A 276,867-nucleotide genomic window follows, 5' to 3' on the forward strand; every position below is an offset into this window, starting at 1 on the left:
ACTTTTGTCAAAAGGTGGTGCTACTGAGCCCTCACCACGCCCGTTTCTGAAACTTTGCACATGTCTACTGGCTAATAAATGTGATGTGTCTGTCGAGTTTCATGCGATTTGAAGCATGCTAAGGGTCTCAAAAGCATCCTAAAAGAATGGTAAAGTTTGATGCGTTGCCACGGCAACAGTTTCAAAGGTATCAAGAATCCATTCACAGGTCTACATCTGCCGTATATTTACATTATACAGATGAAGTTTGAAGCAAATCGGGTAAAAATAAAAGGGTGATTTCAAAGCATTTTGAAAGTGACACACTTCCTGCTGCCAGTTGGTGGCGCTATAACTTTGACTCACAATAGTCACATCCATGTGATCGTCCTCTTACAGCGAACACACTGCTGAAGTTTCATCAAGATCAGTTAATGTATGCTGAAGTTATAACACACTTCCTGTTTCACGTTTCTCGCCATAAATTCGTTTCCTCGCCACGGCCAAACCGTTCGAGATATCAAAAATCCCCTCGTAAACTTTCATCCTCAATGCCTTGACTTCATGCTGACCGAGTTTCGTGCCGTGTGTTTGAATTCTCTAGGAGGAGTATTGCACATTCCATTGCGAGCGTTTTACAAACAAACCTCAATAGCCGACTTCCTGTTGGGCTGGGGTAAAAAGTAATAGTTTGAGGTATATATGAACGATGAGATCAACATGTGTACCGAGTTTCATATTATTACATGCAAGCGTGTTTGAGTTATGGACCAAGTGTTCGGACCCCGTTCCAGGGGGCGCTGTCTAGCCCCCCTGCCACACCCAGGTACCATCTTCAGCCCGGCTCTGATGGCTGTGGGATATGACCTGTGTGCAAAGTTTCAAGAGTTTTCAAACCCGTTAAGGGCCCCAAAAGCCGCTAAGAGTCTCAAAATCATCAAAAAAAAAGAATTTTAAAGTTTGATGCGTTGCCACGGCAACAGTATCAAAGATATCAAGAATCCATTCACAGGTCTTCATCTGCTATGTATTTACATTATACAGATTAAGTTTGAAGCAAATCGGGTAAAAATAAGAGGGTGATTTCAAAGCATTTTGAAAGTGACACACTTCCTGCTGCCAGTTGGTGGCGCTATAACTTTGACTCACAATATTCACATCCATGTGATCGTCCTCTTACAGCAAACAAACTGCTGAAGTTTCATCAAGATCAGTTAATGTATGCTGAAGTTCTGACACACTTCCTGTTTCACGATTATCGCCATAAGTTCGTTTCCTCGCCACGGCCAAACCGTTCGAGATATCAAAAATCCCCTCGCAAACTTTCATCCTCAATGCCTTGACTTCATGCTGACTGAGTTTCGTGCCGTGTGTTTGAATTCTCTAGGAGGAGTACTTCAAATTCCATTGCGAGTGTTTTATGAACAACCCTAAATAACCGACTTCCTGTTGGGCTGGGGTAAAAAGTAATAGTTTGAGGTATATATGAACGATGAGATCAACATGTGTACCGAGTTTCATATTATTACATGCAAGCGTGTTTGAGTTATGGACCAAGTTTTCGGACCCCGTTCCAGGGGGCGCTGTCTAGCCCCCCTGCCACGCCCGGGTACCATCTTCAGCCCAGCCCTGATGGCCGCGGATTCTGACCCGTGTGCAAAGTTTCAAGAGTTTTTGAGCATGTTAAGGGCCCCAAAAGTGCCCAAATAGTCGTATAAATAATAATAATAATAATAAATATAGCTGCGAGCAGCGATGGCGGGCCCAAGCCGGTGGCACCGCAACCCCGGTTCCTTTAGTTACCTAAAGGCACCCGGGTAGCGGTGCCGAAGGCTTTGGCCCTTTTATGATTAAATGTTAAAACGGCTTGCCATACTCTGTCATTTCGACTAGTCACAATTATGTTACAGATGTCTTAAATGATAATTCAAACTATCCAAAATGTAATTACGAATAGACAGAAAGACGTTGTTGATATCTACAATGTTAATTCCGGACAGGCAAACTTAGCTTTTAAATGTTAAAAGGGCTTGCCATACAGGGACGTAGGCTCAGAGAGAGGCTCACCATATTCAAACCAAAATATCTGACTTCCTCTTGGTCCGAGCTAATGACTATGTATTAGAAAGTTGTCCGGCTTGAGGAGTACAATGTATATACCGATTTTTGTAACTGTAGATAAAACTAACAACCCCACTTTTGTCAAAAGGTGGCGCTATTTAGTCCTTGCACATTGCCCGTTTCTGAAACTTTGCACGTCTACTGGCTAATAAATGTGATGTATCTGTTGAGTTTCAAGCAATTTCAATTTCAATTTGACTGTTGAAAAGAAGTGCGCTGATTAGATACTCAGGATCGGTATCGGCTCTGACACTGCCATCTTTGACGAGGCTGATTCAAATTCTATATTGTGCATATACTATTCTGTTAGGCACAAAGGCACAAAAACTTTCTAAAGTACCATAAAGTTTTTGTGTACTGTATTATTAGTGTTCTGAAGCTATTATGTGATATAGAAATTAATATTTAAGTCATTAAATTCAAGAACACAAACTTTTCCCTCTCTGCGCCTGTCAGTCATTCTCCATTCAGCATTCAAACAGCACGTCACATTCGGTTACAGTCAATGATGAAACGATCTTCAATGATTCAATGTTAATCCTATTATACTGGATCTTTAAGATAAAGGTCTAAAGGTCTATATTTTCGAATGAAGAAACTTTTTCTTGCTGGACTTTATTGCTGTAACTTAATCGTGTTACTTTCTACCGGGTGTCGGACGCTGTCGGTTAGATCACAACACTATAGTCAGAGCACTATAATTGTTCTTCACGCACACAGTAACTGAAATTTAAAACCTTTAAAAGAAAAGGCTCAATAAACTATTGCATAGATAGATAATGTATAATACACTGTTCATAAATATGTATTTCCTTTGTGCTTTGAACTTTTCAATACGGACTCAATGCGCTGTAACTTCATGTGGCTTCAAGCACATCATTCTCCGCTCGGGATGCACATAAGTGCTTTGTGCTGCACCGTATTGGAGCCGTAATATCATAATGCAGTGACGTAATGACAGATTATTAATTGCCTTTCAATTATATGTTGCTTTATAGCAGCCATGGCTATATTTTTTTTTAATGATTTTTGTTATCTTGTTTTTCATGAATGTATTTTTCAAAATAAGAGCAATGTGTATTATCTATTATTAATATGGTTTATAATAGCATTTTTGTCATAGATTATGACAAAGTAATCATATGATCCACCAGCGAGGAACCAGCAGAACAGAGTGAACATTCTTTCTGTTTAGTTCAATCCTACTTAATAGGAATTTATTTAAAATGCTCGCTCTACTCCACACCATTAATGTCTTGTGCGGACATCCGTATTTTGACTTTCGGTTTTAAGTAAGCGATTTAAAAGCTCCCAAGTCCCAGCGGAGTCACACGTTGATTAACCGGTGGGAATATACACAATAGGCCTACCTGATATTGAACACAAGAGGGCAGTATAGCACTACGTATGACTCAGATTATTATTTTTTTATGAATTTTACAACAATTCTGGCTGTTTTTGAACGTAAACACAATTCTTAAATGAAAAAAAAGGAAAAATTGGGGAAGTTATAATATTTGTATAATTTAATTTAGAAACAAATGATGTATAATTACATTTTTAGAAGATATGAGGCTTTTAGTGTTTACTTTTTTGACATTATTTTAATCTTTTGCCATAGTTGCACATGTCTATTGGCTAATAAATGTGATGTATCTGTTGAGTTTCAAGCAATTTCAAGCAAGCTAAGAGTCCCAAAAGCATCAAAAAATAATGTTAAAGTTTGTTTCGTTGCCACGGCATTTTGAAAGTGACACACTTCCTGCTGCCAGTTGGTGGCGCTATAACTTTGACTCACAATAGTCACATCCATGTGATCGGTCTCTTACAGCGAAAACACTGCTGAAGTTTCATCAAGATCAGTTAATGTATGCTGAAGTTATAACACACATCCTGTTCCATGTTTCTCGCCATAATTTCGTTTCCTCGCCACGGCCAAACCGTTCGAGATATCAAAAATCCCGTGGCACTTTTTCATCCTTAATGTCTTGACTTCACGCTGATCGAGTTTCGTCGAATTTGGTTCAGTGCTCTAGGAGCAATAATTTAAATTACATTGCATGTGTTTTAAACACAACCCTAAATAGCCAACTTCCTGTTGGGCTGGGGTAAAAAGTAAGAGTGTGAAGTATATATGAAACGATGAGATCTATATGTGTACCAAGTTTCATATTATTATATGCAAGTGTGTTTGATTTATGGACCAAATTTTCAGACCAAGTTTATTGACCAAGTTAATCTGATTAATAAACTAATTATATAAAACTATTGTCAATTCACTACAATTAAACTAGTTATATGCCTTTACTTATAAAAAATAAAAATAAAAACTTATTTAAAAAATACCAGGCTTGAGAAATGTATTTTCTTTATGCAGGTCATACACACAGCAGTGAAATGGTTAAGCCCCCTCCCCCTGCACACACACACACACACACACACACACAGACAGCCAGCCAGCCAGCCAAAGGCTCAGAGTGGCCATATTCAAACAAAAATATCTGACTTTCTGTGGGTCCTAGCTAATAAGTGTCAATTAGAAAGTTGTCCGGCTCGAGGAGTACAATATACATACCAATTTTTGTAACTCTAGTTAAAACTAACCACCCCACTTTTGTCAAAAGGTGGCGCTACTGAGCCCTCACCACGCCCGTTTCTGCAACTTTGCACATGTCTACTGGCTAATAAATGTGATGTGTCTGTCGAGTTTCATGCAATTTGAAGCATGCTAAGGGTCTCAAAAGCATCCTAAAAGCATCCTAAAAGAAGGGTAAAGTTTGATGCGTCGCCACGGCAACAGTTTCAAAGATATCAAGAATCCATTCACAGGTCTACATCTGCCGTATGTTTACATTATACATATGAAGTTTGAAGCAAATCGGGTAAAAATAAAAGGGTGATATCTAAGCATTTTGAAAGTGACACACTTCCTGCTGCCAGTTGGTGGCGCTATAACTTTGACTCACAATAGTCACATCCATGTGATCGTCCTCTTACAGCGAACACACTGCTGAAGTTTCATCAAGATCAGTTAATGTATGCTGAAGTTATAACACACTTCCTGTTTCACGTTTCTCGCCATGATTTCGTTTCCTCGCCACGGACAAACCGTTCGAGATATAAAAAATCCCCTCGCAAACTTTCATCCTCAATGTCTTGACTTCACGCTGACCGAGTTTCGTCGAATGTGGATCAAAGCTCTAGGAGGAGTATTTGACATTCCATTGCGAGCGTTTTACAAACAAACCTCAATAGCCAAATTCCTGTTGGGCTGGGGTAAAAAGTAAGAGCGCGAGGTATAGATGAAACGATGAGATCAACATGTGTACCGAGTTTCATATTATTACATACAAGCGTGTTTGAGTTATGGACCAAGTGTTCGGACCCCGTTCCAGGGGGCGCTGACGAGCTGCCCTGCCACGCCCGGGTACCATCTTCAGCCCGGCTCTGATGGCCGCGGGTTCTGACCCGTGTGCAAAGTTTCAAGAGTTTTCGAGCACGTTAAGGGCCCCAAAAGTGCCCAAAAGGTAGCAAAATAATAATAATACTAAAGAATAATAATCCCAAGGAAAACAATAGGGCCTTCGCCCTTTCAGGGCTTGGGCCCTAAATATAGCTGCGAGCAGCGATGGCGGGCCCAAGCCGGTGGCACCGCAACCCCGGTTCCTTTAGTTACCTAAAGGCACCCGGGTAGCGGTGCCGAAGGCTTTGGCCCTTTTATGATTAAATGTTAAAACGGCTTGCCATACTCTGTCATTTCGACTAGTCACAATTATGTTACAGATGTCTTAAATGATAATACAAACTATCCAAAATGTAATTACGAATAGACAGAAAGACGTTGTTGATATCTACAATGTTAATTCCGGACAGGCAAACTTAGCTTTTAAATGTTAAAAGGGCTTGCCATACAGGGACGTAGGCTCAGAGAGAGGCTCACCATATTCAAACCAAAATATCTGACTTCCTCTTGGTCCGAGCTAATGACTATGTATTAGAAAGTTGTCTGGCTTGAGGAGTACAATGTATATAACGATTTTTGTAACTGTAGATAAAAATAACAACCCCACTTTTGTCAAAAGGTGGCGCTATTTAGTCCCTGCACCATGCCCGTTTCTGAAACTTTGCACATGTCTACTGGCTAATAAATGTGATGTGTCTGTTGAGTTTCATGCAATTTCAAGCATGCTAAGAGTCTCAAAAGCATCCTAAAATAATTTCAAAGTTTGAAGCTTTGCCACGGCAACAGTTTAAAAGATATCAAGAATCCATTCCCAGGTCTACATCTACCGTATGTTTACATTATACAGATGAAGTTTTTCATCTGTTTTTCATCATTATACAGATGAAGTTTTTCATCTGTTTACATTATACAGATGAAGTTTTTCATTCATATTATTACATGCAAGCGTGTTTGATTTATGGACCAAGTTTTCGGACCCCGTTCCAGGGGGCGCTGTCTAGCCCCCCTGCCACGCCTAGGTACCATCTTCAGCCCGGGCCTGATGGCTGTGGGATATGACCTGTGTGCAAAGTTTCAAGAGTTTTCAAACCCGATAAGGGCCTCAAAAGCCATTAAGAGTCTCAAAATCATCCAAAAAAAAAAAGAATTTTAAAGTTTGATGCGTTGCCACGGCAACAGTATCAAAGATATCAAGAATCCATTCACAGGTCTTCATCTGCCATGTATTTACATTATACAGATGAAGTTTGAAGCAAATCGGGTAAAAATAAGAGGTTGATTTCAAAGCATTTTGAAAGTGACACACTTCCTGCTGCCAGTTGGTGGCGCTATAACTTTGACTCGAAATAGTCACATCCATGTGATCGTCCTCTTACAGCGAACACACTGATGAAGTTTCATCAAGATATGTTAATGTATGCTGAAGTTATAACACACTTCCTGTTTCACGTTTCTCGCCATAATTTCGTTTCCTCGCCACGGCCAAACCGTTTGAGATATCAAAAATCCCCTCACAAACTTTCATCCTCAATGTCTTGACTTCTTGCACACCGAGTTTGGTTGTGATTGGTAAACACATGCGTTGTAATTTGATGTATTTCTCCTAGGACAACTATTCAAACAACCCATAATTCTCAACTTCCATTTTAATTGTCGTAAAACTTAGAGCACGAAAGTTGTTTGGCCTGATGTGATCTATAATTGTACCGAGTTTCATATTAATTCACGCAAATGTGTTTGATTTATGGATAAATGTTCGAATCCCAGTCCAGGGGGCGCTGTCGAGCCGCCCTGCCACGCCCGATGACCAGCTTCAGCCCGGCCCTGATGGCCATGGGTTCTGACCCGTGTGCAAAGTTTCAAGAGTTTTAGAGGATGTTAAGGCCCCCGAAAATGCCAGAGAAGTCGCACACAGCACATAAAGGGTTAAAATTAACCTGACAGGCGCCCCTCCTCTCACTCACACAGAGAGACACTGAGAGACTGGCAAAATTCTAAGATTTTCTCTACATTCAAACAAAGATATCTGACTTTCTGTGGGTCCTAGCTAATGAGTGTCAATTAGAAAGTTGTCCGGCTCGAGGAGTACAATATACATACCGATTTTTGTAACTCTAGTTAAAACTAACAACCCCACTTTTGTCAAAAGGTGGTGCTACTGAGCCCTCACCACGCCCGTTTCTGAAACTTTGCACATGTCTACTGGCTAATAAATGTGATGTGTCTGTCGAGTTTCATGCGATTTGAAGCATGCTAAGGGTCTCAAAAGCATCCTAAAAGAATGGTAAAGTTTGATGCGTTGCCACGGCAACAGTTTCAAAGATATCAAGAATCCATTCACAGGTCTACATCTGCCGTATATTTACATTATACAGATGAAGTTTGAAGCAAATCGGGTAAAAATAAAAGGGTGATTTCAAAGCATTTTGAAAGTGACACACTTCCTGCTGCCAGTTGGTGGCGCTATAACTTTGACTCACAATAGTCACATCCATGTGATCGTCCTCTTACAGCGAACACACTGCTGAAGTTTCATCAAGATCAGTTAATGTATGCTGAAGTTATAACACACTTCCTGTTTCACGTTTCTCGCCATAATTTCGTTTCCTCGCCACGGCCAAACCGTTCGAGATATCAAAAATCCCCTCGTAAACTTTCATCCTCAATGCCTTGACTTCATGCTGACCGAGTTTCGTGCCGTGTGTTTGAATTCTCTAGGAGGAGTATTGCACATTCCATTGCGAGCGTTTTACAAACAAACCTCAATAGCCGACTTCCTGTTGGGCTGGGGTAAAAAGTAATAGTTTGAGGTATATATGAACGATGAGATCAACATGTGTACCGAGTTTCATATTATTACATGCAAGCGTGTTTGAGTTATGGACCAAGTGTTCGGACCCCGTTCCAGGGGGCGCTGTCTAGCCCCCCTGCCACACCCAGGTACCATCTTCAGCCCGGCTCTGATGGCTGTGGGATATGACCTGTGTGCAAAGTTTCAAGAGTTTTCAAACCCGTTAAGGGCCCCAAAAGCCGCTAAGAGTCTCAAAATCATCAAAAAAAAGAATTTTAAAGTTTGATGCGTTGCCACGGCAACAGTATCAAAGATATCAAGAATCCATTCACAGGTCTTCATCTGCTATGTATTTACATTATACAGATTAAGTTTGAAGCAAATCGGGTAAAAATAAGAGGGTGATTTCAAAGCATTTTGAAAGTGACACACTTCCTGCTGCCAGTTGGTGGCGCTATAACTTTGACTCACAATATTCACATCCATGTGATCGTCCTCTTACAGCAAACAAACTGCTGAAGTTTCATCAAGATCAGTTAATGTATGCTGAAGTTCTGACACACTTCCTGTTTCACGATTATCGCCATAAGTTCGTTTCCTCGCCACGGCCAAACCGTTCGAGATATCAAAAATCCCCTCGCAAACTTTCATCCTCAATGCCTTGACTTCATGCTGACTGAGTTTCGTGCCGTGTGTTTGAATTCTCTAGGAGGAGTACTTCAAATTCCATTGCGAGTGTTTTATGAACAACCCTAAATAACCGACTTCCTGTTGGGCTGGGGTAAAAAGTAATAGTTTGAGGTATATATGAACGATGAGATCAACATGTGTACCGAGTTTCATATTATTACATGCAAGCGTGTTTGAGTTATGGACCAAGTTTTCGGACCCCGTTCCAGGGGGCGCTGTCTAGCCCCCCTGCCACGCCCGGGTACCATCTTCAGCCCAGCCCTGATGGCCGCGGATTCTGACCCGTGTGCAAAGTTTCAAGAGTTTTTGAGCATGTTAAGGGCCCCAAAAGTGCCCAAATAGTCGTATAAATAATAATAATAATAATAAATATAGCTGCGAGCAGCGATGGCGGGCCCAAGCCGGTGGCACCGCAACCCCGGTTCCTTTAGTTACCTAAAGGCACCCGGGTGGCGGTGCCGAAGGCTTTGGCCCTTTCATGATTAAATGTTAAAACGGCTTGCCATACTCTGTCATTTCGACTAGTCAAAATTATGTTACAGATATCTTAAATGATAATACAAACTATCCAAAATGTAATTACGACTAGACAGAAAGACGTTGTTGATATCTACAATGTTAATTCCGGATAGGCAAACTTAGCTTTATACAGGGACATAGGCTCAGAGAGAGGCTCACCATATTCAAACCAAAATATCGGACTTCCTCTTGGTCCGAGCTAATGACTATGTAATAGAAAGTTGTCCGGCTTGAGGAGTAAAATGTATATACCGATTTTTGTAACTGTAGATAAAACTAACAACCCCACTTTTGTCAAAAGGTGGCGCTATTTAGTCCTTGCACCATGCCCGTTTCTGAAACTTTGCACGTCTACTGGCTAATAAATGTGATGTATCTGTTGAGTTTCAAGCAATTTCAATTTCAATTTGACTGTTGAAAAGAAGTGCGCCGATTAGATACTCAGGATCGGTATCGGCTCTGACACTGCCATCTTTGACGAGGCTGATTCAAATTCTATATTGTGCATATACTATTCTATGTAAGGCACAAAGGCACAAAAACTTTCTAAAGTACCATAAAGTTTTTGTGTACTGTATTATAAGTGTTCTGAAGCTATTATGTGATATAGAAATTAATATTTAAGTCATTAAATTCAAGAACACGTAAACTTTTCCCTCTCTGCGCCTGTCAGTCATTCTCCATTCAGCATTCAAACAGCACGTCGCATTCGGTTACAGTCAATGATGAAACGATCTTCAAGATGATTCAATGTTAATCCTATTATACTGGGTCTTTAAGATAAAGGTCTAAAGGTCTATATTTTCGAATGAAGAAACTTTTTCTTGCTGGACTTTACTGCTGTAACTTAATCGTGTTACTTTCTACCGGGTGTCAGACGCTGTCGGTTAGATCACAACACTAGAGTCAGAGCACTATAATTGTTCTTCACGCACACAGTAACTGAAATTTAAAACCTTTAAAAGAAAAGGCTCAATAAACTATTGCATAGATAGATAATGTATAATACACTGTTCATAAATATGTATTTCCTTTGTGCTTTGAACTTTTCAATACGGACTCAATGCGCTGTAACTTCATGTGGCTTCAAGCACATCATTCTCCGCTCGGGATGCACATAAGTGCTTTGTGCTGCACCGTATTAGAGCCGTAATATCATAATGCAGTGACGTAATGACATAATGAATTAATTGCCTTTCAATTATATGTTGCTGCGTCATTAAACATCTGTCCTATGCATTTCAAACATTTATAGCAGCCATGGCTATATCTTTTTATGATTTTTGTTATCTTGTTTTTCATTAATGTATTTTTTAAAAATAAGAGCAATGTGTATTATCTATTATTAATATAGTTTATGATAGCATTTTTGTCATAGATTATGACAAAGTAATCATATGATCCACCAGCGAGGAACCAGCAGAACAGAGTGAACATTCTTTCTGTTTAGTTCAATCCTACTTAATAGGAATTTATTTAAAATGCTCGCTCTACTCCACACCATTAATGTCTTGTGCGGACATCCGTATTTTGACTTTCGGTTTTAAGTAAGCGATTTAAAAGCTCCCAAGTCCCAGCGGAGTCACACGTTGATTAACCGGTGGGAATATACACAATAGGCCTACCTGATATTGAACACAAGAGGGCAGTATAGCACTACGTATGACTCAGATTATTATTTTTTTCTGAATTTTACAACAATTCTGGCTGTTTTTGAACGTAAACATAATTCTTAAATGAAAAAAGGGAAAAATTGGGGAAGTTATAATATTTGTATAATTTAATTTAGAAACAAATGATGTATAATTACATTTTTAGAAGATATGAGGCTTTTAGTGTTTACTTTTTTCACATTACTTTAATCTTTTGCCATAGTTGCACATGTCTACTGGCTAATAAATGTGATGTATCTGTTGAGTTTCAAGCAATTTCAAGCATGCTAAGAGTCCCAAAAGCATCAAAAAAGAATGTTAAAGTTTGTTTTGTTGCCACGGCAACAGTATCAAAGATATCAAAAATTCATTCACAGGTCTACATCTGCCGTGTATTTACATTATACAGATGAAGTTTGAAGCAAATCGGTTAAAAATAAGAGAGTGATTTCAAAGCATTTTGAAAGTGACACACTTCCTGCTGCCAGTTGGTGGCGCTATAATTTTGACTCACAATAGTCACATCCATGTGATCGGTCTCTTACAGCGAAAACACTGCTGAAGTTTCATCAAGATCAGTTAATGTATGCTGAAGTTATAACACACATCCTGTTTCATGTTTCTCGCCATAATTTCGTTTCCTCGCCACGGCCAAACCGTTCGAGGTATCAAAAATCCCGTGGCACTTTTTCATCCTTAATGTCTTGACTTCACGCTGATCGAGTTTCGTCGAATTTGGTTCAGTGCTCTAGGAGCAATAATTTAAATTCCATTGCATGTGTTTTAAACACAACCCTAAATAGCCGACTTCCTGTTGGGCTGGGGTAAAAAGTAAGAGTGTGAAGTATATATGAAACGATGAGATCTATATGTGTACCAAGTTTCATATTATTACATGCAAGTGTGTTTGATTTATGGACCAAATTTTCAGACCAAGTTTATTGACCAAGTTAATCTGATTAATAAACTAATTATATAAAACTATTGTCAATTCACTACAATTAAACTAGTTATATGCCTTTACTTATAAAAAATAAAAATAAAAACTTATTTAAAAAATACCAGGCTTGAGAAATGTATTTTCTTTATGCAGGTCATACACACAGCAGTGAAATGGTTAAGCCCCCTCCCCCTGCACACACACACACACACACAGACAGCCAGCCAGTCAGCCAGCCAGCCAAAGACACAGAGACACAGAGACATGTAGGCTCAGAGTGGCCATATTCAAACAAAAATATCTGACTTTCTGTGGGTCCTAGCTAATAAGTGTCAATAAGAAAGTTGTCCGGCTCGAGGAGTACAATATACATACCAATTTTTGTAACTCTAGTTAAAACTAACAACCCCACTTTTGTCAAAAGGTGGCGCTACTGAGCCCTCACCACGCCCGTTTCTGAAACTTTGCACATGTCTACTGGCTAATAAATGTGATGTGTCTGTCGAGTTTCATGCAATTTGAAGCATGCTAAGGGTCTCAAAAGCATCCAAAAAGCATCCTAAAAGAAGGGTAAAGTTTGATGCGTCGCCACGGCAACAGTTTCAAAGATATCAAGAATCCATTCACAGGTCTACATCTGCCGTATGTTTACATTATACATATGAAGTTTGAAGCAAATCGGGTAAAAATAAAAGGGTGATATCAAAGCATTTTGAAAGTGACACACTTCCTGCTGCCAGTTGGTGGCGCTATAACTTTGACTCACAATAGTCACATCCATGTGATCGTCCTCTTACAGCGAACACACTGCTGAAGTTTCATCAAGATCAGTTAATGTATGCTGAAGTTATAACACACTTCCTGTTTCACGTTTCTCGCCATGATTTCGTTTCCTCGCCATGGACAAACCGTTCGAGATATAAAAAATCCCCTCGCAAACTTTCATCCTCAATGTCTTGACTTCACGCTGACCGAGTTTCGTCGAATTTGGATCAAAGCTCTAGGAGGAGTATATGACATTCCATTGCGAGCGTTTTACAAACAAACCTCAATAGCCGACTTCCTGTTGGGCTGGGGTAAAAAGTAAGAGTGTGAGGTATAGATGAAACAATGAGATCAACATGTGTACCGAGTTTCATATTATTACATACAAGCGTGTTTGAGTTATGGACCAAGTGTTCGGACCCCGTTCCAGGGGGCGCTGACGAGCCGCCCTACCACGCCCGGGTACCAGCTTCAGCCCGGCTCTGATGGCCGCGGGTTCTGACCCGTGTGCAAAGTTTCAAGAGTTTTCGAGCACGTTAAGGGCCCCAAAAGTGCCCAAAAGGTAGTAAAATAATAATTATTATAATAATAATAATAGTAAAGAAAAATAATCCCAAGGAAAACAATAGGGCCTTCGCCCTTTCAGGGCTTGGGCCCTAATAATCGTTAGGAAAACAATAGGGCCTTCGCCCTTTCAGGGCTTGGGCCCTAATAATCCTAAGGAAAACAATAGGGCCTTCGCCCTTTCAGGGCTTGGGCCCTAATAATAATCCCAAGGAAAAATATAGCTGCGAGCAGCGATGGCGGGCCCAAGCCGGTGGCACCGCAACCCCGGTTCCTTTAGTTACCTAAATGCACCCGGGTGGCGGTGCCGAAGGCTTTGGCCCTTTTATGATTAAATGTTAAGACGGCTTGCCATACTCTGTCATTTCGACTAGTCACAATTATGTTACAGATATCTTAAATTATAATACAAACTATCCAAAATGTAATTACGAATAGACAAAAAGACGTTGTTGATATCTACAATGTTAATTCCGGACAGGCAAACTTAGCTTTTAAATGTTAAAAGGGCTTGCCATACAGGGACGTAGGCTCAGAGAGAGGCTCACCATATTCAAACCAAAATATCTGACTTCCTCTTGGTCCGAGCTAATGACTATGTATTAGAAAGTTGTCCGGCTTGAGGAGTACAATGTATATAGCGATTTTTGTAACTGTAGATAAAACTAACAACCCCACTTTTGTCAAAAGGTGGCGCTATTTAGTCCTTGCACTATGCCCGTTTCTGAAACTTTGCACATGTCTACTGGCTAATAAATGTGATGTATCTGTTGAGTTTCAAGCAATTTCAATTTCAATTTCAATTTGACTGTTGAAAAGAAGTGCGCCGATTAGATACTCAGGATCGGTATCGGCTCTGACACTGCCATCTTTGACGAGGCTGATTCAAATTCTATATTGTGCATATATAATATTCTATGTTAGGCACAAAGGCACAAAAACTTTCTAAAGTACCATAAAGTTTTTGTGTACTGTATTATTAGTGTTCTGAAGCTATTATGTGATATAGAAATTAATATTTAAGTCATTAAATTCAAGAACACAAACTTTTCCCTCTCTGCGCCTGTCAGTCATTCTCCATTCAGCATTCAAACAGCACGTCACATTCGGTTACAGTCAATGACGAAACGATCTTCAAGATGATTGAATGTTAATTCTATTATACTGGATCTTTAAGATAAAGGTCTAAATGTCTATATTTTCGAATGAAGAAACTTTTTCTTGCTGGACTGTAACTTAACCGTGTTACTTTCTACCGGGTGTCGGACGCTGTCGGTTAGATTACAACACTAGAGTCAGAGCACTATAATTGTTCTTCACGCACACAGTAACTGAAATTTAAAACCTTTAAAAGAAAAGGCTCAATAAACTATTGCATAGATAGATAATGTATAATACACTGTTCATAAATATGTATTTCCTTTGTGCTTTGAACTTTTCAATACGGACTCACTGCGCTGTAACTTCATGTGGCTTCAAGCACATCATTCTCCGCTCGGGATGCACATAAGTGCTTTGTGCTGCACCGTATTGGAGCCGTAATATCATAATGCAGTGACGTAATGACAGATTATTAATTGCCTTTCAATTATATGTTGTTGCGTCATTAAACATCTGTCCTATGCATTTCAAACATTTATAGCAGCCATGGCTATATTTTTTTATGATTTTTGTTATCTTGTTTTTCATGAATGTATTTTTCAAAAATAAGAGCAATGTGTATTATCTATTATTAATATGGTTTATAATAGCATTTTTGTCATAGATTATGACAAAGTAATCATATGATCCACCAGCGAGGAACCAGTAGAACAGAGTGAACATTCTTTCTGTTTAGTTCAATCCTACTTAATAGGAATTTATTTAAAATGCTCGCTCTACTCCACACCATTAATGTCTTGTGCGGACATCCGTATTTCGACTTTCGGTTTTAAGTAAGCGATTTAAAAGCTTCCAAGTCCCAGCGGAGTCACACGTTGATTAACCGGTGGGAATATACACAATAGGCCTACCTGATATTGAACACAAGAGGGCAGTATAGCACTACGTATGACTCAGATTATTATTTTTTTATGAATTTTACAACAATTCTGGCTGTTTTTGAACATAAACATAATTCTTAAATGAAAAAAAGGAAAAATTGGGGAAGTTATAATATTTGTATAATTTAATTTAGAAACAAATGATGTATAATTACATTTTTAGAAGATATGAGGCTTTTAGTGTTTACTTTTTTGACATTACTTTAATCTTTTGCCATAGTTGCACATGTCTACTGGCTAATAAATGTGATGTATCTGTTGAGTTTCAAGCAATTTCAAGCATGCTAAGAGTCCCAAAAGCATCAAAAAAGAATGTTAAAGTTTGATTCGTTGCCACGGCAACAGTATCAAAGATATCAAAAATTCATTCACAGGTCTACATCTGCCGTGTATTTACATTATACAGATGAAGTTTGAAGCAAATTGGTTAAAAATAAGAGAGTGGTTTCAAAGCATTTTGAAAGTGACACACTTCCTGCTGCCAGTTGGTGGCGCTATAATTTTGACTCACAATAGTCACATCCATGTGATCGGTCTCTTACAGCGAAAACACTGCTGAAGTTTCATCAAGATCAGTTAATGTATGCTGAAGTTATAACACACATCCTGTTTCATGTTTCTCGCCATAATTTCGTTTCCTCGCCACGGCCAAACCGTTCGAGATATAAAAAATCCCTTGGCACCTTTTCATCCTTAATGTCTTGACTTCACGCTGATCGAGTTTTGTCGAATTTGGTTCAGTGCTCTAGGAGCAATACTTTAAATTCCATTGCATGTGTTTTAAACACAACCCTAAATAGCCGTCTTCCTGTTGGGCTGGGGTAAAAAGTAAGAGTGTGAAGTAGGCTATATATGAAACGATGAGATCTATATGTGTACCAAGTTTCATATTATTACATGCAAGTGTGTTTGATTTATGGACCAAATTTTCAGACCAAGTTTATTTACCAAGTTAATCTGATTAATAAACTAATTATATAAAACTATTGTCAATGCACTACAATTAAACTAGTTATATGTCTTTACTTATAAAAAATAAAAATAAAAACTTATTTAAAAATACCAGGCTTGAGAAATGTATTTTCTTTATGCAGGTCATACACACAGCAGTGAAATGGTTAAGCCCCCTCCCCCTGCACACACACACTCAGACAGATACACACACACATAGACAGCCAAAGACACAGAGACACAGAGTAGGCTCAGAGTGACCATATTTAAACAAAAATATCTGAGTTTCTGTGGGTCCTAGCTAATAGGTGTAAATTAGAAAGTTGTCCGGCTCGAGGAGTACAATATACATACCAATTTTTGTAACTCTAGTTAAAACTAACAACCCCACTTTTGTCAAAAGGTGGCGCTACTGAGCCCTCACCACGCCCGTTTCTGAAACTTTGCACATGTCTACTGGCTAATAAATGTGATGTGTCTGTCGAGTTTCATGCATTTTGAAGCATGCTAAGGGTCTCAAAAGCATCCTAAAAGCATCCTAAAAGAAGGGTAAAGTTTGATGCGTCGCCACGGCAACAGTTTCAAAGATATCAAAAATCCATTCACAGGTCTACATCTGCCGTATGTTTACATTATACATATGAAGTTTGAAGCAAATCAGGTAAAAATAAAAGGGTGATATCAAAGCATTTTGAAAGTGACACACTTCCTGCTGCCAGTTGGTGGCGCTATAACTTTGACTCACAATAGTCACATCCATGTGATCGTCCTCTTACAGCGAACACACTGCTGAAGTTTCATCAAGATCAGTTAATGTATGCTGAAGTTATAACACACTTCCTGTTTCACGTTTCTCGCCATGATTTCGTTTCCTCGCCACGGACAAACCGTTCGAGATATCAAAAATCCCCTCGCAAACTTTCATCCTCAATGTCTTGACTTCACGCTGACCGAGTTTCGTCGAATTTGGATCAAAGCTCTAGGAGGAGTATTTGACATTCCATTGCGAGCGTTTTACAAACAAACCTCAATAGCCGACTTCCTGTTGGGCTGGGGCAAAAAGTAAGAGTGTGAGGTATAGATGAAACGATGAGATCAACATGTGTACCGAGTTTCATATTATTACATACAAGCGTGTTTGAGTTATGGACCAAGTGTTCGGACCCCGTTCCAGGGGGCGCTGACGAGCCGCCCTGCCACGCCCGGGTACCATCTTCAGCCCGGCTCTGATGGCCGCGGGTTCTGACCCGTGTGCAAAGTTTCAAGAGTTTTCGAGCACGTTAAGGGCCCCAAAAGTGCCCAAAAGGTAGTAAAATAATAATAATACTAAAGAAAAATAATCGCAAGGAAAACAATAGGGCCTTCGCCCTTTCAGGGCTTGGGCCCTAAAAAAAAAAAAAAATAATCGGAAGGAAAACAATAGGGCCTTCGCCCTTTCAGGGCTTGGGCCCTAATAATAATCGTTAGGAAAACAATAGGGCCTTCGCCCTTTCAGGGCTTGGGTCCTAATTAAAGCTGCAAGCAGCGATGGGCGGGCCCTCGCACCTGTTGCACGTCGGGGTCTGAGGCGGCCACGTTGCATTTTCTGCAGCTCAGCCGGTGTGGATGTGCATTTGCTACGCTGCTTCGTTAAAGGTCACTTCCTGTTTCCAGCCGGTGGCGCTATGACTGTGGGTGAATGTCGGCATGTAGATTTGTTCAGGGCGGGACTCTTGTCAAAGGTGTAAAATTTCATGCATATCTGGGCTTTTACAGCCAAGTTACTACAACTTCCTGTTTCATGGCGAATCATCGACGCCACGGACACGCCCATCGACGAAAACGCGCAGATAGCACAACTTTACATCGTCAATGCCTTTAGAAGGTACAGCAGAAATTTGAAGTTGATCCGACTAAATCCCTAGGAGGAGTTCGTTAAAGTACGGAGTGTGTAAATCGTCCCAAATCGGTCGCCAAATTCAAAATGGCGGACTTCCTGTCGAGTTTAGGGTATGGGTTCTTGAGGCTTTTTTGTGCGTCTGGTCATGGTAGATGTACCACAGAAATTTCGTACATTTCGGTCAAACAAGTGGCGGGGGCTGCTTCGTTAAAGGTCACTTCCTGTTGCCAGCAGGTGGCGCTATGACTGTGGGTGAATGTCGTTATGTAGATTTGTTCAGGGCGGGACTCTTGTCAAATGTGTAAAATTTTGTGCAGATCTGGGCATTTGCAGCCAAGTTACTACAACTTCCTGTTTCATGGCGAATCTTCGACGCCACGGACACGCCCATCGACGAAAACGCGCAGATAGCACAACTTTACATCGTCAATGCCTTTAGAAGGCACAGCAGAAATTTTAAGTCGATCCGACAAAATCCCTAGGAGGAGTTCGTTAAAGTACGGAGTCTGTAAATCGTCCAAAAATGGCCGCCAAATTCAAAATAGCGGACCTCCTGTCGAGTTTAGGGTATGGGTTCTTGAGGCTTTTTTGTGCGTCTTGATATGATACACGTCCCCACCAAATTTCGTGCATGTAGGTTGAACGTGGACAAGGGGCTAATTTTTTCCAATTTTCTAGGTGGCGCTAGCGTGCCATTTTGCCCCGCCCATCCGCGAAACCCACAAAATACGAAATTTTTCACCAGTCCTGACATGCATGCCAAATTTGGTGAGTTTTTGAGCATGTTGCGGCCCCGAAAATGGCACTTACTTTGCAGAAAAAAGAAAAAAATATATAGCTGCGAGCAGCGATGGCGGGCCCAAGCCGGTGGCACCGCAACCCCGGTTCCTTTAGTTACCTAAAGGCACCGGGGTGGCGGTGTCGCAGGCTTTGGCCCTTTCATGATTAAATGATTAAATGTTAAAACAGCTTGCCATACTCTATCTGTCATTTCGACTACTCACAATTACATTACAGATATCTATTAAATGATAATACAAACTATCCAAAATGAAATTACGACTAGTCAGAAAGACGTTGATATCTACAATGCTAGTTCCGGATAGGCAAACTTAGCTTTTAAATGTTGAAAGGGCTTGCCATACAGGGACGTAGGCTCAGAGAGAGGCTCACCATATTCAATCCAAAATATCTGACTTCCCCTTGGTCCGAGCTAATGACTATGAATTAGAAAGTTGTCCGGCTTGAGGAGTAAAATCTATATACCGATTTTTGTAACTGTAGATAAAACTAACAACCCCACTTTTGTCAAAAGGTGGCGCTATTTAGTCCCTGCACCATGCCCGTTTCTGAAACTTTGCACATGTCTACTGGCTAATAAATGTGTCTGTTGAGTTTCATGCATTTTGAAGCATGCTAAGGGTCTCAAAAGCATCCTAAAAGCATCCTAAAAGAAGGGTAAAGTTTGATGCGTTGCCACGGCAACAGTTTAAAAGATATCAAGAATCCATTCACAGGTCTACATCTGCCGTATGTTTACATTATACAGATGAAGTTTGAAGCAAATCGGGTAAAAATAAAAGGGTGAGTTCAAAGCATTTTGAAAGTTACACATTTCCTGCTACCAGTTGGTGGCGCTATAACTTTGACTCACAATAGTCACATCCATGTGATCGTCCTCTTACAGCGAACATACTGCTGAAGTTTCATCAAGATCAGTTAATGTATGCTGAAGTTATAATACACTTCCTGTTTCACATTTCTCGCCATAATTTCGTTTCCTCGCCATGGCCAAACCGTTCGAGATATCAAAAATCCCCTCGCAAACTTTCATCCTCAATGCCTTGACTTCATGCTGACCGAGTTTCCTGCCGTGTGTTTGAATTCTCTAGGAGGAGTATTGCACATTCCATTGCGAGCGTTTTACAAACAAACCTCAATAGCCGACTTCCTGTTGGGCTGGGGTAAAAGTAAGAGTGTGAGGTAGAGATGAAATGATGAGATCAACATGTGTACCGAGTTTCATATTATTACATGCAAGCGTGTTTGATTTATGGACCAAGTTTTCGGACCCCGTTCCAGGGGGCGCTGTCTAGCCCCCCTGCCACACCCAGGTACCATCTTCAGCCCGGCTCTGAGGGCTGTGGGATATGACCTGTGTGCAAAGTTTCAAGAGTTTTCAAACCCGTTAAGGGCCCCAAAAGCCGCTAAGAGTCTCAAAATCATCAAAAAAAAGAATTTTAAAGTTTGATGCGTTGCCACAGCAACAGTATCAAAGATATCAAGAATCCATTCACAGGTCTTCATCTGCTATGTGTTTACATTATACAGATTAAGTTTGAAGCAAATCGGGTAAAAATAAGAGGGTGATTTCAAAGCATTTTGAAAGTGACACAGTTCCTGCTGCCAGTTGGTGGCGCTATAACTTTGACTCACAATAGTCACATCCATGTGATCGTCCTCTTACAGCGAACAAACTGCTGAAGTTTCATCAAGATCAGTTAATGTATGCTGAAGATATGACACACTTCCTGTTTCACGATTCTCGCCATTATTTCGTTTCCTCGCCACGGCCAAACCGTTCGAGATATCAAAAATCCCCACACAAACTTTCATCCTCAATGTCTTGACTTCACGCTGACCGAGTTTCGTGCCGTGTGTTTGAATTCTCTAGGAGGAGTATTGCACATTCCATTGCCAGTGTTTTATGAACAACTCTAAATAACCGACTTCCTGTTGGGCTGGGGTAAAAAGTAATAGTTTGAGGTATATATGAACGATGAGATCTATATGTGCACCGAGTTTCATATTATTACATGCAAGCGTGTTTGATTTATGGACCAAGTTTTCGGACCCCGTTCCAGGGGGCGCTGTCTAGCCCCCCTGCCACGCCCGGGTACCATCTTCAGCCCGGCCCTGATGGCCGTGGATTCTGACCCGTGTGCAAAGTTTCAAGAGTTTTTGAGCATGTTAAGGGCCCCAAAAGTGCCCGAATAGTCGTATAAATAATAATAATAATAAATATAGCTGCGAGCAGCGATGGCGGGCCCAAGCCGGTGGCACCGCCACCCCGGTTCCTTTAGTTACCTAAATGCACCCGGGTGGCGGTGCCGAAGGCTTTGGCCCTTTTATGATTAAATGTTAAAACGGCTTGCCATACTCTGTCATTTCGACTAGTCACAATTATGTTACAGATGTCTTAAATGATAATACAAACTATCCAAAATGTAATTACGAATAGACAGAAAGACGTTGTTGATATCTACAATGTTAATTCCGGACAGGCAAACTTAGCTTTTAAATGTTAAAAGGGCTTGCCATACAGGGACGTAGGCTCAGAGAGAGGCTCACCATATTCAAACCAAAATATCTGACTTCCTCTTGGTCCGAGCTAATGACTATGTATTAGAAAGTTGTCCGGCTTGAGGAGTACAATGTATATACCGATTTTTGTAACTGTAGATAAAACTAACAACCCCACTTTTGTCAAAAGGTGGCGCTATTTAGTCCTTGCACAATGCCCGTTTCTGAAACTTTGCACATGTCTACTGGCTAATAAATGTGATGTATCTGTTGAGTTTCAAGCAATTTCAATTTCAATTTCAATTTGACTGTTGAAAAGAAGTGCGCCGATTAGATACTCAGGATCGGTATCGGCTCTGACACTGCCATCTTTGACGAGGCTGATTCAAATTCTATATTGTGCATATACTATTCTTTGTTAGGCACAAAGGCACAAAAACTTTCTAAAGTACCATAAAGTTTTTGTATACTGTATTATTAGTGTTCTGAAGCTATTATGTGATATAGAAATTAATATTTAAGTCATTAAATTCAAGAACACAAACTTTTCCCTCTCTGCGCCTGTCAGTCATTCTCCATTCAGCATTCAAACAGCACGTCACATTCGGTTACATTCAATGATGAAACGATCTTCAAGATGATTGAATGTTAATCCTATTATACTGGATCTTTAAGATAAAGGTCTAAAGGTCTATATTTTCGAATGAAGAAACTTTTTCTTGCTGGACTTTATTGCTGTAACTTAATCGTGTTACTTTCTACCGGGTGTCGGACGCTGTCGGTTAGATCACAACACTAGAGTCAGAGCACTATAATTGTTCTTCACGCACACAGTAACTGAAATTTAAAACCTTTAAAAGAAAAGGCTCAATAAACTATTGCATAGATAGATAATGTATAATACACTGTTCATAAATATGTATTTCCTTTGTGCTTTGAACTTTTCAATACGGACTCAATGCGCTGTAACTTCATGTGCCTTCAAGCACATCATTCTCCGCTCGGGATGCACATAAGTGCTTTGTGCTGCACCGTATTGGAGCCGTAATATCATAATGCAGTGACGTAATGACAGATTATTAATTGCCTTTCAATTATATGTTGCTGCATCATTAAACATCTGTCCTATGCATTTCAAACATTTATAGCAGCCATGGCCATATTTTTTTATGATTTTTGTTATCTTGTTTTTCATGAATGTATTTTTCAAAAATAAGAGCAATGTGTATTATCTAATATTAATATGGTTTATAATAGCATTTTTGTCATAGATTATGACAAAGTAATCATATGATCCACCAGCGAGGAACCAGCAGAGCAGAGTGAACATTCTTTCTGTTTAGTTCAATCCTACTTAATAGGAATTTATTTAAAATGCTCGCTCTACTCCACACCATTAATGTCTTGTGCGGACATCCGTATTTTGACTTTCGGTTTTAAGTAAGCGATTTAAAAGCTCCCAAGTCCCAGCGGAGTCACACGTTGATTAACCGGTGGGAATATACACAATAGGCCTACCTGATATTGAACACAAGAGGGCAGTATAGCACTACGTATGACTCAGATTATTATTTTTTTATGAATTTTACAACAATTCTGGCTGTTTTTGAACGTAAACACAATTCTTAAATGAAAAAAAGGAAAAATTGGGGAAGTTATAATATTTGTATAATTTAATTTAGAAACAAATGATGTATAATTACATTTTTAGAAGATATGAGGCTTTTAGTGTTTACTTTTTTGACATTACTTTAATCTTTTGCCATAGTTGCACATGTCTATTGGCTAATAAATGTGATGTATCTGTTGAGTTTCAAGCAATTTCAAGCATGCTAAGAGTCCCAAAAGCATCAAAAAAGAATGTTAAAGTTTGATTCGTTGCCACGGCAACAGTATCAAAGATATCAAAAATTCATTCACAGGTCTACATCTGCAGTGTATTTACATTATACAGATGAAGTTTGAAGCAAATCGGTTAAAAATAAGAGAGTGGTTTCAAAGCATTTTGAAAGTGACCCACTTCCTGCTGCCAGTTGGTGGCGCTATAACTTTGACTCACAATAGTTACATCCATGTGATCGGTCTCTTACAGCGAAAACACTGCTGAAGTTTCATCAAGATCAGTTAATGTATGCTGAAGTTATTATAACACACATCCTGTTTCATGTTTCTCGCCATAATTTTGTTTCCTCGCCACGGCCAAACCGTTCGAGGTATCAAAAATCCCCTGGCAATTTTTTATCCTCAATGTCTTGACTTCACGCTGATCGAGTTTTGTGGCATTTCTTTGAATTCTCTAGAGAAGTACTTTAAAATATTCCATTGCATGTTTTTATTTTACAAACAACCCTAAATAGCCAACTTCCTGTTGGGCTGGGGTAAAAAGTAAGAGTGTGAAGTATACATGAACCGATGAGATCCATATGTTTACCGAGTTTCATATTATTACATGCAAGTGTGTTATGGACCAAATTTTCAGACCAAGTTTATTGACCAAGTTAATCTGATTAATAAACTAATTATATAAAACTATTGTCAATGCACTACAATTAAACTAGTTATATGCCTTTACTTATAAAAAATAAAAATAAAAACTTATTTAAAAAATACCAGGCTTGAGAAATTTATTTTCTTTATGCAGGTCATACACACAGCAGTGAAATGGTTAAGCCCCCTCCCCCTGCACACACACACACACACACACACACACACACACACACACACACACACACAGACAGCCAAAGACACAGAGACACAGAGACATGTAGGCTCAGAGTGACCATATTCAAACAAAAATATCTGACTTTCTGTGGGTCCTAGCTAATAAGTGTAAATTAGAAAGTTGTCCGGCTCGAGGAGTACAATATACATACCAATTTTTGTAACTCTAGTTAAAACTAACAACCCCACTTTTGTCAAAAGGTGGCACTACTGAGCCCTCACCACGCCCGTTTCTGAAACTTTGCACATGTCTACTGGCTAATAAATGTGATGTGTCTGTCGAGTTTCATGCATTTTGAAGCATGCTAAGGGTCTCAAAAGCATCCTAAAAGCATCCTAAAAGAAGGGTAAAGTTTGATGCGTCGCCACGGCAACAGTTTCAAAGATATCAAGAATCCATTCACAGGTCTACATCTGCCGTATGTTTACATTATACATATGAAGTTTGAAGCAAATCGGGTAAAAATAAAAGGGTGATATCAAAGCATTTTGAAAGTGACACACTTCCTGCTGCCAGTTGGTGGCGCTATAACTTTGACTCACAATAGTCACATCCATGTGATCGTCCTCTTACAGCGAACATACTGCTGAAGTTTCATCAAGATCAGTTAATGTATGCTGAAGTTATAACAAACTTCCTGTTTCACGTTTCTCGCCATGATTTCGTTTCCTCGCCACGGCCAAACCGTTCGAGATATCAAAAATTCCCACACAAGCTTTCATCCTCAATGTCTTGACTTCACGCTGACCGAGTATCGTCGAATTTGGATCAAAGCTCTAGGAGGAGTATTTCAAATACCATTGCGAGCGTTTTACAAACAAACCTCAATAGCCGACTTCCTGTTGGGCTGGGGTAAAAAGTAAAAGCAGGAGGTATATATGAAACCATGAGATCAACATGCGTACCGAGTTTCATATTATTACATGCAAGCGTGTTTGAGTTATGGACCAAGTGTTCGGACCCCATTCCAGGGGGCGCTGACGAGCCCCCCTGCCACGCCCGGGTACCATCTTCACCCCGGCTCTGATGGCCGCGGGTTCTGACCCGTGTGCAAAGTTTCAAGAGTTTTCGAGCATGTTAAGGGCCCCAAAAGTGCCCGAATAGTCGTAAGAAAAATAATAATAATAATAAATATAGCTGCGAGCAGCGATGGCGGGCCCAAGCCGGAGGCACCGCAACCCCGGTTCCTTTAGTTACCTAAAGGCACCCGGGTGGCGGTGCCGAAGGCTTTGGCCCTTTCATGATTAAATGTTAAAACGGCTTGCCATACTCTGTCATTTCGACTAGTCACAATTATGTTACAGATATCTTAAATGATAATACAAACTATCCAAAGTGTAACGACTAGACAGAAAGACGTTGTTGATATCTACAATGTTAATTCCGGACAGGCAAACTTAGCTTTTAAATGTTAAAAGGGCTTGCCATACAGGGACGTAGGCTCAGAGAGAGGCTCACCATATTCAGACCAAAATATCTGACTTCCTCTTGGTCCGAGCTAATGACTATGTATTAGAAAGTTGTACGGCTTGAGAAGTACAATGTATATACCGATTTTTGTAACTGTAGATAAAACTAACAACCAATGTAGTAGCACTTCTCTTTTTTGATTGGCTGATGCGTAGCAGGGTCGACTGCTGAACTCCAGGCGAGACGCGCTTGATTCTCACGTGAGAGCGGCGCGGCCAGAGAAATTGCATATATTAAATATATTATTAATAGTTTTTCCGCATGAGAAATACAATGTGTGACGGGAGTGTGAGACAAAAGACTGAAACGAGTGACTGTCATGCTCAATGCGTGACACACTATAAAAAAATATTTCACACTGACTCCACATTTAGGGGGGCCACAAGGGGGTCCAAGCTTGTTGTCGCAGGGGCACTGGCCCCCCCAGGCCCCCGCCTAGAACCGCCACTGCTCACACACACACACACACACACACACTTTCTCTCTCTCTCAAGAAGCAAAAACATGACTGCTAAAGGTTGTATCAGCGATGGCGGGGTAACATCACTTAACATCACGAGTGATATTCCCTTAGGCCACGCCCCCTTGTCTCCCCAAAGTATTATAAGCAATCATGCGCATCCCGTGTGCAGAATGATGCACTTGAAGCAACACCAAGTCACAGCACGCAACGCTTCACATTGAAAAGAACATAGCGAAGGGATGGTATCTATAATCTATGCTTAGTAGGGCTGCACGATTTGGGAAAATGTCATATTGCCATTATTGAGCCAATATTGCAATTGCGATTTGCGACTCCGATATAATAAAATGGTTTCATGAGTCCAACTTGCTTGGTTCTAAAGTAAAATGCACACACAGATTAATGTTTATTTCTCAACTCAAACTAAAAATAACAACAACAATAAATGATTGATAACACCTATAATGATCAATAAACCATCAACCAAACCAACATTACAGTGATTCCATCAATTGAAAGCCATCAACTTTTTAAAAAATTATTAGGCTTAAAAAAAATATATAACAGCTTTTAAATTAAGTGAACTTCAAACAATCCCCACATAAACCCATAATAAAAAACATATTTACCTGTGCCCTTCCTGTCTTAACAGGTACAGAAATTGAATAAAGTTATCAAACAGTCTGCGCTGCCTGAATCATACATTATATATATAATAATCCTTATTAAAGCTACAAAAGTTCTTTACTCAAGATCAGTGAGTAATTTTCTAATTTCCCTTTGTTCTTTTAACTTTACTGAAAGAACGCTTTATTCGCTGCTGGCCCTTTAAGAGCACCCGTTGCCGAGACGCGGATCTCACACTCGCCTCATAGCACAACTCTTTTCATCCATAGACTTTTCTTATGTTATGAAGATACTAGACAAAATCACATTTTGGCATAATTGTGTGTGCTATTGTTCGTTCAAGCTCGAAAGAGAACTGTTTATTCTGGGCTGGCACACGGTCAGTGCATGCGCATTATGCGTATCATCTAATCTAGGGCACTCACAGGCAGCTTTTCACTTCTTGTCGTGCAAAATGCGAAAAGGCATTTGAACCAATAAGAGGGGGATCTTGTAACACTAGTCAAAGGATGACAAAAAAGAAGAGATGCTGCGCTAATAGCCCTACTTTGTTTATTTCATATAAAATCGCGGCATTTTGCGTTACATAATTGCATAGGTTTGAGATCGCTATTACGACTGCGATATAATTAATCGTGCAGCACTAATGCTTAGTGTATTCTAAAGGGCAATAAACTCCACTCCAGCAAGATAGTCATTTTATGCAAATCATAGACCTTTATGCCTTATCTACAAATAAAGTATAATATTGGGAACATTGATCTTTAAGAGAGTGTCGTCGTGTTACTGTCGCAACCGAACGCGACGCGCTGTGTGAATTGCTGATGCATGGAGAATGACTGAGGCGAGATGACTTTCCGTTAACTTTAACTTAGAGACTAAAATATTAATTTTACCACACATTAAGCTATTGAATGACTTTAGAAGTCTTGGAATATAGTGTGAAAACTTGATTGTGCTTTACAGTTTTTATGCCTTTAGTGGGGCTTAACAAAATAACACAATATGCAGAATGTCGGACGTCACTTATAGGCTAAACTGTTTTTATAGATAAAACTATTTACATTCGGCAGTCATGAAAACAAATCTCAGATAACGGTTGAGGTAACAATGTGTAATTTTGCGCCGGAGAGTTCTCCTTTAACTTACATTAGCTAGCTAACTACGAACGAGCTAACCAGATAACATAACAAATTGACAAGCACTTACTGGGCACAGTGGGCAGAATGGCTCTTCAAATGACGGACGAAATTGGAGGTTGTCATCTGACTGTCCGCGATCTTAACGTTGCATGTCTTGCAAAGCGCTGTTCTTTTGCCATCTTGTTGTAAGAAATTCTTGAATCCAAAAGCGACGACGACCCTCGTTATCCCTCCGGCTGACATGTTGATGTGATCTGATGTAAGTGGGCGTGGTGTGCGCGTAAGGTATGAGAGGGCATGACTGATGATCTCGTGATCCAGTCATGACAGCGCTATTCTCAGCCTGCGCTCCAGCTGGATCAACTTTATTTTTTTTACATAATTTATATATTTTATATTCAAACTGAAAACATGATGTGATTAACACTCAAGTCATATTATTACATGCAAGTGTGTTTGATTTATGGACCAAATTTTCAGATCAAGTTTATGGACCAAGTTAATTTAATTAATAAACTAATTATATAAAACTATTAATGCACTACAATTAAACTGGTTATATGCCTTTACTTATAAAAAATAAAAAACTTATTTAAAAAAATACCAGGCTTAAGGCATTTATTTTTTATGCAGGCCATACACACAGGAGTGAAATGGTTAAGACCCCTCCCCCTACAAACACACACACACACACACACACACACACACACAGACAGCCAAAGACAGAGATGTAGGCTCAGATTGAGCAAGACCACATTCAAACAAACATATCTGACTTTCTGTGGGTCCTAGCTAATGAGTGTCAATTAGAAAGTTGTCCGGCTCGAGGAGTACAATATACATACCGATTTTTGTAACTGTAGATAAAACTAACAACCCCACTTTTGTCAAAAGGTGGCGCTACTGAGCCCTCACCACGCCCGTTTCTGAAACTTTGCACGTGTCTACTGGCTAATAAATGTGATGTGTCTGTCGAGTTTCATGCATTTTGAAGCATGCTAAGGGTCTCAAAAGCATCCTAAAAGCATCCTAAAAGAAGGGTAAAGTTTGATGCGTCGCCACAGCAACAGTTTCAAAGATATCAAGAATCCATTCACAGGTCTACATCTGCCGTATGTTTACATTATACATATGAAGTTTGAAGCAAATCGGGTAAAAATAAAAGGGTGATATCAAAGCATTTTGAAAGTGACACACTTCCTGCTGCCAGTTGGTGGCGCTATAACTTTGACTCACAATAGTCACATCCATGTGATCGTCCTCTTACAGCGAACATACTGCTGAAGTTTCATCAAGATCAGTTAATGTATGCTGAAGTTATAACAAACTTCCTGTTTCACGTTTCTCGCTATGATTTCGTTTCCTCGCCACGGCCAAACCGTTCGAGATATCAAAAATCCCCACACAAGCTTTCATCCTCAATGTCTTGACTTCACGCTGACCGAGTATTGTCAAATTTGGATCAAAGCTCTAGGAGGAGTATTTCAAATACCATTGCGAGCGTTTTACAAACCAACCTCAATAGCCGACTTCCTGTTGGGCTGGGGTAAAAAGTAAAAGCGCGAGGTATAGATGAAACGATGAGATCAACATGCGTACCGAGTTTCATATTATTACATGCAAGCGTGTTTGAGTTATGGACCAAGTGTTCGGACCCCATTCCAGGGGGCGCTGACGAGCCCCCCTGCCACGCCCGGGTACCATCTTCAGCCCGGCTCTGATGGCCGCGGGTTCTGACCCGTGTGCAAAGTTTCAAGAGTTTTCGAGCATGTTAAGGGCCCCAAAAATGCCTGAATAGTCGTAAGAAAAATAATAATAATAATAATAGAAAAGAATAATCCTAAGGAAAACAATAGGGCCTTCGCCCTTTCAGGGCTTGGGCCCTAATAATAATAGAAAAGAATAATCCTAAGGAAAACAATAGGGCCTTCGCCCTTTCAGGGCTTGGGCCCTAATAATAATAAATATAGCTGCGAGCAGCGATGGCGGGCCCAAGCCGGAGGCACCGCAACCCCGGTTCCTTTAGTTACCTAAAGGCACCCGGGTGGCGGTGCCGAAGGCTTTGGCCCTTTCATGATTAAATGTTAAAGCGGCTTGCCATACTCTGTCATTTCGACTAGTCACAATTATGTTACAGATATCTTAAATGATAATACAAACTATCCAAAGTGTAACGACTAGACAGAAAGATGTTGTTGATATCTACAATGTTAATTCCGGACAGGCAAACTTAGCTTTTAAATGTTAAAAGGGCTTGCCATACAGGGACGTAGGCTCAGAGAGAGGCTCACCATATTCAGACCAAAATATCTGACTTCCTCTTGGTCCGAGCTAATGACTATGTATTAGAAAGTTGTACGGCTTGAGGAGTACAATGTATATACCGATTTTTGTAACTGTAGATAAAACTAACAACCAATGTAGTAGCACTTCTCTTTTTTTGATTGGCTGATGCGTAGCAGGGTCGACTGCTGAACTCCAGGCGAGACGCGCTTGATTCTCACGTGAGAGCGTCGCGGCCAGAGAAATTGCGTATATTAAATATATTATTAATAGTTTTTCCGCATGAGAAATACAATGTGTGACGGGAGTGTGAGACAAAAGACTGAAACGAGTGACTGTCATGCTCAATGCGTGACACACTATAAAAAAATATTTCACACTGACTCCACATTTAGGGGGCCACAAGGGGGTCCAAGCTTGTTGTCGCAGGGGCACTGGCCCCCCCAGGCCCCCGCCTAGAACCGCCATTGCTCACACACACACACACACACACACACACACTTTCTCTCTCTCTCAAGAAGCAAAAACATGACTGCTAAAGGTTGTATCAGCGATGGCGGGGTAACATCACTTAACATCACGAGTGCTATTCCCTTAGGCCACGCCCCCTTGTCTCCCCAAAGTATTATAAGCAATCATGCGTATCCCGTGTGCAGAATGATGCACTTGAAGCAACACCAAGTCACAGCACGCAACGCTTCACATTGAAAAGAACATAGCGAAGGGATGGTATCTATAATCTATGCTTAGTAGGGCTGCACGATTTGGGAAAATGTCATATTGCCATTATTGAGCCAATATTGCAATTGCGATTTGCGACTCCGATATAATAAAATGGTTTCATGAGTCCAACTTGCTTGGTTCTAAAGTAAAATGCACACACAGATTAATGTTTATTTCTCAACTCAAACTAAAAACAACAACAACAATAAATGATTGATAACACCTATAATGATCAATAAACCATCAACCAAACCAACATTACAGTGATTCCATCAATTGAAAGCCATCAACTTTTTAAAAAATTATTACGCTTAAAAAATATATATAACAGCTTTTAAATTAAGTGAACTTCAAACAATCCCCACATAAACCCATAATAAAAAACATATTTACCTGTGCCCTTCCTGTCTTAACAGGTACAGAAATTGAATAAAGTTATCAAACAGTCTGCGCTGCCTGAATCATAAATTATATATATAATAATCCTTATTAAAGCTACAAAAGTTCTTTACTCAAGATCAGTGAGTAATTTTCTAATTTCCCTTTGTTCTTTTAACTTTACTGAAAGAACGCTTTATTCGCTGCTGGCCCTTTAAGAGCACCCGTTGCCGAGACGCGGATCTCACACGCGCCTCATAGCACAACTCTTTTCATCCATAGACTTTTATGTTATGAAGATACTAGACAAAACCACATTTTGGCATAATTGTGTGTGCTATTGTTCGTTCAAGCTCGAAAGAGAACTGTTTATTCTGGGCTGGCACACGGTCAGTGCATGCGCATTATGCGTATCATCTAATCTAGGGCACTCACAGGCAGCTTTTCACTTCTTGTCGTGCAAAATGCGAAAAGGCATTTGAACCAATAAGAGGGGGATCTTGTAACACTAGTCAAAGGATGACAAAAAAGAAGAGATGCTGCGCTAATAGCCCTACTTTGTTTATTTCATATAAAATCGCGGCATTTTGCGTTATATAATTGCATAGGTTTGAGATCGCTATTACGACTGCGATATAATTAATCGTGCAGCACTAATGCTTAGTGTATTCTAAAGGGCAATAAACTCCACTCCAGCAAGATAGTCATTTTATGCAAATCATAGACCTTTATGCCTTATCTACAAATAAAGTATAATATTGGGAACATTGATCTTGAAGAGAGTGTCGTCGTGTTACTGTCGCAACCGAACGCGACGCGCTAATGCTGATGCATGGAGAATGACTGAGGCGAGATGACTTTCCGTTAACTTTAACTTAGAGACTAAAATATTAATTTTACCACACATTAAGCTATTGAATGACTTTAGAAGTCTTGGAATATAGTGTGAAAACTTGATTGTGCTTTACAGTTTTTTATGCCTTTAGTGGGGCTTAACAAAATAACACAATATGCAGAATGTCGGACGTCACTTATAGGCTAAACTGTTTTTATAGATAAAACTATTTACATTCGGCAGTCATGAAAACAAATCTCAGATAACGGTTGACTAGGTAACAATGTGTAATTTTGCGCCGGAGTTCTCCTTTAACTTACATTAGCTAGCTAACTACGAACGAGCTAACCAGATAACATTAACAAATTGACAAGCACTTACTGGGCACAGTGGGCAGAATGGCTCTTCAAATGACGGACGAAATTGGAGGTTGTCATCTGACTGTCCGCGATCTTAACGTTGCATGTCTTGCAAAGCGCTGTTCTTTTGCCATCTTGTTGTAAGAAATTCTTGAATCCAAAAGCGACGACGACCCTCGTTATCCCTCCGGCTGACATGTTGATGTGATCTGATGTAAGTGGGCGTGGTGTGCGCGTAAGGTATGAGAGGGCATGACTGATGATCTCGTGATCCAGTCATAGATACAGTCGGTTGGTCTGGGAACGCCCCCGGGAACGCCCCGTCACGTGGTGTGAATTTAGCCCGTGGGGGAAATCATTGCCTTGGCGCTCATTGAAATACATGGGACAATCATGCCGAAGGGTTGCGGTGTCGTTTTCTGTACCACCAATAAACTAACAAATTACAAATTGAAGTTCTACAGCCTTTCTTACATACATGCAGAACCGGATAGGAGGACAAAATGGCAAAATTAATCATATCTTATTAGATTACTGTGTGAGTAGAGGTCCCTGTGTGATATAGTAGTAGATGTTTAACTCGTATTAGGCAGTGGGCCAGATTTGTCTGACGTTACGTCCCTTACGAAAAAGAACTATAGTAATCCTATGGCTATTAGTATTCTATAGTAGTGTATAATACTTCTGTGATGTTCATTAATACCTATACTTCTAGGCTATGTCCCAAAATACTATAGTATTCCTATAGGATTAACGTTACTATAATAGTTTGTCCTAAAATACTACAAGATTCCTTTAGTTGTTTTTCATAAGGGATGTTATTAGCGTTATCAGCTGAAGGTTATCAGACTGCAGTCTGTGAGAATTCGGATAACTGTCAGCAAAGTCCCTCTGCAACTTCGTAGCGACTACTTTGATCACCGTTTTACAAAAGGATTAATAGTTTGGAGTGAAGCATACGTACAATTGGTAAGTGACATGGTTTTATGGACTTATAGTAACTTATACGCAAGTTGATTGAGTTACAGGCTTGTGTTGCCGGTAGCTTCCGCGATGTCTTACCTGAAGATTCAACCAGATATAATAGTCTGGAAACGACACCTCCGGCCATTTGGTTGGGTCATTGGCCCAGTTTTTAATTAAATAAGGGCAATCATAACCTATTACAGTTAAATTTGCAATGTATCGTTGCCGGTCGGCAGGCATAAATGACTCGCAATATGACATTTTTGTCATTCAAATACATAGGATGGTCGCGCTGCTTTCCCCCACGCCGACCACGCCCCCCAACTATGACGCGTTGCCGACTGTATCTATGACAGCGCTATTCTCAGCCTGCGCTCCAGCTGGATCAACTTTATTTTTTTTACATAATTTATATATTTTATATTCAAACTGAAAACATGATGTGATTAACACTCAAGTCATATTATTACATGCAAGTGTGTTTGATTTATGGACCAAATTTTCAGATCAAGTTTATGGACCAAGTTAATTTAATTAATAAACTAATTATATAAAACTATTAATGCACTACAATTAAACTGGTTATATGCCTTTACTTATAAAAAATAAAAAACTTATTTAAAAAAATACCAGGCTTAAGGCATTTATTTTTTATGCAGGCCATACACACAGGAGTGAAATGGTTAAGACCCCTCCCCCTACAAACACACACACATACACAGACAGGCAAAGACAGAGATGTAGGCTCAGATTAAGCAAGACCACATTCAAACAAACATATCTGACTTTCTGTGGGTCCTAGCTAATGAGTGTCAATTAGAAAGTTGTCCGGCTCGAGGAGTACAATATACATACCGATTTTTGTAACTGTAGATAAAACTAACAACCCTACTTTTGTCAAAAGGTGGCGCTACTGAGCCCTCACCACGCCCGTTTCTGAAACATTGCACGTGTCTACTGGCTAATAAATGTGATGTGTCTGTTGAGTTTCATGCATTTTGAAGCATGCTAAGGGTCTCAAAAGCATCCTAAAAGCATCCTAAAAGAAGGGTAAAGTTTGATGCGTCGCCACGGCAACAGTTTCAAAGGTATCAAGAATCCATTCACAGGTCTACATCTGCCGTATGTTTACATTATACATATGAAGTTTGAAGCAAATCGGGTAAAAATAAAAGGGTGATATCAAAGCATTTTGAAAGTGACACACTTCCTGCTGCCAGTTGGTGGCGCTATAACTTTGACTCACAATAGTCACATCCATGTGATCGTCCTCTTACAGCGAACATACTGCTGAAGTTTCATCAAGATCAGTTAATGTATGCTGAAGTTATAACAAACTTCCTGTTTCACGTTTCTCGCCATGATTTCGTTTCCTCGCCACGGCCAAACCGTTCGAGATATCAAAAATCCCCACACAAGCTTTCATCCTCAATGTCTTCACTTTACGCTGACCGAGTATCGTCGAATTTGGATCAAAGCTCTAGGAGGAGTATTTCAAATAACATTGCGAGCGTTTTACAAACAAACCTCAATAGCCGACTTCCTGTTGGGCTGGGGTAAAAAGTAAAAGCGCGAGGTATAGATGAAACGATGAGATCAACATGCGTACCGAGTTTCATATTATTACATGCAAGCGTGTTTGAGTTATGGACCAAGTGTTCGGACCCCATTCCAGGGGGCGCTGACGAGCCCCCCTGCCACGCCCGGGTACCATCTTCAGCCCGGCTCTGATGGCCGCGGGTTCTGACCCGTGTGCAAAGTTTCAAGAGTTTTCGAGCATGTTAAGGGCCCCAAAAGTGCCCGAATAGTCGTAAGAAAAATAATAATAATAATAATAATAATAGAAAAGAATAATCCTAAGGAAAACAATAGGGCCTTCGCCCTTTCAGGGCTTGGGCCCTAATAATAGAAAAGAATAATCCTAAGGAAAACAATAGGGCCTTCGCCCTTTCAGGGCTTGGGCCCTAATAATAATAATAATAAATATAGCTGCGAGCAGCGATGGCGGGCCCAAGCCGGTGGCACCGCAACCCCGGTTCCTTTAGTTACCTAAATGCACCCGGGTGGCGGTGCCGAAGGCTTTGGCCCTTTTATGATTAAATGTTAAAACGGCTTGCCATACTCTGTCATTTCGACTAGTCACAATTATGTTACAGATGTCTTAAATGATAATACAAACTATCCAAAATGTAATTACGAATAGACAGAAAGACGTTGTTGATATCGACAATGTTAATTCCGGACAGGCAAACTTAGCTTTTAAATGTTAAAAGGGCTTGCCATACAGGGACGTAGGCTCAGAGAGAGGCTCACCATATTCAAACCAAAATATCTGACTTCCTCTTGGTCCGAGCTAATGACTATGTATTAGAAAGTTGTCCGGCTTGAGGAGTACAATGTATATACCGATTTTTGTAACTGTAGATAAAACTAACAACCCCACTTTTGTCAAAAGGTGGCGCTATTTAGTCCTTGCACAATGCCCGTTTCTGAAACTTTGCACATGTCTACTGGCTAATAAATGTAATGTATCTGTTGAGTTTCAAGCAATTTCAATTTCAATTTCAATTTGACTGTTGAAAAGAAGTGCGCCGATTAGATACTCAGGATCGGTATCGGCTCTGACACTGCCATCTTTGACGAGGCTGATTCAAATTCTATATTGTGCATATACTATTCTATGTTAGGCACAAAGGCACAAAAACTTTCTAAAGTACCATAAAGTTTTTGTGTACTGTATTATAAGTGTTCTGAAGCTATTATGTGATATAGAAATTATTATTTAAGTCATTAAATTCAAGAACACAAACTTTTCCCTCTCTGCGCCTGTCAGTCATTCTCCATTCAGCATTCAAACAGCACGTCACATTCGGTTACATTCAATGATGAAACGATCTTCAAGATGATTGAATGTTAATCCTATTATACTGGATCTTTAAGATAAAGGTCTAAAGGTCTATATTTTCGAATGAAGAAACTTTTTCTTGCTGGACTTTATTGCTGTAACTTAATCGTGTTACTTTCTACCGGGTGTCGGACGCTGTCAGTTAGATCACAACACTAGAGTCAGAGCACTATAATTGTTCTTCACGCACACAGTAACTGAAATTTAAAACCTTTAAAAGAAAAGGCTCAATAAACTATTGCATAGATAGATAATGTATAATACACTGTTCATAAATATGTATTTCCTTTGTGCTTTGAACTTTTCAATACGGACTCAATGCGCTGTAACTTCATGTGGCTTCAAGCACATCATTCTCCGCTCGGGATGCACATAAGTGCTTTGTGCTGCACCGTATTGGAGCCGTAATATCATAATGCAGTGACGTAATGACAGATTATTAATTGCCTTTCAATTATATGTTGCTGCGTCATTAAACATCTGTCCTATGCATTTCAAACATTTATAGCAGCCATGGCTATATTTTTTTATGATTTTTGTTATCTTGTTTTTCATGAATGTATTTTTCAAAAATAAGAGCAATGTCTATTATCTATTATTAATATGGTTTATAATAGCATTTTTGTCATAGATTATGACAAAGTAATCATATGATCCACCAGCGAGGAACCAGCAGAACAGAGTGAACATTCTTTCTGTTTAGTTCAATCCTACTTAATAGGAATTTATTTAAAATGCTCGCTCTACTCCACACCATTAATGTCTTGTGCGGACATCCGTATTTTGACTTTCGGTTTTAAGTAAGCGATTTAAAAGCTCCCAAGTCCCAGCGGAGTCACACGTTGATTAACCGGTGGGAATATACACAATAGGCCTACCTGATATTGAACACAAGAGGGCAGTATAGCACTACGTATGACTCAGATTATTATTTTTTTATGAATTTTACAACAATTCTGGCTGTTTTTGAACGTAAACACAATTCTTAAATGAAAAAAAGGAAAAATTGGGGAAGTTATAATATTTGTATAATTTAATTTAGAAACAAATGATGTATAATTACATTTTTAGAAGATATGAGGCTTTTAGTGTTTACTTTTTTGACATTACTTTAATCTTTTGCCATAGTTGCACATGTCTATTGGCTAATAAATGTGATGTATCTGTTGAGTTTCAAGCAATTTCAAGCATGCTAAGAGTCCCAAAAGCATCAAAAAAGAATGTTAAAGTTTGATTCGTTGCCACGGCAACAGTATCAAAGATATCAAAAATTCATTCACAGGTCTACATCTGCAGTGTATTTACATTATACAGATGAAGTTTGAAGCAAATCGGTTAAAAATAAGAGAGTGGTTTCAAAGCATTTTGAAAGTGACACACTTCCTGCTGCCAGTTGGTGGCGCTATAACTTTGACTCACAATAGTCACATCCATGTGATCGGTCTCTTACAGCGAAAACACTGCTGAAGTTTCATCAAGATCAGTTAATGTATGCTGAAGTTATTATAACACACATCCTGTTTCATGTTTCTCGCCATAATTTTGTTTCCTCGCCACGGCCAAACCGTTCGAGGTATCAAAAATCCCCTGGCAATTTTTTATCCTCAATGTCTTGACTTCACGCTAATCGAGTTTTGTGGCATTTCTTTGAATTCTCTAGAGAAGTACTTTAAAATATTCCATTGCATGTTTTTATTTTACAAACAACCCTAAATTGCCAACTTCCTGTTGGGCTGGGGTAAAAAGTAAGAGTGTGAAGTATACATGAACCGATGAGATCCATATGTTTACCGAGTTTCATATTATTACATGCAAGTGTGTTATGGACCAAATTTTCAGACCAAGTTTATTGACCAAGTTAATCTGATTAATAAACTAATTATATAAAACTATTGTCAATGCACTACAATTAAACTAGTTATATGCCTTTACTTATAAAAAATAAAAATAAAAACTTATTTAAAAAATACCAGGCTTGAGAAATGTATTTTCTTTATGCAGGTCATACACACAGCAGTGAAATAGTTAAGCCCCCTCCCCCTGCACACACACACACAGACAGCCAAAGACACAGAGACACAGAGACATGTAGGCTCAGAGTGACCATATTCAAACAAAAATATCTGAGTTTCTGTGGGTCCTAGCTAATAAGTGTAAATTAGAAAGTTGTCTGGCTCGAGGAGTACAATATACATACCAATTTTTGTAACTCTAGTTAAAACTAACAACCCCACTTTTGTCAAAAGGTGGCGCTACTGAGCCCTCACCACGCCCGTTTCTGAAACTTTGCACATGTCTACTGGCTAATAAATGTGATGTGTCTGTCGAGTTTCATGCATTTTGAAGCATGCTAAGGGTCTCAAAAGCATCCTAAAAGCATCCTAAAAGAAGGGTAAAGTTTGATGCGTCGCCACGGCAACAGTTTCAAAGATATCAAGAATCCATTCACAGGTCTACATCTGCCGTATGTTTACATTATACATATGAAGTTTGAAGCAAATCGGGTAAAAATAAAAGGGTGATATCAAAGCATTTTGAAAGTGACACACTTCCTGCTGCCAGTTGGTGGCGCTATAACTTTGACTCACAATAGTCACATCCATGTGATCGTCCTCTTACAGCGAATATACTGCTGAAGTTTCATCAAGATCAGTTAATGTATGCTGAAGTTATAACAAACTTCCTGTTTCACGTTTCTCGCCATGATTTCGTTTCCTCGCCACGGCCAAACCGTTCGAGATATCAAAAATCCCCACACAAGCTTTCATCCTCAATGTCTTGACTTCACGCTGACCGAGTATCGTCGAATTTGGATCAAAGCTCTAGGAGGAGTAGTTCAAATACCATTGCGAGCGTTTTACAAACAAACCTCAATAGCCGACTTCCTGTTGGGCTGGGGTAAAAAGTAAAAGCGGGAGGTATAGATGAAACGATGAGATCAACATGCGTACCGAGTTTCATATTATTACATGCAAGCGTGTTTGAGTTATGGACCAAGTGTTCGGACCCCATTCCAGGGGGCGCTGACGAGCCCCCCTGCCACGCCCGGGTACCATCTTCAGCCCGGCTCTGATGGCCGCGGGTTCTGACCCGTGTGCAAAGTTTCAAGAGTTTTCGAGCATGTTAAGGGCCCCAAAAGTGCCCGAATAGTCGTAAGAAAAATAATAATAAATATAGCTGCGAGCAGCGATGGCGGGCCCAAGCCGGAGGCACCGCAACCCCGGTTCCTTTAGTTACCTAAAGGCACCCGGGTGGCGGTGCCGAAGGCTTTGGCCCTTTCATGATTAAATGTTAAAACGGCTTGCCATACTCTGTCATTTCGACTAGTCACAATTATGTTACAGATATCTTAAATGATAATACAAACTATGCAAAGTGTAACGACTAGACAGAAAGACGTTGTTGATATCTACAATGTTAATTCCGGACAGGCAAACTTAGCTTTTAAATGTTAAAAGGGCTTGCCATACAGGGACGTAGGCTCAGAGAGAGGCTCACCATATTCAGACCAAAATATCTGACTTCCTCTTGGTCCGAGCTAATGACTATGTATTAGAAAGTTGTATGGCTTGAGGAGTACAATGTATATACCGATTTTTGTAACTGTAGATAAAACTAACAACCAATGTAGTAGCACTTCTCTTTTTTTGATTGGCTGATGCGTAGCAGGGTCGACTGCTGAACTCCAGGCGAGACGCGCTTGATTCTCACGTGAGAGCGGCGCGGCCAGAGAAATTGCGTATATTAAATATATTATTAATAGTTTTTCCGCATGAGAAATACAATGTGTGACGGGAGTGTGAGACAAAAGACTGAAACGAGTGACTGTCATGCTCAATGCGTGACACACTATAAAAAAATATTTCACACTGACTCCACATTTAGGGGGCCACAAGGGGGTCCAAGCTTGTTGTCGCAGGGGCACTGGCCCCCCCAGGCCCCCGCCTAGAACCGCCATTGCTCACACACACACACACACACACACACACACACACACACACACACACACACACACACACACACACACACACACTTTCTCTCTCTCTCAAGAAGCAAAAACATGACTGCTAAAGGTTCTATCAGCGATGGCGGGGTAACATCACTTAACATCACGAGTGCTATTCCCTTAGGCCACGCCCCCTTGTCTCCCCAAAGTATTATAAGCAATCATGCGCATCCCGTGTGCAGAATGATGCACTTGAAGCAACACCAAGTCACAGCACGCAACGCTTCACATTGAAAAGAACATAGCGAAGGGATGGTATCTATAATCTATGCTTAGTAGGGCTGCACGATTTGGGAAAATGTCATATTGCCATTATTGAGCCAATATTGCAATTGCGATTTGCGACTCCGATATAATAAAATGGTTTCATGAGTCCAACTTGCTTGGTTCTAAAGTAAAATGCACACACAGATTAATGTTTATTTCTCAACTCAAACTAAAAACAACAACAACAATAAATGATTGATAACACCTATAATGATCAATAAACCATCAACCAAACCAACATTACAGTGATTCCATCAATTGAAAGCCATCAACTTTTTAAAAAATTATTAGGCTTAAAAAAAATATATAACAGCTTTTAAATTAAGTGAACTTCAAACAATCCCCACATAAACCCATAATAAAAAACATATTTACCTGTGCCCTTCCTGTCTTAACAGGTACAGAAATTGAATAAAGTTATCAAACAGTCTGCGCTGCCTGAATCATAAATTATATATATAATAATCCTTATTAAAGCTACAAAAGTTCTTTACTCAAGATCAGTGAGTAATTTTCTAATTTCCCTTTGTTCTTTTAACTTTACTGAAAGAACGCTTTATTCGCTGCTGGCCCTTTAAGAGCACCCGTTGCCGAGACGCGGATCTCACACGCGCCTCATAGCACAACTCTTTTCATCCATAGACTTTTCTTATGTTATGAAGATACTAGACAAAACCACATTTTGGCATAATTGTGTGTGCTATTGTTCGTTCAAGCTCGAAAGAGAACTGTTTATTCTGGGCTGGCACACGGTCAGTGCATGCGCATTATGCAAGTCTCATCTATTCTAATCTAGGGCACTCCCAGGCAGCTTTTCACTTCTTGTCGTGCAAAATGCGAAAAGGCATTTGAACCAATAAGAGGGGGATCTTGTAACACTAGTCAAAGGATGACAAAAAAGAAGAGATGCTGCGCTAATAGCCCTACTTTGTTTATTTCATATAAAATCGCGGCATTTTGCGTTATATAATTGCATAGGTTTGAGATCGCTATTACGACTGCGATATAATTAATCGTGCAGCACTAATGCTTAGTGTATTCTAAAGGGCAATAAACTCCACTCCAGCAAGATAGTCATTTTATGCAAATCATAGACCTTTATGCCTTATCTACAAATAAAGTATAATATTGGGAACATTGATCTTTAAGAGAGTGTCGTCGTGTTACTGTCGCAACCGAACGCAACGCGCTGTGTGAATGCTGATGCATGAAGAATGACTGAGGCGAGATGACTTTCCGTTAACTTTAACTTAGAGACTAAAATATTAATTTTACCACACATTAAGCTATTGAATGACTTTAGAAGTCTTGGAATATAGTGTGAAAACTTGATTGTGCTTTACAGTTTTTTATGCCTTTAGTGGGGCTTAACAAAATAACACAATATGCAGAATGTCGGACGTCACTTATAGGCTAAACTGTTTTTATAGATAAAACTATTTACATTCGGCAGTCATGAAAACAAATCTCAGATAACGGTTGACTAGGTAACAATGTGTAATTTTGCGCCGGAGTTCTCCTTTAACTTACATTAGCTAGCTAACTACGAACGAGCTAACCAGATAACATTAACAAATTGACAAGCACTTACTGGGCACAGTGGGCAGAATGGCTCTTCAAATGACGGACGAAATTGGAGGTTGTCATCTGACTGTCCGCGATCTTAACGTTGCATGTCTTGCAAAGCGCTGTTCTTTTGCCATCTTGTTGTAAGAAATTCTTGAATCCAAAAGCGACGACGACCCTCGTTATCCCTCCGGCTGACATGTTGATGTGACCTGATGTAAGTGGGCGTGGTGTGCGCGTAAGGTATGAGAGGGCATGACTGATGATCTCGTGATCCAGTCATGACAGCGCTATTCTCAGCCTGCGCTCCAGCTGGATCAACTTTATTTTTTTTACATAATTTATATATTTTATATTCAAACTGAAAACATGATGTGATTAACACTCAAGTCATATTATTACATGCAAGTGTGTTTGATTTATGGACCAAATTTTCAGATCAAGTTTATGGACCAAGTTAATTTAATTAATAAACTAATTATATAAAACTATTAATGCACTACAATTAAACTGGTTATATGCCTTTACTTATAAAAAATAAAAAACTTATTTAAAAAAATACCAGGCTTAAGGCATTTATTTTTTATGCAGGCCATACACACAGGAGTGAAATGGTTAAGACCCCTCCCCCTACAAACACACACACATACACAGACAGGCAAAGACAGAGATGTAGGCTCAGATTAAGCAAGACCACATTCAAACAAACATATCTGACTTTCTGTGGGTCTTAGCTAATGAGTGTCAATTAGAAAGTTGTCCGGCTCGAGGAGTACAATATACATACCGATTTTTGTAACTGTAGATAAAACTAACAACCCCACTTTTGTCAAAAGGTGGCGCTACTGAGCCCTCACCACGCCCGTTTCTGAAACTTTGCACTTGTCTACTGGCTAATAAATGTGATGTGTCTGTCGAGTTTCATGCATTTTGAAGCATGCTAAGGGTCTCAAAAGCATCCTAAAAGCATCCTAAAAGAAGGGTAAAGTTTGATGCGTCGCCACGGCAACAGTTTCAAAGATATCAAGAATCCATTCACAGGTCTACATCTGCCGTATGTTTACATTATACATATGAAGTTTGAAGCAAATCGGGTAAAAATAAAAGGGTGATATCAAAGCATTTTGAAAGTGACACACTTCCTGCTGCCAGTTGGTGGCGCTATAACTTTGACTCACAATAGTCACATCCATGTGATCGTCCTCTTACAGCGAACACACTGCTGAAGTTTCATCAAGATCAGTTAATGTATGCTGAAGTTATAACAAACTTCCTGTTTCACGTTTCTCGCCATGATTTCGTTTCCTCGCCATGGCCAAACCGTTCGAGATATCAAAAATCCCCACACAACCTTTCATCCTCAATGTCTTGACTTCACGCTGACCGAGTATCGTCGAATTTGGATCAAAGCTCTAGGAGGAGTATTTCAAATAACATTGCGAGCGTTTTACAAACAAACCTCAATAGCCGACTTCCTGTTGGGCTGGGGTAAAAAGTAAAAGCGCGAGGTATAGATGAAACGATGAGATCAACATGCGTACCGAGTTTCATATTATTACATGCAAGCGTGTTTGAGTTATGGACCAAGTGTTCGGACCCCATTCCAGGGGGCGCTGACGAGCCCCCCTGCCACGCCCGGGTACCATCTTCAGCCCGGCTCTGATGGCCGCGGGTTCTGACCCGTGTGCAAAGTTTCAAGAGTTTTCGAGCACGTTAAGGGCCCCAAAAGTGCCCGAATAGTCGTAAGAAAAATAATAATAAATATAGCTGCGAGCAGCGATGGCGGGCCCAAGCCGGTGGCACCGCAACCCCGGTTCCTTTAGTTACCTAAAGGCACCCAGGTGGCGGTGCCGAAGGCTTTGGCCCTTTCATGATTAAATGTTAAAACGGCTTGCCATACTCTGTCATTTCGACTAGTCACAGTTATGTTACAGATATCTTAAATGATAATACAAACTATCCAAAATGTAATTACGAATAGACAGAAAGACGTTGATGATATCTACAATGTTAATTCCGGACAGGCAAACTTAGCTTTTAAATGTTAAAAGGGCTTGCCATACAGGGACGTAGGCTCAGAGAGAGGCTCACCATATTCAAACCAAAATATCTGACTTCCTCTTGGTCCGAGCTAATGACTATGTATTAGAAAGTTGTCCGGCTTGAGGAGTACAATGTATATAGCGATTTTTGTAACTGTAGATAAAACTAACAACCCCACTTTTGTCAAAAGGTGGCGCTATTTAGTCCTTGCACTATGCCCGTTTCTGAAACTTTGCACATGTCTACTGGCTAATAAATGTGATGTATCTGTTGAGTTTCAAGCAATTTCAATTTCAATTTCAATTTGACTGTTGAAAAGAAGTGCGCCGATTAGATTCTCAGGATCGGTATCGGCTCTGACACTGCCATCTTTGACGAGGCTGATTCAAATTCTATATTGTGCATATATACTATTCTATGTTAGGCACAAAGGCACAAAAACTTTCTAAAGTACCATAAAGTTTTTGTGTACTGTATTATTAGTGTTCTGAAGCTATTATGTGATATAGAAATTAATATTTAAGTCATTAAATTCAAGAACACAAACTTTTCCCTCTCTGCGCCTGTCAGTCATTCTCCATTCAGCATTCAAACAGCACGTCACATTCGGTTACAGTCAATGATGAAACGATCTTCAAGATGATTGAATGTTAATCCTATTATACTGGATCTTTAAGATAAAGGTCTAAAGGTCTATATTTTCGAATGAAGAAACTTTTTCTTGCTGGACTTTATTGCTGTAACTTAATCGTGTTACTTTCTACCGGGTGTCGGACGCTGTCGGTTAGATCACAACACTAGAGTCAGAGCACTATAATTGTTCTTCACGCACACAGTAACTGAAATTTAAAACCTTTAAAAGAAAAGGCTCAATAAACTATTGCATAGATAGATAATGTATAATACACTGTTCATAAATATGTATTTCCTTTGTGCTTTGAACTTTTCAATATGGACTCACTGCGCTGTAACTTCATGTGGCTTCAAGCACATCATTCTCCGCTCGGGATGCACATAAGTGCTTTGTGCTGCACCGTATTGGAGCCGTAATATCATAATGCAGTGACGTAATGACAGATTATTAATTGCCTTTCAATTATATGTTGCTGCGTCATTAAACATCTGTCCTATGCATTTCAAACATTTATAGCAGCCATGGCTATATGTTTTTATGATTTTTGTTATCTTGTTTTTCATGAATGTATTTTTCAAAAATAAGAGCAATGTGTATTATCTATTATTAATATGGTTTATAATAGCATTTTTGTCATAGATTATGACAAAGTAATCATATGATCCACCAGCGAGGAACCAGCAGAACAGAGTGAACATTCTTTCTGTTTAGTTCAATCCTACTTAATAGGAATTTATTTAAAATGCTCGCTCTACTCCACACCATTAATGTCTTGTGCGGACATCTGTATTTTGACTTTCGGTTTTAAGTAAGCGATTTAAAAGCTCCCAAGTCCCAGCGGAGTCACACGTTGATTAACCGGTGGGAATATACACAATAGGCCTAACATTACCTGATACTGAACACAAGAGGGCAGTATAGCACTACGTATGACTCAGATTATTATTTTTTTATGAATTTTACAACAATTCTGGCTGTTTTTGAACGTAAACATAATTCTTAAATGAAAAAAAGGAAAAATTGGGGAAGTTATAATATTTGTATAATTTAATTTAGAAACAAATGATGTATAATTACATTTTTAGAAGATATGAGGCTTTTAGTGTTTACTTTTTTGACATTACTTTAATCTTTTGCCATAGTTGCACATGTCTACTGGCTAATAAATGTGATGTATCTGTTGAGTTTCAAGCAATTTCAAGCATGCTAAGAGTCCCAAAAGCATCAAAAAAGAATGTTAAAGTTTGATTCGTTGCCACGGCAACAGTATCAAAGATATCAAAAATTCTTTCACAGGTCTACATCTGCCGTGTATTTACATTATACAGATGAAGTTTGAAGCAAATCGGTTAAAAATAAGAGAGTGGTTTTAAAGCATTTTGAAAGTGACACACTTCCTGCTGCCAGTTGGTGGCGCTATAACTTTGACTCACAATAGTCACATCCATGTGATCGGTCTCTTACAGCGAAAACACTGCTGAAGTTTCATCAAGATCAGTTAATGTATGCTGAAGTTATAACACACATCCTGTTTCATGTTTCTCGCCATAATTTCGTTTCCTCGCCACGGCCAAACCGTTCGAGATATAAAAAATCCCTTGGCACCTTTTCATCCTTAATGTCTTGACTTCACGCTGATCGAGTTTTGTCGAATTTGGTTCAGTGCTCTAGGAGCAATACTTGAAATTCCATTGCATGTGTTTTAAACACAACCCTAAATAGCCGTCTTCCTGTTGGGCTGGGGTAAAAAGTAAGAGTGTGAAGTAGGCTATATATGAAACGATGAGATCTATATGTGTACCAAGTTTCATATTATTACATGCAAGTGTGTTTGATTTATGGACCAAATTTTCAGACCAAGTTTATTGACCAAGTTAATCTGATTAATAAACTAATTATATAAAACTATTGTCAATGCACTACAATTAAACTAGTTATATGCCTTTACTTATAAAAAATAAAAATAAAAACTTATTTAAAAAATACCAGGCTTGAGAAATGTATTTTCTTTATGCAGGTCATACACACAGCAGTGAAATGGTTAAGCCCCCTCCCCCTGCACACTCACACACACACACAGACAGCCAAAGACAAAGAGACATGTAGGCTCAGAGTGACCATATTCAAACAAAAATATCTGAGTTTCTGTGGGTCCTAGCTAATAAGTGTAAATTAGAAAGTTGTCCGGCTCGAGGAGTACAATATACATACCAATTTTTGTAACTCTAGTTAAAACTAACAACCCCACTTTTGTCAAAAGGTGGCGCTACTGAGCCCTCACCACGCCCGTTTCTGAAACTTTGCACATGTCTACTGGCTAATAAATGTGATGTGTCTGTCGAGTTTCATGCATTTTGAAGCATGCTAAGGGTCTCAAAAGCATCCTAAAAGCATCCTAAAAGAAGAGTAAAGTTTGATGCGTCGCCACGGCAACAGTTTCAAAGATATCAAGAATCCATTCACAGGTCTACATCTGCCGTATGTTTACATTATACAGATGAAGTTTGAAGCAAATCGGGTAAAAATAAAAGGGTGATATCAAAGCATTTTGAAAGTGACACACTTCCTGCTGCCAGTTGGTGGCGCTATAACTTTGACTCACAATAGTCACATCCATGTGATCGTCCTCTTACAGCGAACACACTGCTGAAGTTTCATCAAGATCAGTTAATGTATGCTGAAGTTATAACACACTTCCTGTTTCATGTTTCTCGCCATGATTTCGTTTCCTCGCCACGGCCAAACCGTTCGAGATATCAAAAATCCCCTCGCAAACTTTCATCCTCAATGCCTTGACTTCACGCTGACCGAGTTTCGTCGAATTTGGATCAAAGCTCTAGGAGGAGTATTAAAAATTCCATTGCGAGTGTTTTACGAACAACCCTAAATAGCCGACTTCCTGTTGGGCTGGGGTAAAAAGTAAAAGCACGAGGTATAGATGAAACGATGAGATCAACATGTGTACCGAGTTTCATATTATTACATGCAAGCGTGTTTGATTTATGGACCAAGTGTTCGGACCCCGTTCCAGGGGGCGCTGTCTAGCTCCCCTGCCACGCCCGGGTACCATCTTCAGCCCGGCCCTGATGGCCGCGAGTTCTGACCCGTGTACAAAGTTTCAAGAGTTTTTGAGCATGTTAAGGGCCCCAAAAGTGCCCGAATAGTCGTATAAATAATAATAATAATAATAATAATAATAATCCTAAGGAAAACAATAGGGCCTTCGCCCTTTCAGGGCTTGGGCCCTAATAATAAATATAGCTGCGAGCAGCGATGGCGGGCCCAAGCCGGTGGCACCGCAACCCCGGTTCCTTTAGTTACCTAAAGGCACCGGGGTGGCGGTGTCGCAGGCTTTAGCCCTTTCATGATTAAATGAAATGTTAAAACAGCTTGCCATACTCTATCTGTCGTTTCGACTAGTCACAATTACATTACAGATATCTTAAATGATAATACAAACTATTCAAAATGTAATTAAGACTAGTCACTTTTGTCAAAAGGTGGCGTGTTGATATCTACAATGTTAATTCCGGATAGGCAAACTTAGCTTTTAAATGTTAAAAGGGCTTGCCATATAGGGACGTACAGTAGGCTCAGAGAGAGGCTCACCATATCCAAACCAAAATATCTGACTTCCTCTTGATCCAAACTAATGACTATGAATTAGAAAGTTGTCCGGCTTGAGGAGTAAAATGTATATACCGATTTTTGTAACTGTAGATAAAACTAACAACGCCACTTTTGTCAAAAGGTGGCGCTATTTAGTCCCTGCACCATGCCCGTTTCTGAAACTTTGCACATGTCTACTGGCTAATAAATGTGATGTGTCTGTTGATTTTCATGCAATTTCAAGCATGCTAAGAGTCTCAAAAGCATCCTAAAATAATTTCAAAGTTTGATGCGTTACCACGGCAACAGTATCAGATATATCAAGAATCCATTCTCAGGTCTTCATCTGCCATGTATTTACATTATACAGATGAAGTTTGAAGCAAATCGGGTCAAAATAAAAGGATGATTTTAAAGCATTTGGAAAGTGACACACTTCCTGCTGCCAGTTGGTGGCGCTATAACTTTGACTCACAATAGTCACATCCATGTGATCGGCCTCTTACAGCGAACACACTGCTGAAGTTTCATCAAGATCAGTTAATGTATGCCGAAGTTATAACACACTTCCTGTTTCACGTTTCTCGCCATAATTTTATTTCCTCGCCACGGCCAAACCGTTCGAGATATCAAAATTCCCCTCGCAAAATTTCAACCTCAGTTTCTTGACTTCATGCTGACCGAGTTTCGTGCCGTGTGTTTGAATTCTCTAGGAGGAGTATTGCAAATTCCATTGTGTGTGTTTTTTGAACAACCCTAAATAACCGACTTCATGTCTAGCTGGGGTAAAAGTAAGAGTGTGAGGTATATATGAAACGATGACATCAACATGTGTACCGAGTTTCATATTATTACATGCAAGCGTGTTTGATTTTTGGACCAAGTTTTTGGACCCCCTTCCAGGGGGCGCTTTCTAGCCCCCTGCCACGCCCAGGTACCATCTTCAGCCCGGGCCTGATGGCTGTGGGATCTGACCTGTATGCAAAGTTTCAAGAGTTTTCAAACTCGTTAAGGGCCCCAAAAGCCGCTAAGAGTCTCAAAATCATCAAAAAAAAGAATTTTAAAGTTTGATGCATTGCCACGGCAACAGTATCAAAGATATCAAGAATCCATTCACAGGTCTTCATCTGCTATGTATTTACATTATACAGATGAAGTTTGAGGCAAATCGGGTCAAAATAAAAGGGTGAGTTCAAAGCATTTTGAAAGTGACACACTTCCTCCTACCAGTTGGTGGCGCTATAACTTTGACTCACAATAGTCACATCCATGTGATCGTCCTCTTACAGCGAACAAACTGCTGAAGTTTCATCAAGATCAGTTAATGTATGCTGAAGTTATGACACACTTCCTGTTTCACGTTTCTCGCCATAATTTCGTTTCCTCGCCACGGCCAAACCGTTCGAGATATCAAAAATCCCCTCGCAAACTTTCATACTCAATGCCTTGACTTCATGCTGATCGAGTTTCGTGCCGTGTGTTTGAATTCTCTAGGAGGAGTATTGCAAATTCCATTGCGAGTGTTTTATGAACAACCCTAAATAACCGACTTCCTGTTGGGATGGGGTAAAAAGTAATAGTATGAGGTATATATGAACGATGAGATCTATATGTGCACCGAGTTTCATATTATTACATGCAAGCATGTTTGATTTATGGACCAAGTTTTCTGACCCCGTTCCAGGGGGCGCTGTCTAGCCCCCCTGCCACGCCCGGGTACCATCTTCAGCCCGGCCCTGATGGCCGCGGTTTCTGACCCGTGTGCAAAGTTTCAAGAGTTTTTGAGCATGTTAAGGGCCCCAAAAGTGCCCGAATAGTCGTATAAATAATAATAATAATAATAAATATAGCTGCGAGCAGCGATGGCGGGCCCAAGCCGGTGGCACCGCAACCCCGGTTCCTTTAGTTACCTAAAGGCACCCGGGTGGCGGTGCCGAAGGCTTTGGCCCTTTTATGATTAAATGTTAAAACGGCTTGCCATAATCTGTCATTTCGACTAGTCACAATTATGTTACAGATATCTTAAATGATAATACAAACTATCCAAAATGTAATTGCGAATAGACAGAAAGACGTTGTTGATATCTACAATGTTAATTCCGGACAGGCAAACTTAGCTTTTAAATGTTAAAAGGGCTTGCCATACAGGGACGTAGGCTCAGAGACAGGCTCACCATATTCAAACCAAAATATCTGACTTCCTCTTGGTCCGAGCTAATGACTATGTATTAGAAAGTTGTCCGGCTTGAGGAGTACAATGTATATACCGATTTTTGTAACTGTAGATAAAACTAACAACCCCACTTTTGTCAAAAGGTGGCGCTATTTAGTCCTTGCACCATGCCCGTTTCTGAAACTTTGCACATGTCTACTGGCTAATAAATTTGATGTATCTGTTGAGTTTCAAGCAATTTCAATTTCAATTTCAATTTGACTGTTGAAAACAAGTGCGCTGATTAGATACTCAGGATCGGTATCGGCTCTGACACTGCCATCTTTGACGAGGCTGATTCAAATTCTATATTGTGCATATACTATTCTATGTTAGGCACAAAGGCACAAAAACTTTCTAAAGTACCATAAAGTTTTTGTGTACTGTATTATTAGTGTTCTGATGCTATTATGTGATATAGAAATTAATATTTAAATAATTAAATTCAAGAACACAAACGTTTCCCTCTCTGCGCCTGTCAGTCATTCTCCATTCAGCATTCAAACAGCACGTCACATTCGGTTACAGTCAATGATGAAACGATCTTCAAGATGATTGAATGTTAATCCTATTATACTGGATCTTTAAGATAAAGGTCTAAAGGTCTATCTATATTTTCGAATGAAGAAACTTTTTCTTGCTGGACTTTATTGCTGTAACTTAATCGTGTTACTTTCTACCCGGTGTCGGACGCTGTCGGTTAGATCACAACACTATAGTCAGAGCACTATAATTGTTCTTCACGCACACAGTAACTGAAATTTAAAACCTTTAAAAGAAAAGGCTCAATAAACTATTGCATAGATAGATAATGTATAATACACTGTTCATAAATATGTATTTCCTTTGTGCTTTGAACTTTTCAATATGGACTCAATGCGCTGTAACTTCATGTGGCTTCAAGCACATCATTCTCCGCTCGGGATGCACATAAGTGCTTTGTGCTGCACCGTATTGGAGCCGTAATATCATAATGCAGTGACGTAATGACAGATTATTAATTGCCTTTCAATTATATGTTGCTGTGTCATTAAACATCTGTCCTATGCATTTCAAACATTTATAGCAGCCATGGCCATATTTTTTTATGATTTTTGTTATCTTGTTTTTCATGAATGTATTTTTCAAAAATAAGAGCAATGTGTATTATCTATTATTAATATGGTTTATAATAGCATTTTTGTCATAGATTATGACAAAGTAATCATATGATCCACCAGCGAGGAACCAGCAGAACAGAGTGAACATTCTTTCTGTTTAGTTCAATCCTACTTAATAGGAATTTATTTAAAATGCTCGCTCTACTCCACACCATTAATGTCTTGTGCGGACATCCGTATTTTGACTTTCGGTTTTAAGTAAGCGATTTAAAAGCTCCCAAGTCCCAGCGGAGTCACACGTTGATTAACCGGTGGGAATATACACAATAGGCCTACCTGATATTGAACACAAGAGGGCAGTATAGCACTACGTATGACTCAGATTATTATTTTTGAATGAATGAATTATTATTTTATGAATTTTACAACAATTCTGGCTGTTTTTGAACGTAAACACAATTCTTAAATGAAAAAAAGGAAAAATTGGGGAAGTTATAATATTTGTATAATTTAATTTAGAAACAAATGATGTATAATTACATTTTTAGAAGATATGAGGCTTTTAGTGTTTGCTTTTTTGACATTACTTTAATCTTTTGCCATAGTTGCACATGTCTATTGGCTAATAAATGTGATGTATCTGTTGAGTTTCAAGCAATTTCAAGCATGCTAAGAGTCCCAAAAGCATCAAAAAAGAATGTTAAAGTTTGATTCGTTGCCACGGCAACAGTATCAAAGATATCAAAAATTCATTCACAGGTCTACATCTGCAGTGTATTTACATTATACAGATGAAGTTTGAAGCAAATCGGTTAAAAATAAGAGAGTGGTTTCAAAGCATTTTGAAAGTGACACACTTCCTGCTGCCAGTTGGTGGCGCTATAACTTTGACTCACAATAGTCACATCCATGTGATCGTCCTCTTACAGCGAACATACTGCTGAAGTTTCATCAAGATCAGTTAATGTATGCTGAAGTTATAACAAACTTCCTGTTTCACGTTTCTCGCCATGATTTCGTTTCCTCGCCACGGCCAAACAATTCGAGATATCAAAAATCCCCACACAATCTTTCATCCTCAATGCCTTGACTTCATGCTGACAGAGTTTCGTGCCGTGTGTTTGAATTCTCTAGGAGGAGTATTGCACATTCCATTGCGAGCGTTTTACAAACAAACCTCAATAGCCGACTTCCTGTTCGGCTGGGGTAAAAAGTAAGAGTGTGAGGTATAGATGAAACGATGAGATCAACATGTGTACCGAGTTTCATATTATTACATTCAAGCGTGTTTGATTTATGGATCAAGTGTTCGGACTCCGTTCCAGGGGGCGCTGTCTAGCCCCCCTGCCACACCCAGGTACCATCTTCAGCCCGGCTCTGATGGCTGTGGGATCTGACCTGTGTGCAAAGTTTCAAGAGTTTTCAAACCCGTTAAGGGCCCCAAAAGCCGCTAAGAGTCTCAAAATCATCAAAAAAAAGAATTTTAAAGTTTGATGCGTTGCCACGGCAACAGTATCAAAGATATCAAGAATCCATTCACAGGTCTTCATCTGCTATGTATTTACATTATACAGATTAAGTTTGAAGCAAATCGGGTAAAAATAAGAGGGTGATTTCAAAGCATTTTGAAAGTGACACACTTCCTGCTGCCAGTTGGTGGCGCTATAACTTTGACTCACAATATTCACATCCATGTGATCGTCCTCTTACAGCAAACAAACTGCTGAAGTTTCATCAAGATCAGTTAATGTATGCTGAAGTTCTGACACACTTCCTGTTTCACGATTCTCGCCATAATCTCGTTTCCTCGCCACGGCCAAACAGTTCGAGATATCAAAAATCCCCTCGCAAACTTTCATCCTCAATGCCTTGACTTCATGCTGACCGAGTTTCGTGCCGTGTGTTTGAATACTCTAGGAGGAGTACTTCAAATTCCATTGCGAGTGTTTTATGAACAACCCTAAATAACCGACTTCCTGTTGGGCTGGGGTAAAAAGTAATAGTTTGAGGTATATATGAACAATGAGATCTATATGTGCACCGAGTTTCATATTATTACATGCAAGCGTGTTTGATTTATGGACCAAGTTTTCGGACCCCGTTCCAGGGGGCGCTGTCTAGCCCCCCTGCCACGCCCGGGTACCATCTTCAGCCCGGCCCTGATGGCCGCGGATTCTGACCCGTGTGCAAAGTTTCAAGAGATTTTGAGCATGTTAAGGGCCCCAAAAGTGCCCAAATAGTCGTATAAATAATAATAATAATAATAATAATAATAATCCTTAGGAAAACAATAGGGCCTTCGCCCTTTCAGGGCTTGGGCCCTAATAATAATAATCCTAAGGAAAACAATAGGGCCTTCGCCCTTTCAGGGCTTGGGCCCTAATAATAATAATAAATATAGCTGCGAGCAGCGATGGCGGGCCCAAGCCGGTGGCACCGCAACCCCTGGCTCCTTTAGTTACCTAAAGGCACCGGGGTGGCGGTGCCGAAGGCTTTGGCCCTTTCATGATTAAATGTTAAACTGGCTTGCCATAGTCTGTCATTTTGACTAGTCACAATTATGTTACAGATATCTTAAATGATAATACAAACTATCCAAAATGTAATTACGACTAGACAGAAAGACATTGTTGATATCTACAATGTTAATTTACGGATAGGCAAACTTAGCTTTTAAATGTTAAAAGGGCTTGCCATACACGGACGTAGGCTCAGAGAGAGTCTCACCATATTCAAACCAAAATATCTGACTTCCTCTTGGTCTGAGCTAATGACTATGAATTAGAAAGTTGTCTGGCTTGAGGAGTACAATGTATATAACGATTTTTGTAACTGTAGATAAAAATAACAACCCCACTTTTGTCAAAAGGTGGCGCTATTTAGTCCCTGCACCATGCCCGTTTCTGAAACTTTGCACATGTCTACTGGCTAATAAATGTGATGTGTCTGTTGAGTTTCATGCAATTTCAAGCATGCTAAGAGTCTCAAAAGCATCCTAAAATAATTTCAAAGTTTGAAGCTTTGCCACGGCAACAGTTTAAAAGATATCAAGAATCCATTCACAGGTCTACATCTACCGTATGTTTACATTATACAGATGAAGTTTTTCATCTGTTTTTCATCATTATACAGATGAAGTTTTTCATCTGTTTACATTATACAGATGAAGTTTTTCATTCATATTATTACATGCAAGCGTGTTTGATTTATGGACCAAGTTTTCGGACCCCGTTCCAGGGGGCGCTGTCTAGCCCCCCTGCCACGCCTAGGTACCATCTTCAGCCCGGGCCTGATGGCTGTGGGATATGACCTGTGTGCAAAGTTTCAAGAGTTTTCAAACCCGTTAAGGGCCTCAAAAGCCATTAAGAGTCTCAAAATCATCAAAAAAAAAAGAATTTTAAAGTTTGATGCGTTGCCACGGCAACAGTATCAAAGATATCAAGAATCCATTCACAGGTCTTCATCTGCCATGTATTTACATTATACAGATGAAGTTTGAAGCAAATCGGGTAAAAATAAGAGGTTGATTTCAAAGCATTTTGAAAGTGACACACTTCCTGCTGCCAGTTGGTGGCGCTATAACTTTGACTCGAAATAGTCACATCCATGTGATCGTCCTCTTACAGCGAACACACTGATGAAGTTTCATCAAGATATGTTAATGTATGCTGAAGTTATAACACACTTCCTGTTTCACGTTTCTCGCCATAATTTTGTTTCCTCGCCACGGCCAAACCGTTTGAGATATCAAAAATCCCCTCACAAACTTTCATCCTCAATGTCTTGACTTCTTGCACACCGAGTTTGGTTGTGATTGGTAAACACATGCGTTGTAATTTGATGTATTTCTCCTAGGACAACTATTCAAACAACCCATAATTCTCAACTTCCATTTTAATTGTCGTAAAACTTAGAGCACGAAAGTTGTTTGGCCTGATGTGATCTATAATTGTACCGAGTTTCATATTAATTCACGCAAGTGTGTTTGATTTATGGACAAATGTTCGAATCCCAGTCCAGGGGGCGCTGTCGAGCCGCCCTGCCACGCCCGATGACCAGCTTCAGCCCGGCCCTGATGGCCATGGGTTCTGACCCGTGTGCAAAGTTTCAAGAGTTTTAGAGGATGTTAAGGCCCCCGAAAATGCCAGAGAAGTCGCACACAGCAAATAAAGGGTTAAAATTAACCTGACAGGCGCCCCTCCTCTCACTCACACAGAGAGACACTGAGAGACTGGCAAAATTCTAAGATTTTCTCTACATTCAAACAAAGATATCTGACTTTCTGTGGGTCCTAGCTAATGAGTGTCAATTAGAAAGTTGTCCGGCTCGAGGAGTACAATATACATACCGATTTTTGTAACTCTAGTTAAAACTAACAACCCCACTTTTGTCAAAAGGTGGTGCTACTGAGCCCTCACCACGCCCGTTTCTGAAACTTTGCACATGTCTACTGGCTAATAAATGTGATGTGTCTGTCGAGTTTCATGCGATTTGAAGCATGCTAAGGGTCTCAAAAGCATCCTAAAAGAATGGTAAAGTTTGATGCGTTGCCACGGCAACAGTTTAAAAGATATCAAGAATCCATTCACAGGTCTACATCTGCCGTATATTTACATTATACAGATTAAGTTTGAAGCAAATCGGGTAAAAATAAAAGGGTGATTTCAAAGCATTTTGAAAGTGACACACTTCCTGCTGCCAGTTGGTGGCGCTATAACTTTGACTCACAATAGTCACATCCATGTGATCGTCCTCTTACAGCGAACACACTGCTGAAGTTTCATCAAGATCAGTTAATGTATGCTGAAGTTATAACACACTTCCTGTTTCACGTTTCTCGCCATCATTTCGTTTCCTTGCCACGGCCAAACCGTTCGAGATATCAAAAATCCCCTCGCAAACTTTCATCCTCAATGCCTTGACTTCATGCTGACCGAGTTTCGTGCCGTGTGTTTGAATTCTCTAGGAGGAGTATTGCACATTCCATTGCGAGCGTTTTATAAACAAACCTCAATAGCCGACTTCCTGTTGGGCTGGGGTAAAAAGTAATAGTTTGAGGTATATATGAACGATGAGATCAACATGTGTACCGAGTTTCATATTATTACATGCAAGCGTGTTTGAGTTATGGACCAAGTGTTCGGACCCCGTTCCAGGGGGCGCTGTCTAGCCCCCCTGCCACACCCAGGTACCATCTTCAGCCCGGCTCTGATGGCTGTGGGATCTGACCTGTGTGCAAAGTTTCAAGAGTTTTCAAACCCGTTAAGGGCCCCAAAAGCCGCTAAGAGTCTCAAAATCATCAAAAAAAAAGAATTTTAAAGTTTGATGCGTTGCCACGGCAACAGTATCAAAGATATCAAGAATCCATTCACAGGTCTTCATCTGCTATGTATTTACATTATACAGATTAAGTTTGAAGCAAATCGGGTAAAAATAAGAGGGTGATTTCAAAGCATTTTGAAAGTGACACACTTCCTGCTGCCAGTTGGTGGCGCTATAACTTTGACTCACAATATTCACATCCATGTGATCGTCCTCTTACAGCAAACAAACTGCTGAAGTTTCATCAAGATCAGTTAATGTATGCTGAAGTTCTGACACACTTCCTGTTTCACGATTATCGCCATAAGTTCGTTTCCTCGCCACGGCCAAACCGTTCGAGATATCAAAAATCCCCTCGCAAACTTTCATCCTCAATGCCTTGACTTCATGCTGACCGAGTTTCGTGCCGTGTGTTTGAATTCTCTAGGAGGAGTACTTCAAATTCCATTGCGAGTGTTTTATGAACAACCCTAAATAACCGACTTCCTGTTGGGCTGGGGTAAAAAGTAATAGTTTGAGGTATATATGAACGATGAGATCAACATGTGTACCGAGTTTCATATTATTACATGCAAGCGTGTTTGAGTTATGGACCAAGTTTTCGGACCCAGTTCCAGGGGGCGCTGTCTAGCCCCCCTGCCACGCCCGGGTACCATCTTCAGCCCGGCCCTGATGGCCGCGGATTCTGACCCGTGTGCAAAGTTTCAAGAGTTTTTGAGCATGTTAAGGGCCCCAAAAGTGCCCAAATAGTCGTATAAATAATAATAATAATAATAATAATCGTTAGGAAAACAATAGGGCCTTCGCCCTTTCAGGGCTTGGGCCCTAATAATAAATATAGCTGCGAGCAGCGATTGCGGGCCCAAGCCGGTGGCACCGCAACCCCGATGCCTTTAGTTACCCAAAGGCACCGGGATGGTGGTACCGCCGGCTTTGGCCCTTTATCGCTGCTCACAGCTATATTTATATTTAATATAAAGCCGGTGGCACCGCCACCTTGGTGCCTTTAGGGTTATTCTGTACGACGTGTAAAAACTTAACCCCCGCTTTGACTATCAAAAAGAAGTGTATTGTAGAGCTTGCATCAATGCGGACTCGATGCGCTGTGCGCTGTAACTCCATGTGGCTTTAAGCGCATCATTCTCCACTCGGGATGCGCATAAGCGTTTTGTGCCACACTGTACTGAGCCTTTCATATCATAATGCAGTGACGCAATGACAGATTATTAATTGCCTTTCTTGTTCTGTTCCATCTATTATATGTTGATAATAGATAGGACAGAGCACTAAAAACCTCAAACAAAGCACTAAAAACTTAAGCTGTTTGCTGTGTAGTCTGAGAATGAGCTGTTTGATTTGCACCCTCTTCCTCTTCACTGTCCTCCATAAAAACCAGCTATTCAGGTCCATGTTGTTCTAGAAAGTTTGTATGTTGCTGCCTCAATTAACATCTCTGCTATACATTTAAAACATGGCTATATCTAAAATAATTTATCTTTTTGATTTTTGTTATCTTGTTTTTCATGAATATTTTACAACAATACAAAGAGCAATGTGTATTTTCCAATAATATAGTTTGTAATGGCTTTTTTTGTCATAGATTATAATCATATATTTTTTGGATTTGTTATTTATCTTTATAATGAAGTTGTCTGTATTAAGTAGATTATGTTTAACACACACAAGAGTGATTTATTAGTTCAACACATAGTTATAGAAATTCTACTTTATCTAAAAAAACCCCTGCACTTTATACACACACACACACACACACACACACACATAAATACATGTAAATAAAAATACCAAAAAAATACATCAAATGTGTTTTTAGTCAGAGTATTATTTTATACAGAAACAAATATTTGTAATTCAGATAAGAATGAAGTTAGTGTTTTAAAATCTTAAGGAAAACAAATATATTGAAATATAGCACATGAATTTTAAATTCATTCAACTTCAATTACAAATACAATCTTACTTTTATTTAAAGCAATCTATACATTTAAAAGATGGGGGTTATATGCCTATTTTGTCATTTAAAAATATTGTTATGCAAAATTGTTATGCAAAAAGACAAGGACTTAGAGACAAGGACTTGTAGGAAAAATCACAGCCAGCCACACACACACACATAAACACAGACAACAGCCCTCCCCTCCCCACACACACACCCACATACCCACACACACACACACTCACACAGAGAGAGAGAGAGAGAGAGAGAGAGAGAGAGAGAATCGCAGGGGAAATAAATCCATTCAAACTACAATATCTGACTTTCTGTTGCTCAGAGCGAATGACTTTAAATTGGAAAGTTGATCGGCTTGACGAGAACAATATACGTGGAAAGTTTTGTAACTGTAGGTAAAATGAGCAAAGTTATAACACACTTTATGTGTCCTTTTTTAGTCATAAAATTCATTTCCTCGTCACGGCCAGACCGTTCGAGATATCAAAAATCCGTCCGGAATTGAGCATCCTCAATGTCTTGACTTCATGCACACCGAGTTTGGTTGTGATTGGTAAACACATGCGTTGTAATTTGATGTATTTCTTCTATGAGAATTATTCAAACAACCCATAATTCCCAACTTCCTTCTCAAAACTTAGAGCACGAAAGTTGTTTGGCCTGATGTGATCTTTAATTGTACCGAGTTTCATATTAATTCATGCAAGTGTGTTTGATTCATGGACAAATTTTCGAATCCCAGTCCAGGGGGCGCTGTCGAGCCGCCCTGCCACGCCCGGTTACCAGCTTCAGCCCGGCCCTGATGGCCATGGGTTCTGACCCGTGTGCAAAGTTTCAAGAGTTTTAGAGGATGTTAAGGCCCCCGAAAATGCCAGAGAAGTTGCACACAGCAAATAAAGGGTTAAAATTAACCTGACAGGCGCCCCTCCTCTCACTCACACAGAGAGACACTGAGAGACTGGCAAAATTCTGAGATTTTCTCTACATTCAAACAAACATATCTGACTTTCTGTGGGTCCTAGCTAATGAGTGTCAATTAGAAAGTTGTCCGGCTCGAGAAGTACAATATACATACTGATTTTTGTAACTGTAGATAAAACTAACAACCCCACTTTTCTCAAAAGGTGGCGCTACTGAGCCCTCACCACACCCGTTTCTGAAACATTGCACATGTCTACTGGCTAATAAATGTGATGTGTCTGTCGAGTTTCATGCATTTTGAAGCATGCTAAGGGTCTCAAAAGCATCCTAAAAGCATCCTAAAATAAGGGTAAAGTTTGATGCGTCGCCACGGCAACAGTTTCAAAGATATCAAGAATCCATTCACAGGTCTACATCTGCCGTATGTTTACATTATACATATGAAGTTTGAAGCAAATCGGGTAAAAATAAAAGGGTGATATCAAAGCATTTTGAAAGTGACACACTTCCTGCTGCCAGTTGGTGGCGCTATAACTTTGACTCACAATAGTCACATCCATGTGATCGTCCTCTTACAGCGAACACACTGCTGAAGTTTCATCAAGATCAGTTAATACTTGCTGAAGTTATAACACACTTCCTGTTTCACGTTTCTCGCCATGATTTCGTTTCCTCGCCACGGCCAAACCGTTCGAGATATCAAAAATCCCCTCGCAAACTTTCATCCTCAATGCCTTGACTTCATGCTGACCGAGTTTCGTGCCGTGTGTTTGAATTCTCTAGGAGGAGTACTTCAAATTCCATTGCGAGTGTTTTATGAACAACCCTAAATAACCGACTTCCTGTTGGGCTGGGGTAAAAAGTAATAGTATGAGGTATAGATGAAACGATGAGATCAACATGTGTACCGAGTTTCATATTATTACATACAAGCGTGTTTGAGTTATGGACCAAGTTTTCGGACCCCGTTCCAGGGGGCGCTGTCTAGCCCCCCTGCCACGCCCGGGTACCATCTTCAGCCCGGCCCTGATGGCCGCGGGTTCTGACCCGTGTGCAAAGTTTCAAGAGTTTTTGAGCATGTTAAGGGCCCCAAAAGTGCCCGAATAGTCGTATAAATAATAATAATAATAATAAATATAGCTGCGAGCAGCGATGAAGGGCCCAAGCCGGTGGCACCGCAACCCCGGTTCCTTAGTTACCTAAAAGCACCAGGGTGGCTATGCCACTGGCTTTGGCCCTTCATCGCGGATCACAGCTATATATATATATATATATATACTGTATATATACATATATATATGAAGCCGGTGGCACCGCCACCCTGGTGCCTTTAGGTTTATTGTGCACAACATGCAAAATGTAACCCTGCTTTGACTGATGCAAGCTCTACAGCACAGTTTATAGTAAGAAAGAATATAGTAAGAAAGAAAAGTAAGCTGTTACTCAGATGGTTTGGGAAACAAACATTCATCATGTCACATTGGTTTTAGTTACTTGTCCTCGAACAGAGCCCTAATCTGTTTATATTTCAGTTACACATTCTACATTGATTAAAAAAGAAAAATCAAATGTGTTTTTAATTCATACAGAAATAAAATATTTATAATTCAGCTGAGAATAAAGTTAGTTCAAATTTTAAGAAAAACAAATATATGATCTGAAATATAGCACATTCATTTTTAAATTCATTCAGGTTCAATTACCAAAAATACATTCTTAATTTAATTTAAAACAAATAATAAATCTAAAATATATGGGTTATATGCATATTTTGAAAAAAAAAGAAAAAAAAAAGAAAGAAAGATATATATCCAAAAACACAAGGCCTTAAACTTTAACAAGGATGCAACTCTTATCACTACAACAAACATAGTCACACACACAAGTCAAGTCACTTACATTTTAGATGCAATATTGACTTTTTAGATGCAATATTGACTTTTTTCTGTTTCAGCAGAGAAAATAGTTAAACAAAGATCACAGCGACCCATCGCGCATCTCAAAGCAATGTGTTTTCTCATTACTGAATGATTCAGCATTTTGAATCCATGACTCGTTCATTAAGACGGTCATCTGGCGACACCTTATGGTGATTTAGGGTTATGTTTAAAAGTATCGTTCTTTACAGCGATTTTTAATTGACTCCTGTTAAACCAATCTCGTAACATTATTGTGTAACCGATTTAATTTGATCAGCCTTACCTAGGGTAACAGCCCTATAGTGTCTTATTATTCTAAATTATTGAATTTATTGATCAAATTTACAAATGAAAAATGAAGCATACATTTATTAAGACTAGGCTGCCCTGCAGATAGGCTACAATATGGAGATTTAAATATATCATTTATCAAATAATCTGTTTATTTTTAGGTTACACATTACATTGTTTAAAAAATAAAAATCAAATGTGACCCGCTCTGGCGAAATGAGTCGGAAGTTGCAACCTTCCATTTTAAGATGCCGATTATGTGGAAAAACCATGAAATAACAAAAAAAAATATATATATTTTTTTTTTGCTAATTTCAAAGAACAGACATTCAAAAATAATCTCACAGGGTTTCGTAGTCGAGATAATTGAGTAAAGGTATTTAAATAACGATTAAAGTTGTCAAAGCTTTAAATTCGCTGAAATAAACATTGCTCTTCTCAACTCCCCTCGTCACCTCTGAGCATTTCCCGGGTATCCCCTGAAACGTTGAACTCACTGGAGGCTTCTAACCTAAACTGCGTGAGTATATTTATCTGCAAGAAGAATATAGCCTATGTAAGGCTGTAACGATCGCGACACTCAGATCCACGAACCTGTGTCGCGGTGTGAGAAGACAGAATCACGACACCGACACGTCCCTTCAACTCCCGAAGTTATCCTTCACGTCCAGACCCAATGCTAGCTACAACATCTTTAAATTACTATTAGTATTATTTGAAGTTAACATTATAAAATACGTAGACTTACACCACAAAACTTAAATTATTACTAAATTTTTTAAAATTGGGCAATTTCAGCATTATGGAGGAGATCCAATTCCCAGATAATTAAATATTTTAATAAATTGGCCTATGTGAACCACACTGCACAAACCAAAAGTAATACTCACCGGATGAAGAAGGGTTGACTCTCTCCAGAACATAAAATCTTTATTTTATTTTCCGTGTTCGCATTTATGAGGAAAAACAATCCGAACGTGACCGTTCTCTGGAAGCAGCACTAAAACTTTCACATAGCTTAAACATGCAAGCACAAAGCCTTTCTTTAAAGTAAATTTCGTTTTAAAATAATTATCTTAATTTAAATCAATGTTTCATCAACCAATTACTAGGATTTAATAATAAGAAATAAATTGCAGACAATAGGCTAGGCCTAATCACGACGCGGAGACGCGCGGCACGTGAACTGAAGCTTGTCTCATGAACCGAAAGTCAGCGTATAAGGTATCCTCACAGACATATATATTGAAATGTCTACTTTTAAACACAACCATTCAAAATGAAAGAAAACAGACTGCTCTCTGCTTATGTGGGCTAATCCGTATGAAAACTGAATTTCTCTCTGACTCCTCTTTAATCTTTCTGATTTTAGAACATTTTTGTAAAAGTGACTTTTTAATTATTTATTTCAAAAAAATTAAAAATAAGTTGAGTTTCAGCCTCGTTAAATTGCATTTATATGTTAATCTATTTGGTCAAATTAAGCTATATAAAATAAATAGTTTATCCCTTAAAATGCTATGGATTTTGAAAGATATCAAAAAAAAAAAAAAAAAAAAACGGGCAAAAAAACTTTAAAAGCGATTTTCTTAGGTTTTCAATTGGAAAAAAAGGGCAGACGACCAGAATTCAAATCTGTATATCGTTACAACCATTCAAGGTATGACCAAGGTATCATTTGAAAGCTTACAGTGTCCTCTTTCCATTAATATCAAAATCTCAATTTTTAAATTTGGGTCACTGTGACTAATTTTGCTGGATCAGTTCGGTCACAAATGTGTTTTTTATTGTAGTATTATTTTATACAGAAATACATTATAATTATATATAATATACAAAATATAACCGTGGGCGCGATTAAACAGTGTTACAATAAAACTCAACATTGTGTTTTTTAAAAATAAATTCAAATAATACAAATCCCGAAATTGCGCTAATTTTAAAATTAAACTAAAACTCATGGCTGCACAAGCATTCATAACTGTGCGCGCCAACAGCGAGGAACCAGCAGAACAGAGTGAACGTTCATTCTGTTTAGTTCAATCCTACTTAATAGGAATTTATTTAAAATGCTCGCTCTACTCCACAACATTAATGTCTTGTGCGGATATCTGTATTTTGACTTTCGGTTTTAAGTAAGCGATTTAAAAGTTCCCGAGTCCCAGCGGAGTCACACGTTGATTAACCGGTGGGAATATACACAATAGGCCTACCTGATATTGAACACAAGAGGGCAGTATAGCACTACGTATGACTCAGATTATTTTTTCTTCTTCTGAATTTTAAAACCATTATGGCTGTTTTTGAACGTAAACATAATTCTTAAATGAAAAAAGGGAAAAACTGGTTTAATTATAATATTTGTATAATTTAATTTAGAAACAAATAATGTATAATTACATTTTTAGAAGATATGAGGCTTTTAGTGTTTACTGTTTACTTTTTTGACATTACTTTAATCTTTTGCCAAAGTTGCACATGCCTACTGGCTAATAAATGTGATTTATCTGTCGAGCTATCTGTATCTATCTGTTTCAAGCAATTTCAAGCATGCTAAGAGTCCCAAAAGTATCAAAAAAGAATGTTAAAGTTTGATTTGTTGCCACAGCAACAGTATCAAAGATATCAAGAATCCATTCACAGGTCTACATCTGCTGTATTTTTACATTATACAGATGAAGTTTGAAGCAAATCGGTTAAAAATAAGAGGGTGATATCAAAGCAGTTTGAAAGTGACACACTTCCTGCTGCCAGTTGGTGGCGCTATAACTTTGACTCACAATAGTCACATCCATGTGATCGTCCTCTTACAGCGAACACACTGCTGAAGTTTCATCAGGATCAGTTAATCTATGCTGAAGTTATGACACACTTCCTGTTTCACGTTTCTCGCCATAATTTTGTTTCCTCGCCACGGCCAAACCGTTCGAGATATCAAAAATCCCCTCGCAAACTTTCATCCTCAATGCCTTGACTTCATGCTGACCGAGTTTCGTGCCGTGTGTTTGAATTCTCTAGGAGGAGTATTGCACATTCCATTGCGAGCGTTTTACAAACAAACCTCAATAGCCGACTTCCTGTTGGGCTGGGGTAAAAAGTAAGAGCGTGAGGTATAGATGAAACGATGAGATCAACATGTGTACCGAGTTTCATATTATTACATGCAAGCGTGTTTGATTTATGGACCAAGTGTTCGGACCCCGTTCCAGGGGGCGCTGTCTAGCCCCCCTGCCACACCCAGGTACCATCTTCAGCCCGGCTCTGATGGCTGTGGGATCTGACCTGTGTGCAAAGTTTCAAGAGTTTTCAAACCCGTTAAGGGCCCCAAAAGCCGCTAAGAGTCTCAAAATCATAAAAAAAAGAATTTTAAAGTTTGATGCGTTGCCACGGCAACAGTATCAAAGATATCAAGAATCCATTCACAGGTCTTCTTCTGCTATGTATTTACATTATACAGATTAAGTTTGAAGCACATCGGGAAAAAATAAAAGGGTGAGTTCAAAGCATTTTGAAAGTGACACACTTCCTGCTACCAGTTGGTGGCGCTATAACTCTGACTCACAATAGTCACATCCATGTGATCGTCCTCTTACAGCGAACACACTGCTGAAGTTTCATCAAGATCAGTTAATGTATGCTGAAGTTATAACACACTTCCTGTTTCACGTTTCTCGCCATAATTTCGTTTCCTCGCCATGGCCAAACCGTTCGAGATATCAAAAATCCCCTCGCAAACTTTCATCGTCAATGCCTTGACTTCATGCTGACCGAGTTTCGTGCCGTGTGTTTGAATTCTCTAGGAGTAGTACTTCAAATTCCATTGCGAGTGTTTTATGAACAACCCTAAGTAACCGACTTCCTGTTGGGCTGGGGTAAAAAGTAATAGTATGAGGTATATATGAACGATGAGATCTATATGTGCACCGAGTTTCATATTATTACATGCAAGCGTGTTTGATTTATGGACCAAGTTTTCGGACCCCGTTCCAGGGGGCGCTGTCTAGCCCCCCTGCCACGCCCGGGTACCATCTTCAGCCCGGCCCTGATGGCCGCGGGTTCTGACCCGTGTGCTAAGTTTCAAGAGTTTTTGAGCATGTTAAGGGCCCCAAAAGTGCCCGAATAGTCGTATAAATAATAATAATAATAATAATAATAATAATAATAATCCTAAGGAAAACAATAGGGCCTTCGCCCTTTCAGGGCTTGGGCCCTAATAATAATAATCCTAAGGAAAACAATAGGGCCTTCGCCCTTTCAGGGCTTGGGCCCTAAATATAGCTGCGAGCAGCGATTGCGGGCCCAAGCCGGTGGCACCGCAACCCTGATGCCTTTAGTTACCTAAAGGCACCGGGATGGTGGTACCGCCGGCTTTGGCCCTTTATCGCTGCTCACAGCTATATTTATATTTAATATAAAGCCGGTGGCACCGCCACCTTGGTGCCTTTAGGGTTATTCTGTATGACGTGCAAAAACGTAACCCCCACTTTGACTGTCGAAAAGAAGTGTATTGTAGAGCTTGCATCAATGCGGACTCGATGCGCTGTGCGCTGTAACTCCATGTGGCTTTAAGCGCATCATTCTCCACTCGGGATGCGCATAAGCGTTTTGTGCCACACTGTACTGAGCCTTTCATATCATAATGCAATGACAGATTATTAATTGCCTTTCTTGTTCTGTTCTATCTATTATGTGTTGATAAAAGATAGGACAGAGCACTAAAAACCTCAAACAAAGCACTAAAAACTTAAGCTGTTTGCTGTGTAGTCTGAGAATGAGCTGTTTGATTTGCACCCTCTTCCTCTTCACTGTCCTCCATAAAAACCAGCTATCCAGGTCCATGTTGTTCTAGAAAGTTTGTATGTTGCTGCCTCATTTAACATCTCTGCTATACATTTAAAACATGTTGTCTCAATTTTATAGCAGCCATGGCTCTATCTAAAATAATTTATCTTTTTGATTTTTGTTATCTTGTTTTTCATGAATGTATTTTACAACAATACAAAGAGCAATGTGTATTTACCACTAATATAGTTTGTAATGGCTTTTTTTGTCATAGATTATAATCATATATTTTTTTGGATTTGTTATTTATCTTTATAATGAAGTTGTCTGTATTAAGTAGATTGTGTTTAACACACACAAGAGTGGCACCAAACACAGCTCTAAAAAAACTTGACACAATCCATCATTCAGCCATCCGTTTTGCCACTAATGCACCCTATCACACTCATCACTGCGACCTGTATAAACTGGTGGGTTGGCCCTCCCTTCATACCCGGCGGCTCCATCATTGGTTTCTCTTCATATATACAATTCTGGGCAAGGCACCTCTCTATTTGTCATCCCTATTTCATGCCGCTTATAACACCTATCACACAAGATCAAGTAATTTGATTAAATTTAGTATCCCCCCTACTTCTACTACCTTTGGACATAATGCCTTCCGCTTTGCATCAGTACACGACTGGAACATACTACAAAATACCCTGAAACTTACATCTCTGATCCCAATCTCCACCTTTAAGCAAAACCTCGAAAATTACATAGTTGACTCTTGTTCCTGCTGACAATCATGAACCATATTTACACACTTATTTAAGCACTCTATTCGTTTTCTTTTTCCTCTTTGTTGTCTTTTTTATTTTTATTTAGCTGCTTGTTCTAAGTGTTATGTGTTTGACTATGTACAGCTGTACATTATGTTCTTATTTTTTCCTGTAGCCTCTTGGCCAGGTCATGTTTGTAAATGAGAAGTGGTTCTCAAACATTTTACCTGGATAAATAAAGGTTAAAAAAAAAGAAAAAAAAGAGTGATTTATCAGTTCAACACATAGTTATAGAAATTCTACTTTATCTCAAAAAACCTGCACTTTATACACACACACACACACACACACACACACACACACACACATACATAAATACATGTAAATAAAAATACAAAAAGAAACATCAAATGTGTTTTTAGTCAGAGTATTATTTTATACAGAAACAAATATTTGTAATTCAGAAAAGAATGAAGTTAGTGTTTTAAAATCTTAAGGAAAACAAATATATTGAAATATAGCACAAGTATTTTAAATTCATTCAGCTTCAATTACAAATACAATCTTACTTTTATTTAAAGCAAACTATACATTTAAAAGATGGGGGTTATATGCCTATTTTGTCATTTAAAAAAAATACAAAATTGTTATGCAAAAAGACAAGGACTTAGAGACAAGGACTTATAGGAAAAATCGCAGCCAGCCACAGTGTGTGGTTCAAACATACATAAACACAGACAACAGCCCTCCCCTCCCCCCACACACACACGCACATGCACACACACACACACACACACACACACACACACAAACACAGACAACAGCCCTCCCCTCCCCACACAGACACACACACCCACACACACAGAGAGAGAGAGAGAGAGAGAGAGAGAGAGAGAGTGAATCGCAGGGGAAATAAATCCATTCAAACTACAATATCTGAATTTCTGTTGCTCAGAGCGAATGACTTTAAATTGGAAAGTTGATCGGCTTGACGAGAACAATATACGTGGAAAGTTTTGTAACTGTAGGTAAAATGAGCAAAGTTATAACACACTTTATGTGTCCTTTTTTAGTCATAAAATTCATTTCCTCGTCACGGCCAGACCGTTCGAGATATCAAAAATCCGTCCGGAATTGAGCATCCTCAATGTCTTGACTTCATGCACACCGAGTTTGGTTGTGATTGGTAAACACATGCGTTGTAATTTGATGTATTTCTCCTAGGAGAATTATTCAAACAACCCATAATTCCCAACTTCCTTCTTAAAACTTAGAGCACGAAAGTTGTTTGGCCTGATGTGATCTTTAATTGTACCGAGTTTCATATTAATTCATGCAAGTGTGTTTGATTTATGGACAAATTTTCGAATCCCAGTCCAGGGGGCGCTGTCGAGCCGCCCTGCCACGCCCGGTTACCAGCTTCAGCCCGGCCCTGATGGCCATGGGTTCTGACCCGTGTGCAAAGTTTCAAGAGTTTTAGAGGATGTTAAGGCCCCCAAAAATGGCAGAGAAGTTGCACACAGCAAATAAAGGGTTAAAATTAACCTGACAGGCGCCCCTCCTCTCACTCACACAGAGGGACACTGAGAGACTGGCAAAATTCTGAGATTTTCTCTACATTCAAACAAACATATCTGACTTTCTGTGGGTCCTAGCTAATGAGTGTCAATTAGAAAGTTGTCCGGCTCGAGGAGTACAATATACATACTGATTTTTGTAACTGTAGATAAAACTAACAACCCCACTTTTGTCAAAAGGTGGCGCTACTGAGCCCTCACCACACCCGTTTCTGAAACGTTGCACATGTCTACTGGCTAATAAATGTGATGTGTCTGTCGAGTTTCATGCAATTTGAAGCATGCTAAGAGTCTCAAAAGCATCCTAAAAGAATGGTAAAGTTTGATGCGTTGCCACGGCAACAGTTTCAAAGATATCAAGAATCCATTCACAGGTCTACATCTGCCGTATGTTTACATTATACAGATGAAGTTTGAAGCAAATCAGGTAAAAATAAAAGGGTGATATCAAAGCATTTTGAAAATGACACACTTCCTGCTGCCAGTTGGTGGCGCTATAACTTTGACTCGCAATAGTCACATCCATGTGATCGTCCTCTTACAGCGAACACACTGCTGAAGTTTCATCAAGATCGGTTGATGTGTGCTGAAGTTATGATACACTTCCTGTTTCACGTTTCTCGCCATAATTTTGTTTCCTCGCCACGGCCAAACCGTTCCAGATATCAAAAATCCCCTCGCAAACTTTCATCCTCAATGTCTTGACTTCACGCTGACCGAGTTTCGTCGAATTTGGATCAAAGCTCTAGGAGGAGTATTAAAAATTCCATTGCGAGTGTTTTACGAACAACCCTAAATAGCCGACTTCCTGTTGGGCTGGGGTAAAAAGTAAAAGCGCGAGGTATAGATGAAACGATGAGATCAACATGTGTACCGAGTTTCATATTATTACATGCAAGCGTGTTTGATTTATGGACCAAGTGTTCGGACCCCGTTCCAGGGGGCGCTGTCGAGCCCCCCTGCCACGCCCGGGTACCAGCTTCAGCCCGGCTCTGATGGCCGCGGGTTCTGACCCGTGTGCAAAGTTTCAAGAGTTTTCGAGCATGTTAAGGGCCCCAAAAGTGCCCGAATAGTCGTTAGAAAAATAAAAGAAAAAAAAAAAAAAAAATATAGCTGCGAGCAGCGATTGCGGGCCCAAGCCGGTGGCACCGCAACCCCGATGCCTTTAGTTACCTAAAGGCACCGGGATGGTGGTACCACCGGCTTTGGCCCTTTATCGCTGCTCACAGCTATATTTATATTTAATATAAAGCCGGTGGCACCGCCACCTTGGTGCCTTTAGGGTTATTCTGTATGACGTGCAAAAACGTAACCCCCACTTTGACTGTCGAAAAGAAGTGTATTGTAGAGCTTGCATCAATGCGGACTCGATGCGCTGTGCGCTGTAACTCCATGTGGCTTTAAGCGCATCATTCTCCACTCGGGATGCGCATGAGCGTTTTGTGCCACACTGTACTGAGCCTTTCATATCATAATGCAGTGACGCAATGACAGATTATTAATTGCCTTTCTTGTTCTGTTCCATCTATTATATGTAGATAATAGATAGGACAGAGCACTAAAAACCTCAAACAAAGCACTAAAAACTTAAGCTGTTTGCTGTGTAGTCTGAGAATGAGCTGTTTGATTTGCACCCTCTTCCTATTCACTGTCCTCCATAAAAACCAGCTATTCAGGTCCATGTTGTTCTAGAAAGTTTGTATGTTGCTGCCTCATTTAACATCTCTGCTATACATTTAAAATAATTATCTAAAATAATTTATCTTTTTGATTTTTGTTATCTTGTTTTTCATGAATGTATTTTACAACAATACAAAGAGCAATGTGTATTTACCACTAATATAGTTTGTAATGGCTTTTTTTGTCATAGATTATAATCATATATTTTTTTGGATTTGTTATTTATCTTTATAATGAAGTTGTCTGTATTAAGTAGATTGTGTTTAACACACACAAGAGTGATTTATCAGTTCAACACATAGTTATAGAAATTCTACTTTATCTAAAAAAACCTGCACTTTATACATACACACACACACACACACACACACACACACACACACACACATACATAAATACATGTAAATAAAAATACAAAAAGAAACATCAAATGTGTTTTTAGTCAGAGTATTATTTTATACAGAAACAAATATTTGTAATTCAGAAAAGAATGAAGTTAGTGTTTTAAAATCTTAAGGAAAACAAATATATTGAAATATAGCACAAGAATTTTAAATTCATTCAGCTTCAATTACAAATACAATCTTACTTTTATTTAAAGCAAACTATACATTTAAAAGATGGGGGTTATATGCCTATTTTGTCATTTAAAAAAAATACAAAATTGTTATGCAAAAAGACAAGGACTTAGAGACAAGGACTTATAGGAAAAATCGCAGCCAGCCACACTGTGTGGTTCAAACATACATAAACACAGACAACAGCCCTCCCCTCCCCCCCACACATACACACAAACACAGACAACAGCCCTCCCCTCCCCACACAGACACACACACCCACACAGAGAGAGAGAGAGAGAGAGAGAGTGAGTGAATCGCAGGGGAAATAAATCCATTCAAACTACAATATCTGACTTTCTGTTGCTCAGAGCGAATGACTTTAAATTGGAAAGTTGATCGGCTTGACGAGAACAATATACGTGGAAAGTTTTGTAACTGTAGGTAAAATGAGCAAAGTTATAACACATTTTATGTGTCCTTTTTTAGTCATAAAATTCATTTCCTCGTCACGGCCAGACCGTTCGAGATATCAAAAATCCGTCCGGAATTGAGCATCCTCAATGTCTTGACTTCATGCACACCGAGTTTGGTTGTGATTGGTAAACACATGCCTTGTGATTTGATGTATTTCTCCTAGGACAATTATTCAAACAACCCATAATTCATAATTCATAAATAACTTCCATTTGAACTGTCATAAAACTTAGAGCACGAAAGTTGTTTGGCCTGATGTGATCTTTAATTGTACCGAGTTTCATATTAATTCATGCAAGTGTGTTTGATTTATGGACAAATTTTTGAATCCCAGTCCAGGGGGCGCTGTCGAGCCGCCCTGCCACGCCCGGTTACCAGCTTCAGCCCGGCCCTGATGGCCATGGGTTCTGACCCGTGTGCAAAGTTTCAAGAAATTTAGAGGATGTTAAGGCCCCCGAAAATGCCAGAGAAGTTGCACACAGCAAATAAAGGGTTAAAATTAACCTGACAGGCGCCCCTCCTCTCACTCACACAGAGAGACACTGAGAGACTGGCAAAATTCTGAGATTTTCTCTACATTCAAACAAACATATCTGACTTTCTGTGGGTCCTAGCTAATGAGTGTCAATTAGAAAGTTGTCCGGCTCGAGGAGTACAATATACATACTGATTTTTGTAACTGTAGATAAAACTAACAACCCCACTTTTGTCAAAAGGTGGCGCTACTGAGCCCTCACCACACCCGTTTCTGAAACGTTGCACATGTCTACTGGCTAATAAATGTGATGTGTCTGTCGAGTTTCATGCAATTTGAAGCATGCTAAGAGTCTCAAAAGCATCCTAAAAGAATGGTAAAGTTTGATGCGTTGCCACGGCAACAGTTTCAAAGATATCAAGAATCCATTTACAGGTCTTCATCTGCCATGTATTTGCATTATACAGATGAAGTTTGAAGCAAATCGAGTTAAAATTAGAGGGTGATTTCAAAGCATTTTGAAAATGACACACTTCCTGCTGCCAGTTGGTGGCGCTATAACTTTGACTCACAATAGTCACATCCATGTGATCGTCCTCTTACAGCGAACACACTGCTGAAGTTTCATCAAGATCGGTTGATGTGTGCTGAAGTTATGATACACTTCCTGTTTCACGTTTCTCGCCATAATTTTGTTTCCTCGCCATGGCCAAACCGTTCGAGATATCAAAAATCCCCTCGCAAACTTTCATCCTCAATGTCTTGACTTCACGCTGACCAAGTTTCGTCGAATTTGGATCAAAGCTCTAGGAGGAGTATTAAAAATTCCATTGCGAGTGTTTTACGAACAACCCTAAATAGCCGACTTCCTGTTGGGCTGGGGTAAAAAGTAAAAGCACGAGGTATAGATGAAACGATGAGATCAACATGTGTACCGAGTTTCATATTATTACATGCAAGCGTGTTTGATTTATGGACCAAGTGTTCGGACCCCGTTCCAGGGGGCGCTGTCTAGCCCCCCTGCCACGCCCGGGTACCATCTTCAGCCCGGCCCTGATGGCCGCGGGTTCTGACCCGTGTGCAAAGTTTCAAGAGTTTTTGAGCATGTTAAGGGCCCCAAAAGTGCCCGAATAGTCGTATAAATAATAATAATAATAATAATAATAATAATCCTAAGGAAAACAATAGGGCCTTCGCCCTTTCAGGGCTTGGGCCCTAATAATAGAAAAGAATAATCCTAAGGAAAACAATAGGGCCTTCGCCCTTTCAGGGCTTGGGCCCTAATAATAAATATAGCTGCGAGCAGCGATTGCGGGCCCAAGCCGGTGGCACCGCAACCCTGATGCCTTTAGTTACCCAAAGGCACCGGGATGGTGGTACCGCCGGCTTTGGCCCTTTATCGCTGCTCACAGCTATATTTATATTTAATATAAAGCCGGTGGCACCGCCACCTTGGTGCCTTTAGGTTTATTCTGTACGACGTGTAAAAACGTAACCCCGCTTTGACTATCAAAAAGAAGTGTATTGTAGAGCTTGCATCAATGCGGACTCGATGCGCTGTGCGCTGTAACTCCATGTGGCTTTAAGCGCATCATTCTCCACTCGGGATGCGCATAAGCGTTTTGTGCCACACTGTACTGAGCCTTTCATATCATAATGCAGTGACGCAATGACAGATTATTAATTGCCTTTCTTGTTCTGTTCCATCTATTATATGTTGATAATAGATAGGACAGAGCACTAAAAACCTCAAACAAAGCACTAAAAACTTAAGCTGTTTGCTGTGTAGTCTGAGAATGAGCTGTTTGATTTGCACCCTCTTCCTCTTCACTGTCCTCCATAAAAACCAGCTATCCAGGTCCATGTTGTTCTAGAAAGTTTGTATGTTGCTGCCTCAATTAACATCTCTGCTATACATTTAAAACATGGCTATATCTAAAATAATTTATCTTTTTGATTTTTGTCATCTTGTTTTTCATGAATATTTTACAACAATACAAAGAGCAATGTGTATTTTCCATTAATATAGTTTGTAATGGCTTTTTTTGTCATAGATTATAATCATATATTTTTTGGATTTGTTATTTATCTTTATAATGAAGTTGTCTGTATTAAGTAGATTGTGTTTAACACACAAGAGTGATTTATTAGTTCAACACATAGTTATAGAAATTCTACTTTATCTAAAAAAAACCCTGCACTTTATACACACACACACACACACACACACATAAATACATGTAAATAAAAATACCAAAAAAAAAACATCAAATGTGTTTTTAGTCAGAGTATTATTTTATACAGAAACAAATATTTGTAATTCAGATAAGAACTAGAAAAAAAAGTTTGATGACACAAACTTTAAGTTGGCTTGAGAAAGCCAGACCAGAGCGTTTGAAGAATCTTGAAGTTTGAATGAAGTTTTAAAGATGGAATTAGAAAGAAAGAAAGAAAGAAAGAAAGAAAGAAAGAAAGAAAGAAAGAAAGAAAGAAAGATGGATAGATTAGTTAGAAAGATAGATTAGTAAGAAAGAAAGAAAGATAGATAGATAGATAGATAGATAGATAGATAGATAGATAGATAGATAGATAGATAGATAGATAGATGTTTTTGGCAAGAAGCTAACATGATTAGCATGTAGCTAGCTTGATGCTAATATGATTAGCATGTAGTTAAGATGATTAACATGTTGTTAGCATGATTAGCATGTAGCTAGCATCATAATAGCATGATTAGCATGTTGCTAGCATCATGCTAACATGTTTTTAGCAAGAAGCTAGCATGACTAGCATGTAGCTAGCATCATGCTAGCATGATTAGCATGTTGCTAGCATCATGCTAGCATGTTTTTAGCAAGAAGCTAGCATGATTAGCATGTAGCTAGCATCATGCTAGCATGATTAGCATGTTGCTAGCATCATGCTAGCATGTTTTTAGCAAGAAGCTAACATGATTAGCATGTAGCTAGCATCATGCTAGCATGATTAGCATGTTGCTAGCATCATGCTAGCATGTTTTTAGCAAGAAGCTAGCATGATTAACATGTAGCTAGCATCATGCTAGCATGATTAGCATGTAGCTAGCATCAAAATAACATGATTAGCATGTAGCTAGCATCATGCTAGCATGTTTTTAGCAAGAAGCTAGCATGATTAGCATGTAGCTAGCATCATGCTAGCATGATTAGCATGTTGCTAGCATCATGCTAGCATGTTTTTAGCAAGAAGCTAGCATGATTAGCATGTAGCTAGCATCATGAAAGATGTTAGAAAGATGGATAGATTTGTTAGAAAGAAAGATGGATAGATTAGTTAAGTAGAAAGAAAGATGGATAGATTAGTTAGGTAGAAAGAATGATGGATAGATTAGTTAGGTAGAAAGAAAGATGGATAGACTAGTTAGAAAGAAAGATGGATAGATTTGTTAGAAAGAAAGATGGATAGATTAGTTAGGTAGAAAGAAAGATGGATAGATTTGTTAGAAAGAAAGATGGATAGATTAGTTAGGTAGAAAGAAAGATGGATAGATTTGATAGAAAGAAAGATGGATAGATTTGTTAGAAAGAAAGATGGATAGATTTGTTAGAAAGAAAGATGGATAGATTTGTTAGAAAGAAAGATGGATAGATTTGTTAGAAAGAAAGATGGATGGATTTGTTAGAAAGAAAGATGGATAGATCAGTTGGGTAGAAAGAAAGATGGATAGATTTGATAGAAAGAAAGATGGATAGATTTGTTAGAAAGAAAGATGGATAGATTTGTTAGAAAGAAAGATGGATAGATTAGTTAGGTAGAAAGAAAGATGGATAGATTAGTTAGAAAGAAAGATGGATAGATTAGTTAGAAAGAAAGATGATAGATTAGTTAGAAAGAAAGATGGATAGATTTGTTAGAAAGAAAGATGGATATATTTGTTAGGTAGAAAGAAAGATGGATAGATTTGTTAGAAAGAAAGATGGATAGATTTGTTAGGTAGAAAGAAAGATGGATAGATTTGTTAGGTAGAAAGAAAGATGGATAGATTTGTTAGAAAGAAAGATGGATAGATTAGTTAGGTAGAAAGAAAGATGGATAGATTAGTTAGAAAGAAAGATGGATAGATTTGTTAGAAAGAAAGATGGATAGATTTGTTAGGTAGAAAGAAAGATGGATAGATTTGTTAGAAAGAAAGATGGATAGATTTGTTAGAAAGAAAGATGGACAGATTTGTTAAGTAGAAAGAAAGATGGATATATTAGTTAGAAAGAAAGATGGATAGATTTGTTAGGTAGAAAGAAAGATGGATAGATTAGTTAGAAAGAAAGATGGATAGATTTGTTAGAAAGAAAGATGGATAGATTTGTTAGAAAGAAATATGGATAGATTTGATAGAAAGAAAGATGGATAGATTAGTTAGAAAGAAAGATGGATAGATTTGATAGAAAGAAAGATGGATAGATTTGTTAGAAAGAAAGATGGATAGATTTGTTAGAAAGAAAGATGGATAGATTTGATAGAAAGAAAGATGGATAGATTTGATAGAAAGAAAGATGGATAGATTTGTTAGAAAGAAAGATTGATAGATTTGTTAGAAAGAAAGATGGATAGATTAGTTAGAAAGAAAGATGGATAGATTATTTAGGACGAAAGATGGATAGATTTGTTAGAAAGAAAGATGGATAGATTAGTTAGAAAGAAAGAAAGATGGATAGATTTGTTAGAAAGAAAGAAAGATGGATAGATTAGTTAGAAAGAAAGAAAGAAAGAAAGAAAGAAAGAAAGAAAGATTAGGTAGATAGATAGATAGATAGATAGATAGATAGATAGATAGATAGATAGATAGATAGATAGATAGATAGATAGATAGATAGATAGATAGATAGATAGATAAGTTCATTAGTACATATAGAATGGTAGTTTAATTGAGTCTAGGGCTTCAGGGAATTTAGATTTGAGTTTTTGTTGTACGCTATTGGGCCACCGTAGTCTTGGCTCAATTTGACCATGCTGCAATGAAAGTCAATGGGATTTTTATGATTTTTAATATTAATTTTTAAGAAACCTGAAAGTCGAATCAGTCTAAAAAGATATAGCAACTCGAGTCAGAACAGTCTGAAGGTCTGACCCGAGTTTGGAGTTTGTAGAGTTAAAGCTCTAGGAGGAGTAGCAGTCAGAAATTTTTGAGTAAGAAAAAGAAGAAGAATAATAATAAGTTTAAATAGGATTTCAGTAAGTTGGCTTTCTCAAGCCAACTTAATGAAGTTAGTGTTTTAAAATCTTAAGGAAAACAAATATATTGAAATATAGCACATGAATTTTAAATTCATTCAACTTCAATTACAAATACAATCTTACTTTTATTTAAAGCAAACTATGCATTTAAAAGATGGGGGTTATATGCCTATTTTGTCATTTAAAAATATTGTTATGCAAATTGTTATGCAAAAAGACAAGGACTTAGAGACAAGGACTTGTAGGAAAAATCACAGCCAGCCACACACACACACACATAAACACAGACAACAGCCCTCCCCTCCCCACACAGACACACACAGAGAGAGAGAGAGAGAGAGAGAGAGAGAGAGAGAGAGAGAGAGAATCGCAGGGGAAATAAATCCATTCAAACTCCAATATCTGACTTTCTGTTGCTCAGAGCGAATGACTTTAAATTGGAAAGTTGATCGGCTTGACGAGAACAATATACGTGGTAAGTTTTGTAACTGTAGGTAAATTGAGCAAAGTTATAACACACTTTATGTGTCCTTTTTCAGTCATAAAATTCATTTCCTCGCCACGGCCAGACCGTTCGAGATATCAAAAATCCGTCCGGAATTGAGCATCCTCAATGTCTTGACTTCATGCACACCGAGTTTGGTTGTGATTGGTAAACACATGCATTGTGATTTGATGTATTTCTCCTAGGACAATTATTCAAACAACCCATAATTCATAATTCATAAATAACTTCCATTTGAACTGTCATAAAACTTAGAGCACGAAAGTTGTTTGGCCTGATGTGATCTATAATTGTACCGAGTTTCATATTAATTCATGCAAGTGTGTTTGATTTATGGTCAAATGTTCAAATCCCGGTCCAGGGGGCGCTGTCGAGCCGCCCTGCCACGCCCAGTTACCAGCTTCAGCCCGGCCCTGATGGCCATGGGTTCTGACCCGTGTGCAAAGTTTCAAGAGTTTTCGAGGATGTTAAGGCCCCCGAAAATGCCAGAGAAGTCGCACACAGCAAATAAAGGGTTAAAATTAACCTGACAGGCGCCCCTCCTCTCACTCACACAGAGGGACACTGAGACACTGGCAAAATTCTGAGATTTTCTCTACATTCAAACAAACATATCTGACTTTCTGTGGGTCCTAGCTAATGAGTGTCAATTAGAAAGTTGTCCGGCTCGAGGAGTACAATATACATACCGATTTTTGTAACTGTAGATAAAACTAACAACCCCACTTTTGTCAAAAGGTGGCGCTACTGAGCCCTCACCACGCCCGTTTCTGCAACTTTGCACATGTCTACTGGCTAATAAATGTGATGTGTCTGTCGAGTTTCATGCAATTTAAAGCATGCTAAGGGTCTCAAAAGCATCCTAAAAGAATGGTAAAGTTTGATGCGTCACCACGGCAACAGTTTTCAAAGATATCAAGAATCCATTCACAGGTCTACATCTGCCCTATGTTTACATTATACAGATGAAGTTTGAAGCAAATCGGGTAAAAATAAAAGGGTGATTTCAAAGCATTTTGAAAGTGACACACTTCCTGCTGCCAGTTGGTGGCGCTATAACTTTGACTCACAATAGTCACATCCATGTGATCGTCCTCTTACAGCGAACACACTGCTGAAGTTTCATCAAGATCAGTTAATGTATGCTGAAGTTTTAACACACTTCCTGTTTCACGTTTCTCGCCATGATTTCATTTCCTCGCCACGGACAAACCGTTAGAGATATCAAAAATCCCCTCGCAAACTTTCATCCTCAATGTCTTGACTTCACGCTGACCGAGTTTCGTCGAATTTGGATCAAAGCTCTAGGAGGAGTATTTCAAATACCATTGCGAGCGTTTTACAAACAAACCTCAATAGCCGACTTCCTGTTGGGCTGGGGTAAAAAGTAAGAGCGCGAGGTATAGATGAAACGATGAGATCAACATGTGTACCGAGTTTCATATTATTACATGCAAGCGTGTTTGAGTTATGGACCGAGTGTTCGGACCCCGTTCCAGGGGGCGCTGACGAGCCCCCCTGCCACGCCCAGGTACCAGCTTCAGCCCGGCTCTGATGGCCGCGGGTTCTGACCCGTGTGCAAAGTTTCAAGAGTTTTTGAGCATGTTAAGGGCTCCAAAAGTGCCAAAAAGGTAGTAAAATAATAATACTAAAGAAAAATAATTCTTAGGAAAACAATAGGGCCTTCGCCCTTTCAGGGCTTGGGCCCTAATAATAATAGAAAAGAATAATCCTAAGGAAAACAATAGGGCCTTCGCCCTTTCAGGGCTTGGGCCCTAATAATAACCCTAATAATAAGAACCCTAACAGTTCCAATAGGGTCCTCGCACTGTTAGTGCTCGGGCCCTAACAATAGGGCCTTCACCCTTTCAGGGCTTGGGCCCTAAAAAAAAATAACCCTCACAGTTTCAAGAGGGTCCTGGCACTGTTAGTGCTCGGGCCCTAATGAAAATTTCATGTCAGGGGACCTTTAAGTGTGCTGACAGCTCATATCACCTGCCAAACAAATCAGACTGAGCGGATGACCGGTTTAAGATGGCGGCTCCACGGCTCGTCCGTGCTGGTCGATAGGGAATCTACCTATATTACATCTATGACCGCGCGAGCGTCACTACGGGAAGCAGATGTGTCTGACTACACGTTCCGTTTTCAGCTTCTCCTTCGCCGATCAGTTTTACATGTAAGCGCAGACGATGTCGAACACAGCTGTTGATTAAATGGAGATAAGTGTGAAGTAACTAAAATAATCTTAATTTCTAATGATTCAAGTATCTATATGCATGTTAAACTGATATGCTGCCGTCTCCAGCCGCGTTTTACTTTCCTTGGGAGATCAATACAGACCTGGTAAAAGATGGTGTGTCAGTGCGAACGTTTGGCAGGTCGGTCCACTTGTTAAAGTTGTCGGAAATGTTTAGGTGCGATTTTTATTCATGTAACCCCGTTATATCTTTAGTTTAACTGCTTAATAATCTATTCCGAGAAGTGCTGCGAACTTCCGTGTTTGTGACTAAAAATGTTGGTTACATTTATTTGTTCTTTTGTAAAACATTTCATTCATGTGAACATTGAAAAAGATGTTTATAGAATTTGCATTTTAGGATGTAACTAAATTTAGCCTAAAATATAACTATGCTAAACAGATAGTTTTGTTTTGAACCAGAATCCAAAATTATTACGTTCGGTGTTGTAGCCTCTCCAAATATTAGGGAAAACATGTTTGTGTTTTACTAATTTTATACATTTTCTCATTGACGGACAATATAGCAGAAAATGCTGAAATAATTACTATAATATATTAATAGTAGCCTACTTTCTATGGAAGCTTGTTTCCGCCATAGAATGAAAGATATAAAAGGTAATTGCGAATTTTTATCTCACAATTCTGACTTTTTTTCTCACAACTGTGAGTTTAGGCTACTTCTCGCAATTCTGACATTATTTCTCACAATTGCGAGATGGAAAGTCAGAATTGCGAGATATAAAGTCAGAATTGCGTGATATAAAGTCGCAAGTTCGAGATATAAAGTCAGAATTGCGTGATATAAAGTCAGAATTGCGAGATGTGAAGTCAGAATTGCGAGGTATAAAGTCAGAATTGCGTGATATAAAGTCAGAATTGCGAGTTATAAAGTCAGAATTGCAAGATATAAAGACAGAATTGCGAGATATAACGTCAGAATTGCTAGATATAAAGTCGCAATTGCGTGTTATAAAGTCAGAAATGCATGATATAAAGTCAGAATTGTGAGATTTAAACTATTCTGAGGGGGAAAAAAGTTAGTCTTTTTTTCCCCTTAGAATTGGCCTGATAAGTCGCAATTGCGAGTTTATATCTCACAATTCTGAGAAAAGATGTCGGTATTTCACCGGAAATATAAACTCGCAATTATGTGTTATAAAGTCAGAATTGCGAGATGTAAACTCGCAATTGTGAGAAAAAAAAGTCAGAATTGTGAGATAAAAAGTAGCACTTCTGTCTTTTTTTCCCTCAGAATTGCCACTTTATATCACGCAATTCTGACTTTATATCACGCAATTCTGACTTTATATCTCGCAATTCTGACTTTATGACATGCAATTCTGACTTTATAACTCGCAATTGCGACTTTATATCACGCAATTCTGAGAAATAAAGTCAGAATTGCGAGATATAAACTCGCAATTGTGAGAAAAAAAGTCAGAATTGTGAGATAAAAAGTCACAATTATTTATTTTATTTATTTATTTTATTTTTTTTGTACTTTTGTTATTAGGCTATATTAAAGGTATAGCGGAGGATCTTTCAGAATTTTAGAGAAGACCCGCCCTCTCCAATTTTTTTTTAAAAAAATGCACATGCACAAACACAACACTCTTGCTCCCGAGAGGGAACGCCTATTACGCCTTGCACAATTATGTTGCAAATTCTAAACTAACTCAAAAACATTCATAAAAAAGACAACATGTCAAATGCCCTTCCGTGTTTTATTTACTTATTATACTGATCGATTGAGTGACCGAGGACTCAAGACATGATATGTGCAACCCTGTAGCACATGAAATACGTTCTGAGGGAACTATTTTGCATATAAGCAGTGCTATTGTATTTGCATTAACTTTTACTAGTGATTTTAAATGGATTTCTCCAAATAGCATGACAAACTTTACCTGTCTAGTAGAATCTTCGCGACTGCGGCATCAGTGAGAAGCCCAACTTGTGCTTTTAGCGCACGCCAGCGTGTGATATTCACCCAAAATCACTCTGGTCTTGTTTCTATATTCTGCGGCCTTTCTTTTCTTATCATACACTTCGTACACATTTTTTCTCTTTCGACCCTCAGCCATTTTCAAAGGAATGGCTGAAACCGTAACTCCGACATAATACACCTGAAGGTGAAAACTGCATAGGGATGAGCACGTACGATGGCCTTACGTAAACATATCACCAGAATGATTGACACTTAGGTGGACCAATAGTATAGACTACCCACCCGGAAAAAGAAAATCCTCCGCTATACCTTTAAGGCCCTGTCCACCCTACTTTGTTTTTGTTTAAAAACGGAGAATTAAAATGAATACGATCTACGTCCACACCAGCGTTTTATCTGCGTATTAGAATTGATCTCAGTCCACATTAAAACGACTGAAAACGCGGATCACGGGACCATTCACCAACACTGGGCATGTGCGTGCCGGTGCAAACGGTGGCTGACGAATCAGTGAAGGACACGTCACGACTGATGACACCCAATCATAGAGCCGAGCGTGAGCCTCTGTGTCAGCATTTTGCAACAAGTCCTCCGTTTTGTCCCATCTTCACTAAAACGCCCTCCGGAGATTCAAAAAGCAAAACGGAGCTGCAGTGTTTCTAAACTTCTCTGTTTTAGTCTGGACGGGAGGTGCAAACATAGCAAAAGGGCTCCGTTTTTAAACGAAAACGCAGTAGTGTGGATGGGCCTAAGGATCCAGTCGCTTTTTCTTGTCTCTTAGCTCTTTTGTTTTGTTATAATTGCTAGTAAATATTGATCAATAGTTTTAATTTTTTGAATTTTTAATCATCATGTATTTCTTTCGCTTGTAAAAATATTTAAAAATAAAATTTAGCTTGTGTCCATCTAGATTTACAAGTTACGTGCCAGAAGAGTCCAAAGCTGTTCTAAGTGGTCAGCAGTCCTCTGCACAGTGCCACGTGTCTGTAAAAACAACACTTGTTGAACCTTTCCAGCCCATACTTGGAGCTCAGTATTTTGTCCTGGGTGAAATTGAAAATACTGATGGTGAGTTTGAATAAGACAACATGATTAAAACAAGTTTCTGCCTACTCAGTGTAAATCTAGAGGCAGTTTTGTTGTTTGTACTCTGAATGTCTGTGTGTTTTACCAGACTAATTGTTTTAACCAGTATTTTTCTGTTGCTTCTGCATTCAGGATTAAGTGGAAATATACTGCATGCCCGTGCTTTGGCTTGTGTTGATGGAGTAGACCTTGCACTAATGCAACAGGCCATTATGGAACAGAGACGCTTCTTTAAGGAGAGAGAGACTAAGATGAATGTGCAAGCTCCACGCTGAGAGCCCTCATACATATCCTGTGAAATGTGATCAACTGAGAACTATTTATCAATGTGTTTTTGTACAATTTGAGAATGTGTGACTTTGTGTCAACCTCTCAAAAGTGTAGGATTGTCAGTTGGATTTTTACAGAATTTGGATTTTTGATGTCTAGTGCAGGAGGTAGGTCAAACACTATACCTCTGTTTACTTAGAAAGAAATGCTTTTAAAATGTATTTTAAAAATAACTAAATACATTTAAGCACAATTACAAAGAAATATCACAGTATGTGTTCTGCTTAATAAAATGTTATGCCTACAAATAATACACTTAATACCACTCTTTGTGTGTTGACATTTAGTAGAACAAATTAGAAACAAAAAAGACAGAAATCATTGTTGCAGTTTTATTTTCAGCAGTATTAGAAAGTAAAGAGAATGGTAAAGACATAAATAATTAAAAGTATAATGATTTGAAATCAGAAATTGCTCTTCTGGCCCATCATACCATGCAAATAAAACACGCATAACATGTTATTTTTTTTTTGTTTGTTTGTTTGTTTGGTTGTTTTTTTTTGGATAAATATTCCCTTTGTTCTGTGTTACAATATTCTGCCCCATTACATTATGTAAAAATTAAGTAAACGTAAGCATCTCATCAGCTGAGATTAAATATAACTAATGTTAGTAATGTGTTCAAATTTTAGAGATTTTATAGCACCTCAGATTTACAACAAATTGTATTACAAGTACAGACCAGATCAAAAAATGTTTTATCACTAAACGTTTATTGTGGTAACACTTTACAATAAGGTTCATTAGTTAACAATAGTTAATGTATTAACTAACATGAACTAACCATGAGCAATACATTTGTAACAGTATTTGTTAATCTTCGTTGATGTTAGTTAATAAAAATAAAGTTGTTCATTGTTTGTTCATGTTAGTTCACAGCACATTAACTAATGTTAACAAGATTTTAATAAAGTATTAGTAAATATTGAAATTAACGTTTACAAAGATTAATAAATGCTGTATAAGCGCTGTTCATCATTAGTTCATGCTAACTAATGTAGTTAACTAATGTTAACTAATGAACCTTATTGTAAAGTGTTACCATTATTGTTATACATTAATTATCTTAAAATCTTTTTCCTGGTGTTGCAGATTTTTTAACTGGAACAAACTGAATCAACACACCCACTAAAAACTTGCAATTATAAACTGGTTCCAGGACTTGACTGTTTTTTGTGTGAAATATAATGTTTTCATCTTAGCCAAGGAGAAATGGTTGACAGTGCAGAAACTTGAATGCATGATAAATGTTGTAAACTTATGTAGATTATTAGTGTCTATGTATGAGGGAAATATGCGGTAGCATAGGCAGAATCTTTGGAGGAAGCAGGAATCATAGGAAGACCTGAGAGTCGGTCTGTCGTACAACGAGCCAAAGCCTGCTTGTAGTTGATCTTCTCCTTTGTGATGGGATCAATCAGCTCTTTTGCATAGTTGATCTCTTCCTGAAGCTCTCTCATCATTGTACTGTTAATCATCTTAGAGCTGACGGCATCCACAATGTTAACTCTTCCTGCTTTGTTGGGGTTGACCAACCCACCTGTCAGAAATTGTGCCTCCATGTATCTCATGGCATTCTCTTTGGGCATCCACCCTTTCTGCACAGCTTCTCCGACTGATAGACGCTCTTTAGTCACAGGGTCCTCAACCCCAGTAAAGGCCTTCTGAGCATTTAGTAACCGCTGTAGTTGACTGGGCTCAATCAAATTTCGATCAGCTGCTTTGTTGACAGAATATTTTGTGCTGTTGCTGATGTCCATGATGCCACCAGTGGCTGCTTGTGCTTCAAGAAGCTTTTGAGCAGTGTTGGTGTCAATCATCTTTCGAACCATGGCACTGCGCACATTTAGACATGAATCAGTGTGTACATCATACACGCCGCAGATGGGAAACACTTCATTAAGCTGAGTTGGTTGGCTGCTAACTGGGGTGTATGACCGAGATTTTGTTTCACCAGCCACAAGAAGTGCAAACTCTGAGATGGGCATTTTGCCATCCTTGTACTGTTGTAGTTGGTATTTAGTCACCCTGCCTTCTTTTAGTGCATTTTTGATTGAGTACTGATTGCCACTCTTGCGATCTTGCAAAACAGAAATCTCACCATCAGGTCCCATTGTGGTGGTTTCCTCCCAGTCGCACTCCAGTTCCTGTAATTGCATGTACTGGCTGCGATCGATGAAGCCTTTCATGTAGGCATCATATGGTGACATGTCTTTACCAGTGTTAGGGTCTAAGATACTAATCTTTGTGGAGACATTGACTTCCTTAGTGCTGCGAGTCTCTGAGGAATCCTCCTTCCTCAAACTGTTCTGTAGCTCCCTGATTATGTTATCTCGCTTGTGAATTGTGTCCTTCTCTTCCAGGATCTCCCTTTCTAGCCTTTGAACATCAGATTCCATTTTAATGCTTTTTTGCCTATTCATTTGATTTCTCTCACTCATAAGCCTTGACTGCTGGTGGAATGAGATGCTGATATTTTGTCTTTCAGATTCCAAAGTTCTTAGCTCTCTCTGGAGGTTTTCTTTTTCTCTTTGCAGCTTGTCCCGATCATGAATCAGGTTGGTCTCCTCCAGGGACGTGGTTGTTCTTTTGCTTGCTTGTCGCTGCAGTTTCTCATCTAGACGATGGAGTTCATCCTCAAGATCTCGTCTGGCATTTTTCTCCTGTTGTAACAGTTCTCTAAGGTGGGACCGTTCTGCTTCCACTGCTTGATCTTTCTCTACTCGAACAACCTCTTTATAGATGGTCTTCTCAACCGATTTCTCTCGCTGCAAGATTTCTATTTCGAATGTCATTTTCCTGATGTCTCTATCTAATCGCATAATGTCACTGCTCTCCTTATCCATGTCTGTCCGAAGACCATTGGTCAGTTTGTCTAATTTTGGATCCCTCTCAACTTTCAGAACTTCCTCTATAACTATGTTCTCTTCAATAGGTGGTGGGGCAGTTTCTAGCTCATGGATCCTAGATTTAATTTGTCTCAGCTCAGTTTCCACCTGTATCTTTTTTTGCCTTTCATCACTGCTCCTTATGGTTATCTCCTTATCTTGTATGACTGCTCTCATCTGCTGCACCTCTAACTCCAATTTTCTACGATTCTTCACTTCTTCATCTAGACTCCTTCCCAGCCTATCATGATCAAGGATCTGCCTTGGGTCCTTTTGTAGGCGCACCACCTCTTGCACTACTACTTTTTCCTCTGGTTTTTGTCTCTCGAGCTGAATGTATTTATTCTGAAGATCAAATACCATTTCCTCTATAGTTCTTCGCCTCTGAGTTTCCTCACGGATCTCTCTCCTGAGACGATCTGCCTCCTTCTCCAGAAGTGGGTCATCAACATATTTAGTTACATCTTTTGTGACAATCTTGGTCTCAACTTTTGACTTTTCAGTCTTCCACTCATCCCTGTCTTTTCTAAGACGGAAAACCTCATCCTGCAAAGTACTGTAGGTTTTTTGCAGGGAGTATACTTGATCTGAGAGCCTCTGTATTTCTCTTACATTCTCTGGACTTCTTTCCTCTTTTTCAACCACCTGAACTACTTCCTTATACTCAACTTTGGGTTTCTGTGAATGCAGAGCATTAAGCTCCGTTTTTAAAATACTAATTTGTCGCTCAAAGTCTGAGCCCTTCCTGCTACTGTCTTGAAGCTCCCATCTCAAGCGTTGCATCTCTGCCTCCGTCTCAGGTGCCACCCTGAAGTTCTCATTTATGATTTCTTTGACTTCCACTTGGGGCTTCATCTGTTGTATTCGAACATGGTGTGACTGAAGGGTACTAAGCTCAATCAAGAGACTTTTGTTCTCAGTTTTCAATTCTTCTATTGTAGTCAGAAGCCCTTTAGACTCACTTATAAGTACAGGGTCCTGCTCAACCCTTTTCACCTCCTTGGTGACAACTTTTGGCTCTAAAGTTGGGATGAGCATCTCTAAAGAATTGATCTGGCTTCTGATTTGGGAGATTTCACTCTTCAGTGACTTGCACCTCTCACCTTCATCTGAGATATCCATCTCGAATGTCCTAACTGCCTTCAACATTGTTGGATCTTTTTCCTGTCTTACCACTTCCTTTTGCACAACCGTCTCTTTTATGATTTGCTTCTTTTGTTCCAAAATTGTCATCTCTGATTGCAGGTAAGCCTTATCTTGTTCTTTAATTTTAAGTTCACTTCTCAGTTTGCTTATTTTTTCTCGAATATTTGATGCTTCTACATCCAGCTGGGGGTCTTTCTCTACCTCTGTCACCTCTCTTGTGACTAGTTTGGGTTTAGTGTTCTTAAGTTCACTTTCTAGGCTAGTGATCTTTCTAGTCATTACTTCAATCTCACTTTGTGTTTTGGTGCGTTTCAGTGCTTCTTCGTGAATCTTTTTTTGAAAGTCCTCCAAATTGGACTCAAGTTTTGGGTCACGGTAATACTGCAGAACTTCTTTCTCCTCCACTCGCTCTACGCCTCTTCGACTTTTCAGAGATAAATATCTGTTCTTGATGGTGCTCAGGCTATTCTCTGTATTGGTATTTTTGGCAATTTCCTCCTTTAATTCTTTCTGCAGAGCTTCAGTGTCCTCAGAGGCTTTTTGTTGCAGCTGTTGCTGTTGATGTACGGCATTTACTTTTACCACATTCTGTGTAAATAGAAGTAAGACCAGTTAATATTTCAAAGGTGATCAGTTTGAAGAGTCACATGATTATTTTCATAACAAAGATAAAATGAATTGCAGTATAATACAAATTAAGCCTTTTGATTAGTGGTAAACATGAAAACTGTTGCTCTCTCATTTGCACCTCAGACATGATGCTCTTTGCAAAGTTCATCTGGTTTAGTAACTGGTCACTCTCAGCAGCTGTTTCAGCATAATGGTTTGTAAGATCCTTCTCCTGTAGCAAAACATAATATGGAATTAAGTATTTAATTAATATAAACATTTCTAATGTTTTACATTTCAAATAACTCACCTGCTTTGCAACAGCGCTAGCTAGGGTGGCGGTGTGAAGCCTTTTAGCATTTGTCACAGGTGTGTCATCAAGAGTAGCTTTGTACTTATCACAATTCATCTCATATTCCTGCCCAAAATAAATACAATATACAATTTACACAGTATACATAACAGTTTGTGCCACACAATTTTATAATTAGAGGTTTTCCACAGTTTTATACCCCATTTAAATAAAAAGTTATATTTGGTGTGTGATTCTGGATACATGCAGCCCAAACATGTTACAATGTTACTGTATCCCAAACATTTGACTTACTTTGAGAGTATTTTGGAGATCCTTGGAGAGATCAACCACCCTGTCCATGTCATCACCTTTCCTTTTTATATCCTCTATCACCCTCTTTCAAGTAAAAGAAAACAACCACATAGTGAGAATTTTTCTTTTTTTTTTTCTTTTTTTAATCAGATTATTTATTTTATATATAGTCTACAGGTCTAACCTTCTGAGAGTTCTGCTTGGCATTGACCTGAGTCAAATCATCTTGGGGGTCAATCTTGTTGTTAGGTAGATTATTTAAGAAGGAGCTCAGAGATTGGCTCACATTTTGGAAGTCCTGGTGTTTTGTGTTAGCCTCTTGCAAAAGCCTCTCTCTAAGGAAATCAATCAAGCAAGCAAACTTTATTTATAAAGCACTTTACAACAACCGAACTAGACCCAAGTAGATGAAGTGCTGTACACAAGAATGAACAAATATACAAAAAGAACACAATTCATGCAGCATAAAATACAAAGTCAAAAACCATAAAAAACAAACCATAAACTGCAAAACCATAAAAGCAAAATGTCAACTCCTGGTGTTAAAGGCCAAAGAAAATAGATGCGTTTTAAAAAAGAGATTTAAAATAAGTGATTGAAGTGGCCTGTTTTACTGGCTGAGGCAGGTCATTCCACATTTTTGGAGCTGCCATTGCAAACGCACGGTCCCCTCTGAGTTTACGTTTTGTTTTAGGCACATGTAGGAGCAATTTATCAGCTGACCTAAGAGAACGATTAGGTGTGTGGAGATGTAATAACTTAGATATACTGTATAAGACGGGTTAAGACCATTTAATGATTTTAAAACAAATAAAAGAATTTTAAAATGAATCCTGTACTGTACAGGCAGCCAGTCAAGCAACTCTAAGACGGGTCCAATGTGTTCATATTTACGTACTCTGTTAAGAGATGTGCTGCTGCGTTTTGCACCATTTGAAGACGAGCTAAAGAAGACCCACTAACCCCCACAAATAGTGTTACAGTAATCCAGCCAGCTAGTGATAAAGGCATGGATTACTGCATCAAATTGTCTAAAAAAGGCTTTACTTGTTTACTTGTTCTAAAAAAGGCTTTACTTTGGCAAATTTCCTCAGCTGAAAAAAGCCTGTTTTGACTACTGCTCTGATCTGGCTGTCGAAGTTAAGATCAGCATCGATTTTAACCCCTAGGTTTATGATAAATGGTTTATTATATTGGGCCAAAGCACCAAACTCAACGGAACGAGTCCCATTAGTACCACCAAAAATCATCACTTCCGTTTTATTAGCATTAAAACTTAAAAATCTATAGCCATCCAAGTTAACATCCTCAAAACACTATTAACGAACTGAAAGTGTCATTCTTTTTAATCAGCATGTACAACTGATTATCATCAGCGTAACAGTGAAAAGATATGCCATGTTTCCTAATTACTTAGCCCAGCCGTAGCAAATACAGTGAGAAGAGAGGGGGACCCAAAATTGAGCCCTGGGGACCCCACAAGAGAGTGGTGCAGAAGAGGACAGAATTTCCACAGCTGACGCAGAGAGTCCGACCTTCCAGGTATGACCTAAACCATTCAAGCACTGTGCCTTTTATGCCCACCCAATCCTCCAAGCGAGAAATCAAAATTTCATGGTCCACAATATCAAATGCAGCTGTCAGGTCAAGAAGCACAAGAACAACATAATTACCAGAATTTGTTTCTAAATAAATATCATTAAAAACTTTAAAAAGAGCAGATTCTGTACTGTGTAAAGATTTGAAGCCGGACTATACCTCAAGGATATTGATGTCTTTCAAAAAAGCCATTATTTGATTGCAGACTATCTTTTCAAGGATTTTAGAAATAAAAGGTAGTTTTGAAATAGACCTAAAATTTGCAAGATCTGTCGGATCAAGACCAGATTTTTTGAGTAGAGGTTGCACTACAGCATGTTTAAAAATGTTAGGGCCCACACCAGTGGACAGACTTCTATTAGCAACTGCAAGAACAAACGGTCTAGAAAAGTAGAAAAAAACCAGAGTAGAAAAAAACTTCCTTAAAGAGTCGAGGAGAAATAGCATCTTGTGGTGAACCTGAGGGCTTCAAATTTCCAACAATCTCCTGTAGCATATACAATGTCACAGGCTCAAACTTATCAAATACAGAAGAGCAGCTAACAGAGACTGAGGGGTCACGGGCAGAAGGTGAAATTAGAGCTCTAATGGAAGTGACTTTATCATTAAAAAAGCGTAAAAACAGACTGTCGGGGAAGCATCAACACAGACAGTTTGTGGAACATTAATAACTGAATCAATAGTTTTAAACAAAACGCGAGGCTTATTAATGTTCAAGAGAATGATCTCAGAGATGTACATTCTTTTAGCTTCTTTCAGAATTGTCTGATAGTGATGCTAACAGTTAGCCTGGGAAAACCCAGACAACTTCAGGCAAATTTAGATTTGCTCTGAAAGTTAGTCTGGCAAAGAGCTCATTCAAGCCCATTTCTAATCCGTCGAAATCGCGGCACCAGGGGAAAATAAAAGCAATATAGACCATAAAGATAAAGCAAATTTGCCTGTGAACGCTTTATGTAAATGCAATATAAGTAGGTCTAAATCCGGGTGATTACTTATATCAGTGTTATATATAGACTATTATGTATATCATCATAACGTCCATCCCTAAAATTTTATAGTTTTTTTTTTTGTTTATTAAAAAATATCCAATAATGCAGAATATGCAATGATAAATATTTAATTGATGAGTTGTTATATATAACAATACAAAATATATGGGAATGGTATAAATATATGGGAAAACTGCAAATCCACCTTTCGCTGACTGGAGTCCACTAGTTTCTGTGAATTTTAGCGATCCATTTGCTCCTCTTTCTATAGCAATCTGTAAAAATATACCTCCGATTTTTTATCAAATCTAGTTGTAGACGTCACACGCATTCCCTCTATTGACACGGACTAGCCGTGGGGCCGCCATCTTAAACCGGTTATCCGCTCCACTCAGTGTAATCTGTTTGGCAGGTGATACAAGCTGTCAGCGCATTTAATGAGTCATATCTCACTAAATACCGAACTGATTTTCACGCAGGTTTTTTTGCTGCAAAGGTCATACATGTAGCTATGATACAGGGCACATGGGATATTTTTTTTTACAAAATACAACCAATAGTACGGTTATGTTAAATCTTAAATCTTACTTGTGAAAAGTAATTCCCGAGCGATAGTCTGCCGATTTGAGCAGGAATATGCTGCACAGTGCTCTGGCATCTACTGCTGCTATGCAACACAATAGGAATACGACCGGTTCAAGATGGCGGCCGGATTTCTTAGTGCCCAGCGGCCAATAGGCAAATTAATGTCACGTGACCTCCCCGGAGATACCAGCTTTGAGGGCATAAGCTGCTGTGTTTACTATAGGTGTTTACAAAGTTTTATCAGAGAATGTGGTTTTACAAACAAATATTTATTTCTGTTTATAATGTTACGCAAATCATGAAGAGACAAAGTGAAATAGATTATAAAGAGACTCTTAAAACAAGACGGAGATTGGTACAATGCGAATATTTCATTCATAAATGGTGTGAATCCCTATGCAGTAATGAAGGAAGCACTGAGCACTGATTATGCAGCTTTCCCTCAGATACAGTATTTTCATGTGTACCTTTATCTGGTATTGGCTAGGAGTTTTTACACATGTGAGCAATTCCGAGCCTGGAAATCACTGGAGGCGTACAATCAGATTGCAGAGGGTTGGTTTGGTGACGTTTGCTCAAGTGCAATCAATGGAAAAGTGACATGATGCTAGACTATCTGTCTATTAAAAAGCCATAGCCTGCAGTTAACTTAAGTCCTATGTTCCAGCAACTGCAGCAACTTAAGTCCTATGTTCCCCTTAAAACAGTCACGGGTGCTTTCTGTAATATGCATGTACTTATTTGTACACTGAAGAATAGGGGTGGAACGGTACATGTATTCATATTGAAACAAACCGGTGCGGGCGTCATGGTTCGGTGCATGAATATAAAAATAAATAACTTGCGTGCAAATTAATTTATGTAATGCGGAACTACTTTATAAGCGGGTTCTTTAGGGACATAATCTCAGACTGCAATGCTGGAATGTGTGTTTGTGTAAGAGAGAGAGAGAGAGTCGCGGACGTGATCGAACAGTGGAAACAATGTTGTTTTGTATGTTTTTAATACCTCGTCATTTAGTTCATAGTGGACATTATCCAAACTGCAAAGTATTAACTTATATTTGTTTACACTCGCAATAAAACACAACATTGAGCTTTTGTCAAACAAATTCTTGCGTGTTTTGAGTGAGTTTCTTTCCTGTTTATCCTCGCCAGCCATAACCTCCGTCGTTGTTCTGACAAAAGCTTAGTCTTCTCACATTCATGGAGTCTAATGACGGGTATGTAAAATCCCAATTTAATTGAACCTCCGGCACGATGTAAACACATCCATTGACCCAGCAGGAGATGACCATTTTCACATTTTAGCACGAAACTCATTTCACTTCCTTTAACTTGTATTGCTTCTTCTAATGTTCTGCCCTCAGCAATGGAACCGGGTCAGCAAATGCCCGTATGTTGTGACGTCATGTGGGAACTATGTATATGATATCTATGGGTGTGACGGTTATAGTTGAACTCTATATTAGAATATATATACTGTATATTAGAACTCTATAACCGCCAAAACCATGTCATTAAAATATTTTTTTCACAAACATTTTTTATCATAGAGAATGCTTGAATACTGATATCAGCTTACGAGTGAAACGGAGGCGGAGTTGACAACACTGGCAGTTGAAATCAGCTCCGAAACGACCGGAAGTCATTAATTTCCTATGGAGATTCGCAGACCGCATGCGAATGGGTCCGAAACGGGTCCGACTGTGTGCGGTGCGAAGAAAACATGTTGGTTATCCGGATGCGTTCAAAAAATGTAACTCTTGTGAAAATCTACAGACGGTTCCTATCCGACAATTCCAGCGGAAGTTGAGCGTTGCTATGGTACTGATAAACAAACCTGAATTCTTAACTTTTAATAAGATAAATAATGATTTTATAACGATAAGTTGTAGTGTCATTTTTTTATTTTCATGACTTTCTAACATTATTAGGGCAGTTAATACAATTGAATTGTAGGCAGACATTGAACTATTGACATTATACCACTACTATAGCACATTTTTTTAGCCGATCTGACATATTAATGACCTGCGCAATTTTCTCACGCAGCAGCCTTCATATTAATATCTCTATAAGCCTCATCAGAGAGATCACAGAACTGACAGAATCAACCTTTCTAATCTCTCCGCCATTTTCGTTCTACGCTTCCGACGCTTTTCACTGTGTAGTACGACATCCGTTGGGGGCGTATTGCGTTTTACGGAGCTGATTTCAACTGCCAGTGTGAAGGCGAACTTCAGTGGTGCTTCAGAAGCCGCCTTTCCACCAGGGGCGGCACCAGCCGATTTTTCCGGGGCTTCAGCCCCGTATGTTTTGAGTCAAGCCCCGAATGTATGACTGTCACTGAGCAAATCTGAAACTGGACAATACCCTATGTAAATGCCCGAAATCATAAGTTGCTTTATTTCATTGAGCTTTGGGTTTGCATACTGAATACAGCCTTTAAAAATAGAGCTTAAAAACTTTGCTGTCAGTAGCCTATGGGCTGCTCCGTTTCTTCCTCTCTTTTGAATATGCAGCAGGAGGGGGAGGAGCTAGCACAGTCAACCGCAAGAGTGCGAGTTAACATGAGGCAAGAAGAGTTGTCTAACTTACTTGCGCCGTTCCCTCATCATTAGCTCAGGTCGGTGAAGACTCTTCAGCAAACCCCTTTTCTAACTTACTTAGCCCGGTACTCACTGTGGTATCAATGCAGAACATGTACTGTATATATAAAATACGTGGGAACTTACTACTTCGCCTATAGCTAATTCATTTTGTGAGTCATAATCCGTTTCTCGTGAAGAATGTAGACGAAGTGGCCTAACTTATTCATCTGGTTTGGCGATTGAAACACGATGTTAAAATTAACGTTATTCCCCTCAGATGGATAGCTTATCAGGGGCCGTATTACAGGAAGTCTAAGATAGGATTTTCCCCAATTGGTATTACTGAAGCAAATACTAAATAACTTTAGGAATCCTATCTTGCTTCAGTACTTTGGAAATGCTATCGCTGGCATCAAATTTTCTGTCTGATACCTATAATAGGCCTAACCGATGCCACTTTTCTCATCTCGCGAGCTAAACGTCTTTTAATGGCTGTTTTGTGGGCGTTTTTTTTTAACCCTTTCACACGTAAGTTTAAAATATTCTAACTGACCGCCCAGCGTGATTTTTTCAAGGCGATTATTTAGAACTTGCCACTTTAATGTTTCCATGGTGACGCGTCATTGCTTGTCACGTGACACAGCACCACCACAACAGAGCGCGGAAGGAATGATGATCTGCTTTTATTTCATTTTTCCTTTTTTATTAAAAATATTCATAAGTGGTTATTCATAAATTCGTCTTTGAAATTCTGCTGCTCGAATCCGATGTTCGTGGCTATCTTTGCGAGCCACAATATAGTGAAGAGCAGCTGAGGCTGATGGAGGAACAGGCTGCCTGTCGCGGTCGAGGAGCCCGCTGGCTCGAGCTGGGTGGACTGCTGGTACCGGTGCTCTCGCTGTGTGCTACGAACACAGATAGAGTCCGTCTGCTGCAGACAATTTCAACGATGGCAATTTCTCCTGAACGAAATCTCTGAATCAGACGAGCACATAGACGTTTGTGTTGTGATGTGAACCGTCCTAGTTTTGCCTGATTGAACATCCAGGTATCATGCAGTAATTCACCATATAGAAATAAATACAAACGAGAAGTAATTCACTAATGAGTTTGCCAATGTAACGTTAACAGGGTTTGTTGTGGGAAGGAGGCAGGAACTGGCAAACATTTAAACATTTTAATAGTAAAATGAACAAATACAAAACGAAAGTATGAGCCAGCAGCCCCTCATTGACGACTGCTGTAACGTTACACACAAAAGAAACAAAACACATCATAAAATCAGGCCTGTTTCTCTCTCCACTTTCAATAAAGATTAATGTTGAAATGGGTGAAATGCTCCTTTAACCAGGCTCGCCAACAGTCCCTTAGCATTTGAAATGACACTTGCAGTTTATCTTTTTTCCATTTGAGCTCCATATTCCATATTATTTCCATATTTATTTTGAAATATAAAAACATGTTTTAAGTAAAAACATTTATTGTTCAGCTCATTGCAAAAAAAAAAAAAAAAAAAGACCAGAGAAAATATAAGATATATCTAAGCAGCACCACATTAAACTAATTTAACTGATTAAACAAAAAAAAAATTCTTTGGATTAATGTCTTAAAAATGTAATCTGAAAAAAATTAATCTAAAAAAAAATTTAATTTAATCAGTTAAATTCAGAGATAAATATCTGTTCTTGATGGTGCTCCTCTGTATTGGTATTTATGGCAATTTCCTCCTTTAATTTTTTAATCCAATTACTGTATCCAATTCAACACTGTATCCAATTACTGATCATACTAAAAATGTAATCTGAAAGACATTAATCTAAAACTATTTTTTAGTTTAATCAGAACTCACCTTTCATTTAGCTGGTTGCTCACATTAGCATATCGGCTTTGAAGATTCTTCACTTCTGCTTCATGTCTGCGTATATCAGGACAATACTCCTGGTAACCCTGCTGAAGTGAACTGCATAGCTTCTTAAGTGCCTCTAGGTCCTCGTTAAGTTTTTGCATCTCACTTTGAGCACCAGCAACATCTTTTCTCAAACCCTGGATGAATGACAATATATTTATTATGTATAAGACTTTAAATGAATTTTTAAAAAACAAATACCATGGTTTGTTGGAAAAATACACAGGTCGCAAATTTAAAAAGGTAAATTTTTACCATAAGTAAAAACATTTAGATAGATAATCTAGAAATACGTTGTCAGACGTATGTCAGAACTCTGGGTATTTACACATTAGAAGTGGCGACATAATTACATTCTACTAAACTAAGATTGGATAATGTCTTTACTTGAATCTCCTGGGTACTGGTCTGAATGGCACTAGGTTTGTCTGGGATGGCACCATCATCAGTGAGCTGTTTCTCAAATCCTGAGACAGTGCTGTCCATCTTTGTAAGCTGTCTCTCCAAAACCATAGAAGCATTTGCCCTAGTGTTAAAAAGAGGCAATAGATTTGCAACATCTCAAATTCTTTCATCAATTTCATAAATAAATCGACTTGTAATTGTACATACTTCTTTTTGTAGAGATCAATGAGAGCAGCTAGACTGTCTTGTTTGATTTTGGCATCACTGAGTTTTTGGGGTAAAGTACAAGAGGTTGGCCCATTAGAATCCTTCGAAAGTAAAGGCTCCAGGTCCTTTTGGACTGCAGCCCTCTGTTTTTCCAGCTGCTGGAGAGTTGTAGTTGTTCTCTATTTAGAAAAGAAAAACCTTTACTTAAGGTTGTTGAATCAGTTATCGGTTATCTTGCATCCAGTTATCAACATTCAATAACCTGGTTTAATAGTTCATTCTGGCACTTTGTCTTATTTGACAGAACAAACCCAGGCAGTTTATCTCTAAGCAAGGAAGCTTATTTCTAACTAGATGTCAAAAGTATTTCTCACCTCTTGCTCCTTCAGACGTTTAGCGAGGTCCGTGGCAGGGTCAGTGTGGTTCAGTGGGGCTCTTAGACTGCTCAGAGTGTCCAGCTCAGCTTGAGCTAGATCTTTATCTATTTGGTTTAGACGGCTAGCCAGCTCAACTGCTTTGGAGTTCTCCTCGGCTCTTGGTGCAGGAACTACAACAACAAATATGACTGATTTATTATCTCAGAGGTAAGTTCAGTACATACACTCACCTAAAGGATTTTTAGGAACACATGTTTAATTTATCATTAATGCAAATATCTAATCCACCTATTCACATGGCATTTGCATGACAATGCATTTAGGGGTGTGGTCCTGGTCAAGAAGTGAATGTCAGAATGGGAAAGAAAGGTGATTTAAGCAATTTTGAGCATGGCATGGTTGTTGGTGTCAGACGGGTTGGTCTGAGTATTTCACAATCTGCTCAGTTACTGAAATTTTCACGCACAAGAGCACAAAGCTTGAATCATTTCAAATTGATTTCTTGAACATGACAATGAGTTCACTGTACTAAAATGGCCCCCACAGTCACCAGACCTCAACCCAATAGAGCATCTTTGGGATGTGGTGGAATGGGAGCTTTGTACCCTGGATGTGCATCCCACAAATCTCCATTAACTGCAAGATGCTATTCCTATCAATATGGGCCAACAATGCTTTATGTGAGTGTATGTCAAACATGCTTCCTAGTTGTTTCATGAGCACCACATACATGATCACCCTTTCTAATTGCCTACTGTGCGTTTTAAAAATAACCAAACTTTATGTATAGGGGGTTTGACCCCAACAAGAACACACACTTTTAATAGTTTATTGATTAATATGTGATTTGCACTGAACTCAGCCTATATCCCAGCATCACACCAGCATTCAGTTTAAGTTGCTTTTTAGGTGAGCAAATTTAAAAATAGCTTCTCAATTGTATTTCATATTTTACAAAATTGTCCACTATGATTGAATAGGCTGAACTGGGGTGCTTTTTTCAAAAGCATTATTTCTTTCAATTGTTTCCTACATAGTTTAATTATTCTGTTTGCTACAACCATAATTCCAACACACATTAGCAAAGTTGTGTCTTTGAAACTACAGCTCTCGACATGTGGTTAAAAGCATAATTGTTAGTGTGACTTAAGTATATCAAGCTTTTGAGCAAAATAACATGCAGTAGTACAATCTTTACATGTCATGCCCAGCGTTGGGGAAACGTACTTTTAAAAGAAATGCATTACAATATTGGGTTAAGTAATAGGCCTACCTAAGTAATTAATTGCTTTACTTAGTTACTTTTAATAGAAAGTAATCCGTAAAGTTACTTTTTTTTTCACCTGGGCTGGGTTTGCTTGTTTTATTTTTAATAACAAATAATCACAAGTTCTATTTTTGGCAAATGTCTATTTCATACCAAAACTGAAATGAATAAGTCTTCTGCTGGATTGCAGAAGAATAGGACACCGCAGAAGAAAGTTCCACAATCTTAAAGCAATAAAACCAAAAATATTAAATGTGATTTTTGCTTATCTTTTTACTTAGTATGCTAGGTAAAAAAGCGAAGTCATTGGTTAATAAAGTGAGATTAAATATTCAGTATAAAGTATATTTGTGTGATTTAACAATTATTGTACACCGTAAAAAAAATGTAAAAAAAAAATAAAAATAGGACCAAATTTTGACAGTTAACACTTTTTTGAATTAAGGGGTTAGTTCAGCACTTTTTTTTACTCTTAAAGCCCTGTTTTAAGATAGTTTCTGATGAAATAGAACGGTTTGAAGATTTAAATTTGAACAAATGCTGCTTTCCAGAGAATTTTAGGTTTCTCTGTTAGCCAACAGGAATATACTGTGAATTATCAGCACTCAAAGTCGACAAGGGGCTGTGTCCCAAATCACACCCTATAACCCTCATTCACTATTCTCTAAATTCACTAATATAGTCTACTTGACAATGAACAAAAACAAATTAATGAATTCAGACACTGATGAACACCTGTTGTCAACAATCATAATCACTGAAGGAAAGAGAAACAACAATAACAGAAAAAAAAATGAAATCAATTTAGTGAAATTAAGATATTGAACCTTTCAAGATTGCAGCAGGATCATGAAACAACTCCATAAACAGCATTACTAGTTTGACTTCATTTCTGTCATACATCCACAAAGGTTCTCATTAAAAAGTAACAGAGGTTTAGATGGGTTTTTTTATTATTATGGTGATCAGTGTTTGCTTTAGGCCCTTGACTTTTGAACATTGCTTTTTTTTATTTGGCTGCTGTAACTGTGTCTTTAATATACATTTGGTATGGCAAATTAGCTGAAAGAAAACATGATCAGATTATGTTAGCTATTTATTGATGGTCACAATCATCATCTAGTTGGTTGATTCACTGATCTCATTTACAGTATAGTCTAATGTGCAATTATATGGGTGATGTTTTATATTTTTAATTATGGTATCCCTGTGACTACAGAATGAGATCCATCTGTGATGTGACAACCAGAAAGTATGAAGCACTTTGAAAACAGTTTGTGCTCAAAACATTTAGAATTTTGATATCATCTAGACACATAGACATCAAGAATCAGCATATGAATCTCAACAATGATGACTCGAAATGTTTCATACTACAATGCATACTGGGTACAAGCATAGTATAAAAACGTCTATGACACCCAGCATGCATTGCGGCATGAATAAATAATGCAGTTGAATTGTCAGGTTATTTTTTTTAATTCTTAATATTTTCTTTTATTTTTGCTGTTGTTTTGTGTTTACTTTTTAGTAGCTTGTTTTGTGATGTTTAGAGTGAATATGTTTATCTTTTTTGAGGGTTTATTGTCACCCTTGCTGAGATTGATATGCTCATTATTGATGTTTCTGAAAAATACAAAATTTCTAAATTATACTGTAGTTCAACCCTGTTTTTTAAATGATTTAAAAAAAAATGTAAAACTGTTTGCGCAGCACTGCTTTATCTTTTGCTAGTAGTGGTAATATAAAATTAAGGTGTATTAAAACAGTGTTTTAAAATAAAACATCAACATCTAAACCTCTTTTAATTCTCAACAAGAGCTTCTTTAGATGTATGATAGCCTATGTTGTATGACAGCTAAACTTGTTAATGAGTGAAGCTGGAAATGTTGTTTGTGGAGTTGTTTAATCATCCTCTGCTGAGATCTTCAGAGATTGAATGTCTTTTGTCTTCATTTAATTTCATCTAAGGCTATGCTTCAGTGTTTATTTAACACTTTGTAGTGTGGACACATTTAAGTGTTCATTTCAATTTTGCTGTGGGGTTAAAATGGTTAAAAGTGTAAGATAAAAACAGTGAAACGTAATTTAACAGCAATCAACTGTAAATTACTGACAACTGACAATTTACTGACAACTGTGCTGCCAGTAGAGTAGACTACCGTAAAATCAAGGAAAAAAACAGACTCAACAGTCAGATTTACTATACGAAACAAGATAATTTCACTGAAATATTGAGTTAATAGAAAAAAAGGTAAGTAAAGTCAATAACTGATAAGGAGAGTAAGCTAAAGTGTTTTTATGTGCTTTTACACAAGATGGAGAGATCTTTAATTAATTAGTTTTATGGGTCACCATTGTGCTGGAGAGTAGAGCTTGTGCTTCGTTCGAGGATGAGCAGAGAAATACTGATGTAATACTGCATGTCGATTCATTTAAAGGCAGTAACTGTTGCTGCTGATGCAGTGATACACATTTTGTTGAGTACATTCCCAGCAAACAAATTTAGGTTCTGGGAACGTTAGTTTTTGGTTCCCAGAACGTTGCTAGAACTTTCCCTTGAAGTTAAGGGAACGTTCCCAGAATATTCTCCTTACGTATAAAAACGGAACCTACAAATAACCTACATGGAACATTCCTATAACGTTCTTGTTTGGTTCCCAAAAAAAAAAAAACCTCATGGGACCATTCGGGAACGTTAGGGGAACGTTCTGTGTTTGCTGGGTTAGCACATGCATGTATGCTATTGCTATAGCTAACAATGAACTGCAAAGATTTGAGTTAAAGTTTTTGATTATTACACATTGTGTTTTCAGTTTCATATTAAAGCTGCAGTCCACAGTTTTTCCTCTGTCGCCACTCTGTTCGAAATCTGCAATTGCAGTTATTCGCGGAATTATCATGAGTTGTACCTCGGCACCTCATAGCGCAGATGAATCCAATGTTTTATGGAGAATGTGCAGCTGTCAATTACCACACGGTGTGGATACTAACATTCCACTTTTTGGAAGTATGACCAAGTTGACCAACATAAGAATTTTCACCCTAAAATGTCAACTGAACAAGTAACATCCACTTTTGTTTTTGTCACCAACTAAGGGAGAAAAAACATTGCAGTAAATCACGCTGATTAAATCTAATAATAATTTAATAATTTATTACATCAAACCGTGCAAATTATACTTTGTTCTTAAATTGTTAATGTTAACAACATCAGCATTGCGTGACAACATTTAAAGCCCTGATATCCTTGTTTTCGCATGGGTTCGGTTGCAATTTCTTTTCTTTCTTTTTTTTTTTTTGCATTTTACAAAGGGTGAATCTCTAGTTGGTACTGGTGATTGTAGTTTAAACCTTTCTGGATCAACCATCAAATTAATAAGTTTAATTAAATCAAGTGCTGTGAGAAAAGGCTATAAATCTCCACCTCCAACATCCTCACATCCATATAGCTTAGACTAGCCGAGACTACGTCTTTATGTGTACAGATGTGACGTAATAACGCAAAGACATGCTCAAATTTCCCGTGGAAATCCACCAGTACCACTGGAATTATAAACATTATTACAAGCTTATCATTTTGAATCAAGCTATTTTACAATTTCTTTACAGTGTAGGTTTACGTAATTTTCTGAGTTTGTATTTCATATTCATTTTGAGGAATACAAAATGTGTTTTTGTGCAAGTGAGATGAGTAAATACCAGCTCACATTTAGTCTACAACTACAAACACATCATGTTTACACACAGTGCACACAACGCCTCTGCACTTACTCCCGATGCTCTCAATACGAGTACAGGAGAGGTGTCAGTCCAATACATGGGTAAACGAAATAACTCGCATTACTTATTTGAAAAAGTAACTCAGATATTTTGTTGTAAAATTTAAAAGTAATGCATTACTTTACTCGTTATTTGAAAAAAAAAGTCATTACATTCTACTCTTTTAGTTTGTCAAGAGGATGAAAGTGCTATTTTTGAAGAGTGTGCATGTGTGTGTGATCTAGATCCCCGAGTATGCTCAAAGAGGTGCACACAATTGAACAAAGCAACAACAAAAAAAAACAGAGAACAAAATAGTAGTCATCAGATGCCATGCTCATTATTTACAGCAAAAAATTAGGTTGAAATCAAATTTATATCAGATTATTTATACTTTATTTTGAATTTAAGTTGCTATTCCACCACCTGCATGTTTTCTTGCATGTGTTGCTATTCCACCACCTGAATCTTTTTAAGTTGCTATTCCACCACTTGCATGTTGTTAATGATATCATTAACAACAAGTTTCATGGTTTCGGGAACGTCATGGCTAGCTAGTAGCCTACATCATTGTACAGGAAACCCACCCCAGTATGGACTTAAGGACCAACTCTGGCCCATCCCCTACATAAGTGCCTGGTGTAAAGGAAGGCACTTTCACACTAAACATGACACAAAAAAGGTTAAAAAAAAATCATTGACAAATGGCCCATTCACACCAAAAGTGAAACAAATAAACATCAGGCTGAAGGAAACATTACCTGGAGACTGTGAAACAGGAGTCTTTGATGGACGACTGTTCAGCGAAGTTCTCAAAGCAGCTCGCCTTTTCTTTAGATCTTCCAACTCTTTGCCCAGCCTTCTCATACAAACACAAATTATTAGTTATTCTTGATCTCTAAAGGCTTTACTCATTATTATTTTTACATATGCATACATCAAGGGTTAACAACAAGCATTTTACAATGTCTTTGGAGTATGAAAAGTAGTTTTTACTCTTACAGGTCGACTCTGTTGATGGCCTCAGGATCCGGTGGAAGAATCATGAAGCAAACTCCAGGAAATGTTTTGCTTGTGCCATCATTGGACTGAACCTCCCAGTTGTCATTGTCTGTGTTGGACTTCAGATTAAACAGCTCTCCTCTGTCCAATGAAGCCTGAGAAGAATCCCATGATTAACAAATAAATAGATGAATGAAAAACTCAAGTTAACACATTGTTTCTGGGATACTGATAACTACACTGAACAAAATTATAAATGCTTCACTTTTGTTTTTGCCCCCATTTTTCATGAGCTGAACCCAAAGATCTAAGACTTTTTCTATGTACACAAAGGCCTATTTCTCTCAAATATTGTACACAAATCTGTCTAAATCTGTGTTAGTGAGCACTTCTACTTTGCCGAGATAATGCATCCATTTCACAGGTGTGGCATAAATTCAGTGTAGGATTAACATCCAAAACCTCTGTTTTACATAATACTTTTTGTAGGATGTGCAAGCAGGAAGTTAACTGATCTTTCACACTAGTCACATGACATTAATAGATTTTAATCAATACAATCTATTTTTCATTTAAAAGCTTTCCCAAAGACAAAATCAACATTTTTAGAGCTTCCAAAAATAAGAAAAAAGATGCAATCACAATTGTGACCTGTGAGATTAAACAGGTTTTAATAGCACATTAGTGACCATAGCTTTTCATATTACATGAGATTTTAAACACCTTCTTGTATTTTTTTTTTAGAGATTCTAACCTTGGGAGTTTTCCAGTCACAAAGAGACTCAACCGTGGTAGTTTTGCTTGGAGGAGTGTGGCGAAGTTTTAGTGGTATGATGGCAGTGCTTCGCTTTCTCAGGTCAGCCAAAAGCTGCTCGTTGCGCTGAAGGGGCCTTTCCTCAGCCTGCAGACACACAGAATACAACATATTATCACATTCAGAGCTGTATTGTTTTTTTTATATACAGTGCTGGAACTGCAAAACAACTTGCATTAGCACTGTATGAAAAACCGTTTTATGATATTTAATTTCTAATTATTTAAAGTCCCCGTGAACCGGAAGTTGCAAACGACTTTTCACCATTGCTGTGACGTATTTCCAAGTGAAACGGAATATTGAACAGAGGCAGGGTTTTACTTTAGCGCTCCTCCTCTCCATCTTTCGCTCATAGCAGACTAACGGTTTGAGGGGAGTGGTTAAGCGTTTCCCAACCCAAGCCGTCAAACCTACATCATCAGAAAAAGACACCATTCCAGACCGGAAGTAACTTTTCAGATTTTGATTAAAGATTACCAAGGTAAAACATTGTTTATATATATATATTTGTTAACACTTTAAAATAATGGTCAGTAATTAACAAGTAGCTATGCAGGAAGTAATAGGTAGTACTGCATTAACACCGAAGTTAATACTATTAACTAATATGGAAGCAATATTAACTAATCATTAAGTAATAGGTAATTTAGTACAAAGGTAGTTCCTTGGTAGGTATTTGATTGTTACTAAAGAAATATATCCTCATTGAGAACTACTTGTGAACTAAGAAATAATAACCAATTAATTACTACAGTATGTGTCAAATATAAAATTAAATTACTTGTATCATTTGTGAAAAACATGTTAACTCCACAATAACTACTTAAGCGTTACCTTGTCATCCCGCAGGAACTACTAGTGATTTGGCCCATTATTTTAAAGTGAAAAACATGTTAACTCCTAACTAACTACAAGCGTTACCTTGTGTAAACATTGCGGGATGACAAGGTAACGCTTGGATTAGAAAGTGTAAAACATGTTAACGAAAAACATGTTACTTTTGTGATTAGTAATTAATTTGTTATTATTTCTTAGTTCACAAGTAGTTCTCAATGAGGATATATTTCTTTAGTAACAATCAAATACCTACCAAGGAACTACCTTTGTACTAAATTACCTATTACTTAATGATTAGTAATATTGCTTCTATATTAGTTATTAGTATTAACTTCGGTGTTAATGCAGTACTACCTATTACTTCCTGCATAGCTACTTGTTAACTACTGACCATTTGTCAGGATTTGTCATGTTGTGTGTGTGTGTGTGTGTGTGTGTTATCTTATGGCCTGTGGTTTGTCATGTGTCTTTGTTTAGTCTGGTCTATTGTGAGCACATGGCTGTCATGTTGTTCTTTGTGCCTGGTGCGCTCCTGTCAATTGTCTGACCCCGCCCATCTTGTTATCTCGTTATTGTTTAATTTCCCTCACCTGCCTGCCTTGTTACCCCTGTATGTTTGTTCCTTATTTAAGGTCCTTGTGTTGGTTATTCAGTGTTGGTTCGTTGTCGTATAAGGTCATTCTGTTCTGTGAGCTGTCGTGATCTAAGTTTGTACCCTGTTGTCTTTTTCAAGTTTATTGGTCTAGTATTGTCTATGTTCGTTTGCCCCCTCGTGGGTTTTTGTTTTCTATCTGTTAATTAAAGTTATATGTTTATTTATGACTGTCGGCGCTTGGGTTCATTTCTGCATTTCGTGACAGAACGAACCAACCACTTTGAACCCAGCAGACAATATGTCTTTTCTGGCTAGAGAGCAATCAGAGGACCATGAGGAATGGTGGCGGACGTTAACCTCTGATCTGAAGGAGGGTAGGACTCCGTTTTCTTCCCAGGGAGAGGAGTCCCTGGAGAAATATGCCCAGGATGTTGAGGGGAGGAGGAGATTTATGCCCGAAATCCTTGTAAACTCTTGTTTCATTGCGGGTCTCAATGCACCACCTCCGATGTGTGAACGGGAAGAGTTGATTCGACGCCCGTTCATTGAAGTGGTGAACTATGTGTGTCGGAGAGAGCGGCAGGATCCTACAAGGACTATGAATGCTCCATCATTGCCAGGGGTTTCGGAGGGTCTTGTTCTAGCTGTTGCAACACTTGGGGACCAGGCTCTCTTCGCCTCAATTCCCAAGGCACCTGCAGTAGCTGGTCGCCGTCGCAGAAAGCGAGGCAGACGGGTGTCAGGGGAATCTGCAGTAGAAACCTCATCTACTGAGTCTGCCCAGCGAGAGCCTGTTCACGTCCCGGTTGTCCAGCGAGAGATGGTTCACGTCCCATCCGCCCAGCGAGAGACTGTTCACGTCACGCCCGCCCAGCGAGAGACTGTTCACGTCACGCCCGCCCAGCGAGAGACTGTTCACGTCACCCTTGCTCAGCGAGAGACTGTTCACGTCCCGTCGGCCCAGTCAGAGACTGTCCGCGTCCCGTCCGCCCAGTCAGAGACTGTTCTCGTCCCTTCTGCCCAGTCAGAGATTGTTCACATTCCGTCTGCCTTCCTGAGCTGGGACTATCTGGAGCGTCTGACACGGATATTGGAGAGGCCGGTGTCCGGTGTTTCGGAGCTGAACCCAGTGCCTGTTCCAGAGCCCGAGGCGGAGCCTGAGCCTGTTCCAGAGCCGGAGGCAGCGCCAGCACCTGTGCCTGTTCCCGAGCCGGTGTCTGTTCCTGAGCCAGTATCTGTTCCCGAGCCATTGTCCGGTCCTGAGAGTACATCGCCGTCATGGTCGTCTGAGGGGGTTGTTCCACCGCCAAGGAGAAGGAGGAAAGCTTCATGTCCTCCATCTCAGCTTCTTTCGGGATCTGCATCCACTCTCCAGCCCGCTGCGGCCAGTCCAGTCCCGTCTTCAGAACCATCTTCTTCACTGTTTGTCTCAGGGTCACAGTCGTCTGGTTTGTTTCCTGTGGGTCCCCTGGTTACCCCTGTGACTGTATTGCCCCAGTCTATTGCTTCCAAGACTGTACCCCTTGTATCTCCACCTAGACCTGTTCGGTTTCCTTGCCCTCAACCCTCTCCTATGTCCAGTGAATCTAGGACTGTTTTTTCACCTATCCACTCTGGACCCCCACCTATGAACTCTTTTGTTCCCCCTCCCCCCCTCCCTTGTGTGTTATTTTTGTTAAGTCATCCTAATCCTGTTATTATGTTTTCTTGTTTGCCATTGTTGCTAGTAGTTATGTTTTGTTGGTTTGTGTCTGAGTTACAGTCTGTTATGTCTCTTGTGAAGCGTCTGGTAGCCGCTTCTTAAAGGGGGGGTAATGTCAGGATTTGTCATGTTGTGTGTGTGTGTGTTATCTTATGGCCTGTGGTTTGTCATGTGTCTTTGTTTAGTCTGGTCTATTGTGAGCACATGGCTGTCATGTTGTTCTTTGTGCCTGGTGCTCTCCTGTCAATTGTCTGACCCCGCCCATCTTGTTATCTCGTTATTGTTTAATTTCCCTCACCTGCCTGCCTTGTTACCCCTGTATGTTTGTTCCTTATTTAAGGTCCTTGTGTTGATTATTCAGTGTTGGTTCGTTGTCGTATAAGGTCATTCTGTTCTGTGAGCTGTCTTGATCTAAGTTTGTACCTTGTTGTCTTTTTCAAGTTTATTGGTCTAGTATTGTCTATGTTCGTTTGCCCCCTCGTGGGTTTTTGTTTTCTATCTGTTAATTAAAGTTATATGTTTATTTATGACTGTCTGCGCTTGGGTTCATTTCTGCATTTCGTGACACCATTATTTTAAAGTGTTACCATATATTTACTTGCACGGATTAATTGTTCACCACAAGACTAGTAATATGCACTAACCAAGTAAATAGGTTCAATTTTGATTTCATGGGGACTTTAAAATATAGAGTAGTCAACATTTGAAGTGGATCAAATCAGCTCTCATTAACTTTTTTGATCCACTTCAAATGTTGACTACTGTAGTTTAAAATGTGATTTGACCTCAAGCTGCATCTGAATTTCAGTGTTGGTTTTGCCATTGAGTGATTTGGCATCAACAGTGGAGCCGAGTTTAGACAAAGACTCAGACATGGTATCTGCATCCAGTTGGTACTGTTGAGAAAAACACAAATTTGTTTTGGCTTTACTCATGCACAAACTGTTAATAACAAAAATGCGCTTAATGCAAATGATTGATCCATCAGTCTGCCCTACCCACCATTTTGTACTCCTCTAAATTTTCCAGATGTGTTTCCTGACAGATGCAAAGATTCAGAAACTTCTGCCATTCATTCCTCACAGTGTCTCTTTGGGCCTGGGCACACAAACAGCACATCAGAGCTCAGCTTTGCTTATGTTAATGTTGTTTCATATTGAATGCAATATATAATTATTGAGCACATCATTTAATTAACCAAGTTAATTAAATAAGTAAAACGAATTAAATAAGACAACTTTTGTTTACAATACCACACGTTGTCAGCAGTGTAAAACACAAATTTCAAACTCAGCTCCTGGAAGGCCATTGTCCTGCAGAGTTTAGCTCCAACACACCTGCCTGGATGTTTCTAGCAGAGATGGTCTTGTTATCGTGAGATACAAGGGTCCGTGGCTCTACCATTATAGAAAGCGTAACGGCTAACTTGGATCCCATGTGCCTTGACAACCAATCCCATTTCAGCCTCGATGTCATTGAATTTCGCTCAGAGTTGTGTCTGTCTGGATATCTGTGAATTCTTTTATAAAACAGATTTTGGTAACACTTTATTTTACGACCCGCAAACAACTGTGTAAGTACACTAAAATTACAGTGTACGTTTCTGTAATTATAATGTACTTCCGTGTAAGTACAAGGGAACAATATGTTAAGTTTGGGGTAATAAAAAGGTAAAAAACAGATATACACCCTGCAAATAACTTTGTAAGTACACTGAAATTACGGTGTACGTTTCTGTAATTATAGTGTACTTCCGTGTAAGTATAGGGAACAATATGTTAAGTTTGGGGTAATAAAGGGGTAACAATCAGGTATACAAGCAAATTATTTAATTAGTTAAAAAAATAACAGGTACCTATTCTGTTAATATATTCCAGGCAAAAATTGTACGTCTGTTGTTTATAAAATGTATCACATTTCTGGAAAAATATGTTCTTGTGCAATGTTACAGGGTAATTTTGAGATCTGTGGGTTATATATATATATATATATATATATATATATATATATATATATATATATTATGATAAAAATTAAATTTATTGGCTTTTCTTACTAGATTACTTAATGTTAAGTAAAAATAATTTGTTTGTGCTATGATTTTAATTTAGACCGTACCATGTGGTAATTAGTACTTACCTTATACCATTGGATTGCAATAACACTTAAATGTCAGGGCAAATATACTGCGTAATTAAAACGATTTTTTTTTATATAACAGTAGGCCTACCTTTCTCTGCAATTACAGTGCAAATAGTGTTGTTTCGTATTGCTACATAGTAAGTAGCTTTGTTACCCCCTTGTTCTGCGTAGTTACAGGGTAAGTGTAACTCCTGCAGGCTGTAAATTAAAGTGGTGCTTGTTACCCCCTTGTTCTGTGTACTTACAGGGTAAGTGTAACTCCTGCGGGCTGTAAATTAAAGTGGTGCTTGTTACACTATAATTACAGAAATGTACACCGTAATTTCAGTGTACTTACACAGTTGTTTGCGGGTCGTAAAATAAAGTGTTACCCAGATTTTTTTCAGTGTAAACTCTAAAAATAGATAAATCCAAAATGAATGTTTAAGAGCAAACATGTTAAAGATTAGCCAATGGCCTGTCAATTCATTAAATGATAAGCTGTTTTCCCACAAAAGCAGTTTATTCAGCGTAGTGAAGCCTCTCTTCCATTGACATCCATTCAAAACAAATAGACCCTGGTCTCCTTCCCTGTGTACCACAGGATTAGCAGGCATTCCTCTTTTTTTTTTTGCTAACCTTGCCGACTTGCCTTCAAGTGGTTTGTTTCTAGCACTCCTAAAGACCTTTATTAACTGGGTCAGGTGTGTTGAATAGCGAAACTCTGCAGGACAGTAGCCCTCTAGCAGCTGAGTTTGACACCCCTGAAACAACAAATCTAAGAATGCCAAATATTGCTGCAGTTGACAATGCCAAAAGTATCACATAATAAAGCTGGGAATCTTGTTTGTGTTTTCTGACCTTAATAGTGCTGACAGCAGGATGTTTCAGCTCAATCAGTCGGTCTCCGTCATCCTGCAATTTGTTGACCTCACTTTCATGCGACAGCAGACTGTTATTCTTAAAGATCTGCAACAGACAATAGGTCACAGGTCTAATACAATGTTTGATTTAAGATGTGCTGCCACTTCTGCAATTAACCAACAGGAGAGCAAAACCACAAGTTACTTCTTGCCTGGATGATCAGTCTTGTTTATCCTCATTGCTGTCCTAATTTTAGACGGTAATTAAAAAGATATGTGGTTCTCAGACTTTTTTGAATCCCTGTCACAAGCCCAATTTTTTTGTGCCCATTGCATTTGTACAGTGGTATTTGTAGACATAAGTGCCAGGCCAGCAGTCTCAGACTAGAAGTCTACTTCACCTCTAACCACTAACCTTAGTGAGACTCCACATTAACTTCTGGTCTGAGACTGTTGTCGTTAAACTGCTGTCACTTTTGGCACTGCAGCTGGATACTATTGTGTGAAATACGTTCTAGCGAAGTCAATGCACACTATTTCCTATTTCAATAGGAATTTCACTATTTTTTTTCAATGCGTGTAGTAATGACAGTATCCTGTAGCCTATTCTTTAAATGCCTGGGCTATGGGGTAGGGTGGACAGACCCACATAAAAGCCAATAGTCAAAAACTAAATGATTAATTAATTTTGGCAAAACCACGTGGCAAAATGTTTTATGTTCTGATGAAACAAAATGTAACTTCTGGGACATAATACCACCACTGTTAACAAGTACATTTGGCACAAAAAAAGACTGCTCATCACCAAAACAACACCATACCCATGATGAAGCATTTTTGATCATTATTCAAAAATTCTGACTGCTGTATTAAAAGCAAAAAGTGTTTCAAAAAGTGATTAATTATTGATTGTGGATTGTGTGTGTATATATATATATATGAAGAGTTCAGATGCAAAAGCCTCTAAGTGCCATTTGAAATTTTCTTCTAAAATGATCATTTTTATCAAGCTTGTATATTTAAGTTCAGTAATTTCACTTAAATGGCAATGAAGATTACCTATTAATTGCCATTTAATTGAAATTACTGAACTTAAATATAGAAGCTTGATTAAAATGACCATTCTAGAAGAAAATTTCAAATGGCATTTAGAGGCTTTTGCATCTGAACTCTTCATATATATATATATATATTCTTTTTTCTTTTAAGAATATTTTGTATATACAGAAATATTTTGTAATTAACCTGTAATATATCATATTTTATACATATTGTCAGTATTTTTAAATGTTATGTAATGTGAAGGAGCATTCTCTTTTGCCCTGTGTCACAGTCACCAGGATGGCTGGAAAAGAAATATTCAAAAACAGAAGGTGCACTGATATACACCCCAAGCCCTCCTTTTTGAAAAAATGTTGGTCTACAGGAATATCTTTCCTTTCGTTCATTCCATTGTACAAATCATCCAACCAGTTCAAATCCTAGCTTACCTCATACTGTCTGCGAACGTCAGCATGGTCAGCCATCTGATCACTCCAGTCCTGTTTAAGGATCTTGTTCTGCTCTTCTTTCATGTACGCCACCTCCTTCTCAACGTCCTGCATGTAGTCGTACAGGCTGTTGAGATAGTGACGTCTCCATTTTGAGTTATCCTGAAACATTGAAAATGCTAAATGAGAACTTTTCCATTCCCCTTCTGGCACAAACTCTTACAATTTTAAAAATCTTCTGTTTATTCAATATCAGTCATAATGTGAATGTTTTCTTACCAGTACGTTAGCATATTGCTTCTTAATGGCAGCATATTCCTCCTGGAACAACATGAGGGATGTTACGTTTTGTGATTAAAGTGTTAGTTTACACAAAAATGAAAATTCTGTCATTAATTACTCGCCCAGTTGTTCCAAACCTAATTTGATCATTTTTGATCATTTAAAACCATTGGATTCATAACCATTGGATTTAACCATTGATTATTTTTTAAATGTCTCGATGAACTTTTTGAAACATCAATGTTTTGGTTTTATGAACCTTCAGTGGAAGACAGAAGCAAGGAACAAGGGTGAGTACTTAATGATATTTTTCAGGAATGTTCCTTTATTTTTCCCCAAAGCAAAGGTTTGAGGTAATGAGGAATGCATGTCTTGGTAACAAAGAAATTGTCCAGTTGATGAAAACTGCTCACCTGAGAGCTGGCTGATCCAGGGCATAGCTGGTTGTTGTAAGACTCAATCTCCTTATGAAGGATGTTATGAGCTGCAATCTGCTTCTTCAGGTCAGCCATAGAGGGGCCATACTCCTCTTTGCTTGCATCTTTCTGTAATATTCCATATTCTTTGCTTTAATTTACATTTATTCATTTAGCTGACACTTTTATCCACTTTTTATCCACAATTGTAGCGACTTACAATTGCTATGTATGTCAGAGGTCGCACACCTCTGGAGCAACTAGGGGTTAAGTGTCTTGCTCAGGGACACATTGGTGTCTCACCGTGGATTTGAACCCGGGTCTCTCACACCAAAGGCATGTGTCTTTTTCCTCAGCTATGAGGTTTAAACTTCTACACATATTTATCTACCCGAATTAATATTGTTTGAAATCTATACAGCTTACCGTGGAACTTTGAACAAGGATATCAGTTTAACATTTGTATGAATTTAATATGAAGATCAAACTTTTGACAATTCACCACTTCATGTGTTTCCACTAATCAGATCGCAATTGTGAAAAGACCAGGTGTAAATCCCCTCTGCTACAGAGACTGACTGTAGCCTAATCACTCAAAGCAATTAGGAAAGTAGGTGGTGGTGATGGCACAGTGGATAAGATACTGTACATGCCTTTGGTGTAAGAGACCCGGGTTCGAATCCACTGTGAGACACCAATGTGTTCATCTCAGAGATATCATCTGCCTTGGAAGTCCTCTCTGGTCCTTCTCCATCCTTCCTCACACCCACCACTGAGCCAGAGCCAATGACTGCAGCAGACCCCGAATCAAGACAACCCTTTCCCTAACTCATCACAGTCACAGAACCACAGCAGACTCAGAACCTGAGCCTGAGTCGAAACCAGCTCGGAGCCTTGGAACAGCAACAGCAGTGTTGAAGTAGACTTGGCTTGGGAATAGAAGGGGGAACCCGTGCGTCCATTATATTGACTGCGCTGGTTGGCATGGAGAAATCCATCTCCACATCTTAAAATTCCACTCTCACACCTGGTCAGACACGACGACTGGCTCAGGCATGAGTAGGGCTTTCTTGCACTGGGTGACATTCTCCATCCGTGGCAGGTCCTTGGCGGGCTGTTGACTCATGGTGGCCACTGGCTCAGGTTCTGAGTCTGCTGTCGACTCAGGCTCAGGTTCTGAGTCTGCTGTGGCTCTGTGACTGTGATGAGGTGGGGAAAGGGTTGTCTTGATTCGGGGTCTGCTGTAGTCATTGGCTCTGGCTCAGTGGTGGGTGTGAGGAAGGATGGAGAAGGACCAGAGAGGACTTCCAAGGCAGATGATGTCTCTGAGATGAAGACACCGGGAGGAATGGAGAAGGCATGGGAGGCTATGACTGAGAGGCAATGGTGTTTTCATTCTCTTTGCCTACTGTAAGGTAACTGTTAACTAAAATGATCATCCAACCCACTCGAGAAGTTGGTCCTCAGAGTGTAACTTATGGTGTAGCTCTCAAGCTCATATGGGAGATTGCTAGAGAATCAAGGTCACTGGAGTATCACAGGGAGATAAAAAAAAAAGTAAATAGAGGGGGTAAATTGTCTGTTGTCCATAGTTGGGACCAGACAAAGAGTAACTGTGAGGTGTACGCTCTCATCCTGGTACAGATTGGAGTGCTAATGGGAAATAGGTGTGGGTGATGGCCAAGGAAGTGCAGGTGATAAACAATAGGGAAATGTAATCTTTGACTAGAAGACTGGACTGTTGAAGATGGGCAGCTGGAGAGCATACGTGACACGATTGTGCAAACTCAATCATATAGCAATCGGATTGACATATGAAGTGACCTAGTGTAGTACTAGCCTGGTAATACCAGACTCTGCTACTTCACTTTGCTTCGTAGACAGAGTCTGGAATAGCATAATAGAGAAGTGTTTTCTCTCTCGCAAGGGGGCGCTTCTCTGAAGTTTAAAACCATTGGTTACCCGTAAGCCAATCAGATAAGTTTATTTATGACGTATGTTATGCGCCGACACGGCCACATCGAGACATTATGCATCAAACTCAAATCTATGATCGAACTTAACTCCACTGTAAACAGGGAGCGGCGCTTTTGTAAGGGCTGCAAAATGTGTGCTAGCCGGGAATGAAAAATTCACAAACTAGGTTATTTATATGAATTACTGAGTTGCGGCCACACCGCAGCGCCGCGAGGACGAGCCCCTGCTCTCACGAGTCAATGATTTAGCTTCCGCCGCCCCGCAGCGCCGCGAGGGCGAGACCGTCCGCTGCTCTCGCGAGTCATGAATAGGAAGTTCATTTTACTGATTCTCTGAGTCATTCCAGTCATTTCCTTTATTTAAGTGGCTTAATGTTATAACAGCCAAATTCCCCGATCACATCCACCTACGCAATGTTGATCATGTTCTGAAGTAAGAAATCATTATGCAGTAAAAATGATTCACAGGGAACATAAACAATCACTTTACCTTCCGAGTCTTACGTTCATTTGTCATGTGACATACACAATGAACAGATCGTTCATGAATCACATATCTGGGACTAATGCTGCAGGATGTCGAAACGAAATATGGTGGATTATTATGATAATAATAATATGATAATAAGAGCGCACCAGGAGCGTTCACGGCCGAGGAGACCGACTTTCTTGTCATGGCCGTAAAAGACGGAGAACTGACGTTGAATGGGGGTAAGTTATGAGTTATGTTGTGATGTTGTAAGTTATGTTGTGTATGTCCTTATAGTTATGCATATAGTTATGGCCAAACAGGTCTGATCCGTCATTACTACAATTAGCCTGAAAAAAATTGGGTAGCCTAAATGCCTAAGCTTGAAGCGTTAATATTTTAACTTGTTATAATGATTTACAAAAATAAAAACGGCTGCATCTTTTTGCTGGTAACTTACGTTGCAAATGGAGAGGCAGCAACATTTTTTTTTTGCCTAGAGCGGCAGAAGTGCACGCGCCGATCCTAGCTGTAAACACTGATGATGCGAGCGAAATACTGGAGTGAACATGGCTGTAAACGACTTTTGCTTCAGTTTGAAAAACCCCGGAATGTTCTCCATAACAGAGCGAATGGGCTTTATGCCCAGCTGCACTACTTCCTGAACTTCAGCCAGCTCCTTGTTTCTTGTCTGCCATTATTGGCCAAATTGATTCATTCAGGTGTGCTTGACCTCTGTAGTCATGGCAACAATAATCAGACACACCTGAATTAATCAATTTGGCCAATAATGGCAGACAGGAAACAAGAAGCTGGCTGAAGTTCAGGAAGTAGTGCAGCTGGGCATAAAGCCCATTGCATCCCATGTTTCCCTTCCCATTTCTGCGGTTGTTTCGGTTTTCGATTTCTCTAACCTAGAATCTAAACTCGGCGCTTAACGTCTACGTCACAGCTCTCAGCCCGTCCTCTGTTCGTTGATTGGCCGGCTGTTTTCAGGCTGGTGGAAAACTGAAAGATAGGCCGCTATCTCAGGCTCACTACAGGAGCGAAATTAAATTAGCGGAAGTAGGAAGTCTCACGTAGTCAGGCTAGTGTAGTACCCCCTAGGTTACAATTGGGTCAACTGTCAGTGGACCGCCCTCTTTTATTGCAATAGTTTTGGTCCAGTAGAAGTGCCAAATTAAACAAGAGAATCTGCTGATGATAGCAATTCTGTCATTTAACTTGAATTATCTACAGTACCTCTTACAATGTCTTAATATTGTGCGTTAATATGACAATTACTTTTGATTGTAAGTACAAAAGTAAATGATTAGTTTGTTCTTAGATTAGTTTCTCTTTGTCTCTCATTCTCTATGTGTGCATACTCACGTGTTTTCTTACCTGTTTTTGGCTAAGCACCAGAGCCCAGTTAATTCTTGGCTGTAGTTCCACCTCTTTCAATGGCTCATACAGCTCTCGGTAAAGGGAACAGTCTTTCAGCCAACGTTCATGAAGGCGACTAACACTATTTAGTGGAAAAAATAGAAAAACACAAATACTATTAGTTTTCAATATAACTATATAAATGTTCTGTAAGATTGAAGCTAATGTCATGAACAGGGTGTGAAGGATGCTTTTAGTGTCACTCACTCATTCTCTATTTCTCCTGCCTGAGGGTGTTTCATTTTCTTGGCTTTGTCCATATCCAAGAATAGATCCTTTAGGAGCCCCTCAGCCCGGCCCAAAAGATCTGCTGTTTCCTTCTGATATTGTAATCTCTTATTATTTTTCTCATTGCCAGCATCCTGAGCAAATAGAAGGGGGTGGAACACTTTTATGTTTGCCATTTTTAAGTACTAACATATACATGTTCATAATGAAACAGAAAATGTTTTCTTACAATGAGCAGCAGCTCTTCTGCACGCAGTACATCTTTCTCAACAGTGTCTGCATTCATCTGCATACGTGCAATCAGCAAGGCCAGGTTACTCACAGGCGATCTGTCAGGCCAAAATGAAAAGTTAGGATTCTTTTGTGCTATATTGTATGGTCAATGTGTAAAAGACTTTTAAAATGAAGAAAAAAAATGTATTGCATTAGACACAAGGAAATATGAGTAGAGCTCAGTAGATTAAATCACATGGGATAATCAGACATATCAATAAGATTTACTGTAAATTAAGCCTGTTAGTCAGAAGAATTGTTTCAGACACAAGTGAGGTTCTCTAAATAATTAACTCTATTAAATTAATTAAATTAACTCTAAATAAACAACCCTGATCTAGCTAATCAAGTCCTTCAGGCTACAAGTATGTGTTGGGGCAGGGCTGAGGAGCTGAGTTTTGCACTGCTATTGTAAATGTTTCTAATGAATGTTAATTATAAAGTATTACTGATAAAATTTGTATTGCTTTTTATATTGAGAATACCTGAATGAGCTGAGAATCTGGGAGCGGTATGTTGGTCTTTAAATCCCCTGCATTAAAAATCTACAATTTAGTGTCTCTGAGAAGTATGCACTGTTATTATTTTGCCTCTTATTTTTTGTTCTTCAGTTTACTTTTCCCTCCCTGAATACATAAAAAAACTATGAATTTGAGAACTCACAGGGTATAGGCACATTTTAAAAACCTGTTCCTATGAATGGGACCTCGGTGGGATTTCATTTGAAATCCTCATTGGTCATCCCAGTTTATTTAAACAAAAATATGGCCTTAGTTGGTGGATATTGGTTATGTCCAGTCATTTAAGCTACTTTGTTATGTTATGAAACAAGATATTATTTATCAGATTAGTGAAAACAAATGTTTTTGCTATCTGTGACACTCCTCTGAATGAAAAATAACTGTCAAACAGATAAAACACATACAACATTAATGCCTCACCATGTACTGTTAAATATTGTACTGATATGCTTGTAAGAGATTCAGAGATTATGTCTCTTCCCCATCATGCCATGCTAGTCCAGAAAGTTTCATCACCCTTCACACACCTGTTATCTCAACATCTTCAACTGCTGATACAGCCACCTTTTTGGACAAGCTTCTAAGATAGAGTCCATATCACTAAAGGCCAAAATATTTGTGACTAATAGTGGTTTTCTTTTTAAATTTCCACACTTGATTCTGTGGATGTGTTTAAACAAACACAGAAGATGACAATGCCCAGAAGATGACTGTAGCAGATCTTAAAGAGTGTGATTTCACCAATTCAGTGACTTTGGGAAAATGAAACTCTAAACATAAAGAAAAACATTTTCTGAAAGGTTCTAATGTCTAGTTTTTGTTCTAAATCTTTGTTCTTACTACACCTAAAATACCCCACATGCCCTACCACGTCTACCAACATCTATTTAAACCACAGAATACAAAGAAAAAAAAGAAAAAAAAAACTCAATTTCTTTTTGCCTTTTAAAATGTTTTACTAGAATTATATTGTGTTTGTTTTTGAAATGTCATGTTTGCATTACCTTGATGAAACAATAGACCAACACCCAGCAGCTAGTGGATTAACAAGAACGTCAGCCCTTACAGGAACTGAGCTTTGGACACTCCTTTCACTGTTTCTATCATATTTATTTTTTTTTTTTTCAGATTTACTTTTATTCGATTATCCTGATTTTATTCAGGATAATCTGAAGCAGGATAAAAATCAGCATATTTACAAATACATGAGTAACTTCATGCTAACATCTGTATTTTGCTGTTGAGTTTTATCTTCATTACAAATGCATTAATCAGATTTGACTAGTGTTCAGATGGGAATGAGACATCAATTCTGAGATCTACTGTAAGACTATGCTTGGAGGTTCTTAAAAGGAAAGCTACCATTCTGACATGCAGTATATATGTGTACTTTTTAATTACATGGCTGGTAAATCTATAATTCATCATACATAGACAAATAAATGTTTCTATTTAGCAGAGCAAATTGGAATAAACTGAAAAATCTGTTAACAAATATATTATGATTAAATATTTTGATAGCTTTTTCATTTCATATTTCTGATCTTCTTCACCTTAGAAAAATTCTAAGATTTTTAACCACTGTAGTATATTTTCAAAAGACCATAAAAATTCCAACTTGTGTTTACAAAGCAGAGGTTATATTATGTCATCAAAAGGGCCCACAGTACTAGGCATCCTTTATGAAATGTTTCCATTTCCTCTTATTAGTAAGTCTATACAAACTAATACTATTCAGTTCTCATTGGAATGGAGCTGTACAATTTAAAATGAGAATAAAATATGACCAAATATATTAATATATATATTTATATATTGGTGGTTGTAGACCTAGCAGAAAAAAAAAAAAACAACAACAAAAAAACAACAACACAAGAGCATGTTTTGATTGTTAAGGTGAAACATGATAGATTTCAGATCAAAAGTTCATAGGAAATAAGAACGAACCACCTTTAGACCTTCACTTTCTGGGCTCTGGTTATCCGAGTCTATCTAAAATTGATCTCAGACCTGTCTGAACACAAAACAGAACATAACCAAGAAGAGTATAAAATAACCAACAACACTCACTGGCTTGTCTTGGAATCATTTTTCATCGTGTTTTCTTTCTTCTTGAACATCCTACAAGCTTTAGTGAGGTGAGGTTCACCTTCTCTGTTGCTGGTGTGTTTGTGAATCTGTCTTACTTCCTTTTTCCTTTAGCCCCACAAACTTTTCTGAACACACTTTCTCCCTCTCTAGAACAGCCACAGAGTGTTGAAGTAAAGCTGTTCTTCTGTCTGCACTCCGCCCTGAGAAACAGGTGTTGGGCGACACCCAGGCCACCTCCTTTTGCAGGACCGGGCAGACCAGTTTCACCTTCCCATTTTTCATCGATACACACACACACACACACTCTCTCATTCATCTCAATTTTTTTTTCTTCAGTTGATAGTAATTAAATGTTTTACTGTATATACAAGTATATACACAGTCAAAACCACATTTTGGGCTTTATGTTAATATCATGACTTGTCTATTCACTCTAATCATGTCTGATTTCGGGTGATTTAGTATTTGGTGTATTAAAATTGACCCAATTTTGTTAGACATGTTGCACTTTTGAAGAATTCCTTTTATTAACAGTAACTTACCAATATTTCATTTAAATCATTTTCAGAACAGTGTCCCTTTAATGACTGCTTGTTAAATGTGTAGTATCTGTTAATGTGTGGGTGTGGAATGTTGTTAGGTCACTTTCTCTCAGCAGGGTTGTGGTAGTTAGCCCACATATCTAACATGCACCGTCACATGGAAGGGTGTGCCAGAGATTCAGGCCTAATGTCTTGCCCCAAAGTCACTCCCTCTTTCTCTCTACCATCCTTATTCAGTTTATTTCATCATTTTTTTTCATTTACCCAATTATCAGGTACAAACTACTTATTTTTTTCTTATTATCAGTGACAAAACCATGCCTGAACAAACTACTTGTCTATAAATTTGATACAGAATTTGGTTTTATTTTATCACTTCGGGGTAGGTACGCGAAACGAAATTCACAATGCTTTATCTGTAGAGTGGGAAAGGGATCATCCATAGGGAGAGGCTAGTTGGCACTTCAGCACTGCATTTTCATCGTCATCGGGTCCAGGCTAAGGTCCTCGTCAGATCTGGATATGGCCTGGATTCGGCAGGCTGCGGGAAAACTTTGGGATAAACAAAGACACTCAAATTAGCGTAGATGCCATTCTTCTTATGATGTAATGAGTACATCAGGATTTAAAGGGAAGTGTACCCAGTCCCTGCTGACCTAATCTATGCAGCCTAAAATTGAAATATAGAAGTCTATAATATATTATGTGTATAGGGCAAAGAGATGTCTTTAAACTGCTTTGAACTGACAGAGTGTGTCTGCTTCCCGGACAATGGTAAGAAGACTATTCCACAATTTTGGTGCTAAATAGGAAAAGGCTCTACCGCCAGCAGTCGATTTTGATATTCTAGGTATTATTAACTGGCCGGAATTTTGAGATCGTAATAGACATGGACTATAATGCGTTAACTTTAGTATTGCGGAGCTAAACCATTTAGTGCTTTTGAAGTAATCAACAATATTTTAAAATTTATACGATGTTTAATAGGCAGCCAATGCAGTGTTGACAGAACCGGGCTAATATGGTCATACTTCCTAGTTCTGGTAAGAACTCGAGCTGCTGCGTTTTGTACTAGCTGTAGTTTGTTTATTAAGCGTGCAGGGCAACCACCCAGTAGAGCATTACAATAATCTAGTCTTGATCTTAATCTAGACACATGAACTAATGAGATGAGAGCATATGACGTAATACAGAAATATTTTTAAGATGGAAAAATGCGTTTTTACAGATATTAGACACGTGACTTTCAAATGAAAGATTGGCATCAGAGCACACCCAGGTTCCTAACTGACGACCAAGACTTAGTGTTAGACAGGTTATTACTTGTGGACATTTTTTGTCCAATAATCAGAATCTCTGTTTTTTTCAGAATTTAGTAGAAGGAAATTTCTAGTCATCCAATTTTTATTTCAGCTATGCATCCATTCATCCATTAATCTTGTGAATTGGTAAGTTTCGTTTGATTTTGAAGAAATATAGAGCTGAGTATCATCGGCATAACATTGAAAGCTAATTCCATGTTTCCTAATGATATCCTAATGGCAGCATGTGAACAGCAGTGGTCCTAGTACTGTGCCTTGCGGTATGTCATACTGAACTTGTGATCTATAAGACATCTCCTCATTTACTGCTACAAACTGATAACGGTCAGATAAGTATGATTTAAACCATGTTAGCGCAATTCCACCAATTCCAACATAGTTTTCTAGTCTATTTAAAAGAATGTTGTGGTCAATTGTGTCAAATGCAGCACAAAGATCAAGTAACACTAAGCATTTTAGCATTTTAATTAAAATATTAAGGAGATTAAATATATTTTGTTCTAAAACAGCAAACAAATTAGAATAAATATATAACAGAAACTAGAACTATTACAATAAACAGGTTTTTTTTCAATTGTTGTGAGCCCATTAGGAAAATAGCGTTTTAACACTTCCTGTCTGATCAATCACGCTACAGAACACATTTAGGTGGAAACTGAATCAATTAATTTGAATTTAAATTTTTCAAGTTAATTATCAAATTAACTTAACGTTTATCTCACTGCACCTCAGTCTCTTATTTATTAAACAAAAAAAAGTTTACGTAAATAGCCCAGCAATGGACATATTACACAAAATCATAAGAAGTTTTGAAGTAAATGTTTTGAGCAGTTTTCTATTAAATAAACTAGCCAGTTCTTCCTGTTGTTTGGAAAGCCAGAAATAAAAAATGCATTCAATATGTATTAAAATGTATACCTATACATATATAATCAATACATATAAATATAAGATTTAACAGCTTGTGCAACTTATGGTGCTCTCACGCTAATTTGATCTGTTTATTAAATCTGGCTTTAACGATGTTAAATTAAAAACTATCAGAGGACACTATAAAAATGATGTACTGATAGTCCTCGCACACCATCAAAATCATGGTGATGCTCCATGCAGCTTGAAACTTAGAAAAAAAACTTCAACAGAACAGGTAAGCAGTGGCTTGGATTGGAGGATAATTCACATTAGGGTGTGGTGCTTCCTCATATACACCAACAGATATCTTATTTCGGGCTGTTAATTAGATGCCCGTCTTCTTTATCCAAAAGAAACCAAACAATTGTTGATAGAAACTGAATGGGTTGACGGGGTAAATCTTACTGATAGTAAATGTCTTGCACACTCAAAAAAATAATCTGTTTTGAACGAACTTAATTAAGGAAAGGTTTTCCACGAAATTGAATTGCATTTTTCCAACAAATTCAAATTAGTTTGAAATAATTTGTTGTAATCTTGTATGAATTTAAATGAATTTAGTCATTCCTACTAGATAAAGTTGTCAGGTTAACTACATTTAGTTGTTGTCCTGCCTTAATTCACCAACATTATAATTTTAGTTATTTTGACTCTATGGTCACTTCTAATGATACACTTCTAGTGTTCAATTGACATTACAGCATTTTTAACATAGTAATATAATATTACTTGTGCAGGACTGCGAGTGAGATTTTCACATAGTGCATACTGAGTAACCACAGCCTAAACAGGAGGTTTAAAGCACATATAGTATAATATTGAGTCTGAACACAATACTGACCTGAAAGCAGTCACCACTCTTCTGCATAATGGTAACCACACAATTCAAAAAGATTACAGAAAGTACTCTAAAGTTTCTAACATAACTGAACATAAAACACTAACATTAACAACATCTTTCAATTTACTGAAAAACACATAAAATAACACTTGTTCCATAAATTGACCCTCTTAATGCAGTCCCTTGCAAAGCATGCTGGGAACTACAGATCCACTGCCCAGTTAGATGTCAACAACAATGATTCATGTAGATTTCACACAAATGAATTAGGTTGATTGAACACAATTAAATTAAGTTGTGACAATATTAAACAATCACGTTACTTTTGCTTATTTTAATTAATTATTTTAACAAGAGGCCAAAATTCATTTTTTGAGTGACATCCATTTAAGACGAACGAAAAATATTCATGTTGACTCAATTAAAAAAAAATTTGGTAAACCAAATTTTTAAAAGATTACATTGATTACATTTAATGAAATTAACCTGGAATCATTTCTATGAAGGATTGTGTTGTATATGCTCATTTTAATTAATGAAATTTAACAAAGAGCTAAAATGATTTTTTTGAGTATGTGATTCTATGCATATTGGCTGTATTGAATTGAATTAAGGCCTTTCAGATTTCAATGGAATGTATCTATGATATATGCACTTAAATGCCCAATAACCTAAACCGATTAACCCATTACCAAATATAATAAAATCCATGCTACAAACAAATGAGAAAGTCAGCCTTTTAACCTTATAGCTTGGTTCAAACTCCCTTATGTGAGATTCCTCAGGCCAGAAAGGCATCCTGCCTGGAATGATATGCATGTGCTCTAGAATGTAAAGATGACCAAATGACAACAGAAAGCTGTCAAGAGCTGTGATAAAGATCTACTCGAGACTTAGGTTATAGGTAGAAATTGACTAAAGACTAAGTGTAGACAAACATGGGCTAGTGGTGTTTGACGCTTTTGGTATGTTTACAGACCTGATCTGCATGAAACACAAGACGACAGAACCGCCAACATTTAACCCAGTTCAAAAACATGGTACATTCAGTGACACCAGAAAAGTTTTTTTTTTTTTTTTTTTTTTTTAAATCAGGACATTAAAAATCCCTCAGTTTTAGAATTTATCATATCCAATCCATTTTAACAATCTGTCATTATGGTGTGATCTCTGAAGGTGGGGGGAAATAGCAACTCAACTGCAAGTTAAAAGCAATTAGTTTAAGAACAAAATATGGCAAATCATTAAGAAAAACATGTAAAGTACTAACAAACCTTTTACTTTCAATGGCTTTGTTTTAAGATGATTTTAAAACACAAGTTATGACTTTAAACAATTGCACCAGCATATTTTTCTAAGATACATGCAAGATGACACTTTGCAGAAATCAAAATCCTTCATGGTATCTACAGAGATGAGATAAGATGATAGGTTGATGATAGAGGATAGATAGATAAAGGACTTGTTAGTCTAGATAGATAGATGCACACAAAAAAGTCATTGCTGGGTATCTAGAATATTTATTCCAGCTGTGTTAAAGTGTAGACTTGAGTGAAACAAGCCCACTTTTGAATAATGTGCTGGGCATATTGAGATGAGGTCTAGGCAAACAAAGGCATCTTAGTTAAAAAAAAAAAAAGATAGACCCAACAAACTTTTTACCTTGGATTAAAGAATGTGTAGTGACACCAAGCATTAAAGGAGAACTCCACTAATTTTTTGGACATTTGGAGTGCTGTCAGTACAGACAAAAACGACAAATCGTTGTGTTACCTACACCGTTTCATCGTCCTTTTTAAAATTCGCACCGTTGACTTCAATGGGGCATGTTCTAAACCTGCTTTTAGCCTCTTAACATCCTTGATTTGTCATTATGAGTGCACAGCCATGTGAGTGGTGTAGATGTGAAAGATATGAATAAAAATGTTAATTCAGCCAGCTCACATACCTCTATTTGCTTCCTGTTTTCGTTCGAACCCCACAGTAGTCAATTGTCGATCATTAGTGAATATCATCTCAAACCTCAGTGTGTTCAACATCTAATTCGGATGAACTATCCATTTTAGCTGATAATCTCAGAACACCACACAGTGGTAGGTTTAAGATGATATTCACCAATGATCACGCGCGTGAACTCGACAATCGACGTGGGCTTCGAACGAAAACAGGAAGCAAATAGAGGTATGTGAGCTGGCTGAATTAACATAATTTTTATTCATATCTTTCACATCTACTGCAGTCATATTGACCGTGGTCACTCTTAATAACACGACTCACATGGCTGTGCACTCATAATGACAAATCAACGATGTTAAGAGGCTAAAAGCAGGTTTAGAACATGCCCCATTGAAGTCAACAGGGTGCGAATTTTAAAAAGACGATAACCCGTACACCGATTTTTGTTGTTTTTGCCTGTACTGACAGCACTCCAAATGTACAAAAAAAAAAAAATGAGCACAATGTTAAAATTGACCGGAGTTCTCCTTTAACGCTGACACTTGGCAGGATTTTTATAACACCCTTCTTGCAAGACAAAAAAACTTTGCATAAATTCTTTATCACTCTTTATAAATCACTTCTAATTCAGTCAATATGAATTTACTATCAAACAGGCTGCACTTACATATCTTAAATCTATGAAGGCTTGTTTTGGGGAAAATGGTTTGACAGAATAAGGATCCATAACACTCGGTCTTGAAGAGAGATCTGTTTTCAGATGACTACAAATACAGCCAAACAAGCCTAAACAAAACCTGGGACTAGATTTAGCTCCCAAAGCCAAAGAAGCCTTTGAAGTAGCCAGTGATGCCACCCTTGCCCTTCTGCTCAACTTTGTCATCAAGAGGTGGTAAAGCCACATGGTTGAGAGCCAGGTCAAAAAAGAGAGGCTTGCATGGAATGGGCTGGAAATCTGGAGGGAACTGCACCAGATTGGGCTGCTTGCTCAGGAGGGTGGGGTCTAGACGAAAATTATCCAATCGATCAGACAGGGGCTGTAGGTAAACCAGAAACACAGATCTTGAATTCAAAGATGACAAAGAATGTGCTTGTTAAACATAAAACAAAAAAACAATCACCCTAAAACATGGTCACACTACAAACTAAAAAGAGTTCTGTAAAGATTCTTAAATTATGAATTTGAAGGATTCTTAAATTATGAATTTGATGGAGAGTTATATATTATCTCATCTAATCTAAGAACTATTCCTTTAAACAAGCCCAGGGCCAAGCCCTGCCGTATGACATCATGAACCTGACTGACACACACAAACACATAGATCTGCCCAGCAACATTCCACTGTTCTACTCCTCCTTCCCCCTTAACACTTGTGTACCTGGAGAGCAGTTACAAATCAGCATTCCTCGTCTAAACCAATAAAATGGACATGATCTTGAGCTTGTGAATAGCAATTAGAATTTTTTTTTAAAGGTTAATAAAACCGTAGTTTTTAATATTTTAATGAATCTATGGCAAACTAATAATGCCCAATCTAAAGGTAAACTGAAAAATTGATTTGATAAAGTCTGTTTCCATTTGTCCTCTCTTACCATGTAATCGTTAATCTGCTGTGGTGGGGGCACCTCAGCAACATCTTCTGTGTCTAAAACATAAATGTCACAGTTAGTTACAGGAAATGAAGCTTTCAAGACATGGCCACTGTGTCAGAATTTGTGGATGATGGCGGAAGGTCAATAAACTGACTGGTCCCTTGTGGAATGGGAATGGCTGCGGTCATGTTTACCCACCTAAGATGGCTGCAGCTTGAAGGGAGTACTTCTCAGCATTGACCTCAGCAATCAACTCCTGGACATCAGGGAGATTCTAAGAAGAACGAATGGGACAGCATGAGGGCTAAACTGAGTGCAAAAACATTTATCTAGTAGAGCACATTGAATTTCACAATCTATTTGACCAAGTAGAATTGCGAAGCTGAAAGTAAAACTTTAGCTTAAAATACTTAGGCTGTACACAACTAAAAAGAACCAGAAGTAGTATGGAAAAAGGTCTGGAAGATATATCAAATGTTTATAATATAATCTCAGGTTTAGACTTCTGTAGCAAAAACAGTTATGTAACAAGTTGTTAAGTTTGAGTCATTTCCGTGAATTTAACTATCCATTTAAATTAACCAATAGTTAAAAATAATATCAAAACTTTAGTAAAAAGTACAAATTGATTCTACTTGTATTGGTACATTGGTCTCACTGTGTTACTTAACCCTCTGGGGTCCTTGAGATGTTCTGACATGCCCTGACATTTGTGCTTTTTTCAGTTGCTTATAAACATATTAATGGCACAGGTGAAATTACACTATATTTAGCACAAACAGGGCAACAATAATATGTCAGCAAAATGTATGTACATGTTTGTATTTTTGAGAGAATATTGTTTATACGTGATTATTGAAAAAACTAAAAATGAAAGTTTTTGAAATAAGGCCACAAAACATACGAAATATGCGTCCACAAGACTTTTGACTAATGGATGTTGTTGCTTAGAGTTTTTTCTTCACAATGATCTGAAAATCATCCTGCCTAATCGTTCACAAAAAAATGTGAATTGGGTTATATTGTGAAAAACATTTTTTGTTTGCCAAGGCAATATGCAAATGGCAGTGAACAGGCCAGCCCTCATCATGTGTAATTAGGTGATTCTCACCTGAGAGAGACAAAGACACGCATAATAATGAGCCTTTCATTCTTCATTCAGGTGAGTCAGACAAGAAAAAATTGAAAGGACAACATTTATTTATTTATTTATTTGTTCATGCCGTTTTACAACATATTACTTTATTTCCATTAACGAAAAAAAAAGGAACAGGAAGAAGAAAAAAATCTTGTAATACCCGTCCCTATTTGTGCACAGTAAAAGAAACAGAAGACAAAAACAGCTGCTTTATGAATGGATCAACCCCAATCCTCACCTCAGTCACCAAACATTTTCAGTAATCATTTTCAGTAATGCCTGTTTATACACTTAATTATCTTCATTTTCCTTGTAACATTCCTGTATTTTTTTCTTACACAAATTCTTAAATTTACACACATTTTTGTAACACTTCAGTTCGTAGTCCAATGTGTTCCAAAGTTTAACTCCGTAAATAGACAAACACATCTGTTTTAGTGTAGTACGTGCAAAAGGAGTTTTGAAATAATATTGCCTTCTATGGCCATCCTCCCCTGATACGAGAGCGAATAAATTTTGTAAGTCCATAGGCAGGACTCTCTGCTTTGTTTTCCACATACAAATCAAAATCTTCAAATTAACCAAATCTTTGAATTTCAGAAGTCCAGAATTTACAAATAAACTGTTGGTGTGTTCTCTGTAGCCTTTCTTATTGATTATCCTTAATGCTTTTTTTTCTGTAACAAAAACAGAGGTTTTGTGTTACTAGGGTGTGTATTACCCCAGACCTCTGTGCAGTAACCAAAGTATGGAAGTATTAGGGAATTGTACAACATACACAACGAAGAATAATCTAAAACATCCTTAACTTTATACAAGACCCCAATACTTTTACAAACTTTACTCTGAATATAAACCATGTGAGATTTCCAATTCAATTTATCATCCAAAATAACACCTAAGAATTTTATCTCATTTACTCGTTCAATATCAGTTCCTTCAATTACTATTCTTACATTTTCATTCTTTTTACGATTACCAAAAATACTATATTTAGTTCTCTTACGAGAGGTTCTCTCGTATTGCGTAAGCTAGCTTACGCTACGGGAAAGATTCATCTTTGCTGAGAAGTTGAAGCCAAAAAATTATTCCATAATTTTGTAATCATTGTCAACGCAGTCTCTCTGAGGCAGACCATGAGCGGGCTAACTAGCAGCTCAGGGAGAATGCACGAACCTATGGGAGAGCGGCGCTGAGCCCGCGGCCAATGAGCGGACGGCGCTCGCTCATTGCGTCAGAGCCCGCCGAAAGGGGCGTGGCTACAGTGTATAAAAGTAGCTCTCCCAGACTAGTTCGTCGATTCTTCATCATTCAGCGAGCTACACGCATCCGCTGTCCTGGGAAGAAGCCGCCGTCGTCGAGAAGGCATCTTCTAGCGAGCTCCGGAGACTGAGGAAGCTGGCCGTCTGCCACCTTCAGCCGCCCAGCAAGCTAGCGCCATCCGACGCCGTATCCTTTATTATTCCATATTCACAAAAGAGCTCGAGCGTCTTTTTCAAGATGCCTCGAATTTCCTGCGGCTCATGCCGCTCTTCACTCGAGGAAGGAGACCTCCACCCCATCTGCGCTCTCTGTCTCGGAGTGGAACACGCAGAGCTCGCCCTCACCAACGGAGGATGCGACCACTGCGAGGATCTGCCTCTGTCCGCCCTGCGGGCTCGGCTGCAGGCAGTCAAAACAGCTCCCGCGCCGCCTCTCACTTCGCCGCGGAAGAAGAAACTGCCGGAGCCCCCTGCGGATCCATGCGGGCCGCCGCTGCCGCCCTCCGACCGCTCTCCCTCTCCGCCCCAGCCGGACATACAGTTGCCGCCGAGTGGCCGCTCTGTCGCTTCCGACGACAGCGCGGATGAGAAGGACTCCTGTTCGCTGCACGCTTCTGACAGCGAGGACTGGTCGTCGATTTCGACGAGAGTCTGCGGGGACCCGCGCCGGCATCGAAGAGGAACTTTCGCGTCTCCTCTCACAGGCCGTCGACCGCCTGGGTCTCGAGTGGTCTCCTCCTACCGAGCAACCACCGAACCGTATGGATGGAAAATTCCTGCACCGGCGCCCGGCCCCTGCCTGCAGCCGGGCTGCACCATTCCTGCCTGAGCTACACAACGAGCTCACTAAGTACTGGAATGCCCCTCTTTCGGCTCGAAACCGCTCCGATGTGTCCGCCTCGCTGCGCTCGGTGGTCGGAGCCGCCGAGAAGGGTTATACCGCCATGCCGCCCGTCGAGGACTCGAGGACGCTCATCTTAGCCCGCCCTCTGCTAGATGGCGTTCTTCCCCTACGCTTCCTTCTAAAGCGTGCAGAGCGACCTCTACCTTTCATGCTCGCGCCTATGCTGCCGCCAGACAGGCCGCTTCAGCGCTGCATTCAATGTCAGTCCTCCAAGTGCTGCAGAGCGACATCCTGTGCGAAATGGCGAGCAGCGGTAGGAACCCGCCCATCCTCGCGGATCTGAGAAGCGCTACGGACCTTTCCCTTCGCGCCACTAAAGCCTCCGCTCAAGCTCTGGGAAAATGCATGGCCGCCCTCTGTGTCGCTGAGAGACACTTGTGGCTCACGCTTACCGACATGAGAGATTCAGAACGCGCCGTGTTCCTCAATGCGCCTATCTCTCCGACTGGCCTCTTCGGATCTGCCGTCACGGGCATCGTTGACCGCTTCTCCGAGGTACAGAAAGCGACCCAGGCCATTAACTTGTTCCTACCCCGCCGCGCTAGCTCTTCGGCAGGCCGCTCTCACGAGCCCCCTGCTAGAACCCCTCAGCAGCGCCCGCCTCAGCAAGCTCAGCAGCCCCAGCATAGACAGGGCGGCCGCCCTCGCTCTCGCTCTGACAGCCGCCGCAGACAGCCTCCCCCCGGGGGCCTCGACCCAAGATCACGCTGAAGCCTGATCAGCAAAAGTCTGCCTAGCACAGCTGAGAAAAAGACGGCTCTCTCCCGCTGCGGCCGGACCGCCGTCAAAGCTTCGCCCTCTGTTAGTCCCCGTCTCCTCGCCGACTACAGTAGAGTTCACCGCCACAAACAAGCCGGTCTCCCTGCCCGCTTGCGAGCGACAAAAAGCCGTTTTCACGGCTACCCAGAGAGTTCACAAAAAGAGCATAAAAGCCTCAAGTGTAAAAAATGTGCCCACAAGCATGTGTTCACGTATACACACAAGCACCATATGCCCCGGGTCTCACACAGAGCCCATTCACACGGAGCGGTCACTAGCCGCTCTAGTAGCAGAGAACATAAACACGTCCCCCCTCTGCTCGCTCTGTCACACAGCCCATAAACTCCTCTCTGAGTGTAAGTCCCGTTGCCACTCACATTTTAAGTGCGCCCACACCCAGTGTCCAGCCCGCTATGTGCAACAACCAGGGCGAAATCGCCATTCAACCGCTAGTCGCATGCTACGAAGCGTGGGAAGCCATCCCCGGCATCTCCCCGTGGGTCTTAAGCATCATAAAGAATGGCTATCGATTACAGTTCCGTTGCCGCTCGCGCGTTCGGCTCGAATCCACTGTCAGCCCGGCTGCTATGAACACGCTTCGCTCAGAAATAGCCAAGCTGCTGCAGAAGGGCGCAATAGAGAGAGTCCCACCATCTATGACCGAGTCGGGGTTCTACGGCCGTTATTTTCTGGTTCCCAAGAAAGACGGCGGCCTCAGGCCGATCTTAGATCTCAGGGCTTTGAACAAAGCGCTCATGAAGAGACCGTTCAAAATGCTCACAGTCAGGAAACTCCTCGCGCATGTCCGCCAGGGGGACTGGTTCATCTCTCTAGACCTGTGAAAGACGCCTATTTTCAGATCCAGATAAACCCTCATCACAGGCCATTCCTACGTTTCGCCTTCGAGGGTCAGCTTTACCAATATGCCGTTCTCCCGTTCGGCCTATCCTTAGCACCCCGTACGTTCACGAAGTGCATGGATACAGCGCTCGCTCCCCTGCGGAGTCAGGGGCTGCGCATTCTAAATTATCTGGACGACTGGCTGATTCTAGCAGATTCCCAGACGGAGCTTCTGTCGCACCGCGCAGTTCTCCTCAACCATCTGAAAGCGCTGGGACTCTCTGTCAACTGGACAAAGAGCTCTCTCCAGCCCAGTCAAACTATTTCTTTCCTTGGAATAGATTTGAACTCTATCACAATGACGGTTCGCTTAACACAGCGCGCGCGCCGTGTTCAGCGTCTAGCCGCCTCCCTTCGGATGGGTACCCACACATCCCTGAAATCTTTTCAGAGGATGCTGGGTCATATGGCCTCAGCCTCCGCTGTGCTACAGCTGGGTCTTCTGCACATGCGCCCACTTCAACTCTGGTTAAAGAGCCGCGTATCCCACCGCGAGTGGGCTACAGGCCGCCAGATTATCAAGATTACTCAGACATGTATCTCTGCACCGCAGCCATGGTCAGTAATCGAGGGGTTTCAGAGGGACGTTACCATGGGAACCTTTTCTCGCCGAAAAGTCATCTCGACAGACGCATCCAACTCGGGTTGGGGTGCGGTCTGCGAGGGCTCACCGGCCGCCGGCCAGTGGTCGAGCCAGGAGAGTTCCCTACACATAAACTGTCTGGAAATGATCGCGGTCGAGAACGCGCTGCTGTTTTTCCTTCCGCGCATACACGGTCACCACGTCCTGATTCGCTCAGACAATACGGCCGTGGTATCTTACATCAACCGTCAGGGCGGGGTCAGATCCAAGAATCTCTTTCATCTGACGCGCCGCATCCTACTGTGGTCCCAGAGTCACCTGCTCTCGCTCAGAGCGACGCACGTTCCGGGCCATCTGAACGACGGTCCAGACATGCTGTCCAGGAACCTTGTCTGCCCCGGAGAATGGTCCCTGCACACTCAAACAGTCCAAACATTGTGGCGCCTATTCGGCAGAGCGGAGATAGATCTTTTCGCGTCAGAAGAGAACGCTCACTGCCCGATATTCTTTTCAAAGAGCGAGGACGCGTTAGCCCAGGATTGGCCCCGCCGCCCGCTCTATGCTTTTCCCCAGATTTCTCTGCTACCGCAGGTCATTCAGAGAATCAGGGACTCACGCCACTCGTTGCCCCTCATAGCCCCGCGCTGGGAGAATCAGATTTGGTTCCCGGAGCTTACGCAGCTGTCACAGACAGCCCCGTGGCCCATTCCAATCAGAGCAGATCTCCTCACTCAAGTCCGCGGCTCGATCTGGCATCCCCATCCACAGCGCTGGGCGCTTCATGCATGGGTGACCAACGACTATGCGTCGAATTGCCAGAAGGGGTTCTGAACACGATCAAACACGCCAGAGCGGAATCTACTAGAAAGCTCTATGCTGCTAAATGGTCTGTGTTCTCTAAATGGTGCACCGACAAAAATTTGGACCCACGGACGTGCGAGGTTTCGTCTTTGCTCGTGTTCCTTCAGGAGATGCTGGATAAGGGCAGGTCCCCATCCACTCTAAAGGTTTACGTGGCAGCCGTCGCGGCGTTCGTTGAACCCCGGCGCGCCCAGTCTTTGGGCAAAGACGAGCTAATCATCCGCTTCCTCAGGGGAGCCAGAAGGATGAACCCCCCTCGCCCCCCCCCCACGGTGCCAGTCTGGGATCTTTCTATAGTCCTAGAAGCTTTAAAAGCCCCACCGTTTGAACCACTCGAGTCCGTGGAATTAAAATACCTCTCGCTAAAAAACGTTTTTCTGACTGCACTCGCCTCAGTAAAACGTGTGGGGGACATTCACGCGCTGTCTTCAAGCGCCGCGTGCCTTGAGTTTGGACCTAACGACTCCATCGTCATTCTGAAACCTAGACACGGTTATGTTCCGAAAGCGATTGGTACCCCCTTCAGGGCGCAAGTGATCTCTCTATCGGCGCTGCCTGCATCCGATAGCGAACGTGACGCTGATCGCCTCTGCCCGGTTCGGGCTCTCAGAGTGTACACTACACGCGTTGCTGCGTTCAGACGCTCAGAGCAGCTGTTTGTGTCGTTCGGTGGCCGCACCAAGGGATTAGCCGCCTCGAAACAGACACTATCCAGGTGGATAGTAGATGCGATTGCCTCTGCTTATGCCTCAAAAGACCTGCCTTGCCCACTGGGCATCAGGGCTCATTCCACCAGAGGCATGGCCTCATCGTGGGCATGGTCCTGCGGAATTTCCATTCACGACATTTCTGTGGCTGCGGGATGGGCCTCCCCCTCCACTTTTGTCAGATTTTATAACGTGGAAGTTCCCGCCTTACAGGCTAAAATCCTGGCGGTCTAGTACTATACAGCTCTCCTATAGGAAGCCGCACTATTGGGAGTTCTATCACAACCGGCTCGCCCCTTGTGTTTCCCCTATGTGCTTATGCATTATACGTTCACGGCCCGCTACGCCGGCCGCCCTTAGGGCGTTTTGCACTAGATGATAACGGCCGCTATGCTGGCCGCCTTATTGTCTTCGTCCACTTTAAGATTCCCCCGGTGTTTCCCCCCTGGGATGCTTAGTGGTTACATAGCGTGCACGGCGTTGACCAGATGTTCCCGTAGCGTAAGCTAGCTTACGCAATACGAGAGAACCTCTCGTAAGAGAACGAATCGGTTACCTAACGTAACCTTGGTTCTCTCTAGATGAGGGAACGAGTATTGCGTTCCCGGCCGTGCTTGCGCCACCAGCATTTCGCTTCATGCTTAAGAATCGACGAACTAGTCTGGGAGAGCTACTTTTATACACTGTAGCCACGCCCCTTTCGGCGGGCTCTGACGCAATGAGCGAGCGCCGTCCGCTCATTGGCCGCGGGCTCAGCGCCGCTCTCCCATAGGTTCGTGCATTCTCCCTGAGCGATCCAATGAGCTGCTAGTTAGCCCGCTCATGGTCTGCCTCAGAGAGACTGCGTTGACAATGATTACAAAATTATGGAATAATTTTTTGGCTTCAACTTCTCAGCAAAGATGAATCTTTCCCGTAGCGTAAGCTAGCTTACGCAATACTCGTTCCCTCATCTAGAGAGAACCGAGGTTACGTTAGGTAACCGATTCGTTTTCTCCCAGTTTAAACAATTTATTTTTGTCAAACCATTCCTTAATTTTTACCATTTCTAAGCTTATATTTTCTGTAATTTCTGACAGATTATTTCCAGAGTAAAAAATATTAGTATCAGCAAACATCAAGAACTGTAATACTTTAGACACCTCACATAGGTCATTAATAAACAAAATAAAAAGTAATGGACCTAAAACAGACCCTTGTGGAACTCCACATATTATGTCTTTTAACTCGGATTTTTGACCATTGATTTGAACAAACTGCTGTCGATTACTAAGATAACTTTTGAGCCATTTATAAGCTGGACCACTAATGCCACAATTGAATGATTTTGACAATCGCAAACTGCGATTTATGGTGTCAAATGCTTTGCTTAAGTCGATGAAGTATTGCTTTGAGTTTGCTTTATTGCACTGTGTATTGCTTATTCTCAGTTGCAGATGTAATTTTTTCTATAAGTTCAATTAATGCCAAAGCTGTTGATCTTTTTTCTCTAAAGCCATATTGCTTTTCAGTAATTAATTTATATTTTTCTAAAAAAAATATTTAATTTTTGGGCAAACCATTTTTCAAGAAAGAGAAAGCAATGACACAGGACTATAATTGTTAAAGTGGTGTACATCTCCATTTTTAAAAAGTGGAACGACTTTAGCAACCTTCATCTTCTCAGGAAAGACACCCGACTGTATAGACAAATTACAAATAAAAGTCATTGGTTTAATAATACAGTCAATAGTCCTTTTTACAATAGTCATGTCAAGTCCATCACTATCAGTGGATGTTTTACTTTCACATTTGCCAACAATGGACAAAACTTAATTTTCCTGAACTTCACCCAGGAACATGGACTGCATTATTCTACAGGTGGCCACATCTATACTATTGTTCATAACAGTTTCATTATACATAAAATATTCAGGTAAACTTGTATGTTGTGTGTTTAGTTTAATTATATTATTCAATATTTTCCATGTAGTTTTCATATTTCCTTTATTGTCTTTTAATTGTTTATTGAAATAATCCCTTTTAGTTTCTCATAAAGTTGTCGTCAATTTATTTTTGCATGATTTATATTTGGCCTCACAATTAGGTGTCCTATTTTTTACAAAGTCTTTACAATCTATTTTTCTTTTTGCATGCTTTAATTAATCCTGACGTCATCCAAGGTTTAACAGTTTTAAGGGGTTTCCTCGACAACGTTAGTGGACAGCATTTATCATAGCTAGATATATAGATGCTTAAAAAGGTTTCATAGGCTGCATTCACATCAGTCACATAGACACCTGACCAGTTCTGTTGTAAAAGCTCACTCCTAAAGTAATTTATAGTTCTCAGTTCTCACTCTAAAGTATGTAGGTTGATGTGAACTCTTATATATCTCAGGTTGCATGTCATATATGGTAAAAACAGGCAAGTGATCGCTTAAGTCATTTATCAGTAATCCACTTTGGACAATTTTTCAGACATCATTTGTGACAATATTGTCAATTAATGTAGCACACGAGCTAGTGATTCTGCAAGGCTGTGTGATTAAAGGAAAGAGAGATCTTGTATACAATGCATCTAATAAATCTGAAGTAAGCTTAAATTTAGATTGATTGAGAAAATCAATATTGAAATCACCACTTATTAAAAATGTTTTGTGGTTATTCTGTTTAAGTAGTTGTTCAAATCTGTCCTGAAAAACATCTACAGTATTTTGGATCCTTGAGCTCTATAAATGCAAACAGCAATCACATTCCTGTTCTTCCCCATGTCAATTTCAACAGCTACACATTCAAAAATTCCCTCGATAGCAATACACATTTCTTTAACAAGTTTGCATTTCAGATGACTATCAACATACAACGCCACACCTCCTCCTCTTTTTTCTGGTCTGTTGATGTAGTATAGCTTGTATCCTTCGATTTCACCCTACCCTATGTCTACACCCTTTTCATTGCTAATCCATGTTTCAGAGAGTGATATTTTGAAACGTCTTGTAAATGTAGTGATGTAATCCTTCATTTTATTTAAATTTGCATAAAGACTTCTGATATTGAAATGAACAAGCGACAAACTGTCCCTTGAATTAACATTTAAATTAAACTCATAATCAGTATAATATTTAGAGATGTCACATATTTAATTCAACCCATGGCTATCAGGGTCCAGATCCTTATCAAACTCATACATGCTTTGCTCTCTAATATCAACTCTTGTCAGTGTTATACATCTAGTTTTAAATAATAACAACCAAATATCTCCATATATCCACAGATGTATTCAAAAAAAAGGTACAAGGCAAAATATTGGTGATTGAACATTCCCTTCCTACCCATTCCACCCCTCCCCCTCCCCCCCTCCCATTCATAAAATAAAATAGATCAGCGCTCATAATAGTTCCACTCTCCCAAAATTTTGATCAAAGTGACAGTCATTGTAACGAACTAAGAAAAAATCATCACACATTCATAAGTGAAAGAAAAAGAAATAATAATAATAAATGTTTCATAGCAGCCTCACCAAATCAATGAGCTGGAGTTACTTTAGTCCTCTATAGTTGAAATGAAAAGCTCAGCCTTACTTACATCTTGAAATAAATGTTTGTCAGTCCCCCTTGGAGTCGCGGGGTACAAAAGGAAAGCCTGAATCCCTTTTGTACGGGCTTCATGCATCACCTTATAGTAGGGATGTCCCGATACCACTTTTTCACTTCCGATACCGATACCGATGCCGCACCTTTGGCTTTTGCCGATACCGATATTAGTCCGATATTTTTTTTCTCGTGGTCCGACGTGCCGTATACGGCCCACAGGGTGGTTTATAGGTTTAACTTTGTGAAAGACAAAACAAAACAAACACAAAAGTAAACATAATACATATCTTTGGAAAGCTGAGAAACTCGTGATTCGAACAACGTAAACCATTTTAAGATACAATCAACACAGCGGGCACAATCTGTCTCTTTGTCAGACCACCAACAGCCAAAACAAACCAACACAAACTGGAAGAAACTCACCAATTAGCCATCTGTTAGTCCACATTCAACAAAAATGGTTTGGTTTCACTGTAAAGCGTCCATACAATCCAATTTGAAGAAGTTTTTAGTCCAAAACAATTGTATGAATAAACATCCATGGAATGTAAATAGTAGCATTTCGCCTTAGCCGACAGCGCTATCACAACTTCGACGCACTAATGCTACGTTCACACCGGACGCGAATAGGGCGTCAGGCGCGAATGATTTCAATGTTAAGTCAATGCAAGAAAAATTCCTGCGGCGCTAATGAGGCGTGGAAGGCGCGAATACGCCTCATTCGCGCGTCAAGTTGGCGCGAATTGAGCGTTGAGCATTCACGCGTTTGACGCGAATTCGCGTCAGCCGCCCGAGTTGAAAAATCTGAACTTTGGCGTGAATTCGCGCCGCGTTAACCAATCAGGAGCCTAGCTGCTTGCTCACGTGGTGAAGTGTCTGGATGCTTCAATAAATTATTTTGTTAATATGACTAAATGCATGGTGGGATTATGCACAACAAAGCAAATGTTTCATCACTTAAAACATTATTTCTATATGGAGACATGTTCATTTTGTATTGAATGTTATTCATTCCATATCTAGAAATAGTATTATGTTGTAAAGACAATCAACATATGTGCATAAATTCGTGTCTGGACGTGAGAGAGAGAAAAAAAAAATCACAGGACAGGGTAATAACTTTTGAAGGCTGGCTCTATTTATTATCAAAACAAAAATAAATGACAGCTAGATTAGATGGATGAGGGGCCGGGCGAGGGTGATCCTCGCTCAGATGCGGGACAACAGGTCATCAAACTGGGCGCGTGACAGGCGGAAGTACCGCTGACAGCGGCCGTCATCCAGCGCAGCTCCTGGAGCGAGCAAATGGTGAAACTCGCCAAACGGTTCGGCTCCGAAGGGTCCGGTGGACACAAATATACGGCGACGATGATCCCCACGCCGCTGTTCTGCTATCCAGAGTAAATACAGAGCGGTAACTCTCTTGATGAATGCTCGGTCGACATAAAAACAATGACCGCCAACGGATTTTGATTCTGACGCGCGTAAATTTCGCTTCAAACTTTACGCGCGCCAGTTTCGCTCTTGACACGCGAATTAACACTAGTGGTCAAGCGTCAAACTAGACGCGTCAGGCGCGAATTTGACGCGCGATTCGCGTCCGGTGTGAACGTAGCACAACACTATTGATCCGTCTAACTTCAGTTGAAACGTAAACATTGGAGAAAAAAGAATGTCAAAATGGCCGCTGACCCATGAACTATTGATTGACAGGTCATTTTAGCCAATCGGCGAGTGTTAGGGGTGTCTTCTAAACTCCAACAGCCAACGAGCGTGCCTGGTGAAGGTACCTACCTCTCTTTGAGTGACAGTTTATCTATCCAGTTGCAATAGAGAATGAAATGACGCTATTTTCTGATAGCCAATGAATTTCTGAAAAGACTGAAATGCAGCTTTTGTGGGTGGAATCATCCTATTACATTAGAATCCGTGCGCGTGTGCGTAAACACAACAATCATCACGTGACAGGCTGCGCCGCTAAACTGGATATCGCTCATATTTTTTTCTCCCCTCCGATCTCCGATCTAGCGTTCTGGGCCGGTATCGGCGCGATACCGATGCCGTGGATCGGATCGGGACATCCCTACCTTATAGCATGATTTATGACGCTTTAGAGTGGCCTCGCTGTAGTCCGCGGCAAACTGAAGTTGAATATTGGCCACTTCTGGGAGATTTTTCCTGGATTCTTTGAGAATACGATCCCTATCGGTGTCCCGGAGACATCTGATGATGAGCGGCCGTGGTCTCCGTGGCTTACTCCCAGTGCCTGGCTCGGGCAGACGTCCAAGCCGGTGACATCGCATCAGTTCCGGACAGGTGTCAGCGAAAACAGGGAACCACTTGGGAAGGTATTCTCGCAGATAATCCAGAGCATTTGCACCTTCAACTCCTTTTAGATTGAATATAAGCAGATTGTCTCTCCGTGTGCAATCCTCCATTTCTGTGAGTTTTGCTTGATATTTGTGCATTGTTTCCATACACGATCATGCGCATCCCGTGTGCAGAATGATGCACTTGAAGCAACACCAAGTCACAGCACGCAATGCTTCACATTGAATAGAACATAGCGAAGGGATTATATCTATAATATGCATAGTAGGGCTGGACGATTTGGGGAAAATGTCATATTGCCATTACTGAGGTCAATATTGCAATTGTGATATGCGATTCCGATATAATAAAATGGTTTCATGAGTCCAACTTGCTTGGTTCTAAAGTAAAATGCACACACAGTTTAGTGATCATTCTGTGTATTAATGTTTATTTCTCAACTCAAACTAAAAACAACAACTAAATGATTGATAACACCTATAATGATCAATAAACCATCAACCAAACCATCATTACAGTGAAAGCTATCAACTTTTTAAAAAAAATTATTAGGCTAAAAAAAAAAAAATTTAACAACTTTTAAATTAAGTGAACTTCCAACAATCCCCACATAAACCCATAAAAACCATATTTACCTGTGCCCTTCCTGTCTTAACAGGTAGGATACAGAAATTGAATAAAGTTATCAAACAGTCTGCGCTGCATGAATTATAAATTATAGAATAATCCTTATTAAAGCTACAAAAGTTCGTTAGTCAAGATCAGTGAGTAATTTTCTAATTTCCCTTTGTTCTTTTAAAGGGGTGATGAACTGAGAAATCAAATTTTCCTTGAGCTTTTGACATCTAAGAGGTCATCATATTATAAGAATATCCTGTAAGTTTCAGAACTGAAAACGTCCTTGTTAGCCCTTGTCGCCTTGCTTTTGGCTTGCTTTGAGCTTGCTCAGTTGGGGTTATTTATTTAGTGTTTAGCAATGTTGTTGATCTGTGTTGTACTACTTTCATGTTATCACTGTGAAGCTGCTTTGATACAATCTGTATTGTGAAAAGCGCTATATAAATAAATGTGACTTGACTTGACTTGACTTAGTCCAATAAAAGCTTTTATTGACACAGCCTCTAAAAACGACTCGTTTTTAAAAGTGGGGAACTATGACGACAAAGAGGATAAAACACCACCCCCACAGAAGAAGATCAACGCCTGCTTCACCACGGCAGGTTTAGCCCTGTCCCACCGATTCACGCATTACACACATAAGTATCATACATGTACATGCTTACCTCGTGATGACAAACTGGATCACTACAGAGCAATACAGAATATTGTGCAGTGCCTGGTTGTGCAAGACAGTCGCTGCATAAGCTTTCTGTGGATTCCAATAGGACTGCATGGATAAAATTTATTTTTAATGACGTTCCAGCTGATGAGGTAAAACATCGTCGTCTGTTCGCTTCATTTCACTGAGGATTGTTGTCAACAAGACTGGATTTGCAGACCGATTAAGAGTAAAGAACGGTGCTGTGCCGTCTATATTGGATCTGACAGGAATATTGTGCAACACACGGACTCTGGGTTGAACATGTATGGGCGAATCCGGTTGCCATTTTACAACATAGGACGTTTCCCCCCACGTACACCGACGGGTGAGTTAAACTCATTATAATATGCAAAACTGTTCTCCACTCGCAGCAGTGGGGGTTTACTTCCAAGTCTTCAGTGCGACACGCCCATAAAAACCGACTGTTTTTTAGGTAGGCTCACAACCAGGGTACAAAATAGCCTATTACTTGTTCATTTTGATGTTTTTGAATGCAAAAACCAAGCGAACGTTATAAGTTGACCTCAGACAACAATATAATAACATTTAAAAAGCCAGTTCATGACCCCTTTAACTTTACTGACAGAATGCTTTATTCGCTGCTGGCCATTTAAGAACACCCGTTGCCGAGACGCGGATCTCACATGCGCCTCATAGCACAACTCTTTTCGTCCAACACTTTTCTTATGTTATGAAGATACTCGACAAAATGACATTTTGGCATAATTGTGTGTGTTATTGTTCGTTCAAGCTCGAAAGAGAACTGTATTATGGCACGCGGTCTGTGCATGCCATTATGGCGCGTCTTTCCGCGAGTCTCATTTTAGGGCATTCACAGGCAGCTTTTCACTTCTTGTCGTGCAAAATGCGAAAAGGCATTTGCACGAAGAGCGGGATCGTGTAACACCAGGATGACAAAAAAGAAGAGATGCTGCGTTAATAGCCCTAATTTGTTTAATTAATATAAAATCGCGGCATTTTGCGTTATATACTTGCATAGGTTTGAGATCGCTATTACGATTGCGATGTTATTAATCGTGCAGCACTAATGCTTAGTGTATTCTATATGCAACAGTTTTTTGAGCCTTTTTTTTTTAACAGTTTTAAATTTCAGTGCGGATGAAGAACAATAGCACTCTCTCGACTCCATGCTGTAATCTTACACACACCCGGGAGAAGGGAATGTGAAAGGGCAATAAACTCCACTCCAGCAAGATAGTCATTTTATGAAAACCATAGACCTTTATGCTTTATCTACAAATAAAGTATAATAATAGAAATATTGACCTTGAAGAGTGTCGTCGTGTCGCAAACGAACGCGACGCGCTGTGTGAATTCTGAATGGAGAATGACTGAGGCGAGATGACTTTCCATTAACTTTAACTTAGTGACTAAAATTACACATTATGCAATGACTTTAGAAGTCTTGGAATATAGGGTGAAAACTTGATTGTGCTTTACAAAGTTTTTTATGCCTTTAGTGGGGCTTAACAAAATACTATGCAGAATATCGGACGTCACTGAGAAGCTGCAGCCGTGGCGGGAGGATTTTAAGTGTGGCGGCCCGCCACGGGAGAATGAATGTAGAGGAAACACTGAGTAATCATAAATATTTTATTCTATTGTCAACCCTAGTTTTAAACAGCACGAAATAATAACTAAATCAGTTGGGGGTTTTTTTCGTTTTTTTTTTTTCATAAAGTTTTCTTTTGTAATTCTAAACCCATTTGATCTACTTTTCTTCTATGTAACACAAAATGAATTATTTTGTAGTGTCCGGGAAGCTCTTTTTCTTACAATATAAATAAATAGAGAGGGATGAAATATCTGATGAATGTAATGCATAGCCTAATACAGAAATCAGCTGCTTGAATGACAATTGCTGATGTTATTGGATTTTCAGGTGAGATTCTCAATTAATTCAGTTAACAGATGCTCTGAAATCACTTCATACGTTTTCTGTATCCGATCTTGAAAAGACCAGGGGCCTCATGCATAAAACTTTGCGTAGATTTCATCCTTAAAGTGTGCGTACGCACATAAAGGCAGAATTTGCGTACGCACAAAAGTTTTCAGATTTATAAAACCGTTCGTACGCCAGAACCTGCGCAGAATTCACTTTATGAATCCCAGTCAGCGGGAGATTATGCGCACGTGCATCTCCTCCCCGAAATAACCATATATGGAGATTACAACGCCTAGTTTTACTATGCATATCCTCATCTGCATATCATTTGCATATGATTATTCATCCACGTGATACCAAGTTTAACGGTACAAGACGTTAGGAAAATATGAAATGCGGATGTGCCGTCACATTATTACAAACATTTTTTTTTTGTAGCCTATATCCTTGCCTTGTTTTTGAATGAATAAATCAAATAGTGTTAAATACATTTCAGAGAAAGTTTTTCTCAATCTTTTCCACTGGCCAAATAGTATTTTTAATTGATTTATATTTTAATGGATAATGGAAGAGATTTTAATGGAAGAGATAGACATGGTTGTGCATTATTTGCACGAAACAGTTTTCTCAGACAATCTCTAGTTAAAACATTAAAACACAGCATGCCAGAAGAAAAGTGTTCAAAAGCAATGTATCCACAACAAATAGGTCTATTTCTATTTATTGAATATATATATATATATATATATATATATATATATATATATATATATTGTAACTTCTCAGTAATGATTTCATGTAGTTTAAGAGTTTAACTCCATTAATGAGAATGGCATATTTAATCTAAATGTTTATATCAGAAGTAAAACATAGTACCATTCTTTTATTTATTTAAACTATTATTGTGAATATGGACTGTATTTATGATTTGGACTCATAATGAAGATTTACGGTTTTACTCCATCTGCCGTTAGATTATAGGCTATATGTGCGTCAGTTTCACCAAACGGCCCAACGCGCGTGCTGGCGCGGTCATTTAAGAAGGGATGGATGTTTGCTTCAAGTGATGATAGGTTTGTGAAATTATATTTGTATTATCTTTCTGTAGATGTATAATTTTCTTTAGATTCTCTGTCTAATAGTAAGCAAAAAGACATTTGACTCCAGCTCACCATCGGTGTCGCCAAAACCCATAATCTTCTAAAAGAGTGCGTACGCACGGTCAAGAGCATCCTTACGGTGCGCACTTATTTACGCCAAGTTTATTTTTTATAAATCCCGATGTGCACGTGGAAAAATGCGTACGCATATTTCTATGCCCATTTTGTGCGTACGCAACGTTTATACATGAGGCCCCAGGTGTAAATGCCCTCCGAAACTCCGATCACTCAAACCACATCAGAAGGTAGTCTGGGCCACATTCCAGACGAAACTGGACATGTGTAAATGCATCTAGTTGTTGAAACCACATATGTAAATTACTACTCCCAAAAATGCTAAAAAATAAACGTGTGTGAGCGTGTTATAGGCCATATGTCATGTTATTTTAGTCAGATATGACGGCGCTACTGCGACACGCATCACTTCAGATGAGCAGCTGAGCGCCTATCAAGCCAGTGCGCCGCAATCTATCGCAAATCAAAGTGAAGGTAAGTCGCAGACACTTAACACTAACGTTACCATCTTCATTAAAAGTAAAGAAACTAAATGATCTTACCAGGTTGCCACTCTCTCTTATTGCTGTCTTTGCTGATTTTGAAATTAGCCGATGATCAAAATGCAGCTCATCCCCAGATAGCACAAGGCTGTCTGATCTCCTATTTACATCTGGAAGACGTATTTTAAAGAGTGTTTGCTCATCTGCAAGACGTCTATAGGACGTTTCCTGCAGATGTCTAATAGACGTTTATAAGATGTCAGTTTAACGTGCATTCTAAATCATTACATCTTAGAGACATCTTCTAAACATCTATTTGACATCTGCAGGAAACGTCCTATAGACGTCTTGCAGATGAGCAAACACTCTTTAAAATACGTCTTCCAGATGTAAATAGGAGATCAGACAGCCTTGTGCTATCTGGGTCTGTTGTTTTCAGTGATATGACGTGCACTTCATTAAATCCGCATATAGCGTGGGGGAATTGAAGATCGGATTTACATGTATATGACCAGGTGTAGCCTAAATTGAATCGTTTTGATAAATCAGAGCTATCCGATCTGAGAAAATGCATGAAGTGGCCAGGTGTAAACAGCCCCCTAGACGTGGCGCAGCGCTGCGCTTCTCGTTCGGTGTGCGAGTGCGACCCCTTTTACGGATGTGTATTTCCCTCATATTAAATTTAAAATGCATCTCTGATATTTTCCTAATGTCTGGATAAACAGACGTTTCAATATATTGGTTTTAAATGAACCTTACGGTGCAAAATCGACTACATCTGCGCTAAAATATCAAAGTGAAAGTCATCATAGCTTGCGTGGTATTCAGCTACCATCTCAACTGTGAGAATCGATTAAAGGCGATATTTTTTTTATCGCCCGACAAGAGTCTCACGTTAACGCAGCGCGTTAACGCCGATAACGGCCCACCCCTAATATATATATATATATACACATACACACGCACACACACATATACATACATACATATACATATATATACATATACACACATATACACACACACACACACACACATATATATATATATATATATATACACACATACATACACATATATATATATATATATATATATATATACACACATATACATACACAGATACTGTACATATATACATATACACACACACACACACATATATATATATATATATATATATATAAGGGGTGTGCAAAGCAGCCGATATTTGTATCTGTTCGGGGGGGGAAAGTATTTGTATTCGAGTAAAATTCAAAATAGGCATAAAAATCTTTAACTTACTTTATAGTGTATGGATTCTTTAATTATATCCATTATAATAATTATGGATATGCAATATTGGTTGATGTTTTTCTATAAATCCAGCAATGAACATGTAACAAGAAGTCATTGAAAAGAAAATAACAGTCAGCCATTACCTCATGAACCATGGTAGGGTTGCCGCGGTGAGGAAAATTTCCCACCGGTTAATCGACGTGTGACAACACCGGTAATCCCGGTGTCACCGTGGAGGGCAGGGCGGGGGGGTTAAATAGCTTTTAAATGCGTGCGCGTTATACTTTCACTTTCGAAATAAGCGTCAATTGCTTGAATGGACAAAAAAAAAACAACTCGCTGATAATAAAACTTTTATTTATAGACTTTTATTAGCATAACGAACGAATAAAAATAACCCCATGCATAGGCTGAAAAAAGTGAAAATCGGCAAAATGTGGGCCCAAACAAATAAGAACCATAAAACGTTTATTAACGAATAAGAAAATAAAATAGGCCTAAATAAATTACACAAAGTTTAAATGAGATAAAACCAATTAAAAAGAGACGAATATAAAATAAAAACTTCAAAACGGACCTTAGCCTACATAAATGACATACTTTCACTTTCGAAATAAGCGTCAATTGCAATTCAGCGTCAATTGCTGGAAAGGACAAAAAAAAAAAAAAAAAACAACTCGCTGACAATAAACTTTTATTTAGACAGCACTTTTATTAGAATAATAAACGAATAAAATATAGACAGAACTTTTATTAGCATAACAAACGAATAAAAATAACCCCATGCATAGGCTGAAAAAAGTGAAAATCGGCAAACTGTGGGCCCAAAAAAAATAAAACGTTTATTAACGAATAAGAAAACAAAATAGGCCTAAATAAATTAAACAAAGTTTAAATAAGATAAAACCAAATAAAAAGAGACGAATATAAAATAAAAACTTTAAAAAGGACCTTAGCCTACATGAATGACAGCACTCTAAAAAAAAAGTAAAACACTATAAATTGGCATTTATTAACATTAATATATATTGGCCAAAATATTGCCAAACAGGCGCTTTTGCATTGCGTTTTGACACCAAATCTTCCTTTTCTGTAATTTGACTCGTTCTCGTCTCCACACGTGCTAAATGGAATCCTGATGCTTGCTGATCTGTGACGTGACGGCACGCGTTGCGCAGTTCATTTTTAATTATAATGCTCTCTTCAGAACTAAATAATTGAAAATTATTATTTTTAATTAATTCAAATAAATATTTTAGCTAAAACGAATAATTTAAAAAAAAAAGTCAAGACATCGCGGTGTCACGGTGGGAAAGTGATGTCACCGGTGATGGGGCTTAAAACCGGTAACACAGTCAACACCGTCTATCGCGGCAAGCCTAAACCATGGTTCAACTAATAAAAACCAACAACTAATAAAATACAATTGTGAACATTATGAACCCCAACACCACGGTGGAGGACGCTGAACAGACAGAAATAATAAGTTAGGGATAATGTATAGCGAGGAGGTTGATTATGAGCCCGACGCGAACCCCGAAGGGTTTGTATTCGCTATAACAATCGCCTTGCTCTACATTACCCCACTTATTACATGGCTACCTACCAAATAAATCAATAATTTGACTAAAAATATGGATATAAAAAGGAGGTTATTGATTTAAAAAATGATTGTATCGCTTCCGCTAAAAAAGAAAAATAGTCCGTTCTGTCTCTACGTTTAGAATCCATGGCAAAGCTCTGTTTTTCATGGCAACGGTGTGTTATACTTATAAGTGGTGGTCTGTTATAATAACAGACCGCATTCTACATTAGAATTCAACCAAGAAATAAAATAAACAAATAATTACCGTTACCGAGCTAACAGAGCTACGTAAACAGAGCGAACATGAGAGCACAGGTCTGCAGACATCAATAATGGAATATACTCCCTATCAAACTCCGCTTCCCGAAAGTTATAAACTGCCTCCGGAACCTAGTTAAGGTACAAACATCTATTCAACAAAAACAGTGATGCAGTAAAGTGTTTTTTCGCTAAGCCGAGCCCTCTCTGTTGCTGTGTGGAGCAACCTGTGTCAGTCACCTCTTCCTGAACGTCGCTCACTCAACTCACGCACTGTGGTCTCGTGAGGAACGCAGCTTTTTGATATAAAGTATTTCTTGTATTTCTATTATATATACACACACATACACTCACCGGCCACTTTATTAGGTACACCTGTCCAACTGCTCGTTAACACTTAATTTCTAAGCAGCCAATCACATGGCGGCAACTCAGTGCATTTAGGCATGTAGACATGGTCAAGACAATCTCCTGCAGTTCAAACCGAGCATCAGTATGGGGAAGAAAGGTGATTTGAGTGACTTTGAACGTGGCATGATTGTTGGTGCCAGAAGGGCTGGTCTGAGTATTTCAGAAACTGCTAATCTACTGGGATTTTCACGCACAACCATCTCTAGGGTTTACAGAGAATGGTCCGAAAAAGAAAAAACATCCAGTGAGCGGCAGTTCTGTGGGCGGAAATGCCTTGTTGATGCCAGAGGTCAGAGGAGAATGGCCAGACTGGTTCGAGCTGATAGAAGGGCAACAGTGACTCAAATAACCACCCGTTACAACCAAGGTGGGCAGAAGAGCATCTCTGAACGCACAGTACGTCGAACTTTGAGGCAGATGGGCTACAGCAGCAGAAGACCACACCGGGTGCCACTCCTTTCAGCTAAGAACAGGAAACTGAGGCTACAATTTGCACAAGCTCATCGAAATTGGACAATAGAAGATTGGAAAAACGTTGCCTGGTCTGATGAGTCTCGATTTCTGCTGCGAGATTCGGATGGTAGGGTCAGAATTTGGCGTCTGCAACATTAAAGCATGGATCCATCCTGCCTTGTATCAACGGTTCAGGCTGGTGGTGGTGGTGTCATGGTGTGGGGAATATTTTCTTGGCACTCTTTGGGCCCCTTGGTACTAATTGAGCATCGTTGCAACGCCACAGCCTACCTGAGTATTGTTGCTGACCATGTCCATCCCTTTATGACCACAATGTACCCAACTTCTGATGGCTACTTTCAGCAGGATAATGCGCCATGTCATAAAGCTGGAATCATCTCAGACTGACATCTCTCTCTTTTCATACAGATTACATCAACTGAGAGTAGTTGTTTTTATATAATACTTCATCAATATTATTATTATATACATTCATTTAAAAGAAGAGAATTTCAGCTTTATAAAGAGAAATCTTTCGTGTCTCTGTGACAAGTATTTACTGAGTTACAGTTCATTTTTCGGACGCTTTTCAGAAAGATTCTTGAGTGAGCTGAAAGCGCACCCTGTTTATTTGATTTATTTTTAAGTTTTTTTTTTACACAAGAGTGTAGACAAAAAAGAAGACCCTCTATAGATTATAATTATGTATTGATTTTATTTATATGACCATTAATGTATTTTAAGTCTATGTTGCAGCTATGTGAGAAAAAAAAACTATCAAAATGCGGGGGGCGCGTTTTTGGTCCCCAGAGGGTTAAAACAGTGAAAAACTGTAAAACATTTATTTTAATTCTAGCACTAAACGTTCTGATTTGAACTGTCCATAATCAAGGTCACAAGAACTGAAGCACCCCCCTGCGGACAGCAGAATATCTGCATTGGAAACATTATATGCTATTTCTACGTTCTAGGTCTTAACACAAAAGCTGAGTCCAATTTTGTAAGGGAAGTAATGTGAGGTGTTTGGTACCTTAAGGCTGTTATTGAGGCTCTTGGCTTTGGACTGGACCTCTCTGGTATACTTCAGAACCCTTTCATACAGAACCAGAGCTTCACTCCATTTCTTCACCAGAACATAGGACTGAGCTATATAGAAACACCTGTCCAGAGAGCAACGACAAACATTTCAAAACTTCGAACAGAGAAAAAAAAATCAAAATGACACAACATGTATGCAAGCACACATGAGCCTGGTTTCTGGAATTAAGATGTTTTTAAAACATTCTAAACCCTGTTTGCACCTGAAATTAGAACAGACCTCTTGTGATTGGAAGACAAAAACTCATTTAATAAAAGGTGGAAACTGATTAGATTTAAACAGTAGATTTAAATCAATAGAGATGGCAATAAACTCACCTGTAAGCCTTGTAGACCAGAGTTTTGAGTGCCACTTCTTTCTGAAAGGTGTGATCTTCCTCTAGACCCTGCAGTGATGACAGCTCAGCAAGACTCTGGAAATGAGTCATAGTATAAAAAGAAAAGAAATAAGAATGAAAAGAGACATAATAGGCATATTGTTCAACTGTGTGATGCTTAAAGCTTTACCTATTTCTCTGTATCCTTAGCCTATGCTATGCACAATTCCTGGTCAAGACCATTCATTCTAAAATGTATAAGTCAGTTTTAAGTAGGTCTGGGCGATAAAACGATAACAATAATTATCACGATATAATTTTTACTCGATAAAACGATATCAAGAGTTTGATAAATGTTCGCTAATGTTTATTCGGGATAAAAGTGGAACGAAACTCATTTGAAGTTTCCGCGCGCCACACAGACCATTTATCCGCTCGGCTCAAAGTCCAAATGGCAGTGCAGCGCGAGCTCATAGACATCTCCATCTATGCTCAAACTCAGCAGACGTATTTACTCTGATCGTCTTGCTCACGAGATCCAGTGAGAAGAGCTTGAATTCAGCAAAGAACACAAATGTCCAGTTTAAACCAGTTTAAAGGCAAATGAAACAGAGCTGACAAATAGGGAGAAACAATGTGCGCAACGATACAGTCAGAATGATTTCAGTCTACAAATGCCCATCATTTACCATGGATTTACTGTGAAGTTAGCCTAGTAATATTAACTGCACCATGAAATGTGGGATTGAATTGTATTATATTATTAATGTAGACAATGTATTAAATGACTAATGGAATATAATTACAGTATTTAATAATGTTTTTAGGCTACTGTTTTTCATACAAATACCAAAATCCATAAAGTTACATTTTGCCATGATACTGAGGTGGTTTTACCTGTGGTTATCATGATCTAAATGCATGATACTGGATGACCAGTATCATGCATGATGGTTAATTTTAATAAAACTCAGTCAGAATATTCCATTTTACCAAATAAAATTGATAAAAAAAAGAAAATCAGTTCAGCTTTTGGCTTGCTTAGTCGGGGTTATTTAGTATTTAATATTTAACAATATTATTGATCTGTGTTGTACTACTTTTATGTTATCACTGTGAAGCTGCTTTGATACAATCTGTATTGTGAAAAGCGCTATATAAATAAATGTGACTTGACTTTTGAAATAGTTGTTTTAATTAACTTTGAGCCAACTAAACAGGTCATTTTCTTTAAGTTTTCAGATTTCGGTCCAACTCAAATCACACAAAAGCTGTCTAAGCATTGTTTAATAGGACCACTGCTTTTCTTAGAACTGAAACAGAAAAAAGGACATTCACTTCAGGACACAAAAATGGTAAAATATGAATCTGCAAACCATTATTATAAGTATTACAATCTTTTTTTTAGATGGAAATTGTGCTGACAGATACGTTCTTATTCACCTTTTAATTTGCAGTATGAAAAAGTAACTGCCATAATATTCTTCCTAACATCTCCTTTTGTAAGTCTTCATGATTATGGAACAAAATACAGGCAAGTGATAATACCTAATAGTGTTAAAATAATAAAAACAGCCCTGACTCCTAAGCTCAATCAAGCTTTATTCTGTGAAAAAAAATTAGTAGGGGTGCAACGGATCAAAAAAAACTCACGGATCGGATCGTTTCTCGGATCAGGGTCACGGATCGGATCATTTTTCGGATCAGCAAAAAAAATAAAAAAATAAAAGACAAGACAAATAAACATAGGTTTTGTCTTTTTGATTATTAACACTTTTAAATTGTGAGCGGTGAGAGCTATGTGACGATAACGGTTATCGTCACATAGCTCCGTTCCCCTAGAAGTCCACCTGTCTGTCGTGAGCGCAACAGATGCTCGGGATAGTTCATCCACAACAGTTCATGTCGTAACGTGGCTCAAGTACTTTCAGTATGTGTTTAAAGCCCTCGTTTTGCACAACCGAATGTGGCCTCATGTCTGCAGCTATAAACACACCGATAGCATTTGTGATGGCTTTAGCCCGGTCTGATTATGCAACTAGGGGCTGCTTAAATGCCGCAGTGGTATGTCTCGGTTTTATCTACTAACCTCTTTCCTTCATGTTATATTTGATGGAAAATCCAAAATGGTCCCATACAGGTGATTTAAATGCAGGGCTCCAGACTAACTTTACTAGGAGCGCTGTTGCCCCTGACTGAAAATTTTAGGAGTGCAAGCAGAAAATTTAGGGGCACACCTTAAATCAGCTTGCAATGCAATTATTCAAATTTCCCCCAAAATAACTGTAATAGCCTACTGACAAATTCTTTAATAATAAATAGACTTAACATTATGATATTCTGTTTTATTTTAACTTCACAGGGTCCCAGACTTTGTTGAGGGCAGCATCACCTCAAATGAGAACTAAATAATGTCTTAATATCAATTAATAAAAGTAGTGAAAATATCATCGTACTTTTTTCATTTTAGGACAATCTTTAAAGGATAAACAAAAAATGTGTTGGTAATCACATAAAAAATTAAAAAAAAAAAAAAAAAACATTTATGTATGATATTATTGAAGTGCTGGGAAAAGATGTGTAGTAGGCTACTTGTAAGCATTTGACTATTTCTTACACATTATCATATATACTGTAGGCTGATTTGTGGACTGAAAGCCTTCTATAAGTGTTTCTCCTGGTTTCCACGTCAGCGCTGTTTGATCTGATATGGTTTATAACAGAAACCTGCGCCGAATCGGAGTGTTTCTCACTGGATCTCGTCGATGTTATTAATTCTGAGGCGAATTCAATGGATTTCTTCACTGGATCTCCTAGTAACAGTGTTGCGTGAGCGAGATAGGCCCGCGACTGGCAAGTTCGGGGCTTTATTTTGTCAATGGATCGCTGCTGCTGCTCCACGGTCCTAATCATAAATGAGTTGCGTATTTTCGTTCCACTTTCATTTTGTTTGCATTCGCTGCTAGGTAACGACTAACGAGTCGATAGATCGCTGATTGCTCAGACGCACATCAGGTTGTGATATTTGTCTCCGTCTCCCTCCCACAGACGTTTACGCGCTCTATTCTTGTCACGGATTCATTGACGCGCCGCTTTACCATGCGTTTAACGTGTGGCAAATTTACTGGTCGCACATGTGCGACTGGATGTAAAATTCAGTCGCACACTCTCAAATTTTGGTCGCAGTCTGGTCTGGAGCCCTGAAATGACGCGGGGCGTTCAAGCTTCTCCGTTCCTCCGCTCGCTATGACGAAGCTGTGCGTTGACTGAACAACATGTGCACGTTTTATTTGATTTTTTTTTCATAATCAATCCGCGGATCACGTGTGTGCCGAACCGAAGACATTTATCCGAACGAATCACGGATCAGTGATGATCCGTTGCACCACTATAAATTAGATAACTGTAATTATATTATTATTGATAATATTATTACTATTATTAGTAGTATTGCATTCTCTAATAAAGAAATTTACCACTAGTTAGTTACTGTAGCTCCAGCTGGAGAACAGTCCTCTTTAAGTGCTCCAACATGCATGTTGTGTTCCCGTGAAAAGCAAATTCCGCCTTGCATGTATTGCACACGACAGCATTCTTGGTTTGAAGTTTTGTGAAACTTTCCCAAACCTTGCTGCATCGAATTCGTTTGCACTCCTTCAGAATTTGCGCTGTTTTTTCTTATACCGCAATAGCATTTGTAAAGGGCTGCATTACACTCTAGCGCTACAGCGCCGTAGCGGTCAAATCGTGATGTTGCACGCCCTTACATTAGGTCACGTGAGATCAAACGACTACTTGACAACAAAGATATTTGTCGACAATTTCTTATTGTCGACTAAACGTTTCAGCCCTAGAGGAGAGTGCGGGCGCATTGTTTGGTGAAATAAACTGCACCACTGACCAACAAAAACCTGGTCTGAACTTTTTAAACAACAATAAAAAATATAGCTGCGAGCAGCGATTGCGGGCCCAAGCCGGTGGCTTTGGCCCTTCATCGCTGCTAGCAGCTATATTTATATATTATATATATATATATATATATATATATATATATATATATATTTATATATATATATATATATATATATATATATATATATATATTTATATATATATATTTATATATATATATATAAAAAGCCGGTGGCATCGCCTTTAGGGTTTTTCTGCACGATGTGCAAAAACTTAACCCCTGCTTTTTTAAGTATATATATATATATATATATATATATATATATATCAGTCCCTCCAGAAAAACGCGATTATGCGATCGCTGAATTCAATGCAAAATCAGCCAAAGTCCGCATATTTATGCGGGGGCCGCATTTTTTCGAATAAGCCGCACTTTCGCCGCATAAAATGCCGATTTCCACGCAAAATATGCGGGGCTTGCATGATTTCATAATCCTCGTATTTTCGTTGCAAAAAAAAAGTCACATATATCTTCGCAGAAAGTTGAAAAATGTTGCGTTTGCTTCATACAAGAGCAGCCATTTCCTCCGGTTTTCATGGGAACGTTATGAAGTGACGCAATTACGCGACGGGATAGCTCACAGCTGAAGTTATTGCAGAGGCCAGAAAGACTCACGGAGGCGATTGACATCTCACAAATCGAACTCGTATAACTGTCTGTCACACGTTCTACCATCACATCGTTACTTAATAAACAAAATAAGATAAAATAAGCATCAAACAGAAATTACCCGCACACGACATGGGGTGTTTGAGGCGCACACACTGCAGACAGTTCAGCGCGCAGCTCTTAAAGGGGCCACACCTTATTTACACTCGTTACAGTCTGAAATAAAACATTGCTGATTTTGTAATTGTGAAAGAGAGTCTATTGTGCACTTATTGTTTGAATGTCCCTATTTTTCAATCTTTTGGAATGAGATGTCTCAATTTCTAGGTTTTAAAATGAATTGCAACCTTGTCTTAAATTTGTCATCTTCATACAAATGATTTTGACTTTCCTATAAGAAAAATGTATGTTATCGATTTTTTCTATTATTAGGAAAATTTCATATTCATCAAACTAAGTGGAGTAGCCTAACTCAAAACCCAACTTTGCTCATTTCAAAACAGCCTTTAAAATGTATTTTGAGTCTTTAAAAAAAAAAAAAAAAAAAAAAAAAAAAAAAAAAAAAATCGAAAAGCCCAAAAGATCTGTATCTCTGCTAAAGGTATTTAGTATGTCTGTGATGCCCTCTATCTTTTTTTTTTTTTCTTTTTTTTTTCCAAATTATTGTTTCATGTTTTAGGCTACTTCTCAGATGTTATACTTATCAGAAAATGTGTAAAAGAAATGTCAAGAACTTGATATCAAACTCTGTGATTTTGAAAATTTAATAAAAATAAAACAAGATGAGAAATTAAATATTCCCAGCACTTTCTATGATGTAGTATGCTTGCTACATCATAGAAAGTAATAAGAAATGACTCTTTACATTAAGGTAGTAGCCTAGTGAGAACAGGATGTTGGGGGAATCACTTTTTTTCTCTTTTTCATCAAACCGCAGTTTTTGCAAGTTCCCGCAATTTTTGCGAATTTCCCGCAATTTTTGCAAGTTCCCGCAATTTTATCGCATAAAATTGCATAAATATCCCGCATATTCCATCGCATTTTTAAAGAAAACGGGCCGCGTAATCAAGGATTTTTGCCCGCAACAATCACAAAAAAAACTCCGCGTTTTTCTGGAAGGACTGATATATATATATATATATATATATATATATATATATTAGGGCTGTCAGTTTAACGTGTTATTAACGGCGTTAACACAACCCCATTTTAACAGCGTTAATTTTTTTATCCCGCGATTAATGGTCTTTTTGTCCTAGTAAACTTTCAAACTAGTTTTTTAACATGCTTTTGCAACAGGACGCGGCATGCGTCCTGATCCATTTCGCCGTCTCGCGCTAGTCATCCACTCAAAGCCGGCTCGCAAGCCCAAACGTGTGTTTGCGGCGTGCCTGTTTTGTTTATGGTCTTGAGCTGCTTGCGCTTTGGTCAAAGAAGCAACAAAACATCCTCGCGCTGCACAAGCCATTGAAATGAAAGGGTTTCAGAGCACAGCGCGAGGAGGTTTTGTGCCACACACACTCGTTTCGGCTTGCGAGCCGGCCAAATAATAACGTTACTTTTGAGTGGATGACGAGCGCGAGATGCCGAAATGGATGCCCTAAAATTCTGAATGGAAAGTTTACTTTTAAAAAGTTGCCATATTGTCCCATTGACAAGACCAAGTGATCTGTGTTTTGTCGGTGTGAACTGAGCTATCATCATCGCAGTACGTCCAGTCAGAAACACCACTTGATGATGACAACGCAAACACACACACACACACACACAGATAATGCGAATTCTCCGCCCTCGCCAATATTAGGGCCTCGTCAGTATTTCTTTCACCCTTTTATTGATAGACAGTGTTACATTGTGTGAGAGATTATTTATAGGCTATATGTTAGTGTGAAATTGAACACTATTCCAATGTTATTTTCAATAATAATTTTTCCACTTTTCCATATTGATAAGTGCATTAAAATGAGAAAAAAATAATTTAACAAAAAGAAATCAAGAGACATTTAGAATAGATAAAAATGTGTGATTAATCGCGAGTTAATCTATGACATTAATGCGATTAATTGCGATTAAACATTTTAATCGTTTGACAGCACAAATATATATATAAAGAGGGTTATTCTGCACGATGTGCAAAAACTTAACCCCCGCTTTGACTGTCGAAGAGAAGTGTGCTGAAGAGCTTGCATCAGTGAGGGTATATATTGAAATATATTGAAATAGCACATGAATTTTAAATTCATTCAGCTTCAATTACCAATTTGTAGTTTACCAATTTATCTTACTTTTATTTAAAGCAAACTATACATTTAAAAGATTAGGGTTATATGCATATTTTGTCATTTAAAAAAAAATACAAAATTGTTATGCAAAAAGACAAGGACTTGCAGGAAAAATCTACAGTCAGCCACACACACACACACACACACACACACACACACACACAAACAACCCCCCCTCCTCCCAAAACAGACACTGATAGAGACAAGATACAAATCCAAACTACAATATCTGACTTTCTTTTGGTCTGAGCTTCTTGCTGTTAATTAGAAAGTTGATCGGCTTGACAAGAACAATATACATGGCAAGTTTTGTAACTGTAGGTAAAACGAGCAAAGTTATAGCACATTTTATGTGTCCTTTTTTAGTCATAAAATTCATTTCCTTGCCACGGGTAAACCGTTCAAGACATCAAAAATCCGTCCGGAATTGAGCATCCTCAATGTCATGACTTCATGCACACCGAGTTTGGTGGTGATTGGTAAACACATGCATTGTAATTTGACGTATTTCTCCGAGGAGATTTATTCAAACAACCCATAATTCCCGACTTCCATTTGAACTGTCGTAAAACTTAGAGCACGAAAGTTGTTTGGCCTAATGTGATCTATAAGTGTACTGAGTTTCATATTATTACATGCAAGTGTGTTTGATTTATGGACCAAATATTCAGATCAAGTTTACGGACCAAGTTAATTTAATTAATAAACTAATTATATAAAACTATTGTCAATGCACTACAATTAAACTGGTTATATTATGCCTTTACTTATAAAAAATTAAAATAAAAACTTATTTAAAATACCAGGCTTAAGAAATGTATTTTCTTTTTCTGCAGGCCAGACACACAGCGTTGAATTGGTTAAGCCCCCTCCCCCTACAAACACACACACAAACAGACACACAGACAGGCAAAGACAGAGACAGAGATGTAGGCTCAGAGAGAGCATGACCACATTCAAACAAACATATCTGACTTTCTGTGGGTCCTAGCTAATGAGTGTCAATTAGAAAGTTGTCCGGCTCGAGGAGTACAATATACATACTGATTTTTGTAACTGTAGATAAAACTAACAACCCCACTTTTGTCAAAAGGTGGTGCTACTGAGCCATCACCACGCCCGTTTCTGAAACTTTGCACATGTCTACTGGTTAATAAATGTGATGTGTCTGGCGAGTTTCATGCAATTTGAAGCATTCTAAGGGTTTTAAAAGCATCCTAAAAGAATGGTAAAGTTTGATGCGTTGCCACGGCAACAGTTTCAAAGATATCAAGAATCCATTCACAGGTCTTTATCTGGCGTGTGTTTACATTATACAGACGAAGTTTGAAGCAAATCGGGTAAAAATAAGAGGGTGATGTCAAAGCATTTAGAAAGTGACACTTCCTGCTGCCAGTTGGTGGCGCTATAACTTTGACTCACAATAGTCACATCCATGTGATCGTCCTCTTACAGCGAACACACTGCTGAAGTTTCATCAAGATCAGTTAATGTATGCTGAAGTTATGACACATTTCCTGTTTCACGTTTCTCGCCATAATTTAGTTTCCTCGCCATGGCCAAACCGTTTGAAATATCAAAAATCCCCACACAAGATTTCATCCTCAATGTCTTGACATCACGCTGACCGAGTTGTGTCAAATTTGGATCAGTGCTCTAGGAGGAGTACTTTAATTTGCATTGCGTGTGTTTTACAAAGAACCCTCAATAGCCGACTTGCTGTTGGGCTGGGGTAAAAAGTAATAGTATGAAGTATATATGAAACGATGAGATCTATATGTGTACCGAGTTTCATATTATTACATGCAAGCGTGTTTGATTTATGGACCAAGTTTTTGGACCCTGTTCCAGGGGGCGCTGTCAAGCCCCCCTGCCATGCCCAGGTACCATCTTCAGCCCGGCTCTGATGGCCGCGGGTTCTGACCTGTGTGCAAAGTTTCAAGAGTTTGAGCACGTTAAGGGCCCCAAAAGTGCCTGAATAGTCGTAAGAAAAATAATAATAAATATAGCTGCGAGCAGCGATTGCGGGCCCAAGCCGGTGGCACCGCAACCCTGATGCCTTTAGTTACCTAAAGGCACCGGGATGGTGGTAACGCCGGCTTTGGCCCTTTATCGCTGCTCACAGCTATATTTATACATTTATATATATATATATATATACGTATGTAATCCGTGATAAACTCAGTAAGCCCATCTAAATCCTCTCCATGTGGCTCACAGAGTGCATCCCAGTCTGTCACCTCAAAACATCCCCGAAGTGTCTCATAGGCCTCCTCTGACCATCTCCTCACCATCATTGTGGTCACCGGCTGCCTTTTCACCAGAGGCACATATACAAGGATTAATATAAACTAAGTTGTGGTCAGACTTAAAAGAAAGTTTAAAAATTAGTATTACGGCAACGACAACTGGGCAACTGCGACAGGCTGCATGCACGCTGGTGCATGCGCACTACACGGGGGAGGATAAGGAGGTAATAAGTGCCCATAGGCGAGTCCAAAACGCATGTAGACGCACAAGGACGCGCAGCAGCACACAAACATGCCAAAAATTAAAAATAAAATAATTACAATGTAAAACATTATTATTGTGTACAATAAATATTTGGTGGCTTGTCCCGTAGATTGTCTACTTGCACACTTTAACCTCACGCATGAGAAGATCCATTTCCTCTCTGGAGAAGTCTTTCCACTTGCAAATTCCACCATGTAAATAGCGAATCTGCCATGCCGTGAGAGCAACTGGCTTTTAAAGGGAATGGGAGATGAGACTCTGATTGGTTTATTGCATGTTACGCCCAAAACATCCATTACTCAATAAGAGAATACCGACAACCCTTTTAGACCATGCACCGGGCGCGTCCCATTTTTTCCCGTCGTTGAACTAGCAAAAGTGGACTCGGATACGCCCTAAGTGCACTTGGACTGTGCGCTTTAAAGGGGAAATGAAGCAGTGAATCAAGTTTACATGATTTACAAGAATGATTTCCAATAGAATCAACAATTATATAAGAAACATTACAAATGTAAATATTTAGAAGAAAAAAAAGAAAAAAACTTTGTATCTTTCGCCGCCAGGGTGCCGCCATTGTGCAGTTGACGTCACGGGGTTGGTTGGCTCAAGTTTAACAGGCTCTGGGCACCGAAAATCGCGACATCAAACTGTGTTTACACCAGTGTTTTGACCGCGAACGACTAATGTTAGGTACAGTTATTAGACGAAAAGACGACATCTCATGTTATATGTTGACAAACTGCACATAGAAACATTGTTTGCGATGTCTGCCGTCAGATATTCCCGTCTCGTCAACAACATGTAAGTTAGCATGTAACGTTATTTGTTAAAGGGGAAATGAAACGTCCATATTTTCGCTCTGGTAGTGCTAGTAGCTACAGCCTACATACTAGGAAAAAAGTCTCTCCGCTCTGACATCCTTCAGGGAAAGCATCGCCGCTTCCACATGTCTAACTCCCGGCACAGCATGGTAAACGTGCGCTCCGCTGATGCAGAATTGACCACGCAATACATGCTCAAGATCAACCTCTTGACAACAGATGGACTCTAACTTACATGTTGTTGACGAGACGGGAATATCTGACGGCAGACATCGCGAACAATGTTTCTATGTGCAGTTTGTCAACATATAACATTAGACGTCGTCTTTTAGTCTAATAACTGTACCTAACATTAGTCGTTCGTGGTCAAAACACCGATGTAAACACAGTTTGATGTCGCAGATTTTCAGTGCCCAGAGCCTGCTAAACTTGAGCCAACCAACTCCGTGACGTCAACTGCACAATGGCGGCGCCCTGGCGGCGAAAGATACCAAGTTTTTTCTTTTTTTCTTCTAAATGTTTACATTTGTAATGTTTCTTATATAATTGTTGATTATATTGGAAATCCTTCTTGTAAATTATGTAAACTTGATTCACTGCTTCATTTCCCCTTTAAATCATGCGCTTAGATCAGTAAAATTAGGCCCATTGAGATAATTCCATTTACAGGAAACACACAGCGGTCGCGACTCGCATTACAGTACCATCACTTTGACAAATGAATTTTTTTATTTTAAAGGTCATAGAAAAAAACACAATGTAAATGTCCCAGGCCTGGTCTTGTCTCGTCTTCAACGGTCATCACTCCACTTATCCTTCAGAGCTATTCTATAATATGATGGATATTCAGGATATTCTTATAATATGATGACCTCTTAGATGTCAAAAGCTCAAGGAAAATTTGATTTCTCAGTTCATCACCTCTTTAATAAGAATCAATTTATTCAGTGAAGTCTATGTAGTGTTTTAATTTCATATTTGTTCATTTAATTACTTCAATGCTACTGCTTAATACACCTACTGCATCTGAAAAAATAAAGCACTACTTATTTAATATGAATATTAATTTGTGTAATGTTTCTCTTGTCTTATTTTTTAATAACAAAGAAAATAATGACAGATTTTTATCTTCGCCACTGGCCTAAATGTATGCCTTTCTTTTTTCTTTTGTTTACCTAAGGCTTTGTTTTTAACATAGGGACATTAGTTTGGCTGTAATGAACAGCCACTTGCAAAATATTAAAACCAACTTGAAAAAGAATCGTGATAAAAAATCGTGATCGTGATTTTCCTAAAAAAAATCGTGATATGATATTTTTTCCATATCGCCCACCCCTATATATATATATATATGAAGAGTTCAGATGCAAAAGCCTCTAAATGCCATTTGAAATTTTCTTCTTTAATGATGATTATCAAACTTGTATATTTAAGTTCAGTAATTTCACTTAAATAACAATTAATAGGTAATTATCATTGCCATTTAAGTGAAATTACTGAAATTAAATATACAAGCTTGATAAAATTATCATTCTAGAAGAAAATTTCAAATGGCATTTAGAGGCTTTTGCATCTGAACTCTTCATATATATATATACACACACACACATACACACATATACTAGGGTGGAGCCGAACACGAATACGGTATTCGGAAAGGCACAAATAACATGTTTTTACGAATACTAATTTCGAACAAATACTGTATTCGGGAACAAGAAAAACGTTATATCAAAAAGCTGCGTTTTCCTCATGAGACGGCCCAGTGCATGCCCGGATGAGTTAGTTTAGAGTGTGTGCTGAGTTGAGTGATCAGAAAGAGCTGACTGACGCAGGCTGCTCCTCGCAGCAACAGAGGCTTGCTCGGCTGAGCAAAAAAAACACAATCAGTTTTTGTTAAATAGATTTTTTTCTTTAACTGGGTTCTGGAGGCAGTTTATAACTATCGGAAAGCGGAGTTTGATCGGGATATTATTTCATCACGCATGCTCCATTATTGACGTCTGCAGTCGGGTGCTCACATGTTCGCTCTATTTATCTATCTAGCTAGGCAATTTAGACAATAGACTTGACAGAGTAACGTTAATGTTCGGTTAAAAAGGTTTAAAAAATGCTTGTGTAGTTGTGTCGAATTATATGCACTTGTGGGAGTTATATGGTATGTAAAGTTACTCTGGCTATAGGCTAACCTTAGCATTTAGCTTCCCGTCATTAATTAACGTAGCTGAAACATGGATTTAGGCAACCAAATAGAAAATAGTGTGGCTGCTGCTGAGCCATCTCTTGGTCCTCCACCATTCAAAAAAACTTGCTCAAGTTCAGTGTGGAAGCATTTTACAGTCAGTGCTGCAGATAAAACCAAAGTGATATGTAATGTGTGCAAAAGTCAAATCAGCAGAGGCAGAGATATCAAACATCTGTCAACATCTGCTATGCATAATCACATGCACTTAAAGCATCCTCTCCTGGTACTCTCTCCCAATCCTCCCACAAGCACCAAATCACCATCACAGCCATGTTCTGCCCCTGCAAGTCAGTTTCAATCATCTATATTAGCTGCATTTAATGTAAAACAGTCTTATCCACCCAACCACCCCACTGCAAAGCAAATAACAAACAGTAGGAGAAATGATTTGCCTTGACCTGATGCCCTACTCAGTAGTGGAGAATAAAGGTTTTCGTAAGCTTCTCAATGTGGTTGCACCTCGATACCAACTACCATCTCGTTGGCATTTCTCTCGCACAGTTATACCACAACTTTACCAAGATGTAAAAACAAAAGTAAAAGAAACACTCTCAAACATAGAAGGGAAATTTGTGCACTGCACGTCTGACATCTGGACGAGCAAATTTTCCACAAATGCGTATCTTTCTCTCACTGGCCACTGGATAGAATGCAAAAAGAGTCCACAAGGAATAGATAAACATAAACGTGTGACAGCACTTCTCAAGATGGAGGTTCTTAATGAAGATCACACAGCAGCCAACATTCTACATCACCTCAAGGCCGTTGTGAAACAATGGCAAGATGATGTTGGAGTGAAATTTTCTGTTCAGTATTTTGTCACAGATAATGCCACTAACATGGTTAAGGCAATGGCTGATGGTAACTATGTGCACATTAGGTGTATGGCTCACAATTTACACCTAGTGGTAACAGCTGTTCTAAAGGAGTGCCGGGGAGTGACCAGTGTGATATTGATTGCTCGCAAGATCACTGGGTTTGTACACAGATCAAACAAAGCTGTAAACAAACTTCACAAAATCCAGGAAGAGCTTGGCCTTCCCAAGAACACTTTGGTGCATGATGTGTCAACCAGGTGGAATTTCTCCTTCCACATGCTCCAGCGGCTATTGGAGCAGAGACGTCCACTGACTACCATGTGTGCAGATATGGATCTGGGAGGTGTAATGTCACACCATCAATGGGAACTAGTGCAGGCCATTGTGAAAATACTACAACCAATTGAGGAGGCAACACGCACTGTGTGTGAGGAAGTGGCTTCTCTGTCTTCTGTTATCCCTTGTGTGCAGGCTCTCAAGACTGCATTAACAAACTTAAAGGTGGATGCAGATGTACAGGCTCTTCCAGAGGCACTTAAAATGGTGACCACATTGCATTCAAAGTTGACTCGGCGCTTCCAGGCTGTCTTTGATGAGGTCATTACTTTAAAGCCACTCTGCTGGATCCCCGATTTAAGAGCTTGCCCATGTCACTACTTAGCAGTGTTGTAGTACTCGAGACTCGGACTCGTCTCGGACTCGGTCTCGAGACCATATTTTAATGGTCTTGGTCTTGTCATGGACTCGTGTGCATTTGGACTGGGAATTGACTCGTACTCGAACATTTTTTTTTTTAGGACTCGGACTTATTCCGGAGTCCACTCGAGTTCAATTCAAAATATTTTTCATGATTATTAATGTATGTTAATAAAATACAGAGGTTGAAGTAACGAATTACAACTACTCAGATTACTGTAATTAAGTAGTTTTTTCGTGTACTTGTACTTTTATGAGTAAATTTTTTAGTCTGTAATTTTTCTTGTACTTGAGTACAAATTAAGTTAAGTAATGTACTTCACTACTTTAAAAATGCCATTAATTACAAAGTACTTGTACAATTTGAATTCAACAATTATTCAAATCTTTGACCAGCATTTGGGTATCCAATGGAAATAACTGATCGTGGGCGGGCCAATAAAAACCCTTGTAATTGGAGCGGGAAAAAAAAGCTCGGTTCCTGGAGAGCTATATTCGTCCTCACACGTCCTTCAGTTTGTATTTTAGTGTTATCAAAGAACTTTGCCGTAATGGACATGGACATTCGAGACACTGAATTCATTGAAAATTCCGAAGAAATACCAGATGACGAGTGCCCATGACCCCACATGGAGGAGTTGTTCTTATACAGAGGAAGGAAAGGAGACGTTTTATAGAAACTTTGTTTCTGCAGTGATATGTGATAGTTCAGTTGTTTTCGTTTTTAAAGTTGGGTAGACCTCACGATAATTTGACTAAAAACATCACTTGAAACATGAGCTTCAGCATTACTCAGGTGACAAGCACATATACCGTAATAAAGATTTAGCATTGTAAACTTAGAATAAAAAGTTATATTGTATGTCATTGTCAACACATTGTTTTATTAATATTGAATCCGTGTTTTAAGCTTACAATGAAGAGTTTAATAATGACTCTTTCATAAAAACAGTATCTTGCCGGCCATGACCCACTGGCATAACAGTGTAACTGCACTTATTGTCAGTCTGTCTAGATGGCACATTTGTGTCAGTGCTAAATGCTGATAACTTTTGAAACTTTTGAAATATTAGTAGGGTACTTTTGGAAATCTTTATTGTAAAAAAAAAAAAAAAAGAAAAAAAGAAGTTTATAAATAAAATAACCCAATAAGTTTATTTATTTTGCATTATAATTCATTAATAATAACAATAATCTTATTAGACCGTTTTTATAACTTGGTTTCCATAAAAGTAAATAAATATCACAGGCTAAAAGTAATTAGTAATTAGTACTTGAGTAGTTTTTGAGAGGGGTACTTTGTACTTTTACTTAAGTACATTTTTAACACCAGTACTTTTGCTTGTAATCGAGTATTATTTTAGCAACTACTTGTACTTGTACTTGAGTAAAAATTGTCAGTACTCTTTCCACCTCTGATAAAATATTTCTTTAAATTGATTGACACGCCCAGTGATTGGTGATTTTCTAGTGCGCAACTGCGCATGACAAATTGTAATAAAATTACTTTTAACACCACCTACTATGTGGCCTTTTTACCCTAAACTGATCATATTTTTTAAACTCTTAAATATATACACATATAATATTTAAATATATAAACAAAAAACAAAAAACAAAAAAAAAAACCTTTGTGTCTCTTTTTAGGCATAATAAAAAAAATAATTAAAAAAAATACAACATTTGTTCTGGCAGATCTCCCAGTCAGGGGTTGATAAAGTTTAGTTCTTGGAATTCTGTGTATTAGAAAGAAGTTCTTTCAGAAGAAGAACAGTTATTTGAAGTATTATTTGTTTTTATTTTGTCTGTTCAGCGTCCTTGAACAAGGACGGGTGGTGGTGGGGTTCATAATGTTCACAATGATATTTTATTAGTTGTTGGTTTAATCATGGATGAGGTTGGCTGTTATGTTATTTTCTTTTCAATGACGTTCCTTGGTACTTGTTCATTGTTGGATTTATGGAAAAACTTCAACCAATATTGCATATCCATAATTGCGTCCATAATTACATAGTGTAACGCAAAAAAAAAAACAAACAAAAAAAAAAACACCTATTTGAATTTTACTCGACTACAAATACTTTTCCCCCCTCAACAAATACAAATACAGTTACAAATACCGACTGCTTTGCACACCCCTAATATATACACACACACGCGCATAACTACTGGTCTGCTATGTGAAAAAAATCAAAACGCACCGGCGTGTTTGCCAACCTCAGAGGGTTAAATAACTTTTTTTTAATAGTACACTTAAATACAATGCTTATATTTAGTTTAATTTTTACATGAATTTACAACATTTTCAAACTTAAAATCAGCAAGCTTTTATTTTGGCGGATTGCCAGGAAGTGTGTATATGCACTGCCGAGTGAAGTGCGTCAGTGAATATCACAGTTTTTCTCTGAAACTGTCAGATTTAGGCATTGTTCAAATGGAAATACAGTATTACAATTAGTCGATGTCAAACGGTAATTGTGCATTACCAGCTGTAAACCATGTCGGTATGCAAATGAGTGGACTGAATGCATTTTTTATTTTGGTCGCGCATACGCACCACTTATGTGTACCCCTGGTTATTACTATAGGAAATACATGTAGCAAGTACTCTGGAATATAAAGAATTATCAAATGTTTACATGTATGAAGAATGTGTGATCTCTGAACCTGTAAGATGATGTCATAGAGTCGTATAAGATCCTGTGGTCGTGGTCCTCTTTTGTTCTCATCAGTCTGTGGCTCCTTCAGTTTAGCTTGCAGCGCATGAGCCATGCTCTCATTCCTCTTCACCAAAGTCCACAGCTTGATATATGTCAGGTAGCTGGATGCATATATGTATAAAAACAGGCATACATGACTGTGACGCAATTATATTAAGTTTATCTCTGTAAAGCTACTTTGAAACAATCTACATTGTTAAAAGCGCTATATAAATGAGGATGAAGCATCACAGCATAGTATATTTTTCATCAGTTGTCATACATCTGCAGCCATTATACTAACCTGTGCAGGTATTGCAGATTAGAAACTTTGACACTCTCAGCACCTTCTGTTGCTCTTTCTCGCTGCTTCTGTTGAGGCAAAAAAAAAAAAAAAAAAGTTTTTGTATGTTAAAAAAACAGCTTTATGATTTCTAGGTTTAGGTTTGATATAGCTTTGTCAGTGTTATGATTCATTACCTAGATTGTGGCTTCCAGCCACAGTTTTATAATGGACAGAAAATATTTCACAATATAAAAGATCTCCAACATTTTTTACAATTTTTACGTTGATGTGGGATTCTCTCAAACAAAGAAATTGTCTTGTTTATAGTCTGTTGTGCTGTGTTTAAGCGCAAAAAGATGGTAAGAAGGGGCTGCACAAGTAAAAATCAAATCCAATTGACCCTTTGCTAAGCCACGCCTGAAAACCGCCACTGGCCAATCATGTCTTAGCAACCGTAACTATGCGCGGGAGGTCTGCCAAGCTTTCGAATGAGGGAAACATGCTGAAGCATTGTGCGTATGGATTGTGCAAATCTGATACCGGTATACAGGGAACTACACTAACATTTTCCACTGGTGGCACTTGCGCTACCAACTTTTTCAGTTACTGGCGCAAAACATGATTTGGTCGCACAAATTATTTATAGTAAGCCTCACTCTGGATAGTAATGAATAATAATGAAACTGCATTTGGGGTGGAACGGTACAGAAGTCACGGTTTGGTCGGGTTCATACCTTGGTTCAGACATTCAGACGGTTCGGTACGATTCGGTACAATGGAGTGAAAAGCAAAACAAAAATGCAGAAGGCATTTTTATAAATGACTTAAGCCTCGTATTTTTTAAGTTACGGCGCCGGCGCCGGAGGTGAGGCGTTTATTTAGTAAGCATGAGCGCGCTGAAGCGGGCACGTACATTCGCAGCCTGACTCATAATGAGTATTCAATGTGCGCGGCTCGCTAACAGCAACAGTTGGCTGTTTTGAATGAGACGACACGGTTACTGTGAACGGGGAGCGCTTTATGCGTGAGCAGCACCGGGGACAGTGTGTCTGTTAAGAGTGAGCGCTCGTGAGCGGGCACGTGATTTACACAAATAAAAATACGTACTACTTTTTTTTCTTCGTCATTTTCTTTGCTTTATTGGCGGTAGTCCAGTGTTCCCCTTTGTGTTTGGCGGTTTCGCCGGGTTCCGCAAGGAAGTTAGAGTAAATAGAGGAGTCAAAGGTTATATGACGCCATACACGGGCGACGAAACGGAAATAAAGAAAAGTCCCGTGTCTTCGAATTAAACTATAAGTTTCTCCGTATTTGAAAGTTGGTGGAAACTGTCGGGATAATGTAAGTACACATCTAATAGAAATATATAACAATAGATAGTTATTTTTGCTATTTTTAAAGCAGAAAAATTACATATTGTGGCTTTAAATTAAGTAATTTATAGAGAAAAGCAACAATTCTCAGTTGATGTAATCTGTATGAAAAGAGAGAGATGTCAGTCTTTTTCCTTTCACCTAATTATAGCGTATGACGTGTTAACAGGGGTGGTAAAAGTACTCAAAAGTTGTACTTGAGTAAAAGTATATATACCTAAATAAAATATTACTCCAGTAAAAGTAGAAAGTCCTCCATTCAAACATCACTTGAGTAAAAGTACAAAAGTATCCGATTTAAAAAGTACTTAAGTACCGAAAGTAAAAGTAAATATTCCAATGAACTGTAAATATAAATAATTATGCAGATCAATTATTTTGGGGATGATATGCAATTATTTCATTGAACAAATGATGAGATTACACACTGCAATTAAGAATTTGTTAGATTTGCAATCATAAGAGACAATAACAGGAGATTTAAAGGCTGTTAAATATTTCTGTTCTATATCACTGTTACATTTTACTGTTTAGAAGATTGATCTCCTTTAAATCTCCTTAAATGCTTTACAAGTCATGAATAGCCTACTCACTTTAGATGAGCTCACACAAATAGTTAACTGACCACTACTAAATGCTTTATAACTACCTGTATTTACTACATTTACTTACACTTTCTAAGTGATCCTATGAATGACTGAAAACTCTTAAATAACTGGTTTGTAAATAATGCTATAGGCCTACTTCATTTCAGGGGTGGGCGATATGGCAAAAATATATCACGATTTTTTTTTTAGGAAAATCACGATCACGATTTTTTATCACGATTATTTTTCAAGTTGGTTTTACTATTTTGCAAGTGGCTGTTCATTACAAACTAATGTCCCTATGTTAAAAACAAAGACTTGGGTAACAAAAGAAAAAAAAAGAAAGGCATACATTTAGGCCAGTGGCGAAGATAAAAATCTTTGTCATTATTTTCTTTGTTATTAAAAAAATAAGACAAGATAAACATTAAACAAATTAATATTCAAATTAAATAAACAGTGCTTTATTTTTTCAGATACAGTAGGTGTATTTATCAGTAGCATTGAAGTTATTAAATGAACAAATATGAAATTAAAACACTACATAGACTTCACTGTAAAAATTATTGATTCTTATTAAAGCTACTAATAAAGTTCTCAGTGAGTGATTTTCTCCTTGTGTTTTTTTTTTTTGGTTTTTGTTTTATTAACACTAAAAGTATAGTTCCCTCAAAAATGAAAATTGTCTTAATTTACTCTCTCAAGATGCTTTAAACCCAAATAAGTTTCTTTGTTCTGTTGAAAAAAAAAAAAGTTATTTTGAATGTGGGTCACCGAACAGTTGCTGGTCCCCAGTGTTTAGTTTTTTTCTCTCTCCTGGACGTTAATGGGGACCAGCAACTGTTTACCACATTCAAAAAAAAAATCTTCTTTTGTGTTTAGCACAAGAAAGAAATTAATACAGGTTTGAAACAACATTAGAGTGAGTAAGTAATGACAAATTTATGTATTTTTTTGTGTGAACTATCCCAGTACAAGCTGCAGTACTATTTACCACTGTCGCTTTTAAACCAGCACGCGACGCGTTTAACGTAGACACATATTACACCAGATTTTCTCTCAAATGTTTGCTTTCGACATAGCCAATTCTGTTTAAGTAAACATTGTGTGTATTTAACAGTATTAGCATAGACTCGAAAGATAACTTAGTCCAGTATTCAGGCGCTGTTTGACAGTCTTCTGGTGCCTGCGAGCGTCGAGTATGCGCTCAGGAAAGCGCACGTTAGAACAACGCATCATCACGTGAATTAAATGTTTAACCGGCAAGGCTTATGCAAATAATCAACTTTGGTGAATTGCAGTGTCCCTACCTATTCATTCACGTGTGATGTGTAGGTTACGTCGCGTTGTACAGATAGAATGCACTGTAACACGGCCGTGGCAGGCAAAGAAGACATTTCAGCCGATATGAATCTCCAAACTTCAGTGAATTCAAACATATCCTTGAGATATGGCCATGGGTGATCTCTGTCAAATCTTGGGATCATTTCTGCTGACAGCGAGAGCTGCTGTTTCTGCGGTCATCATCTTCCACTGAACTGACGAACTGAACTGCTATGTGAGCGAGCGTGCTGGCAAAGAGCGCGAGCGTTTTATTTTTTTTCAAAAGAAAACCATGTTTTTCATTGGTTTGGAAAGCCAAGTGTAATAAATACTCGGAGCGGGCACGGAGAAATGTATCGGAGTAAAAAGTAAATTTTGCCTTTAATATTGTAGTGGAGTAAGAGTGAAAGTAGATGCAAATAAAACATACTCAAGTAAAGTACAGATCCCCAAAAAAAATACTTATGTAGAGTAACGAAGTATTTTTACTTCGTTACTTACCACCACTGCGTGTTAATATGATCCCACCAGAGGTGGAAGTAACGAATTACAACTACTCAGTCTGTCTAGATGGCACATTTGTGTCAGTGCTAAATGCTGATAACTTTTGAAACTTTTGAAATATTAGTAGGGTACTTTTGGAAATCTTTATTGTAAAAAAAAAAAAGAAAAAAAGAAGTTTATAAATAAAATAACCCAAAAAGCTTATTTATTTTGCATTATCATTCATTAATAATAATAATCATATTAGACCATTTTTATAACTTAGTTTCCATAAAAGTAAATAAATATCTCAGGCTAAAAGTAATTAGTAATTAGTACTTGAGTAGTTTTTGAGAGGGGTACTTTGTACTTTTACTTAAGTACATTTTTAACACCAGTACTTTTGCTTGTAATAGAGTATTATTTTAGCAAATACTTGTACTTGAGTACAAATTTTCAGTACTCTTTCCACCTCTGGATCCCACCCACTGACAGCGTGTAGTTGGACCCATTTTTTCCAAAATTCAGCACTCCATGGCAATGCTTAGAGGTTGGAATAATGGCAGGATCCACCATTTCTCCACTGGGTTTTACCATGCAATGGAAGTAATCATTAGGGCATCAAGATGGGTAGTAGGAGGAGAATGCCTGGCTTCTGGGATGCGATTACCACCAATCAGAGCATACATGGATGACATGACAACCATGACTACAACAGTAGCCTGCACTAATCTGTTATTGGGGAAGTTAACAGATAATATTGAATGGGCACAAATGCAATTTAAGCCCTCTAAATCAAGGAGCATCTCGATAGTTAAAGGAAAGGTAGTAGATAAAACATTCTTCATTAATGGTGATGCAATACAAACAGTTTCTGAGAAGCCAGTGAAGAGTCTTGGGAGATGGTAGGATGGGGATCTAAAGGACACAGTTCGAGTGGGAGAAGTTAGACGACAAGCAGTTGAAGGGTTGAAGAGCATAAACAGCTGTGCTCTACCAGACAAACTAAAGCTCTGGTGCTTTCAGTTTGGTCTACTGCCGAGGTTGCTGTGGCCACTGACTGTGTACGAGGTTTCAAAATGAAAGGGAAGGCTTACTGCGCTTCTGTAAATCTGGTGCCAAACGATCCGGTGCAACCAGACAGGATAAGACCAAACAGAAAGGGAGAATCACCGGTGCAGAAAAATTGATCGAGGACTCTGATGAAGATGTAGTTTGACATCGAAACGTTAGTCAAGTTTTGCACCTTTAATAAATTTGTTACCAAGAAAATTTCTGCACCGGTGATTCTCCCTTTCTGTGTACGAGGTTTCTTTGACAACAGTGGATGAACTGGAAGCATTAATAAGTTCATACATCTGGAAATGGTTGGGAGTTCCACGCTGCCTCAGCAGAGTGGGACTTTATAGTAAAGGAATATTGCAGCTGCCAGTCTCAGCTTTAACCGAGGAGTTTAAGTGTGCCAAGGTCAGATTGGAAATGACCTTAGAAGAGTCACGTGACAATTGTGTAAGGGAGGCAGCCCCTGTGTTAAACTGCTAGAAAGTGGTCAGCAAAGAAATCTGTAGTAGAGGCAAAGGCTGCCCTTCAAATTGGGGATATCGTGGGACAGGTACTGGGCACAGTTTAGCTCCTCCTAAATGGCACAAGGCAGGCCCAGCTCAAAGGAGGAAGCTGGTAGTCAACAAGGTGCGAAAGCAGGAAGAGAGGATGAGGTGTATAAAGGCCATTTCCCAGGCCAAGCAGGGAGAGTGGATGAAATGGGAGAGTGTGGAACAACGCAAGATGGGCTGGCAAGACCTTTGGTCAATGGAAGAGAGTAGGATCAGTTTCCTTACCAGGTCAACATATGATGTTCTCCCATCACCACAGAACCTAAATCTCTGGGTAGGAGAGGATCCTTCCTGTCCTTTGTGTTCATCACCTACCACATTAAGACACATTTTGACAGGATGTAAGGTGGCTCTTAGGCAAGGTCGGTTTACTTGGCGCCATGACCAATTACTGCAATGTTTGGCTTAAGCATTGGAAGGTAAGCATTGGAAGGTATGACCAATAAGCTGCCGCCTGTTCTAGCAGAACGTTACATGCAGAAGACAATATTCCTCCGCCCAGGTGAGCAACCACCAAGAAAAGGTGTTAACACTAATTATCGCCCAGGACAACTGGAAGCTGCTAGGGACTGGAAGATGCTGGCTGATCTTGATCAACGGCTTATTTTTCCACCTGAGATTGCCACCACTAACCTATGACCGGATATTGTTTTGTGGTCTGGATCAGCATGCATTGTTCAACTGAGACTTAACAGTGCCATGGGAAGATGCGGTAGATGAGGCATATGAGAGAAAGAAACTGTGGTATGCTCATCTGACCAGTGAAGCAGGACAGCGAGGATGGAGAGTACAGGTTTATCCAGTGGAAGTAAGTTGTTGAGGTTTTGTGGCACACTCTACAACCCGGTTTCTCAGAGAGGTCGGATTCAGTGGCCAGGAGTTGCCTCGCACAGTAAAGAACTTGAAGCAATCTGAAGCAGCAGAAAGGAGCAGCAACTGGCTGTGGTTGATACGGAAAGATGGTAGCTGGCTGTGTACAGGCCGCCACGCTACTGTTTCGTAGAATTCTTGAAAAACTTGAAGAGTCTGTTGGTTTATTTGTTTAGGTTGCATAGCATTTACAGTCATTACGTTCCTGTGTATATTGCTTGAATGACGGGTGGTTAAGCAGATATTGGCCCTCATATATCAAAAGTGCGTACACCAAATTTCCAGCGTACACCAAAAAAATCACGGTGACTTTGAGATTTATCAATATGGACGTTGGCATATGGCACGCTCAAATCCTACACCAGCTCAGGAGGTGGTGTACGCACGTTTTGAGTTAATGTTGAAATGCGCAGAAAAAAGACTAACACCACAAAACGCACTGACAAACTAAAAGATATGATGTATATAAAAAAACCAACAACATAGTAATTATAAACTTTAGTGTTTATTTTTGTGCAAAATGGATTTCAATGTTTAATTTGTGTGACTTTACCAAAGCATTTGATTTGTAAGCATAATTATTCCTTCAGTTGTGAGCCTGTGCGCTTTACCCTGACGTTTCAGGGTTATCCCCGGCAGGTGCACACAGACTGGGTTCGGTAATGAAGAGACAAATGACCAAAAAATAATTCAGACTGACAAAATAATAAAAAATACATTCTTCTTTCTTTAAATGATTATAATAATAATAATACAAATAATAATAACGACATTCTTCTTCTAAATAACAATAAGCGTCATTAATACAAATCATAATAATAAAAATATTACAAATTGTCATGCAATTAGTAATGTGAATGGTACTTCAAATTAGGGCTGCAACTAACGACTATTTTAATAGTCGACTAGTCACCGACTATTGAAACGATTAGTCGACTAATCGGATAATTATTACATTTTTCTAAAATTTAGCATAAATTGCTTTAATTCTGTGGAAAATGATAGTAAACACAAGAAAGAAGGGGGTACTTCAATGAAAAATGCATATTTTATTGAACTTTGCTGCTGATAGGCCGATTCATACTAAAAGTAAATAAAAAATGCCCTGTCTAAAACCAATTAGGCAGAGTACTTGGTCAGTATAGACATAAATATATAAATAGAGAAACTATCATTTTTATAAAGGCCAGGCACATTTGTTTTACAAGAAAAAATAAATTAAAATCAAGTAAATATTTTCTTCCTGTAGCTAAACCAGGGGCAGGCACATTAGCAGCAATAAAACCGTAAACAAAAATATTAAGTGCATTTTGTGAGATGCATTCAGTGGTCAATCTGTTGCAAAATAACTTACTACTTGTGATCCAAAACAAAACGTATTGACTTCCATGTTATTTGCCCTATTTTCCGCACTTTAAGGCGCACCTTCAATGAATGACCTATTTTAGAACATTTTTCATATATAGGGCGCACCGGATTATGAAGCGCATAAGATACTGCAGTCACACGTTTGACTGGGTTTGCGACTTTGCCTTATGCATCAACTAGATGTGCTAAAGGGTGTGCTAAATAGTGCGCGGCGCCGGAGCTGGTGAGGCGTTTATTAGTGTGAGCGCGCTGGGGCGTGCACGTAACTTTCGCAGCCTGACTCATATATTGCGGCGGCTCGTCAGCAACAGCTGGCTGTTATGAATGAGAGTGAGACGACCCGGTTACTATGAACGGGGAGCGCTTTATGAACGTTCTGTGACGCCCGAGTAGCGCCGGGGACAGTGTGTCTGTTAAGAGTGAGCGCTCGTGAACGGGAGACACACATAACCTGATTTATACGAGGTTGAACTGGCCGTGTGACAAAGCAGGCATAAGATGGACACGAGCGCGAGTTCACGGGCGAATTTAATAACGCGGGGCGTTGTTAACGAATTGGTCCATATATAAGAAGATCCGGATTATAAGGCACACTGTCGTTTTTTGAGAAGATTAAAGGTTTTTAAATTCGCCTTATAGTGCGGAAAATACAGTAAATCTTAAGGCGGACATACACTGTGCGATGTCTGTGCGATTTCAGCAAGGTACCTACTCACACTGAACGAGTAAATCGCATGCGATGCAAAGCCAAAGTTCAGGATTTATGTGCTCACACTGTACGGTCCGATCGTCGAGCTGCGACTTCACTGCTCACACTATACGTGTAATATCTGCGATAACCCCCTGGATTGAGCCTATTTACGTGTATGTATCCAGAGATATTGTCAAAACAAGCATCTGCTATCAGTATCAAGATGATTTAGTATTTTCAATTTACACATTTAATTATTATTATTATTATTATATTATCATTATTAGGGGAGGCCTATAGGCTAATTTTACTATTAAATTGATCCGCTATTATAATTAATTTGCCACGTAATATTTTCACAGCACATAACCAACGTGCTGTGACGAGGATAATAAAATATTAATCTTACTCCTCATTAAAAATTGTCTAAAACATTTAGGTCGATTACAATGAATTATATATAAAATAACTATTAACAGTCTATAATATGTCCGAACATTGCCATTATTAATCGTCAATGACAATTAAAAACAGGTTTATTTCAAAAACATTGTTTGACAAAATAATAAAAGAGGTGTTACATATCAGGTGGCTTGAAGACGGTGCATGGGTAATATTATCCATTTTGCAACACGAACTGGAGGTAAGCAACAGTAATTTGTAGCTCGTTTTTATTTTAATTTTATTTTTGCTGCAGATGAAATGGTTAAACTTCTGTTTTCGCGCAGGTGCAGTGAGGGAAAAAACACTGAGTTTAGGGCAATCGGTTCGTAGCTTTGCTTCAACTGTGCGATATAGTCACGAGGAGCGACCAAAATTTCTGACATGCCAGAAATTCATCCGACCATCCGATTGTCGATCGTGAGAGGTTAATCGCCTCTCGTTTCTCCCTGTACACTGCACGAACACTGCACGACAAACGACGCATGACAAAGCTGAAAATCGGTCCGACACAAAAATGAGTCGCATGAGTCAGAATTCGGCTCAAAATCGGACGAAAATCGCACAGTGTATGCCCGCCTTCACCGAGGCGAGTCAAACTCCGTTTTATTCAACTGTCCGACGTGCTTTCTTTTTAAATGTTCGTGCATCACCAAGGTGCTGCCGTGATGGCAAGGACTGCTTTGCATGATACAGGTTACCTTTTTATTCACCGTATCCAGGCTAAAATGCAGGCTAAAATGTTTTGGTATGTGCAGCTGCTGCGTTGGACACTGCCATTTCTGTATGTTATCGCTCAGTCAGCAGAGAAGCGAATGTGCTCGGTCGAAAAAAAAACAAAAACATGTCTGGCGACAATTCGACAATGAAATTCATTGTCGACTTTCTATTATCGATTTTTGTCGAAAACGTCGACGAATCGTTGCAGCCCTACTTCAAATCACATCATCATCATCACTATTATACATGTGAAGTGATTCAAAATTGAATGCTAATTCAAAAGACGTGCTGTAAAATAATGAATTGTGATGGGTCATTTCGGCTCCACGTCAGAGAAGTTTCTCTTCTTTGCCGTCTTCCATGTGTACATGGCGTAAAATGAGGGCGTGGGGGAAGCGGAGACTTGAATATTTATTAGTTAGTTTTTCAGCCGCGGGATTTATCAAGGGCAGCCATTGCGTACACCTGGATTTCAAAGGTACGCACAGCTTCATAAATCAGGCGGTGAGAAGAGTGTAAGCATAATCTTACGCCAACATATACACCCGTTTATACGCAAGAATGATAAATGAGGGCCATTGTGTTTTGCGGTAGGTGGTATGCCATACTGAACCGTTGCCACTGAAACTGCATTAAAGCTGCCGTCGGCAACATTTTTTTTTTGATCATATTCAGTGAAAGACACTACAATCTGACAGAACAACATAAATAAAGTGGTTTTAGAAAAAAACCTGAGCTTCTAACTCGAGCGCGTTATTTGTTTTGCAAAAATCCACCACTCCCGGTTCATCGGGTAAAATCAGCGCAGGGGGGTGTGAGATCTGACTGTCAATCACAGGTCATGCACACGCCACCTCTCGCGCAAGTTACAGTCGGATCTGCATTTTGAAAGATGGAGATTTATGTGATTTATTTGGGTTCAAGCTGGATACAGAGCTTGCAACATTTCTTCTCAACAGGTAATTGCGCTTTATCAACCGGTTACTTTGTCTCAGTGTTCCGTTAGTAATCTAAGTAGCCTATGCTTGCCCAAATGTGTTGGTATGGATAGCTTACGTTAGCACTTGTTTGGCAGGTTCGTTAGCTTTGTTTGCACTGAAATCCGTGTGTGACGTTAGGTGTATAAACATGTCCAGATGAAGGAATAAAGTTCGGCTTTTTGGAAGAATGTTGATGGATGCTAATGAGACGTAGCCTGGCTGTGCCCTCCTGCGCACTTCCGCTCAATTTCATTTTCCTTCAGTACTACGTCTGGGACTGCTGTATATTCTTAGGTTTCCAGAAATCAATTTTTTGTAGGACCAATCAGCGAATAGAGGGAATGGCTGAGAACGATGACTTTGATGTAGCGCGTCAGTTTGAGTTCAGTAATGGTAGCGGAGAAAGACGTGAGAAAAGCTATTTGGTCCGTTGTTGGAAATATACTGAATTTAAAGCCAGAGTAAGAACAAGGTTTGCTAAGTTTTGTTGGTGGCCATCCTCCCCACTGGATTCATTTATTAGAGTTTGTGCTGGGCAGCTTGGCATGCACGATGACCGTGACATTTTGGACGGACGCTTTAGCCTGGTGTTCGGAAGCCCCGAGTCCTGGCTGCTAAACAGTTGTTGAAGATGCACTCAGGGGTCATGTCAGTAGCTCAGATTCCAAACAGTAAATTTAGTGATTCTTGTGACGAATAGAACACTTTGAGCCACTTTGTGTACTCGTGCAGGAGGTTGGTGAGTCAGTTTTACATGTTGTGAATCATTCAAATTTGTTGTAATTTAAAAAAAAAAAAAAGTCATAAATAAAAATGTGAAAACATTAGGGCTTTAACAACTAATCGATAAAATCGATTATAATCGATTATGAAAATCGTCGTCAACGAATGTCATTATCGATTAGTTGGTCTGATTACGTCACGGGATTGTTTACATGCTACATGCGCTTCTTACATGCGCTTCTTACATGCACTTCATGAGGCACACACGCAGTCTCTCTCCCTCGCCGGTCTGTGCGCAACACGGACGGTTTGGAGCACATTATCTTCTGTCTCGCATGCGCACTCTTGATTCCGTGAGTTTGAACTAATTTGCGGGCATCAGGAAACCTCTATCATTCACCTTTCGGAAATCATTCACCTTTCGGCAAATTCGCCGTTTCGAACCCAAAATAGGGGACCTGCGTTAATCGTGTATACTTTATGAAGCAATACTGTAGTATAATGTGAGATAGAAATGTATATTTAAGTCATTAAATTCAAGTTAACGTAAGCTTTTCCCTCCACTCACTGCATGAAAAGTGGGATTTTCGTCAGTAAGCGGCACTGTAAATTGTCGTGGAAGTTCAGGTTTACGACTGCACACAGCAATTTACAGGTAACACTCAAAACTGCCGTGAATTGCCGGAAATTGACGTGGGCCTTGCTTGGCAGTTGTCCCCCCATTGTCCCCCCTTCTCCTAAATCTAGAGGAGGCTTTGACATGTAAATGAAAATGCTGTGAGCTATACACATGCAAATAAGGGTAGGGGAGTTTCACCCCAGGTAACATTTTTCTGAAAGGTATAACTTCATTCTGAGACAATCTCTGGTAGAAATAGATCAGGCTCAGTATAACCTAATTGCCGTGTTTTTTTTTTTTGTTTTTTTGGGGTTTTTTTTTTTTTTTTTTAACATTGCACATAACATTGCACAATAACATGACATCCAAAAAGATAACAATCAACAAATAATAATTTCACAATAAATAAGAAACAAATAAAAATAGGACAGAATTGAACAAATGAAATAAAAACAGGAAAGGGACTCTCTCTATTGTGTATAATATTATGATTTAAGAGAAAGTTAGAAACCAGTAATTTGTATTATTTAAAGAAAAAAAATAGCATACACATAAATTCACTTTTCAATTAGCTTCAATATTCTTTAGCAAATACAATTGTATCACTACATTTTTATCGATACATTTGAGAGACTGAATATACTGAAAACTGAAAATCAGACCAAAACAAAAAAACTTCAAACAAGGTTTAGAATTATTAATTTTACTCTTATGAATATGAAATTTTCCTAATAAAATTATAAGATTCATCATAACATTTACGGAAGCAGTTTTCAAATGATATGATAACATCTTTGATGTTAATTCACAGTTATAAACAGATGTTTTTTGTTTTTTACAAATTTTTTTTACTGGTTTATTTATTTTAAGTAGCCTAATAAAGTTATTTATTTATGCATATATGTATTTTTACATTTCATGGTAGCCTAGGTATATCCACCTTATTCCTAATTTAAAATGAACTAACAGCAGCAGAAAAGTCAAGGACAGCCGACGACAGCCTTTCAACCTGAGTCAAAAACCAGTGAACGTAACTCTGATTGGCTGAGGCAGCATATCATCATAATCCAACCTGTAACGTCAGCCACTCTGATTGGCTGAGGCAACGTGCCAGGCATGTGGCGTGTTTTTTAAGCAAAATAACTACAGATATTCAGCCTGCTTCGCCGTCATGATCGCTGGTGAACCCATCTTTTCCTCTAAATTGAAGGTAAGTTCGTCCAACTTAGTGAATTCTATGTCCATGTCTACTTATAGTGTTTGGTAGTTTAGCGTTATTGTCTTAAACTTCACAATTCTGCTGTGATTACTGCCGCGAATGTCCAAGGGTGTTAACCTAACGGAACAGTTTTTTGTTTTGCGTTAGCTTGCTGCTCTTAATTCTTTTTTAGTTTCATGTCAATTTGGGACACTAAATTGTATTTTGCACGTTGTTATCTGGCTGCAAGCTAGCTAACGTTACCATTCTTTGCTAGTAATCAAACTAACTCGTACTGAGTGTTCAATTGGCTTTTCCCAATGCGTTTACTCTGAATATCGTCAGAAATTATGATAAAATAATAAGTGCCAGGATCATAAAACATAAAGCGCCTAATGTGCTTGTATGCTCTAGTGTAGGCTATCCTTGTTTGTAAAATTGCATCACTTTGTGTGATGGAGTAAAATCTTCAGGTGTTTGTGATTTGTTTTGTCTCTCAGGGGCAGTAAGGAGTTGAGGTGTCCTTCGCTGATAGGAGAAAAAACACTTAAACAAGGTAACGTTACGTTTTGTGATCTCATCCTCTTTTTTTTTGAACAGACCCCAGTCAAATAAAAAGTAAAACTAAACTAATTTGGATTAACGTCTGTGTTTATAGATGACTTTGAGCGTGAGACAGTGGTGAAAACGCCAAAGAGAACTGGAACATGGCATGTTATATTCAGTTATAAATGTTTGACCAAGTTTTTAAATATCTTATAAATCTGTTCAGTTTCATCATTTGATAATAACTTTTAAAACACTTTTTTTTTTTTTTGTGGTATAGATGCAGTGACTGAGACTAGGAGATGCAGTGACTGAAACCTGGTGATAAGTATTGATCTATTGTCAGTGGAGAAGACACTTTTAATAGACACCTTCTCTCTTGTGAGCTAGCAAACTTTGTTATTCTAATTAGAGCATTGTAAACATCACCAAATGTGTTTGTTTATTTCAGTGTTCCAGAAAAAGGTCCTGAAACTACTGGTCGACATCCGCCATCGCCTGAAGGAAACCAGGTAGTGGATGCAGAAGAAACATATTTTTGCTTACAAATGTGGGGACTTGGGGCAGATTGCCTTTGCATACATCTAAATCATTTGTCTTTTTCAACTTTGCAGAAGGGGTCATGAAATTCGGTTCCACAGCCACTGAGGTGTATGTACATCAAGGTGAACCTCAAGCACGCGTCGCAAAGACTTGGATTCACTTCGCCCTGATGAGCAAAGCCTACAGGACTTGAATTAAGAGTTTTAAAGGGATAGTTCACTTTGAAATTATTTTTTGAAATGTTTTGGCTTGCGTCAAGGGCATCAGTCAGTCATATAATGGAAGTCTATGGGGATCTCTTAAAAGAGCATGCACAGAGAAGTACAAATTAAACATGATTTAATGAATCATAACTGTAAGTACACGTTGATGGCTTAAGATACGAGACGAGCGGTTTGTGTGAGAAAATGAACAGTGTGTGTGTGTGTGTGTGTATATATATATATCTGCGCATGCGGCGGAAAGTGCCGGAAGCGATCTTGCACTGGTACGTCACTCATTGTTTACACAGATTTCGGAAGTTTTACTGCGAAGATCTAAACATATTAAGATATATTGCATGTTGTGTATATCTAAATATGTGTATATGTGTATATATATATATATATATATACACACACACACACACACACACACACACACACACATTTATACAATAACAATATAAATACTGTTTGTTTTCTCTCACAAAATGCTCATTTCGTGTCTTAGTCCATCAATGTGTACTTAATTTATAAATCATTAATTCATGTTTAATTTGGTCTTCTTTGTGCATGCTCTTTGAGGTGGTGACCATAGACCTGCATTATATGACTGACGGACAACAACAGTTTGACCTAAAAATATCAAAATTGAAAATACTGTGGAAACAAAGACACCTGCATCTTGGATGCCCTTGAGGCAAGCTAAAACATATCAAATTAATTTCAAAGTGAACCATCCCTTTAAATTACATCCTTATTATTCGTTCATAATTCTGCCTCCACTGTACATTGTGTTTGATATATCTGGTGCCCAATTCTGATGCCATTCAGGGCAATTTATTTTTGAATAGAGATGCAATATATTATTGATTTATTTGTATAACTGTAGTGCTGTATGTATGTTGTCCCATGTTTCCAGAGTAAGAGGGTGGAGGACATGTTTTCTGTGCTTTGAAGATGTTCTCCTATGCTGTGTACATAGTTGTGTGTTTGTTCTAATAAAGCTATTTCTTTGAATAAACAGTATGTGGCAAATGTTCCTTTCCTCAATAAATTCATGTCCTTTATGGTAATAATAATTTAGTCCACAGGATGAATATACAACATAATAGCATATCATATGAATATATATATATATATATGATTATTATTATTATTATTATTATTATAATTTTATGTCGGCTGACCAATAGTAACAGATCTGCCAACCAATCACGAGTGATTTTCTTGTTTAAATGTAGTGAATTTCAACCAATACTGAGTGAGGAAATTCAAGCCATTCTCTGGCAAGGCGCGCGCAGTGCTGCTATTCATATGCTAATTAGGGCCATTCGCACCTCCGCGAGCGCTGCATGCATACGTCATGGTTCGTTTCCGTCAATATGTGGCACAGACGAACGCGACGTTCACAGTCTGTAAATTGTCGCTAACTGTCGAAAATTACAGTCGTGTTACAACAGTTAACATGATGAAACTCTTTCCAAGATGATTCAATGTTATTATTATAATTGATCCGTAGATAAAGGTCTATGGTTTCGTAATATAATGACTATCTTGCTAGACTTTTATTGCTGTAACTTAATCACTTTCTACTGAGTGTCTGTGTTAGAGTCCCAGTTAAGATTCTCAGAGACACTGGAGCTTCAGAGACCTTTAGAGTCCGTACTAAGTTTTTCTCAAAGTTCCAGTACAGGAAATGAGATGTTAATAAAAGGAATTGGGTTGCAAGTTCTGTCTGTTCCATTACACAATGTTGTACTTGAATCAGATTTGGTCACGGGGCAGGTCACTGTGGGGGTGAGACCGTCTCTGCCAGTGGAGGGTATTTCTGTTATTCTGGGTAATAATTTGGCTGGAGGGCGTGTTTGGAGGGATGTGTCACCCCCTCCCATTGTAACAAATTTTCCTTCCTTACTAGAACAAGCTGATGTTGATAAACAGTTTCCTGATGTGTTTGTGACTTGTGCTGTTACTCGTGCAATGAGCAAAAGAGTATCTGAAATTCAGAGTGTAGAGTTTCGATCTAGTTGTGAAAAAAAGAAAAAGATTCCTGGTCTTTCGTACATTTTCCCTTCCGTTTCTCACCAGGAGTTGGTGGAGGCGCATACGGGGAAATGAAATCATCCACTGTTCGTCTCTTGTGCTCTTGGTGATAGCTGGATTTGGACGACTGTCGGCATTTCGGAAGACTCCTAATGGCTTAACAGCCTTTATTGCATTTTGTGAAACCCCTAGTTTTATTCAATAAACTACGTTGGTTATATTGATCGCTCGTGTTGGTTTCCTTATTGTTGTGGCCACGAGTCGGCCGTAACAGTCTGTTAGATCAAAACACTAGACTCGGCGCACTTTTCACAATTGTTCTTCACGTGCACAGTAGCCTAACTGAAATTTAAAACTGTTAAAAGAAAAGGCTTAATAAACTATTGCAAAGATACTGTATAATACACAGTCAATATTGCTTCCTCACTAAAAAGCTGTGCATCTGATTTTTACGATGTTTTTCATGAATGTATAACAACAATACAAAGAGCAATGTGTAACGTTTTACCAGAGTGAGTGCTACACTTATTGTCTCTTATTTGTTCCCCACTAAGGAATGTTTTTTTCACTAATTGTTCAGATTTTATAAAATTATTGTGCACTTGTGATTTTTCTAGGCTAAGTTTTTCTGAGTTATCCACTAATCTAGTTTACAATAGCATTTTTGTCATAGGTTATGGTCATATATATTTTTTTTATTTGTTGTTTTTCTATATAATGAAGTTGTCTGTATTAAGAAGATTGTTTAACACACAAAAGAGTGTGGTTTTTAGGGTTTTAGGGTTTTATTTAGTTATAATAAACAAAAAAATGAAATAAATGTTTTATCCGATTAATCGAAAAAATAATCGTCCGATTAATCGATTATCAAAATAATCGTTAGTTGCAGCCCTAGAAAACATATACTTTGAAGACCATAATTTGAGTTTCAGTTTTAGATGTCAATGGTTAATTTGTTTAAATAAAAAAAAACCTAAAATGTCATAAATAAAAAAAATTACAAACACATACTTTGAAGACGATAATTACTTAAGGTAGTTAAGAAACAATAAGACATTATATGAAAAATTGTTGTTTATTACAGATCTGCAGATAGAGACAGATCATTGACTGTTCAGCATTTGCGGCAGATCAGAAATGACCACAGCGGCGTCCTCATATTTTTAATATATTTCAAATATACAATTACAGCGATGGCTGGGCCCTCGCACCTGTAGCGCGTTGGGGTGTGAGGCGGCCGCGTTGCATATTTTGTTTGGCTGTGAATTTGCTACGCACTTCATTTACCAGCACTTCATTGACAGCAGGTGGCGCTATTACTGTGGGTGAATGTCAGCATGTAGATTTGTTCAGGACGGGACTCTTGTCAAATGTGTAAAATTTCGTGCAGATCTGGGCATTTACAGCCAAGTTACTACAACTTCCTGTTTCATGGCAAATCAGACGCCACGGACACGCCCATGGACGAAAACGCGCAGACAGCACAACTTAACATCGTCAATGCCTTTCGAAGGCACAGCAGAAATTTAAAGTTGATCCAACTAAATCCCTAGGAGGAGTTCGTTAAAGTACGTAATGAGTAAATCACCCAAAAATGGCGGTAAAATTAGAAATGGCTGACTTCCTGTTGAGTTTAGGACATCGCTACAAAAGACTTTTCTGTGCGTCTGGACATGGTAGATGTACCACAGACATTTTGTACATGTCGGTCAAAGATGCGGCGGGGGCTGCTTCGTTAAAGTTCACTTCCTGTTGCCAGCAGGTGGCGCTATGACTGTGGGTGAATGTCGGCATGCAGATTTGTTCAAGGCAGGACTTGTCAAATGTGTACAATTTCGTGCAGATCTTGGCATTTACAGCCAATTTACTACAACTTCCTGTTTCACGGCGAATCATCGACGCCACGGACACGCCCAAAGACGGAAATGCGCAGATAGCACAACTTTACATCGTCAATGCCTTTAGAAGGCACAGCAGAAATGTGAAGTCGATCCGACTAAATCCCTAGGAGGAGTTCGTTAAAGTACGGAGTGTGTAAATCGTCCCAAAATGGCCTCCAAATTCAAAATGGCGGACTTCCTGTCAAGTTTAAGGCATCGCTCCAAGAGAATTTTCTGTGCGTGTGGACATGGTAGATGTACCACAGAAATTGCGTACATGTCGGTCAAACGTGCGGCGGGGGCTGCTTCGTTAAAGGTTACTTCCTGTTGCCACTAGGTGGCGCTATGACTGTGGGTTAATATCGGCATGTAGATTTGTTCAGGGCGGGACTCTTGTCAAATGTGTAAAATTTCGTGCAGATCTGAGCATATACAGCCAAGTTACTAGAACTTCCTGTTTCATGGCGAATCATCGACGCCACGGACACGCCCATCGACGAAGACGCGCAGATAGCACAACTTTACATCGTCAATGCCTTTAGAAGGCACAGCAGAAATTTGAAGTCGATCCGACTAAATCCCTAGGAGGAGTTCGTTAAAGTACGGAGTGTGTAAATCGTCCCAAATCGGTCGCCAAATTCAAAATGGCGGACTTCCTGTCGATTTTAGGGTATGGGTTCTTGAGGCTTTTTTGTGCGTCTTGAAATGGTACACATCCCCACCAAATTTCGTGAATGTCGGTTGAACGTGGACGAGGGGTTAATTTTTTCCAATTTTCTAGGTGGCGCTAGCGTGCCATTTTGCCCTGTCCATCCGCGAAACCCACAAAATACGAAATTTTTCACCAGTCCGGACATGCGTGCCAAATTTGGTGAGTTTTTGAGCATGTTGCGGCCCCCAAAATGGCGTTTACTTTGCAGAAAAAAGAAAAAAAAAATGTTAAGCTGCAAGCAGCGATGGGCGGGCCCTCGCACCTGTAGCACGTCGGGGTGTGAGGCGGCCGCGTTGCATATTCTGGAGCTCAGCCGGTGCGGCTGTGAATTTGCTACGCATCCAAATCACCCAAAAATGTACGTAAAATTCAAAATGGTCACTTCCTGTTGCCAGCAGGTGACGCTATGACTGTGGTCTAATTTCTGCATGTACATGTGTTCAGGGCGGGACTGTTGTATATCGTATAAAATTTTTGCGCAGGTCTGAGGATGTACACTGAATTTACAACAACATCCTGTTTCATGGCGAATCATGGATGCCACGGACACGCCCATCGACGAAAACGCGCAGATAGCACAACTTTACATCGTCAATGCCTTTAGAAGGCACAGCAGAAATGTGAAGTCGATCCGACTAAATTCCTTGGAGGAGTCTGTTAAAGTACGTAGTGAGTAAATCATCCAAAAATTGCGGTAAAATTAGAAATGGCCGACTTCCTGTTGAGTTTAGAGCATTGCTCCAAGAGACTTTTTTGTGTGTCTGGACATGGTAGATGTACCACAGAAATTTCGTACATGTCGGTCAAACCTGCGCCGGGGGCTGCTTCGTTAAAGGTCACTTCCTGTTGCCACTAGGTGGCGCTATGACTGTGGGTGAATGTCGGCATGTAGATTTGTTCAGGGCGGGACTAGGAGGAGTTCGTTAAAGTACTGAGTGTGTAAAGGCGGGCGTACACGGTACAAATTCTGATGGTCGGAAGATCGTATGTCCAGGCACACGTTACGAGTGAGTTTATCCAAAAATCGTACGGAGGCAGTGATATACGACACGATTTTACGACCTGCTAAATTCCGAAGAAATCGCACGAAGTTCCGCGCTAAAAACTCGAATAACTGCATATAAAATATTGATTCAAGCCGTGATTATTTTGCTATAGGCTCGTTTTCAGCACCGGGAAAAGGACGTCTGGACACCCTTGTGTGTGTGTGTGTGGATGAGTTAAAAAAACGTAGTTACGGTTGGCTACACATTCATAAATAAAATTTCAAGCTCTCTTTAATTAGCCATTTAATCCACCTCATGTGTGAGTGTTTGCAATTCATTTTGCTGCGAGAAGCTATCGCCGTGAACGGGGCTTGAGTGAGCTTGAGCGCGTTGTGAGTGAGAGCGCGGGTGCCAGGTAACGTGTTGTCAGATCCACATAATGGAAAGGTGACAGTATCTGGACTCGTTTTTTGGATTAATGTCACACTTTAGGAAGTTATTAAAGTGGTTCGTAATATATTTATCTTATTTTCAAAACACAAGCTTTGAACTTATTTTGGATTTTTATATAATTTCTTTGTTTTTGTTAGTTTTTGCTTGTTTTTCGTAGCAATATTTGGCAACATTGTTCTGTCGGCATTAATAAAAAAAAAGCTTAGGCTGTAGACAAACTATAATTGCTTTTAGGAAGATACAAACGTAATGATCATCGTGATGTGAGAATCTGTAAGAAATGTATAGCACCATCAAAAATATTATGGCCTACAGTTGTTTCAGAATGAAATATGCCAAATACTGGCCAGTAGGAACACGGCAGATGCTGTTTAGTTAACCTTTCACAAAGTCATCATAAAAACATTAATTAAAGCAGTGTTTCTAGTAGTCCACACCATTTTCATCTTTCTTCTCTGGATTTCCTCAGCTCCTGATTGGTCAAATTCAGATAGATCGACAAATTGGCTCATTCAACCGCATACACCTCACGAATGCAAGCCGACAGCTCCCGAACTTTTTCGACATGCTTAAAAATTATCGGGAGGTCGAGAGGTGCTCGGCGCGTATCTTCCTCGCACACGATACGAGCCGCGACATGCGAGCATAACTGATTTACACGCGATTTCCCCCGAGTGAAAAAAAATCATCGGCGAGCTCGTAAAAAAGCAAAAAAAAATAAAAAAAAAAAATCGCACCGTGTACGCCCGCCTTAAATCGTCCCAAAATGGGCGCCAAATTCAAAATGGCCGACTTCCTGTTGAGTTTAGGGTATGGGTTCTTGAGGCTTTTTTGTGCGTCTTGATATGATACACGTCACCACTAAATTTCTTGTTTGTAGGTTGAACGTGGACGAGGGGCTAATTTTTTCTAATTTTCTAGGTGGCGCTAGGGAGCCATTTTGCCACGCCCATCCGCGAAACCCACAAAATACGGAATTTTTTCCAAATTTCGTGCCAAATTTGGTGAGTTTTTGAGCATGTTGCGGCCCTGAAAATGGCGCTTACTTTGCAGAAAAAAGAAAAAAAAATAACCCTAACAGTTTCAAGAGGGTCCTCGCACTGTTAGTGCTCGGGCCCTAAAAATAACCCTAACAGTTTCAATCATAGACATAATATATACATAGACGCCCTATTGGCCGCTGGAGCGTACGTCAACGGCGCCGCCATATTGGGGAGATCAACTTTCCCATACCTCTCATACCGGGAATTGAGAAAAATGCCTGTTTTGTGCGCTGCTTGGGGCTGTAAAAATCGCCACACAACTGAAAACAGCTTTCGAGGAAGTACCTTTCACAAGCAATACTGAACGTTTGTTTTTGGTTGTATTTGGTCATGATTTAATTAGTAAGTAAAGTTTAGAGATTAAATACTACTGTTATTGTGTCACGCAATGTAGTTTTAATAGTTTTTCAGTCGACAATGTAGTTGTTTAAAGCTCAAATATGTGGTTTGTTTGTAAAGATAAAGCCTATCTAAAAAATTGATCTGAAGTCTTCGGAGTTGTTGCGCCCCCGCCCAGCGCTCGTCTCCCCCGCCTGGAACAGCCGTACCTCGGCCAGTGCTTCTAACGGTTGCCGCTGGCTCGGATGTCTCTAGTCTAGAGGTTAAGCATGAGATATAATTCGTATAATTTGTGTTTATCTTTGGTCTCATTAATCTATAAATGGTTCCCTGGTAAATAGTTTTGGCTGAAGGCAAAGTAAAGTTTCATAACTTTATATTTAGGCTATTTTAACATTGTATGTTTGACTGAAGCTACTTCTGTTATAATGGCTAGCCTATTACTGATCAATAAAACTGAAATTTAGCACAAAGAGCTAAATATTAAATATATTTTTTGTGTGTTTATTCTGTAGTTGAAATGTCTTATTCTATTGCTATTATTATAGAATTATTAATAAACTATTATCAATATTTTTACATGTATTCATTACCATTTTATTTGCTGTATACTATTTGTTTATTTTATTGACTAAACTATTTACTAGTAGCCTACTTTTCACTTTGTTATAATTACTATTTGCATTGCACTGCATGCCCAGTTGTACCACAACATATGTATTATCATAAATGATCCATCAGTTATCAATGTTATTGCTAAAATCTGGTCAATCACATAAAATTCTTTTTCCACAATGAGCAAACTTAAATATCTCAGTATGGGGATCTTCACCATTCTTTTCCAAGAATGTTTTTATCCAGAAAAACGCAGCTCACCCGTTTACTTACATTTAATTACAATGCAGTCTTGACCTCCGCAAAATGGCGGACCCGTTGACGTATCGCAGCAACGTTCCAAAGCGGCCAATAGGGCGTCTATGTATATATTATGTCTATGGTTTCAATAGGGTCCTCGCACTGTTAGTGCTCGGGCCCTAAAAATAATCCTAACAGTTTCAATAGGGTCCTCGCACTGTTAGGGTTATTTTATTTTTAGGGCCCGAGCACTAACAGTTTCAATAGGGTCCTCGCACTGTTAGTGCTCGGGGGCCCTAAATATATATATATATATATATATGAAGAGCTCTTTTCCAAAACGCTATAAATCCATTTCAGTAGTTTTCAGGAAAACTACATTTTTTACCTAGACCCACACATTTTGTGAATATTCAAATTATCCTGTTTAAATGTTTTATTGGTTCAGTCTGAACATTTTGAACAATAATTATTAAATCAAACAACAATATTGTTAATGATAATTGCTGATTGAATGAACAGCTGATTGTCTCACAAACGTAACCAGCAGCACATTTCTCCACACATACTGTAGCAAACCCATAATACAGCGAGGGAGAAGCTATATATTTTTTCTAACAGGGTAGTAATAGTTTAGCTGGCTAATATGAGCTGTTACTGTGGCTGAGCTGGGATACGTCCGCATCGCATGAGTCCAAAGGTCGGAAGTGCGCGCGCTGTTACAATCATGTCATCTCCGCATCCCATAGATAGTATTTACTACACACAATAGGCTTTTTTCTCTGATTTTGAAAACTCTGCGTGATCGACTTTAGTGATCTAAAAGTCTGTATCGACGGGTTAGTGATTCCTGTAACGTACTGTTTTACGGTCAATGACATGAATACTAATCATCAGCTGTCTCACGAACGTAACAGCACATATATCCCCAACATAACAAACCCATAACACAGCGAGGGAGAACTAAGTTACATGAAACAATCCCAACTACATATTTTACACCAATCACAAGGGAAAAGTCACTACTCACGGAGTGTAAGGCTAGCTTCCAGCTTTCCGCTACTTCTCTTTCAAGGTAGTGATGAAACGCGTTCTGTAGCGCTGTTTGTTCGCGTTCGGCTACGGTAGGAATATGACGTCACAACATGGCGACCTTCATAGAAGGGGATTCGCGCGGTTATGGAGCTATTAATGTCTCATTCTAAGGTAATAAAAACATTACGGTTAATTAAGTAAGTTCTTTATAGACCACTGAAAACATAGTTATGGATGTCATATTGCATTTCTGTTAATAGATACTCAACTTATTTACACATTGCACCTTTAATACAAATATACATTTCGAATTAATAATTGTTCCTAGATGAACAAAACCTGCAGCTCTCGTTGACAGACATCTTATTGTAAACAATCCTCTGATCATTCGGACTTGTTCCAGCCGTTTCGGCGCATGACATACGTCACGACCACACGTTAGCGATTGGCTATGGCAGATCCTGAGTGACTCTGGGCAGATGCAATAGTTTTGAACTTTAACAGAGAACTCGCCTACAAGGAAGTAAACGTTTCCCAATGGAGAGAGGCCAGACTATGTACAAATGAAATGTACGAGAGTCTGGTTGAACCAGGCTAGATGAGACAAAGGCGTGTTCACAGAAAAGCTGGTGCACACGCACCGACGAGCACGAACTCTGTGGGAGGGTATTCGTTAATAGTGGGGAGGGGCATGAGAGTTGTAAACATTCAAAATGTTGCCCAAGTTCACTCAATCTGCCAGACTTGCCGACTGCAGCTTTAACGCACCAGTGGGGCTCGACAGCCTTAGGTTTTAACATCTACTCTTGTGTAATGGAAATCATGAAATATTGTGATATAATATTGAGGCTATGTTGCCCACCCCAGTTACCATATATCACACACAGATGCATCAATCGGGCAATGACAATGCAATGCATATAGCCAAGTTATTATTGCTCAAATCACATTTAGAGAAGTGTAGGTGGTGTCAGTAGTGCGTCTCACCACATCAGTCCTGATCTCCTCTCTGACCGCCTGGATGGTGTCTCTACACTCTGCCAGCAGGCTTTCATATAGGTGCTCCTTTGTTTCTTCATTATCTGCCTGTGAACAGTAAGAGACTAAACAGTCAGGATACCTGTATTCACTGTGTATTTTGTACATAACTGTAAAGTGAAAATATTTTTCAAATTACATGTGCTTTATAGCTATTAAAGTGTCTTTACATTAAAGCTTTTGGTGCAGACATGTGCATGTGATTTTAGGTTCATTTGGTTTGGTTGGAAAGGTTTCCTGAACTTAAGTGCACACCAGCATCTCCTTTCCTCAGGATTGTCTAACAAGATGGGTAGTTCAGTAGTGATCAACACTGGTTTGGTGTACTTGTAAACTATGATCTTAAGAGAGAGTTGTCCTTTTAACCCAAATGTCAAGCGTCATAGTTATCAGTTACTAGGAGTAGATTTGTTTTTGTAGTCAAGATTTTTTTAAAGCCTCTAAAAAAAAGTTAAAGCATCTAGAAAGCTGTAAGAGGTGTGGGATGTTTTGTTCATTCTTATACTTTTTCCTGTTTGTGTTAGTTGAGGAGCAACAGAAATAAAGTAATAATAAAAAAGTCACATTTGTGTTGCATCACAACCCCTAGATGGGGGATAACAATGCACTTAATGAAATTAGAAAGCAATTTGGCAGGGACATTTAAACACTTAAAAGAAGGCTTTAAAGTAGGACCTGAGCCCCATGATTTGGCATGCATGTGAAGCGCGGCTTAACTGCATACTTTACCATCATAAAGTGATAATTTATTTGCATGTGTTTCCAAGTCTTGCTGATTTAAATATTTGAAAGATTTTAAACCAATCAAGTGACACAAAAGAGAAAACAATTTAGTACTTGCACGTTTCCTGTGCACACACACAAAACATGCAAACGTTTAGATAGAGAGCAGATACATAGTGGTTAAAGTGGGATTTTGCAGGTGGGGGAACCCTCAAATTTTGTGTAGGTGCAACAGGGAAAAATGCAATACTTCTGGGGAAAAGAGTGTCACTGAGGCACCAAATATCACAATACTTATTTCCTTGATATTTTAATAGTTTTATTTTGGTCTACATCTACACTGATATGATGACTACTCTGTTAAAATTTCTGAACACCACAATAAAATGGAACACAACATTGTTTTTTACAATGTAAATATGAACAAAAATTCAGCCCTGGCACTGTCCGGTGAACATCGAACCTAAAACTAACTTTACCATACTCAATCACCGGGAGTGCATTTCACGCATTAGTAATCGCTGGCATTCAGAGGCTGCAATTTGATGGTGCTCGTGACATTTTTTTAACAATAGCCTACCATCATTCTATCATTGATATTAATGAATCCATTTATTTATTCATTTATCTGAGGTTCCGGACTGACTGTTCCGGCCTACTTTAACCCCAGGATACATAGTCACATTTCAAATAGCGCACAGATAAGGCAACACATTATATTTCTATAACTAGGGATGGGTATCGTTAAGGTTTTAGTGGCATTACTACTCTTACCGAAACTGCTCATCTATCCGGTACTTAAGGTATTAAGATAAGGTATGCTTTATCGGTTCTTTTTGTTCTTTTTTCTTTTTTTTTATAAGTAATCAAATGTAAAATAACACTGCCATAGTTTACACTGTATACATTGATAGACTAATGCTTATTAAAGCTATAGTTTATCCATTTAAGAGCAGAGTGATTTTCTCTTTGCCTTTTGTTGTTTGACTCACACAGTGGCGGCCTTAAGCATCTGGGGGCCCGTTTCAATAACTAATATGGGGCCCTACCCACATAAAACAAACATAGTCAGGGCTCCAGACTGCGACCAAATGGTCGCATTTTGCGACCAAAATTTGAGAGTGTGCGACTGAATTTTACATCCAGTCGCACATGTGCGACCAGTAAATTTGCCACACGTTAAACGCATGGTAAAGCGTGGAAGGGGCGCGTCAATGAATCCGTGACAAGAATAGCGCGCGTAAACGTCTGTGGGAAGGAGACGGAGACAAATATCACAACCTGATGTGCGTCTGAGCAATCAGCGATCTATCGACTCGTTAGTCGTTACCTAGCAACGAATGCAAACAAAATGAAAGTGGAACGAAAATACGGCACTCATATATGATTAGGACCGTGGAGCTGCAGCAGCGATCCATTGACAAAATAAAGCCCTGAACTTGCCAGTCGCGGGCCGATCTCGCTCACGCAACACTGTTACTAGCAGATCCAGTGAAGAAATCCATTGAATTCGCCTCAGAATTAATAACATCAACACCACGAGATCCAGTGAGAAACACTCCGATTCGGCGCAAAGTTATAAACCATATCAGATCAAACATCGCTGACGTGGAATCCAGGAGAAACACTTATAGAAGGCTTTCAGTCCACAAATCAGCCTAACAGAACCATGGATTTAGGATAATGTAGTAAGTTAACTCTAACCATAAATATGATAATGTGTAAGAAATAGTCAAATGCTTACAAGTAGCCTACTACACATCTTTTCCCAGCACTTCAATAATATCATATTTGTATTTTTTATGTGATTACCAACACATTTTTTGTTCATCCTTTAAAAAATTTCCTAAAACGAAAAAAAGATGTTGGAAAACTCTTATTTAAACACTTAAAACATAATAATAATAATAGGCTACCATTGTAAACAGTAGGATGTTTATTGGCTATTTTCACTCCATATAGGCCTACATATTTTCACTTTTTATTAATTAATATTAAGACATTATAAACGATAGTAACTAAAGTTAATTTCATCTACACCCTAAATTAAGCTTAGTGATTTATTGTCAGCCCCAGTGCTACCAGAATTTTTTTACTTTTTTTTTTTTTGTAGAACTCGGCTTGAGTTCTCATTTGAGGTGATGCTGCCCTCAACTTTGAGTCTGGAGCCCTGTGAACTTAAAAAAAACAGCATATCATAATGTTAAGTCTATTTATTATTAAAGAATTTGTCAGTATTACAGTTATTTTGGGGGAAATTTGAATAATTGCATTGCAAGCTGATTTAAGGTGTGCCCCTAAATTTTCTGCTTGTGCTCCTAAAATTTTCAGTCAGGGGCAACAGCGCTCCTAGTAAAAAAAGTTAGTCTGGAGCCCTGATAGTAGAGCAGAAAAAGCAAGGATTCCTGCATCATTGGTATATTATTTTATCACATGCACTTTCAGCTTCATGAACAGGCAGCTCAACATTGAAATAATCCAAAATTATTTGATTAAAACTATATACAATTATACAGCGTTTTACATTGGAATAAGCCTCGCCCTTTCACGCAGGGAAACTTCACTTTTGGTAGACTGAATAAAGCTTTTCTTTTGCTGTCCGATATCTTTCGTTTTTTCAGCACCACTGGCATATGTTTGTTTCATTTCATCTTATAATTCTTTTTCTGCTCAAAATAACATTAACCTAGCAGCAAAAAAGACAAAGGTATAAATACTACGGAAATTATTCTACAGTTCGCTTAAGCAGTTTTCGGGGTGTTAAACGTCGCCATGGTAACCGCGAGTTTGACCAATCAGAGATGTCAGTGTTTTGCAAATAACAAGGTTGATTTCGTAGCTTAGCTTTTATAGAAGAAGAAACTTTAATTTCACAACCCCACAGCTCGTGGTCAATCTACCTTGGGGGTCTCCAACCTTTTTTCATTTGAGCTACTTTTTAAAAATGAAAGTGGCCGAGAGCTACTCATTTAAATCTCTTAAATAATGTTTCATAACTCTATTAACAGCTATCCAATTTTTTTTTAGACCTAAAAGAGTTTGTGTTGGCCTATGTCACCCTTAAATGACAAAGAAAATAACAGAATCGGAGATAAAAAAAAAAATTCTAGAAATGTGTACTTTGCATAAAAAGTTTTATAGTAGGCTAGATAAGTGATCGGACACCTAAAAATGAAACTTTCTCCATCCCAGTAAAACCAATGCAATTTATTTTTGTTCTATAACATTTATTCTTTTTGATTTAGTATTTTGAGACAATTTAATTGAATTTAGTAATATTTATACAATATTTATGGTTCATTTTTGCCATGGAAATATATATATATATATTTCTATATATATATATTATTTTTTTCAAAAAAAATATTAATGCAGTATTTTAGTTTAATATAGAGTCTAGGCCATGAACAAAATTAGCACCATCCGCACCAAGCGTAGAATCATGGTGTAACCACTATATGGCATGTACTGCTCTCTATGGAGAGGCATGTGAATTCCCCAGCTGTTTATGAACACATTTTTTTTTTGTTGGTGGATTTGAATATATAGTTGAAACAATCAAACAAAATGAAATTTTTTTTTACAATTTCTCATTCTTTTCCTATGGGGGTCATTTTTGACCAAAGACCACAAGTGTGACTATTTTTTTAAGACCACTTAGCATGCTCAGATCATGACCTCAATTTTTGTGTGTTCACATACATAATGCCATAAAGGTCACCAAGTTTCGTAACATTGCGATGAAGCTGTTATTTTTAAAAATTCAAAACATACTTTTTGAAATCAAAATTTATTGGTGTGTGTGTATAAAAGTGTGTTTGTATGTGTGTGTGTGTGTGTGTGTTGGTGGGTGTGTCTGTTTTGCACTCTAGATGTTGTAGAGTGTCACCCCTTTCCTGCGGTGTACTTTTTTTTTTTTTTTAGAATTGTGGCCAATTTTAGATTGTACATACAAAAATTCAGAGAATTTTTTTTTTTTTTTGTCAATTTCCCATTCATTTCCTATGGGTCAGTCATTTTTGACAGAAGAGCAAAAGTGTGATTTCTTTTTTGAAAGTGACTCATTTTTTTACGACCACTTAAAGCCACACCGTGGAACTCTTCAACCTTTATAATATATTACCAAAACCCATTGAGATGGTAGATCGACTTACAATAGGTTGAATGACGTGTATGCCGTCTCCTGAAGGTGTCTGTATCACTTTTACTTGCACTTTGTAACTTCGAGTTTCGGGTAGGAACCCGAGCACAAAAAGAACTACAAAATTTGACCGCTTTACGGCATACGTCACTTCCCCCACCACCCACAACTTCCTCAGAATCTAACGTTAGTGCTCAACGCGCGTTTGATTGCCGTCCGTATGTTTTCGTCATGCTGAGCAACAGCTACAAGGAAGAAGGCAACGGTTTTATCAGAGGAAACTAAAAAAAGAAATGGGGAGAGTGACAAATTAAAAGCCAGGACGAGGATTAACATATGGACTATGTGCACGTTAGCATATGCTAGTTCCGGCTGCGAAACCGATATGGGGTGTCTAGTTTCCGGTAGCCTGATGGACGACGTAGAGGATGTATGTTTCTCCAGATGTCTTGAACATTTGCCGAATATTACAGTCGATTATGTTCATCGACTGGCTAATGATTTTCCTCCAGCTCCCCAGAGCAAGAGAGAAGGGGTTTAAATAATACATTTCTCAGTATTTGCATCATTTTGAAGGGAACGTTAAGTCACAACAACATCCATGCTCAGACTGATCTCATGAAATTGCGTATGACACGCATCACGTATTTTTGGCATGCTATTAACACGCATAATCTCTTTTCAGCGTGTTTATGAATACCGTTGACTTAACGTTATTATTGTATATAAATATATATATATATATATATATATCACACAGTGTATATATATATATATATATATATATAGCATATGACCTACCTCAACCCCAACCTACCCGTCACTCATACCATCCTAGGAAAAAATAAATATCGCTCCCCAGATGTAGATCTACATTTTGTTTTGTTTCGCTCGGACATTTGACGGCGTGTACATACGCGGTACACGTGGAAATACTCGGACATTAAATGTTGCCATGCTACGTGCTCAAGCTATGCGATTTGGTAACTGTTATATCTCTCTATACATTATAAAATGCGAAATCATGCGTTAGAAAGTGCATTTTCCAGAACAGTTTGTGTTGGCCATTGTTTTGTTTATGATGTTCAGAGGCTATGTTGTTGACTACCACTATCTATATAGAATGTCATATAGATCAGTGTTGACAGCCACTATACATGTCATACAGGGAGTAAAGGTATCCGACGTTGGTTCGTTCGTTATCAAGTTAGGCTGTTTAACACATATTAGGCTGTTCACACATTTCTAAACAGGTCTCCCATGCAAAATAGGTTCTAAACCCAGGGGCTTCTCCTGGTTAAAGGGTGTAATATAATAAATAATTAGTAGCCTAAAAACTTCCTTCTAGTTGTCATGGATACGCAACGCTCCACTCTGTAAAGCGACTGCTTGGGTGCGGTGACAAAATGTGAAATATCGTTTACTTTTCACAATGCAGCAGCGCCTGGCTCCACCCAAATATGAGTGAAAACCGTGTTGGTTGACTTGACAATGAACAAACGAACATAGTTTTAGACAAATATATTTAGATAGCTAAGCTTTAATTAGCCGGTCCACTGATGTAGGATGTAAACAACGGCAACCGGAACCGAAGTACCCAACATCCGCCCTCAAGGCGGAAGTTAGCATTTTTCTCGTGCACAGAGTCAATTGGTCCAGCTTTTGCTTCGCTCGCTGGCGTGAGCTAAAGGAGGAGGGGTGCTCGACCGATGCGGACGCTTGCCTGCACACAAATGCCGTTTCTAAGGTAACCCAGATAAATTCATATAAGCAGTGTAGTATTTTCTAGTATTCCGGCCACAGCCGATGGATGGTGTTATGAGTGTAATAAAATGCCCACAGATCAGTGTTCATTTCTACAGACACAGCCCGCCTCAGTGCAGGGCTCGCACTAATAAAATCGGCTCGTCAACTTGAACGTGCCCGCGACTCAATAGTACCCACAAACACTAACATTACACACCACATGTCCCACAGTTTCTGAAAAAATAAACCAACACACATAACGTTACAGTCAGCTCTGGCCGACGGTGTTTTCAGTGCAGTGAATGTGTCCGCGCTGTCCCGCGCCCACATTCACTCACAGACATGATAATCTCCACGGGGATCACCTCTCTCGCTCTGTCAGCCGACTGCTACAAGGGAATCAAGCGCGGCAAGGCTGCCCGGCCCGCCTCATACATTGCAAGCACAAGCACACACAATCTAAAGACACAGGAGGCTGACCGGTTGACTGTTTGTTGACTTTAATTTGCGACAGTGCTGCGGAGCTTGTGGCCTCTAGGGACGTTGGACGTGCAAATTACATGTCGAGCACCATCTAGTGGCCAAAAAGTTCCGCAGTGTGGCTTTAAATTGCTCGAATCATGACCTCAAATTTTGTGTGTTCACATACCCAATGCCATAAAAGTCACTAAGTTTCGTATTTTTCTGAAGAAGCTATGATTTTTAAATATTCAAAACAGATTTCTTTAATCACAATTTATTGGTGTTTTTGTGTATAAAAGTGTGTGTGTGTGTGTGGGGGGGGGGGGGGGGGTGTATGTCTGTTTTGCACTCTTGATGTTTTAGAGTGTCACCCCTTCAATGCTGAGCACTTTTTTTCTGCATCGTGGCCGATTTGTAGATTGTACACACAAAAATTCTCAAAGTTTTTGTGTTTGTCAATTTCCCATTCATTTCCTATGGTCTGTCATTTTTGACCGAAGAGCACAAGTGTGACTATTTTTTTACGACCACTTAGCCTGCTCGGATCATGACCTCAATTTTTTTGTGTGTTCAAATACCCAATGCCATAAAAGTCACCAAGTTTCATAACATTCCGATGAAGCAGTAATTTTAAAAATTTCAAAACAGAAAATTTTTCGGTCAGAAATGACCGAAGAGCACCTGAGGGTTAAATGATTTTATTAAAAGAATGATACAAAAAAGACTGACATTATGATGCACATTAGCTTATCCTTTATTATTAATAGTACAATTCGGTCAGATTTTGCCGTGGCGTCTATCATTGCTACAAGATTTATTTACAGAGAAGAGAAAAACACCCGTAGTGTTTGGGTGCACCCTCATCCTTTGTTGACTTGAGCTTTCAATGTTGTTACGAAAGGGGTGAAGCTGTTTGTCACATGACCTGTGGTGTGCTTGCGGTATTCTGAAAATTAACTATTTTCTCATCTTGCTGCGCCTAGAAAAAATGGGCGTGTCGCTTCAATTCACTTGCCACACGCCTACATTTGAAATCCAACGGAGAATATGAATGGGATATTGCCGGTCTGTTGGGGGCCCCCTTGGAGGGCGGGGCCCGTTTCAATTGAAACTGTTGAAACATAGGTAAGGCCGCCCCTGGACTCACATGAATGGCCGGTTTATTAGACTGCTACCCCTTTAAGACTAAATGCAGATCTAATAATAAATTTTTTTACGGACATTTAAGACAAACTGTGTTTAAGTAAATGCTCTTCAATTTGGTCATTATTACAGGCTATTTGTGTGTGTATTTGATCGTTTAGATGCGCAGCACAAAACAAAGTATAATTTGCTTGTAGTTGCTGTCCGTTTCGGAGCGCACACACAAGCCGTCTTAAAGTTGGAAACGGAGTCTCTTGTATGCTCAACAAAAGTATTTGATCATAAGTGAATTTAAACTTGTGAATTGCAATTCAAATTGACTTCAGGATCAGAGAAAGTATCTGATACCATAGTTACTATTACCATATTTTTAGTGGGGGGTGGGGGTTATTCACCGAGACAAATTATTTACATTTACTAATACATTTTTAAATTCCAAAGTTTTCTGTCAACATTATTCAATGCACAATGAATGAAGTGAACAAACATGAAGAATTAAGTTTTTGTATTAAATAACATTGACAAACATTAATTCATGTTGTAAAAATATATTCACTCAATGTGTTGATGTTAGAGAACGATAAATGTTAATTAATGGAATCTTATTGTAGTGTTACCAAACTATACAGGAGATAAAACGTGTTTTATTTGACTTGACTGCACTTTTAATCCAAAAATGTGCTCATATTTAATTTAAAAGGGCTTTTTAAACTTGCTAAGAGTCATCCAGCCAAGAATAAGCCTAGAACTGCTTTTCTGACGGACCGATATTAATGACATAAATAGGGATCATGGACTAGAGGTCTGCACGGGCTTTAAACTGAAGCCCAAACCCGGCCCGTACCCGCGATCTTTTAACCCGCCCCGACCCGACCCGACAATTACATTTACATATTAAGCCCAAACCCGACCCGAACCCGAGGTCCATTCTGTTTCTCACAATAAAAAAACATTTTTGCAATATGCTATGTTGTATTTAATGATTGCTTGACATATTAAACAAATAGCCTACATGTAGGCACAGCGGCCCTATCAGCAGACAGCACAGCAGTAAGAGAAAAAAAACAAAAACGTACCATTTACGTAACGTTGCTGTGGTCGAACAGGTGTAACAGTCACAGATGTCTCTGGAACTCAAACTTTAAACTTTAAAAACTTCACGCACTGTTGCAAAACTATTTACACCAACATCCTTCTCAGTATGAGTTGTGAAGGAAGAGAACGGCGTCGACAGTTGATGGTTTCAGCGCCGTTCTCCTCTGATTGAAAGTTAGTCCAGCTGCACTGAAGTTTCTCTCGCTGCTGCTGCTACTTGCAGGGATGCTGAGGATACTACGGGCTAGTTTTGACAGTAAGGGGAAAACACCGCAGTTGTTTTTCCACCAACCCAAGAGATCCCGCTCTTCTTCCATGTCATGGTTGCGGCTGGAGTATTGCGTAACTTCATCTGCGGTTTCACCGAGGGGCACGTTCACCCACTCCTCAAACTCTGCCACTATCTTGCTTCTTTTAGTGACCGGTTCAGCCACGCGTTCAGCTGGCTCGTTGTCTGTGGTAAAGCTGGCTATCCGAAGCCTGGCTTCTTGTTGGATATCCTCTCTGTCAGGGAGAGACAGCATGCGGAGTTGACAGAACTTTGGCCAAAGGAATATGGCAAGCTTATGTAGTGTGTGGATTTTGATTTTACGGTTCAGCCATTCAAGATGCCGCTCACGAATGATGGCCTGGTGAGGACTGTCTGATGCCACAGGTCTGCAGTGGCGCTTAAGTCTCTCGTGCCACAAAACAACCAGGTTAAGTGTGGGGTACTGGTCACCCTCTAGTTCCCTCTGAGCCTCGTAAAATGGGCGAAGAAATTCCAGCAGGAACTCCATGACATCCGGAGATATTTCGTCAATTTTTCGGCTTTCCCCTCTGCTTTCAAGTTTTTCACGAAGCTCAGCGTACACCTGCTTAATTGAATCCAAGGTAAGGAACACCGTGCTAAACCTGGTGTCTGACATTTGCCTGACAGTTGTTGATAACCGACTTATTATACCCGTTTGCTTGACATATCGCACAAGTGCCTTTGCTGCCATTAAAGTCTGTGTGACCTCTGGTGCGCTGTCTCGTAGTTCGGCAGAATCAAGCGCGTGTTTGAGAACTGTGTTATAAACATGGTCCTGACAATCCAGTCGATGATACGGCGCGAGTGCAGCAATCATGTTTGATCCCTGGTCAGTGACCCAGACGACTTTATTCATAACACAAGCATCAAATCCTAGTTGAGATACGAGCAGTCTCTGTAATTCTCTCCGTATGTTGTCACCAGTTTTCGCTTCTTCAGGAGGGAACATCGCTGTTGTAAGGACTCTGCTTCGAAGCAAAAAATCAGGTGTTATGTAGTGGCAAGTGATAGTTAAGAAACTGATCTTGCGATAGTCGTCAGTCCACATGTCAGTGGTCATTCCAACAGTAATGTCAGAACTGATCTCCGATATTTCTTTGACCAGCGCCTGTCTTTTGGAGGCCGCGGTTTCCTTGCATCTCCGAGAAATGGTTGTGGGATCAGGTAACACACTGTCCACTGAGACACGGCCATATGTAGCCCCCACATTTATTAGGTCTTGCGCTAGGTTAATAAAACCTCGTCCAGCAACCGTATGAAACGATCTAATATCCCGACAGCAAAACTCCACACATTTTTCTGTTACATTAGATTTTACAGAAGCTGGTACTGACTTGGCTGCTGGAGATAGATATATAATTATAAAAAAATAAAATATCATTAAAATATAAAATATCATTATATTTGAGAGAGAGAGCGTACGTTTGATTGTGCATTGCATATCTGCGGCTGCGCACGTATGTACTTTCTCTCTCTCGCGTGCCTGCCGGTCACCACAACACAGCAAGCAGGCAAAGCACAGCACACGGCGCGCAAACTATATATAGCCTATTTAGTTTTTCTTAGTTAAACCCGAACCCGACCCGAACTCGAGGCTGTTCATTAAACATTAACCCGAACCCGACCCGAAACCCGCACATTTTTCGGGACCCGTCGGGCTCGGGTCGGGTAGCAGACCTCTATCATGGACTGATACCGATACCAGTCCTGGGGTGTCGGTCCGATACTGTGCTCATGTAGACAAACGTTAAGGCCTGTACACACCGGGACGAATATCAGCGCGTGTTATTAGTCAGCGTTTTTCAACACGTTTTTTGTATTCACACCCAAGCGTTTTTCGCTGACGATGAGCCGAGTGAACATGCAAATTCATTCCCTGACATTAGATGGCGCCAATTTGCCATGCAATACCACTCCATAACAGTTATCTTTTATCAAGATGTGTGTAGTCCCTGTCGCGTTTATCATACAGTTCTTTATGTTCTAGCACCAACAAGAACAGCACAGCAGCTCTACATTCAACTTGTCTTGCATCTTCCTGGTCTTATTTCTTCCTGACTGTGTAGACGGCGACGCGTGCATCTTCTTCATCGTTGCATATGTGTGCTTGGCAAGACCGTTTTGTGTTTGAGTGCCCCCAAGTTGTGTTTTACTGTCTCTTCCGAAGCTCCAAACATGTGAGCAAAAGCACCAATTTCATTGGTCGGATAGTTTGACGCGGCGGATTGTTTTTTTTGTTTGACAAAAAAAAAAACCCGAGGCGTTTTTTTAAAAATTACGCTTTTGCGCGTCGGTGTGAACAGTCACATTGGCGCCCTTTGTTTAGGCACGAGGCGTTAAACGTCGGCGAATAACGTGTGTGAAATTCGTCCCCGTGTGAACAGGCCTTCACTCGTAGGCCTACTCATAAAACTACCCAGATACAACTGCACTTGAGTCCACTTTAGGGGCCGTTCACATATCATGTTTTTGCATCCAAATTTGTTATTTCAATTGTAGCCGTGCGGCAACAAACGAATAGCTCAAGATTTTGCAGCGGCGCTGCTGAATACATGGTAAGGGGAAACACTGCAACAGAAGGATCATATACTTAATTGTACATCACAACTAAAACACCAGCATAACAGCTGTATGAGTAAACTAGATAAAATTTTAAACTGAAAAAGTCTAAGAGGGCAAAATATGTTGAGGATGAAAGACAAGCATCAACGCAAAGAACGTAAAAAAAAAAAAGTTTCTGGAGCATTCCTGTTGTAGCAGAGACTAGGCAAATTAAATACCAAATTAAAATGGAGTAAAAGCATGGGCTTTTGTCATTTCTTTCCATAAAGAAAATTAAAAAAAATAAAAGTGTAATTAAGAAGCCATCAGATTTCTGTGGGATAAGAAAGTAACATAGAAAGAAAAAAAAACTAAATAAAATGTAATGGTACTGCAACAAAATGAACTTTAAAACACCACGAGAAACAAACATAAGCACACGCCCACATAGAGACTGTGGTTACACCCAACCAACACCTTGCATGACTAACTGCAACAGGGTGAACCAGAATTTCGATGAAAACTAGGAGAGCAGTCCCTAAGAATGGTTATTCTGTACAGAATGCAGTCTGGTTAAGATGGGACAACATACCATAGATGTGAGCATGCTAATGGATGAGGTGTGCCTAGTTGGGGAAGATACCAATAACTATAACCATCAGGGCTAGGATTTTTGGTACCTCCCAATTTGATTAAAAAACTATTCTTGAGGTCATGATTCGATTAAAAATGAATTCACGATTTTAAATAAAATTTCAATTCGATATACAAGCAAAGATTTGGTAAGTTTCAGTGTTTCCCACAGAATTATATTCTATTCATGGTGGTGTGGTGTTTTGGTACGGGGGGGTGGGGGGGGGGGGGGGGGGGGGGCTTATATGTGCCATGTTATCAATAACCTTCATTGGAATATAAATGTACATAAGCTTAACTGCAGGAATCTGTGAGGGCACTAGAAAATTAGTGTACCTAGGGTACCCAGGCATAGTAACAAAAACCCTTGTATGGCTCTTGTCTATATACTCTAAACATTAGTGCTGTCAAATTGAATGATACATCAAAGTGATTAATCAAAAAATAAAAATAACTCAATCCTGATTGATACCTTCCTGGTATGTACTATGCTGAATTATATAACAGGGCTCTCAAGTTTTAAAGAAAGGCAGCAGGAGTGAGAGAATCACATGAACAATTTCAGGATATACATGCATGTATTTTTTTTTTAGTTGTTGCATTAAATCTTACCCAGATACAATAATACTATTTTCTTATTGGTTATTGTATAGCAATTTTCTTCTTTTTTTTAATTGGCTGATAAGTGGCAGGCTCGACTGCAGAACTCCAGGAGACACGCACTTGATTCCGGACGGTTTCCATAGTGAGAGCAGCTAGGCAACGTCTGTCGTCCGATTCGGATCTCCGAGACGGATGAATAATAGAATGCACCATAACTGTCAAGTATAGGACTAACTAGAAACTCTTATTTCTCAAAGCCCTTAAAGGGTCATGTAACCCCCCTCTTTCAGCTCAAGTCTAGCTCAAAATCTTTTTGAAAAATGCAACTGAAATGGGCGTGGCTAGCTGTGAGAAGAAGGGAGGGAGTGGGTGTTGTATGACCATCACTGTCACTGTCCCATGCATTTCGACTGTCACTAAAAAGCAATGGTAAAACGTGAGGAAATGCTAGATTTTTATATAGCTGGCAAAGTTAAAGTCTTATGAAGTACACGGACACTTTATTATCGTCCTTTCAAAAGTAACTGAATGTCCTACTACAAATATTAGCCTACAGTAATCGTAATTCTAATTAAAACATATTAATGTAGGCTACATGTATATTTATAATGTCATTATAAAATATATAGTGATTTATATAGACACTATAAATACATTTCAGAAAAAAAATTATTAATTTTCCACTTAAAAAAATCGTTCCGTGCATAGTCATAGACAGTAAAAGAAAGTGCATAGTCTACGCGCCCTCTGGTCGTCGTAAGAGGTAAGACTGTTTTTTGTTCCCTCGCATGCATTTTGATACATACCAACACATAACGAATATATATATATGTAAAAAGTATTTAAAATGTATACACACGAGCACGAAAGCATTTTCTGCGCTGAACACAATGAGTTTAACCACACTTGCAGCACAAATATTAGTATTGAAATTCTAGGTCCTGGGCATACTGTCAAATAATCAGTTTTTTTTTTTAGATAGTTCACAAAAAAAAAAAAAAAAAAAAAAATCCGTCATTATTTACTCACTCTAATGTTGTTCCAAGCCTGTATTAATTTCTTTCTTGTGCTGAACACAAAAGACAATTTTTTTTAATGTGGGTAACCAAACAGTTGCTGGTCCCCATTAACTTCCAGGAGAGAACCTATAAAAAAAAACTATAAGGGGACCAGCAACTGTTCGGTTACCCACATTATTCAAAATAACTTTTATTTTCAACAGAAAAAAGAAACTTATTCGGGTTTAAAACATCTTGAGAGAGTAAATTAAGACAATTTTCATTTTTGAGGGAACTATCCCTGTTAATAAAACAAAAAAAACACAAGGAGAAAATCACTCACTGACTGAGAACTTTAATATATCTTTAATAAGAATCAATTTATTCAGTGAAGTCTATGTAGTGTTTTAATTTCATATTTGTTCATTTAATTACTTCAATGCTACTGCTAAATACACCTACTGCATCTGAAAAAATAAAGCACTATTTATTTAATATGAATATTAATTTGTGTAATGTTTATCTTGTCTTATTTTTTTAATAACAAAGAAAATAATGACAAAGATTTTTATCTTCGCCACTGGCCTAAATGTGTGGCTTTCTTTTTTCTTTTGTTACCTAAGGCTTTGTTTTTAACATGGGGACATTAGTTTGGCTGTAATGAACAGCCACTTGCTAAATATTAAAACCAACTTGAAAAAGAATCGTGATAAAAAAATCGTGATCGTGATTTTCCTAAAAAAAATCGTGATATGATATTTTTTCCATATCGCCCACCCCTAATTTCCAGCAGATATTGAAATAATAAAGGGTCTCAATGAAATATGTGCAGTGTTGCATGTTTACTGTAAATAGTCACATGACCAGAGCTGTTTATTTCCTGTTTGTGCCAAGAGAGGGGGATGGCAGCAAGAAAGCTCCCAAAGAAAAGATTAGTAAAGTATGTTAACATAAAGATAGGACATAGATTTTTGGTACACATGTTTAGGGTGTCTAGTATTGATATATACATTTGCAATTACTCAACTTTGTTTAATCTGTTCATAGAACTCACAATAATGTCAACGGTAACAATAGTGACCAGTGGGATAACACATTGTATCTAAATGCCAATACACAACACCTACTTGAAGAAAGTACTTTACTTTACTTACAGAAACTTTACTTACAGAAACACACTCACATCACACACCCCACATGCACAACCCACACGCACACAAAACACCCCACACTCACGTCACACACACACTACACACCCCACACTCACATCACACACCCCACAAGCACACCCAAACACATGCACACAACTAGTAATAATAGAGGGAATGCATTGACGCGTGACTTTCCCGCGTGACAACCCCCCTCAGCCTGACCGAGTGGCAAAAGATCTGCTGCGTGACTGGATTTAATAGGGGAAAACTGCAGAAATGCGACTAAATCGAACAATTTTATCAATTTAAACTAAATGTTGGACTCAATATAGTGTTCCTTACAACTTACTAAAGATCCAGTGATCCATGGATATTGACATGCAGCCAGGAATCGTGTTGCCTGGCATTTATGTTTGCCTGATTTCGACACCGGGGAAATAAAAGCAAGACCTAAACATAAAGCAAATTTGCCTGTGAACGCTTTATATAAATATAATATAGGTAGGTCTAAATCCGGGTGATCACTTCAGTCATATCAGTGTTATATATAGCCTATATATATATATATATACACACACATACATCATATCGTCCAGCCCTAAAACTTTATACGTTTTGGTCAGTGTTTATTAAAAAAACATCCAATAATGCAGAATATGCAATGATAAATATTTAATTGATGAGCTGTTAATGTATATAACAATACAAAATATATGGGTATTGTTTTACAGCTAAATTCAGCATATTGACAAAAAATGATAACTGCAAATCCACCTTTCGCTGACTGGAGTCCAGTTGTTTCTGTGAATTGCAGCGATCCATTTGCTCCTCTTTCCATAGCAGTCTGTAAAAATATACCTCCGATGTTTTGTCAAATCTAATTGTAGGCCTACAGTCAATCGCAAAGCTCTTTCCCACTTTATTTGCGTGTGTTGTGTTTGTTTTTCACGGCATTCATGCTGAACACATATACAGCCGCTCAGTCTTTTTGCCACTCACTGTGAGGAACTGCAGGCACTCCGGCCGACGGTGACGTCACGCGCATTCCCTCTATAGTTACAGATCGAAAATTCGAAAATTCGAATATTCGTGCACACCCCTACTCAAGAGTGTTAAAGTTAGGGATGGGTATCGTTAAGGTTTTATCGGTATTACTACTCTTACCGATACTGCTTATCGATCCGGTACTTTAACGGTATTCTTATCGGTTCTTTTTGGTGTTTTTTTTTTTTTTTTTTTAAGAATTAAGAACATAATTAACTTTATATTTTGAAATGTAAAAAAAAATTTAAAAAGTAATGCTTATTTTATATACAAAAGATAGGATACAATTAATCAAAGATACAAATTATATACACAGTGCTTTAATTTCAGGAAGGTCTACTAAATTAGATTTATTTTCAGACAGAATATATTACCTAAAAAGTAATGTTAGTAATCAAATGTAAAATAGCACTCTATAGTTTATCATAGATAGATTAATGCTTATTAAAACTAAAGTTGCTCATTCAAGTGCTTTTGTCGTTTGATTTGCATTAATGGCTGAATCGTCAGCAGATTTATTAGACTGCTGCCCCTTTAAGACCGAGAGCAAATCTAACCGGTAACTGAAGCACCATCATTTTCTCCCTATTATTTACGTCCATTTAAGACATAATTGTGTTTAAGTGAATCTCAGAGCTGGTCATTTTGACATTTTTATGTATATTTGATAGTTTAAGACACACGAACCCCAAAGTAGGCTCTTCTTGTCTCGTTGCAGTCCGTTTCGGAGCGCGCACCGCCTTGTGAACAGCGTCTCTTGCACATATTTTTGTGTTCTTAATAGGCATTTTATGATCTAGCAACAGTAGAGACAGCATTTTGCAACAAATGCTGATCATGCTGATTCTGACGGTTACGTTTGGGTTTAGGAAGAACTGACAGCGCTCCGCAGTGCGCAGTAATTATTATTATTATTATTATTATTATAATCAAGGAACCGGCTTTACTGATTAGACGCGCATAACAATATCGTGCGATATGTCGCCCAGCCCTAGCACACACACCACACAAAACACCCCACATTCACATCACACACACTCAAATCACACACCACAAACCCCACATGCACGCACACCACACACCTCACATGCACACGCACACACCACACCCCCCGCATACTGCAACATACCCCACACGCACACACCACACAAAACACCCCACACTCACATCACACACATCAAATCACACACTACACGCCCCACACGCACGCACAGACACCAGTGTTTCCCCTACAATGTATTCAGCAGCAGCGCAGCGCCGCCGCAAAATCTTTTCATGATCAGCAATATCATGACATTCACTTCATTCACTTATACACCTAAAAACACAGACATGGCGACCACGAGCACTTGTGGAAAGTGTGCGTCTCAGGTGATGGTTATCACTCTGCCCAAGTAGCAGTCCTTCGCCTTCAGAAAATATAGTATTTATACGGTTAAAAGATGTCTGTCTCATATGGCCTTGATATTTGCACACTCTGTGACTATACAAACCACAACATGTAAATAGGAAAACGTTTGCGTTATTTTGTCACTCATTTGGATTAGTATGAAAGCTGCAACCATTCACATCCAGTCTTTGTGCTAAGCTAGGCTAGCGGTGGGTGCGTCAAACAGACTTATAGCACGCACGGAGATGAAAAAGGTATGTATGGACTTATCTAACTCTGGGGGGTAAGGTGAATAGGCTAAAGTGTTCCTTTAAGTGCCTCTATCACACCATCAAACGAGAGCAGGCACATCACACCAATTATCCTGCTTTGTTGGAGTTTGCAGAGATATTGGGGTGTGATTATTTCAAAAAGCTCAAGGTAAAACATACATTTTGGCACTATATTCAATATTTAACATAAACATTTTTATATATATTAATATTTGATTTTAACTTCTTCAGATTGGGAAAACAACTAACTATACATTACACAGAATTATAGATGATATGTTAGATGTCATAAACAGAGTGGTGGAGGAACCAATCCTCAACGATATCAATCAATCTGTAGCAATCAGATTGGAAGTTGACGAAACCACTGTCAGTCGACAGTTAGATCTACACTAGGGGTTAGGGGTGGCACGGTACATGAAAAAACACCCGAACCGTTCGGTTCGCTTGTCTCGGTTCGACGCATGCGCAATGTAACCTCGTGCCCGTATGTGACGTGTTTTCTTTTCGCGCGACATAAACTTGTTCGACTTGGACCGGCGCTGCACAGAGCGATCGGTGAATAACATCAATCTAGCGCGAGTCGGCTCCGTATGCATTCATCACTTTCGCGGTATTTGATGTCATTACCGATCGCTCTGTGCAGCGCCGGTTCAAGTTAATAAACAAGCCAGTAAAAGTGGAGTATGGAGCGCTGCAGGTCACGGCACGCGGAGAAATGGCAAGTGGGAGAGATGAGGGAGTTGGAGGATGCGCCAGCGTCGTATAAGTCTATGGTATAAGTCCGGTGTGTGGGAACATTTTGGATTTCATGTTATGATATTTTAATTTAACTACAGTGGCACTTTATGTATAGATAAGAGCTTCAGTCATACGTTTCCAAACCCTGCACTTTAATTTTAAGTGGAAAAAAGTACCCTCACATTTTGGGAATAGAAGCATTGTTGATACTGTTTTTGTGTTGAGGTTGAACTTAAATTTCACTTTATGTTTATGGCCTTTGCTATTGCTATAGATTAATTATCTATAGGCAATGAGGTTTCATGTATATTGACATTTAAAAGACAGTGTTTTAAGAGTTGCTCTCTTTTTCTTTTAAAAGATAGAATTTTGGTAAGAGCTACAAAAGTTAGCAGTTGATACATGAAGGTTAATTTCTTTGTGTAAATAAGATTTATGTGATAAAAATGCACAAGTTCTTGTATGATAGTGATACACATTCTCCTTTTTTTTGCCAAATAAACAAAAAGCATGTCAATTTCTTCTCTCTTGCTGTATCTAAATCTCACCTAGCTTTCCTCTGAGATAGTCCCAAAATGTGCTTAAAGTCAAAGAGTCAAATTCAGTTTGTGCATGATTGCATGAATATAATATATATATTTTTAATACTGTATCCTAATGTGTGGATAATTAAGCTATATATCACATGCTGAAGTACATTTCTGGAGTGTTAAAGATCAAAAGAAAAAATAACAAGAACCGTACAGAACCGAAAACCGTGACCCTAAAACCGTGATACAAACCGAACCGTGGGTTTTGTGAACCGTGCCACCCCTACTAGGGGTGCAACGGATCAAAAAAAAAACTCACGGATCGGATCGTTTCTCCGATCAGAGTCACGGATCGGATCATTTTTCGGATCAGCAAAAAAAAAAAAAAACGACAAGACAAATAAACATACGTTTTGTCTTTTAGTTTATTTTGTTTATTAACACTTTTATATTGTGAGCGGTGAGAGCTATGTGACGATAACGGTTATTGTCACATAGCTCGGCCGTTCCCCTAGAAGTCCAACCGTCTGTCGTGAGCGCAACAGATGCTCGGGATAGTTCATCCCCAACAGTTCATGTCGTAACGTGGCTCAAGCACTTTCAGCATGTGTTTAAAGCAGTGTCACGATACCAAAATTATTGTTTCGATACCGATACCAAGTCAAGTATTGCGATTTCGCTACTTTTTCGCTACTTTTCCTGAAAAGGAAAGTATTTCTTACAAGGCGTTTCACATGCACCTCCTTAGCATAGGTCTGTGCTCTTTAATTCTGTAATAATCTAATATAAATAAATCACTGACATGCACATACTCTGATTATAATGATATAGCCGATAGATCATTTTGCTGATGTTTTGTATCCTTTATTTTAGCAGCTTGCAAATTATTTATGCTATCTATGAAAGTTGGGGGGAAAGTTACACCTAATACAAAAATAAATGAAACATCTCCAGTTAACTAGCAGATAATTCATTTAGTTTGCTATTAAATAAGAGATCTGGTGCTAAAATCTGTTGGGGTTTTTTTTTTATCAAGCAGAGCGCTCTTTTTTGCTGCTATCAGTTGCATGGATACAGTGTATTTTGCGGCTTGCGCAGTCGCGCACCGTCTTCACACGGACGCGCGCTTTAAACTATCGCTGTTGCAGAGACTATTGTGTACAGGCCGCTGGATTGTGTTGCTAATAACTTGCAATGTATAACTATCAGACAGGCCCTCGCGGCCTCTAAGCACTACCGGCCCACCGGGAAAAGACCCCACTCTCCGGATTGCCACTCCGCTACTGACAGGCGGCCACTGTTATCACGTGTGCTTGCGCATGCAGCCGTCTCGCGGCAGTGTTTGTCTCATGAAAGCTGCAGCTTCTGCATGCCGCGGTGATACGTCTCGGTTTTATCTACTAACCTCTTTTCTTTTATGATGGGAAATCCAAAATGGTCCCATACAGGTGATTTAAATGACGCGGGGCGTTCAAGCTTCTCAGTTCCTCCACTCGCTAAGCTCTGTCTGTATTGACTGAACATGAGCACTTTTTTTTTCATAATCAATCCGCGGATCACGTGTGTGCCGAACCGAAGACATTGATCCGAACGGATCACGGATCAATGATGATCCGTTGCACCACTAATCTACACGTGAGGCAAGTATGAGTAAAATTTTGCAAATATTATGAAACGCTACCATTTCATTTTTTTTGTTTACATCAAGATTTCCTGTCTTCATCAGATACACAGATGTAGAAGGGCAGGTCTTCAGTCAATTTCTTGACATGATTAGTGTCCTTCATGGCAAAGCAAAAACCATAGTCGCAGCCATCAAAGGTGTCCTTTTAAAAAAAAGGAATTCCCACCACAAAATTGTATGGGTTGGGAACAGATGGAGCTGCTGTCATGACTGGTATGCACACATGTTCAAAGGCTGTTTCAGTGCGAGTTAAAAGATCAGTCATGTATAACTAATGGTGTCTCCAAACAGGGAGAGTGAATGGTGTAGCCAAGCAAGTTGAGGATGCCTTCCCCTGGCTAGTGTCTGTTGCGTGTGCTGCCCATCGGCTTGCCCTGTCATGCAAGGATGCGTCAACATCGATACCCTACATGGGAACATAGAGACCACCTGAAGAAGCTCCACCTGTATTTTCGCAATAGCGCCAATAGGACTGCTGCTCTGAAGATGGCAGGGCAGACCTTGGGCATTGATAATTTGAAAGTCAAGGCAAGTTTTGCTGAAAGCGCCCGAAACACTTACATCACCAATTGTAGGTTGATTTGGATAAGAGAATCTGCTAAACTAAATAGTAACACAACTTATGACTTCGCACCTTCTGGGCCTGCTCATGTTTATCTTTTTACTCATTAAATATTGTTTAGGAGGTGAAGGACAGACGCTGGCTGTCGCAAGACGCAGTTATTAAAAACCTCCAGCGCAAACTCTGTGCAGTCCTGGCAGCCTTGGCTGAAGAGTCAGAAGTCAACAGGTACCCATCAGCCAAGGGGCTGTATTCCTTCCTGGCAACATACAGGTTTGTGGCAGCAGTTTACCTGCAAGCACCTAAGCTGCCTGTCCAAATTGTTCCAAAAGGAAAAAAGAAAATTTTCTGACACTGAAATACCAGGTAAGAATTCATTTTAATATCATATTTCAGAAGCTCTCTGCAGCATTTACCACATTTAATCCCTGTCTGCTCTGGTGGTATTGCACAATTGTTGTTGAGTTTGGAAAAAAGGGAGATGAGAGTAAAGGCTCTCAAGAGTACTATGTTTCAGTTAACTTGATAATCACGTAAACACGGCAGTGTGCGTGTTTGTGAGTATGCACACGCTGCATGGTTGCTGCCACTGAACATAATTTGCCATTTAGTCCAAATATAAGCAATTTTTCACCATGATCACTGATTGCCTCTCTAAGGCCGTGTGTCCACCAAAGCGTTTTCCCACGTGCCTGGCGTACGTTTTCAATTGTTTTCAATGGGAGCGCCACGTTTTTTTAAAAGCCATGAGCGTAACGAGGCACTGAGCGTTTTTTTTTCACGCTGAAGCGCCGAGCGGCCAGCGTTTTTACTAGTCGCCGAGAGTTGAAAAATTTTCAACTTTGGATAAAACGCAGCACTCATCACGGTCACTTCTTACCCAGCCGTACAATCACAGTAGAGGAGCGGCGGTACTAATACCACACCGACCAACTGTCACAACATTCTTTCTGTACAACAACATCACTTAACAGAGCAAACTGCACAAAATGGATGAAAAATAAATTTTTAGTATGAAACAAATTATCTGCGAAATCAGTTTCAAGTAAGCTGTGCTGCATATATTCTGTATCATAGCAACGAAACGTCTCAACGGAAAAAAACGCTGCGCTGACAAAACGTTCTCAAGCGCCCAAAGCACGGCGACTTCAGCAGAGCGTCTGGCATTTTCAGCTGGCTAAAACCGCTTTGGTGGACACACGGCCTAAGACAAATAAATGAACTTACTTTTGTTTGTCATCTTTAGGTAATGGAACCATATCTGGATGCCTTGATTGATAGTAAGTGTGTAATTTGTATGCAATATTCTTCCAGGACATGGACCAGCAAAAAATTATGGACAAGCTTGCGGCACAAATTGATGAGTGGGGTCAGCTCTACCCTGGATTAAGTAAACTGGCTGCCTCAGCATACCAATCTCCAGTGTGAACTGTGAGCGTGACTTTTCCACACTGAATAGGGTGATTTTAATCAGATCCATTATTCATTCATTAAGACATATTGACGTAATATCTGTATACCTACAGCTTCAGCCACACTGACATCTTATCATGTAGTGTTTGTATTTGCTTAATTTCTAGGTGAAGACAGACCTAAGGAATAGGCTACAAGGACAGCATCTGGCCATATGCATGCGTGTCAGCATTAATGGCCCCCCAACAATAGCATTCAATTACCGAAGAGCCTTAGAGATATTTTATGAAAAGCCCAGAAAAATTAAGTGCTCACAGATTGGGTGTGGCCTTTGCCATTAAGAAAAAATGTTCAATAAATTGTAAATAATCTTTTTCTGGGTTGTGACGTTTCATTTTTTCCCTATCAATTTCTACATTTTAGTTTGAGTTTTAAAACTTAACTGTCAAAATATCAAGGAAAATTTTAATTCTCTGTTCATGACCCCATTAAAGCTACATTATGTATTTTTCTCCACCGCTAGGGGTCGCTAACCTCTTACAATAACAAAGGCGTAGGTTTATGACGCAGTGAATAAGCGTAATGATGGAACTTGTCATGCCGATGGATCTAATGTGTATGGTAGTGCTGTAGCGGCGCGTCGATGACGTCGATGATTCGACGTCAAAATTGCGTCGACGTCATATTTTTGCGTCGACGCTTCTTTATTTATTTATTTTTGCATGTTCCCGGCGGTACAGCTTGCCACACACACGTGGGAGACCGAAACATTGCAGAATAGAGGACGAAGACAACTAGAAGTGAATGTGCTATCCATTAAATGAATCACACACAGTAAACAAACCCTTAAGAAAAAAAATTTAGACGCGCAAACTGGGTGCCGGTGTGGTGAGACGTACAAGCTCGGGCAGATTCGGCTTGAAGTCGTTTCCGGACGCGGCGCCGGGCGCGTTGTTACAAAAAAAGGCATACACACATCCCGCCACAGTCTTCCTGGTCTTGCGCACCCAACGGGTCATTATTGCCGTGCGCACATTCGCGCTCGTGCGGACGTGTCGAGTATAAACCAGGCTTTAACTCCGTGTCAGCACGCGCTCTGATCAGTAGGTGAACTCCGCCTCCGACTCCGTTTCCCTCCTCAGCTGATATTAATATTTAAACATTCTCTATGATAAAAAATGTTTGTAAAAAATATTTTAATAACACGGTTTTGGCGGTTGTAGAGTTATGATGGTGTTCAAATACATAATATTAGACTAACGTTAGCCAGCTTATAGTATCTTGATTCAGTATGCTAGTATTTATTTGAGATATTGTTTTTTTATTAATTGAGCAGCAGAAAAAATATTCTTCATATTAGTCGTCCAATTAGTCATTAGATTAGTCGACTAATCGATAAAATAATCGCCCAACTAATCGTTTAGTTAATAATCGTTTACCCCAGCCCTAGTGTATGGAAAATGTATTTCTACATTTTTCAAACTCGTGGTTGAAGGGGTTATTTAAAAAAAAAAAAAAAAAAATTCTCCCAGAGGTGCAATTCCCCAAACCGCACACCGCCCCACCCACTCGTTTTGGTTAGACAGATAACTAATGTTATCTTACTAATATAAGGATGTCACATGAGATTCTTGTTCCAATGTAAGCGAAAGTAGTGAATTAACGCACAGCGCACGCGTCTGTGAATTCGTCTATACCTTCCTATCAGACACGCATTTGATATTTAAACAGTCTTTGTAGACACTACTCAATAACGCGATTAGAACAAAGCACTTATAATAAATGACTTACTGCATCAGCTGAATCCGTGCTCCACAAAATGAAACTGTAACGGAGGTAAGTTTTTTCCAGGATCTCCTCACTGTGGTGGTTAGAACGAGGTTAGATTCGTAATAAACTGTATGTTTTTATCGATGTGGGCGATTTCATGGCTTGCCTCAACATTAGTGTTTGAATAGCACGCGCACTCAGAGGGCGGGGTCACATTAGCACCTCTTTCGCTGTAATGAGGTGAAAGAGAAAATACTGACATCTCTTTCTTTTCATACAGATTACATCAACTGAGAATAGTTGCTTTTTATATAAATGACTTAAATTAAAAGAAGAGAATCTCAGCTTCATAAAGAGAGATCTTTCGTGTCTCTGTGACAAGTATTTAATGAGTTACAGCTCTTTTTTTGGACGCGTTTCAGAAAGATTTTTGCGGAGACAGTGAGCTGAAAGTGCACCCTGTTTATTTTATTTATTTTACAAAAACACAAGGTTTTGATATTAATAAGAGTGTACACAAAAAAGAAGACCCTCTATAGTTTATAATCATGTATTGATTTTATTTATATGACCACCAATGACGGAGTATTTTAAGTCTATGTTGCAGCTATGTGAAAAAAAAAACGATCAAACCGCGGGGATGCGTTTTTGGTCCCCAGGGGGTTAAATTTGTTTTGCCATGTTTGGGTAAATCAGTTGAGGCAGCAGATAAAAACTACTCGGTATTCTTTACATTATTTCAACAGCCATTAGGCTACTATTTTAATTCTCAAACTCTGACAATGTACATAAGTTTGTATTGCAATTAAACTTGTCACACTATGACATGAAAAAACTCATTCAATGCTTTAAAATTAATTTGGTGGGTCTTGAGATAGATTATTGTTGTCTATGTGGGTTCTGGAATGGAAAAGTTTGGGAACCACTGTTTCAAGTAATTTTAAAGGCTTGTGTCTTTGCTTGAGCCCATTTTATAGCACACAAAAAAAAATGATTACCAAAATAATTGTTAGCGACAGCCCTAAAAAACTCTTTGACCATTCACTCTTAACTGGACTATAGCATTATCTACAATAGGGGTCTCAAACTCAAATTAACTGGGGGCCGCTGGAGATAGTCTGGGTCAGGCCGGGCCGCATCAAGTATTCCAAAAAAAAAAAAAAATGTATTTAAGTATTCCAAAAATGGAGCACAACTGATCCAATCTTCTCAATCTTTATTATTAACGTTTCTTCTGAACTGTTCCTCTGAATTTGAACATTCCTTTCATGATTGGTTCTTCATGAGCTGTCCTTCTGACAGTTGAAGTTAATTCTACAAAGTTTCTTTGTCTTTTTCTTATACACAACATCTTTGTGATAGTCATATTTGCTTTTTATTTTCTTTATACAACACTATTATTATATTGAATGTTTTTTTTTTCGGAAAGGCACATTTCCTTTTATTATACTTAGAAAAACAATTACTGCTTTTGAAATACAAATAATTCTTTCTACACATGTATAGTGTCTCAGTCAAATTACTGACTTTGCACATATCAAAGCAAACCTTATCAACCTGTTGGACCAAGTTCATTACATGAACTAGTTCAAAGTTCAGTTCACAAATTTTAAAGGGCACCTATTATGCCCCTTTTTACAAGATGTAATATTGGTCTCAGGTGTCCCCAGAATGTATTTGTGAAGTTTCAGCTCAAAATACCCCACAGTTAATTTATTATAACCATTTGAAAATGTCATTTTGGGGCCTCTTTAAAAATGAGCTGTTTTGGAGGTATACCACCTTAATGCAAATGAGCTGCATATCCCCGCCCTGCCTTTGGATGAGGGCGTAACTTGATGCCTATCGGCAGTCACTCTAAGCAGACAGGCTGAGAGACGCGCTGTTTTGAATGTCATTCAGCATACGTTTGAATCGGAATATATAAATAGTACGAAGAGACTCCAGCAGAATAAACACAAATGAGAATGGACCAGTACGTCTTGGTATGGTTATTTGATACATTTATGTATAGAGTTGTAATCACGTTCCATTTGCAATTATGGATGTGCAACACACACACACAGACATACACAAACACTAACGCTGGCGCTAACGCTGGCTTTTTTGAAACTACATACACGTACTGTGATAAAGTTTGCTATGTACAAGCGAAATACATTTATACGAGGGACCTGTTGCGTCATGTTTAGCTTGTCATAGAGGTGCTTCTGTGGCAAATGTGAGAAGATGGCTAACTTACAGGACAACAACATATATGCACTTTTTAATAAAATATCTTTATATATACAGTATATAAATTATATATATATATATATATATATATATATATATAAACGTACGGTTACACACTATACAAACAAGGTTTAAATTATATAAACAGACATCCTAGGACGACGACGGCAAAAATTTTAGACGCATTTGTTGTTGAATTAGCTGACAGACTGAACAGACCAAGTTATTTGCTCAAAATTCATAAAATACACTTACTGTTACTGGATGTGTCGGTGGATCGCAAACAGTAGACGACGATCCACACTTGAGGATTAACTTTTAAGCCACAACAACAGGATTAACCCATGACAGAACATTTATGTTTCCAAGAGATATTACCGGCTGTCGTTGAAACAATGGAGGATGGTGTACAGATCACCGAGGGCGGGGTCTATGCCACAACCACACTGTCAATCTAAATTAGTAGTGATAGTTGTAGTATCACTACTAATAAGTCCTAAATTAGTGGTGATAGTTGTAGTATCACTACTAATTCACTGTTTATCTGTTATAATGGCGAACATATCAGATGCGTGTCTAACATTACCTCTGAGTGCAGGTGAGGACACGTTCGAGCTCTTCACGGTGAAGCAGGAGCTGGAATACGTCGACAAACAGATCCGTGGTCTGCTGGTGAAGCAAGCCGAGCTGTTGGATCGGCGCTCAACGCTTGAAGCATCACGCGCCGACGCTCACAAATCAGTGGTTAGTAACGTTAACTCTTTGAGTCCGACTTCGTCTACTCCGTATGTTACTCTGCCCAGGACGCGATCATCTCGGGCTTCATTCACTCCAGCACCGAAACAGCAACATGGACCATGGATCACTAGGGATGGGTATCATTAAGGTTTTATCGGTATTACTACTCTTACCGATACTGCTTATCGATCCGGTACTTTAACGGTATTCTTATCGGTTCTTTTTGGTGTTTTTTTTTTTTTTTTTAAGAATTAAGAACATAATTAACTTTAACAAAAATTAAGCAAATCTAATCGGTAACTGAAGCACCATCAATTTCTCCCTATTATTTACATCCATTTAAGACATAATTGTGTTTAGGTGAATCTCAGAGCTGGTCATTTGGACATTTTTATGTATATTTGAAAGTTTAGGACACACGAAGCCCAAAGTAGGCTATACTCTTCTTGTCTCGTTGCAGTCCGTTTCGGAGCGCCCACCGCCTTGTGAACAGCGTCTCTTGCACAGGTTTTTGTGTTTTTAATAGCCATTTTATGATCTAGCAACAGTAGAGACAGCATTTTGCAACAAATGCCGATCGTGCTGATTCTGACGGCACGTTTGGGTTTAGGAAGAACTGACAGCGCAGCGCTGTGAAGTGAAGGAAGTTGCGCTGGACAGATCATGCGTCTCGTTTTTAACGGGTGTATCTCAAATATCTTCTTATAATCTTTGGAAGCCGAAATCTAAAATAAAATTAGAACAATATCTCAGATCTAAAGTGTAACCTCGTTTGAATGTTTAGTTCTGTCCTCATTGTCACTCATTAGGCAAGGGCTGTCGTTTTGTGCGCGCTCCGCGTGAGAGATCGCTCTCTCTCTCTTCTGAACTGCGAATAGCAAATTTGCATCACAGACAAATGGTTTAATTAAAATATAGTTTATATATAGAAATGGCTGGCGAGATAAACATGTTCAAGATAACGTCTTTATAGAAATAAATTGTAACCTACGTGTATTTACTTCATTTCTCCAGTACCGACAGCAGAACCGATAACGTCCGAGCTTATCGATACAGCGGTCTTTCAAAATTCAGCACCGGGGCCCGTTTAATACCGGGTTTCGGTACCCATCCCTATGGATCACACAGCAGAAGACACGAGCCAGGACCAGAGCTGCCTCTCCGCCCCTCCCGGTCTTCGAGATCTCCACCGGTTGCTTCTCCCCTCTTCGCGAGCCGGAACGCGACGACGCAGTGATCATCGGCACATCCATGGTCCGTCATGTCCGCGCTACTACTTCGGGGAAAGGCAAGGTGCGCAGTCACTGCTTTCCTGCTGCTCGTGTTCTTGATGTCGCTGCACAGGTTCCCGAGATCCTGAACGGGGACGAGCGCGTCGGAGCTGTTGTGCTGCATGCGGGAGCGAACGACATCAGGCTGCGGCAGACGGAGGTTCTGAAGAAGGACTACAGGAGCCTGATCGAGACGGTACGCAGCACAGCGCCTAAAGCAGCGATCTTCGTGTCTGGACCGCTTCCCACGTACAGACAAGGACAGGAAAGGTTCAGTAGACTATTTGCATTAAATGAATGGTTAATGTCATTGTGTAATGAACAGAAGCTGATCTTTGTAAATAACTGGCATCTGTTTTGGGAAAGACCCAGGATGTACCGTGCAGATGGATTCCATCCCAGCCGAATCGGAGCGGCTGTGCTGTCGGACAACATCTCCAAGACGCTACGCACCAGATGACTAGTAAGTCAAAGTCCAAATCACAGCCTTTGCGGTCCAAACTTAACTAACATGCATAGTGTGGAACATTACATAGAAACTGTGTCTATTCCTCGTTTAGTGAAGCCAAATAATAAAACTTGTGCAGGATCTAGCAAAAATCTTATTGTAATCAAACCAGAAAATTTAAATATCAGTGAACAAAAACAATTTCTAAAGCTAGGTCTTCTAAACATTAGATCGCTCACACCTAAGGCGGTTATTGTAAATGAAATGGTCACAGATAATAACTTCGATGTTCTGTGCCTTACTGAAACCTGGCTTAAACCAAATGAGTATTTCGGTCTAAACGAATCTACTCCGCCAGGATACTGTTATAAACATGAGCCTCGCCTGATCGGTCGTGGCAGCGGTGTTGCAACAATCTATAAAGATATTTTTAATATTACTCAGAAAACAGGTCACAGGTTTAATTCATTTGAAGTACTTGTGCTAAATGTTACGCTCTTAGATGTAAGAAGGAAATCCATATTATCTCTAGCCTTGGCTACTGTATATAGACCTCCAGGGCCATATGCTGAATTCCTAAAAGAGTTTGCAGACTTTCTCTCAGATCTATTGGTGAACGTCGATAATGCTGGAGATTTTAACAGACACGTAGATAATACAAATGATGCTTTAGGGGCTGCGTTTACAGACTTATTAAACTCCTTTGGGTTCAAACAAAACGACAGTGGTCCCACTCACCGTCTAAATCATACACTAGATTTAATTATATCATATGGAACCGATCCAACTGATATTGATATTATACCGCAAAGCAATGATGTCACTGATCATTACATGGTGACTTGCATAATACGTACTGCTGAAATATGTCATGTTGCGCCACGTTATAGACCAGGCAGAACAATCCTTCCAACCACTATAGATGTATTCTCAAATAGCTTACCTGATCTATCTAAGCTGCTAAGTGAACCCAAACAAACAGATGAATTAGAGGAAATGACTAGCAGTTTAAGCACCATTTTTACTAGTACATTAGATATTGTTGCACCAATTAGATTAAAAAAGGTTAGAGAGAAAACTAAAGCACCATGGTACAACAGTGCTACGCATGCTATCAAGAGAGAAACTCGCAACTTAGAGCGTAAATGGAAACAAACTAATTTAGAGGTCTTTAGAATCGCGTGGAAAGACAGTATGTCACGTTATAAAAAGGCCCTAAAAACAGCCAGGGCTGAGCATCTCCGCAAACTAATCGAAAATAACCAAAATAATCCAAGGTTTTTATTAAACACCGTGGCTAGACAAACAAATAAACAGACATCACCAGAGCAAAATATACCGTTACAGTTTAGTAGTAATGATTTTATGAATTACTTCAATGAGAAAATAGAAAGCATCCGAAACACAATTATAAATGTACAATCCTCTATGGTGTCTTATGATTCAGCTTCAATTATGGCCCCTCTAGAACAACTAAACCGCTTTACAACGATAGGACAGGAGGAGCTAAATAAACTTATCATGGCTTCTAAACCAACAACTTGTTTATTAGATCCAATACCCACTAAACTACTGAAAGAACTATTACCTGTAGTGGAAGAGCCTCTCCTCAATATTATTAACTCATCTTTATCTTTAGGCCATGTTCCAAAAATATTCAAGCTGGCAGTAATAAAACCTCTCATTAAGAAACCGCAATTAGATACAAATAACTTGGCAAATTACAGACCCATTTCAAATCTTCCATTTATGTCCAAAATACTAGAAAAAGTTGTGTCCGCTCAATTGTGCTCTTTTTTGCAAGAAAATGATATCTATGAAAAATTCCAGTCAGGATTCAGACCGCATCATAGTACAGAAACTGCGCTAGTTAAAATTACAAATGATTTACTTTTAGCTTCTGACCAAGGCCGTATCTCAATACTAGTCCTACTTGATCTTAGCGCTGCGTTCGACACTATAGATCATAAAATACTCTTGGATCGACTACAAAACTACACTGGTGTTCAGGGACAGGCATTAAGCTGGTTTAGATCGTACTTATCGGACCGTTATCATTTTGTCTGTTTAAATGGGAAAAAAATCAAAGATAACGTCAGTAGACTATGGAGTACCGCAAGGATCGGTTTTAGGCCCTCTGCTATTCTCAATATATATGCTGCCACTTGGTAATATTATAAGAAAACATGGAATTAATTTCCACTGTTACGCGGACGACACTCAATTATATATTTCATCACGACCAGATGAAAACACTAACTCATCTAAAATGACAGTGTCTCAAAGATATAAAATGCTGGATGACGCGTAATTTCCTGCTATTAAATTCAGATAAAACGGAGGTATTACTTATTGGTCCAAAAAACTACTCTCAAAACCTCTCGCAATACAACTTTAATATAGACGGATGTCCTGTTACTTTATCCACTACAGTAAAAGACCTGGGTGTTATACTAGACCGCAACTTGTCTTTCAAAAATCATATTTCATATGTTACAAGAACAGCCTTTTTCCACCTTAGAAACATTGCTAAGCTACGTAACATGCTATCTATCTCTGATGCAGAAAAATTAGTTCACGCATTCATGACCTCGAGACTAGATTACTGTAATGCTTTACTAGCCGGTTGTCCTGCATCCTCAATAAACAAGCTACAGTTAGTACAAAATGCAGCTGCTAGAGTTCTTACTAGGTCAAGAAAATATGATCATATAACACCGATTTTATCATCTCTACACTGGTTACCTATTAAGTTCCGTATCAATTACAAAATACTGCTACTAACCTATAAAGCCGTAAATGGTTTAGCACCTATGTACTTAACGGACCTTCTTTCGCCCTACAATCCACCGCGTTCCTTAACCACTTAAAAACGGCCGCCCCCGATACCGGGGGCAACGGGGCTTAGCGCCTTTTATGTCCTTTCACTTCAAAGAGTGTGAGCGCAACCTAACTATGCCGCATATCCCCGTAATCAGACAGAACTCCGCTAAAAAATGATGCTATCCATTTTCGCCAAAACAAAACACACAAACACGAAGCAATTGAGTAATTTTATTGTAAAACACACTGTCTGAAACACGCCAATGCCAGTAGTCACAGCACTCCTAATCTCTCTAATGTTGATCTATGAAGACAAACGACCTCTCAAATGATTCAGGAGGCTCCACAGAATCCAACAGTCTAACTCACATCACTGTACGACAAAAACTCACGAAGTAAACAGTCAGTGAACAACAGAAAAAAAAACTTTTATTTACACATTTACCACTATGAATTGTGTCTTCGATTGCTGTCTTGAGATAAAAAAATGTGTACAATGCCATATCAACTGTGTTTGCGATTACTCCGATGCCTCTGTGTCACTTTGAGATGATTCCGGACAGTCTGCAACTAATTCCTGCTTTGGAAACAGACTGCGCATGAGGAGTGGGGTGAAACGTGCTAGTCTTACGCAATGCGCGTATCGGCTCCTGGTTGGCTAGTGGTGTTGTTTGCGCGGATTTTGCGAAATGCCATCGATTCTATTGGTTCTGACGATAAGAAAGAGGTGTCAATCATCCAAATTGACCAATCGGTTGCCGAGATATGGATGCGCGTAGGACGTTTGCCTTCATGACGCAGCGCGCACAGCCAATACAAAGGATCGCTCTGCGGATAAATAGTAGTAGCGCGCAGCTGATCGCACACCTGAATTCACTGATTGCACTCGTGGATTATAATATTGACTATTGAGCCATTCCTTTTCGTTTCTCGGAGAAATAATGGCACAGAGAAAATGGGAGAAGAAGATGTCGGCCGCCGAAGCACTGGCAATGATTCAGGCGGACGAAGAAGCTGCGGTCAGTGCTATTGAGTCGTCATCTGAGGATGAAGATCTGTTTGTTGCTGAGGGCATTTCGGACGACAGTGACCCAGATTATAAACTTCCATCATCGGAAAGGTATGTGAAATACGTTTTGTTATAATTTATTTATTGTGTTGGTATCAAAGTACGGAGCTGTTTCACTGTTATTTGTGTAAAATGCCCGTTTTTCTAGTTAGCTTTCTAGCTTCCCTACAATGAATGGATCATAGATTGTGAAAAATATGGACAAAGCGTCTGAATACACAAACTCAAACTGGCTTTTTTGCTTACTTCCTTTGTTCAAAGATGTTTACTACACACTCAAAGTGGATTGTTTGCTTACTTTCTAAGTCCAAACATGTTTACCACACACTCAAACTGGATTGTTTGTTTACTTTCCCAGTAAAAACAAAATGTACTAGTGTTTACAGTTACTGTGGGTTATTTCTCTAAACTTCTATAAACATTTCTAGGGATTTCAGTTAGTCAGTGGGTTATGTTACTACAGTTTTCGGTAACAGTGAATCATTTCTGTTCAAATACAGTGTCAGTGTGAATATATCTTTATAGTCTTTCTTTCTCCTTTGTTTCACAGTGATGATGAAGATTATGAGGGGCCTTCATCTTCTGTTACCTCTGCACCAGCCCACCCCCCCCAGCCAAGGCCATCAACACCTCTGCCCCAGCCACGCCGCATCACCCCCCGACGAGCTTCTGCACCACAGTTACAGGCAAGGCCATCAACACCTCAACCACAGCCATCAAGCACATCCCCCACCTCATCTGATTCTGATGTGCCTCAAGAAAGCCGTCCAAAAAGAAAGGGGAAAGCACTACAGAAGTCAGCAAGACCTAAGCGTGGTCGGAGTAGGTCTGCCACTTCAAGAGACCAAGAGCAGCCGTGGCACAACAGAGAGGAGAAGGACAACAAACCTGACCCACCCAGATTCATGCCAGCCAGGACCCCAGGACCCACCTTTGATACAACAGCATCATGGTCTCCCCTCACACTGTTCCAGCTTTTTTTTAGTGCATCTGTGGTCAGGACAATAATTGACAATACAAATTTCAATGCTGCGAAGCGACTACAGGCTGGCATGAAGTTTGTGTGGAAAGCACTGACAGCACCGGAATTTTACATTTTCATGGCCATCATAATTTATACAGGCCTCGTTCAGGTGCATCTCAGATCTGACTACTGGCGGAAGGCGTGGCCATACAACTTCCACTTCCCAGGTGAAAAGATGTCACGGGACCGCTTTGAAGCCATCTTGTGGTCCCTGCATTTGAGTAACCCAGAAGAAGACGAGGAGAATGAGCGGAAGAGGAGCACGGATCAGTACGACAGGCTTTTCAAGATCAAGCCTCTCTACACTGAGATGGTGACTGCCTGCCAAGCAAACTTTCACCCGAATAAAAACATTTGCATCGACGAGAGGATGGTCGCGTCCAAGGCCCGCAGCAGCATGAAACAGTATATGAAGGACAAACCAACAAAGTGGGGTTACAAACTCTTTGTTCTGGCTGATGCAGCAACTGCGTACACATGGAATTTTTTTGTGTATGCCGGCAAGAGTGTGGACACCACAGGCCATGGTCTCAGCTACAGTTCAGTCATGGACCTTTTGCCATTTCCACTGCTTGGTGGGGGCTATAATTTGTTCGTAGATAATTTTTATACTAGCCCTGCCCTGTTTCTGGACTTGTACACGAAGCACATTGGTTGTTGTGGGACCATCAGGCAAAATCGTATTGGGTTTCCACACATCACACAAAACAACCTCCACAAAAAGGCTGCCCGGGGAGATATGCGCTGGATAAGAGATGGCAAACTTCTCTTTGTGAAGTGGATGGATACCCGGGAGGTGACCATGTGCTCCACCATCCATGAGGCTTTTAGTGGACACACTGTCAAGAGGAAGGTGAAAGAGGCTGGTGTGTGGAAAATCAAGTACATCCCTATTCCAGACGCTGTGGTGGACTACAACAAGAACATGGGTGGTGTTGATGTATCTGATGCCTTGATAGGCTATTACACAGTGCACCACAAGACAATGAAGTGGTACAAGACTTTCTTTTACCATTTTATTGACATCGCTGTGGTGAACAGTTTCCTTCTGCACAAGGAGTTGTTCAAGATGAGGAACGAGTCCACACTCACGAAGCCTCTCACACAGAAAACCTTCAGAGAGAGGTTGGCTGCAGAAATGTTGAGCTTTGCTGAGGCCTCAGCAGCTCCACCTCCTCCACCACCACCACCACAGCCCACCTGCATGCCTATGTATTATGGGGGTGATGCCACACAAGCACGGCGGTACTGCAGGAGATGCCAGGAGGCTGGCATCCAAAGAGTAAAAACCCCCATATATTGCCGGAAGTGTCAGGTCCCTCTGTGCCTTACCTCAAAGAAAAACTGTTTCCAGGAGTGGCATGACAGCCATTAGTGGTATTAGGAGAACAGATCTAGCTATTGCTAGTGTTTTTTTTTTTTTTGTGTGTGTGTGTCTTTTTTTTCACCAGTTTATTTATACTGAGTTTTGTTGTTTTCAGTTTGTTTTGAATAAATCTGCTCCATTTGGAGTCAAACTTTATTCCTTTCGTATGTCTTTTTTGCATGGGAAACTATAATGAGGTCTGGTTGATTTTTCAAAACAAAGCCAAAACTTTTGTTTTTAGATGGAATAAATAGCTATAGTGACATGTAAGTGAAATCAAACGAGTTTTACAGTTTGGTACCTGAGAAATTTCAAATGGCACAGATGGTGCCAAATTGTGCCCAAATGAGCTCCAAAAATTTGGAGAGTTCGCCTAGATATGCCTCTAATATATCATGTATAACTCTGCTATACTAGACTCTTATGACCTCAAACTTTGAGCAGATGATGTTGAGATATTATTTTTTTGTTTTCTACAGTTTTTAGACTTTGAACAGCATTATACCTAGGGGATTTTCCCTATAAAATGTGGTGTTTCTTTAGGTGAGAAATACATATTTTATTTATGCTGTTTTCCATCTGATATTATTCTTCAATAATAAAAGATAGACTTTTACTTACAATGTATTTATATCCCTTAGGTTCTGATCTATCCAACGATACCAGAATCATGTATGTGGGTCTTACGGTTGAAAAGTTATACCTGTTTGTTTTAGGGGATACTATTTTTAGCCTTTTTTTTTTTTTTTTCAAATCAGGGGGCAGGGCTTAACAGGTTAAGATCACTAAATTCAAGGCTTCTGGCCATTCCTAGGATATCAAAGTCCACTAAAGGAGGGAGGGCGTTCTTGCATTTAGCTCCAAAACTCTGGAATAGCCTTCCCGATACGGTCCGAGGCTCTGACTCGCTGACACAGTTTAAAACTAGATTAAAGACGCATCTCTTTAGTCAAGCATTCACATAATGCTTACTTTTTAGTCCTCTGTTATGCCATACGGAACCGTTTGCCACTGAAACGCATTTCCGCGACAGTGGGGCTCGACAGCCTTAGTCAAACGGGTCGGCGCGTATGGTTGGGTTACGGAGAGTTTGTGAGATAGTGGTTTTCTAACACCGACTCCCGTATAATGGAAATCATTATGAACATCAGCTATGCTAATTATTTCCCATCTGCCTTTCTGCTGTTATCTCGGGCCACTTGTCCCGAGAAAAATGGCGTTCGTCAGGTCCAGTTTTGTCTCCACCCTCTCACGGGGATTCAGATGCCCCAACGCCTGCGATGAGAGGACCAACGCCTGTGAGGAGACAACTCAACGCCTGCGATATGTTATGGCGCCGTTTTATGCATAAACAATATTTATATTTATTATTTATATATAAACAATATAAATGTAAGCCAGAGGAGAACTGGCCCCCGACTGAGCCTGGGTTCTCCCAAGGTTTTTTCTCATTCCAATCTGATGGAGTTTTGGTTCCTTGCCACTGTCGCCTTACTTTTGGCTTGCTTTGGGCTTGCTCAGTTGGGGTTATTTAGTGTTTAGCAATATTATTGATCTGTGTTGTACTAGTTTCATGTTATCACTGTGAAGCTGCTTTGATACAATCTGTATTGTGAAAAGCGCTATATAAATAAATGTGACTTGACTTGACACTGCCAACACATTTATGTTCAAACACCATGTAAAAGTGAATTTTCCATAATAGGTGCCCTTTAAAATGAACTAGTTCAGTTCATATTTCAAAAAGGAACTAGTTCATAGTTCTTTTTTTCCATATGTTTCTGCAAGCTTCTTTTTTATTATTAGGCTATTATTATTGCCACAGCTCATATACAACCACAGATAACAATCATTTTATCGACGGGCAAAGTTAACCTTTTAAATGATCTTACGACGCCTCCTCGCTCCTCGGTTCACAGACACTTGAATGAACGAGTTCACTTTAACGCTCATCAGGCAGTAATACAGTAGGCTACGTTCAGTTCACGTTCGCCCAAAATATGAACAAGTTCATGAACTACCGTTCATTGAACGCGTTCAGACACAACACATATTACAAGCTCAAAATGATTATTCTCACATTGTTTTAGAGCAGGGGTATCCAACACGTAGCTCGCGAGCTATCAGTAACTGTGGCCTGATTTGGTGGTGGTCGCTCGCCTTGGGCCTGTTCACATATCGCGCTCACATATTTTGCACGCTCAAGTAAGTTACGTTTCTAATGTAGGCGCGCATCAAGCCCCCAGCGCACTCATAATCGAAGCGACGCGCTCATTTTTTCCAGGCGCAGTATATTTGTACTTCGTGGTTGTCTGACAACTATTGACAACAAACCCACCGTAAGCTGTCACGAGACTATATATGGTAGCCCATAAAGGATAAAAATAATAATAAAAAAACGCGGCAAACGTTTTTGCGGCAACGACGGGCCGCATTAACATTAAACTTTAATATCAAGTAGGGGGCCACAAAATATCATCCCGCGGACCGCAAATGGCCCGCGGGCCGCAAGTTTGAGACTTCTGATCTACAACATCTATTCTGCCAAGGACAAGCATGGTCATTACTCCCCCTTTTTCATCTGCTTGGATCCTGCCTGCCACTTATGGGTGTTAATTTTAAGTTTTGTAGTTTATCAACTAATAGAAGACTAAACTGATATCAAACAATATGCCCCAGTTGATAACCAGCCATTTTAATGAGGAAGGGCTATTGTCATATTCATATCACATATTATAGTCACAGTACTGCATGCAAATACAAAATGAATTGTGAAAGGGTGAATTTACAGACCTTTGTAATTGCAGCTTCATTGTCTGCCAGACCCAGCAGGAAGATTCTAGCCTTGTCAATTTTGACAGGAACTGTACGACCTCTCCACTCAACCTCACTCATCACAGCTGCCTGTTTGGCTCTTGTCTGAGTAATCAGTGTCTTAAAGAAAGGAACAGAAACATTTTAAACATGGTAAATACACCACAGAATCCTCCAACCAATTTTCTAAAATACAGGTTTAAAAATTTAACTTGGTGATTATGAAAAAAAAAAAATCATAAAAAAAAAAACCTTTAAAACATGAGGTTTGGCATGCAATATTCTCCTAGAAAACACAAAAGGTTTTTATATAGTATGTTAGACAAATAGATCAATATATCGTAAGTAGAAATGCACCGATTACAATTTTCTAGGCCGATACCGATTTTCATTGAGTTAGACCTGCCGATTTTTAGATACCGATTTTAGCCGATTCCGATTTTTTTTTTCTAACCACTTTTTCATTTTCAATAACACAAATATTTATTTTCTCTCTCTCTCTCTCTTTTTTTTTTTATAAAACACCATATACTTTTACTCAAGCTCAATAATAAAAACAAGTTTAAATGGGTACATTTTCTTTTCTGACAGTCTTCTCCAGTTCTTGTTAAAACACACGACATGCAAATTCTGTGCATTTTGGGCACTTTTAAATCCTTTTTTTTATCATCAAAAGTGTGCTTTCACTTTGAGCGTCAGCAGCGCAGCAAAAACACTCCTGCACGTGCTGCTCCTGCTTCCGGTGTGAATGCACTCATCGATTAATATGCAAGCTGAAAGAAATATGCGCCGCTGCACACCTGCAGTGTAAATAAGTGGTGAAACGGCCGTAATTCACAAGGTTTCCTACATGTGTGTTCCTTGTGCACATGCGATACTGATGTTGCGCTAGGGTTGCGCGGTATACCGGTATTGCAAAAATACCGGTATATAATAAATTTCAAACGGTGCAATATCATCATTTTGTTAAATTCGGTATTTGATGAGCTGCTGTTCCGAAGTTCTCCACTAGGCGGCAGTGTGCTACCGAAACTGACGCGCGTCACGCGAAACCGGCAAACGAAGGAACACGGTGGAAATGAAGCTCATTCAGATTTCCACACGCCCGAAATTAATAAATAGAAAGAGCAGTATGAGTGAAATAAGGCATTACTTTGCCTACTAAATTAATGAGAATAATGTAGAAACAGACCTCAATGCACCACTCTGAAAACTTTGCTTTAAATAATGTGTTGCCATGGAATGCAACACATCAAATCTGCCAAAGTGCTCGTCAGTTGCTCATCCTGACTTGTTCAAGAGATCAACTGGTGAGTTCATCACTCAACTGATTTAATTTAGACTTATTGAACACCGAACAGCGCACATACATAAGAGCTTATCAATTAAATATGATACGGTAAACACGAAAGCTCAAATCTTCTTGCATGACACGCTAAAACCAATTCAGTTATCGTCTCATGATCTCATCATTTTTGCAGTTTCAAACAAATATATTCATTTAATTAGAATTAATAAAGCATAAAAGTGATAGTAAAATGAATGGCATTACTGCCGCTGTGGCGACCCATAGAGAGAGAGATGGTAGTAATATAAATATTAATAATATTAGCCTACAATTAAGCTACATTTGTCAACATTCACTAAGGAACCTGACCTAACAATATAGCATTGATTAATCTAGATCAATCAGTAATAAAATGACCTAAAAATGTAATATCCTAATAAATGTTTAGCATCATAACATTACTTTTTGCAATGCATTATATGCATAATATGAACCCAAACACAAACAGTAACCAAACCAAGATGAATAAATGCAATAAATGTTGATAATTCTCTGTTGATGCATGACAGCTAATGGTTTACGTCATTTCATTATTCTATTATGTTAATCTATTATTATAGATATTAACCTATTTTAATTGTATAATATCATTTTTTTTTTCCCAAATCAAAATTTTACCTACACATAATTTGTTTATTTTTTAAATTTTGATGGTTTTTTTGATACTTTTCTTTGCACATATGGTAGTTCAGAGTTTCAAGCAGTGTTTACTAAAATTGTTTCAATTCACTTAAATGTAGACTTTTTTTCCGACTGCGGTATCGATTTAGTATCGATAGCGAGGTATTAGGTTCTGCTATCGTATCGAAGCCAAAATTGTGGTATCAAGCCATCCCTATGTTGCGCAACGTTAATCATGCGGCACCTGAGTGCATTTGACCGGCATATGTCAGAGTGACCGGTTGGTCACCGGTCATGGCCGATCACGTGAAAATCAGCCATTTCCGTTTGCGCGCCGTCAATCTCTAATCGTTAGAGCCGGTGCATCTCTAATCGTTAGAGCTAGAATATCATAGCCTAAAAAGCAAGAACATGGTTATGAAGACAAGACTGACCTCCAATTTTTCAGCCATCATGCCACCCCCTCCTCCTGCACTCAGTCTCATCTGCATGAGGTCGTTTATTGCATTCTGGTCACCTAGAGAACAAACATCTGGGAATGAAGGCTCAGTTTTGGAAAAAGTAGTCAAAGTATATTTGTTTGTATGTTTTAGTATATTTGGATGAATGTGTGAGCGTTTCCAAAGTCCATCTAAGTAAAGTCAGTTCACTCAGTGGCCATATTAGCAAGTTTCCTGAGAAACTATATCCAGTCATGTAGGTAGTGAAATTATCTACATGCATTTATATTTGACACACTTTTGCAAAGGAAAAAGAAAAAAAAATGGGTACACATTTTGTCAGTTCTTTCCTGGAAATAGATCCCTTAAATCTACTGTGCAGGTCTCATTGGCAATGCTAGGAGGATACTTGAGGTATTAAAATATGCAGAAATAACATTTCAAATCAGGAATATAATCTGACAACAATGTTTTTGTAAATTGTGCTTTTTAAGCTTAATTCACAGAACCTTTTTCAGGCTTGTATAACATGTCCATATACATGCTCAGGAGTAACCATACAGGTGATTGTTTTGAACTAAAGGGCGTATTTTTAATTCATATAGCTAACATACTGAGCACTGCGTTGTCTCAATAAGGCAATTGTCTCTAACTATAAGGTAACAACAGCTGCAACAAAGTGCAATGCTTTCTCTCATTCATGCACATTTGAGTGGCCCATATTAGCCCATTTTTTGAAATGGCCCATTTTTTTAAGCTCTCCTACAATCGGTTTCCATGCACCCTAGGTCAAAATATGCTTACATTTTCTCATAATATACATTGCAGAATGACCTTTTCTAATAGTGTCTGAAAGTGTTCGATAAAGGATTCAAAGGATTCTTTGTAACGATGGCATTGGTTTAACTCGTCCTCGTCTTTTGGAAGAACACTCAAAGTCGATAACGCAGGAAACAGTGTTGAGCATGTTTTTGCAAAGCAGAAAATAGCATTGGTGTTGTCTCGAAATGTCGACAACACATACCAAACTGAGTTAAACGAAACGTCCAAATGTCGACAACACATATCAAACCGAGTTAAACCGGAGATGTTCCTCAGGGCTCATGCCTCGGTCCTGTTTTATTCACATTTTATATGCTCCCCCTTGGATCAATCTGCCAAAAATACAATGCATCTTATCATTGTTATGCTGATGATATACAGTTATATGTGCCCATGAAATGCAGTGTTGACTCCAACACTACTATTATGTCCGAGTGTTTGAATGAGATAAGAGCATGGTTGGCCGACAATTTTCTGCAGCTTAAAGGGTTCGTTCACCCAAAAATGAAAATTAAGTCATTAATTACTCACCCCCATGCTGTACCAACCCCGTAAGACCTTCGTTCGTCTTCGGAACACAAATGAAGATATTTTTGATTAAATTTGAGAGCTGTATAACTACCACATTGGCTCCTAAGGGACTGCCTCTTGACGGCCCAGAAAGTCAATGAAGAAAATGTTTAAATATCCCAAGTGACTACCGTGGCTCAACTATATGTTTATCAAGCGACGCGAATACTTTTTGTGCGGAAAAAACAAACAAAAATAATGAGTTTATTGGACTATTTCTTTTCTTCCTTGTAGGCCAGAACGAGAATTCCTTAGATTTCCACGACGCATGCGCGAGATTTGCGATCTGCTTACACCGCTTACACTACTTCAGATCGCAATTCTCGCGCATGCGTCGTGGAAATCTAAGGAAATCTCGTTTCTGGCCTACAAGGAAGAAAAGAAATAGTCGAATAAACTCGTTATTTTTGTTTGTTTTTTCGCACAAAAAGTATTCGCGTCGCTTGATAAACATATAGTTGAGCCACGGTAGTCACTTGGGATATTTAAACATTTTCTTCATTGACTTTTTGGGCCGTCAAGAGGCAGTCCCTTAGGAGCCAATGTGGTAGTTATACAGCTCTCAAATTTAATCAAAAATATCTTCATTTGTGTTCCGAAGACGAACGAAGGTCTTACGGGGTTGGTACAGCATGGGGGTGAGTAATTAATGACTTAATTTTCATTTTTGGGTGAACTAACCCTTTAATGAGTCAAAATCGGAAGTGCTGATTTTTGGTCCACCTAAGTTAGCAAAACAGCTTAGCCATTAAGGTGAATACCTAAGCAAGGAACCTTGGTGTAGTTTTTGATTCAAAGCTGAAATTTGACAAACAAGTTAATGTTGTGGTTAAAAGTAGCTTTTATCTGCTGCGGAGCATTGCCACATTAAAAAGTATTCTGTGATTCAAGGACATGGAAACTGTCATTCATGCTTTTATTTCATCCAGATTGGATTACTGAAACTCCTTATATTTAGGACTGTCTAGGAACGTGTTATCAAGGCTGCAACTGGTGCAAAATGCAGCAGCCAGACTATTGACTGGCACGCGGAAATGTCTAGGATTTGTCTGGTACTGGCCTCTTTGCACTGGCTTCCAGTTGAATTTAGACTCCAATATAAAGTCAAAGATCTGCATGGACTGGCTCCAAAATATGTAACGCGTCTGATACAAAGACAGCATCACTTTTCTTGTCGTCCACTTAGATCATCCCAGAGCTTCCTCCTACATGTCCCCAAATCAAGGTTAAAAACAAAGGGAGACCGTGCATTTTCTGTGGCAGCCCCGCGACTTTGGAACAATCTTCCTTTGCATATCAGATCCTGTGACTCGCTAGAATGTTTTAACTCGATGTTGAAAAAACACCTATACACTGTGGCCTACAATGGCCCTGAGGTTTCACGATACTGATCAGGGTTGGATATCAACCCATTGTTCTGTGTGAGTACTGTCTAAGTGTTTGAGTAATTTTGGCCAACTTGTGTTGTTTTTAAATGTGCTTAATAAATAAAAGTTGATTGATTGATTGATTGAACTCTTCTAGGCCTCAGTTCCAACTACAGTGTTTAAGGGAAAAACTGCGGGCAGCTAATGAAGACCATTAGGCTGGCATTATGCAAATCTGTTACAAACTTACATGGGTTCGTAGAGGAAGACAGACTGGAATTACCGGTGACTTGTTTCAGGCAGTTCAGAATCATTCTTTTTTTTTTTTTTTTTAAAGTAAATGACTCCATTTATTGTGATCTTTGAAACATTGTGGACCTTTTTCATTCACAAACAGCTATAAAACACGCTACATTAAAAAGGTGACCTGAAACAGTCTCAGTTTCTCACCGATGTTATATGCACAGTATCGGATGTTAGGTGAAATCTCATCCACTCTCTGATAAAAAAGCACTGCTTGCTCCTCAGTAAAAGCACTTGCCAGTTTCTCGTAGATGGTCCTGCAAACAGTCCAAATAAATAAAACAAAATCTTTCACAAAATAGACAGAATTAATATGCACCAAATATTTTCTACTTTTCTTTTTACAAGAAAAAAAAAGCCTAAATAGCTTTTAAGCCACTGCAGTGTTTCCCATTAATTACCTAAACAGCCCAGCCCAATCGCTTCAGCTGAAAATATTTCTTATAACAAAAAATCTCTATTGTTGTTTTGCACCATTGGTTTGGCAACACATCTGTAAATTGAAATTAAAATATAACATCAAATGGCTCCGCCCACTTCTTAAAACACAAAAGGCAGCAGCGCAACTGGTTTTCAATGAGTCCAAGAGACCCCACGTCCACAAGTTTACATCCCCTACAGAAGCCTGCAGTCGAGAGGCTCATCACTTTCAATAATGTTTTCGTTAATTGTTTCATGGTGGTGTAATGAGGTATCAAACCTTATCCAGAAAGCAAAATCCCTGACAATATTCAAATAACAGATGAAATCTAATCTCTTCCGTCAGTACTTAACTGTATCCTGTGGACTGTTAAGGATTCTTAAGTTAAGACCAATCTTTCTGTTTAAGCTGTTTTCTGTCGATTTGTGTACAAATCGTGTCTATATATAATTTGTAGTGTTATTTTTTGCCTGCCACCCAGCAGAGGTGGAAGTAACGAATTACAACTACTCAGATTACTGTAATTAAGTAGTTTTTTCATGTACTTGTACTTTTATGAGTACATTTTTTAGTCTGTAATTTTCCTTGTACTCGAGTACAAATTAAGTTAATTAAATGTACTTCACTACTTTAAAAATCCCATTAATTACAAAGTACTTGTACAATTTGAATTCGACAATTATTCAAATCTTTGACCAGCATTTGGGTATCCAATGGAAATAACGGAGCGTGGGCGGGCCAATAAAAACCCTTGTATTTGGAGCGGGAAAAAAGCCCGGTTCCTGGAGAGCTATATTCGTCCTCACACGTCCTTCAGTTTATATTTTAGTGTTATCAAAGAACTTTGCCGTAATGAACATTCGAGACACTGAATTCATTGAAAATTCCAAAGAAATACCAGATGACGAGTGCCCATGACCCCACATGGAGGAGTTGTTCTTATACAGAAGGAAAGGAGACGTTTTATAAAAACTTTGTTTCTGCAGTGATATGTGATAGTTCAGTTTTTGTTTTTAAAGTTGGGTAGACCTCACGGTAATTTGACTAAAAACATCACTTGAAACATGAGCTTCAGCATTACTCAGGTGACAAGCACATATACCGTAATAAAGATTTAGCATTGTAAACTTAGATTAAAAAGTTATATTGTATGTCATTGTCAACACATTGTTTTATTAATGTTGAATCCGTGTTTTAAGTTTAGAATGAAGAGTTTAATAATGACCCTTTCATAAAAACAGTATCTTGCTGGCCATGACCCACTGGCATAACAGTGTAACTGCACTGATTGACAGTCTGTCTAGATGGCACATTTGTGTCAGTGCTAAATGCTGATAACTTTTGAAACTTTTGAAATATTAGTAGGGTACATTTGGAAATCTTTATTGTAAAAAAAAAAAGAAGTTTAAAAATAAAAAAACCCAATAAGCTTATTTATTTTGCATTATAATTCATTAATAATAATAATCATATTAGACCATTTTTATAACTTGGTTTCCATAAAAGTAAATAAATATCACTGGCTAAAAATTAGTAATTAGTACTCGAGTAGTTTTTGAAAGGGGTACTTTGTACTTTTACTTAAGAACATTTTTAACACCAGTACTTTTGCTTGTAATCGAGTATTATTTTAGCAACTACTTGTACTTATACTTGAGTACAAATTTTCAGTACTCTTTCCACCTCTGCCACCCAGTAATCTCAAAGAGCTTTGCTACTTTTTATAAGAAACTAAATCAGCTTTCAAATTCTGTCAGTTTTATCACAAATGTTTTTTGCAGTTTATTGTGATGTGATAAATGTAACCACCTCAGCTCAAGCGACAAGTGAACTGGGGGTGTAATGATTCAGTTTACTGACGCTTTGGTTTATATCAAGGTTTTAGGGTCACATATTTGGCTATGGTTAGAGGGAGGAAAAAAAGACTAATGTCAGATAAATATAAAGAACCAAATATTCAAACTACACAATCAACAGCACAAATAAATACAATAGAGCAAAGATACAAATAAAATAATACTCGCCAAGACGGGCATGCTGACAATTTTTGTGTGAATTTGTTCGTTTAAGCGCAAGACTAGAAAAAGAACTCTAAATATTTGCTCGCTGTCTTGAGACGCGGCTTTCTGTTTCCGCACTTAAATAAATGTGCACACAAATCTTTCTTTCGCCTTCTCTCGTACTTGTTTAAATTAGCCAGGCTTAAATTAGATTAAACACAGATAGCAACGTGTGCCATTGAGGTCATAAGACATATCCATCGACAAACATATTAAAGGATTAGTTCACTTTTCAAAAAACTTTTACTGATAATTAACTCACCCCCATGTCATCCAAGATGTCCATGTCTTTCTTTCTTCAGTCGAAAAGGAATTAAGATTTTTAATGAAAACGCTGCAGAATTTTTCTCCATATAATGGACTTCAGTGGGAACCAGGTCAGTTCAAGTTCCAAAAGAAACTTTAGTACAAACTGCAAACTTGTTCAAATGGCTTTAAACGATACCAGACGACGAATAAGGGTCTTATCAAGCGAAACGATCGCTCATTTTTTTAAAAAATAACAAAGTTTAAGTTTTAGAAGATCAAAAGCTCACCTTGCTCTGTTCTGTGGTGCACGTTCGTGACTCTCCTGTTCGAACTCGTTCAACAAAAGGAACAAATCTTTTTCCGAATCAATTCGTTCGTTTCTTTCGCCGAATGAACCAAATGACTCGGAAAAAGATTTGTTCATTTTGATGAACGAGTTCAAACAGGAGTGCGTTACAGAACAGAGCAAGGCTTACCTGTTTTTTTTCTGTGATGTAATTGCCCATTCACTTGATTGGATGTATGTGATCATGTGACCATGCATGGCTGTATATATGGAGGTGTGTCTCCCCACTTGTTTGTCTGATGAAGGGCTTGTAGCCCGAAACGTTACATGTACACGTAGTGAGCAACCATTAAATTTTTGTAGGAGCATATTCTGGTGTGCAGACTTACTGTTTACTTTTGTTGCTACCTTACTGCCCAGCACCCAGTTTTATTGTTTTGGATGTGTGTGCTACACCTTTTGAACAAGTTAGTACAGAGACTTCAGTCTGTGAAGTGTGAGGTCATTATTTTGCTCTCAAAGTACACTAGACTGGTGTATTTAACTTTTAAAATATTTTAAATGTTATTTCGAGGAAGTATGCCCATGGAAAACCCGTCATGGTTTGAGTTTCACCTATCACAGTCTCAAAAAATCCTGTGGGAAACACTGCACTGGCTATAAAAAGGTGCATTAAGACAGACAATACCTTGTGAAAAAAATGAAGGAAAACAATATCAATTACAACCTTGCCAAAAAGTAGACACATTCATACAATACTACCAGTAATGGTGTCTGCAAAGTGCAACAAATGCATAGCAATAAATAAATGAGAATAAAAGAAAGCACTGACTTGCACTTGTTAAAGGCCTCCATTGCAGATTTCCATTCCTGCAGCTCAAACTGAACCATTCCAGTAAGATAAGCAGTATAAGCCTGCGAAAAATATCAAACACACTTACAGTGAAACAGAACTCAATTGACTTTATGCACAGCTGCACTACTTCCAGAACTTAAGCCAGCTCCTTGTTTCCTGTCTGAGTTGAGTGTCCGCTGAAGGCATTGATGTCAGAACTCCGAAAACGTCAGATGCATTTTTTCAAATAGGGCGCTATCTTTATAAATAAACTACAGATTTGAGATTTAAACAACCACATTCTCGCCTGAAACACTCTTAAAATTACATTTCATGACACAATAACAGTAGTATTTTGATATTTCGCGGATTTTCTCCTCTCCCATTGACGCTTGCTGGTTGACGCAAGATGCATTCTGGGATACCCGGCTATCTCAAGTCCACACAAGTCACCTCTCGATGCATCCTCGCTAAACGGGGCGGATCAAAAACACATCCAGGGATTTGAAGTGAACTTGGCTAGATGTGAACTTTGAATTGGAACAGTACTTGGGCAGCGACTGATGATGACGTTTCACAAGTCAGTCCACAAGAACACAAGTACAGACAAGTACGCATATTGAGAAACGGCTAAGGAGCTGGCTTAAGTTCAGGAAGTAGTGCAGCTGTGCATGAAGTCAATTAAGTCAACATTGAGATGACCACAGCATTCAGCAACTATTAATAGACAAAAACGTTGCGTAAAATGTCTTTTGATGGTCTCCCTGAAATCACTTTGAGAAAAAATAAAATAATTAGGGCTGGGCAAGTTAACGCATTTATTAATTAATGCCGACAATTTTTTTAACGCACTTTTTTTTTTTTTTAAGTCCGTTGCTCACTGGCTCTGAATACTACACACAGGCCTATAGTCAAACCATGGATCACAGGAGGGGTGGGATGTTGGTCAGTCAGCACATAACCCACCCAAACAAGCAATGGAGAGAGGCTTTGGCAGGTTCTCTCAGGTAAATAGAAAGGGAGACAGCGCTCCGGGAGACGAGTGAATGACCGGCGCGGATAGTAACCAACGGCTTCTGTGCGCTACGCAGCTGTAGCCTTTTTAACTTAAATTAAAATTATACATAACTTTACCTGATAGGCCTGCGTTTAGTTTAGCGGGGGTGATCTGCCATGTGAATTCCCTTCTGTTGATGTCCTGATAACTATTTAGATTCTGGAAACTCACAAACAGCGAACCGAGGATCAGTCTCTCTTCCAATGATTTGTGCTGGCTGTGCGTCTTGTACAAAAATAGACAAAAAGTTAAAGTTTATAGACAATTCAACGTCGGCAACGGGCGGGCACTTGCGTGAGGCGAGCTTGACCGCAACAGTTTCACAGGAACGCACCCGCTTGTCGCTGCACCTTGTGCTCGACCACTTCACCTCACTCTAAAAGCTGATTTATACTTCTGCGTCGGACCTACGCCAGAGCCTTTACGTTGGTTTTGGTCAATCACAGCGCTTGCGGTACGCGTATTGACGCGTTGTTACATTTTTGGAAGAGGTGCACGTCAGGGTACGCTCGCTACACACAGCCTACGGCGTAAGTTTGATGCAGAAGTATATTGGGCTTTACCTCTGTTTAATGTAGCCTATTTAGTGTACATGGGAAACCATGGCATGACCAAACCTAAGCTCCTATCAGAGAAGTAACGTTGGTCGACTTGGTCATGACCTCTAACTACATTGACTGTTTCTGCTGCTCCCTGATAAATGATACCTGTTGATGCTTGTTCAGAAAAAAAAAAAAACAAGAAAACTGGACTCGTTTTAACTGAATAAAAGGTAATCCCCTGTGCCAAATAGCTTTGTTTTAATATTTGATTTGATTACGTTAATGTTTAAGTTGAGATTTACAATAAATATTTTATTGCTACTGTGTATAGAGAATACTGCTGGTATAAAGCACCTTATTTGTTTAAAGTTTTTGCAAACCACATGTTATTGCACTTTTATGTATATAGCAGTACATTTAAATCAAAAGTGTGCAATACATTACTTTAGAATTCATTATTCAATTTTCCGCGTAACAATGCGATTAATCGCAAGAAATCCATGCGATTAATCGCAATTAAAAAATTTAATCGTTGCCCAGCACTAAAAATAATCAAATGTATCTTTGACCGACCTGAGCCTCAAGTTTGGTCTTTGCGTCCACACGAGGACTTTCACACAGCTTCTCCAGCTTCTCCCCATGTTTGGCGGCCTTTCGCAGGCGAGCCAACAGGTGAAAACGCTTTCGGGGCTCAGTGTTAGCTTCCTGTTTCAGCTGCATGGCATAACTCCATGCTCTTTCCGCTTCCATTAGCACTAACAAGAGATGTCTGGAGTAGACAGATAGAGATAAGGAGAGGAAGAGAGACTAAGACCAAAGACAATAAAAAATCTTGCTTTAAGTGCACATTTTTGTATGTGTTAAGTTACCTGTTGTCTGAAAGCATCTCTACAGTCACTTTCTTTCCAGTAAACTTGTGTCTATTGCCCATTTTAAAGCCCAGAGTCTTTCTCAATCGACGCAGTCGTCGAGAGCAATAACCCCTTTAATGTCAGAGGAGAGGATCAACAAAATTTCAAGACAATTTCTTTATTTAACTGAAAAAAAGTGTCCTTGCTACCTCCCCTCTGACTTACCTGTAGCGCTGGTAATCTCCATGCCTGAGTCCATGCTGTTGCTGAGAGTCCTTAATGATCTGCAGAACTTAAGTCAGTGCTAAGGACAATAAACCCAGGACAAATCAAATACAGCATGTTAAGCTTTTAAAGTACTAACTTACCAAGAGTGTACTCAGTAGGCTATATTATCTCTCAGAAAAGGGCTCAATTTGGCTTTTCATCCACCAAGTCATTACCCACTAACGTTACTTCAATCAACACTCATAAATATTTATGGAAACCTTATTGAATCTCTTCATTATACAGAAAATACTTTTCTACTCAGTAACGTTACTTCTGAAATCAAGTGACACGTATCCCATAAGACCCCCATAGCAGCCGTCCTCCACTAAACTGCTGCTTTAATGCTACTCTCCAGCACTAACTAACTGACGCAGTGAGTTTAACATTGAGGATACTCTCCAGGCCAAGACTTCCGTCGATGCTGTTCTCTTTATTTTCCTCCATTGTCGATATTTTCACCTCATGATTCTGCCTCTCCGCGGCCATTTTTCAGCAAGCACACGTCTGATAAACCTCAACCAGCGGATGAAGATGATCCGTCTTCTTCTGTCTTGTGTTGTGTCACAAACAAAATACCATTACCGCCACCTACTGAGCTGTAGCACGAAATCGAATCAAATAAACTTCTTCTTCTTCTTCTATGGATTTATTGGCGGGGTTTTTTTTTTTTTATGCTTTATTGTGAACATCAAGTAGCATGTACATTGTAATTTCTCATCCAACATATTTCACATGCCTCATTTATTGGCGGGTTGCATACCAACTTTATGGTGCATACCGCCACCACCTGTGCTGGAGTGTGAAGTGATTTCAGTCTAGAAGTATGTTAAAAGATGATTCTAGTCCTAAATCCTAAATCTAGTCCTTATGACAATGGGTTTCAGAACAGGTCAGGGGATCTCTGGATAATCCGTAATTCGTTTGTAATTATAAAACGAAAATACCGTTTTTCTGTTTTTTGTTTCAAATAGAAAAACCAAATAACCGTTTTTGGTGTCAGAATCAAAAAACGAAAAACCAATTAAAAACTGCCCATTTTTCGTTTTTTGGCGATAATTTATCGTTATTCATTTTTGAACAAAGAATGAATTGAGTCTTGAACTTCTGTCAATTTTTTTTCGTTTATAAACCAAAAACGGAAGTCACGTGGTCCATTCCTTATTTGGAAGCGAATGTACCCGGAAACACTTTCAAAATAAAAGTAACTACAGTTAGCGAGGTGATGGTAGACTAAAACTGAACTAATATAAAAAATTTTAGTACAACTAAAGTAGCACTGGGTGTGAATAAGACTTTAGTTAACTGAAATAAAAATAAAAACAAATAAAATAATAACTCTGGCTGTTAGGGAGAATTAAACATTTGTAAGACCATTGGTGAATAGGGCCTACAGCTATGTATGCTATGAGCAGGGCTCTGCATTGCAACTCTTTCAATAGCATATATGGCCTAACATGTTTTACAAGCATAGTGGGTGAGTGAAGACTAAAACCTACTGTAAATGTTATAAGGTTATATTATACTTTTATACATTTATAGTTCCTTGTCCAGGTTGTGGTTATTAGCCTCTGCAGTGGACAGATGTAGATTTAGCCAGAGCCAGGATGTCACTGTGCAAAAACATAATTTATAAAATATATATTTCATAAATCATATTTTTTTAAATAAAAAACTGAACTTCACCTGCCTTCCAGCTCCCCTTTCTATCGCTATACTATAGCTGCTAAAAACTCTCAGCTTCCACCATCTACTGTTACCCCTTCTGTGTCAAAACAAAACTCTTCCAAAACAAATCTAGAAAGTTTTAAAACTTTTTATTTTTCCTTTGCATTTTTCTCCAGTGTAATATTATTATGTTAGTTAAGTAGATTATATATTTTTAACCCTTGTGCATCAATTATATAGAGGACAAAAATGTCTGTGTCAAAAAACTGTCATACAAATGTGAAGCTTGGAGCTCAGACTTAAGTTGGTATCATTTTAAAGAAGACCCATGGCAGATTATTGCTGAAGTAAACTAAAGCTTAATTAAAATAATAAGTGAAGAGTTCAGATGCAAAAGCCTCTAAGTGCCATTTGAAATTTTCTTCTAAAATTATCATTTTTATCAAGCCTGTATATTTAAGTTCAGTAATTTTACTTAAGTGGAAATAAAGATTTAAGTGAAATTACTGAACTTAAATATACAGGCTTGATAAAAATGATAATTTTAGAAGAAAATTTCAAATGGCACTTAGAGGCTTTTGCATCTGAACTCTTCAAGTAGTAAATCCAAAAAAAAAGTTATATAGGTATAAGTTTATAAAAATTATTTATAAAAACAATATGATTTATAAAATATATATTTTATAAATCAGGTTGAACTCTAAAACTGCAAGAAAATCAAAGCCATGAATCTGAATAGGTTGTGTTCCAAATTTGAGATAGGCCTATCTCAAAAAAAATGAGCTTTCGGTAAGAGTTTGTTTGGGTGCAGTAACAGATTTTCCCCATTGGGTGCCAGCAAAACTCCACTGGTGCACACAGTAATTGGATTTTAGATTTGCAAATTTGAGTTTTTCTCTCTCAAATATTACAAGTACACAAACACATATACACACAAAAAAATGTATTACACACATACAAACCACACTCTGACATCCACCCACACAATTATCGTTAATAAGCAGAAAACAGGAATAAAGCAGCATTTGTTTTATAGGCTAAACCTGGACAACTGGCACCATCTGGTAAAAAAAAAAAATTGTAAAAATAAAAATTTTGGAGCCTTGCCAACAGAATAAAAGCCTATTAACAAAGATTGCATCATTTTATAATTAAATGACCCTGGGATTAAAAATTGCGGTTTCAATGGGTTTCAATGGGAACATTTTTGTCCAAGAGGCGCTGATAGGGAGTATTTTGTGTACCTAATGCAAATTTATTACTATTTTTTTTTTTTTTAAGAAAATGGTGGGGAAATTGTAAAATTCCATAAAAAATACACACCTGTGCCAAATTAGCATTAACACAGGTAAAGTGATTAAAAAAAACTGAAAAGGACAAAAATGTCCATAAGGATGCACAAGGGTTAATGCAGCTTGTAGTTCTCATTAGTTATGTAGACCTACTTATGTGTGAAACCCAGCATTACTCGGTCAAAAATGAGCTGGGACTTTCAGATCTTTTAGCGCTTTTTGGGGGTTTAATTCTGTTTGGTGAACCACCGGGTAAAGGCAGTGCTCTGTACTTTTGGTACTTGTGTAAAGTAAAATAAAAGTGTTTAGTTTTTTACTTTTAGTTTTTTAGCTTTTAGTTTTTCTCCCTGGTACTCGTGTCAGGGCCTCCCAGAGTTTCCCCAATACCTTCCTGGAGGATGTGAGCCTGTGCACTGTGTGCAGGGTTAAGGACTGATGATAGTAGCAGGACTGGCCCCTTCACCTACCGTCACTCTCTCTTCAAATAAATGCTGGACAGGCAGGACAAAGTAGAACACCACTCCTTCCTCTGGCACCATAAAGGGGCCTTGTTGTCACTTTCAGATATGTATGGTTTATGTTAAGCCACATCTTTGTGGATTTTGTGGCACTACTTTTGTGGAATTGGATGATGTCAGCTTATGACTTTAATTACAAATGTACATCATATTGTACAACGGTACAGCTGAAGCATGGCTCTGCATTGCAATTTGCAACTCTTTCACTTGCACACACAACCAACACCACACTTTTTGTAAAAAAGATTGGAGAGCATTATTTATTATCTTTAACTTCAGTAAAGCAGATGTAAAACACTACAAGGGGAATGTGTTGCTCTCAGGAGTTGAATTGCCTTTTATTGTCATTGCCTATAACAACGAAATTTAAATTGCACTTCCCATGGTGGTAACACATAATACAAAAAAACAAAAAAAGAACAAACATCAGTACACACAGTACATAAATACATAAAATATAGATAAAAGATAAAAGCTCAAATATAATCATTAAAAATGCAGAGCAATCTAGGTGCTCATGAGTTCAGGTATTTTATAGCATTTGGATAAAAACTGTTCAAAAGTCTTGAGGTGCGACCCCGGAGAGATCTGTAGCGCCTTCCAGATGGCAGCAAAATAAAGAGGCCTCGACCTGGATGGGAACAGTCCTGGATTATATTTTTTGCCCGCTGCCTGCATCTGGTTTGATATATGTCCACAAGTGAGGGGAGCTGTGTGTGAATAATATTTTGTGCTGATTTCCTAACTCTATCCAGCGATTTTTTTTCAGCAGCAGTGCAGCTACCAAACCACACCAGAATATCATGTGAGATAATGCTTTGGACAGAACAGTTGTAAAATGATAAAAGTAATTTCTGGGAGAGGTTAATTTTATTGAGTGACCTGAGAAAGTACAGTCGCTGCTGAGCTTTCTTCACAAGAGCTGTAGTGTTGGTTTTCCAAGTAATGTCCTGTGAAATGTATGTCCCAAGGAATTTGAAGTCTTCAACCCTCTCCACCATTTCTCCATTAATGTAGACGGGGGCAAGGTCAGACTTCTTCCTGCGGAAGTCTACCACCACCTCTTTGGTCTTAGAGGCGTTGAGAGACAGGTTGTTGGTGGAGCACCAGACAGAAAGTTTTTGGATTTCATCTCTGTATGCGGACTCATCATTGTTGTGAATAAGTCCAACTACAGTGGTGTCATCTGCAAATTTGATAATAGTATTGCTTTCATGGACTGGGGTGCAGTCATGAGTGTATAAAATGTAAAGTAGGGGGCTCAACACACAACCCTGAGGTGCCCCAGTGCTGAGTGTGAGAACGGAGGAAAGTTGCGAGCCCAGACGAACTGACTGGGGACGATCCGTAAGAAAGTCATTGATCCATCTGCAGATGTTTGTGCTGATGCCCAGTCCATGTAACTTGGACACCAGTCTTCCAGGAATGATGCAATTAAACACAGAACTAAAGTCCACAAACAACAGTCTTGCATAGGTGCCAGGGTGTTCCAGGTGGGTCAGCACACAGTGCAGGGCTGTGTTGATGGCATCAGCGGTTGACCTGTTTGCTTTATAGGCAAACTGGTGCCGGTCCAGTGTGTGAGGAAGGGAGGATGTTATATATTTCAACAGCAGTCTTTCAAAGCACTTCATAACAGTGGAAGTGAGAGCCTGAGAGGAGGAGGCTGTTTTTGCACAGTGACATCCTGGCTCTGGCTAAATCTACATCTGTCCACTGCAGAGGCTAATAACCACAACCTGGAAGAGGAACTATATAAATGTATCAAAGTATAATATAACCTTATAACATTTACAGTAGGTTTTAGTCTTCACTCACCCACTATGCTTGTAAAACATGTTAGGCCATATATGCTATTGAAAGAGTTGCAATGCAGAGCCCTGCTCATAGCATACATAGCTGTAGGCCCTATTCACCAATGGTCTTACAAATGTTTAATTATCACTAACAACCAGAGCTATTATTTTATTAATTTTCATTTTTATTTTAGTTAACTAAAGTGTTTTTCACACCCAGTGCTACTTTAGTTGTACTAAAAAAAGTTATATTAGTTCAGTTTTAGTCTACCATCACCTCGCTAACTATAGTTACTTTTATTTTGAAAGTGTTTCCGGGTACATTCGCTTCCAAATAAGGAATGGACCACGTGACTTCCGTTTTTGGTTCATAAACGAAAAAAAATTGACAGAAGTTCAAGACTCAATTCATTCTTTGTTCAATAAGGAATAACGATAAAATGATCCCCAAAAAACGAAAAACGGGCAGTTTTTAATTGGTTTTTCGTTTTTTGATTCTGACACAAAAAATGGTTATTTGTTTTTTCTATTTGAAACAAAAAACAAAAAAACGGTATTTTCGTTTCATAATTACGAACGAATTACGGATTATCCAGAGATCCCCTGACCCCTGACCAGAACAGGTGTTGTGCCGAATTTCGACTCCCTGCCAGAATCCGAATCCCCCTCGCGTGCACGCGCAATGACGTCACTACACTAGTCGCCGAATTTCGACTCCCTCCCTGACAGAATCTGACTCCCTCGCTTGCACGTGCTATAAGCTTGGTGCGACTGTTTTATTTTTCGTCTGTTAGCGTTACTTTAGTTAAAGTTTGGTGTCTTTTTTTATACAGGTGTTTAATAATAAATATAATTATCAGTGTTTTCCAGAAAGTGTTGCAAAAACTAATCACTAATCACTTTAAATTCAGCAGCTGTGTTTAAAACTTACAGTGATGTTATGTGTCACTGCATAAATACATATAATTTATCATTTCACTTCCTATTTGTATGCATTTGTTATTTATTAATTTGCACACTCACACACGTACACACAGAGTATAGAAACACTAAATGCAGACAGGAATTACAGGTGTGGAAACTATAGATGAAAAGTAAAGGATTTTGTTTTTTTCCTTTTTTATTAAATGCATATCAAATGACAAATAATAAACATGACAATTAGTCTAACACATAGCTATACAAATGTAGTCAACAACAAATAGTAAAAAAACGTATACAATCTAAAATAATAATAGCCTACAAGTAAAAGAAAGACAAAATGATATAATGATATAAACAGAAAAAGGAACAGGTATGAGATCCTCATATAAACAGCATTAAAGCTTCACATGGAGACTCATTTTGTTTGGCTATTTATTGAATCCAAGTAGGCCTATAGTAACTCAATACAATTTGTCATTTCTATCTAAAATAACAAAAAAGTTTCCTTCAGCTCATTTTTGTTTATATAGTATTTACCCATAATCAAACAAACATTAACAATAAGGCCATTTGGTGTTAATCTTTATACAAGTATATCAAAATAAAATAAAAATACATAGTATTCAGAAAAGTAAACTTTCATGCCTAAGCATTTACAAAGCAAACATATGAGCAGTAAAGTAATTGACTGCCGCGTATAGTGACGTCATGGCGTGCACACAAGGGGAGTCAGATTCTGGCAGATTTTTTTCTTTTTTTTTATCACCAAAATGCAGTTAATCATCCTGGAAACAGAAAGTAAGCACCATCAAAATACATTTAAGTTATAGGTAAATGTTGTGGACAAGTGACAAGACAAATCTGAAGTGGAGAAGTGTTATGTGACTCAGATGATTAGCCACCAGCAAATGTCAGAATTAAAAGTGCCTATCGCAATACAATATCAAACGTAAAACAGTAAAATTTAAAAATGTTAAACAGAGAAATTATTTTACCATCAATTAAGTGTAACCAGCATGAGTTTCATGTGTCTTTGACTTTGTAAACCTGAAAAATTAGGGAAGTATGATTTATATACTTTGCTTACACTTGTGCTTTGGACACAAAAATAATTCTGGGGTTTGATTTAATAAAATGTACAGGCAGAGTATATCTATGAATAATCTATGTGCAAAATTAAGTAGAACTTACTGCACATGGTATTATTGGACTGTCTATAGTAAAGTAAACTGTACACAATGGGAATAAATGTTAAATATGAACATTTCATATAAGTATAGTGCACTTAAACATACTTAAACAAACATATCCTGTATGCCAGTGATTGGTTTTTGCAACACTTTCTGAAAAAACACTGAAAATTATATTTATTAATAAACACCTGGAAAAATAAAAAGACACCCAACTTTAACTAAGTAACACAGTCGCACCAAGCTTATAGCACGTGCAAGCGAGGGGAGTCAGATTCTGTCAGGGAGTTGAAATTCGGCGACTAGTGTAGTGACGTCATCGCGCGTGCACGCGAGGGGGAGTCGGATTCTGGCAGGGAGTCGAAATTCGGCACAGCTGCTTAGGGCCCCGCCGCCACCAGGGGGCCCCCTAACTACAGATGGTAGTCGCCGCTCAAAGTGTCAAAGTGTGGGGCGCACCCCTCTGGTGGGGAATAAAGACGTGACAGGTGGGGCGTATAGGGTTTTTTAAGTTATTTGATCAATATAAAGGGGTGATTTTTCTACTAATTGGTTAAATAAACAAATAGTTGACTAGAAAAAAACTTTACTCTGAGAAAAAACTTTATCCACATTTCGAGCCAGCAGGGTTGAGCGCGCGACCGAGCGGAATGAAACAAGTACACCTGGCTGCAGCCTGCAGATCGGGGTGGGGCTACACCTGGGGCGGGGCTACACGTGTAGCTCCGCCCATAACAATTCTCATTGGTTAGTGACAAAGTGATGACGTCGATCGAGGCGGGGTCGCACTAGGGCGGGGCTGCATGTGTAGTCCCGCCCAAAACGCTTCTCATTGGTTAGTGGCACAGCAATGACGTGGACGCCGGCTGCAGCCAGGTGCTTCTCGGTTTGCTCACGTGTCTGGTACTTCTGAAGTTACAGTAAAACACAACTTGAGGGCGCTCAAACACAAAACGGTCTTGCCGAGCACACATACGGCGAAGAAGAGATAAGATACCTATGGGCAAGATGAATGTTGAGCTGCTGGTCTCGGAGCATAAAGAGCTATAAGATAATATTTATATTAGTATTTCTGTAATAATAGTATAGGGTGACCAACAGTCCTGTTTTCCCGGGACATGTGTAAAACGGTCACTTTGTGCTTTATAGAAATCTGTTTCCACGTCCTGTCCTGACTGTTTTTAAGTGATGAAAATGTCCTGGTTTTCAAACAAAAACTGCTGGGAAAGATCAGTTCTCTTACGAGAGGTTCTCTCGTATTGCGTAAGCTAGCTTACGCTACGGGAAAGATTCATCTTTGCTGAGAAGCTGAAGCCAAAATATTATTCCATAATTTTGTAATCATTGTCAATGCAGTCTCTCTGAGGCAGACCGTGAGCGGGGCTAGCTAGCAGCTCATTGGTTCGCTCAGAGAGAATGCACGAACCTATGGGAGAGCGGCGCTGAGCCCGCGCCCAATGAGCGGACGGCGCTCGCTCATTGCGTCAGAGCCCGCCGAAAGGGGCGTGGCTACAGTGTATAAAACTGCCTCTCCCAGGCTCGGTAGACGATTTTCATCATTTCAGCGAGCTACACGCTTCCGCTGTTCTGGGAAGAAGCCGCCGTCGTCGAATAAGGCAACCTTCTAGCGAGCTCCGGAGACTGAGGAAGCCGGCCGCCTGCCACCTTCAGCTGTCCTGCAAGCTAGCGCCGTCCGACGGCGTATCCTTTCAACCTTTTTCCATTCACAAAAGAGCTCGAGCGTCTTTTTCAAGATGTCTCGCTTTTCCTGCGGTTCATGCCGCTCCCCTCTCGAGGAAGGAGACCGCCATCCCATCTGCGCTCTCTGCCTCGGAGTGGAACACGCAGAGCTCGCCCTCGCCAATGGAGGATGCGACCACTGCGAAGACCTGCCTCTGTCCTCCCTGCGGGCTCGACTGCAGGCGGTCAAGACCGCTCCCGCGCCGCCTCTCACATCGCCGCGGAAGAAGAAACGCCGCTCCCAGAGGCCGCCGGAGCCCCCTGCGGATCCGTGCGGGCCGCTGCCGCCGCCCGCCGAACGCTCTCCCTCTCCGCCCCAGCCGGACGTACAGTTGCCGCCGAGTGGCCGTTCTGTCGCCACCGACGACACCGCGGACGAGAAGGATTCCTGTTCGCTGCACGCTTCGGACAGCGAGGACTGGTCGTCGATCGATTCTTCGACGAGAGAGTCCGCGGGGACCCGCACCGGTATAGAAGAAGAACTCCTGCGTCTCCTCTCGCAGGCCGTCGACCGCCTGGGACTCGTGTGGTCGCCTCCCCCCGTGCAACCACCGAATCGCATGGATGGTAAATTCCTGCACCGGCGCCCGGCCCCCGCCTGCAGCCGGGCTGCACCATTCCTGCCTGAGCTTCATAACGAGCTCACTAAGTCCTGGAATGCCCCTCTTTCGGCTCGAAATCGCTCCGACGTGTCCACCTCGCTGCGCTCGGTGGACGGAGCCGCCGAGAGCTGATATACTGCCATGCCGCCCGTCGAGGACCTGGTCGCCGCTCACCTTTGCCCGCCCTCTGCTAGATGGCGGTCTTCCCCTACGCTTCCTTCTAAAGCGTGCAGAGCGACCTCCACTTTTCATGCCCGCGCTTACGCCGCCGCCGGACAGGCCGCCTCAGCTCTGCACTCCATGTCTGTCCTCCAGGTGCTACAGAGTGACATCTTGTGCGAGATGGCGAAGAGCGGTAGGAACCCGCCCACCCTTGCGGATTTGAGAAGCGCGACGGACCTCTCCCTTCGCGCCACAAAAGCCGCCGCACAAGCCCTGGGAAAATGTATGGCCAACCTCTGTGTCGCTGAGAGACACTTGTGGCTCACGCTGGCCGACATGGGAGATTCAGAACGTGCCGTTTTCCTCAACGCGCCTATCTCTCCGACCGGCCTCTTCGGATCTGCAGTCAAGGGCATCGTCGACCGCTTCTCCAAGGTACAAAAAGCCACCCAGGCCATGAACATGTTCCTGCCCCGATGCGCCAGCACTTCTGCAGGCTGCTCTCGCGAGCCCCCTGCCAGAACCCCGCAACAGCGCCCGCCTCAGCAAGCTCAGCAGCCCCAGTGTGGTCAGGGCGGCCGCCCTCGCTCTCGCTCCGACAGCCGCCGCAGACAGCCTCCTCCCCGGGGGCCTCGACCCAAGAATACGCTGAAGCCTGATCAGCAAAAGTCTGCCTAGCACAGCTGAGAAAAAGACGGCTCTCTCCCGCTGCGGCCGGACCGCCGTCAAAGTTTCGTCCTCTGCTAGTCCCCGAAGCCTCGCCGACTACAGTAGTGTTTACCGCCACAAACAAGCCGGTTTCTCTGCCCGCTTGCGAGCGACAAAAAGCCGTTTTCACGGCTTTAAAAAATGTGTAAAAAGTGTAACAAGTGTAAAAAATGTGCCCACAAGCATGTGTTCACGCATACACACAAGCACCATATGCCCCGTGTCTCCCACAGAGCCCAGTCTCACAGAGCGGCCACTGTCCACTCTAGTAGCAGAAAACATAAACACGCCCATGAGCCCGTGCGCGTGTCCCCCCTCTGCTCGCTCTGTCTCACGGCCCAAAAACTCCTCTCTGAGTGTAAGTCCCGTTGCCACACACACTCTAAGCGCGCCCACACACAGTGTTCAGCCCGCTATGTGCAGCAATCAGGGCGAAACTGCCATTCATCCGCTAGCCGCATGCTGCGAAGCGTGGGAAGCCATCCCCGGCATCTCCCCGTGGGTTTTAAGCATCATAAAGAATGGCTATCTACTACAGTTTCGTCGCCGCCCGCCCCGCTCGCGCGTTCGGCTCGAATCGACTGCCAGCCCAGCTGCGATGAACACGCTCCGCTCAGAGATAGCGAAGCTGCTGCAGAAGGGCGCAATAGAGAGAGTTCCTCCATCTATGACCGAGTCGGGGTTTTACGGCCGTTACTTTCTTGTTCCCAAGAAAGATGGCGGCCTCAGGCCGATCTTAGATCTCAGGGTTCTGAACAAAGTGCTCATGAAGAGACCGTTCAAAATGTCCCGCCAGGGGGACTGGTTCATCTCTCTAGACCTGAAAGACGCCTATTTTCAGATCCAGATAAATCCTCATCACAGGCCGTTCCTACGTTTCGCCTTCGAGGGTCAGGTTTACCAATATGCCGTTCTCCCGTTCGGCCTATCCTTAGCACCCCGTACGTTCACGAAGTGCATGGATACAGCGCTCGCCCCCCTGCGGAGTCAGGGGCTGCGCATTTTAAACTATCTGGACGACTGGCTGATTGATAGCACAATCTCAGACGGAGCTTCTGTCGCACCGCGCAGTTCTCCTCAACCATCTGAAAGCGCTGGGACTCTCTGTCAACTGGACAAAGCCCAGTCAAACTATTTCTTTCCTTGGAATAGATTTGAACTCGATCACTATGAAGGCTCGCTTATCCGCACAGCGCGCGCGCCTTGTTCAGCGTCTAGCCGCCTCCTTTCGGATGGGTACCCACACACCCCTGAAATCCTTTCAGAGGATGCTGGGTTATATGGCCTCAGCCTCCGCTGTGCTACAGCTGGGTCTCCTTTACATGCGCCCCCTTCAACTCTGGTTAAAAAGCCACGTACCCCACCGCGAGTGGACTACGGGCCGCCAGATTATCAAGGTTACACAGACATGTATCACTGCACTGCAACCATGGTCAGTAACCGAGTGGTTTCAGAGGGGCGTTACCATGGGAACCTTCTCTCACCGAAAAGTCATCTCGACGGACGCATCCAACACGGGTTGGGGTGCGGTCTGCGAGGGCTCACCGGCCGCTGGCCAGTGGTCGAGCCAGGAGAGTTCCCTACACATAAACTGTCTGGAGATGATAGCGGTCGAGAAGGCGCTGCGGCGTTTCCTCCCGCACATACACGGTCACCACGTCCTGATTCGCTCAGACAATACGGCCGTGGTATCTTACATCAACCGTCAGGGCGGGGTCAGATCCAAGAATCTCTTTCATCTGACGCACCGCATCCTTTTGTGGTCCCAGAGTCACCTGCTCTCGCTCAGAGCGACGCACGTACCGGGCCATCTGAACGACGGTCCAGACATGCTGTCCAGGAACCGTGTCTCCCCCGGAGAATGGTCCCTGCACGCTCAAACAGTTCAAACATTGTGGCGCCTATTCAGCAGAGCGGAGATAGATCTTTTCGCGTCAGAAGAGAACGCTCACTGCCCGATATTCTTTTCAAAGAGTGAGGACGCGTTAGCCCAGGATTGTACCCGCCGCCCGCTCTATGCTTTTCCCCCGATTTCTCTGCTACTCATTCAGAGAATCAGGGACACACGCCACCCGGTGCTCCTCATAGCCCCGCGCTGGGAGAATCAGATTTGGTTCCCGGAGCTTACGCAGCTGTCACGGATAGCCCCGTGGCCCATTCCAATCAGAGCAGATCTCCTCACTCAAGCTCGCGGCTCGATCTGGCATCCCCATCCACAGCGCTGGGCGCTTCATGCATGGGTGACCAACGACTACTCGTCGAATTGCCAGAAGGAGTTCTGAACACGATCAATCATGCCAGAGCGGAATCTACTAGAAAGCACTATGCTGCAAAATGGTCTGTGTTTTCTAGATGGTGCACCGACAAAAACTTGGACCCACGGACGTGCGAGGTCTCGTCTTTGCTCGTGTTCCTTCAGGAGATGCTGGATAAGGGCAGGTCCCCATCCACTCTAAAGGTTTACGTGGCAGCCGTCGCGGCGTTCGTTGAACCCCGGCGCGTCCAGTCTTTGGGCAAAGACGAGTTAGTTATCCGCTTCCTCAGGGGAGCCAGAAGGATGAACCCCCCTCGCCCCCCCACGGTACCGGTCTGGGATCTTTCTATAGTTTTGAAAGCCCCACCGTTCGAACCACTCGAGTCCGTGGAGCTAAAATACCTCTCGCTAAAAAACGTTTTTCTGACTACCGTCGCCTCAGTAAAACGCGTGGGGGACATTCACACGCTGTCTTCTAGCGCCGCGTGCCTTGAGTTTGGACCTAATGACTCCATTGTCATTCTGAAACCTAGACACGGTTATGTCCCAAAAGCGATTGGTACCCCCTTCAGGGCGCAAGTGATCTCTCTATCGGCGCTGCCTGCATCCGATAGCGAACGTGACACGGATCGCCTCTGCCTCTGAGGGTGTACACTACACGCGTTGCTGCGTTCAGACGCTCGGAGCAGCTGTTTGTGTCGTTCGGCGGCCGCACCAAGGGTCTAGCCGCCTCGAAACAGACACTATCCAGATGGTTAGTAGATGCGATTGCCTCTGCTTATGCCTCAAAAGACCTGCCTTGCCCACTGGGCGTCAGGGCTCATTCCACCAGAAGCATGGCCTCATCGTGGGCATGGTCCTGCGGAATTTCCATTCACGATATTTGTGTGGCTGCGGGATGGGCCTCCCCCTCCACTTTTATCAGATTCTATAACTTGAAAGTTCCCGCCTTACAGGCTAAATTACTGGCGGTCTAGTACTATACAGCTCTCCTATAAGAAGCTGCACTATTGGGAGCCCTATCGCAACCGGTTCGCCCCTTGTGCTTCCCCCTATGTGCTTATGCGTATACGTTCACGGCCCGCTATGCCGGCCGCCTTAAGGGCGTTTTGCATTAGATGATAACGGCCGCTATGCTGGCCGCCCTATTGTCTTCTTCCACCTAAAAATTCCCCAGGAATTTTTCCCCCTGGGATGCTTAGTGGTTACATAGCGCGCACGGCGTTGACCAGTTGTTCCCGTAGCGTAAGCTAGCTTACGCAATACGAGAGAACCTCTCGTAAGAGAACGAATCGGTTACCTAACGTAACCTCGGTTCTCTCTAGATGAGGGAACGAGTATTGCGTTCCCAGCCGTGCTTGGGCCATCAGTGTTTCGCTTCATGCTGAAAGAAATCGAGCCTGGGAGAGCCAGTTTTATACACTGTAGCCACGCCCCTTTCGGCGGGCTCTGACGCAATGAGCGAGCGCCGTCCGCTCATTGGGCGCGGGCTCAGCGCCGCTCTCCCATAGGTTCGTGCATTCTCTCTGAGCGAACCAATGAGCTGCTAGCTAGCCCCGCTCACGGTCTGCCTCAGAGAGACTGCGTTTACAATGATTACAAAATTATGGAATAATTTTTTGGCTTCAGCTTCTCAGCAAAGATGAATCTTTCCCGTAGCGTAAGCTAGCTTACGCAATACTCGTTCCCTCATCTAGAGAGAACCGAGGTTACGTTAGGTAACCGATTCGTTCTACAGCAAAATATAGATGGGCAAACAAGGTGGACGAGGAAGAAAAACAAGATAAAGAGAATGAAAACTAAAGATATAAATAGATTTTGTTAGTTCGTTTTTGTAAGTTTGTGAGAGCTATTTTTTGTTACATTTGGAGGCATTTCTTTTAGTTATTTATTATTTATATATTTATTTTTCTAATACAGAAGACATTATTTCTATCATTATTTCATTCATTTTTTTTTCTATCTGTCATAATAAAACATTGAGACATGAATATGATCACCCTAGTATAGTATTCTATTATTATTTCTGTTTTAAGCGCCATCTAATGTCAAGGAATGAATTTGCATGTTCACTCGGCTCATCGTCAGTGTAGACTTGGAATTAAAGCCTCTTGTGTTTCCCCGTTATTATTCAATTTACGGGACCGGACACCAGTTATCTTGCCAAGAAAGTTTTATTATATATTATATATATGTCAGGAGAGAAACTTCAAGATGTTGTGTTCATGCCAGGTCTATGTGTTTCTCCATGTTTCTCTACCCTCTCACCCGGTCATGCCTACATGTTTCTCTAAGGGTGGTACAATGTGACATTGAGTTTTATACATCACACAGTCTTACAGCTTCCTTGTAAGGTAACAAACATGTTGCTCTGAGCTTCTCAACTTAGAACGTATATGTCATACGTGCGCTACTTTCCTTGTTATGTACATCTGTGGTACACTTGCATCAGTGGAAACATTTATGCTGAGTGAACATGTTACATTACATACCTCTCTAAGCAATATATAGCTTTTCCCTGACATATGTTCCTTTCATGCATTCAAACTTGAAACTCCATAGGATAATACAGTGATTATGAAAACTAATAAAGAATAATAATAAAGATACATAATATTTAAAATAATGTAATAATATTAAAAGATGAAATTTTAGTCTTCATCTCCCTCCACTGGAACTATGGCGCCATAAGTTCCACACCATCATCCCCAGGTGGCCAACCTATAGAAGTGATAGTGAGGAGAAGAAATAGCAGACCAAGAAAATAGACAGAAAGAACAGAAGAATAGAAACAGAAAAGGAAAAACAAAACAAAGAACAAAAAGAACAAAACCCCAACCCGTGTTATGTCCCCGTATATGTGTTTTTTTAATATCTATGTGTATGTATTTAAAATGAACCCCAATCATCTAAGAAAAGAAAAAAACTAATAAGTCTTCTGCTCGTGCCTGGACTCATTAATTAATTAACTCGTTAACTAATTAAATCCCCCAGTTCTGAGCCAAAAATAAGAAATTAAAATAAACGTTGATGTTAAAGGGTCCTATCCCTTGGGGTTGAAAATCAGTAAGCGGGTGTTCATTGTTTGTGAGGTAATGTTTTGTAAGGAATAATACATAATAACTTGCAACCATCTTTAATAAATGTCAATGGAATTGATTCCTGAAATGGAAGCAGAAAAATAGTTAGCATCACTTATTTGTTCCCAATCTTTAAAACTAATCGATGAACATTGCTGAGTCTCAACAGTTTGTTTATTCACTAAGCAAGGTTTAACTTGTGACCAATGATACCATCTATCTGTTCCTACACCCTTCCCTTTGAGACAAACACTTGTATGTTAAGAGTATCTTATAAGGTCCTTCCCATCTAGGCTCTAAACCCTTCCTAGCAATTTGTTTGATCATAACAAAACTGCCTATCTCGGGAATGTGTGGAATGTCAGTACTGGTGTGTTTTTCATCCTATTGCTGTTGAGCTTCTCGCACTTTCTTATTATTGTCCTTAGTAGCTTTGTCCAGCATTGCGAGATAGAATCGTAACTTTTCTTGGAACAAAGTAGAATCTCCTCCTGTTCCCGCAGGTGGCGGAGCATCTGGAGGTAGAACCATTGCTCTTCCAGTCATTAGTTCAAAAGGAGTTAGTCCTGTAACTCTGTTTGGAGTTGCTCTCAAGTTCCACAGAATAGCAGGTAATAACTTATGCCAACCTTGGCCAGTTTGCAGAATGGCTTTGGTAAGAGCGGTTTTCAACGAACGATTCATTCGTTCCACCAGGCCTGAGGACTGTGGATGATGCGGTAAATGAAACTTTTGTTTGATTCCCATTAATTTCATTGCTTCCTTCATCAATTTTCCAGTGAAGTGAGATCCATTGTCAGAATCAATTTCATATGGAAGACCCCAGCGAGGAAAAACTTCAACCATAACTCGTGCAGCCGCTTCAGCAGTGCAAGTTTTCGTTGGGAATGCTTCCACCCACCTTGTAAATCTGTCCATGATTACAAGTATATATTGATACCCTCCACTAGGTGAAAGGTCCTGTGAAATCAATTTGGAGATGTGTCCACGGACCTGTTGGTCTAGGTGCATGTGACATTCGCACCTTTACAGATTTTCCCACATTTGCTTTGAGGCATATCAAACATCTCCTACAATAATCATCAATGTCTCTCATTATTCTTGGGCACCACCAAGTTTCACTGATTTGAGCTTTCATTGCTTTTGCTCCAGCATGCACTTTTCCATGATACAGTTGCATTAGTTCTCTTCTTGTTCCGATAGGCATCACTACTTGTCCTGTTGGAATTCTCCAGATTCCTTGATCATCCTCTTTCGCTCCCGCTTTTATCCATTGTTCTTTCTCTTCATCTGTCTCCAATTGATATGACAGAAGATGGAGCTCAGGATTATCCTTGGTGTTTTCCTTTACCAAGGTAACAGGAGTAGGATGGAGTAGAGCTGCTTCTCTAGCTGCTGCATCTGCTGCCGTGTTTCTTTGGACTTGTCAGATTGATGTGATTTTACTTTGATCACGGCTGCTTCTCTGGGTAAGTGACATGCTGTAATCAAGCGACGAATTATGGAAGCATGTTGTATTTCGCTCCCACTGCTGGTGATGAGTCCACGTCTCTTCCACAGGGCAAGGTAGTCATGGACCACACCAAAAGCATATCGACTATCTGTATAGATGTTGACTCGTTCTCCTTCAGATAATTCAAGAGCTTCTGTAAGTGCTATGAGCTCGGCTACTTGTGCTGAAAGTTTGCCAGGAAGAGCTCCTTTCTTCACAACAGTTCCATCAGCTTCCACTACAGCCCATCCAGTGTGTCGTTTTCCATCAACATAGTAACTGGATCCATCGACCCATAACTCCTTGTCTGGATTTTCAAGAGGGATTGGATTAACAGGACCAAGACTATCTTCTTCTACTTGTTTTACACACTCATGTGGTATTCCCTCATGTGGTTCCAGCATCATTGTTGCAGGGTTAAGAGACGTGTCTCTGATGATTTCCACTCTCAAATCCTTGTTCAACAACGTTGCTTCCCATTTTGCTCTTCTTGCGTCGGTTCTGGTTTTGATGTTTGTGTTGTTCAGCAGTGTCACTATACTGTGTGGAGTGTGCAATATGATAGTTTGTGCTCCTATCAGATTCTCAACAGCGTCCACTGCCCATGTGGCACCATCGAGAGCTTGTATACATCGTGGTTGCCCAATCATAGTGACAGGAATCTTTGTGGAAAAGTATCCAACTGGTCTGTATCGATCACCTGGTTTTTGACACAGTACTGCTGAATACGTCTCATCTCCTACACTGGTCCACAAATGAAACGGCAATCGTCCATCGGGAAGTCCCAAAGCTGGAGCTGAAGTCAGTTTTTCTTTCATAGGCTTCCTCAGCTTCTGGTGTCTGTTCCACTCCCGGCTTTCCTCCCTTGTACAGGTCAATGAGAGGGCTGGTGATGCTAGCAAAATCAGGTATGTACTGACGACAATAGTTGAAAAGTCCCATCACCTTCCGCATTCCTGTAGCTGTTAGAGGTTTTGGAAGTTGTCGTAATGCTTCTACACGCTCTGTTGTCATTCTCCTTCCCTCCATAGATATTTCTTGGCCCAAATAGATAACTTTGGATTTGGCCAGCTGTGCTTTGTCGGGGTTAACTTTAAATCCCCCTTTCCTAAGGGCTTGTAGGACAACATTCAGAGCAAATATATGGCTTCTTTCATCTGGGCTTGCAATCAACAAGTCATCAACATCAAGGCAGACACTTCCTGATTGCTCAATTTCAGCTTTTTGCTCCGTTAAGAACTGGTTCAAAGCTCTATGAAATACAACAGGAGAAATATTAAGACCTTGTGGGAGTCTGTTCCAAACATATTGTTTTGCGCCTACTATAAAGGCTAATTTCTCTTGAGATCTTTTGTCTATAGGTATAGACCAGAAAGCCGACAGTACATCCAGTACCGTAAAAATTTTAGCATTTCCTGGAATATCATTCAGAATAGTGGCAGGATTGGCTACAATAGGATGCGGTTTTGGTGTTACACTGTTAAGTCTTGTGTAATCAATGGTTAATCGCCATGAGTTATCTGATTTCTTGACAGGCCAGACAGGACTATTAGTGGTAGATGACGTTTGTCTGATGATACCTTCAGCCTCCAAGTCAGCCACTATCTCCTCCACGGCTCGTCTTGCTTCAGGTCTGATGGGGTATTGTTTATGAGGGGCATGTGTCAGTCCCTCAGTAACAATGGGGTCAATATTGGCTTTTCCACAATCCAATTTGTGTTTAGCCCAAACATCTGGATATAAACTGCATAGAAGACCCCACACACCATCTTTTGTCCAGTTCCTGATAATTGGTTTTGCTGTACCAACAGACCTTAGATTACATGTGCGATCTTCGTGTGGTATTATCCCAGCAGTTGTGGCGATATGACGACTGTCAGTGAATATGATCATGTTTAACAATGGAAGAATGTCCATGCCAATTAGGCTTCCTTGTGAATTCGGCCCCACCCAAAAGATGTCCATAAGACTTCATCTTCATGTATATGCAGTGGAACTTGAATACTTTTGCGAAATTTTGTGATACCACCTCCAACACCTTCAACTTCCATAGTTTCATCTGTTGTAGGTAGGTTCAAATCTGTTATTAAAATTGAGGCGCCTGTGTCAACCAAAACATCACATGGGTGGCCCCCTATTAATGCATTAACGAAAAGGCGATTGTCTTTTTTCTTACTAATACAGGGGGCCGCTAATTCCTATTGCGGACGCATAATTCCCTCAATGAGCTGACGGACTTGTGCTTCAGTCAACGTCTTCCCTTGAGAATTTTCATTATGGTCTTTGGTACTGACCTGTTTAAATGATGGACCTTGACCTTCTGCTCCACCTCCTTTAGACCAGCAATCTCGTCTAACGTGTCCACGTTTTCCACAATTGCTGCAGAAAACCATCTTATTCTTTGTGTCTTTGTTGTATTGAGCTGTCGCCACTCCTCTTCGGTATGGCTTGTTTCCTTCTTCTTTGTTTGACCTCATAGCCATCTCCAAACGGCCAGCCCATTGCATGATTTGGTCAAATGTCTCACCTGGGTTGACTCCAAGTGATAAGGCTTGTTGGTATTTTGGGCCAAGTCCATCCACAAGTGTGTCAATGAACTGTACATCATCTCTGTCAGGTTGTTTCTTAGCACAGAGAGCCCATCTCTCATAAGCATTCCACTTACGTAGAGCATACTCATCTGGAGATTCATCATCCTTTTGCTTAATCAGTGTCACTAATGTGAAGGGAATTTTACCACTGCCTAAGATTTCCTGGATTTCTTTTCGGAATACATCTAAGGCTTGCCAAAGACCCAGGGGTCGTCCCTGGTCATCAACCCACAAATCTATCCATTGGGCAGTTGTTATTGAAGCTGGCAAGCGTTCCCATCTGTCTCTTGGGATTTTAGCTTTCACAATGGTGTGAATGTCTCGTAGTGTTATTTGATGTGCTTCGACCAGAGAGTCTAATTCTCGACAAAACTCTGTGTTTGGATCTTGTCTCTTCAGAGGAGGCAAGGCTGTGAGAATGGCTTGTCGTTCACCTGGAGTGAATGGTCTCTCTTCTGTCATTAATTCAGATCCTTCCTTTTTAATTACTGGTGAAGAAAGTTCAGGACCGATCTTGTCAATTGTGATCATGTCGTCATCTCTTGTCTCATCACCCCAGTCGGATCCATAATTACAAGCTGGTGTACAGCGCAGCATGTCTCTGTTGGGATGAACTGTTTTAGATCTTGTTATTATTGGAGCTGCTTGTGCAGATGCAATATACATTTTATCAACTGGACCATTTGATCTCAAAGCTTGAGGCTGTGTCAGTGGTTTAGATGAACCTGTACATTGTTCAGGCAAAACTGGATACATTGGGTTGTAAGGAGGAGGCGTTATAGTGGTTGCAGATTTCACTGGTGCTTGTGAATATTTCTTTTCAGCTTCAGTTATTATATTTGTCCAATCTGGATCAAATGAATTATCATTGGTTGTGTTTTCTTTATCTGAACAATTAATAGACATAATTTTGTTCAATTTGTGAAATGCTTCAATTTGAGGCTTCATTGCTTCAACAAGTGGGGCTGGACACCCATCAATGCCACAGAAGATTCCACCTTGTTTCACAATCCAATGAGCTGCCAGTATTGGAAATGCTTTTGACTTGATGGAGTCTTTTTGCGAATCAAACCAGCTTAGTTGCACATCCAAAGATGCATTAACATCCAGTCTTTTTCAAAAGCTTAGCTTGCTTTTTCTGTTTTCTTTTTAAATACCAATCAGCTATTGTTCGGCTGTTAAGACCACTTTCTGCCATTGCAAATTATTTGTCACTCTGTGACTGTGCACTCAAACAGCAGGGATATTTTGGGAGTGAGTGTGTGTGTGTGTGTTTGTGTGTATCTCTACTGTGCGTGAATTCCAAGGGGGGGGGGGGGGGGTCCCTCTGCTTCTCTCTCTCTCTCTCTGCTTCTCTCTCTCTCTCTCTCTGCTTCTCTCCTTCTCTCCCTTTCGCCTGCTCTAATAACTCAAAGAACAAAGAAGGGGAAAGGAAAAACAAAAACAACAAAAAGTTAACTCTAATAATTTGTTTTCTTTGTGTATTTGTTTGCTCTATTTTTTTATTTTTACATTTTATTCCAACAAGTCCTCCAATTTATACGACCATAATGGTCGTTTGCACCTTTCCTCAAATACGACCCATTGCGTCGTTTCCTAAAATAGTGCCCCTAAAGGCGGCGGGAGATATGCCACACAGAGTCGCCTCGATGCATTGTGGGGTTTCTACTTGATGCGGGAGATAATTGATGCTAATCAAGGTAAGTTGGGCTATTTTATCAGCGAATTTTGATAGCTAATATAATTTTAGAACAAAATAATATGCGAGGCGCTTTGTGTTGTTTCATCTTGCTTTGTGGTGATTAATGTTAACGTTAGTTGGAACTTGTTACAGGTTTTTACTTGGGAATAACGTATGAAATATAAAACAATATGAAACATCCGAAAGTAATTGGAAAAGTTAGACATCATACGTGACATTAATATTGGCTTTTATCGATATCTATCTTAACAAGATTCGAAATCGATCGTTTACTGTTACTGGACAAATATTATGTCGTCTATTCAATAATTTAGGCCTATTGAATGTACGTCGCGTTTCAAATAACTTTAAGTTATAAGGGTCGAGATTGTTCTCATTAAACATGTTTAAATCATTTGAGCACGTCACATCAGCATTTTAAAGTTAATATTTTTTTGTGAAATTTTTAAACGTTGTGTGTAAGGGACCGTGTAAAAAGTCTACACATTTTGTTAAAACGTTCATAAGTTTCCATATTTCGTTAATCAGACTCGATTACCCAAATACTATTTTTAAAGTATTTAAAATGTGAATTACGTTTCAGTTCATTATTAATTTAAGTACGAGTAATATTCCAGATTATATATTTCCAGAAATATCCAATTATGGAAATTAATAATTAAATACTGAAATATAGCCTAATCATAATAATAAATAATATTATTATTAATGCATATTCACATTTTTAATAAAATTTTTGAAATGGTTATTTAAATTGAAAGTATTATTTTTTTTTTATAAAATATTGGAATTATGTATAATAATAAATATTATGGAATTGACCATAATATTTATATATGGAAAAACTTTTAACACTTCTTCAGAATTAGCAGGATAATAATAAAAAGTGAACAAAAATAATATGACCAATATTCATTGTACTATATAGTACGTTGTGCTATTTTTCTCTGATTTCTTCATAGTGTAAAGCCAGGAACATAATAAACAAGACTAGAGGACAGGCAACAATTGGTGATTAACAAAAGGAGTCTGATGTTGATTTCTCACTTTTCACTTAAGCATGATCATATTATATTTACCAACACAGTGCCTCAGTGAAAGGGAATATTAAACTGAGGGCAGGGTTTTACTTTAGCGCTCCCCTCATCTCCATCTCGGTTTGGAACACCATTCCAGACTGGAAGTAACTTTTTGGATTTTGATTAAAGAACACCACGGCAGACTTTTTTTTTCTGTGCATTAACTTGCATGGATTAATTGTTCACCACAAATTTAAAAATATGCACTACTAACAAAGTAAATAGGGTCAATTTTGATTTCATGTCAACTTTAAGTTTAACTTTAAAACAATTTTCAAAACCAGGTTCTGAAAAGCATTATACTGTTGCAGTTTTCTTTAAATGTTTTTAAAGTTAGGTCACTGTGGTGACAATATTTTCTGAGACTGAATCTTGTCAACATAGTATAAATATTATATATATATATATATATATATTATCCCCCCCCCCCCCCCCCATAACACATATCATTTTTTGTTTGTTTTTTTACAGATGCCTACTCTAAAGGACTGCAACACATGTGGAAAAAAAATTGGAGTTGCAAGCAAAACATGTCCACACTGCAATGCCAAGCAGCCATACAAGAAAAGTCTTGAAAAAATAAAATAAAAGATTTCCCTTGAATGGAGGAACCGCCAAAAGAAAAACAGCAGTGTAAACAAAGTTTACGATGCAACAAATCTACTGGTAGGTTTATCTTTCAGATGTTAGTCCTAAAATAGTAAGTTACACATGCATTTGTTATATTTATATACAGCAATTCGGCAATTCTTTTTTCAGTGCAATAAAGAACATTAAATTTGAAGTTTGTGCATAACATTAGAAAGCATAGTAACAAAATAATTTGTATAGACCAGGGATGTCCAAACTCGGTCCCAGAGGGTCAGTGTCTTGCATTGTTTAGCTCCAACTTCGGGTTCAGGTGTGTTCAAGTGGGTTGGCGTTAAAAGTGGCCCTGCAGAAGCAGGATTGAACACCCCTGGAATAGAATAAAAAGTACTATAGTATCACAATAACTAAAAACCCATTCAAAATAATTTCAAATGCATAGACAAGAAGCCAGAACTTGAAAAGGAACATTTTTATATTTGAATCATATTAAATATAAACTACAGCTGTCAAATCTAAAATTAAAGTTTGTATTTATATAATATTGTGCACACACACACACACTTTATTCGATTTGATAGCCCAAATATAAATGTGTTAACTGTCTCTGAACTCAGTAAATTCAAATAAACTCACTCTCTCTCTCTCTCTCTCTCTCTCTCTCTCAGGATGCTTTTCTTACAATAAAGAGGTTGTAAGAAAGTCTTCTTAATGGTAATAAACACAAATGTGCAACGCATGCAAAATTTTCACATATTTTATTGTTTTTTAGTGCATCCTCAATTGATTTGAGAATAAATTTGAAAAGACAGTAGTAAAAGGTTTTATCCACAGTTTCTCACCTTAGGTTTTAAAAAATGTATATAAAAATAATATTCCCAACCTTTTTACATAGGGGAAATTACGTAAGAAAACTTGAGCGGCATGTTATTTGATAATGTCAAACTGATATTACAATAATAAATACAACTCATACGTTAAATTCAATGTAATAATAATAAAATCTACATCACCATAATAAAACTTTATTTGTTTTTGCTGAATGTTATTAAATTATTATTATTCTCATGTCCACATCACAGTTTCTTTTTTCCAACAGTGGCTATTGCAGATAAAGAAGCGAGCAGCACAGGGGAGAGTTCTGCCATAAACAGCTCACAGACAGAGACTCACCCAGCAGACCCATCAGAGTCCACACCTCTGCTCACCTGTAATGGTAAAATGTCTCATTCAATAGAACTGACATGTTCTTGTACAGCAAACAGTTTTGTGGTCTTATCAACTGTCACGCACCAAATAATAGTATCTGTCCAAATGCAGACCCTAAGAGTTAGACTCATTACACCTATTTCACAAAATACAACAAATATATGTTGTTTAATTCTACAATTTCTGTAAATGGACTTAGTGGTGTATACTTTCTGGACATGGTGGTCAATCAATTTCACACCAACACCATGTATGTATCACGGGGTAAGGTGCAGGAGAGCAGGGGTGCAGACGGAAGGAATAGGAGGAGTCCAGATTCACACTGAAGATATCATTTAATTAGGAATACAGGCAAGGATACAGGGAAACACGGGGTAACATTCAGCATAAGAACAACATCGACTGACAAAGACAGACTGAATAAGATGCAACTAAATAGACAGAGGAATCAAACTAAATGGAGTGCAAACAGGTGAAAATGATGATGAACAGACGAGGAACAGGTGGCTGATGAGGAAGTGAGATCAGGAGAGGAAACAAAAGGATCCGGGGAAGCGTGGTGCAGATGACGAGACAAACAGGTGAAGACGAAGACTGTGACATCACTCCCCCCTCCCGGTAGGCGTGACCTCACGCCGTAACATCAGCGGGGAGGGGGGGTGGGCACCCTGGAGGCTGTGGAGGACGTGGTCAGGAGCAGGAAGCCCCCCAGGGCGGAGCAGGATGAGGGCGTGGCCAGGGCGGAGCAGGATGAGGGCGTGGCCAGGATGGAGCAGGATGAGGGCGTGGCCAGGATGGAGCAGGATGAGGGCGTGGCCAGGGCGGAGCAGGATGAGGGCGTGGCCAGGGCGGAGCAGGATGAGGGCGTGGCCAGGATGGAGCAGGATGAGGGCGTGGCCAGAATGGAGCAGGATGAGGGCGTGGCCAGGGCGGAGCAGGATGAGGGCGTGGCCAGGGCGGAGCAGGCTGAGAGGACCCTTCGGGTGGCCACGGCGGTGAGAGCCCTTCAGGAGGCCGTGGCGGTGAGAGCCCTTCAGGCGGCCGTGGCGGTGAGAGCCCTTCGGGAGGCCACGGCGGTGAGAGCCCTTCGGGAGGCCGTGGCTGGGACACTGGGCCCCCCCCCAAAAAATATTTGGGTTGAGTCCCCGGGTGAAGGGCAGATGGGGAGTGGATGGTCTCGGGCAGGACGGTCTCTGGCGCTGGCTGGACGGTCTCTGGGGCTGGTCTGGTCGGGCCCAGCGAGGAAGAGAGCTCGGGCTCGGAGAGACTGGACGGGACCAGCAGTGAAGAGCATACAGTCTCTGGAGGGCTGGACGGAACCAGCAGTGAAGAGCATACAGTCTCTGGAGGGCTGGACGGAACCAGCAGAGAAGAGCTTACAGTCTCTGGTGGGCTGGACGGAACCAGCAGTGACGAGCGTTCAGTCTCTGGATGGCTGGACGGAACCAGCAGAGAAGAGCTTACAGTCTCTGGTGGGCTGGACGGAACCAGCAGTGACGAGCGTTCAGTCTCTGGAGGGCTGGACGGAACCAGCAGTGAAGAGCATACAGTCTCTGGAGGGCTGGACGGAACCAGCAGTGAAGAGCATTCAGTCTCTGGATGGCTGGACGGAACCAGCAGTGAAGAGCGTTCAGTCTCTGGATGGCTGGACGGAACCAGCAGTGAAGAGCTTACAGTCTCTGGTGGGCTGGACGGAACCAGCAGTGAAGAGCTTACAGTCTCTGGAGGGCTGGACGGAACCAGCAGTGAAGAGCTTACAGTCTCTGGTGGGCTGGACGGAACCAGCAGTGAAGAGCATACAGTCTCTGGAGGGCTGGACGGAACCAGCAGTGAAGAGCATTCAGTCTCTGGAGGGCTGGACGGAACCAGCGGTGAAGAGCATTCAGTCTCTGGAGAGCTGGACGGAACCAGCGGTGAAGAGCATACGGTCTCTGGAGAGCTGGACGGAACCAGCGGTGAAGAGCATTCAGTCTCTGGAGAGCTGGACGGAACCAGCGGTGAAGAGCATTCAGTCTCTGGAGAGCTGGACGGAACCAGCGGTGAAGAGCATTCAGTCTCTGGAGAGCTGGACGGAACCAGCGGTGAAGAGCATTCAATCTCTGGAGAGCTGGACGGAACCAGCGGTGAAGAGCATTCAGTCTCTGGAGAGCTGGACGGAACCAGCGGTGAAGAGCATTTAGTCTCTGGAGAGCTGGACGGAACCAGCGGTGAAGAGCATTCAGTCTCTGGAGAGCTGGACGGAACCAGCGGTGAAGAGCATTCAGTCTCTGGAGAGCTGGACGGAACCAGCGGTGAAGAGCATTTAGTCTCTGGAGAGCTGGACGGAACCAGCGGTGAAGAGCATTCAGTCTCTGGAGAGCTGGACGGAACCAGCGGTGAAGAGCATTCAGTCTCTGGAGAGCTGGACGGAACCAGCGGTGAAGAGCATTCAATCTCTGGAGAGCTGGACGGAACCAGCGGGGAAGAGCATTCAGTCTCTGGAGAGCTGGACGGAACCAGCGGGGAAGAGCATTCAGTCTCTGGAGAGCTGGACGGAACCAGCGGGGAAGAGCATTCAGTCTCTGGAGAGCTGGACGGAACCAGCGGGGCGGAGAGCTCGTGCTCGGGAGAGCTGGGCGGAACCAGCGGAGGAAGCTCGGGCTCGGCAGGGCTGACGGTGCGTGCAGGCTCGGCAGGGCTGACGGTGCGCGCAGGCTCGGCAGGGCTGACGGTGCACGCAGGCTCGGCAGGGCTGACGGTGAGCGCAGGCTTTCTGGGGACAAGCATCAAGCGGGGGCGCCAAAACGGGAGTTCATGCTCGGGAGGACTGGACGGAACCAGCCGGGCGGGGAGTCTATGCTCGGGAGAACTGGACGGAACCAGCGGGGAAAGCTCGGGCTCGGCAGGGCTGACGGTGAGCGCAGGCTTTCGGGGAACGAGCATCAAACGGGGCCGGCGAATCGGGTGTAGAATCCCCTGGAAGATCCCGGCGTCCATGTTGCTTTTAGGTCAGTCGATCTGTCACGGGGTAAGGTGCAGGAGAGCAGGGGTGCAGACGGAAGGAATAGGAGGAGTCCAGATTCACACTGAAGATATCATTTAATTAGGAATACAGGCAAGGATACAGGGAAACACGGGGTAACATTCAGCATAAGAACAACATCGACTGACAAAGACAGACTGAATAAGATGCAACTAAATAGACAGAGGAATCAAACTAAATGGAGTGCAAACAGGTGAAAATGATGATGAACAGACGAGGAACAGGTGGCTGATGAGGGAGTGAGATCAGGAGAGGAAACAAAAGGATCCAGGGAAGCGTGGTGCAGATGACGAGACAAACAGGTGAAGACGAAGACTGTGACAGTATGTCTTTGTGTGGCTGGAATACACTACATGACTTTTGCCCATATTTTTGCCTTGATTCAGAAATCGATTCTAGTTGCCGAAAGTCAGAGCCAGCCTACACATTATAGGCAGTAAGACTTCACAGAAAAACAAGTATTGTATGATAGCCACAGACTTATCTTTATTTATTTTTTAGCTTCATTCTATGATTCCATCAAGGTAAAGGATATCAAACATGTAACACTTTCCCCCTGTTTCACAGACAAGGCTTAAAGGGTTAGGGTTAGTTCACCCAAAAATGAAAATTCTGTCAGTATTTACTCACCCTCATGTTGTTCCAAACCTCTATGTGTTTATTTGTTCTGCTGAACACAAAGGAAGATATTTGGAAGAATGTTTTAATCAAACAGATCTCATTCCCTATTGACCTAGTCACACACATAGAGGTTTGGAACAACTTGAGGGTGAGTAAACAATGACAGAATTTTCATTTTTGGGTGAACTAACCCTTTAAGCTAGTCCCAGAATAAAATGCATGTTTGAGCTGTTTTAACTTCTTTAACTTTTCTAGGACACTTTTATAAGTTACTTAAATGTCCTAATTGAACCAAGGCTTAATCCTGGCTTAATCTAAACCCTGCCGGTGAAACCGGGGCATATTGTTTTATTTGGTCATGTGTTTCCTAAGTGATGACGCACATATATTTGAGTTTATTGTGCCCAGAACAGAGGCTACAAGTTGTGTAGTGTATTCCAGACTTTAAATTTATTTTTCTTTTAAATGTTTTGATTACAGGAGCGTATGCAAAGGTTCATATCACAATTTTATTTTTCCAACAGTGGCTATTGCAGATAAAGAAGCGAGCAGCACGAGAGACAGTTCTGCCATAAACAGCTCACAGACAGAGACTCCACCAGCAGACCCAGCATCAGAGTCCACACCTCTGCTCAGCCCTGAGTCTGACACTCTTTTACTTCCTCCTGCATCTGCCACCTTGGCTTCTCTTGTTTCGATCACCACCTCCTTGACATCTCCTAGGTCTTTATCCATTGCTCATCCAGTCTCCCCCCTGACTCATCCCGTTTCTGTCTCCTCTCAGTCTAGTAGTCTTTTATCTTCTTTTCTGTCTTCTCCTCTGCCACCAACCGCTACCCTTTCTACCTGTTCTAAACTGTCCACTGAGCTAGGCAGTCCAGGCCCAGTCTCTTCCTCACGAAAAAAAAGACAAATAAAGAGGAAAGCAGATCATGAAGGTATGTGTGGATTTGTTGATTTTTCTTTTGACATATGAATCAAAGCTACAGTAGGTTTGATAACAGTTGTATTGCTGAAAGAACAGGCCTTTCTCATTGTTTTTTGAAAAGGAATGGGTTAGAATTCTACAAATGTACATGTTGTAATATTTTCTTTTGCACACATTGCAACATATTTATAGCAAGCTATTTAGTGTTATGACCATACAGTGCCTAAGCCCTCCTGTTGATCTGAGTGCTTCTATTGTTCTCCTCATTTGTATAAGGATTTTAATAAGAAATATTTTACTTCACAATTTAATTTTTGCAAATTAAAATCTTGACCATAGCAATGGTTGTGTGACAAAAATAAAAACTGCTGTTTCATATTTAAAAAAAATGTATTGATAAAATAGAGATAAAATTATTGAATTATTTCAAATATTATTATTATTATTATTATTAAATATTATTTATTATGCAAATTATTATAGACGTAGTCCTTCTAACTGTTAATTTCCTTTGAATTTAATGTTGTATTTTCCATTCATCAGAAGTATGATTGTAACTTCATGTGTTGTAAGTAAATGTCATTAACATTAATCCATGGTTTTTTCTGTTTCTGCTTTCTGTCTTCTCCTCTGCCACCAACCGCTACCCTTTCTACCTGTTCTAAACTGTCCACTGAGCTAGGCAGTCCAGGCCCAGTCTCTTCCTCACGAAAAAAAAGACAAATAAAGAGGAAAGCAGATCATGAAGGTATGTGTGGATTTGTTGATTTTTCTCTTGACATATGAATCAAAGCTAGGTTGATCACAGTTTTATTGCTGAAAGAACAGGCCTTTCTCATTGTTTTTTGAAAAGGAATGGATGATAATTCTACAATATTGTAATATTTTCTTTTGCACACATTGAAACATATTTATAGCAAGCTATTTGGTGTTATGACCGTACCTAAGCCCTCCTGTTGATCTGAGTGCTTCTATTGTTCTCCTCATTTGTAAATTGCTTTGAATAAAAGCGTCTGCGAAATTATTTAATATAAAAAATATATATAATTAAGAAAAATACATTTAGTATCCATCTTATTTTGCACCATTGGAAGTAAGATATTTTCTATTTTTTATTGGAAGTAAGCTATTTGCTATTTTTTAGAATGTGCAAGCCTTTTTTACCATGTAAAGGTTAATGAATAGAAGGATTACAAAGTGAAGTACATGTGCTATGAACCAGTTTGTTTGGTTATGATAATAAAATGAAAATGTAAAAAATAAAAATAAAATGTCTTTTGAAATTGAAAGCTTGTACAGCTTTATTTAATTAATCAATTTTAATAAATTGAAAGCATATTATTCTGGAAGTCAAACACATTGAATGAACAAATGCCGTGGCACTCTTAGCTTTTGTAAGTTATATATATACGTGTGTGTGTGTGTGTGTGTGTGCATTTGCATATGTAAAGAATTTATGTGTTGTTTTGACCATTCCATGTGTTCATACAAATCATGAAATGAAGTGTCCCACCAACAGTGTTTAAAAAACATGAATCTAAGATGTAACTGCAGGAATAATAATTACACCTCGTAACGAGTGACTACTCTATCATGAGCATGTGAGCATTGTAAAAAGACAGTCTCCAAACAGTAAAATCAGTAACTAAGACAAAAACACACAAGTGTGGTGTGTAATGGAAATTGCCATGTCTAAAAAAGTGTCAATGCCATATTACTGTAACATCAAAGAAAACTGTCCTGTTTATATGTTTACACTAAGCTGCAATTTTGATTTTCCTTTTAAAAAATTGCTTTATCCATGACCCACATGGTAATGTTTAGAAGATGTTTGTTGAACTTTTTATTTTACGTATGTCTGTTCCTAATTATAACCATATTTTATTTTATTTTCAGAATGCCCCATGCATAAAGAATCAACCAGTTTCCCTTACAAAAAATTTTGAGGAAAAGAATCAGGGAGGTTTGTTTCAAAAAACATTTTAAAATCCTGAAATAATGAACAAACAAACAAAAAAAGTTTAGGTATTCATATAATTCATGTTATCATTTTTTAACCGTGGATTTATCCGAACCGAAGAAATATTTTACTTCACAATTTAATTTGTGCAAATTAAAATCTTGACCATAGCAATGGTTGTGTAACAAAAATAAAAACTGCTGTTCCATATTTAAAAAAAAATTGTATTGATAATATAGAAATAAAATTATTGAATTATTTCAAATATTATTATTATTAAATATTATTTATTATGTTTATTATGATAGACATAGTCCCTCTAACTATTAATTTCCTTTGAATTTAATGTTGTATTTACCGTTCAGCAGAAGTATGATTGTAACTTCATGTGTTGTAAGTAAATGTCATTAACATTAACCCTTGTTTCTTTCTGTTTCTGCTAAGGGTCATGCGGAGGTGTTGGTGCAGTGGCATCCTTGCTCTGGATGGTATGTATATTATTTGAAGTTTATTGTACTTAGAAAATTGACAGAACTAACAAAAATATAAGCAGAGAACAATTAATAAACATTACATAAACATTTATTCAGTTTTAACTAAAGTTGCAGTTTGATCAGGACTTCAGACTTCAATCTAATGTCATTTGAAATGTGGTGTGCTTTTAATTTTTATCTATTCTTTAATGCTTTCATCCACTCATAGTTTCAAGTATTTACTTTTTTATCAAGCCTTTGTTGAGAACTGCATTTTTGGTTTTGTTTTTGTCTTAAACAATGAGATTATAATTGATTGGGAACACTCAATCAAACGAGTAAAAAATGTGACACATTGTGACTAGTGTGAATAATTAAATCCTCCGCTGAATGCATATTTTCAAACAATTATATTATATAATATACAAAATACATTATATGCATTTCATAACTGAACTACATCTTATTGTACAGAACCAAGACAGTATTTATGTTCCAGTAATGAACATTGTGACTTTTTGCTGTTTTACAGTGGGAAAAAATGGAAAAATTCCTGGGAGCCAAGAGAAAATTTTCAAAGTCCATCCTGAAGGTGTGTGTGTGTGTGTGTGTGTGTGTGTGTGTGTGTGTGTGTGTGTGTGTGTGTGTGTGTGTGTGTGTGTGTGTGTGTGTGTGTGTGTGCGTGTGTGTGTGTGTGTGTGTGTGTGTGTGTGTGTGCGCGCGTGTGTGTGTGTGTGTGTGTGTTTGTGTTCCAATGTATTGTTTGTTGCTAGGTTGTAAGATGCCTTGAGTTACACTTTGTCTTTCAGTGTTAAGCCATTGATTCTTGTTTTCTGTTTCTCAAAACTTGTTATTGGACTGAGAGATCTAATGGAAAACCGCTGTCTTTGCTACATTTAAAAGCAATAAATAGCAGAATTTATCAAATTAATCATGATTTTGTGTGCCTCTGGTTCTTTTCCATTGAGTCCCACCCTTTGCTGACACACACACTAGTATTCCTATCATAATGGGGGCATTCCATAGACAGAATGGTTTTTATTCTGTTCAAACACCAGACCTACCCCTCACAGAAAACATTCTTGCATTTTTAAAATACATAATAAATCTGTATGATAGGAAAACCAGTACACATACGCACACACAAACAATCTCTATCTCACACACACAGACACACACTCTCATACAGACACTCTCACACAGACACACATTCTTTCACACATGCACACACACACTGACACAGATGCTCTCTCACACACACAACGATCGAATGTTCCTTATTACCCTAACCTACCTATCCATCTATAAACTGGATTTTTTACAGAAGTAAAATCAAAGTCCTTTCAGGCAAGTCATGCCACTCGGCCGCCATCTTAGCAACGCCTCCGGGCAGCTATTTCGGACTTAACAAGACCAGGCTCCAATCTAAATGAATGGGCAGTCAGAACTGCACTTTCACTGGCAAACATTCACAAGTTTTTTTTTTTTTTTTTTTTTTTTATACATATAAACTGCATGTATAGAAGCAGCAGTAAAATATGATAAAAATCGCTGAAAAAGTTTGACTTTGGCCCAAAATAAGGTTTAAAACGCCGTTTTCCCACAGGTTGTACTTTTACTGCGCATGCGTTCTCTAGCTCTCTGTCACGCGCGCGCTGCACAGTTTGAAACACAGTATGTGCACGCTCTAGCTCCCTCGCTCTAGATTCCTGGAGATTTGAACTAATTTGCGGGCATCAGCGAGCCTCTATCAATCTGCAGGAGGAGACGCCCGGAACTTCTGGGAGACTTGTGATGTCTGATATTTATACAACACACATACACTGCATATCAAATCTGCCGCCTTTTCAAACAGTAACGTGATTTAAATGTTTCCCGGCTTGACCGTTAAAAGCAGACGATTGGCTGTCCAGCGGGAGGGGCGGGCATTTGCATATAACCGCCACCTTTGGTGTTACAGGTTTTTCCCTATACATTTGTATTAAGGACTGAGGAAGTGGCATGTCTCTATATAAATAGTCTCTGGTAAAATCCTGCAACACGATTATATATGCTCACACACACGCACACACACTCTCAAACACACACACACACACACACACACAATCTCTCTCAGACACAGACATACACTCTCTCAAACACAAAGACACTCTCACAGACACTCTCTGTCACACATGCACATACAGACACAGAAGTAAAATACCTGCAACACGATTCACAGTGATTATATTTGCATATGCTCACACACACTCTCTCAAACACACACACTCTCACACACAAACATACACTCTCAAACACACACACACACACACACACTCTTAAACACACACAATATCTCTCAGACACAGACATACACT

General features: G+C 39.6%; 6 protein-coding genes across 9 annotated transcripts; 4 read left to right on the forward strand and 2 right to left on the reverse strand.

Moving 5' to 3' along the window:
• The first annotated feature begins 80,444 nt into the window (after positions 1-80,444).
• On the forward strand, positions 80,445-84,279 carry ten1 (TEN1 subunit of CST complex). 4 transcript variants are annotated; one of them, XM_039661651.2, is made up of 3 exons: positions 80,445-80,601; positions 83,523-83,680; positions 83,831-84,279. In XM_039661651.2, exons 1-3 carry the CDS (start codon positions 80,546-80,548, stop codon positions 83,971-83,973), a joined length of 357 nt encoding a protein of 118 aa, XP_039517585.1. In that variant the 5' UTR covers positions 80,445-80,545; the 3' UTR covers positions 83,974-84,279. The 4 variants fall into 4 exon arrangements, with proteins under 4 accessions (XP_039517585.1, XP_039517586.1, XP_039517583.1 ...); XM_039661652.2 differs by having other exon boundaries at positions 80,520-80,655; XM_039661649.2 differs by having other exon boundaries at positions 80,550-80,839.
• Positions 84,280-84,589: 310 nt separating this feature from the next.
• Positions 84,590-120,421, reverse strand: evpla (envoplakin a). The gene is made up of 22 exons (XM_039662500.2): positions 120,056-120,421; positions 117,421-117,520; positions 117,171-117,325; positions 116,922-117,045; positions 113,091-113,222; positions 112,675-112,716; positions 112,396-112,557; positions 110,904-111,011; positions 108,924-109,019; positions 108,707-108,817; positions 104,728-104,874; positions 103,974-104,128; positions 103,733-103,830; positions 97,940-98,112; positions 97,566-97,744; positions 97,341-97,479; positions 96,897-97,090; positions 89,463-89,613; positions 89,279-89,362; positions 88,982-89,089; positions 88,811-88,903; positions 84,590-88,650 (listed from the first exon to the last, which is right to left on the reverse strand). The coding sequence occupies exons 1-22, from the start codon at positions 120,103-120,105 to the stop codon at positions 85,306-85,308; spliced, it is 5,946 nt and encodes a 1,981-aa protein (XP_039518434.2). The 5' UTR covers positions 120,106-120,421; the 3' UTR covers positions 84,590-85,305.
• Positions 120,422-125,197: 4,776 nt separating this feature from the next.
• srp68 (signal recognition particle 68) lies at positions 125,198-243,503 on the reverse strand. Its single transcript, XM_039662207.2, has 16 exons — positions 243,310-243,503; positions 242,870-242,936; positions 242,663-242,776; positions 242,367-242,562; positions 240,192-240,274; positions 236,491-236,600; positions 233,276-233,358; positions 230,852-230,992; positions 192,100-192,198; positions 167,507-167,574; positions 167,171-167,324; positions 150,547-150,641; positions 150,161-150,290; positions 127,441-127,516; positions 127,243-127,295; positions 125,198-126,686 (listed from the first exon to the last, which is right to left on the reverse strand). The coding sequence occupies exons 1-16, from the start codon at positions 243,398-243,400 to the stop codon at positions 126,459-126,461; spliced, it is 1,788 nt and encodes a 595-aa protein (XP_039518141.1). The 5' UTR covers positions 243,401-243,503; the 3' UTR covers positions 125,198-126,458.
• On the forward strand, positions 221,309-221,911 carry LOC148977671 (uncharacterized). Its single transcript, XM_089134596.1, has 2 exons — positions 221,309-221,598; positions 221,695-221,911. The coding sequence occupies exons 1-2, from the start codon at positions 221,309-221,311 to the stop codon at positions 221,786-221,788; spliced, it is 384 nt and encodes a 127-aa protein (XP_088990722.1). The 3' UTR covers positions 221,789-221,911.
• An 8,219-nt stretch (positions 243,504-251,722) lies between the features above and the next one.
• On the forward strand, positions 251,723-260,089 carry LOC148977672 (uncharacterized). Its single transcript, XM_089134605.1, is given in 6 exon segments — positions 251,723-252,728; positions 252,774-252,874; positions 252,876-252,882; positions 252,885-253,371; positions 259,349-259,456; positions 260,049-260,089. Coding segments are annotated over 6 exon segments (1,419 nt in total). The 5' UTR covers positions 251,723-252,053.
• A 7,189-nt stretch (positions 260,090-267,278) lies between these two features.
• LOC120486760 (uncharacterized) lies at positions 267,279-274,041 on the forward strand (the record flags this gene model as incomplete). Its single annotated transcript, XM_089134606.1, has 4 exons — positions 267,279-267,513; positions 271,674-272,087; positions 272,760-272,825; positions 273,974-274,041. Coding segments are annotated over 4 exons (765 nt in total), but the record flags the coding sequence as incomplete, so codon positions are not given.
• Positions 274,042-276,867: the final 2,826 nt, after the last annotated feature.

Source organism: Pimephales promelas, chromosome 8 (assembly GCF_988280905.1).
Source record: "Pimephales promelas chromosome 8, fPimPro1.hap1.1, whole genome shotgun sequence".
NCBI lineage: Eukaryota > Metazoa > Chordata > Actinopteri > Cypriniformes > Leuciscidae > Pimephales > Pimephales promelas.

Bases quoted from the DNA above. Each gene is read 5' to 3' on its own strand.
- ten1 (XM_039661649.2), top strand. From the start codon at position 80,715: ATGCTGCCGTCTCCAGCCGCGTTTTACTTTCCTTGGGAGATCAATACA. The intron at 80,840-83,522 runs GTGCGATTTTTA...GTGTCCATCTAG, and splicing joins AAGTTGTCGGAAATGTTTAG to ATTTACAAGTTACGTGCCAG. The intron at 83,681-83,830 runs GTGAGTTTGAAT...TTCTGCATTCAG, and splicing joins TGAAATTGAAAATACTGATG to GATTAAGTGGAAATATACTG.
- evpla (XM_039662500.2), bottom strand. From the start codon at position 120,105: ATGTTCAAGAAGAAAGAAAACACGATGAAAAATGATTCCAAGACAAGC. The intron at 97,091-97,340 runs GTAAAGACATTA...TCATTCATCCAG, and splicing joins CCAGTACCCAGGAGATTCAA to GGTTTGAGAAAAGATGTTGC. The intron at 89,363-89,462 runs GTTAGACCTGTA...TTTACTTGAAAG, and splicing joins CCAAGCAGAACTCTCAGAAG to AGGGTGATAGAGGATATAAA.
- LOC148977671 (XM_089134596.1), top strand. From the start codon at position 221,309: ATGGTCCGTCATGTCCGCGCTACTACTTCGGGGAAAGGCAAGGTGCGC. The intron at 221,599-221,694 runs GTTCAGTAGACT...GTTTTGGGAAAG, and splicing joins TACAGACAAGGACAGGAAAG to ACCCAGGATGTACCGTGCAG.
- srp68 (XM_039662207.2), bottom strand. From the start codon at position 243,400: ATGGCCGCGGAGAGGCAGAATCATGAGGTGAAAATATCGACAATGGAG. The intron at 242,777-242,869 runs GTAAGTCAGAGG...CTGACATTAAAG, and splicing joins GGAGATTACCAGCGCTACAG to GGGTTATTGCTCTCGACGAC. The intron at 192,199-230,851 runs GTCTGTAAATTC...TACTGTTCACAG, and splicing joins ATGAAGCTGCAATTACAAAG to GCAGATAATGAAGAAACAAA.